This window comes from Narcine bancroftii, chromosome 3 (assembly GCF_036971445.1).
Source record: "Narcine bancroftii isolate sNarBan1 chromosome 3, sNarBan1.hap1, whole genome shotgun sequence".
Taxonomy (NCBI): Eukaryota; Metazoa; Chordata; class Chondrichthyes; order Torpediniformes; family Narcinidae; genus Narcine; species Narcine bancroftii.
In genome coordinates this window covers 286,956,005-287,224,904 of record NC_091471.1, presented here as the reverse complement: position 1 = coordinate 287,224,904, position 268,900 = coordinate 286,956,005, and the positions used below count along the sequence as shown (strand labels likewise).

At 46.3% G+C, this 268,900-nt stretch overlaps 1 protein-coding gene across 8 annotated transcripts; it reads left to right on the top strand.

The window, feature by feature from the left end:
- Positions 1-86,869: 86,869 nt before the first annotated feature.
- On the top strand, positions 86,870-265,741 carry LOC138758907 (paralemmin-1-like). 8 transcript variants are annotated; one of them, XM_069928494.1, is made up of 9 exons: positions 86,870-87,027; positions 114,672-114,808; positions 153,943-153,988; positions 202,342-202,422; positions 236,206-236,336; positions 250,003-250,093; positions 250,665-250,686; positions 253,121-253,192; positions 260,487-265,741. In XM_069928494.1, the coding sequence occupies exons 3-9, from the start codon at positions 153,944-153,946 to the stop codon at positions 261,167-261,169; spliced, it is 1,125 nt and encodes a 374-aa protein (XP_069784595.1). In that variant the 5' UTR covers positions 86,870-87,027; positions 114,672-114,808; position 153,943; the 3' UTR covers positions 261,170-265,741. The 8 variants fall into 8 exon arrangements, with proteins under 8 accessions (XP_069784595.1, XP_069784594.1, XP_069784593.1 ...); XM_069928493.1 differs by lacking the exon at positions 114,672-114,808 and having other exon boundaries at positions 253,124-253,192; XM_069928492.1 differs by lacking the exon at positions 114,672-114,808.
- The last annotated feature ends 3,159 nt before the right edge of the window (positions 265,742-268,900 follow it).

Here is a 268,900-nt window from a genome sequence, read left to right as displayed (position 1 = left end):
TTCAGAGAGTTTTGGGGGGGGGGGGGGGAGGGGAAGAGGTGTGGTAAATTCTGAACATGTAATTTCAAACTTTTTTCAATTTGACTCATAATTTCATGGTATTTAAGATAATGACCTAACCGCCCAACATTTCCTTCGTCCCAGCTTCAATCCTGATCTCAGGTACAGTGTGTGAGGAGTTGGCCTTCTATTGTTGTGATCGCATGGGTTCCCTGTCTGCACCAGCATCCTCCCACGTTGCGCAGGTATGCAGGTTGGTAGGTGATTTGGACCCTATCAATTGCTCCCACACCCCATCGTGCACAGGTGAGTGTCAGAGTCTGGGGGAATTGATGGGGATGTTGGGGATTATCAAACAGAATTGCTGTGGATTTGGTAGGAATGGTGGGCGGGCCACGTGGATTTGGTATGAATGGTGGGCGGGCCACGTGCATTTGGTAGGAATGGTGGGTGGGTCCCGTGGATTTGGTAGGAATGGTGGGCGGGCCATGTGGATTTGGTAGGAATGGTGGGCGGGTCATGTGGATTTGGTAGGAATGGTGGGCGGACCACGTGGATATGGTGGGAATGCCGCGTGGATTCGATGGGCTGAATCTGGGGTTTTTGTGATGGGTGGCTTCCATATTCTAAATAACCTCAAGACACTGGAAAGATTGTGAAACCGAGGCATGAATTAATTGGAGGGCTTTGATGTGGAAGTCAGCCCACGCTAAAATTAGACAGCAGAATATAACACACACATGGCAAAATATCACTTTGAAGCAAACAGATCCTTATTTCAGTAATAGTCGATTTGTTTTGGGGAATTGAGGAAGGCTAAAGGAGAGGTCCATTTCTGACTCCTGTTTGAAGCCTTTAGCTCTCACTCCAAAAATACAGATTTCATTCTATAATTTTACAATTCCAAATGGGTCAGGGGTGGAAGTGACCCCCACTTTTGCATGAAATAATTTTACCATAAAAAATCATGTTCTCAGCTCTCTTTTCTGGTGTTTATTTTACACAAAAGAATGGTACAATATGTGTTTTTCTGGTAAATAATCAACATTACCTTGAAGGATACAAGTTTAATGATGTTTATGCCAGCTTTATTTCAATTTTAATTATGTTTATGCAAGCCTTGTCTTGGCAAGGTCTACAACCTGTTTCCTGCAGAATTTGCAAAATGAGTTCAGCCATTTTGTGACACACTATATGACTTTATTTTATAATTAGAAGCTACCTTCTAATTCTAACAGCAAAAGCTTTAAGCATTCAGATATAAACTGTACTACTTCCACATTGGCAGCACCGGGACAGGCTGAGGGGACTTACAGGCAAGGACGTAACTCTGGATGACGGGCAGGCAGTCAGCCCAGGTTGAACCCTCGGCTGTCTGCTGCCTAGACCTAATATTGGCCAACTTGGCCAGATCCGGGAGCAAACTGACCACATGATCCTCCAAGCGACACGCACCACCCCCATTAAGTCACCGAAGATCAGGATCGTGGGACTGAAAGGCAGCAGAACTTGAGGAGCAACCCCTTCAGACACATGTGGCCTCTCACATTATGTGTACACCGTCTCCTCTCAGCTGCAGAAATGACGAGCTGTCGGCGAATCAGTGAACTGACTTAAAAATCTATTACTCGGAAGAGCTCAGTGCAACACTTTCCACCCCAGGTCTCCAAATTAATCGGGAGGACTTATTACGTTTCCTTTTACTCAGTGGTCATTATAATGAATAACTACCCTGATTAAACTTAAAATAAAAGGTGGATCAATGCAAAAGATTGAGGAGCAGATATGGCAGGTAATTTATTGAATTATTGTTACAAGATACCGTGAATAGCTTTGTTTGGCATGCTAACCATGGGTAGTTTGTTCTCGCTGCTGCCATCAGGAAAGAGGTGTAGATGCCAAAAGACTCACACCACCAGGTTTAGGACCAGCTGCCACCCCTCCACCATCAGACTCAACAACAAACTCAACAGAGAATCTCAGTTTTGCAGTTTATTCTTTGTGCTTTTTTTCCCTCTCTGTATTGCAGTCAGTCATTTACCATTCTTGATTTGTTTACATGTTTACACTGTGTGCAGTTTCTTTCTTGCACTACCAATTAGTGGTAATTCTGTCTCACCCACAGGAAAAAGAATCTCAGGGTTGTATGTATGTACTCCGACAATGAATCTGAATCTATCTAGGCAAGTTGACCTCTGCATTGTACAGTAAAAGTACAGTCATGTGCCACGTAACGTCCATTTAGGCAATGTCCGACTGCGTATACGCCCGTGATCCCATAAGGTTACAAAGTGATTGTGTTGCTAGGCGTATAATGGTACAGTGCATATATAACCTCTTCTCTTTGGCTTGGCTTCACGGATGAAGATTTATGGAGGGGTAATGTCCACGTCAGCTGCAGGCTCATTTGTGGCTGACAAGTCCGATGCAGGACAGGCAGACACGGTTGCAGCGGTTGCAAGGGAAAATTGGTTGGTTGGGGTTGGGTGTTGGGTTTTTCCTCCTTTGTCTTTTGTCAGTGAGGTGGGCTCTGCGGTCTTCTTCAAAGGAGGTTGCTGCCCGCCGAACTGTGAGGCGCCAAGATGCACGGTTTGAGGCGATATCAGCCCACTGGCGGTGGTCAATGTGGCAGGCACCAAGAGATTGCTTTAGGCAGTCCTTGTACCTCTTCTTTGGTGCACCTCTGTCTCGGTGGCCAGTGGAGAGCTCGCCATATAACACGATCTTGGGAAGGTGATGGTCCTCCATTCTGGAGACGTGACCTACCCAGCGCAGTTGGATCTTCAGCAGCGTGGATTCGATGCTGTCGGCCTCTGCCATCTCGAGTACTTTGATGTTGGAGATGAAGTCGCTCCAATGAATGTTGAGGATGGAGCGGAGACAACGCTGGTGGAAGCGTTCTAGGAGCCGTAGGTGATGCCGGTAGAGGACTCATGATTCGGAGCCGAACAGGAGTGTGGGTATGACAACGGCTCTGTATATGCTAATCTTTGTGAGGTTTTTCAGTTGGTTGTTTTTCCAGACTCTTTTGTGTAGTCTTCCAAAGGCGCTATTTGCCTTGGCGAGTCTGTTGTCTATCTCGTTGTCGATCCTTGCATCCGATGAAATGGTGCAGCCGAGATAGGTAAACTGGTCGACCGTTTTGAGTTCAGTGTGCCCGATGAAGATGTGGGGGTGGGGGGTGGGGCTGGTGGTCATGGTGGGGAGCTGGCTGATGGAGGACCTCAGTTTTCTTCAGGCTGACTTCCAGGCCAAACATTTTGGCAGTTTCCGCAAAACATGACGTCAAGCGCTGAAGAGCTGGCTCTGAATGGGCAACTAAAGTGGCATCGTCTGCAAAGAGTAGTTCACGGACAAGTTGCTCTTGTGTCTTGGTGTGAGCTTGCAGGCACCTCAGATTGAAGAGACTGCCATCCTTGCAGTACCGGATGTAAACAGCATCTTCATTGTTGAGGTCTTTCATGGCTTGCTTCAGCATCATGCTGAAGAAGATTGAAAAGAGGATTGAAAATATATAACCTATAATACATATATAATACATAGACGTAATAAACGTCTGTTACTGGCTTATGTATGTACTATATTTTAACGTGAACTTTCCCTACTTACATGGTTATACGGTAAACTTCTTATTTGTATGCTTCAACTCGTAGGCAGCAGGATCCAGACTCGTGTATCACATTCTCTTGAGTGTTGTAGTGTTATCTCTCTGTTTATCTTTCAAAAATATTACACGTCAATACAAGTACACTGCAGTATCGCATGTAGCTTTGCTAAGTTTATAATAGGGTGTTCGCACAATGTCCAAATCGCATAACATCCTATTTCACAGAACGTATTGTGGACGTTAAGCAATGCAGGACTGTGTAACATTAAAGCAACTGTGTAGGGAATTGCGTTAAAGATAAACATACCATTAAACTGTACAAGGCATGTGAGGTCCATTTGAAAGGCTGTTAACAGCCTTCAATCTGGAGGCTTGTGTTTTCAAACCCCTGCATCTTCTGCCTGAAGGGAAGGGGGAGAAGAGAGTGTGACTGGGGTGGATGTGTTCTTTAATATGCAGGCTTCTTTCCTGAGGCAGCACCAGTGAGGCTTGTTTGCAAGAAATTCATGAACCGCACTGCATTTCCCATCTTCAGGGCAGCCCTGAAGCATTTTACAGGGAACGTTTGGGGTTAGTAAATCGTGGGAAACACAGTAGTGTCTGGGCTTTTTTTTATTCAAATGGGATTCTGAATGTTCTATCCTCGGGTAACTCGCTTTCTCCATTGGGATTAAAACCAGCCATCATGCTGCGAGGGCCAAGCAGGCAATTAGGACCTGCTGAAGGAGCGTGCACCTGTTGTAAAGCTCATCTTCAGGTCGCTCATCGGTGAATGTGCTCCTCTCTCGTTTACTGCAGCATGAACTGTCCCATTGTCCTGCAATTATGAAGACAGACAGAGAAGCAACGTCACCCATGAATTCATCTCACCTGGTCCTACAGATATTCCCTGTGCTCGATGCATCTCTCCCTGACTGTTTCTGCACCTTAAACCCAACTTGTCTTTTCCATTTCCGATGAAGGGTCTCCAACCTGACACATTAACCCACAGAGTGCTTTCTGTTTTTATTTCAGATTTCCAGTATCTGCAGAAATATTTGTGATTTTTTTTTCCCCTTCTGTTTCACTGAAGCTAACCTGCACACAGCAATATGCTGTTAGAAGCAGTGAGATCAATGATAATCTGCTTGGCAGAGACATCAATTCAGGGATGAACATAGGATGAGACTTGCTACTCTTTGAAATGATTTTGTTGATTTTTAAAAAATCAAATTAAGGGGTTTTAAATGAACGTTCCTTCTGCAAAGAGGAACCTTTGAGAGAGAGACACTTTCACCATGACGCGTGGCAGTTTCTGAAAATAATTTGTTTGAGATCCATTGCAGGTGCAAGCAAGAAAGAAAATGGCAAACTGCACTGATGTTCAATGAATCGTTTAAAGTGGAAGCTTAAATTGAATCGTGTGACAATTAGTCACAGAGTTAGCAGCTAAACCAGTGTTGACTCTGGAGCAAGGCCCAGTGCTGGAGGAACTCAGCGGTCAGGCAGCATCTGTGGAAGGTGATCGATAGGAAATTCCTGATGAAAACCCTTCATCGGGAATAGCCAGAACCGGGCAGAAACCCGAATAAAAAGATTGCTGGGGGAGGGGGAAATTGAGGGGGGGAAAACACAGGTTAGCATGTGGGAGGGGGAAGGGAGCTGAGAGGTTATGGCGGGCAGGCGGGGGTGGGGGGGGTAAGGGCTGAGAAAGATGCACTGTGGTTGGAGGAAGGAAAGGAAGGGATTGGGGAACAGGGAGGGGAGGAGCAAGAGAAGAGCAGGGGAATCGAGCATAAAAATTAATGGGAGAAAAGATGAAAAAGGGGAGGGAAAAAGGGACTATCAGAAATTGGAGAGGTCAGTATTGATGCCATCTGGCTGTAGACTTCCAAGAGGGAATATAAGGCGTTGCTCCTCCAATTTGCGGATGGCCTCAACCTGGCAGAGCGCGAGGCCATGGACAGACATGTCAGTGCGGCATTGGAGTGTGGATTTGGTGGAATGGCCACTGGGAGGTCCTTGATGTTGCAGCAGACAGAGAGAAGGCGCTCAACAAAACCATCTTCCATTCTGCGTCCAGTCTCTCTGATGTAGAAGAGGCCATGCTGGGAGCACTAGATGCAGTAAATAACCCCTACAAATTCACATGTAAAATATTGCTTCAACTGGGAGGATTGTTTGGGGCCCTGAAATGTGGTAGGGAGGAGGGTGGGAGGTACAAGTGTAGCTTTTTTTTTGCAGTCACAGGGATCAGTTCCTGCGGGGCGCTGAATAGGGAAGGACAGGTGGATGATGGAATCGTGGAGGGAGTGAAGGGGAAGGGGAGGGGACAAAATGCATCTGGTGGTGGATCCCACTGTGGGTGATGGATCCCACTGTGGGTGATGGAAATTGTGGAAAATAATGGACGCAGAGGCTGGTTGGGTGGTGGGCGAGGACAAGGGTAATGCGTTGGGCGTGATGGGACGAGGGCGGATGTGCAGGAAGTGGAGGAGATGCAGGTGAGGGCAGCATTGATGGGAGTTGAGGGGAGGAAATCGTTGGTATCCTGGAATGGAAGACCTTGTTTTGGGAGAAGATGAAGTGGAGGCAGAAGAACCGAGGGTAAGGACTGGCGTCCTTACAGAAACAGGGTGGCAATAGGTACAGTCAAGGTCACTGTGAAGTGGTGGGCTTATAAACGATGGCAGTAATACACACTATCAATGACTCCAAAGACCGAGTGAGGAACGATAGGCTTTAATACACCTTAGATTTCAGCCGGCCCAACTTCATGTGCTCCAATGAAGGGGGCAGGGAGGTCAACCTTTATGGCCTGGTCACAAGGGGAGGGGTTACAGGGGATTGAGTCATCAGTGGGTGGGCCAGCCACTTATACACAGAGCAGCACAGAACAGAATATACATATCACCGCAGTCGGTAGATTGTCTGTCTCAGGACATTGAAGAGGGGAGAGGTCCTGGATATCGAGTGGGCGATCGGATGAGGGCTGCCCTGGTTCAGAGTTATGGAGGCCAGAGTCGGGTCATCATCATCGCTGTCAGAGGGGAGGCCCGCCAAGTCTTCCATGTTGACTACACTGTCGCATCGGAGGAAGGAAAAGGAAGTGATGTTGGCCATATGGTGGAAGGCGGAGGTGATGTCATCCAGGAGGGTGGAGGAGACGCTACATAAGATGGCAATTCCTGAGTCGCGCATGCGGTCGAGCCGTTTGGGCCGGATGTGACGTCAACACCACACTGCCCGGGGAGGGAGGGTTTGGACTTACAGAAATGCTGGTAATGTCCCTCCTTCCTGTGCCCCGAGCAGGTCGCCTCCGTAGCTGGACAGAGTCGTTGGGGTGTTTCTGCAGGCCACAGTCGTGGCACCCCAGGTGTCCGATCGTGGCGGCAGTGGCAGTGGGATCGGGTCCCAACATGGGAGCGCCCGCGGTCTGCACATGGAGGCCCTGTTCTTTCCAGCTATCTCTTTGGCATTGCATTGGGCCAAGTCTAGGGTCCTGGCGAGCTGGAAGGCTCTCTTCAGGGGCAGCTCGTCCTCCTCGATCAGTCACTGATGAACGTAGTCAGACCTCACTCCAGCCACGCAGGCATCTTGCACCAGCTCCTCCACATATTGGGCTATGGGCAAGGGGGCTTTAGCAGTGCCACAGCAGTCTCTCCCCAGGTCGTACAGTGCTCAGAGGAACTTGTGCAAGGACTCACCGGGTGGCTGTCTCCTCGAGGCCAGTCGATACTGTGAGTACACTACGTTCATCTGGGGTCAGTAGAGATTGCGGAGTTTAGCCAAGGCCTCCGGGTAGGTCATGCACTTCTGTATCTCCAGGTACACTTGGTGGCCAACTCTAGCTTGCAGGACTTTGAATTTCTTCTCGTCAGAGTCCACAAGGCCCACTGCAACTTCAAGGAAGTTTGTGAGCAGACAATCCACTGCTCGTACTGTTCAGCAGCTCTGGGCATCTGTGGATCGATTTTGAGGCAGTAGGGTCTCAGCAGCTTGTCCATCCCGTGTGGAAAATAAATGTGTATTAAATTGATCCGCACTATCGATGACTCCAAAGACTGAATGAGGACCAAAAGGCTTTAATACACATTAGATTTCAGCTGGCCCAACTCCATGTGCTCCAATAAATGGAAGGGGGCAGTGAGGTCAACCTTTATGGCCTGGTCACAGGGGGAGGGGTTACAGGGGATTGAGTCATCAGTGGGCGGGCCAGCCACTTATACACAGAGCAGCACAGAACACTATATACATATCACCGCAGTTGGTAGATTGTCTGTCTCGGGAGATTGAAGAGGGGAGAGGTCCTGGATATGGACCACGTGAATTTGAAGCAGGATAGAAGATGATAAAATTGGTGAGCTCATCATGGGTATTGGAGACAACACCAATGTAATTGTCAGTGTCATGGAAAAATTCGGGGAGCCTTGCCTGTGTAGACTTGCAATGCAGATTGTTCCATGGACCCAACCAAAAAGACAGCGATGGCTGGGGGAAATATTTTCTGAGATTTTTTGGATAAATTTCCACGCACCTGCATTAACGCAACCAAGCAGTGAAATTACACACTTGTCCTAAGGAATTAGAAGAGCTGCTGTCACGTTCTGTAGAACATTTTAAAATAACCAACAATTACCAATTTTCATTCCTGTGTGGGCAGTTAACAAGAACAAAAAAATTCCCCGCAGAATCTAATATCAATGATCACAAAGGGCTCTTCTCGGTTTGTATAACATATCATTACTCCCACATCTAAACTCAGGGCCAAATATCTGCGATGTTTTGGTAATGCATTTTTGGTCCAGTGTGTCTGTGTGATCTAACGCAGAGAGCGATTTAACATCCGTGTGCGCACAGTTAGCTCCGACAACCACAGTTTGAATCTACCGCGAGCCAAAAGAAGTTTGTGCATTCTTCTCCCTGTTACCGCGTGCATTTCCATCAGGTGGTCCAATTGCCTCCCACATTCCAAGGATGTATGGGTTTAGTAGGGCCTGTTACTGTGTTATATCTCTAAAATTTAAAAAAAAATCTAGCTATCTTTGTCTTATAAATCAATTTCCATTTCAAACAGTGAGAAAAGAAGCCTTGAAAGCCAACAAACATCGACAGTAAGAACAGAAGGCCGATAACTAGATAAAAACCTTGTAATTGAATGGCAAGTAATTGGAGGTACAGGTACTTGTCATCTGAGTTGCAATCAAAAACCTCCACATTGTATTGGAAGGAGAAAATGATAGATGTGGTGAAACCACAATTGTACATCTTTGTCACGGTACCTTTCCTGGTTGACCCTGCTGGCTTATGACTCCTCCCCCTTTCTTCCCCATATAGGCTGTCATGCCACAAGTCTGACCCCAGTCCGAGCCCGGTTCAGTGTGAGCGACCAACACTGGGATTGGCCATCTCTTGTAAATAAGAGCCTTCAGTCCCGGCAACTTTCGGTCTTTGGGTAATCGATGGTGCCTCAATATCCAAGTGCATGACAGGCCTGGCTTAGGTTTTCTATCTGTTCTCAGGATATGCCACACAGACCAGGTCAGCAGGTTCTGTCAATTCTTCCTTCTCTTTGAGAAGCTGGTGAACTACTGTCATGAACCCCTCACTCTCAGTGCGGGAAGGGCTGCTCTAATGTGGTGAGGCAGGAAATTCCAGGTTTGAGACCCAGCATTGAGATAGGATGGCCAGGTCGCTTCCAAGTTAGAATAGTGTGCAACTCGGAGACGGGTCTCCTATGGTGGTCCAGTGCATCGTGGTGTTTCTTGACTGTGATGCTTGCAGGGCTGGGACCTTGCTGTTTGACTGCACGTAACTGCAGCAACGGTGCATCACAAGTGGGCAAAAAGATGGTACAGGGCATCGGGAGCTGTTGTAACACCTCAACGTGGCAGTCTAAATGGTCTCTATTTTGCCAAGCAATCCCACCTTCTGCCCTGCCCGAGTTTTGGTCACGGTACTGAAAGGAGAGGGTGCAGAGGAGATTTACTAGGATGTTGCCAGAACTCAGGGGACTGAGCTCTGGGATGAGGTTGAGCAGGATGAGGCTCTATTCCTTTGAGGGATGATTTCATAAAGATGAATAGATTGGGTGAACGCAGAGAGTCTTTTGTCCAGAGTAAGGGAAATCAGTATCCAGAGGACACAGGTTTGAGGTGAGGGAGGAGATATTTAACAGAACCAGAGGGATAATTTTTTTTTTAGGCAGAGGGTTTATGGACCGGGCTGTGTTGGAGGAGATGGTTGAGGAAGGTGATTAATGAAAACACTGGGAAGATACATGAATAGGATAGGTTTCGAGGGATATGGACATGGCCAGATTGGGCTAGAGTGGGATTTGGGGAGTGAGTTGGAGGTTCTCTGTCTGGAGGGAATGGGGGATGGGGAGTGTTCTCTAGAGGGGTTGGAGAAGGTGTGAGAGGTCTGTGTCCAGAGGTATCGGGGAGGGGTTTGATGTCTGGGGGATGGGGAGGGATTTGGGGATCCATGCCTGGAGGGGTTGGGGTATGACTGGGGTTTTGTGTCTGGAGGAGTTTGGGGAAGTAATGGTATGTGAGTCTGGAGCAGTTGGGGAGGGTGTAAGCAGTTCTCTGTGTCTGAGAGGTTGGACAAGGAGTAACCCCGTACATCTTTGGAAACTGGAGCACCTGGAAGAAACCCACACAGACACGGGGACAATGAACAAGCACCTCATAGACAGTGCTGGATGTGAATCCGCATTGCCGCTGCTGTATTAACGCTGCCCTAACTGTGGCATCAACCCTTTTAGATACCGAGCAGCTTCTGTGCAAACTGATTGCAATAATTAGCCGGCAACTCCTCCGTGATCACCACCATCACACTGTGTGGACTGCGGGTTGTCAGCGCTCGCTCATTCGGAGGTCAGCCCTGTGAAATAAGGCTCCTTCTGTTGTGAAGGCCCTGCGGTGCGGACCCCACCAACACCATGACTGCTTATTTCTGAACAAAATGAGAGTGTGCAGGCCCACAGCTGTGGGGAGGCTAGCTTTCACTAAGTATTTAATCAGGGCAGATTGCTGCTCGTATTGAGCAGAACAGGTCAATTAGCTTTCACATTCCTTCATCAGACCTGCTTGTCAGCGACAACCCTTCAGAGCTACTTCAAATCAAATTCCCGCAAACTTCTGGTGCTCTCCCCACATATTGTGGTCTTGCACCTTCACTTAAAATACTGGCCCTTTATTTCTGCAGAGAAGATACAATTTTTAGCAAGGGGTTGAGGAGTTGTTTTTCTACAGACCTGTATTAATTCCCTTCGTGCATACAGACCAGCGAAAGGCAGCGGCGCTGACTAACAGCCCCTGGGGAACAGTAAAACACTGGGTTAAGAATGGATGCCTCTGATGTGGAGAACAAAAATATAAAAAAACATAAGGTGCTATTGATTATGGGGCTGCAATGGTTGCTGGTGTGTTTTGCTGAGAGACGGGGCACTGAGAGAGATCGTGGTGGAATCTGATGTGAGTGACTCCCTCAAAAATGGACAGGTGAATTCCAACCCTTGGAGAAAGTGGCAACTCTCTCTCTCTCAAAAGACTCTTAGGCACGGATAATAGAGGGTTATAGGTGTGAGGTAGGGAAGGTTTGGTTGGTTGTGAAGGTAATGTTGTGGGCCCAATGAGCCCGAACTATGCTGTAACGTTCTATGCTCATGTAGCTATGTGCAGCTTCAAGTTATAGCAAAGCCTTGCTCTGATATAGTCAAGAGTTATACAGCATGGAAACAGGCCATTAATGCTGAAAAAGGTTCCTGCTTCAGCTGTTCCCATGTTTTTGGCCCATATCCTTCTAAACATTTTCTATCCACATGCTACACCAAATGTCATTTAAAGGTTGTCATTATACCTGACTCCAGAGGCAGTTTGGAAGCTGTTTCTCTCTCAGGATGTCAGGATTTCTACACCCACCACTGACTCTTTGGCCGATCACTTCACTGAGCACCTCGGCTCGGTCCGCTGCCATCTCCCAGTGGCCTACCATTTCAATTTCCCACCTAATTCCCTTGCCAACATGCCTGTCAGTGTTCTCATGCACTGCCAGACTGAGATCACCTGCAAATTGGAGGAACGACACCTCAAATTTCACCTGGGTGCCTTCCAATCAAGTGGTATTAACGCCGATTTCCCCATTTTCTGTTAGCACCCACCCCCATCTTTCTCTGTCTCCTTTCCTCTAGCTCTGTCTGTCTGTCTCTCTCTCTCTCTCTCCTCTTCTCTTTTCCCTCTGTCTCTTTCACCCCAGCTCTGCATCACAGAACAAAACTCCCCCTACCCTCCCCAATCAATTCTCACTTTTCCCTCTCTCCTGGCCTCCTCTCCATTTACTTTTAATTCTGACGCCTGCCCGCTCTTCTCTCATACCTTTGGGCTCAGGCCCAAAACATTGGTCCTCTATCTTTACCTCCTCCAGACATTGCGAGGCCTGCTGCGTTCCTCCAGCATTTCTGTGTTTTTAACTACAATCACAGCGTCCGCTGACTCTTGTGTTTCACTCACAGTGTATACGTGGGCTCCAGTCTCCACCACCTGAGGGACCGCTGTCCCAAAGCTCAACAGGGACTCCAATCTGCCCCCGAGGGACAATGGTTCCAGAGTTCACAGTGTGTGTAACAAGCGTGGATTCCTGTTCCATCCTCTGTCCCAGAGCTCACAGAATGTGTGATCAGGGCCACTCCAACACCCAAGGGACCTCGATTTCAGAGCTCTCAGAGTATGTGATCAGGAGCGACTCCAGCTCCACCTCTGTCCCAGAGGTAACAGAGTGTGTCATCAACACCTCAACACCATCAATACCTCAACCAACCATCAGTTTTGTGTCAGCCACAGGGGAAGCACGAGATAGGGGTAGAAAGTGAATGGCAATGGAATACTCCCCATTCTCCCTCTCTTCCCCATCCCTCTGGCTCTCCACCCCCCCTTCCCTCTCCATTCACAAGCTACCCCCTCTCCCCTGTTTGCAGGTGTACCCTCCCTCCCTCCCTTATCCACCTGTTACCTCCTGCCTGTGCTGCTCCTCCCCACGTCGCCCCACCATTTTCTTCAGTCACCGGACTACATTTTACTCAGACCTTGATGAAGGCATCAAGCCTGAAATATTGGATATGCACCTTTACAGTTGCTGTATGAAGTGCACTGTTTGACCCTAGTCTCTCCAGCACTGTATTTTTTTTAACTAAAGGCACTTCAGCAACCAGGAAGCTTTAGGAGTTGGAACATAGATTTTAGTAGCTGCCTTTTTGTTAATTTTTTTTGCAAACAAAAGGGATTAATGCTGTTTTTAAGTTTAATTGAGTGAAAGGCTTTTGTTGAAGCTTTACATTTCACATGAAACAAGGTATTGTGCAGGACAATGAAGCAAACTCGTTCATTGTACTCCAGTCCCATAGCATTAGATCAGCCCTTGCAGTAGGAGAGATCACATTTCACAGGTGCTGAGCTATTTCCATTTATCATCATAAAAAGGGTTGCAGCTTTTTGAAGGCATCTCAATAGAACGTGCTGTTGAGGGTATCGGGGACATGGATTTCCATCATTGTCTGAGGGTACATTGAGAAACTCAATGGCGTGCAGGGTTTTATGGATTACGCCAAATTCTTCGCCTCTAATGAAGCAGCGAACAGTAATGGGACCAATAGGATTGCTGGATGATCACTGGACCAAGTGGCCTCCTTCTGCACTGGCATAAGGATGACTCCATCTTTAGTTTCAAACAGTTGCATGATTCTCCCAGAAGCAGGAGGAAAGCTGAGCCCCACCCTATTTTGGAGGATCTTCTCTCCCGCCCTCCTCCACTTGGTGCTGTGACATTAATCCCTATATTTAACAAAGACCCACCGGATTATGGACGAACATTTCAATTGTTTCCCCAAGCATTCACACTATTGAGAGGAGGGTTTCAGATTTCTGCCTCACTTTCAAGGGCAATTTTTTTCCTGCAGAAATAAATTACTAACCGAATGCGTGCTTGGATTGGAGCCAGGGGATTCTATTTCTCTTATTTAGCAAAATATCACGGTGACGTCTTTTTTTCTCTCTCATGCATGAGGGATTACTGCTTATAAATAAACCCAGGGCCAGAAAATCAATGTGGGCAAAGATTTGTGGGAAAAAGAAGAAGTGTATAAAAATCGTACAGGTTTAGTTCAACGTGAGAGGATGCGATGGAGGAAAATCAGAGAATCGGGTGCCAATTTGTTTTAATTTCAAAAAACGGTCTTGTTTGAAAACTCGAGTGCCCAGGAGTGTAGACGGCTTTAGGAAATGGCAAGCGCAGAGCATCACAGGCACCAACCTCCCCTCCATTGCAATCAGAGGGCAGTCAACATCATAAGGGGTCTCCATCAGCCTGGTCACAAGCTCTTATCGCTGCTCCCTTTGGGCAGAAAGTGCCAAAGCCTGAAATCCAGGACCTCTGGGTTCAGGAACAGTTTTTATTCAACAGCTATCAGACTCTTGAATACACCCCCCCCCCCCCAAACTTCCCTGACCCTAACCATACACTAGTGATCCACCAAAAGATCTCTTTGCATGATTAAAATGTCTCTTTTTTTTCTTGCACTAACTGTAATTTTATCTATGTATCCTTTTATATTAATAGTCTATTTTTTGTCTTGATATAACGTGATAATTTTTAAAGCATACTACTGTAGTGGATGTACCTTACACACCTGTGTGGCTGCAGCAGGTAAGAATTTCAGTGCATCTGTACATGATACTTATAGAGTCTTAGAGTCATCCAGTGTGGAAACAGGCCCTTTGGCCCATCCTGCCAACACTGTCCTACCCACACTAGTTTTGGCCCATATCCCTCTAATCCCATCCTAACCATGTGTCTGTCAAATGTTTCTTCAATGTTGCATGTCTCGACCTCTGGTAGCCTGGTCCACACCCTCTATGTAAGTAAACTGCTAGTGTGGATGAGTTTATTGCCATATACATTGTGCAATATATGTCAAAGCTGAAATTCTTACTTGATGCAACCAAACAGGAACTGCTAAAGAAAAGCTGTAATCATTAATTAATTGAATTAAATTGAATGGGACAATAAATATATAGGATAGATAATAAATTTTCACAGTGATCCTAATGCAAAAGATAGTAACACAGCAGCACAGCCCATGATTAATGTAAGAAGGGGAGGTTCAAGGGCCTGATATCTTCAGAAAGGAACTGTCCTTGAACCTAGATGTGCTACTCTTCAAGCTTCTGCACTTTAACAGAAATCCTTCACTACCTGATCCAGCCAATCAAAACCAGCTGCCCCCCCCCAACCTTCAGCATCCCCGGTGGGTCCCTGAGAAATCTTGCCCCTTGTCGAGGATTGCAGATGCTAAGAATGTAATTTATCCCCCACTCAGGGAAGCCTCCAGCCATCTGAGGATGTTACTGTTTCCAGGGGTTCAGTGCTGTGGGAGCTCATTGGGGGGTCACTCCAGGCACTTCACGGGTCGCCTCTGGCACCTCACATGGGTCGCTATTTTTTGGTGAGCTCCAGCACCCAAAAGATATTAGCAGTGCATCCCTGACTGTTTCTAGGTCACGGCTTCAAACCCAGTTGACAGCTTCCATTGGGAAGCACTGGCCCCTGCCCTAAGTGCTTCTAGGAATGGCCAGTGATGTCTCTGCAAAATCTTCTCGTCCACTGGAAGGGTGAGCGTCCTATCCCAGGCCAATGTCGTCGAGTCGAGAGACTGATCATGCTCTGGTGTGTAGATCTCCTCAAGCAGGCATGCTCAGCTCTCTCATGGCAAGAGACTGTTCAGGAATAGAGAGGAAGCATTTCACAAAAATTCTCATGGTCTCGAATAATTGTGAACATCCTCCCTGGCTTATTCCTGGCCCATGAGTCTTTAAAATAGAGCATCCAAGAAGCCACTGACCCTCGAGATAAGAGCATTGCAAGACCACGAGGATGCAACCCAATGTTATTACCAACTGAGGTAATATTGCAGCTCCATGCAACTCTGATGAGACCACACTTGGAGTATTGTGTTCAGTTCTGGTCACAGGAAGGATGTACTATAAAACCTCCAGTATCCTAAATTCAAGTAACCAGCAAAAAAAAATCAAAATAAATAAGAGTGAAATAATAGGTAAAACCGTAGCAGTTGTTTGAATAAAGTTGGGTGAAACAGCAATGGCATTGCCCAGGAAGAAGAGCTGGTTGATGCCGCTCACCGTTGGAGACACTCTTAAAGTCTCCTGGTCAGAGGCTTTAGGTGTAAACTGATGTGAGTTAATGATCCATAATGTTATTGTTCATCTCCGTGGAGGGGGAGGAACCTGCAGATGCAGCAATGGTTAAATGTTTTCAAAGAATGTGACTGAAAATAAAGTGCTTTCAGGTTTATGTATCCATGCCAGTGAAGTTTGTTCACTATAAGTACTATACAGTATATTTTGTCTGTGGTCTTTTAAACTGTTTATTCTTTGTGCAGGTGCATTAATTGGGCTTGTAAGAGTAAGTTCCAAGCAACTGGAAAATATACATATCCGGCATCTACCAATCACCACATGTGCTGGATACCAGGGGTTTCACTGTAGTTGTTTTGGAGAGGGTGAAGAGGAGATTTACCAGGATGTTGCCTGGATTGGAAACGGGCCATATGAAGCAGGGTTGATAGAACTTGGGCTTTATCTTTGAAGTGACGAAGGATGAAAGGAGACCTAACGGATGCAAGATTATGAGGGGTGTAGATAGGGTGGACAGCGAGCCCCTTTTCCCCTGGGCAGCAGTCGGAAATACCAGAGGACATCTGTTCATGTCAGAGGGACCACAGAGAGTGGTGGGTGCCTGGAATGTATTGCCATGGGTGGAGGCTGGTACATAGGGACACTCAAAATACTCTGAGATAAGCACATGGATGTAAGGAAGTAGAGGGGTGATGGGTGTGAGGTAGAGAAGGGTTCAACTGATATTCAATATGAATGCTTATACTATGACGCCAACGCCAAACATTGAATTTCATGACTTGTTCATGACCATAAATTCTGATTCTGAATTATTGAAGTCTTGTATAGTCAGCACAAGGACTGTGTTGTAATAATCTATGTTCAACCCAAATTCTTCAGCCACCTGTCCCATTAGGTACCTCCTACCCAACCTGTGTCAGAGTCTGCTCATCCACACTGGCTTCATCGGTCATCTCAGAGTCCAGACAATCAGAATGGAAGGAAACTGTCTTTAATCCTGAGACAAAGTTGAAAATATACACACACTTGATGATGAGCATGTATGTAACATTTGTGGGACGCCATTAGGAATATTTCATGTGTAATCGTGCATTTAAATGTGAATATTTAGTGTGTATGTGTATGTATATGATGTGTCTGTACATGGTTTGTGAACATGCATGTGTGCATGTATGTATGGTGTGTGTCAATGTATGCACATGTGTGTGGTGTGTGTATGGTGTGTGACAGTGTGTGTGTGCGTGTATGGTCTGTGCCGGTGTGTACATGTGTGTATGGTGTGTGGCTGAGTGTGTGTGTGTTTGTGTATGGTGTGTGTCAGTGTGTACTTGCGTATATGGTGTGTGTGTGCATGATGTGTGCGGTGTGTGTGTGTGTTCGTGCACATGTGTGTCCAGTGTGTGCCCATGTATGTGCATGTGTGTATGGTGTCTGTTGGTGTGTGTATGGTGTGTGTGTGTGTGTGAGTGTGTGTATGTGGTGATGTGCGTGTATGTATGATGTGTGTTGATATGTGTGTGCTTGTGTCAGTGTGTGTATGTGTGTGTGTGGTGTGTATCGGTGTGTGCGTGCAGGTGTTCATGCGTGCGTGTGTGTCTGTGCATATGGTGTGCACGCGCGTGATGTGTGTGTGTGTGTGTGTGTGTGTGTGATGAGAATCTATTGCCATACACCTAAGTACAACATACAGGTGCACCAAAGTTCTTACTTACCGCATCCACACCAACCATAGTAGTATGAAAAAAAATTACTGCAACATGCAAGGACAGAAAAAGAGATAATAAATATAAAAGGAGAGACAAATAAATATTCATAGTTGCAGTTAGTGCAAGAAAACAAGTGACTTTTCAGTGAAGATAGATGTTTTGGCGTCCCAGGGACGTTTATGGTTAGGGTTATGGTAGTAAGGGGCAATTCAAGCACCTGAGTGTGCATGAGTGGGAGAATGTGTGTTAGAGAGGGAGGGCCGAAACATCAAAATCCTTTTACTTCGTACAGATGCTGTGTGACTTCTTGTTTCTCCAGCACTTTTGTGTGCTGCACTCATCCCCAGTACCAGAAGTCTTTCTTGTTTACTAAAAGAAGAGGGAGATTGTGTGTAGATTGGGTGTGTGAGTGGCTGGTTTGGTGTGAGCAAGTGTGCATCTGCTAGTGAAGTGTGAGGCACAGATTGTATTGGGTGTTAAAAAATCCACCGAGACATGATGTGTTCATACAGGAAGTGCTGGCCCTTTGAGGAGAGGAACAGATGGGAACGATCAGGAACAGGAGGGGAATGAAGATATGAAAGAGCAACAATCAAGCTCTCTGCGTGAAGCGGGCTGATGCTGGTGTGGCATCAAAGCACAGGCATAATCGATGGTCTGAAAGTTTGCAGACGTCGCTTGAGGAAACAAAGACTGGGAGGAGGGGAGTTTGTGCAGGAAAGGTCAGAAAGGCAAAGAGCTGGGGGATGGGAGGTTCATTTTGTTTTAATTATCGTGGGAAACTCAACGATGGTCCTCTGCATAATGAGGGATCACATTTTGATTCTGGCTTGTTGTCTGTCAAGATCAAACCCCTCCTGAATACAGCACTGGTGGGAACGAGCCCTCCTGGTGAAAAATCTCCTCTCAGCCTCCAATGCTGCAGAGAAAGCAATCCAAGCTTAGAATCATAAAGTCACATAGTGTGGAAACAGGCCTTTCGACCCAACTTGCACGTGCTGACCAAAATGTCCCAGATGCCTGCATTTAGCTCATGTCCCTCTAAACCCATTCTATCCATTCAACTTTTCTTTATAGCAAACACAGGAAACTAGGCAGCATCTTGGTGAGTATCTTCTGGAATTTCTTGGTTCTCTCTTGCCTCTGTATTTCACACAGTCATTGACTTCATTTTCCAAACTTTCTCCTTTGTACAATCTTTCCTCTCTCTGTTTCTATCACTCTATCCTGATGGAATTTTCTGTACCACCTGTCTGCCTCTCACTCTATCCCTGACCTTTCAACCATCCAAAAACCTATTTGTTCTTTCTCAGAGTCGGTCTCCCTCACTCTTCCTCAGTCCCCATTAACCCCTGTTGCTCATGCTCTTTCTCTCCCCCACTCTTTCCCCCCACCCTCTCCCCCTCCCTTTTTCTCCTCTTCTCTCTCTCTTTCTCCACCCTTTCTCTCCATCTCTCCCACCTCTTTCTCCCTCTCCCCCTCCCTTCGTTCAACCTTCCAAAGTGCATCACTTCACGATTATCCAGATAGAAATTCCATCTGCCACTTGGCTGCCCTGCTCTCTATCCTGTTGTAACCTGCAGTAAAATACACTAGCCACGACACCTCCGAATTTTGTGTCATCTGCAAACTTACTGACTCACCTTCCGTATCTTTGCCCGAGTCATTTATGAAAATCACAAGTAGGGTGTGGCGGGAGGTGGGGGGGGGTTGGTCCTAGGACAGATTGCTGAGGAATCACTCACATCCAGACAGAATGCATTTCATCTCCTCCTACCCACTGCTTTCTGCAGACAATCCAATTCCAACTCCAGGCAGCTAAGGTTCCATGGATCCCATGCCTTGTGACTTTCTGTATGAGCCTAACGCTGGGGAATCTGGATGATGATGGGGTAAATTGGATCAGCGAATTTTCAAAGGACACTGATTGGAGGTGCAGTGGACAAGGAGGGAATCTCTCAAAGCTTGCAGAAGGATCTAGAACAGCTGCAAAATGGTAGAAGGAATGTAATCTGGACAAGTGTAAAGTGTTGCACTTTTGGAGGTCAAACCAGGACAGGATTTGCATGGTGAAGGGTGGGCACAGAGAGTGTGGTAGAAGGGACTGTCCTGTAAAGTTTATGGTCCATTCTGAAGAAGAGTACCTAGTACCTTTGGCTTGGAGGTGTAGGAATGCGAGCCTGGAGGTGAGCTGGAAGGAAGATTTATGCTTCATTCACACACCAGCTGCTGCATTACTGGTACCAGTCAGCCTGTCGGGAAATAAATGGGTCAGAAATGCAAATCTGCAGCAATTTGCCACCTTGCCTCCTATTAATAAACAGGCAATGAAACTTCAAAGAGAGTGTTCAATATTCATCAGTGGTGCTGTTAATCCTTTCTGTTCCAGAGGTAGGAAGTGGAAGTTTAATTTACAAAAGAAGTCACAGGTTTTTAATGCAAGGACACACACACACACACACACACACACACACACACACACACACACACACACACACACACACGTGCGTGCCCCCACAGTTAAATGTGTACGCATGCACTGGCACAAATTTACACGTATGTACACCCACACACATACCCACCCCACCCTCTGGTTGATCCTGCTGGGCCTTTCTTGGGCCCAGAGCAGCAGGTTTCAGCCCAGTGGAAGGAACCATGAGCAATGGAGAGAGCTGTCGCTGCCCTCCCCCACCACCACACTGCTGTATGATGCATCACCTGGCCACATCATTCGACTTCCTCAGTATGAGCTGCAGAATAAACCCCCCGTCCCCCCACTCAAAGTTCAATCATACATAAAAGCCTGCCCCAACAGCCAGGATGTTAGTGATGTGTGCATGTAGACTTGCATGCACACACCTTGATCAGTGAGCCATCAGGGGCAATCACCACCCTTTGTCCATTCGTGACTGGGAGCCATTAGTGGTAATTCTGCCGCGCCCGCAGGAGAAACGAATCTCAGGGTTGTATGTGATGTCACGTTATGTACTCTGACAATAAACTGGAATCAATAACAATAATGCGGTGTTGCTTTGTGAGATCACAAGCACTTGTGTGTGAGTCCAAGTATGATTCACCAATTACAATAAAGAGGCCAATCCATCCATTGAATCTCTGCTAGCTTCCAGCAGAGAATTGAATGGAATTGTTTATAGCAGCCATATGGCCCACCTAGGGGGGGGGGGGGCGGGGGGGGTGCACAGCATATTTAAGGGGCTACGGACTAAAATCACAAAATACTTTTCTGATTTTGTTTCTGTAATTGGTAGAAGTATGAAAGAAACAAACTGAATTTGACAGTTTCACAGGGAAGTGCGCACTGAAACATTGAGCAGAGTCCTGGGGGTGGGGGAGGAGGGAGAGGGGGATGCATAGCCAAAAGATGGTTAAGAATGGCTGATTTATGATCATATCAACCAAGATACAGTGAAAAGCTTTGTTTTGAGTTCTATCCAGGCAAGTCAGACCATACTTGTACCTTGGATAGTCCCATAATAAAACAAATTTGCAGTAGAGTGTTACAGTAAGTCAGAGTGCAGGGAATGGTACTATGAGGAGAAAGTGCGCAACTTAGAGAAAAGTATGGTTAAACGATGCAAGGTATCACCCTTTCCCAATCAGGAGCCCCTTCATAAGTTTGGTGATGACAGGAAAGAGACTGCCCTTGAATCTAGCAGTTGGTGTTTTCAAGCTTGTGCATTTTCTGTCCAACAGGAGGAGAGACTGTGACCGGGTGGGATGCGTTGGCAACTCTCAAGGACCGAGGAAGGTGTCGATGGGGGAGGGTGGTTTGTGTGATGGCTTGGGCTACGTACACAACTCTCAATAACCTCTTGTGGTCTTGGGCAGAACATTTCCCGCACCGAGCTGTGATGTGTCCAGACAGGATACTTTCTATGGGGCAAGTATAAATATTGGTAAGAAATGGTGTGGACATGGTTTGGTGGAAGTAGGTTGATGGGCTGCGGCATCAATATGATTGGACCAAGACAGGATGTGGGTGATTGACCTTCCTAAGAACCAGAATCTCTAGCTCAGCACCATTCAAAGTCAAGGTTACATTATTGTCATGTAATAATATAAATAATGTAATGTACATGATATACTTTTGCCTGTGGTAGGGAAAACAAAGAGTCACCATTAACATTGCCTGGTACCCCCTCCATAATAAGAGAAAGGGAAGCAAAAGGCAGTCCCTTCAGAGATACTGGGTGCCTGTGGATTCACCTTCTGCCCTCCCACAGACTCCTGTCCAATCCATTGGCAACCCGAGCTCCACATCCAAACCTTCCTCATAATCAGGACCTTTTCAGTGCCTGAGGCCCTTTAGGAGTCCTTCTTGCCCTCGGCTCTCACGATCCAGTTTCCAGCAGCCTGCAACCTGTGTGGGTCCTTCGACCACTGAGCCCCTCACTTGGCCCCTGCTGTGATAGATCCCATCAGTCCCCTCCCTCTTCTCCTTGCTCCCCGCTGTGGTTCTGCGAGCTTATTCTCCCTCAGAGAGCCATCGGCTCTCCTTTTGCCACTTAGCTGCAGGAGGGGCAACTGACAGCAGCCAGTTAAACTTCTAGTGTGGCGTGGGGATGTGGGAGGAAACCCGAGAACTTGCAGGAGATCCACACGGGGAGCACACAAAGTTCCTACAGTCACCATCTTGCATCAGAGTTCTGTGGAGCCTTGAGGTAGCAGCACTACCTGCTACATCACCATCCCAGTATGTCGACCGATAGGCTAACGTGGATGGATGTAGTGTTAGAGATTTGACCCCAATTGCAAATGAGTTGAAAGAAACCTGCCAAATATTTGCCATGCTCAAATCAAGGTGTGTCATATAAATATTCCAGTGAATTAGGGAGGCTGCCATTCTGATCTCAAGAGGAAGCCCTGGGGTTAAAACTGTTCTGACGGCAGTTTATCGGGCGTGCTGTGAACGCAGAGAATGACATGTGACTGATCCTTCAAAGTATTGCTTTAGACGCTTCAGAGTTTGTGAGCACCTATTCATCCATAAACTGATCATGCCTATCCGTTATTGGACCAACACCATCCGGGAGGTGTTATGTGCATTCTCTCCGTGACCATGTGGGTTTCCTCCAGGCGCTCCAGTATCCTTCAACATTCAAAAGACGCATGGGGGATCATAGGTTCATTGGTCGCATGACCTTGAGCTGTGCGGGTTGAGGGCTGGAAGGGCCTTTTACCATGATGCATCTCTAAATTAAATTAAAATCACACTGACTTTATTCATTGATTTAATTTGAACATGTGTGACACCAGGGAAACAGCATCAGTTCCCCCAAAACCAATGTAATGATGCGAGCAACTTTTGCCCACCCCAAGATATAGGAGCAAAATGGCATCACTCAATATTAATGTGATTTTCTATGCCATTTATTAATGATGTTAGCAGATCTTGTGATTGTCAGGAACGGCGATCTCTGGTGGAGCACAGGAGAATAAAACAGCCAGCACATGGACACAGCCAACGCAAGGGCCGTTTAAAGACCGCGAGTGATTCAAAAAGCCAATGCATGGGCCATTTAAAGACTATGGGTGATTTGAGAAGCCAGTGCACAGGCTATTTAAAGACCCTGGGAGATATGAACAGCCGACACATGGACCATTTAAAGCTGACCCGACCACATGGATGCAGAGGTGGAGGGAGGGTACTGGTCAAACTAGGACACTGGGCCCTGAGGCCTCCACTCCCTACCATCCTCCTGGTTAATGTACAATCTTTGGAAAATAAACTGGATGAACTCAGAGCCAGATTACAGCAGCTGTGTGATACGTTTCACCAAGACCAGGGCTGAACGAGGGCACAGCATTACAGCCTGTGGGCTTGTGGGCAACACCCTCCAATACACAGAGGAGGTGATGCTTGTGTCATCATCAATTCATACAGTGCACAAACGGGACAGTTATGTCCCAGTCCTGCTCCCCTGACCTGGAACATCTAGTGATCTTATTGCCAGGGGTGGGGTACCAGCTATTGTTCTGGTCGCTGTATACATTCCATCCCAAGTGAACTTCAGGCTGGCACTGGAGGGGTGGAGCCATGATCAGCAGCTAAGAGACAGCACACCCCTGATGACTTCCTGATCATTGTAGGGGACGTAAACTAGATGAACCTGAAGAAGTCTCCAATGAACTATCACCAGCACATTACCTGCGAAACCAGAGGAGCCAACGTGACCACTATTACACCTCTCTGAAGAACGCCTACCGAGCCATCCCATGACAGCACTTCGGCAAGTCTGATCATCTGGCTCTACTTCTGTTCCCGGCATGCAAGCAGAGACCAAGGACCACAGCACCAGGAAGATGGTGAAGGTATGGTCGAGGGAGGCAGAGGACCGCCTGCTGGATTGCTTTGAATTGGTGGACTGGACCATATTCAAGGACTCATCCACAGCTGTCAAGGCCTGCACGGATGCCTGTGTTCCCCAGCGTGCATACCGTGAGTCCCCCAACCAGAAGCCATGGATGAGTCAAAAGATTCACAACCTGCTGACAGTGAGAGCAATGGAGTTAGGATGGTGATCCAGATCTCTGCAGGAAATCTATGACCTTTGGAATGAGAATGTAAAGAGCTTGGCAACGTTTTTTAATTTAGAGCACGGTAACAGGCCCTTCCAGCCCCTGCCACCCAACACCCATCTAATCAATAAACTTAACCCTGGGTGTCACTAGCACAGAGGCAATTCTGAGGGATGCGAGAGACAGAGTCAGATACTTGCTAGCTATGGCAGGGATTGCAGGCAATTACTTCCCACGAGGAGAGGCCGAACACCATAAATGGCTGAGATGCTTCAAATACCTGATGAGCTGAATACCTATTATGCTTGCTTTGAAAAGGAGGGCTGAAGCTGACGACCCTGTGATATCTGTTTCTGAGGCCAACGTCAGAACTGCCTTCCAGGGGGCTGAATATTCGCAAGATGTCAGGCCCTGATGGCGTACCTGGCAGGGTACGAAAAAATCTGCGCCAATCAACTTGCCAGAGTCGGAGGTTCAAATGGGCTTCAATTATACCGGTGCCTAAGAAGATCAGGGAGATCTGCCTCAATGACTATTGCCCAATAGGACTCGCATCTGCAGAATTAACTCGTACCTAAGTAAATATCTGGACCCACTGCCACTTGCCTACCGTTGCAATCGCTCCACAGCAAATACAATATTGCTGGCTCTCCACTCAGCTTTGGATCACCTAGTCAATAGCAACATGTACATTAGGCTACTCTTCATCAACTACACCTCAGCTTTCAATGCCATCAAACCCTCAGTGCTGGTCAACAAGCTCCAAACCTTGGGCCTTTGCACATCCCTCTGCAACTGGATCCTTGACTTCCTCATTGGAAGACTATGGTCAGTGTGAATCTGAAACTGCATCTCCTCCTCCCTGATGATCATCAAAGGTGTTCCTCAAGGATGCAGGGTTAGCCCACTGCTCTACTCGCTCTATGCCCACAATTGCACACAATTCAAATGCTGTCTAAAAATTTGCCCATGATGCCATAGGACCGTACAGGAATCAAGATTAGCATAACTAAGGAGCTGATTATAGATTTTTCAGGAGAGGGAAATCGGAGAACATGAACCAGTCCTCATCGAGCAGTGGAAAGGATTAAGAGCTTCACATTCTTGGGTGTCAACATCTCTGAAGATCCATCCTGGTGCCTCTGTGTTGATGCAATCACAAAGAAGGCTCGCCAATGGCAATTCTTCATGAGGAGTTTGAAGAGATTTGGTCTGTGCCCAAGGATTCTTGCACATCTCTACAGTAAAATTTGTGGAGAGCCTTCTGACTGGTTACATCACTACCTGGTAGTGAGTTGCCAAGGCACAGGACAGGAAGTACAGACAGAGAGTTGTGAACTCAGCCAGCGCCAGCATGAATCTCCACTGTGAACAACTACAAGAGATGCTGTCTTAGAAAGGAGCCTCTATCGTCAAGGACCCTCACCACCCAGACCATGCTCTCTTTACACTGCCGGGAAGGAGGTACAGGAGCCTGAAGATGAGCGAGGACAGTTTCTTCCCGTCTGCCTGAATGGACAATGAATCGCGGACGCAACCTCGCTTTGTCTTCTTTTGCACCAATTGATACATTTTAATATGTTATTTATTTGCACTGTGGTGCTGCCGCTAAACAACTAATTTTGTGACGATGAATTCTGATTCCATTTGTTTTTGGTATTATCCAACAGAATTTTTTGGGCCAGAAGGTTGTATTGAAGCTTAGCTTGTTCAGTGGATGAGAAAGAAGCCATGATTTAAAGTAGGGTATCTTTCTGATATTCTCCCCTCAACTGAAAATAAATTGATTATCTTCCCCAATTACAATCTGTGCCACATACAGCTTGACCCTTTCATGATATTTAATTGGCCACGGGCTCTGTGGAACATTCGATAAACATGAAAGGCACAATATCCAAACAACTTGATTGCTTCTCTCAGCATTCCAATCTGGTGTTGATGTTTGTCATGGTCCAAAACTAAATGAAATGCTGCTTCAAAGACTCCACCTTCTGGCAATATCTTGAGGCCAGTTCATCGCTGGCCGTCTGCCAGCTCTCCCCACATCTTCAGCCTGAGGGTAAAACAAAGCATCACAGAACGAGCTCAGTACTGCATAAATCTGCACGTTAACTGGTGTTTAAACAAAACAATATTGAAGCCAGGACTTATTATCAGACGCTGGAAATATTTATTCCCAGGAGCTTGGGAAGAAGCTAATTCCTGCTTGTAAAATCACACAATAACTATCATAGAATGTTTGAGCAAACATTCTCTGTACAAAACACTGAATGCATAGGTGGAATGACATTGAGAATGTAAAGAGCTTTGTTCTGTGTTTTTAATTTAGGGATACAGCACAGTAACAGGTCCTTCCAGCCCACGCTACCAACAGCCATGTGATCAATAAACCTACTAACCCTGTGAGTCTTCAGGACATGGAAGAAGCTTAATCATCCCACGGTTACAAGGAGATCATACAAACACCTTACAGATAGTGGTGAATTCGAACCGTGGTCGCTGGCACTGTAAGAGTTGTGGTGCGCTGTCGGCGTAAACTTCCACAGAGCCAGCTGTGAGGAGAGCTTCTGTAAACTCTGAGAGTGACTTCGAAGGGCCGGTTCAGGCTTATATCCCGGAGGGGGATTGACACCCGACCGGGTGGGGATTGGTCCATTCAGGTCGGCTGATTGACAGCCGGCCAGATGTTGTCTTGTCCCTACGCTCTTCTGCAGATACAGAGGTTGCCCCCTGCAGTAGGCCAGTGGTGTACCACGACAAGAGTGTGACCAGCTGGGCCACCCTAAAAGATTATATGCAATTTGGAGGAGAACCTGGAGGAGTTCCCTTTGTGTATATATTTGCATAAATGAAGTTTAATTTTGAAATTAAAAAAGAAACATTTGTTCTCCAGTGTACAGTGCAGGCCAACCCTCTGATCCATCTTTAGTGTAGTTTGCTTGCACTCATGCAAACAGAGCAAAAGGAAGGGGAGTGGTGCAGAATAGAGCATGTGGGCCTCTCCTGACCATGGTCGAAGTTTGTACCTTCTCCGTGATTGCGTGGGCTTCCCCTGAGTGTCCCACCTACCTCACACGCTCCACAGTCCTGCTGATCTCTCAGTGAATGGGCTGCTGTAACAAGCCTGTGTTTTGTGTGTTTATGGTAAAAGAATCTGTAATGCACGTCGAAAGAACCAAAGACTTGTTGATCCAAACCAAGGCTTTTATTAATTAAAAGACTGGAGCATATCACAAGTAGGTCGACCAGTCCTGAATGACCTGGTCTGGCTAGGAGCAATCCTTTAAGACCTGCCAGTAGGTGTGGTGTGGCTACACTCTCAGCCAATTACAGTCATCCTACACTACCATCTGTACATATGTACATATACAGATTGGTGATAGAATCACAGAATCCAAAGAGCGTGCGTGCGAGACAGAACAGGTCTGCGGAGGTACAGGGACATAAGAAGAGATGGAAGAGGGCAGATTGGACCTCTCACCTGGGAAATGGCATGGACTTCAAATGTGTTTTATCATGTACAGAACTCCTAAAAAAATGTTTACCTCTGTTTGCCCGTAAAGACACACAGATTGGCACCACTAGTCCAGCGGCCCAACTAAGGAGCAGAAGGGAGCCCATTCAAACACACCGAGTGTCTGTGGATCCCACTGTTTCCTCCAATGCCACTGCCACATGTGCTCCCATAGCCTCTGTAACCGCACCATCTCCTGACTGTTCCAGGCTGGATGACTGATGGGCTGAAAGGCCTCATTCACTGTCATTTTAAGTTCAAGGTACTTCCAAGGTGTAATCTTCTTAGTTCCAAGCTCTTTAGTCCAAAAAGGGTTTGATGGGGCTGAATTTATGAGGTGTGTCCAAGAAGGGTTCCTGTCATGGTATGTGGGCAAGCTGACCAGAGGAGAAGCCATTTTGGATCTCGTAGTGAATAACGGATGTGTTCAGGTGGCAGACCTCTTGGTGGGTGAGTATTTCAGAGCCAATGAATTAAACATTCTGACTTCTAGCATAGCCGTGGACAAGGACAAGTGCAGACGAAATGGGAAAGTGATTATTTGGGGAATGGCTATTTACGGTGGGATTAGTTAGGAACCTGGAGAGTAAGTTGGGAAGAGATGTTCTTGGGAAAATTTGCAGGATGTTTAGGGATCACTTGCATGTGGTTCTGGGTTGGCATGTCCCACTGATGCAGGGAACGGATGAGGTGGGGGCGGGGGGGGCGGTTACAGGTGGTAAGGAACCATGAATGAGAGATGATGTGGAACAGTTAGTCAAAAGAAAGCAAGAAGGAAGCATATATCGGGAAGGGCTCATGAGAATTACTTGATAGCCAAGAAGGAAGATAAGAGCTAGGAAGGGGGATGAGAAGGCCTTGAAAAGTAAGATTAAGGAAATCCCTGGCATTTGATGAATACATGAAGAACAGAAAGATGACTAGGGTGAGAGCAAGATCAGCCAGAGAGGAAGGAGGGAATATGTGATTGGAGGTGGGGGAAGTAGGGGAGATCCTTAATGAAAACTTTGCTTCAGTGTTCTCCAAGGTGAGGGACCTTGGTGAATGTGAGCTCAGTGTACAACAGGCTAATTGGCTGGAGCATGTTGAAGTTGAGAAAGAGGAAGTTTAAGCATTCAGACGGATGGATGGACTGGGACCAGATGAGATTATCGCCAATTTACCATGGGAAGTGAGAGAAGGGATTGCATCCTCCCTGGCCGCAGGAGTGGTACCGGAGAACTGGAAGGCGGAAAATGTTTATCAAAGGTACAAGGAAGAATCCTGGGAATTTTAGACCAATTAGTCTTATGTCAATGGTGGGCAGACTATTGGAGAGGATTCTTAGGGTCCAGTTTTATGAGCATTTGGAGAAGCATAATCTTCTCAGGGATGGTCAGCATGGCTTGGTGAGAGGCAAGTTGTACCTCATGAGCCTAGTTGAAATTTTTGAGGAGGTGATAAAAGAAATTGATGAAGGTCACAAGGTCCCCCCATGGTAGATTCATTCAGAGAGTCATGAGGCATGGGATCCAAGAATATCTGGCTGCTTTGATTTCGAATTTGCTTGCCTGCAAAAGGCAGATGGTGGCAGTATTCTGCCTGGAGGTCAGTGATTAGTGGCACGGTGCAGGGATCAGTTCGTGACAGAGTATTGAATTCAATTCTGGTCATCTCATTACTGGAAGGCTGGAGATGCTTTTAAGATGGCACAAAGGAGATTTACTGGGGCGTTGCCTGGATTGGGGAACCTGAAGCAAGGTTGACAGAGCTAGAACTTTGTCTTTGCGTCACAGGTGAGTGGAGAAACGTTTCAGGAGATGTTCGAGGTTTTTTTTTTTTTTTTTACACAGAGTGTGGTGGGTGTCTGGAATGGGGGTGGCGGTGGAGGCTGGTACAATAGGGGCAATTAAAAGACATATAGGCTCATGGACGTAAGAAAAATGGAGAAAAATGGGTGAGAGATCAGGAAGAGTTAAATTGTTGTGGAGTTCTTTTTTTTTTTTTCTTTTTTCTTTGGCTTGGCTTCGCGGACGAAGATTTATGGAGGGGGTAAAAAGTCCACGTCAGCTGCAGGATCGTTTGTGGCTGACCAGTCCGATGCGGGACAGGCAGACACGATTGCAGCGGTTGCAAGGGAAAATTGGTTGGTTGGGGTTGGGTGTTGGGTTTTTCCTCCTTTGCCTTTTGTCAGTGAGGTGGGCTCTGCGGTCTTCTTCAAAGGAGGCTGCTGCCCGCCAAACTGTGAGGCGCCAAGATGCACGGTTTGAGGCGTTATCAGCCCACTGGCGGTGGTCAATGTGGCAGGCACCAAGAGATTTCTTTAGGCAGTCCTTGTACCTTTTCTTTGGTGCACCTCTGTCACGGTGGCCAGTGGAGAGCTCGCCATATAATACGATCTTGGGAAGGCGATGGTCCTCCATTCTGGAGACGTGACCCATCCAGCGCAGCTGGATCTTCAGCAGCGTGGACTCGATGCTGTCGACCTCTGCCATCTCGAGTACCTCGACGTTAGGGGTGTGAGCGCTCCAATGGATGTTGAGGATGGAGCGGAGACAACGCTGGTGGAAGCGTTCTAGGAGCCGTAGGTGGTGCCGGTAGAGGACCCATGATTCGGAGCCGAACAGGAGTGTGGGTATGACAACGGCTCTGTATACGCTTATCTTTGTGAGGTTTTTCAGTTGGTTGTTTTTCCAGACTCTTTTGTGTAGTCTTCCAAAGGCGCTATTTGCCTTGGCGAGTCTGTTGTCTATCTCATTGTCGATCCTTGCATCTGATGAAATGGTGCAGCCGAGATAGGTAAACTGGTTGACCGTTTTGAGTTTTGTGTGCCCGATGGAGATGTGGGGGGGCTGGTAGTCATGGTGGGGAGCTGGCTGATGGAGGACCTCAGTTTTCTTCAGGCTGACTTCCAGGCCAAACATTTTGGCAGTTTCCGCAAAGCAGGACGTCAAGCGCTGAAGAGCTGGCTCTGAATGGGCAACTAAAGCGGCATCATCTGCAAAGAGTAGTTCACGGACAAGTTTCTCTTGTGTCTTGGTGTGAGCTTGCAGGTGCCTCAGATTGAAGAGACTGCCATCCGTGCGGTACCGGATGTAAACAGCGTCTTCATTGTTGGGGTCTTTCATGGCTTGGTTCAGCATCATGCTGAAGAAGATTGAAAAGAGGGTTGGTGCGAGAACACAGCCTTGCTTCACGCCATTGTTAATGGAGAAGGGTTCAGAGAGCTCATTGCTGTATCTGACCCGACCTTGTTGGTTTTCGTGCAGTTGGATAATCATGTTGAGTAGTTTACATAGATCAGCACAACATCACGGGATGAAGGGCCTGTACTGTGCTGTACAGCATGTTCGATGTGACTAATGGCAGATAGAGAGAAATGGAATATATGGTTGTGTTTCAGTGAAAGGATGTGTGCAGAAACAAGGCGGTCTTGGCTAAGCCTTGTGTGTTGAAATGAGATGAATTAGTAATTGTTGTTTGAAGAGACAGAGAAGCATATATTTGCGCAGCTCTAGTGCTCCGTCCCTTATTGTTGCAACCTCACTGATCTTGGGGATTGTAGATTAATAACGGTGGAGGAGCTGGTTTTCAACGGTCAGGCATGCTTTGTTCCAAATGCAAATACATAAGCAGAAAACCGAGGCTTGAGAAAGTTGGAGCATGGGGAGGGGATTGGCAGCTTTCACCCCAACCCTGACAGCAGCTGAAGTCACAAATTGATGGATCACACTTGCTCACTTTGGTTCAAATTGATCCTACATTAAGCAACTGGGTAGCTGAACTCCATGGTAAAGCAGCAAAGTCTGCAAACATTGTGGTTGACGTAAAAACATGATGCCAGAGAAACTCAGCAGGTCAAGCAAATATAAAAGATATATAACCAATGTTTTGGGCTTGAGCCCTTTACCAAGGTATGTCAAAATAACAAAATGGTGGGGGGGGGGGGGGGAAAGGAGGAGCACTGGCCCACGGGCAGGATATAATGAGTGAATAAGGGAGGGAGGGCTCACCAGCAGACAGGGGGAGGAGGGATGGCTCTGTAAATGGAGAGGGAAGGGAATGGAGGGAAGAGACAAGGAAGGGAAGGAGAATGGAAATTGGGCTACCAGAAACCAGAGGAGTCGGTTAATGCCATCCAGTTAGAAAGTGCCCAGATGGAAAATTCAAGTGTTGTTCCTCCAATTTATGGATAGTTTTGGTTTGAAAATGCACAAGGCCATGGACAGACGTGTCAGCATGGAAATAGGGCATGGAATTGAAGTGGTTGGCCATTGAGAGGTCTTTGTCACTGATGCGGACAGAGCGAAAGTGCTCAGGAAGCAATCTCCCAGTCAGGGGCCAGTCTCCCCGATGTAGAGAAGACCACAACGGAAACACCAGATGCAATAGACGACCTCCGCAGATTCACTAGTGAAGTGTCGCTTCACTTTGGAAGGACTGTTTGGGGCCCTATATGGAAGTGAGGGAGGGACGTGGGCGTAAGTGTAACACTTCTTGCTGCTGCAGGGTGCCATGAATAGCAAAGCTCCAGTATATTCTAATTCATGTAAATAAGCATATTATGTAAAATGTTACTACTCAATGTGTAGCCATAAAATTCTGCTAAATCCTGTGACTGTCATTGCAAGCTGCAGATTTGGTTGGTCCCTGCCTTTCTGCCGTTTTGGAGTCCCACACACAATGTGGTTGCAACATAACATTGTCCAAGTCACAGACGGTATGCCCGCAGAAATAAAATCACGTCGGACAGCAGTCATTGTGGTTAGTCCGCCTCACTGTGGAGTGAAATAACATAGAATGACATAATGTTGTGCCAACCCAAATATTCCTTAAAAGAAACACTAAACCCTCCCGACCTCGTAATCCTCTATTTTTCTTTTATCCATATTCCTGTCTAAGAGTCTCTTAAATGCCCTAATGTACCAGGCTCCACCATCACCCCTGGCAAGGCATTCCAGGCATCCACAACTCTCTGTGTAAAAAGAAAACTTACCCCTGATGTCTCTTACTGCTCCTGGTGGTATCAATGGGATGTTGCACAACATGAACAGCAGGGCTAGCAGAGGGTCTCACTGCTTTCAATCAATGTAGCAGGAGCCTAGTCCCAACAATCATGGCAGTAGGAGCCAAGTTCCACCATTGTAGCAGGAGGAGCCCAGCTCCACCAATCATGGCAGGATGAGCCCAGTTCCACCAATCATGGCAGGAGGAGCCCAGGCCCACCAATCATGGCAGGAGGAGCCCAGGCCCACCAATCATGGCAGGAGGAGCTAAGCTCCATCAATTGTGGAAGGAGGAGTTAAGCTCCACTAATTATGGCAGGAGGAGCCCAGGCCCACCAATCATGGCAGGAGATGCTAAGCTCCACCAATCATGGCAGGAGGAGCCCAGGCCCACCAATCATGGCAGTAGGAGCCAAGTTCCATGAATCATAGCACGAGGAGCCCAAGTCCACCAATCATGGCAGAGGAGCTCAGGCCTATCAATTGTGGTAGGTGGAGCACAGGCCCACCAATCGTGACAGGAGGAGCCCAGACCCACCAATCATGGCAGGAGGAGCTCAGGCCCACCAATCATGGCAGGAGGAGCCCAAACTCCACCAATCATGGCAGAAGAACTCAACCAATTAAGGAAAGATGAGCCCATGCCAACCAGCTATTGCAAAAGGAACCCTAATCTAGACTCAGATTAATTGATTTCTCTTTCTTTTTTAGGGAATAATTATGTCACATGTGATCACTGCTATGCTAAATTAAGGAAGGTCTATTGTTTTTTCCCGCGACAGCATTTTGACAAGTAAGATCATCTGGCAGTACTCCTGCATACAGACACAGCCTAAAAGGACAGTCAGAGGGATTTTGAGGGAGGCTGAAGAAGATTCAAGATTCATTTATTGTTATGTAATAATACAGAACATGTAATATTAAACAAAATTGTATTCTGCTTACCATTCGACAGGCTCCCCTTATAGTAAGAGAAAAAGAGAAGCAAAAGAGAGTTCCTTCAGCGTCACTGAGAATTCACTTCCAACGCTCCCGCAGTGTTTCAGCCGTACAAAATCCTGTTTGATTCGTCAGCAAACGAAGCTCCAGATCCAAATCTCTGATATGATCAGGAAGCCTCCAATGTTTAAGACTGCTTGGGACCACTTTTTGGCCTCAGCACTCTCTCAACTCCAGCTTTCAAAACTTGGCTCCCATGAGCCAGTCCTCATAATCCGTAGCCTACACGTGTCCCCCCAGCCGCAAGTCACCAGCAGCCCACAGCCTGCGACTGAGTCCCCTCATTGGTCCTTTGCATGGTCACCATCCTGTAGGGTCATCTCCTCTGGTTCTCCTTCTCGGGCAGGGGGAGGGGTTGTGTGTTCTCCTTGTTTCTGGCACCCTGTGGTGTTCCACTGCTCCCTAGAGCCTACAACCCCTTGTAGCTTCTATTTTGGGTAGTCTTCTGTGGTTGCAGGATTTTGCTTACAAACACTACTTGCTCCTTTAACCGGCTGTTTAAAGCCTGTCCAGGGCTGTCAGCATCAAGACCAAGCTGTAGGACTCTGCAGACCAGCACTGTGTCTCTGCTCCCCACTCTCCCGGGTCTGCACCAGTGGCAGGATTGCTGGCAGCATTTTGTTCTGCCACAGCTACAGGACTGCCTCGAGTCAGTGGATTGGGCAGTATTCAAGAACTCAGCTGAGAATCTGAATGATTACACCAGGAACAGCTATGGGCAAGTGTGTCTCACCAAATTGTTTAGGGCTTCCCCTAGCCCTGGATGAGCGATGTAATCTGGAACTTGCTGAGTGCCAGATCACAGGCATTTTTGTCCAGAGGTCCAAAACATGACATAAAGAGCAGGTACAACCTATGGAAAGTCACAGGAGATCCCAGATGAGAATGGAAACAACGAAGGATACCTGACTGGTGTGGCAGGGCCTAAATGACAACACCTGTTCTTTGTCCCTTCTACTGTCAGTATCCGAAGATGATGTGCAGGCGGCCTTCGGGAGATTGAATCCAAGGAAAGGATCCAGTCTGGACAAAATACCCGGCTGGGCACCAAAAACCTGTGCAACTAACTGGCCAATGTCTGCACGAATATCTTCAACATCTCAATCCAGAAGGGCATGGTACCCGCCTGTTTCCAACAGACCTCAATCATACCTATGGCCAAGAAGAGTGTGGTAACCAGCCTAAATGACCAACTAGTGGCACCCACATCTACCCTGATGAAGTGTTGTGAGAGGCTGGAATTGAAGCATATCAGCTCCTGTCTGAGTGGTGCCATGGATCCATACTGGAGCAACAGGTCTGCAGCATTTGCTATCTCTCTGGCTCTGCATTAAACCCTGGAACACCTGGAAAATAAAGATGCATTTATAAGGATGCTTTTTATCGACTACAGTTCAGCATCTACCACCATAATTCCCTCAAAATTGATCAGCAAACTCACTGTGCAATTGGATCATGGATTTCCTCACCTCCAGACCCAGTCAGTGTGGATTGGCAAGAACATCTCCTCCACCCCTAGAGCACTATAGAACTGCATGCTTGGACCCCTGCTCTACTCGCTTCATGGCTGCGTGCTCAATACAACAACAAAACCATTTCCAAATTTGCTGACAATACCACAGTCGTGGGTTGTAGAAAAAGGGGCAATGATTCAGCACACAGGAAGGAGATGGAAAACTTGGCTGAATGGTGCACCAACAACAACCTCACACTCAATGTCACCAAAACCAGGGAGCTGATTGTGGACTTTAGGAAGGTGAACTAGATGTAAACAATCCAGTGATCCTTGGGGGAATCAAAGGTGGGGAGGGTGAGCAAATTCAAATTCCTGGGAGTCACTATTTCTGAGGTCCTTTCCTGGACCCAGCACACTAATGTCATCATGAAGAAAGCATGTCAGCGCCTCTACTTCCTCAGAACTTTGCAGAGGTTCTGGATGACGTCGGAAACCTTAGCAAACTTCTCCAGAACTGTTTTAGAAAGTCTGTTGACTGGTTGCATCACCACCTGGTATGGGGGCACGAATACCTCTGAGCCGAAAGCCCTGCAAAAAATAATGGACACAGCGCAGTATATCACGGATAAAACCCTCCCCACCAATGAGAACTTCTACAGAGAGCACTGTCATCGGAGAGGAGCAGCAATCATCAAGGATCCGCACCACCCTGGATGCACACTGTTCTTGCTGCTGCCATTAGGAAAGAGGTGCAGGTGCCACAAGACTTGCACCGCCAGGTTCGGGAACAGCTGCTACCCACTCCACCCACAAACTCCTCAACAACAGACACTCATTTTAGGACTGTACATTATTTATTACTCAATTTTTTTAATGTATTTTCACAGGCAGTTTGTTTACATTTCTCTCTTTTGGGTATGTATCTTTCTCGAGTACAGTTTATATTACCAATAAGTAGAAATTCTGCCTGGCCTGCAGGAAGAAGAATCTCAGGGTTGTATGTGATGTCATTGATGTACCCTGACAATAAATTTGAACCTGAGCTTGAGCAATTTTCCCCTCGGGCGCCCACATAAGATTATTTACAAAATCTTTTTCATTGTACTGTATCCACTTTAGGATAACATGCCCCCTCGTTGACTTTTCGAAGCAAAACATCAGTCCAGGAACTTGTCCTTCACTGTGGTATTGCATTGATTTGACTAATCTATGTGCATATTTAAATCACCCACGATTATCAATGTCCCATTGTTGAGCACAGCTCGAATTCCCCATCATTCCAGCTCTTCCAGCTCTTGACTGTTCATTGGGAATGCGTTTCTGATAGCTGGGGAAATGCATCATTCAGCTGTCTGCAGCAAAGGGGACTGCTGTCAGATGCCGTTTTATTTCTGCAGACATTTTGTCCATGATTTGGACAATGTTATTTTGTAGCCACCTTGTGTTGGGCTCCAAAAAGCAGCTGAAATGCAGGACCCAAGCAAATCTACAGCTCGCAATGGCAGCAATAGAATTTATCAGAGAAGGATTTTATGGGAACCCAATGAGTAGTAAAATTTCACATAACCTGCTCATTTACAGGAATTTAAAATGTGCTGGATCTTAGGAATTCTTTCAGATTTCAGATTTATTGTCAGAGTACATTCATGATATACATACAACCTTGAGATTCTTTATCTGCGGGCGTGGCAGAATTACTACTGATTGGTAGTGCAAAATTAAAAACTGTACACAGTGTATACATGTAAACAAAAAAAAAGAACTGACTATGTAATACAGAGAGAAAAAGAAAATCAATAAAGTACACGAGTCTTTAATGGATTTGGTGGTTGAGGGGTCTGTTGGTGGAGGGGGAGCAGCTGTTCCTGAAACTGGTGGGGCAAGTCTTGTGACACCTATACCTTTTTTCTGATGGCAGCAGCAGGAACAGAGCGTGTGCTGGGCAGTGTGGATCCTTGATGATTGCTGCTGCCCTTTGATGGCAGCGTTCCCTGCAGATGTTCTCGATAGTAGGGAGGGTTTTGCCTGTGATGTCCCCACTATTGAGAACATCTATTCATAGCTCTGCATTCAGTTGCACGTCGTCTTAACTTGGGACCAATTTGATGGAAGGTGAGGTCCATCTAGTTGCTGCAGGTTAATCCTTCCCCTTCCCAGTGTCTCAAACATCACAGAAACAACTATTCCAAACCCATTCCTTTGACCACTTGTGATGCATGGATATGTATGGGGATGGGATGAGAGGGGTTTAATTTCCACAGTGGCTATCTGGATCACTCACTGGTACTTCAGTGGAACATCTATGGCAGTCAGAGACAGGAGGTAAAGGGGTTTGATAAATGACCATGAAAGCAGAGAGAGAGGCCCTTGAGAGAAGCATCCAATTTCCTCAAGTTGTTGATGTAATGAACAATGGAAATAATTATCCGAGGTGACTTTATTTTTAAAAAAATGTTACTTACAAACCTTCTGCCTGGGTGCCTTGTAACCTGCTTTGCAGTAACCTTCCTGGTGATTGCTTTTACCTCCTGTGGATGCTACATGACCTGCTGAGTTCTCCAGCACTCCTGTGTGTCCTGCACTGGTCACTAGTGTCTGCAGTTTTTCTTATTTACCTGCCTGGTTTCTCTGTTCTGGGGTTGTTTCTGCATCTGTGTGGCTTTAGAACTTAGAGTCTCCTTTCACAGGACTGACTGATGATGAAAATTAGAAATTGGAGGAAGTGGCAGGAATCTAAGCAGTACGTTTTGAGCTGTTGGCAAGAAACTGCTCTTGACTCTGGAGGTGCTGGTCTTCAGGTTTCTGTACCTTCTTGCTGAAGGAGGCAGTGCGAAGAGGTTGTAACCAGGGTGATGGGATCCTTTATGGTGTTGGCTGCCTTCTTGAGGCCGTGCCTCATGTAGATGTCTTCAATGGATGGGAGGTTGGAGTCTGTGATGGATTCGGCTACGTTTGTCACCTTCTGCATTCCTGGGCAGTTGAACTCCCAAACTAGTCAATATATTTTCCGTAGTGCACCTGTGGCTGCGGAAAAACTAGAGGTGAATCTACAGACATTCAGTGACTCTCTCTTTTGCTTCTTTCTCTCTCTGACTGTAAGAGGTACTTAGGCAGTTCCTGCCGGTGGAGTCCACCTTGCAGCAGACAAAAAGAAATTTTATGTAATATGACACTGTTTTATTACTATGATAATAAATTGAATCTTGAAGAAGTTTGACATGCCAAGTCTTCTCAGAATTCTAAAAGGCATTGGTGTGTCTTCTTCACTGTTCTCTCCATGTGCTGGCTTCAGGAGAGGTCTTCTGATAGATGGACTCCAAGGAACTTGAAAGTACTACCTCTCTCCACCTCCATCAATCCAGACAGATGCAAGGTCCCTCAGCCAATCCTTCCCAAAATCACTAATAAGCTCCTTGGTTTTGGTGGCAATGAGATAAAGATGGTGCTGTCCAATCTAATTATTGTCCCATCAGTGAAAGGTTGAACCATGCTATCAGACAGCAGACCCACCAGATGGTCTAAAGCACACATGTCAAACTCATGCCCGCGGGCCAAATTTGGCCCGTGATATAATTATATTTGGCCCGCAAGATCATATCAAATATGTATTAGAGCTGGGCCGCTGCGCCAGTATGGTGCATGCACAGCTAACACTACAAATCCCAGAATGCTTTGTAAATGCATTGGCGCCGGCCCGTCAGCCCGCTAATCGCCCCCACCTCCTCTCTTTACTTTCATTAGAATCTGCGACCTGTCACCTAACTCACATGTAATAAACCCCTTACGGAAAATGGCCAAACGAAAGACAGAAAACAGGACCTTTCAAGACAGGTGGGAGGCAGACTATATGTTCATCATTTTAAAAGACAAACCTGTTTGTCATTGAAGCAAGTTGTTATTTTTTTGACTTGTTGGCTTGTAAAAAAAAATACATTTAAAAGGGGCTTAAAGGCTATAGAGAAATATTATTTATTGAATATTTTATTTCTCATTTGTTAATGCTTCTTCTGGAAAGAGTTCAACCAAAACTATTATTAAACATTTATTTTAATAAGAAAAAGTTTAACATTACATATGTTGAAAGAAGAGAAAACATGCAGATGTTGTTGAAAATTTTCAATAAACATTTAGTTTGGCCCACGACTTAGTCCAAGTTTTTAATTTTGGCCCTCTGTGAATTTGAGTTTGACACCCCTGGTCTAAAGTTTGCGCTGAGGTGCACTTGTGGAAATGTGTTGGAGTATTGAATAACTTGCCAACTCTGCCCAGACTCCTTGGAGAGTACAGGTGCTGGTGTGCCTTCTTCACGGTTGCTCCAATGAGGACAGAGGCTTCCCAGAAATTTGGAGAATTAAAGCTTGGGATGATGATTATGGATTGGGCAGGAGGTGAGGTGAGACAATCATTCAAGTTGAGTTTGGTTGTGGTGCAGGGGAAACCACATCATATCCAGTGGAAGCAGTGTACTCCTTTGAAGGATGTCTTTACCAATTTCTAGCTCATCCCGAATCTCAACCACAGCCCTTCCTTGCCTGAAAGTCCAGCAGCATCTTGAGACTTATTGCTGTTTAATGTTTGTTTGGTTTGTTTCAGCACCGCCACCATTTTCCGATATCGAGCTGGGTGATCTGTTCAATGAAACACTTGGAGGGATAAAACTGCAGGTAAATGTCAATGGTGTGTTTTGCTTTAACTTTGATCTGAGAGAGGATGGGGTATTCAACATTAGTGTGTAGAACAACTCAGCTCTAGAGAAGGCTGTTGTGCTCATTGTGGCCGTACTGGCCCAATACTAGCCCTGAAAATGTTCCCTTTGAAACTTTGCAATTGATTCCCTCTAGAAGCAACTTCTCAATCATGTTCCTCTCCTTCCGACAGGGCAGAAGTATTGGAAACTGATGATTTCAAAAAATTGGCTTGGGCTGCACAGAAAGACCCAGGAAGCGAGGGGTTAACGTAATGGCAGAAGAAAACAAAGAGTAGGCAGCAAAATAAACTTAATGAGGAACCCATAGCCTGTGCTATGCCTCTAGCTATAAAAGTGCATAAAAAGGCATAAAGCTTTCCATTCTTCCCACATTGAGCAATTTATTAATTGTGCCCTGACATTTAATGAGGCAAGAATATCTCAGATTAATAGCAGTCAAAATGGTTTCAGTAAATGTAATCAAAATTGCATTCCAATTAATGTGTAAGCACTCTTCTTTCTGGACTCATTAATTTAAACCGTGAAAAGGAAAATGCTGAGAAAATTGTTAATAAATTATCTGATGAGGACATTGCCATGGCTACCTTTGTGAGGGCCATTGAGATATTAATGGGTAATAAGTATCTCTCTGGAATTGAAGTGAAGATATATTATTTCTGGATGACCACAAGAGGTATAGTCGGTGTGTCAGAGCCATGGAGATAAGTTTCATGTAGATAAGTACAAAAAGTGTTGTTAACTTTGGTCTTCATTAAAGACACACGAAGAGGCGCCCCCCCCCCCTCCCCCAGCCCGTCACACCCACCAATCAGAAAAGAGCGCCCCATTCAGGGACACAGAGGATCTGCGGATTTGCCTCCTGTGCTCCCTGTAATCTCTGCAGCCACACAAGTGACCACTGCCATGCCTGCCCGGCCCAAGACATCAAATGCCTCTTGCTTTCCACGGATGCTGTGGGACCTGCTGAGTCCTGCAACACTTTTTTTTTGTGCGTACTGATCAGCTGCAACTATTTTTTATTTAACGATAAACTGTGTGGTGTGAAAAACAGCACTGGCACCCATGAGTTGCAAATTACAGACAGCAAAGGCCATAAAAACTATCCATCTGAACTCAGTAATGAAAGGTCAAGTTCATTCTTTTATATGCTGCCATTAACTATTAATGCGATTCCATTTTAATTAAAACATGATAATTTGCTGGGATCTTCACTGGAGTCAGGAGAAGTACCAGTGGATTGGGAGGTTGCAAATGTTGTGCCCCTGTTCTAGAAGGGGACAAGAGATAACCCAGGAAATTTTAGTCCAGTTAGTCAAAATGTTGAAGAAGATCCTGGGAGACAGGATTTTCAAGCATTTAGAGCAGGTGTGAGCAACCTGTTTTTAAAAACTCACATTCCACCTTAAGTATTCCCTATATCATAGGTACTCTGTGATTAGTAAGGGATGGCTTAAGGCAGGGGTGTCAAACTCAAATTCACAGAGGGCCAAAATTAAAAACTTGGACTAAGTCGTGGGCCAAACTAAATATTTATTGAAAATTTTCAACAACATCTGCATGCTTTCTCTTCTTTCAACATATGTAATGTTAAACTTTTTCTTACTAAAATAAATGTTTAATAATAGTTTCGGTTAAACTCTTTCCAGAAGAAGCATTAACAAATGAGAAATAAAATATTCAATAAATAATATTTCTCTATAGCCTTTAAGCTCCTTTAAAATGTATTTTTTTTCACAAGCCAACAAGTAAAAAAAAAACACTTGCTTTAATGAAAATCCAATCTTTCAACTATGAACAGTCCAAAGTTAACCAAAGATAATATGAATCCAAGCTTCGCTTGCTACACTGTGATTTACTCTGATGCACCTGGGTCTAAACCAGATACTTGACATCTCTTCTTAGATGCAAGTTCATCAAAGTCTGGGGTCAGAGTTTGCCTCCCACCTGTCTTGAAAGGTCCTGTTTTCTGTCTTTGGTTTGGCCATTTTTCGTAAGGGGTTTATTACATGTGAGTTGGGCGACAGGTCGCTGATTCTAATGAAAGTAAAGAGAGGAGGTGGGGGTGATTAGTGGGATGATGGGCCGCCGCCAACGCATTTGCAATGCATTCTGGTATTTGTAGTATTAGCTGTGCATGCGCTATACTGGCGCGGTGGCCAGCGGGCCAGCTCTAATACATATTTGATATGATCTTGCGGGCCAAATATAATTATGTCACAGGCCAAATTTGGCCCGCGGGCCTGAGTTTGACATGTGTGGCTTAAGGTAATACGTGAGTGGGAAGAAAAAGGTTTGCAAACCACTGTTTTAATCGTCCCTAATTGACTCGTTATGTGCATGGTTTCAGAACTCCAAAGGAAATGGGCCAATGACAATTTTTCTCAAACAAAATGTTTCAGTAACAATTGGGTCTAGAGCAGAGGTTCTCAACCTTCCCTTTCCACTCACATCCCACCTTAAGCAATGCCTTACTAATCACAGAGCACCGATGGCCTAGGGAATACTTAAGGTGGAATGTGAGTTTTTAAAAACAGGTTGCCCATCCCTGATTTAAAGAGACAAAATCTGATTAGGAATAGTCTTCATGGCTTCGCCAGGGGGAAGACCACCTGATTGAATTCTTTGAGGATGTAACAAAGCACTTTAATGAAGGTAAAGGGGTGGATGTATATAGATTTCACTAAAGCATTTGATAAAGTTCCCTATGCAAGTCTCATTCAGGAGGTAAGAAAGCCTTTGCTTTGTGGATATAGAATTGGCTTGCCTACAGAAAGCAGGGAGTGGTTGTAGATGGTTTGATTTCTGCATGGAGGACAATGACCAATGATGTTTCACAGGGACCCCCCACCCCTGCTCTGTGTGAAATTTATAAATGTCCTGGATGAGAAAGTGGAAGAGTGGGTTTAGTTGCCCATTCAGAGCCAGCTCTTCAGTGCTTGACGTCCTGTTTTGCGGAAACTGCCAAAATGTTTGGCCTGGAAGTCAGCCTGAAGAAAACTGAGGTCCTCCATCAGCCAGCTCTCCACCATGACTACCAGCACCCCCACATCTCCATCAGGCACACAAAACTCAAAACGGTCAACCAGTTTACTTATCTCGGCTGCACCATTTCATCAGATGCAAGGATCGACAACGAGATAGACAACAGACTCGTCAAGGCAAATAGCACCTTTGGAAGACTACACAAAAGAGTCTGGAAAAACAACAACTGAAAAACCTCACAAAGATAAGCATATACAGAGCTGTTGTCATACCCACACTCCTGTTCGGCTCCGAATCATGGGTCCTCTACCGGCATCACCTACAGCTCCTAGAACGCTTCCACCAGCGTTGTCTCCGCTCCATCCTCAACATTCATTGGAGCGACTTTATCCCTAACATCGAAGTACTCGAGATGGCAGAGGCCGACAGCATCGAGTCCACGCTGCTGAAGATCCAGCTGCGCTGGGTAGGTCACGTCTCCAGAATGGAGGACCATCGCCTTCCCAAGATCGTGTTATATGGCGAGCTCTCCACTGGCCACCGTGACAGAGATGCACCAAAGAAGAGGTACAAGGACTTCCTAAAGAAATCTCTTGGTGCCTGCCATATTGACCACCGCCAGTGGGCTGATATCGCCTCAAACCGTGCATCTTGGCGCCTCACAGTTTGGCGGGCAGCAACCTCCTTTGAAGAAGACCGCAGAGCCCACCTCACTGACAAAAGACAAAGGAGGAAAAACCCAACACCTAACCCCAACCAACCAATTTTCCCCTGCAACCGCTGCAACCGTGTCTGCCTGTCCCGCATCGGACTTGTCAGCCACAAACGAGCCTGCAACTGACGTGGACATTTACCCCCTCCATAAATCTTTGTCCGTGAAGCCAAGCCAAAGAGATAATACACAAGTTGGCAGTGTTGTGAATAAGCTGAGGGGTTTCCAGAGGTTACAGCAGGACATGCAGAACTGGGCTGAGAAGTAGAAGATGGAGTTTAACCCAGAAAGTCATGAAGTGGTTCATTTCGACAGATCAAATTGGAAGGCGGGATTCAGTGTTAATGGGAGGTCTCTGAGCAGTGTGGAAAAAGTAAGATTTTGGAGACTATGGCTTTGCACAGGCTGATAATGTGGTCAAGAAGGTGCATGGTGTGCTGACCTTCACTAACAATGGGACCGAGTTCAAGAACCATGAGGTAACTAAGGTCGGTCCAACCTGTGTTCAGTTCTGGTTACCTCACCACAGGAAGGATGTGGATGCTATAGAGAAGCTGCAGAGGAGATTTACAAGGTCTGCTTCCTGGATTGGAGAGTATGCCTTGTGAGGACACCCTGAATGAACTTGGTCTTTTCTCCTTGGAGTGATGGAGGACGAGAAGTGACTGATAGAGGTGACGAAGACGATGAGAGGCATTGATTGTATGGATGTTCAGAGGCTTTTTCCCCAGAAGTGAAATGGTTATCATGAGGGGGCATCATTTTAAGATGCTTGGGATTAAATAGAGGGGCATGTAAGAGGTAAATTTTTCATACAGAAAATGATGCGGGCATGGAATGCACTGATGGTAATAGTGGTAAGGCAGGCAGGTGCAATAGGATCTTATGTATGCACCTGGAACTGAGAAAAATGGAGGGTTACGCAGTAGGGAAATTCCAGGCAGCCGTATATAATTATTTTACCACAACACTGGGCAGAAGGGACAGCACTGAACTGTAGTTGTTCATGTTCCATGTTCTAACTCAACAGGTCAAGCAACATGTGTGGAGGCAAAAGATGTTAGTCAATGCTTCAGGTTGAGAGCTTAGAAAGGGAATGAAAGGGACAAGGAATGATATAAGGGAGTGCTGGTGGAGAAATTGGGGTAGAGCTGGTAGGTGAGAGTTGGAGGGACAATGATGGGCAGAGAGAAGCAAAGAGAGAAAATGGGGGAATACAGTGTGTGTATATATATATATATATATATATATATATCGAACATTATAGACCCTTCAGTGTACATTGTGCTGACCTATTTAAGCCTACACAACAATCTAATCCTTCTCTACCTCATTCACAAATCCCTTTATTTTTCTTACTTCCTTGTGCCTATCTAAAAGTCTTTTCAATGTCCCTATTGTACCAGCCATCACCACACACCTGGCAATGCATTCCAGGCAACCACCACTCTCTGAGTTACAAAATTATCTCTGACATCTCCTGTAAACATTCCTCCCCTTACCTTATACAGATGTCCTCTGTTATTTGCTATTATTACTCCAGGAAAAAAGGTGCTGGGCTGTCCACCCTATCTAGGCCTCTCATAATCTTGTTGACCTCTATTAAACCAACTCTTATCCTTCGTCACTTGAAAGGGAAACACCCTAGCTCTGTCAACTTTGCTCATTAAGACAAGTTCTTCGGTCCAGGCAACATCCTGGTAATTCTCCTCTGAACCTTCGCTAGACTATCTACATCCTTTCGGCAATGAGGTGACCAGAACTGAACACAATACTCTGTGTGGTCATCTAGCCAGAGTTTTATAGAGCTGCCACATTACCTCACAGCTCTTGAACTCAAACTCCCTACTAATGAAGGGCATATGCCTTATTAACTACCCTATCAAGTTGCTGCGAATGTGAGAACAGTTTACTGGGATTGCTAGGTAGGCAGGCATTATCCTAATGGGCCAAATGGTCTCCTACATTATAAGGAAAGATGATTTATATGAAAACCCCACCACACACAGATCCTGATCATTGTAAACCCTGGTAACCCTCTTGTTCTGGGTCTTCCGAAATGCCGTCTGGTAGCGATCACGAAAGCCAAGCCTCTTCAGTTTATCTAGGGAGTGGAAGGTCATAGATGTACTGAAAGAGCAGAGATCCTGCAGAAAGTAAAACAGAACTGGACAAAATCAAGGTTGCAGAGTGCTCTCAAACATAAAAGGGAGAAGATTAGGGAAGAATTTGAATGTGAGAATTAAAAGATTGAGGGACTGCTTAACAGGAAGCCACCAAGGGTGACCCGTGACCTGAGGACTGACAACCAAGTGCAATTTCGTGTGAACTGGTTAACTGGGTGTTGATTTGTGCCATATCCCTTGATAGCAGAATGTTCACTGGGACGAGGTATTTGAGGAGACTGCCACCATGATGTCCTCGCTGGCAGATTGAAAGGTAACCCCTCCATAGGTTCGGCCAACGAGCTGGCAGTAACTAACCCAGGCTTCTAAAGAATGCAGGTGCAATATGGAAGGTAGCAAGGGATTGGCAACAACAGATGAACAGAATGGGAATGGAGACAGAAGATGGAAATGAGAAACAGGCACATGTACTCAATGATGGAGTGAAACCTTTGATTGCTTTAAACAGAAATTCACTCAAGCTCTGGCAAGAAGCAAACACATGTTTCAGAATTTCAATGTCATGTCACATCTGCTGCATTCTCCTGCTTGGAAAAATCCTTGCCTTGCTCCAGATTGAAGATAACAATGTATGTGCCACTGACAATGACAAGCAGATTAAGAAGCATCAGATGTCAGCTGTGCATTGATTATTCATGACACTCAATGGGACAGGTGAGAGCTAATTGAGACCAGACCACTGACCGGAAGAAACCTTGCAGGATATCATCAGCGCACAATGCATTTGCCCTGGCTGGCGACACCTTTCAGCCCGCTGTGGGTCCAGTCTCACTAGTGGCCAGGCCAATGAGTCAGCTGTGAAGCAACCAGGGCTGGGAGCAGGTGTCGTTCCCTCTAAGCATGCTACAGACCAATATCGTGCATGAATTTGCAGTCTCGTTGGCAGAACCTACGGAGGGGTTGCCCTGCGATCTGCCATGGGGGTGTCCTGGAAAAAGTCTCTTCAAGTACCTCCTCCCAGTGAATGTTTTTCTGACAGGAGATGAGAGAGAGAGAGAGCGAGAGAGAGAGAGAGAGAGATGACACAGATCCAGGCAATACCAAGTGAGCAGCATGAAGCGTGAGGTGGACTTAGAACATTGAACATTACAGCACAGTACAGGCCCTTCAACCCACGATGTTGTGCCGACCCATGTAAACTTACTCCAGGACAATCCACTTTTTCCCTACCTCACACCCGCTGCCTTTCATTTTTCTTACATCCATGTGCCTATCTAAAAATCTTTTAAATGCCCTGTGGTGGTACACCACCGGCCTACTGCAGGGGGAAACCTCTGTACCTGCAGGAGTGTAAGGGGACAGGACAACACCTGGCTGGCTGTCAATCAGTCAGCCTGAATGGATCAAGCCCCACCCAGTCAGGTGTCAATAACCCTCCGGGATATAACCCTGCGCCTGCCTCCTGAGGCCTCACTCAGAGTTGCTGCAGCTACAGCTAACTTGGCTCTGTTGAAGTCTTTGTGGATTAAAGCCTGTTGTACAGTCTTTATCTTTGTGTGTGTCTGTTTCTTGCTAACAGTACACCACAATTTAATCCACAAAATTTTCCCATGGCAGCTATGGAAAAACTCCTGTGCGCAGGGAGCCTCGAGGTTGACCCATGCCACCCGGAAGCCCAGACATGCTTCAAGATCTGGCAGCACGTGGTTGAGGCACATGAGGGTGACATCCTGGACTCCGATTGGAAGAGGTTGGTCCTACTCCAGTCAAAGATGGGTCCCCACGCCTTCCAGGTAACCAAAGGCTGCTCCACGTACAAGAGCGCAATGGACACTCTCGAAAACATGTACAAGCCCCCCATGAATGCGGTCTGTGCAAGGTACCTCCTCAACACCTGAGCCCAGCAACCCAGGGAGACGGCTGAATCTTACCTGGGACACTTGTGAGAGTTGGCCCGACCGTGTCTGGGTGAACCCAGGGTAGGTGCAGAGGAGGTCGAGAGGCTGATCCAGGATGCCTTCGTCCGAGGGCTATGCTCGAGGGCCATCCGGCAGAAGCTGCTGGAAGATAACATCTATGCCCTAACCAGGACTGTGGAGGTGGTCCAAACCCTAGAAGCAGCAGCCATGCACATTGAAGCCTTCGATTCCAGGTTCCCCCAGGCTCCCTCATGGCCCTCTCACACTGCAGCTGCAGCCCCAGGCTGAACTGGGGAGGAGAACATCACTGCAGCAGGTGCCCGGAGCCCCTGTAAGAACTGTGGGTCCTGGTGCGGTTCAGATCAACGATCGCGCCAAAACTGCCCAGCTAGGAACCTGTATTTTTCCCGATGCAGCATGAAAGGCCACTTTGCAAAAGTGTGCCTCTCTAAACCTGCTGGCAGCTCAGTGGCCATCTATGACCTCCCCACCTCCCAGCGGACCCTCCCACGTGCGCGTGCCGGGCGGTGCCATTGTCCCCACGATGACTTCCGCCATCCCAACTTCAACCGTGCAACATCTGGCCGCGCCAGCATCCATCACAGCAAGTGCCCTGAGCATCTGCATCAGCCCCCGCCCTCGCTGGTACTGCTCGCTGAGAACTACAGTGACATCACTTCTGGCTTGCGGTGTGACGTCACTTCTGGCTGAACGACGTCACTGCCGCCGGCCGTGATGTCGTCACTTCCCCTGACGCAGCGGACACAGCTGGGGAAGGAGGCCAGCTATGCAGTGGCCCCCCACATGCCGCTGCCATCTTGGGCCAGGCAGCGCCCAACACGGAGGGCCTCCGACGACGTTGAGAACGATGTGGTCAATGCGGGCGATGACCAGGCCGTCCTACCGACACTTTCCATGCCTCTGGGTGCCATCAGCTGCCGCACACCGCACCCAGCGACCGACAGCAACGTGGTCAACATGGGCAATGACCAGGCCACCCTACTGACACTCCCCACGCCTCCGGATGCCATCGGCTACCATACACTGCACCTCACGGCTGATGTCGACATGGTCAACACATGCGATAACCAGGTCGTCTTATCGACACTCCCCATCCCACCAGATAGCAATGACTCTGACTCCGAGACAGTCCTGGCTGCCACCACGCTGACCAGGGACATTCCCCACGACCTCGGGCGCTCGATGATGGACGTGCGAGTCAACTGGCGGGTAACAAAGTGTCTGTTTGACAGTGGCAGCACCGAGAGCTTCATTCACCCAAGCGTGGCCCACTCCCTAAGGTTAAAAGTCCACTCCACCACCTGCTTGATCACCCTCGCCGCCAAGGATAAGACTGTTGGTACCCTTAGGCGCTGCTCGGACAATATAACAGTGGGAGGGGAGACTTACACAGGATTCAGGCTCCTGGTCATGCCCAAACTCTGTGCACCACTCCTCCTGGGACTGGATTTCCAGTGCCATCCTTGACTTTGGGGGGCCCCAACCTCCACTTACATTGCACAGCACGCCTACCTACCAGCCCTGGCCAACCTGCGGCCTCTCCACACTGCGCATTACCCCACCGGTGCTCTTCCCACATCTTGCGTTAGGCTGCAAGCTGATCACCGCCAGAAGTAAGCGCTATTGTGCTGCAGACAGGGACCATCAAGGTGGAGGTGCGGTTACTCCTGGCGGAAGGCATTATAGAGCCCAGTAACAGCCCTTGGAGACCAAGTCCTGGTGGTCAAAGAGGGAAGTAAGCCAAGGATGCTCATGGATTACAGCCAGACCATTAATCGGTACACCCAGCTGGATGCCTACCCCCTGCCAAGATCGACCTGAAGTCGGCATATCACCAAATCCCTATCCACCCGAAGGACAAGCCCTACACCATCTTTGAGGCAGATGGGCGCCTGTACCAATTCCGCCGGATTCCTTTTGGGGTCATGAATGTGGTCTCCGACTTCCAGCGGGAGATGGATCGCATGGTAGACCAGCACAAGCTGAAGGCGATGTTCCCATATCTGGATAATGTCACTATCTGCGACCATGACCAGCAGGACCATGACGCTAACCTGAAAAAATTCCTCCAGACGGCCGCAGAGCTGAACCTCACTTACAACAAGGAGAAGTGTGTGTTCAGCACCACCTGCCTCATCATCTTGGGGTACATCATGGCCCATGGAATCGTCAGGCCAAATCCGGAAAGGATGCACCCATTAATGAAGTTACCCCTCCCCTCCCACACTAAAGGACCTCCGCAGGTGCCTGGGCCTGTTCTCTTATTACTCGCAGTGGGTCCCTCTCTTCTCGGACAAGGTCCGCCCACTGGCCCATGCAACAACTTTTCCCCTCCCACCTGAGGTGCAGGCAGCCTTCACCTGCATCAGGCAAGACATCACGGATGCCATGATGCAGGCTGTGGATGAGGACTCCCTCTTCCAGGTGGAAAGCAATGGCTCCGAGATGGTCCTCGCTGCTACCCTCAACCAAAGGGGGTGCACCGTCGCCTTCTTCTCCAGGACCCTCCACGGCTCCGAGCTAGGGCACTCCACCATTGAAAAGGAGACCCAGGTAATTGTGAAAGCGGCCACTACCTGGCCGGCAGGAGATTCGCGCTTCTCACAGACCAGCAGGCCATGGCGTTCATGTTTAACACTACCCACAAGAGCAAGATCAAGAACAACACGATCCTGCCTGTAGAGTCGAGCTGGCAACCTACAGCTATGAAATCCAGTACCACCCCGGGAAGTTTAACAACTCCCCCGATGTCATCTCTCGCACCTGCGCGTCTATGCATGATGACAGGTTGCAGGCATTGCATGAGTCCCTCTGCCATCCGGGCATCACCCAGTTGTACCATTTCGTTAAGTCCCGAAATCTGTCATACACCATCAGGAACGTCAGGGACATGACCAAGGCCTGTCGGGTCTGTGCGGAGTGTAAACCCCGCTTCCTCCGCCCCCCCCCCCCCACCCCGGCCCATGTTGTAAAGGCTACTCAGCCTTTTGAGCATCTTGGGATGGACTTCAAAGGGCCCCTGCCTTCCACGAACTGAAACGTCTACTTCCTCACGTTAGTGGATGAGTACTCACGCTTCCCTTTCGCCATCCCTTGTCCGGACACCTCCACGGCCACCGTCTTCATCCACAGCGACTGGGGGTCTAGTTTCATGAGTGACGAGCTGCTCCACCTGACGGCGAGGGGCATCACGACCAGTCACATGACAAGCTATAACTGAGAGGCAACGGGCAAGTGGAACGAGAGAACAGGGTGGTCTGGAAGGCAAACCTGGCTCTCAAGTCAAAAAGGTGGGTCATTGAGTACTGGCAGGACGCCCTGCCCGATCACTCTGTGCCATTCGGTTGCTGCTGTGCACGGCTACCAATGAGACCCCTCACGAACGTCTGTTCTCATTCCCCAGGAGGTCAGCGACTGGAAATGTCCCTCCCAGCATGCCTCACGTCCCCAGGACTGGTGCTCCTGCCTAAGCATGCACAGACACACAAGGCCGAAGCCCTGGTCGAGCAGGTTTTCTTCCTACACACAAACCACAACTATGCTTACCTTAGGTTCGGCAGTGGCAAGGAGGACACCGTCTCAATCAGGGACCTGGCACCTGCAGGAGCACCCACCACATCGTGCCACCCTCCAGCCCAGGATGATGCTGACCGGGTATACATCCCCATCCCCAGGCAGCTATGGGACACCCAGGCCCTCCTTGACCACAAGGAGCCTGCTTCAGCCTTGGGAGATGAACTCGCCCCTCCAATATGACCCTCATACATCGACCCCGGCCCCTTTGACCACCCCTCTGCACGGCACCACACCAGCCACATAGACTCCTGCCGCCAGCCCCCCTACTTCCCCTCCGACCAGTGAGCAGTCCTATGACGGTCACAGAGACCCTGGCGGCCGCCGGATCGTCTCAACCTGTAAATATTGTATGTATATAGTGGGTGTAATTTTTTTGTTATTGCCCCACCCTCTGGGACAATTTTAAAGGGGGTGAATATGGTGGTACACCACTGGCCTACTGCAGGGGGAAACCTCTGTACCTGCAGGAATTTAAGGGGACAGGACAACACCTGGCCAGCTGTCAATCAGCCAGCCTGAATGGATCAAGCCCCACCCGGTCGGGTGTCAATCACCCTCTGGGATTATAAACCTGTGCCCCACTCAGAGTTTCTGCAGCCACACCCAGCCTGGCTCTGTGGAAGTCTTTGTGGATTAAAGCCTGTTGTACAGTCTTTATCTTTGTGTGTGTCTGATTCTGGCTAACAGTACACCACAAGCCCCTGTTGTACCAGCCTCCACCACCACCCCATCAATGCAGTCCAGGCTCTCTCTGAGTAAAAAAAAACACTTATCTCAGGCATCTTCCCTAAATTTGCCTCCACTCACCTTAAACAGATGTTGTTTGATATTTGCTATTGCGGACCCAGGAAAAAAGTGCTGACTGTCCACCCTACTGGAGTTTGATACACCTTAATTAAACCATCTGTTATCACTCGTCGCTCTAAAGAGAAAAGTCCCAACTTCATAAGACATTCTCTAATCCAGGCAACATCCTGGTAAATCTCCTCTGCACTTTCTCCAAAGCATCTACGTCTTCCTTGACCTTACAAAGGCAGTCATCTTAGTCGACCAAAAGTGATTGTTAAACTGTTCAGCATTCACAGACCCAGCTGCAGTGCAGCCTGGGGCCAGGAAAGTCGATTGCATCACTCAAAGTTCTTCTCAGTGTTTATGCCTTCATTGTTCTACCTCGCTACCTGTATTAACAAACCTCCTGCTGGATTCAAGCAAATTAAGAGGGCAGACGGGCAATCTTCATCAGCTCCACCCCACCATGCAGGACACTCCAACACTGGCCTGCGATTTGTTGCGCGCACGTTGGAAGACGGGGCTCTCCAAATCTTCAGGCGGTGTATGAGACGAAGGATATTACAGTGAGCACAGGTAAGCCAAAGATCACCTCTTAGCCTGGCCCTTTGAGTAACCACACCTCTCTCATTATAAAGACCCATTATATAGTTCTGGAAAACCTGGTCACATTCCATTCTTAAGAGCACTCAAAAGTTAAGGGACGTGGTTCACGTGTGTCAGCACAGCCTAAAGACAGAAGAAAAGAGCATTTGAAGATGATCTTCCATCGTTACAAAAACAGCTTATTTCCCCCCCTTCCCTCAACTCTCCTACCTACCCACTCACCCTTCACCCTCCCCCCTCACCCCCCCATCCCCACCCCTGCCATCAGATTTCTGAACAAACAATGAACCTATGGACACTTTCTCTTTTTATTTGCACTAATCTTTTTTAAATCTTGTATTTAAGAATTTCCCTCTGGCCCTTGGCAACACTTCCCCAGTGACTTCAACTCGTCACTGGCACAATGGAGCCGTCACCTCACAACACCAGAGTTTGATCCTGACCTCTGGATCTGTCTGTGGGAATCTCTCTTTGCTCTATGTTATGTGATAATGCTTCAATTTATTTGCATTTTTATAAATCAAATATGGAAAACTGGGTTCCTTTCCAGGGAAAAATCTGGTTCTTGCAGTCCTGTGGCAACCTCAGGGGAAGCAAATGGCCTAATTCAATATTGTCAGGAGGAAGATAATTGTACCCAGCTCTTTTATACATCTGTGCTGAGCTGATTGACATGTTGTAGCTGATTGTCTCTCCAAAGGCACAGGCAATTATTCACTCCATGTGCTGATGGTCAAGACAGACAAAGCAAAGCAGGTGCTATCTTTGATCAGGGGTATTGTTATCATCAGTATATGCACAGGGGGTGGGTTCCTACCCAGGACTGAATGCTTGGGATTTAATGCCTAGATTTTAACCTGATGTTTCACTTAGCGCTCTCCTTGATTGAGGGCCATGAGCCCTTAGGTGCTGGCAAAGGGGCTAAGTTTGAGATGGGGAGGTGCAGAAAGAATCAAGATGAGTGCGATCCCAGGATTGCTGCTCAGAGAATGTTATCTATTCCCCAAACAGGTCCCACGGGAAAATGCCTTTGTGATCCATTTGCTTTTGCGGACAGACACGGTGAAGATCTTTTGCATCAGCCCTTGAACTCTCTCGTAATCCCTGGAGCTTAATTTACATACAGGTGCCTGGCAATCATCAAGATCGCAGCCCTCCCGTCATACATCACAGTCAGCGTTGGAATTGTGGCAATGTCATGGGAAATCTCAGCCCAGGCCAGCTTTTCTCTTTGATGGGGTGTCCACTTGGCTCCTGTTCATGCTCAATGGGATCTGGATTTTGTTGAGCTGCTGGTCAGATCCTGCTTCTATCGCCTCAATTCCCCCCCCCCCAAAAAAATTCTACTTTTGTTTCTCCCCCCCACAGCCGCTGCCTGATTAATGAGGATGTTTATTGTCATACACAGAGTACAATGTGCACACACACTGAATCAAAAGAATTGGAAACAACGTCTCCTCCTCACTGATTATCAACTCAGGCACACCCCAAGGATGTGTGCTTAGCTCACTGCTCTACTTGTTACACACCCACGACTGTGTGGCCAGGCACAATTTGCCGATGACGCTACAGTTGTCGGCAGAATCACCAGCAACAATGAGGGAGAGAGATCAGCTCGTTGACTGTGCAACGGCAACAACCTTGCACTCAACGTCAGCAAAACCAAGGAGATGATTGTGGACTACAGGAGGAAATTAGGGGAACATGACCCAGTCCTCATAGGGGGCTCAATAGTGGAGAGGGTCAATAACTTCAAATTCCTGGGTGTCAACTTCTCTGAAGATCTGTCTTGGAGCCTCCACGTTGATGTGATCACAAAGAAGGGTCGCCAGCGGCTATACTTTGTGAGGAGTCTGAGGAGATTCGGTATGTCACCAAATACTCTCGTAAACGTCTGCAGGTGTACCGTGGAGAGCATTCCGGCTGGTGGCATTATTGCCTGGTACGGATGCACCAACTTTCAGGTCAAAAATAAACTCCAGAGGGTTGTAATCAGCCTGCAACATCACAGGCACCAGACTTCACTCCATCGAGTACCAGTACATGAGGTGGTGTCTTAAAAAAGCAGACTCTATCCTCAAAGACCCCCATTACCCAGGCTATGCCCTCTTCACTCTGCTACCCTCAGGAAAAAGGTACAGAACCTAAATATCGAGCACTCAATGCCACAAGGACAGCTTCTTCTCTGCTGCCATCAGATTCCTGACAATCAATGAACCAAAGACACTGCCTGACTTTTTGTGCACTAATATTTTTACTACTTTTTATTTACAGTAACACCATAAGATGGTTCATAATACGAATGTTTGCACTACGATGAATTTCATGGCTTGCTCACGATGATAAATTCTGATTCTGATAAGAAATAGGAGCAGGAGTCGGCCACCCGGCCCATTAAGCCAGGCCTGCCACTCAATGAGACCATGGCTGATCATTCCCACCTCCCTGCTTTTTCCCCATATCCCTTAATTCCCCTACTATGAACAAATCTTTCCAACCTTGTCTTAAATATATTGACTGAGGTAACATCCACTGTTTTAATAAGCAGCGAATTTGATAGACCCATCACCATCTGGGATAAACAGATCCTCTTCATCTCCACCCTAAATCTACTGCACTGAATCTTGAGGCTATGTCCCCTAGTTCTGCTCTCCACTACCAAAGTAAACAACTTACCTACCTCCATTTTATTTATGCCTTTCATAATGTTTCTATAAGATCCCCTCTCATTCTTCTAAATTCCAGTGAGTACAATTCTTACTTGCTACAGCCAGACAGGTATTAGCAAAGGTAAAGCTCTCTCCGTGCAGAAAGAGATCATAAATGTAAAAGATGGATAAATATTCAGTCATTGTAGAGCAAGTGAAAGGTGTTGTTTCAATAGTACAGGCACTGATGGAGGTTGCTTATCATCAGGATTGTAAGATTTCTTCAAGCAAAGGGTGGTGGGGGTGTGGAATGAACTTCCGGTAGTGGTGGTAGAAGCAAGATTGATGTTAATATTGAAGGATGGGTTGGATAGGTACATGGACGGGAGAGGTGTGGTTATGGGCCAAATGCAGGTCAGTGGGACTAGATGGGAGATGATGTTTGGCATGGACTAGTAGGGCCAAACAGGCCTGTTTCTGTGCTGTAAATGGTTATATTTTCTGAGCATTGATAATTTTCTGTTTTTATCACAGATCAAAGCCCACTCCAGCCTACATCTAGTTTACAACACCCCTACCTCCGCTCCACCATACCCTGCCCATCCTATTTGTTTCACTCTCCTCCTTAATGATCAAAGCTGCCTTTCCCTTTCCAGCTCACAACAACCCTCCATCTCCCAGGTTGTTACCCCTCCTCCTACCTTACATCACTCATCTCCCAAGCCCACCCCACACCTTGCCTTATCACGTCCCAGCTGAAACAACTCCCGCCCGCTTACCCCGCCCGCTTACCCCCCCCTCCCGGCTTTCCCCTGTCACACTCTCCCTCCGTCCCTTGTTAGACAGGAGGCATCTATTGGAGATTTGCACTGGAATGGGGGAGAAGGGCGGGGGGAAGGAGTTTCAAGTGACACCATTCAAGTGCAATGAAATGATGCTGGCATTGAGATTGATGGGGGGGGGGATAAATGAATGGTGGGAAGGTCAAGGGACCAAGTGGCTTCCCCCTACTCCTACTGAGCTGTCTGCAAACACCCAGCCTCTTTGCTGAGCCTGTCATATATAACAGTATTTAATGGGCCATTAAACACGATGGCAGATTCCAAATGATGAATGAATACAAAATTCTCATTGAGGACAAAGCCCAGGCATTATTTGGATTTAAATGAGCAGTGCAATTTCACAGCTTTGGGCAGGTGTAGTGAAGAGAGCTTGGCAACGTAGCTCTTAAACCTACCCTGTCCTTTAAGTTAATACAGCAAAGCAATAGGAAATGAATTGAAACAGCACCAAGACATTCATATCAGTAAGTTTTGCATGGACATGCTCCCTTAGTTTAGGCAGTACTGTCTGATAAACTTGCCCAGAAGTTACATCAATCCTGTAACCAATCATTTGGCGCATGCAGATGATGTCATTTCCTTCATCTTGCTGGTGGGTGGCATCGAACACTATGGGGGTGGCTCATGAGTTGGGGATGGTCTCATACCCACACCCCACCCAGGAAATGTCACTGGGGGTTTCCACATCAGTCACCTAGGCAGCCACCTCAGTTACTGAATAACATGGACAAAGCAACAGGCCTTTGGAATCAGTGTGCACTGGATGAAGAGGGTGGGGTGGGATTATGTACATTGAAGTAAATTTCACCTGAGAGGTGACAAGAGACTGAGGACTTCCAGACAAATTTACAAGGTAGAAACTGATCCCGGCCATTGAAACCCATGCCGCCCAATAACAACCAATTAACCTACTAACCTAGTACGTCTTGGAGGGTGGGAAGAAACTAGAGCAGGTTACAGGGAGAAAGTACAAACTCCTTACAACCAGCACCAGATTCGAACCCTGGTCGCTGGCACTGTAATAGCGTGGTGCTATCCGCTACATTGTCCGGTTTCACTGGGTGGGGGGAGGGGGTGGTGGAGTTGTCTGGGACAGTTATGTGGAGAGACTAGAGAGGTTGGGTCTGTGTCTCCTGGAGTGGAGGAGGTGAAAGGGAGGGGGGGGGGCATGATTGAGCTAGGCAAAAATCTGAGGGGTCTAGATAGGGTAGACTGCAGGAAGCATTACCCCAAATCAGAGGTGAATAAAACCAGAGGACATTAAGTCAGGGAAAAAGATTTAGAGGGGATCTGAGAGGGACTTTTTTTAAACCCAGGGACTGGGTGAATTCCTGGATGCACTGCTCAAAAAAAAAGTACTCAGATGAGCTCGATGGGCTGCCTCATAGTGCCTGACTCTGTGAAGAGGAAAAGCACTTAGTGAGTGAAAGGCATGTTTTAGATTAGACTGTCTGATGGGTCTGTTATCTGAGAGCACTGCTTGAGACCATCAACCTTGCACTGTGGTTGACAAGAGACTGATGGGAGAATAACTAGATAGGATGTGATAGTACAGATTCCATCACCAATGTGTATATGTGCATATGTAGATTGTAGTGTAGGATGACTCTGATTGGCTGAGAGTGTAGCCACACCACACCTACTGACAGGTCTTAAAGGATTGCTCCTAGCCAGACCAGGTCATTCTGGACTGGTCGACCTACTTGTGATATGCTCCAGTCTTTTAGTTAATAAAAGTCTTGGTTTGGATCAACAAGTCTTTGGTTCTTTCGATGCGCACTACATAGGACAACAACCTTGCTCTCAACGTCACCAAGACCAAAGCCCATCATTGATTTTGGGAAGGAGAGGCTGAGGCAGCTCACACCCACCTGTATCTACGTTAATGGGACAGAGGTGGAGAGGTTGAGAACCTTCAAGTTCCTGGGAGTCCATGTGTCCGAGACCCTTTCCAAGAAACAGCACAGAGAGATCCATGAAGAAGACACACCAATGCCTCTACTTGGATACTCTATCAAATTTCACAGTGTAATTTAAAGGGTCCTCAATTATGAAATTCCACGGTGCAGAGGTAACAAACATCACAGCCTCCAACATCCCATCCATTGCAGACATCGATGTGAGGCACAACCTCAAGAAAGCAGCTGACTTCATCATGGCCCAGAGAGCTTGTTTCTGTGCTGTACGACTCGGTGAGAGGATGATTTCTGTCCATTCATTATACATTGTTCCTTAATAAGAATTGGATCATTGCTTGCTCCAGACACAAGCAGGAAAGTGAGATGACAACTGGGATTTCCTTGCCCCAAGACTGGAACCAACTAACGACAGGCCAGGTGTGATGATTCATTGAGGATGCCACCATAATTGTGCCACACGACTATCAGAAGGCAAATCAGATGACCTTTTCTCATCTGTAGGCCCCAGGGTTCCAGCAAGGTGACGTTATTGCCTGTTGATGGCACCATGGGAAGGAGCTGATATTGGTCTCTCACACTTCGTTTCAGATCGGGTGATGTGTTCCAAACCACATCAACACTGAATACCAGAAACATTTAGCAGCCCAGGGTATGCTAACATTTTTTTTCCCATCCCCACCACAATTTAAGCTGTTGGACTCATCCCATAACTAACCTTCATTTTTCCGTATTAAGCAACCTAACGAAACAAAATTTCTGCGCACGCGCACACACACACACACACACACACACACACACACACACAAAGAACACATAATAATAATTTATCTACATATAGATATAATTTGAAATAAATTAATATAAATAATTATTATGTTTTTGGAATGATGTACTCAGTTATAGCCTGCAGGAAGAAGTTATTCTCCAGCCTAGCAGTCCTGATTTTGACGCTCCTGTCCCTGTTTCATGATGGAAGTGGATCAAAGATAACTGTGTGCCTGTGGAAAGGGTCCTCAATAATTCTTTGAGCCCTATTTAACAAATGGTCTCGGTGAATGTCATCAATAGAAGAGAGGTCCCAGTGACTTTCTTGGCTGTTTTGATGATCCTCTGTATTGATTTCCAGTCCACTACTATACCACAGCATGATGCAGTCAGACAACACACTCCCATTTGTGACTCTATAACCCTTTATCCACTCGTTATCCTTGTGGCCACCTTGACTAGTCCTGGCCTCGCCCTATCCCAGATACTCCCTTTGCCCAATTCATTCCATGCCCCAGCCTCTCTTAAAATGAACTTGTTTTTCTCTTTTTCTCAGTTCCGATAAAGGGTCTCTAACATGAAACGTTTCCACAGATGTTGCCTGACCTGCTGAGTAGTTCCAGAACTTGCTGGGTTTTATTTCTGACATCGAGCTCCTTGGCTGTTTATTTTTAAATTTCAGTCTCTCCAGGAACATTTAGTTGTCAGTGGCACCCTGGCAATCAGCAGCCAAACTTGCACCTCAGGGAGAATAGAGGGAGTGATCCTTGGTCCTTGACCCTCTCCAATCAGAGGTGGGGGGGGGGAGGTGGTGGGAAGGTTGAGATCTTCCATTTGGGGGACCAACTGGGAGATCAAGGGGTACAGGTGTATAGTTCCCTGTAAATGGCAACACAGATAGACATGGTGGTGACGAAGGTCTGGGGTTTCGATCGGATGAAGTAATGACCGTTCAAGCCGTTGTTGATGGACATTTAGGGCACCATGTGCAGTTCTGGATGCCTTGCTGTTAGAAGGATGCCATTAAACTGGAAAGGGTGCAAGAAAGATTGACAAAGATGTTCCCAGGTCTGGAGGGTTTGAATTAGGAGGAGAGGCTTGAAGAGTTGGGACTTCTTTCCCTCAAATGTAGGAGGCTGAGGAGTCACGTGATGGAGTAGTGGCCGGACGGTGAACTCCAGCCCTCTCCAGAAAAGTCGGGAAAAACAAGAGAAAATACAAAGGCACAGAAATACAAGTTAAAGAAAAGTGAGTATAAAGGTGGAAAGAAGATGGAGACAAAAGGAGAAAAAGCAAAATCAACGGAAAGAAGAGAGGAAGAGAAGACAACAGAGGAAAAAGGCCTCTTACCTGTCCGAAGAGGCCCGCTGTGGAGAGAAGACCCCACTACCTCAGGTCGGTAGGAAAAGAACTACAACAATGGCTCACAGAGCCGAGTAAAAGTGCGCAACCGCGCATGCGCGACTCCTCACGCATGCGCGATGCGCATGCAAAAAAACGCACCGACGGGAGGGGGGACCAGCTGGGGAGTCGATCTCCACAGCCGGCAATGACAGCTGCAGAACACCTGCAGCAAGAAGAGACCACAGAAGACAATGGAAACAAGAAAGAAGAGGAGGAAAGGGCAGCAAAGAAACAACAGATGGCCAACCTAGAGGAAGAAGAAGAGGAAGAATACAGTGAAATAGATAAAGGGAAAGGCAAGGTAAAGGATATACTTGCTCTTGTTAGAGGATACATGGAGTCATTTAAAGAATGGCAAACACAGGAATTCAATGATTTAAGAAGAAGAATAAACAACACAGAAAAGAAAATAAATAAAATGGATATGACCTTAACAGAAATGGGGAAAAAAATGGACAAGATGGAAGAACGGGCAATAGCAGCAGAAATGGAGGTAGAAGACTTAAAAAAGAAATTGGAGGAATCTAATAAAAAAACTAAAGAGACACAAGAATTACTAGCCCAAAAAATAGATATAATGGAAAATTATAACAGAAGAAATAACATAAAGATAGTGGGCCTTAAGGAAGATGAAGAAGGCAAGAATATGAGGGAGTTTATAAAAGAATGGATCCCTAAGGCCCTAGGATGTCCAGAACTACAGCAAGAAATGGAAATAGAAAGGGCACATAGAGCATTGGCCCCTAAACCACAACCACAACAAAAACCAAGATCTATTGTAGTAAAATTCCTAAGATATACTACAAGAGAAAAGGTACTGGAGAAGACAATGGAAAAAGAAAGAAAGAGGGCAACAAACCACTGGAGTATAAAGGGCAAAAAATCTTCATTTATCCAGATATAAGCTTTGAACTCCTAAAGAAGAGAAAAGAGTTCAATACAGCAAAAGCGATTTTATGGAAGAAAGGATATAAATTTACACTGAAGCATCCTGCGGTATTGAAAATATTTATTCCAGGACAACAAAACAGACTATTCTCGGATCCAGAAGAAGCACGAAAATTTGCAGAACAATTACAAAAATAGACTGAGGGATGAAGACGGGTAATGAGAGCAAAAATGATCACGATTGATATGTATGTGGGTAAAGACAAAAATAGACTGAGGGATGAAGACGGGTAAGGAGGGTAAAAATGACCACGATTGATATGTATGCGGGTAAAGAGGTATAAGAGTGAATAGAGACAATGGGCATATGTGAAAGTATCTGTAATTAGAGGAAAACATAGAGAGTATAGACAAGAATTAATAAGGGAAGGTAATGGAATAGAGAGAATAAGGAGGGAATTAAAAGAGTGACCTTTGTGACATATAAAAAGCGAAATCTTTTCTGGGGGGGGCTGGGTGGGGGAAAAGAGCGGTCACTGCAAAATCAGTTGACGCTTGCGAGTGGATTCGCAAATCCAAATGGAGAGGGGAGATGTGGTTGTCCGACAAGGGATAAAGGGCAACTCAGGAGGGGAAGGGGAGATTGGGGATAAAGAAGATAGAAATAGGAGAATAAGGAAAATGTTGGATGTTGTAGGAATGTTGTCTGGTAAAGAGTTGAAAATAAGAAAACAGAAATGGAAAAGGAGGAAAGGTAATGATGGAAAAACGGAAAGAGAAGATAAACAAAATATAAAATGGCTACGCTGAACTATATGACTCTAAATATTAATGGAATACATAACCAAATTAAAAGGAAGAAACTACTAAATTTACTGAAAAAGGAAAAAAATAGATATAGCATTTGTCCAAGAAACACACTTAACTGAATTGGAGCACAAGAAATTAAAGAGAGATTGGGTAGGACATGTAACAGCAGCATCATATAATTCAAAAGCAAGAGGAGTGGCTATATTAATTAGCAAAAATGTGCCATTTAAAATAGAAGAGGAAATAATAGATCCAGCAGGGAGATATGTTATGATAAAATGTCAGATATATTCAGAGCTTTGGAATCTACTTAATATATATTCACCTAACGAAGAAGATCAAAAGTTTATGCAAGATATCTTTTTGAAGGTAGCTAATACGCAAGGGAACATACTAATAGGAGGGGATTTCAATCTGAATTTGGATCCAAATATGGATAAAACGGGGAAAAAAATTAACAGGAAGAACAAAGTAACCAAATTTATAATTAAATCAATGCAAGAAATGAAACTTGTGGACATATGGAGGAAACAAGACCCAAAAGAAAAGGAATACTCATACTACTCGACTAGACATAAAACATACTCAAGGATAGACCTATTCCTGTTATCAGCCCACATTCAAGGGAGAGTTAGGAAAACGGAATATAAAGCTAGACTATTATCGGACCACTCACCCCTGTTATTGGCAATAGAGCTAGAGGACATCCCTCCAAGAATGTATAGATGGAGATTAAACCCCATGCTACTTAAAAGACAGGATTTTAGAGAATTTATTGAAAAACAATTAAAAATGTACTTTGAAGTAAATACGGAATCAGTGGAAGATAAGTTTATACTATGGGACGCAATGAAAGCATTCATTAGAGGGCAAATAATAAGTTATGCAACCAAGATGAAGAAGGACTATAATCAGGAAACAGAGCAGTTGGAAAGGGAAATAATAAACATAGAAAAAAAATTAGCAATAAAGGAAGATACAACCAAAAGAAGAGAATTGGCGGATAAAAAAATAAAATATGAAACATTACAAACATATAAGGTGGAAAAGAATATAATGAAGACAAAACAGAAATATTATGAACTAGGTGAAAAAACACACAAAATCTTAGCATGGCAGCTTAAGACAGAGCAAACTAAGAAAATGGTATTGGCAACAAGGAAAAAAGACAAACAAATTACATATAATCCAAAGGAAATTAAGGAAAACTTCAGAGAATTCTATGAACAATTATACCGAACCGAAAACGAAGGGAAAGAAGGGAAAATAGATGAATTTTTGACTAAAATTGAACTACCAAAACTACAAATAGAGGAACAAAATAAATTAACAGAACCATTTGGAACAGTAGAAATACAAGAGATAATAAAAAATTTACCAAATAATAAGACACCAGGAGAGGATGGACTCCCAATAGAATTCTACAAAACATTTAAAGACCTAATAATACCGCCCCTCCTGGATGTAATCAACCAGATTGATGAGACACAAAACTTACCAGATTCATGTAAAACAGCAATAATTACAGTGATACTAAAACAAGGGAAAGATCCACTCTCACCAGCGTCATATAGACCAATATCTCTGCTAAACACAGATTATAAGATAATAGCTAAACTATTAGCGAACAGATTAGCAGAACAGGTACCGAAAATGGTAAATTTAGACCAAACTGGATTTATCAAAAAAAGACGCACAACAGACAATATTTGTAAATTTATTAACTTAATTCATGCAGTAGAAGGAAATAAAGCACCGGCAGTAGCAGTTGCTTTAGACGCAGAGAAGGCCTTCGACAGAGTAGAATGGAATTACTTGTTCAAAGTATTGCAAAAATTCAGTTTACCGGAGAAGTATATTAATTGGATTAAAGCATTATATAAGGGACCGTTAGCGAAAGTGACAGTAAATGGACATGTATCAAAGCAATTTAACTTAAGCAGGTCAACGCGGCAGGGATGCCCACTATCACCATTATTGTTTGCGCTAGCTATAGAACCACTAGCAGAATCGATAAGAAGAGATAATAATATAAAAGGAATAAAAATAAAAGACAGGGAATATAAAATCAGTCTGTTTGCGGATGATGTGATAGTGTACTTAACAGAACCAGAACTATCAAAAAAAGAACTATATAAGAAATTGAAGGAATATGGAGAAGTGTCGGGATACAAGATAAACGTAAATAAAAGTGAAGCAATGCCTATGAATAACACGGATTTCTCAAAATTTAAGGAGGAATCCCCATTCAGATGGCAAACGCAGGCAATAAGATACCTAGGTGTGCAAATAAACAAAAATCTAGGCCAATTATATAAACTCAATTACAATCCACTAATGAAAAAATTACAGGACGATTTAGAGCATTGGAAAGAGCTACCACTAACACTGATAGGAAGGATAAACTGTATTAAAATGAACATTTTTCCAAGGATACTATACTTATTTCAGGCATTGCCAATACAACTGACAGAAAAATTCTTCAAAGAGTTAAAGAAAATAATAAGGAGATTTTTATAGAGAGGGGGGAAACCGAGGATAGCACTAGATAAATTAACAGAATGGTATAAACAAGGAGGCTTACAATTGCCAAACTTCAAAAATTATTATAGAGCCGCACAATTAAGGTACCTATCAGATTTTTATCAAACAAGGGAAAAACCAGACTGGACGAGACTAGAATTAGATAAAATAGGGGAAAAGATACCTGAACACATATTATATAAATGGGACGAAAAATTGGTACAACATAGAACTTCTCCAGTATTACACCATCTCCTCAATATATGGAAGAAGATTCATGTAGAAAGAAATAAAATAAATTACCAAATACCAAAACTAATATTGACGCAAAATAAGCTACTCCCTTTTACAATAGACAACCTTGCCTTTAGAAAATGGGAAAAAAAAGGGATTAAAAGAATAGAAAATTGTTTTTCAGGAAGTAGATTCTTATCCTTTGAACAAATGAGAGATAAGTACAATATAACTGGAGATACAGCGCTGGCATATTACCAACTGAGATCCTACTTGAAAGATAAATTAGGAAGCAACTTGAGTTTACCAGAGGGAAGTAACCTTGAATATGTGATTACAGATACAATGTTAATCAAAAGATTTATAAAAAATATGTATATTAAACTGCAAGAAAAGGAGAATGAGGAAACAAATGGTAAAACTAAACAAAAATGGGAACAAGATTTAAATATAAAGATAAAAAAGGAAACATGGGAGAAGTTATGCTCTGGAACGATGAGAAATACAATAAATACGAGGCTGCGTATGATACAATATAATTGGTTACACAGACTATACATTACACCGCAAAAGTTAAATAAATGGGACCCAACAGTATCTGATAGATGTTTTCGATGTAAAAAGGAAAGGGGAACAACAATTCATGCAATCTGGACATGTGAGAGAGTAGAAAAATTTTGGGATGATCTCAATCAGATATTAAATAAAATAACAGAAAACAATATACCAAAGAATCCAGAGATCTTTCTCCTAAGTAACATAAAAAATAAAGAATTTGGAATTGACTTGGAAGATGCACAAAAAAGATTTGTCAAGATAGCCCTAGCCGTAGCAAAAAAATGTATTATGTCAACCTGGAAATTGGAAGATAATTTGAAAATACAACAATGGTATATAGAAATGAATAAATGTATTCCATTAGAAAAAATAACATATAGTTTAAGAAATAATATTGAAATATTCGAACAAGTATGGGAGCCTTACATTAAATACAATAGCGAAAACCTACCGGGAACAAACATTACCTAAGTTGATGGAAGGAGAAGAAAAGAAAAGAATGGACTCAGTAGAATTTCTGGTGTATTTTTGTTGAATGACAACATTGTCTAACTGAATTAATGCAACCTAGATTGTATACCTAAAATGGATGAGAGGGGGGGGGGTGGGGGGGTGGCTTGGGAGGAGGGAGGGGGGGAGGGAGAAAAAGTCACTGTAAATGTGTGGAAAAGAAAAAGTGTATAGCATGGCTATTGTGATTTATGGTGTGAAAAATAAAAAATTTTAAAAAAAAATGTAGGAGGCTGACTGGTGGAGGTGTATAAAATCTCGAGGGGCAAAGAGTCAATCTTTTTTCCCCCATGATATAGGTATCTAAAACAATTGGGCACGGATTTGAGGTGAAAGGGGAAAGTTGAAAGAGAACTGAGGGGCAACCTTTTCGTACAGAGTGAGGAGAGTGTGTGGAATTAGTTGCCAGAAGAAGTGGTATAATTACAACATCTAAAAGGCATTTGGATAGCCACATGGATTGATGCACTATCAATAACTCAAAAGACTGGAGTTACGGAACTATAGGCTTTTATTTACAATAAACTTGAAGGTCGTCCCAGGCTTTCTGGGGAGGGGTTATGGTATTGGAGCCTTTAGTACGAGGTCAAGAGGGAGGAGCCACAGGTACAGTCACAGGTCAGGGCGGACTCAGATTAATTGAGTGAACAGCATTTCACCACATGGATATTTAAGGTTGAGAGAGTTATAGGTCAAGCACAAACCAATGTGATTCGCTGAGATGGACATCTTGCTTGGTGTTAAAGAACTGAGTTGATTTGAATTGAATTGTCACATGAGACAAGATACAACAAAAAGCTTGGTTTTGCTTGCTATCCAGGCAAGTGAATGATGTTGTTGTTGGACATCCTTGATAGTCGAAGGTGACCATGGTTTCAAAGTCAAATGAGAGATTGGTGGCTGTTGGTCCGGAGGTGATTGGTGAGGCCAATCCAGACCCCTTCATTGCACCTTGGTGATGCTCCTGACTTCAGCTCCACGGGCACCTGTGGTGATCTTGCTGTGCCAAGCAGGACGGTCGAGGGCAAGCACCTCCCACGTATTGATGTCGACTGCTTTGAGGGAGTCTTTGTAACGTTTCTTCTGTACCTCCCCAACTGAGCACTTACACTGACACAGTTTCTCCATAAGGCATCTGCTTAGGCCATCAACCCACCTGACTTGGGCTTTCAGCAGGAAAATGTAGATGCTGCAGATCCCAGCTCGTTCCAGGATTTCCGTGTCGGGGACTTTGTCCTGCCACCTGATGTGGAAGAGACTGCAGAGACAGCTCAGGTGAAAGTGGTTGAGCTGTTTGGCGTGTCTGCTGTAGACAGTCCAGGTCTCGCTAGCGTAAAGGAGGGTGGTAAGGACCACTACACAGTAGACCTTCAGCTTGGTGGTAAGGCTGAGTCCTCTCCACTCCCAATAAAAAAATAAATAATCAACAGCTGAGAATGTAGTGTCATCAATGTCAAGCAGAGCAAAAAATAATGCAGAAGAAAGTACAGTTAGATTTTACCAAATATTTTACCAGTCTGAGGTCCATTTCAGAGTCTGATAACAGCAGGGACTAAACTGTCCTTGAAACTGGGGGTCAATATTTTCAGGCTCATATATCTTCTTAATGGAAGGGGGAAGAAGAGTGTGGTTGGAGTGAGATGGGTCCTTTCATTTGTTGGCAGCTTTCCCGAGATAGTGGGAGGTATAGACAGAGTCGATGAAGGGGAGGTTTGTTTGAGGGATGGCCTGAGCTGTGTGCAGTTTCTTGGGGTCTCAGGCAGAGCATTTCCCATCCCAGGCTGTGACACATCCAGACAGGATACTCTCTATGGTGCATCTACAACAATTAGTAAAAGACCTTGGCCGAATTTCCTCAGGTTCTGAGAAAGTGGAGACATTGGTCTGCTTTCTTGGTCATTATGTATCAGTCATGCAGACATATCTTTCATGGTCTTGCTGGAGGAGCTTGTCTTTAGGCTTCTGCACCTTCTCCTGAAGGTAGCAGTGAGAAGAGGTAGTGACCAGGGTGATGAGGGTCCTTGGTGATATTGGCTGCCTTGCGGCAGCGCCTCACATAGCTGTCTTTGGTCCTGGTTATGTTTGTTACTTTCTACAGCCTTCTGCGATCCTGGGCACTTGAATTCCTAAACCAGCTGTGATGCAGCTAGTTGCTGTGCTTTCCACAGTGTTCCTGCAGAAGTTTGATAGACTATCCGATATCGGACCAAATCTCCTCAGACTCCCTAGAAATGAAGGGCATTATGTACCTTCTTCATGGTTTCCATCAATGTGCAGTGGTCCTCTGACAAAAGACTAAACCCTCTCCACCTCTCTCCTATCAATGCAGATAGGTATGTGGTCCTTCAGCCTTCCCTTGCTAAAGTCCACAGTAAGTTCCTTGGTCTTGGTAATATCTAGAGCAAGATCTTTGTGCTGGCACCACTCACACACACACAGGTTCTCGATCTCCATCCTGAATTCTGTCTCATCATTTCCCGTATTGGACGTCATCAGCGAGTTTGTAGATAGTGTTGGAGCCGAACTGAGGTCCCTAGTGGTAGATTTAGAGCAGACGACAAAGAACACAACCTTGGGGTGTTCCTGTGTTGATGGTCAGCGAGGAAGTGATGATGTTGTCAACCCCGACTGATTCTACGTTTGGGGTCTGCCACTGAGAAAGTTGAGAATCCAATTGCAGAGACATGGACTATCCCAGATCCCTAGAGTTGGTTATCAGTTTTGATGTTATGGTATAATCTGATCAGCAGTAATGTCATTAAAAGGCACAGAAAACTGAAGGGTAGAGAAGCTCTTAAATACTATGTGGACATGTATGTTGCATGTAATGCTGTGTGTGTGTGTGTGTGTAGAGACTTTGGGCAACAAGGTTAGTTGGGCAGAAGAGCCTGTCTCCATGCTGAGTGACTATTGGTGATTAACCCTTCAATCAAAGCCATCCCCTCACTTTTATTCAGTGATCGTCATTGTTATACCATCATTAAGGCACAGCAGGAGACCGTTCAGCCCATCATGACAATGCCAGCTGCGTATTGTGACAGTAGATGAGCTCTTGGTCTAACAGTGTCTTTTAGGTTTGTGAGGTTAATCGGGAGTTCAAATGGGTTAAATCCAAGACCCAGATGATGTGGTGGCTGTTCTATCTCACCTCTGAACTTGGCCAAAATAATGTAAGCTTACCAATGGGTGGTGTTCCCTGTTCAGTGGGAGGGGTTGCCTTTCTCGAGGCAGCTTGGAGCAATGCATAACTCTGGTTAACATCATCGTTTCCTTCAGCGCTGCCTCATTCCCTTACCTTATGATTAGGGTGGCTCTGTTCCAGCCACTCCTCTCCAGTTTACTGCCAGTTAAAGGGTACATCTAAAGTGTTCACCTTCTCAGTGACATTCCTTTCACTCCACTGTGTTTCCCCACCCCTTCCCACCACTCACTCTCCCACTACAACCCATCTTTTTTGTCAGTTCTCATAAAGGTTCTTTGATCTGAAACGTAAACTCTATTTCCCTTTCCACAGATACTGCCTGGCTTGCTTGTTCAGTTTAATTTTTACAAAATCCCAGGTACAGTGAGGAAGGGTTCTCCTGCAAGCAGACACACAGGTAACTTTTCACGTGTAAAGAGCACAATTTATAGAGTTACAATGAAAAGCAAGATTAGTTAATCCCAAATATGGTTGTGAGGTTCATTCAAGAACCTGATAAATGCGGGGAAGAGACTCTCTTTAAGTCTATTGGTATTTGCTTTTACACTCTTGAACCTTCTCCTCAGTGGGAGGCACGAGACGAGAGTGTATTTGGGGTGCACTAGATCCTATGTTGGCTGCCTTTCCAAGGTAACGGGGATGGACACAGATTCCACGGAGGGGGCGGGAGGACGTTTACATTCGCCGCCTTCTGCAACTTTTCATAATCTTGAGCAGAGCAGCTCCTGTCCCACACTGTGATGCATAAAGCATGTTGGCTATGACGTTATTTTCTGGAGCATAGAAGAACGAGGGGAAGATTTGATAAAGGTATACAAAATTATAATGGGCATAGATATAGAGTAAATGCAAGTAAGCTTTTACCTCTGAGAGTAGGTGAAATTTTTTTTAAAAACGAGACATGCTCAGGGTGAAAAGGGAAAACTAAAGGGAACACTAGGGATCTTCATGTAGAGAGTGGTGTGAGTGTGGAAAGAGCTGCCAGCTGAAGTGGTAAATGCAGACTCAATGTTGACACTTAAGAAAAATTTGGTCAGCTACATGGATGGGAGGGGTATGGAGGGATATGATCCGGGTGCGTCAATGAAACTAGGCAGAAAAATAATTTGGTACAGACTAGAAGGGCTGAAGGGCCTGTTTTTGTGCTGTAGTAATGTATGTTCAAAGGTGCACCCGTACAAATTGTTGGGGGTCATGACGAACTTTCCTTGTCTTATCAGAAAGTAGACGTGTCCGTGCATATTACACATTTGCTCAAAGTAGCTTTGAATGGGGAACAGGCCCAGGATTATTTTGGATCATTATCATTTTATATTTATGATCTAGAGACCTTTTCTTAAAAGGTTTTAATACAGTTATCTGTTGACACAGAGTCATGGGGTCTGCAGGATGCACTGCATCAACTCCTCCACAGCACCTTCCAAACTCACCACCTCTATCAGCCAGAGGGCAGGAGGATACTAGCTGCAGGAAGCTGCCCTCCAAGCCACACACACCATCCTGCCTTGGAATTACGTGACCATTCCTTCACCGGCACTGGGTCAAAGCCCTGCAACTCCCACACCTGAAGAACTGCAGTGGTTCAAAAGGGGAAGCTCATCCCCCCCACCTGCTCAAGGGGAATTGGTGACGGGCGATTAAATGCTGGTTCAGCTTGCAGAAACATCATCCCTTCAATGAATAATTCTTTCCATAAATGAATCGGCGCTGTACTTAGCATGGTGTGTGGAACACAATGTGGCAGTCCCATCTGCTGGTGAATGCTGGCACCCCATGTAGCATCAGCTGAATTTCTCTGTGTACATTTTTAGAAGTATTTTATGATGGCTTTTGATTTTCAGTTAATTGAAGCCCTTGCTACAATAGCAAAGATTTGCCCCCTTTGTACGTGCAATTTCACTGATTCCATCTCCCCCACTGACTCTCCTTGTCAAAAGTATATTGAGGGAAACACGAAAGTCTACAGATGCTGTGATTTTGTAAGAACACACCAAAACGCTGGAGGAACTCAGCCGGTCGTTTCAGGAGACAAAGACATATTGCTGATATTTCGGGCTTGAGGCCCTTTTCAAGGAACAAGTAGAATAAGGAAGAGGCAGGAAACCTCAGAGCATCTCAGAATTCAGACAATGGGGGAGGAATCCAGACCAACAAAAGGTGTTAATTGGATATGATAAGCGACCAGGTAAGAATTTACCATGTTCGTTTGAAAGGAGTCGGAATGGAGAGACAGAGATAGGGAAAGGTGATGGAGGAAGAAGGGGGGGGGATTAAATGAAGGCCAGAGAAGTCAATATTAGTGCCATATGGTTGGAGGGTGCCCAGTTGGAAGATGGGCTGTTGTTCCTCCAATATAAGGGTGTTCTTAGTCTGGCAGTGCACGAGACCATGGACAGACACGTCAGCAAGGGAATGGGATGGGGAATTGAAATGGGTGGCCACTGGGAGATCCATGCTATTGCGGCAGATGGAGCCGAGGTGCTCAACAAAGCGATCTCCCAGTCTGAGCCCAATCTCTTCAATGTAGAGTAGACCACAGCGGGAGCGCCGGATGCAGTAGATGACCCCTGCAGATTCACAAATGTTGCTTCACTTGGAAGGACTGTTTGGGGCCCCAAATTGTGCTGATGGAGGAGGTATGGTCACAGGGGTAGTCCCAAGCGGGCATTTGGTGGGGAGGGAGGAGTGGACAAGGGAGTCATGGAGGGAATGGTCCCTGTGCAAGGCAGAGAGGGGAAGAGAGGGGAATATGTGTCTAGTGTACTACCCACCACAGGAAACATCTGTAGTTATAGAGTGCTAGTATGACCACTAGGGGGACTTGGAGATGAGTTGATGGCAGCTCAGGTTGGATTCAAGATGGATGCAACCACACAGCCTTGAGTCTATAGCTAATGAAGTATAGATGTTTTAAAAGAACATGTTTCTTTATTAGTACAAAAAGAAACATCACATGGTTACCAGGAGTGAGATTCAGTCGATAACAGAAATGAAAAGTGTGAAGTCTCCTGATGCTGTAAATTAGACTGGAGGTGTTGACCATGAGTGGAGGCTGTTCAAAGAAAGATTCATGCTGTACCTACAAGCCAATGGACTCGATGGCAAACCTGATGCGCAGAAGATTGAACTCCTACTTTCCGGGTTGGGACCTCGACCACTAAAGGTTTTCAACACATTTGATTTTGCTGAGGCAGCAGACAAAGGCAAGATCGACAAGGTTATCAAGATGTTTGATGAACACTGTTCACCAAATTAAAATGAAACATTTGAGAGGAACGTGTTTTGCTCAACATGCATCAAACAATGTCCCACCTATGGAAAAATCTGTAATAAGTGCAAAGGGCAGAATCATTACACAAAGCAATGTTTTTCCAAAGGGAAACAAAACAGAAGTGAATGCTTGCACACTGCACACACTATAGAAGAAACCGCTCTCAGTGTGTTGTAACCGTGCCCAAAATGTTTGGGCTGTATGCATAGTTGAGGAATCTAATGACAGACACAGAGTTTCACCAAACCACACCCAAACTCTCTTTCCTCCTTTTCCAAAAAAATGGAGTGAGTTATTTATACAAAATTTACACAAACTTGACTTCAAGGCACAAGACAATCTTGTGAACCATTCAGTTGATGGATGGCTCCAGTGGTAACACCCACTCCTGGCGACTGTGATTAGGGCATCCTACCACCTCCCCTTTTTGAGTTGTTTTACTCGTACGAGTGGAGACTTGGGTCCACTTGGAAGGGCCTTACTTGTTGGCGAACTCTTTGTGAAGTTCGTACAGTTTCCCGTGGTGCAGTGGGTAAAATCTCGTTTTCCTGCGATGGTTGTGCTTGGTTAGTCAATGGTTTCTGCAGTTCAAAAATCTCCAACCGAGCATCCAAGCTGAGTTGCTCAGATGTCTCAGTGAGATTACATTCGGTTGGTCACAACTAGTTGGCATATCTAGTCCATCTGTCCGGTCCAACCTGCACATGATAGAGAAACTCCCCGATCTTCCTCAGGATTCTCCCCAGCTGCCACTCATCTGACTTCACCCAGTAGTCTCGCACCAGCATCTGTTGTCCATCCCAAAACATTCTTTGTTTTGATCCATGCTGGTGGTTGAACTATCTTTCCATATCCAAATCTCTGCATCCAGGTTCTGACTTTTGGGGGAAAATAACGTCAAATGGTGCTCTAATTTTCCTACCGAAGCTAAAGTGCCATCAGGAGTTTGTGGGTTTGGAGTGATCCTGTAATTTAACAGGAATGTCTGCAGGATCTCCTCCATTGGACCCTCCCCCTTGGCTTTGTGTAGAACCCATTTGAACATATCCACAAACCGTTCTGCCTGACCATTAGACTGTGGATGATATGGAGGCGAGCGAATATGAGTGATGTCATATTGTTTGCAGAATAAATCAAAGTCGCCGACCATGAATTGTGTCCCATTGTCCGATATTAATGTTGCAGGAGCACCAAAACGATTGCACATGGGCAATAATTGTAGCCAATGCAGTTGGTTGGGTTACTTTGATGCTCTCTGGCCATTTGGAATATGCATCCACTATGATTACATAGTACCCCCCATTAATTGGTCCTGCATAGCCTATATGAAGATGATTCCATGGCCCACTTGGTTATGGCCAGGAATGTAAATTCGTCTTGACAGGGAATTTTGCAGCCGAGGCGCATCGTGTCAGTTGTTCAATCTGGTCATCCATCAGAGGGCAATAAAGATAGCTTCGTGCAAATGTTCCAGGATGCCCCCTGTGAAACTGTTTTAGGATTGCTGATTGCAGAGTTTGTGGTATCACAACCTTTTCTACAAACAAAAGACAGCTATTAGAGATTGTTAATGATTCTTGTCTTTTATAAAATGGCTGAATTTCCATCTTGGTCATCCTGTATGATGGTAACAAATCATCTCTTGAAGAATGTCATCTTCGCTTGTTGCTTGTCTGACTTTGTCTGCTGTAACCGGCAGTGAGTTAATAACATCTTTGAAGATCTGCCTGTACCGAGAGTTCGACGACAAGAATATCTTCCTGCTTGCTAATGAGTTGTGACAAAGCATCAGCTTGTCCGATACTTGTAGTTGGCAGGTATTTAATTTTGAACTCATACCCAAGAAGTATGGTTGCCCATCTTTGCAGTCGGTTTGCCGTGTAAATTGGAATTCCTTTCTTTGAACCGAATACTGCTAATAGAGGCTTGTGATCTGTCAGAAAAGTGCACTGCTGTCCATAGAGCGTTTTATGGAATTTCTTCACCGCAAAAAGCCTATTTTTCAATTTGTCCATCGTTTCGCTCTGCAGCAGTTAGAGAGCTCCAAAACTCTGTACCGCCCTCTGCAACTGGACCCTTGACTTCCTCATTGGAAGACCATAGTCAGGAAAGTTTAGGAGAGACAACAGAGGTACGTTTTTTTTATTAACAGAGTGGTGAGCACCTGGAATGCATTACCAGGGGTGGTGGTGGAGGCTGGTACAATATGAAAGATCGTTTTATTAATCTTCCACATTTTGAATTTCATTTTGCTAGAAAACGGTTTTCAGGACATAAGCAAGAAAGTTTGCAGATGGAGAACAGTGCATAAACGTGCTGGAGAAACTCAGCAGGCCACGCAGCATCCAGAGAAAGAAAAGGGTAAGTGAGGTCTGGGCCCTTTGTCAGGAGTGTTGAAAATTAGCCTGAATAAAAAGGTGGTTGGGAGGGGAAAAGGGAGGAGCACAGGCGAACAGGCAAGAGGGTAGCAGATTAAAAAAGCTGAGAATCGATGGGGAGTGCGAAGGAGGGTAGCTCTCCGATAGAAAAAGTGGGGAGCTCGAGGAAGGGAGATGGAGGGATAGGAAAAAGGAGAGGCAAGGAAGGGGGTTAATGGAAATTGGAGGTCAATGTCAATGCCATCTAGTTGGAGAGTGCCAAGAGAGAATATAAGGTATAATTCCTCCAATTTGCAGGTGGCCGCAGTTTGCCAGTGCTTCGAGCCCATGGACAGACATGCCGATGTGGCAGTGGTGTGTGGAATTGAAGTGGATGGCCACTGTTTTGGGAATTGATGCAGTGCCTAGCTGGGAGTCCACAGAGTATCCATGGAGCAGCACCTACATCTAGTGGTAGAAAGGTGGGAGTGCACCCAGAGAAAGACCCTCTGCTATCTGTCACCCTTTCAATCAAAACCATGTTCGGTTCAGCTGACTGGTCTAACACTGCATTGATGGGCAGGCTGAAATGCAACTGTGTGTTTTACGTCATGGCACCTCTTGAAGGGCAGTAGTCTCGGGTGTGAGCTTTGGTGAGGAATGCTGACCGTAGGTTAGACGAGGCTGTTGTCTTTTCGTGTCTCCACAATTCGGTGAAGGAACAGAGATTGATTTGGAGCACGTTAGTTGGCTTACAGCACCTGCAAATTCTGATGCTCTCCCTATGATCTGCAGAACCACATCTGTGGGACGTGGAGCAACCCACAATCTGCTGGAGCAGCTTGGCGGGATGAGCAGGGTCCGTGGGAGAAAAATAGAATTGTCACTGTTTTGGATAACGCTGTTCCTCGTGGCTTTTCTCCCATTGCCACCGCAGGACCCTGTGATTTCCTCCAGCAGATTTGTCTGGATCCAGACTCCAGCGCCTGTCTGCTGCGGCAGGTGACTCTGGTTTAGCCAACTGCTGCTGGGTTCAATCATGAGTTTATTGTCATACACATGGTGTACAGGCACCAAGATTCTGACTTGCTGCAGCAAAACAGGGTACTTTATTTAAAAAAAAAGATGAGGTGCATTAAAAAAAGATAATACATGCAAAAGATATTTCATGAATACTCACAGTGGTGTTACAATCATGTTGTAACTCGACAGGTGGATACTCAACTATTGTGCAGCAGGTTCGTGCACTTGGTCACTCTGCTGGTTAAGGAAAGGCAGGAAGCAGTAGATAAAACTGGAGGACATAAAAGGCTTTGAGGGGATCTGAGAGGCGTAGACTGTTGAACACAGAAGAAAAACTAAGCCTGCTCATTTGGCAGAGGGGCCAGAAGTGTCAAGTCGGTGACACTTGATGAGGAGATTGCCAGGACTCGGAGGCCTGAGTGAGAGGGAGCGATTGAGCAGGCTGGGGCTTCATTCCTTGGAGCACAGGAAGATGAAGGGTGGTCACATAGAAGTGTGCACAGTCATGAGAGGAATGGATTGGGGTGAATGCAGAGAGTCTTTTGTCCAGAGTAACCAAAAAACACAGATTTAAGGTGTGGGGGGGAGATTTGACAGGATCACAGAGAGTAGGGGTACTGGGAATGCACTGCCAGGGGGTGATGGTGAAGGCTGGTGCAACAGGGACATTCAAATAACTTGTTAATAGGCATAGGGATGTAAGAAAAATAGAGGGTTATGTGTTGGAGGTAGGGAAGGAGGAGGTGAATGGGTGATTTACTTCAACCACAGTGTCTACAGATTTTCGTGATTTACTAAGGAGTAGGTTTACATAGGTTGCCACAGCGTCTTGGGCTGAAGGGCCTGCACTGGATTGTTCTGTGTTCTACAATTTGTGGGTGCAACACAGTGGGTTGAGCAGCATCAGAGGGAGGGGAGTAAAAGGACTTTCGATGTTTTGAGCCAAAACCTTACACTGGGAATGAGGAGTTGAGAAGCCAGTGTAAAGAGGGCAAGGTGGGAGGGGTTGGACAGGGGTCCCGGTTGGGACTAGTGAACCAGGGAGAAATGAAGCATGATGGACGGAGGCAGTAGATACCGGATAAAGGGAGAGAGAGAGGCAAACTAAGCCAAAGGGTCAGGTGGAGGAAGATTTTGCATCGGCGAATGGGTGATTAGAGACCCAAGCTGCTTGTGTTGGAATCTTATGAAGTGGGAATGGAAGCATAAAGAGAGACCAGGTGGAACTGAGGGTGGGGTGTGTAGAGAGGGGGGCAGAGAGAGAAAGAGGGAGAGAGAGAGAGCACAGAAGAATCAGTGGGGAGATGGGGATAAAGGAGGGGGGGATGAGAATGGATGGGAAGATCATCAAAAAAGGAAAGAGAAAATAAAAGAGGGGGGATGGGAGAGGAAAGGGGTACGGAAGAAGAGAGAGGGGACTCCTTCCCTGAAATTGAAAAGTTTCCTGTGTATCTCCAGTTGTGGAAGAAGTGATTGTGGTGACCCATTTCAAGGCCTGGCAGGATGGCTTTAATGATCTCAAGTAATGGCTGTTTTCTCTTGTTTTATTTAGTGCTGGAGTTGTAACAGATAAAGATGTACTGGAAACTGACACTTAAACATTGTTTTTTTAAAAATACTTCGTCCCTTTGCGTGAGCCTAAACTGAGGAAACAGAGAAGGACTTTTTTTATCTTTACCTGGAGCTGGAATGTCATGTGAGGCATTAATTGTATAAAGTTTAATCTGCTTAGCTCCGTAACTTAGAGCAGAGGGTCGGGGGAGACTAATTCTCTCCTCAGTACCACAAAATAAAGCTGATTGGACTGAGTATTGGAGTCAAGTGATTATGGTATAGAAAAATTATTTGACACCAGTTTACAACTCTAACCATCTTCACACCATCTTTGAAGAAGGTTTCTTCCCCCCCTTTAATGGGGATAGCTGTGAGTCCCTCTCTCGCTGCCCCCCCCCCCCCCACCGTGGTTTCTGCTGCTCTTCAGTTGCGTGACCATATCCAGAACAGACTTGCTACCTCAGCCACAGGCCCTTCCTCAACACTTGTCTGCACTGCTACCTTGTCCCATCTGGTTCCCACATCAGTCTCAGCCAGAATCTCCACGGGGTAGATAAGAGTTTATTTCTCTCAGAGGTTCCCCCCCCCCCCCCCGCCCCCCCCCCCCCCCCCGGTGTCTTGCACCTCATATTCTGCACCGTACGTCAAGAAGTTGCAGCTCTTTCTCATTCACCCCTCCCCTCCCATACCCATTACTCCACACTCTCGACACCAACCCCAGCCTTATCATCCATCCCATAAACAAAGGGAATGCTATGGTGGACTGATGAACTGACCTTTATCTTGCAGAAGTCATAGGCAAACTCTCAGATACATCCTTGTACCTAACCCTGGACCATAACTCCACCAATGAAAATCAGGCCACTCTTTCCCACAGTCACAGGTCTCATCACATCAGGAGAACTCTCCGACCTGATGGTGCCCCGACTTGGTTCTTCCCCAAGATCCACAAACAGGACAGTCCTGGCAGGCCCATTGTTCCCACCTGCTCTTACCCCACTGAACCTACCTCCTCACATCTTGACTCCATCCTCTCTCCTTTGGCCAGTCCCTTCATACTTGCATCTGGGATACCTCCCACACCCTTCACCGCTTTGACACCAGCCGATTCTCTGCCCCCCCCCACTGCCACATCTTCACCATGGACCCCCTGACCCCCTACATCAAGGTCTTCGCTTCATCCTGGGACAAGATCCTGGCAGAACTCATTGTCAGTCTGGATAACTTCTTCTTCAACGCCTCTCATCTGCTTCAAATCAAAAGTGTAGCCATGGGCACTTGTGTGGGTTGCAGCTGTGTTCGCCTTTTTGGTGGCTGTGTGGAGCAGTCTTGTTCTGAACCTACCCTGGCACCACCCCCCAACTCTTCCTCCATTGCACTGGTGACTTGTTTTGGGGCTGCCTCCTCCACCTGTGCCAATCCTATCAACTCAACATCTCTGCTACTGACCCTCACCCAGTCTGAAATTCACAGATTATTTCTGACATTTCCTTCACCTTTCTGGTTCTCTCTATCACCGCCTCATGAGACAAGCTGTATACTGACCGTTCAGCAAAGCCACTGAATCCCAGCAACTACAATTCCTGCCCCATGTCTCCTGTGAAGACATCATCCCTTCTCTCTAAACAAGGCTTTCCATTCCAGGACATTTTCAAGCAACAAAGTTTCTGTACTATTGTGGTCAATAGACCCATTGCCTACATTTCCTCTGTTTCTTGGTTCAGTTCCTACCCCACCTCCTCCTTCCTCCCTCTCTTCAAACAGATTTAGGATAGGGATCCTCGTCCTCACCTTCCATTCCACCAACCTTTGTGTTCAACACATCATCCTCTGTCATTTCTACCAGCTGCCACTAGACTCTGCCACCAGACCCATCTACCCCTTCTCACCCCCTTCCCCATGGATCACTCCCTTGTCTGCTCATCCCTCCACCCAACTCACCATGACCTCCGGTGCTCTCCACTGCAACTGCAGCAAGTGTAGCTTCTTACACCCCCTCCACTGCCGAGCTCCCAAATAGCCCTGCTACACAAGGCAGATCCACCTGCACCTCCTCTAACCTCGTGCTCCTGATGTGGCTTCCTCTACATCAGTGAGACCAAACAATAGGCTTAAGGATTGCCTTGTGGAGCATCTCTGTTCTGTCTCTATCTGGGCCCGTCGCTCTGCAGGTTCACTGCCTGAAAGGCCACCTTGACTTCAGCAGCTGTGAGCATGGATGTGAAATCGCTTGTAGTTGATGTGGACATCACCTCCCTGCTGGTTCCCCGTTTGAAGTGAGCTTGGAACGTGTTGAACTCAGGAGGAAGATCAAGGTGAAATATAGTAAGCTTGATTCTGCTTTTCCATGTTGGACATTCAGGTAGATAAAATGATTGCCAGATTCTTCAGGTTCACCAGCGCTGTTCCCGCAACACTGCCTCCACTCTGAGCTCACATATTGAACGTCACTCATTCTGGATGGGGAAGTACCAGGGAGAATCATTCAATATTCGCCAGTTGTGTTATGTTTTCAGTGGTTGTTGTTACAGCTGAGAGAAACTAGAAATGGTTGGGTAACTGTGAAGGTGCAGACATCAGTTAGTAGCCCATTCCTTCCATGTATGGCTTGTCCATTTGGAACCATCTGGAACACCAACTTCTTGCCTGGTTCCATCATGATCAGGTTTGGTAATCTGAGTCCTTAGGGATGCAGAAGGCTCTGGAAGGTAGAAAACATAGCCAGGTCCATCAATTAAGACATATACGTGAGGCATAAAAAGAACCCCCCCCCACCCCCACCCCATCACCCTGGTCACAACCTCTTCTCACTGCTACATTCGGGCCGAAGGTACAGAAGCCGGAACACAAAGTGTTGGAGAAGCTCAACAAGTCAAACAGTGTCCTCTCTCTGCAGCAAAGGTAAAGATACAGAACCGACGTTTTGGGCTTGAAGTCCAGCACCCCTAGGTTTAAAAAAGAGGTTTTTTTTCAAATAACTAACAGGCTCTTGAACATTCCCAAATGACCCTAACCATAAACTGCTCCAACACTACAAAGACCGGTCTGCATTATTGATACTAGGATTGGCAGGTCTGAGTTATAAGGACAGTTTGAATGGGCTGGGACTGTCTTCCTTGGAGTGTAGGAGGCTGAGGGATGACCGTACACCATGAGTTATTGTCATACCACTTTGTTTTCTTGCCTGACTTTAATTAAGAATTTCTATAATCTATCTTTTATATTTATTATCTATTTATTTATGGTGAACTGATGTATACTATTGGAGTTTTTTAATAAAAATATCTGGCCACAACAAGTAAGAATTTTAGTGCAGATGTATGACAATAACTCATGGAATACAGTCATCCCTCAGCCTCCAACACTACAGGGAAAACAGTCCCAGCCCATCCAAACTGTCCTTATAACTCAGGCCTGCCAATCCTGGTAACAAACTTTTCTGCATCTTTTTTTCATCTTAATTCCTTTAGCGGTGTGTCCAGAACTGTGCACAAAATTCCAAGTGCAGTCTCACCGACACCTTGAACAGTTGGAGCATGATATCCCTGCTCCTGTACTCATTGCCCTGACCAATGAGGCAAGCATGCCAAATGCCTTCTTCACCATCCTATCTACCTATGTTGTCACCTTAATGGAACTATGTACCTGTTCTCCCAAGTTTCTCTCTTTTACAGAATTGTCCAGTATTCTCTCATTCACCTTGTAAATCATTCCCTGGTTTAACCTACCAAAGGAGAATTCCATCTGCCATTCCTTGTCCACTTCTTGATCTTAGATAACCTCCACTCTTCTTTGTACTCCTTAGGTTTTAATATTCTTGTGGAATCTCTTTGAATTTTCCCTTATCTTATCTGCCAGAGCCATCTCATACCCTCTTCTTTTTCTCGAACTTGTACATCCAGGGCTGGCGGTACCATTAGGCCAAATAGACAGCCGTCTAGGGTGCAGACCTCAGAGGGACGCTGTTGAAGAGAGTAAATTACACCCCACAGTTCAAGTAGGCCAAGGGGAGGGTTCAAAGTCAGCTTCAGGAGCTCTGGTGTGCACTTGTAAGCTAGCTGCTGAGGGGAAGGTCACCAGAGCCGAGAGCTCCCGAAGCCCAACCGAACCCTCCCCTTGGCCTATACTGGAGCTCCTGATGCCAGAGTCCCGACTCCGAACCCTCCCCATCCACTTGTCGGAATCCTCTGTGTGTGTGTGTGTGTGTGTGTGTGTGTGTGTGTGTGTGTGTGTGTGTGTGTGTGTGTGTGTGTGTGTGTGTGTGTGTGTTGTGTGTGTGCGCGTGTGCGTGCGTGCAGTAGTAGGCCGAGGGGAGAGTTCAGAGTTGGTGTTGGGAGCTCCGGTGTGCGCCTGTTGTTAAAGGGAGACTTATGTAAGCCTAAATGTGTATTTGGCTGTTCAAGTAAGAGAGATATTTACATTTATTGTTCCAATAATTCTAACATTGGTTTGAGCAATTTATTAACACTTCAAGAAAAGTCAGTTGGTTCATGACTCGCCCCTTTCTAGAGGATCATAATTCATGAGAAGAGGAACCAAGGAGATTTGAGACCAAGATGGTCCAGGGTAACTAGTTGAGGAAAGCTCAGGGCAGGTACTTGCTGGTTTCTAATAGCAGAATAACTATCAATAGTCATAGATGAAAAATAAAAATATATAAATTCTTAAAAAAACTCAGCAATTACTCCATGCTATTTTTGTCATTATATTAAAGAATTTGTTTATCTTAGTTGTCAAAAACATGAGAAGTTCAAAAGGCAAACTAACAGAAAAGCATTCTTGAATTTCTGTGTGTAAAGCCTTGCTGAAATTACTTAGTTACATTTTGTTCAGAGTTCCCTGTCAATGTATTGCAAGTTCTCCCAGGTGGTGGTGTTGTGTAATGTGGAGAAACTCTCCTTCCAGGCAGTTCTTAAAGAGACATGTCCGTCAACTTGATTATTTGCTCAAGTTGATGCCGTCTCACAGCAGTGCAATGAATAGAGCTACTACCACATAACTTCGGCCCTGAACCCTGGCCCTGCCTGTCTGCAGTTTGCACCTTCTCCCTGTGACCACGTGAGCTTCCTCTGGATGCTTCAATGTCCTCTCGAATCTCCAAGATATGGCTGTTGCTGTAGTGTGTAAGTGAGCTGTAGAATCTGGAGGGAAATGATAGAAATGTGGGAAAATTAAAAAAGGGAACAGCATAGATTTATAAAAACGGTTCCGGGAAAGTCAGAGCAAACTTGATGGGCCAAAGGCTAACTGCATCATTCTTATAGAACAAAATTGGACACTGGAAGGTATAAAGACTTAAAGGTGTGTGAAGTAAAAGGTTTTACTGTGTATTACCCTTGGTGGAGGTATGCATTCTACCGTGGGCTCTTTAGTTCAAAATGATTTGTGTGCCAAAATTATTTTTCTCAAATACAAAAGAAATGATCAAAGATTGGTGTACAACTTATTCTTGTAATTTAAAATAAATTTAGCAGTTTCAGGTTTTGTGCTTTTCATTTTCTCTATAAAGCATCTGTTTTTGAAAATTGGCAATTTTATTTGGGAGGGTGCAAGTAGATGGCCTTGCCTAGGGACACAAAATAATCTGGCCCTGCCTACGTCGTCTATACTCCTTCCAAGATTTTGTTGATTTCACCTGTATGTAACTGACATATACCTCCTTTTTCTTGACCAGATCTTCCTTGCGCCTGGTCATCCAGACTTGTCCTTCATTCTAAAAGCAATATGTTTCACCCGAACCTTCTCCATCGCTCTTTTGAGATACTCCCACTTGCCAGACATTACAAGCAACCCTCTCCTGATAGCTCCTTGCAAGTTGGGTGTCTAATGCCACCCATCTGGATTACACCTTCTCCCCACAAGCATCAGTTGTCTTTCCTGGATAGCAGGCAAAGCTTTCCACTGAACACATGGCAAGATGTAATTGAATTCAAATTTAGATATTATTATCATCTTTGTGAGACTTGGGGGGAATAATTTGGAAGGAATGTAATTACACTGTCACTAATTAAAAGGGTTCTGTTATTGAGGTTACGATTGATGTTGAGAAATGCAGATGAAATACTGTATTCACAGTTTTACATTGTATAAGGAACTCTTCAGTGGATTATGTGCAAAGCTATTACAGCGCCAATGACCCAGGTTCTAATCTGGTGCTGCCTGGAAGGAGTTTGCACATTCTCCTCATGACCTGCATGGGCTTCTCCCGCGTTCATACAGGGTTGGGGAGTTAATTGGGTGTATTTGGACAGAGCGGTCTCGTGGACTGGAAGTGCCTGTTACCATGGTGTATTCTGAATTAAATTAAAATAAATTTGTCATGTGAAGTATATTGGGGAAGTTATTTATTGGGCTCCTTGGTGTCAGGCATCACATCATGCAGCGAGGTTACATGGCTATTTAGCTGAGAGGGTTACAAAATTAATTGATCCATGTTAGTTAACTTTACAAGTGCTTTGCAGATAATTATTTTGATAGCATTACACTGGACCTAAATAAAAAATTGATGGAATAATTTAATCTTCATAGATAATTAAGTTTAAGGTGGGTTTGTTATTCTTTTAGGGAAACTAGAACATTAATTGTAAGTGCATGACAATTATTTGTACCATTTCATTCCTACAGCCCTTTGGCCCATCCCGCTCTGCTGATGCACAAGTACACATCTGTATCAATCTCAGTTGTCCAGTGCTTGGCCTGTGCCTTGCCATGTGATCAGAATGTTGATGCATTTGTTATATCAACCACTGCTGTTAGTACCTTTCTGTCTGTCTGTCTCCCATTACACCCTGACTCAGGATGTTCCACTGGCCCTGGGATCCTTCATCCTCATTATTTATGTTGTGTTTTAAAGTATTCTAAGGTCAAATGATTTTTAAATATTTTTAATTTTCAGATTTAGAGATACAAGACCTTCTGTCCCACAAACCCATGCCGCTGAAATACTCCAATTAACCTACAACCCCCGTATGCTTTGAAAGGTGGGAGGACACCGGAGCACCCGGAAGAAATGCACGCAGACATAAGGAGAGCGTGCCAACTCCTATAGATAACTCCAGATTTGAACTCAGATCACTAGCGCCAACAATTCTAATCATTGCAGGTAACTAGTTCATTTGCTCCTTACTTATTACCACATGGAACTAGAGGTCATAGATTTACGGTGAGATTTAAAGGGGATCTGAGAGGTGACGTTCACATGAGGATATGTGGAGTTTGGACGGGTATGGTCTGGATGGATATGGGCCAAATGCAAACAAATGGGACTGGGTGAGATAACCATGGACGAGTTGGGACAAAGGGCCTGCTTACATGCTGTATTTATGGCTAAACTGTTGATGTGCCCAGTTATTGGCATGGTTGGTGTAGAGATGAGTGCAACACCGTAACAGCACTGGCCAAAATGGCCTGTTCCCGTGCTGTATGTCTAAATTTAAATTTATTATCAGCTACAAATTGTTTGCATCCTCAAGTGTCATTTCTTGTAAATAATTCTGTAAGCTGTCTTGCATTCTCGAGCCTTTCTGTAACAGTGTTGCTCTATCAGGAGGTCCCAGCTTTAGTGAGGAGTTAAACCAAATGCACACCTGCCCTCCTAATGATCTTCCCTGTGTCCTGAGCCAACATTTATTCCCCAGCAACCTTACCAAAAAAAAAACAATTACCTTACTGTTGCAGGGAGTATGGTCCATAAATTGGTACAGGGATGTCATATGGATGGGACAGAGGTGGAGAGAGTTGGTGCCTATTTCAGAAGACCTCTCCTGGAGCCATCGAAGCAACCTTGAAGAAGGCACACCAACACCTTCACATTCTAAGAGAGGGGATTTTGCATGTTGTCAGAAACTATATCGCACTTCAACGGGTGCACTGTGGAAAGTATACTTCTTGGTTGCATCACAGGCTGGTTGAATAATTCAAGTTCCCAGGAAGGCAGAAGGTGGCAAACCTAACCAGGTCCATCACAGGCTCCGACCTCCCATCCATTGCAGACATCTATCTGGGGCGCTGCTTCAAGAAGGTAGCCAGTGCCATAAAGGACACCCATCACCTTGGTTACAACCTGTTCTCACTGCCCCCTTCAGGCAGAAGATACAGAAGCCTTGTTCTCTAGGTTCAAGAACAGTCTCTTTGCAACAGCTATCAGGCTCTTGAACGTCCCCTGTTATGCTAATCATGGACTGCTCCGACACCACAAAATGACTGTCTGCACTAATGCAATGCCACTTCTTTTTTCTTGGACTATGGTGACTATTTACTAAGTATCCTTACTCCAGGTATTTATTAGTAAAAACACAAAATACTGGAGAAACTCAGCAGATGAAACAGTGTCCTCTATGCAGCAAAGACAGAGATGTAGAACTGATGTTTTGGGCTTGAATCCTTCGTCAAAGCCCTTGACAGGCTCAGTGCTAAGCATCAGTTCTGTATCTCTGCCTCTGCTACATAGAGGACACTATTTGACTTGCTGAGTTTCTCCGGCATTTTGTGCTTTTACTTCATCCATGGTGTCCACAGAATTTTGTGTTTTACTTCCAGGGTTTTATTACCTCTTTACAATTTAATTTAATGTACTTCATTGTAGTCATTCTTTTTTTATGAAGTACAGTGCCTGTTTGGCTGCAGCAAGTAAGAATTTCTGTACAAATGTACACCGTACAGTGTATACGACAATAAAATCTGGCTGGCAGTGTAAAGTGTGAGGAGGATGTCAGGAAACGCAGAGGGACTTGGACAGGTTGGGGGAGTGGCCGGAGGAATGGAAGATGAAGTTCAATGTAAGGTTATCCATCTTGGAGGCAGTAATAGGAGAGCAGAGTATTATTTAAATGGAGTCAAGCTAGGGAGTGGGGTAGTGCAAAGGGATCAGGGTGGACTCGTACACCAGTCACTAATGCAGGTTCAGCAGCTGTGAAGAAGGCAAACGTCATGTTGGCTTTCATAAAGAGGGGATTGGATCATAGGAGCAGAGATGTCCTCCTGCAGTTGTACAGGGCCCTGGTGAGACCTCACCTGGAATATTGCATCCAGTTCTGGTCCCCAAATTTGAGGAAGGCCAGATTTCCTATAGAGAGAGTGCAGCATAGATTTACAAGGTTAGTTCCCGGGATGGCAGGATTGACATAGGCTGAAAGGTTAGAAAGACTGGGCTTATATGCGATGGAGTTTAGAAGGATGAGGGGAGACATGATTGAGGTACATATGATTATCAAGGGGCTAGACAGGATGAATTTGGATGACGTTTCCAATGTTTGGAGAGACTAGGACTAGAGGGCGTCGTTTAAGAATACAGGGAAGGCCCTTTAGGACGGAGGTGAGGAGAATTTTTTTTTACTGAGAGAAGTGTGGATCTGTGGAATGCTTTGCCGCAGAGGGTGGTCGGGGCAGATTCGCTGGATATGTTCGAGAGGGAGTTAGAGAAGGCTCTTGTGGGCAGGGGAGTTAAGGGTTATGGGGATAAGGCAGGGAATGGGTACTGACAGATCCGCCATGATCTGAAAAATGGCGGTGAATGGCTAGATGGGCCAATTGGCCAGCTCCAGCACCTACAGCCTATTATCAACGGTGACCGACTTGAGAAGCGCTTCACGAGCTGCGAGACCCCACCCCGGGATTGGAAATGGTCACCTTCGCCGCCAAGTTCAGCATCTGGGATGAGCTCCTGCAAACCCCAAGCAGCACAAACTTGAGCATTCTTCTCTGCATGAGGTGCCCACCCCCCTGCCACTCCATCTTTGAAGGGAACGACTCGGGACTGGCGAGGGCGATCTGGCCTTGAGCAATGCGGGCAGCCGCCAGCAGGGGCGCAGTGTCACCATCTTTAGTGCCGCTTGAAGCTGAACAAACACAGGGACAGAGAGCCACATTGAGATGTGAAGCTGTTTGCTGATATCAGGCTGTCAAAGCAAAGGGTGGGGAGGAGGGGTGGGGTGGGGGGGGGAGGGTGGGGGCGCTTTCGGAGAGAAACCAGCACCCTCCGACTGTGCACTCACACACACAGACACAGACCGAGCCGGCTGCACCTCCTCGAATCCGGGATCGCTCTTCAGAAGCAGCGCACAGTGAATGGCACTGGCAATGGAGTAAGTGATTTAAATCCGGACCGATGGATCGGAGCATCCGGTGTGGGTGGGAGAGGATGTCTCACTCGCCTGTGGGGCATTGCCCTGGGGGGACCCAGTGTGTCTGTCCAGGGGAGCTGTCAGGCGGGGTGAGGGGGGGGGGGGGGGGTCACGCCGAGCCTTTGTTGCAATGAGCTGGGCTGGATGGTATTTTCATCTCAAATTGTGTCATGGCTGGGATTCGAGTCCTGAATCCCAACATGGCTGCATCACCCAGGACCTCTTTCCAGGGGATGTCTGCTCCGGGTGGGAGCCCGGGATCCAGCCCTTCATTTAAAATCGGTCTCCGCCCAGGAGAGTGAAGCGGGTTCCAGGGAGAAGGCAAATCACCCATTTGTTTGTTTCTTGGACGGCACCTGAGGCTGATGGAAGCTTTCCCTGAACCAAGGGTTTCGGGGCCACGGACAGTATTTGTGGGAACCAGCTCGGTTCTGAAAAATCCGCCCCTCTCCCTTGCAGCCGCGGGAAGGGTGGGCGGGAGCTGCATCTTCCTTCAGACGCTGACAGGGCCACCTCTCCCCGGCGGTCGCAGGCAGGACAGCGGAGTGGGGGGGGGGGGGGGGTGTGGATTGCAGGCAGGGCCGTGGGGAGGGGGTTTGGATGCAGGCAGGGCAGGGGGTGGGGAGGGGGTTTGGATGCAGGCAGGGCAGCGGAGGGGGGGGAGGTGGATGCAGGCAGGGCAGGGGGTGGGGGGGGGTGATGCAGGCAGGGCAGCGGAGGGGGGGGTGGATGCAGGCAGGGCTGTGGGGAGGGGGGGTTGGATGCAAGCAGGGCAGGGGGTGGGGGGGTGATGCAAGCAGGGCAGGGGGTGTGGAGGGGGTTTGGATGCAGGCAGGGCAGCGGAGGGGGGGTGGATGCAGGCAGGGCCGTGGGGATGGGGTGGATGCAGGCAGGGCAGGGGGTGGGGGGGGGAATCTGGATGCAGACAGGGTGGAGCACATGGACGGTGAACCCGGGGCCCTACACCCCACCGACCTGCACAGTTTCCCCCTCCCCCCCGGGTACACGAACCATTCGTCACGTCTTCAATCATCGCCAAGCTGTTCCACTGTGGGAGGCCCCTTCGCACCCACCGGAGAACCTCCTTGTTGCTATGGAATGACAGACAGATGATGCATAATTGTTCTTGCACCCACACATATGCAATCATACAGGTCCTTGCTGCCTAATTAACCTGCACCCCCCCCCCCACCCCTGTCACTGTGCTGAATGTCTCAAAGATTAAAAGGTTGGGTACAAACACATTCACACTTACAGGTATATTGTCATTCAGGGTTGGCGCCAGAATGAGTGTTGGGGGATTGGGGGCAATAGGGTAACCAGGTGGGTTATAAACAGTCATAAACTCGCTGGAGCAGGAGGGGGGTGGCTGGTGGTGGCCTCCCTGCCAAATGAATGTAAAGCTCTCCCCGTCTGACGTAACTGGTGAAAGCGCTGCTTTCATTACGTGGAGAGTCACTAGCATGCATCAAGCTGGACTCTAGTGACGCTTGACATACGCTGGTGGTGTGGGGGGGGGGGGGGGCGGGTCTGACGGCGAGCGATGGCTGCGAGTGTATGGCGGCACAGCACCTCGTAAGAAGGGGGTCCATGTAGTGCAAGCGTATGGGAGCACAGCACCTCGCAAGGAGGGGCCATCCTGCAAATCCCCCCTTGGTGCTGACCGTGTTCTCATATCTACAGAAACAAACGTATGTACTAAAACACACAAACTTATGTCCATGCACACTTGTCACACATCACACTGAAGCTCATATATATGCACGTACCTTCGTTCAGCTGGATGTGTATGTGAATAGATTTTTACATGTAAACACATACTGCATATACAGATGGATGTAGGGATCCTTATACTCAAGTATGTAGATGCAAACTGTAGCCAATTTTCCTATTAGTTATTAAGAGCCCACCTCACTGACAAAAGGCAAAGGAGGAAAAACCCAACACCCAACCCCAACCAACCATTTTTCCCCTGCAGCCGCTGCAACCGTGTCTGCCTGTCCCGCATCGGACTTGTCAGCCACAAACGAGCCTGCAGTTGACGTGGACTTTTACCCCCTCCATAAATCTTCGTCTGCGAAGCCAAGCCAAAGAAAGAATTAAGGAATCCCAGGGCCAGTATAGTACCTGAAATATTTTCTAGTTCTCGTTGGAATTGCATGCAGTGAATAGAGTGTATTTAGCATTAACTCGTGTTCTGTAACTGGTTAGATTGCAGCTGATGAGCATCCACTTGTACAAGTAAATGAGGTTCAACACACAGAATGTATTCAGAGTGTGGCTACTGAGAGTAATTTTGAGTAATTAATTTAAACATGCAGCATGGTTACAGGCCCTTCCAGCCCATGAGCCCGTACCATCCAATTACACCCAATTGACCTACAACCCCCGCACGTTTTGGAGGGCAGGAGGACACTGGAGCTCTCGTGGAGACGTGGGGAGAACGTACAAACCCCTTTCAGGCAGGGCCGCATTTGAACCCGTCGCTGACACTGTAATATTAGCGTTGTGCCAACTGTGGCAACCCTTTATGCTAACCTTGCTGCTGTGGGGCAGCGTCATTGGGAACTGTGCTCTCAGAACTCAGTAGAAATTGTTCTTCATGCATTGAAATAGTGGTGCACAGATATGCCAACAGTGGTACAGAATGGCTACAGTAAGTATTAGAGATCATAGACCATTACATAGGTCCCAGCAACATCCTTATAAATTTGTTCTGCACTCTTTCAATCTTATTGATATCTTTCCTGGAGTTAGTTGACCAAAACTGCACACAATTCTGCAAATATAGCCTCACCATCATCTTATCTAATTTCACCATGACATTGCAACTCCTATACTCAATGAAGGCCAACATGCCAGAAGCTCTCTTCATGCCCCTGTCCACCTCAGATGCCTGTTTTCCTAGATCCTTTTGGTCTACTGCACTCCTTAGTGCTATACTACAATACTGTCTTTGTCCTAACTTGGTTAGTTTCCCCCAAAGTGCAAAACTTCACACCATTTTGCAGCCTATTTTTTACAGCTCGCCCACTGCAAGTTTTGAAAGCCTTCCTTGCTGTCCACCACACCACCAACCTTTGCATCATTTACAAACTTGCTGATCCAATTTGCCACATTATTATCCAGATCGTTGATATAGTTGACAAACAACAATGGACCCTGCACCGATCGCTGAGGCGCACCACTAGTCAGAGAGGCAATCATTTACTACCGCTCTCTGGCTTCTCCTGCAAAGCCAATGTCTAATCCAGTTTACTATCTCATCCCGAGTACCAGGCAGTACCAGGCAACTGAACTCCTTTATCATCCTCCCATGCAGGACCTTGTTAAAAGTCTTACTAAAGTCCATGTCGATAACATCCTTAAAAAACTGTGTTTGGTTAAATATGGCCTGTCTCGCACAAAGCCACGTTGACCATCCCTTAATCAGTCCCTGTCTATCCAAATACTTCTATATCCAATCTCTTTGAAATACCTTTGAATAACATACCGCCTGCTGATGTCAGGCTCCCTGGCCTATAATTTCCCAGATTATTCTTAGATCCTTTCTTAAACAACCAAAACAAATTTAGCTATCCTCCAAATCTCCAGCACATTACCCGTGGCTAAGGATGTTTCAAATGTATCTGCCTGGGTCCCTTCTACACTAGCCTCCTTCAAGTTCCAAAGGAAGACATTGTCAAATCCTGAGGATTTATCAACCTCAAGACAGCAAGCGCCTCTTTCTCGTTAACCTGTATAGATTCCATTACTTCACTGCTTGTTTGCCTCACTTCTATAGACTCCTGACTAAATGCAGATGCAAAAAAAACTAATTTTGGATCTCTCCGATCTATTTTAGCTCTATGCATAGCTGACCACTCTGATCTTCGAGAGGACCAGTTTTGTCACTTGCCAGCCTTTTCCTTTTGATATGCCCATCGACCCATGATGTTGTCTGGAAACCTACTCCACAACAATCAAACCCATAGCCCTCTATTTTTCTTGCTTCCCATGGGCCTACCTAAGACAGGCAGGCCGACAGCATGCACTGGAGCTGTGTTCCACGGTAGCCCCTTTCACACCGCCAAATAAAGTGGGTAGAACCGGCTAATTTAGCGGGACCACAGGAGGTAACCTGGCGGTGTGAAAGGTCCCAACTGGGCAGGGTGAGTAAAAAATTAACTGAGCTCTGATTCTTTGTGGGGGGAGGGGGGGTGGGGTAGTATCAGACCCCAACCGAGTCAACTTGTTAATTGATCTGCGGCAGTGTGAATGCTCAACCAGTTTCACCAGGAACCATTGGTGATGTTAGTGCCTGCATGTGTACATCTGCCTGGTAGTATTATAAGTAATCTTGAGATGATTTTAAAGCTCAGGTACACGCTGACGGCTCCCCTGGCCGCCCTGTGAAATATAACTGCCCAGTAATATTTCACAGGGCAGCTCGTGGGGCTAATGGAGCGTGGCGGTGAAACTGTCACAGGGCAGCCAGCAGGGCAGTCAGCATGTGGCCAGTGGAACTGTCAGTGTGTACCTGTGCTTTTATAAAACCTAATACAATGTAATGCTATGTAAATAATTGTTATACTCTATTGTTTGGGGAATATTGACAAGCTGGTCTGAGGGTTTGCCCAAAGTTTGAACAGTTTGAAGCCCACTGCGGTAGATTTTCCCACGGTCTTTTATACATTGAGTGCGTATGTGCTTTACTCCCGCTACGATTTCACTGCCCTGCGAGTACATAATATGTCACTCGTGACACCGGTGTCTTCTCTGCCTTTTCCCCATATCCCTTAATTCCACTGCTGTGCCAAAATCTATTTAACCTTGTATTAAATATATTTACTGAGATCGCCTCCACTGCTTCAATTGGCAGCAAATTCTGCCCCTCCTCATCTCCATCCGAAATCTACTACCTGAATCTTGAGGCCATGCCCGCTAGTTCTGGTCTCCCCTACCAATGGAAACAATTTACCTACCTCAATCTTATCTATGCCTTTCATAATTTTATTTTTCTATCAGATCACCTTTCATTCTTCTAAATTCCAGCAAGTTCATTCCAAATCTCTCCTCATAGGCCAACCCCTTCATTCCTGCAATCACCTTCGTTCTGTCCGCACTTGTGTCAGGGATGTCCCAGTGACCAACCATTTTGGCTCTGCGTCCCACTCCCATGCTCACATGTCTGTCCATGGCCTCGTACTTTCCCACCAAGGCCCCCCGTAAGTTGAAGGAACAACACCTGATTTTCCATCAGGAAACTCTCCAGCCAGATGACATTAACAATTACTTTTCCAGTTTCTACTAACCTGTTCTCCCTCCTTCCTTCCCCAGTCTTATTTCCCTAAGCTCTGCACCCCCTTTCCTCTCTATTCACCAAACCATCTCTCCTCCCTCACTAACTGCTGTCCCCACCCTCCCTTTTCCACCTCTTACCTGCTGCCATGCTCCTCCCCCTTACCCTTTTTATTCGGATGCCTGCCAACATTTTGTCCCTACCTTGATGAAGGGCTCAAGCACGAAACGTCAGTTCTGTATCTTTATCTTTGCTATATAAAGGACACTATTTGACCTGCTGAGTTTCTCCAGCATTATATTTTTGCTTCAACCTGGCGAACCTCCTCTGCACCGCCTCCAAAGTGCCATCCTTCCACAAGTGAGGAGACCAGAACTGCACGCTGTCCTCCAGATGCGGTCTCACCAGCACCTTGTACAGTTCCACCATAACCTCTCTGCTCCTAAATTCAATCCCTCTAGCAAGGAGAGATAAGTAGAGGACATGGGTTAAGGGTGAAAAAGTTTAAAGGGAACATAAGTGGAGGGGAGGTGGGGGGACTTCTTTCCGGAGAGAGTGGTGGACATGTGAAATGAGCTGCCAGCAGAATTGGTAGCTGCAGGCTCATTTTTAACATATAATAACAATTTGGACAGGTCTTTTGAGAGGGGTACAGAGGAGTATGGTGCAGGAGCAGGTCAGTGGGACTAGGCGGAACAATAGTTTGGCCTAGACGAGAAAGGCCAAAGGACCAATTTCTATGCTGTAATGTTTTGTTCTAATAGTTCAGGTGATGGGGAATCAGAGAGGGAAAATTGGAGTGGGGAGTTCTGAATAGACTGGTAGTTTTTATTTTAACCTACATAAAGGACACTGTTTGACCTACTGAGCTTTTCCAGCATTTTACTTCAACCACCGGGGTCTAGAGTTTTGTGATTTACCACTAGTGTCGGCACAGTTCTGCTTTATTAACAACTTCTTATGCAGCAAGACCTGAGATTTGGCAAGTAATATTTAAACTAAAACCTATCAGATGAAGAGCGTTTCCAAGATGAATATCTAACTGCCCCTCCTTGACATACAATGGCGCCACCATTCTGAGTTTCCCACCATCAACATCTGGGAGTCACCATTAAGGTGGCCGATGCCTCTCAAAGGCTGGGTATCTCTGTGGTGAGAGTTTCACGTCCTGATGCTCAGCGTCCATCAATTGTCTACAAGGCATGATGAGATACACCGCACTTGGCTGGGGAATTTATGCCCCATCAACTCTCAAAAGCCCAATCCTAGGTAATACTGCCAGCTGATGGGAAGATTCTACCACTCTCACCCTTCACTCTCCATGCCACTTGCTACAGTCTGTTGTGTATGAATAACTAGTGATTTCTGTGTGGGTGAGAGCAAGCAGCAAGTCAGGTCAAGGCAGAGTGAGTCGATGTGAAGTGGCAGTGTGTTCCCTGTGTGAGGATTTCTCGCTTTAAGACTGTGGTACGCTGTCGGTCAGAAGCAAACACACAAAACCAAATGACTGTACAACAGGCTTTATTCGATGCAAGCTTCTACGGAGCCAGCTGTGAGGAGAGCTGCTGTAAACTCTGAGAGTGTCTTCGAAGGGCCGGCTCGGGCTTATATCCCGGAGGGTGATTGACACCCGACCGGGTGGGGCTTGGTCTATTCAGGTCGTCAGATTGACAGCCGGCCAGGTGTTGTCTTGTCCCCATGCTCTTCTGCAGGTACAGAGATTGCTGCCTGCAGTAGGCCAGTAGTGTACCACCACAAAGATGTGGGCCTATTGAGTAGTGCAATGTTTTCATGCTCTTCGTATAGTGGATGCTTATCTAAAACACTAAATTCACAGGAAAGCAGGTGGTGATGCTCTATGAGTGGCTCTATGACACATGATTAATGTCATATATGTGATGTCTGTAAATTGTGGGGCTCTGATGCAGAAGCAAAGGACTGGAATGTCGCCCTGTGATCATTAATTTAATCCTCTATTTAAATTAGGATGTAGTTAGTGAAACATGGAAGTCAGCAGACACTGTTATAGCAGTAAAAACACTCAGAAATGCTAGAGGAACTCAGCCGGTCTCGCAGCGTCCAGAGGAGGCCCGACGACCCGGGCCTAAGCCCTTCTTTAAGATATAAGCAAAAAAGCTTTGTTTTTACTACAATCACAGCATCTGCAGACTTCCATGGCTTTTTGCTTATACCACGAAGGAGGGCCAGGTGCGAAACATCGGTAATTTCTCTATGAGATTGGTCGAGTCCCTCCAGCATTTCTGTGCATTTTTATAAGTTAGGACTAGCCCGGTGAACATTTTCTGAAGGTGTGTCAAAGCTCCCTCATCGTGAACTGCAGAGACGTCAAAGGATCTCGGAAAGGATATATTTGTTTGGCGATCCAGCATGGTAACAGGCCCTTCCGGCCCACGGATCCTGGTTGCCCAAATGTGGCCACTTAACCTTCTAACCCTGTACGTCTTTGGCACGTGGAAGGATACCAGAGCACCCGGAGGAAACCCACGTGGTTGCGGGGAGAACGTACAAACTCCTTAGAGGTGGCGCTGTAACTTGAAGCTGGGTGGCAGGCGGAAGATAGATGAGATGGGGTACAGGAGATTGAGGATGGGATGAGATGGGGTACAGCGGATTGAGGATGGGATGAGGGGGTACAGGGGATTGAGGATGGGATGAAAGGGGATGCAGGAGATGGAGGATGAGGTGAGAAGGAGTACAGGAGATTGAGGAAGGGGGTGAGAGAGGGCACAGGGGACTGATGATGAGGTGAGAGGGGCATGGGGGGATTGAGGATAGGAGTACAGGAGATTAAGCATGGGGGAGAGAGGGAGTACAGATGGAGAATGGGGGTGAAGAGTAGGTACAAGGGATTGAGGATGAGATGAGAGAGGGGTATTGTGGATTGAGGATGGGGTGGGAGGGGGTGCAAGGAATGGAGGAGGGGGTGAGAGGGATTCAGGGGATTGAGGATAGGGTGAGAGCAGTACGGCAGATTGAGGATGGTTCAGGGGATTGAGGGTGGGGTAATCTTGGGCTACAGGTAGTCTGCCAGTATATCGACTCCGAACATTGTCCATCCTCTTGGCTCCATGGATTGACCCACAATGAGTTCTTCCATCCGTTTGTTTCCTGCCGTAGATTCCTGCATCACCTGCATTTCGTGTTCATTTCATTACCCCTTCTGTTCATTTGGGAACACATCCCCCGACACACACGTGCCCCGAAACACACGTGCCCCGACACCCCAACAGAGAGTGTCAGCAGCAGATGGCCAAGAGTTGTCTCTGTATTTTGAGGTAGCACTGACGTGCCAGGGGAAACAAGGGAAGCTTGGAACTACCAAGTAACCCAATGGTGTGGGATACAGAAGCCCAAAGCCTTCAGCTCTTGCTGGAGTCACACCATGATTAACAGCCATGTATTTTACTCCTGCTGGTTGTAAGATAAATCTTCATTTTCCAGGTAGATTGGCTGGCAGATGAAGATTAATGGGCTAACTCTGCAGCATTTTAATAAATTCACCATTAGATTAGATCAATAATGTTGTCTCCTTATCATACTTCACCTTTAGCTTGATGACTTGTCGAAGAATTTGCAATCAATTTTCTTTCAATGCAACATTGCAGGAATTTAATCACAATGTTTGAAGAAGGAAAGAACTTAAACCTGCCTGTCCCAATTTATTATCAAAGTATAGTTATGCAGTGCTCACAAGTGGGGTGAGATGGTTGGGAACCCAAGTCTCCCACCATCTGTTTGCCTTGCAGCTGCCAGAGATCCTTTGTGGATGAACGCGTTTGGATTTTCTGTGGCTGAACTTTTTCATTTTAACGGGGATGGAAGAAACTCTCACCACAGTCCGGCATTAACTCAGAAATCTAACTGTGTGCAAGAAATGCCTTGAACATAGAACATTACAGCAGAGTCCAGGCCCTTTCAACCCATGATGGGGCGCTGAGCTGTGTAAACCTGCTCCACAACAATCTTATCCTTCCCCACCTCGCACCCATAACCCTTTATTTTTCTCAGTCATTTGAATGTGCTCACTGTTCCAGCCTCCGCTCCCACCCATGGCAATGCATTCCAGCCACCCACCACTCTCAAAGTAAAAAAAAAACCTTACCGTTGACCTCTCCCTTAAACTTTCTTCCACTCAACTTAAACAGATATCTGGTATTTTCTTTTGTCATCCAAGGAAAAAAAGGACTGGTTGCCAACCCATCTCAGCTCCTCATAATCTTGCTTTCTTTTATTAAGTCACCTCTCTAAAGCTTCCTTTCTGTCATGAGGCAACCATAATTGAATCCATTATTCCACGAGTGGTTTAACTAGGATTTTCTACAACATTACCTCACGTCTCTGGAACTCGATCCCTCAACTAATAAAGTCTTAACACAACCTACGCCTTCTTAATCACTCTGTGAACTTGCACGATAGCCTTGTGGGTTCTATGGACCTGGACCCCAAGGCCTCTCTGTTTCTCCGCGATGATAAGAATTCTGCCAATAACCACCAGGGTCACAAGTGGGAGAATACATTCTGGGCATCAAGGCCTATTTGGGCACGAATTAACAATTCATGGATTGCTATGGGAAAGTAATGTTAATGATGGCGGGGTCTTGGCTATTGAACCTACATTTATTCCACTAACTTTTTAATTAGATATAATGTACATAATGAAGTCCGCAGCAGTATATTGGAGGTGAATTTTGAACACTATTAATCTGGAACCACTGTCATGGAAACAGAATCCCTGATCACTGGAGGGCAATCAAGCCAATTCCCTGTGCTCACTCCTTCTGTTACTGGAACCACAGGAAGGAAACTGCACTCAGCTAAATCAGTGAACTGTTTCCGTGGCTCTTCCCAGCTTTGTTCTGCTGTGAGACTTTCCGCACTAGTAACCAACAGCAGCTAAATGGAGACACGAGGGACACCGAGGATGCTGGAACCCAGGAGAAGTCCATGAGCTGCTGGTGGGACTCAGCGGGTCAGACAGCAGCCGCGGAGGGAGGTGGACGACCAGAAAGCAGGCCACGTGAGCGCCTTTGGCTGCACTTATCGACTTGTCGAAATCAAAAGGCAAGCCGCTCAGGTTAGGAACTAGTTCCACCAGGCAGAGTGGTAAAACGAATCAATGGGGCCTGACAGTGCAGATGAAGAGTGCTGACGTGAAACGTCGACCTTCTATTTCCCACCGCAGATACTGACGGACTCGCTGACCTTCTAGCAGCTCCTTCTTAACCACCGCCAGTTGTTAAATTCTCCGTGGGGGGGGTGATCTAAATACATTGGACATTTTTGCGATCAGAAAGCATTTGCAGGGTTGAGTGTGATGGGACGAAGGCCCCCAACTTTCAATTTTACCCCCTACAATTACCTGTCCCACTCCTGGCCTCCATGAAATGGGAGGAGATTAACATTTGATCAATGAGAATGAATTTATTATCATGTTTATAAGTGCAATGTACTGAAATTCTTACTTGCTGCAGCCAAACATGTCTAAGAGACACCAACCACAGTAATAGATATTCAATTATCCTAGCGCTGAAAGAGATATATAAAGGATAGATAGATATTCACAGTCACAGTTAGTGCAAGAAGAAAACAAAGTGGTGTTTTCAGTGGTGCGTACAGGTGGTGTGGGTGCTCTTGATGGAGTTTTAGGCTTTGTAAGTTTACGTTTGCTCTGCTCACGTTGTCCTGTAAGCCTGGTTAGAACATGATAGTTGATGTAAATCAGACCAACGGGTGAGGTTTTCGACAGTTGGTGTGTCACCTTCGATATCCACGCACCCAAACAGGTCAAACGTAGCTGGACTTTGGCATGTGCTGTCGTGTTGTCTGGTTCGATGGGAACGGAAACGCTCCAAAATGCCAAAATTAAAACAAAGGGCGGCTTTATGTCCGAAACATCTGAGAGTCCAGTGTCGCAGGTTGAGGGATTCATCTCAGTCACCACCTCATTTAGAAGCCTTTGGTGAATGCATGCCTTTGAGATTGATGATGGGGGGGTTCGAGAGGTGACGTTTCTTGGGCCAACCAAAGGTTTCAAAGACAACATGAAAGACTAAGAAGATGCGGGCATGTGCCTCCTGAACAAAGTTGTGTGGTATTTTGCATAATTGTTTCCAGGCATGAAGTTGGCAGTAACTCCGTGCATAATCTGCACATAAAGAATAAAGGATAATTGAACAGTGTCGAGTGTGAATCCAGGGTCAGAGGTCCACCTGAATAAACATTTTTACAGCTAGTGAATAAAGGCCATGTTTACACTTGGGAAATCATTGCTGGTCACAATAACTCCAACCTGTATGAGTAATGTGAGCCTTTATGTTGAAGAGGAATCCTAGTCAATGCATGTGACAGAGGCATGGAGACATTCCAGTGCAGATCAGTGTGTAAAAGTGTTCCTATTATACATGGCTCCATGGCTGAGGAACATTTTCCAAGTTCAGAGCAGTTGTTGGAGAGATTGGGATAAGAGTGGACAGATCTGTTTTGAAGGGAAGATGTCCCAGAAAAATAACTTTCATCTTTTAAGATTAGTAATTACACTGGGCAACGAAGATTTGCTTTTTGAACACTCTTTGGTGAATGTTACGGATTTTGGGCTGCTGATCACGAAATCCTCTCTTTAAAATTTTCCTATCTCTTACTGATCTTTAGATAATTTTTGTGATTTCCTGCCATATTTTAAGTCTGCTGGTCTATTGTCCACAAAGCCAGCTGTTTTGGTCAGGGGCTGTTCTGTGCAGGTGCTAGGCATATGTGGTCTTAGGCCTGGGCATGCTTAATCGGGATAGATGCAGATTTTCTGGGCAACTCAGAGCATCAAGCTGCACCCAGCTGGCTTCAACCATACAAAACATTGAAGTGCAACATGTCGTTGAAAATTGACTTTCCGGATTCGCACTCGCTGCTGATCTGAGAGCAGTCAGTGACATTGCAAACATGGAAAAGTGATATTAGGGCAACTGGAATCCATCAATGCGGGCCGACTCTTGTTGGACAATGACACGAGAGGCATCAGATGCTGAGTACAAACGAAACCCAGTGACCAAACATGTTTAGGTCAGTTGAACTAACACAATGTGTCAGCACCATTGTGCGATTAAACAGGTTAAATTCAATAAAAGTGAATTTAATGTTTCTCCAACTTCCTACGTGAAACAGCAAATTTGAAACGATCTTTGTGTTCAGCTTGAAGTTGTCCATCACAATCCCCAAACTTTTTTCAGGAAGAAAACCTTTTGGGGAAAAAAAATGTCCTGGGCTATGCAAGGTACAGATCTGATTCCAGACAAAAAATAATATTCTGCTGATTGCGGTTCCGAAGTTAGTATAATATCGGTTCACTGGATCAAGCAAATTCTTTGATGTAGTAATCCAAGAGCAGGCAGCGGAATGTGAAAGAACGTGGCTTATTTGGACTTCTCAAAAACTCCTGGTGATTTTTCTCTGAAAAAAACTTAATCAAAATTAAAATTTATAAAAACTGAAGACCAATTACTGATCTTGCTGGGGGGTTGTTTGGACAGTGGAAGGCGGACAATTTAATGCCGTGTGCACTGAGAGCCCAGTATCTTCTCTGTTCATTTTTCTCATTGCCTTTGCTGGTCAATGCAGCTCATTCTGACCGGCCTGCAGTGGTCCCAGGCTTGAAGTCTTGGTAATCTTAAGAGAGCAGAGAGCTCGTGCCCGATCATAATCAAGCAAGTTCCAAAGGGCAGTGAAAAGGAAAGAATTTTAATGGGTTCTTTGGTCTGTTATTTGGTTGTATTGGCTGCTGAAGATGCTCTGGAATATCGGAGAGTGAGGGGAGGCCATGAGAACATAGAACATGACGGCACAGTACAGGCCCTTCAGCCCACAATGTTGTGCTGACCCATATAAATCTTCCCTACCTCACACCCATAATCCTCTATATTTCTTACATCCACGTGCCTGTCTAAAAATCCTTTAACTGTCCCTATTGTACCATCCTCCACCGCCACCCCTGGCAATGCATTCCAGGCACCCACCAGTCTTTGTGTAAAAAGTGTATCCCTGACATATCCCCTAAACTTTCCTCCCTTCACCTTGGTGAGAAGTTTATGAAATTATGAGAGGCATGGATAGGGTTGACAGTCCGAATCTCTCTCCCATGGTTAAAATGTCGAACACCACAGGACGTGTGTAAGGATTTTTTTAAAAATTTGAAGATGCAGGCCCTTCTGGCCCATGACCCCGTGCTGCCTGTGTGACCAATTAACCCCCTTACACCAAACGTGTTTGGTACATGGGAGGAAACTGGAGCCCCCGGAGGAAACACACACACAGGTCACGGGGAGAACGTGCAAAATCCTGATGGACGGTGGCAGATTTGAACACTGGTCCCAATCTCTAGTGCTGTGATGGGGTCGCGCTAACCGAACATGATGGGGGGGGGGCGAGTTTAACGAAGATGAACAGGCAAATTCTTTACCCAGAGAGTGGTGGGTGCCTAGAACAGGCTGCCAAGGGTAGTGGTGGAAGAAGAAAGGATTGTAGGATTTAAGAGGCTACAGGATAAAGATATGAATATGACGGGATTGGGTGGATATCATGTACAGGCAAAGATTTAGATTAATTTGGCATCGTGTTTGGTGCAGACATTCTGGGCTGGAGGGCTGCACTGTTCTATAGTCTAAGGTACATCTATAAAGTGTTGGAGTTTATAAACAGAACTTGCAGACACTGGGACTGGGAGAATGAACAGGGCAGCAATAATGGCAGGGATCAGCTCCTTCAATGAGAGAATTTCAATTCTTTTTTTCTTGGAGTGAAGAGGGACCAGTTAGTGTTGTTTAACAGATCACATTGAGATTCATGCCGTCCTGAGAGGTCAATCAAATTTCAGTTTCTCAGTGCCCTCTGATTAGGCTCAGACCTGGAACATTGTCCAATGGTTGAGAACCAGCCAGGGCCCAGTGCAGCCCTCTTCTCATGTGCCTGGATTGATTAATTGTTTTTATGGTGGCGTAGTGGTTACCGCAAAGCTGTTACAGCGCCAGCGATGGGGACCAGGGTTCGAATCCCAAGCTGCCTGTAAGAGGTTTGAACTGTGTCTGTCTGGGTTTTCCCCAGGGGCTCCGGTTTCCTCCCACCGTTTAAAAACGTACCTGGGGGATGTAGGTCAATCAGTGTAATCTGGTGACACAAGCTCATGTATCAAAAGGGCTGTATGTCTACATTTAAATTTTTTTTAAATGTTTAAATATTTAATAATGGAGGGAAGTTTGTGGAGCATTTTAATATAGAAGCATAATTGATCAAAAATATCCTCATTGCAGCCTTCCTTCCCATCCATATTTATGCCATCAGTAAACCTGAACTCCTACCATCTACCCCCCTCCTCCAAGTCAGTAATACTGAAAGTAAATGAATGAGCATCCAGGGATACTCCCCTTCAGCCTGAAAATCACCCTTTTATTCTGACTCGCTGCCTTGTGTGACGTCTTCAATCCGTATTAACTCACATGCAGGGGGAGCAGTCAGGCAGCACGTGGAGGGGTTGTTGGGAAAGTAGAGGATTTGACAAATAAACTTGCAAGGAGGGACATTGGCAGGAAACAGTGAGCCGGATCTCAGACAATGACGAGGTAAGGTAGGGGAAGGAGATGGAGAGTTTGGTGGTGAGGTGTCAGGACACAGCCTCTCCCTGAGTGTCAGTGGTGCTGAGTTGGAGATACGAGGGAGCATTTAAGTTTCAGCCGTAAATCACCAGCCAGCCTCTCCTGGTTCAAATATGATCATTTTTAAACATTTTGTTTAGACATTTCCATATATCCATATAAAAATTACAGCACGGAAACAGGCCAATTTGGCCCTTCAAGTCCACATTGATCCAAGTACCCTCCTCTAATTCCACCTACCAGCACCCAGCCCATATCCCTCCATCCCCCTCCCATCCATATACTCATCCAACTCTTTCTTAAATGACAAAATTGACCCTGCCTCCACCATCTTTCCCGGAAGCCCATTCCGCACAGTAACCACTCTCTGAGTAAAGAAGTTCCCCCTCATGTTAGTCCTAAACCTTTGCCCGTCAACTCTCAACCCATGATCTCTTGTATCCACCTCTCCTACTCTCAATGGGAAAAGCCTTTCCACATCAACTCTATCTATCCCTCTCATTATCTTAACACCTCTATCAAATCCCCTCAGCTTTCAACGTTCCAAGGAATAAAGACCTAATTTGCTCAATCTTTCCTTGTATTCCAGATGCTGAAATCCAGACATTTTTGTAAATCTTCTCTGCACTCTCTCTATCTTGTTAGACATACAGCACAGTATATTCGGCCCACAAGGCAATCCTGCCCAATTTACACCCCGTTAACCTACACCCCTGGTACATTTTGAAGAGTGGAGGAAACCGGAGACCCCGGAGAAAACCCACGCAGACTCGGGGACAATGTATAAACTTCTTACAGACAGCGCGGGATTCGTACCCAGGTCCAGTCCCGATCCATGGCGCTGTAAAGACATTGCTCTAACCACTCCGTCAACGATGCTATGGCCAAGAAACGATTCCACCTCCTTAGAGGCCAAGGTAATTCGGCGTGCTCCCAAGCTCTCTCCGCAACATTTGTCGATCCTCCGTAGAAAGTATCCCAGCAGGGTGCATCAGAAGTTTGGATGGGGACCAAAGACCACTAGAAACTGCAGAGAGTTGTGAAAGCAGCTCAGGCCATCATCAGGCCAACCTCCCCTCCATTGATTCTGTCTGCACTCCCTGCTAACTTGGGAAGGCAAGCAGCATTTTAAAGGACCCATCCCACCCCAGTTGCACTCCCTTTTCCCTCCCTCCCCCCCCCCCCCCCCACTTCCCTTTGGGCAGAAGATGCATTGTTTAAAAATGCATGACATGATTTGGGGAGAGATTCTTTATTATCTTGGTGGTCAGGGAGGGGGTCCAAATGTAGATGACTCGGTGGCCCTCATGATGCTCTGGTTAAAGTTGGCGTCATACTACATAGAGTAAAGCATCTGTGTGTTGGGAAGGGTTTCACTTGAGCTGTGAATGTCAGATCCAATGGGGGTCACAAATCCATGCAAAGACACTACTGCACATGCACACCCTGAAAACCATAGACTTGTAGAAATCCACTAACTGGTCATGACTCAGTGGGTAGGGAGGAGCTTCCAGTGCCACTCATTAACATGCTTTGGACATGCTGCCTTCTGACTGAGATTTAAACTTTGGGCTTGCCCATTCCCTTCGGTGTCTGTGAAGGTTTGAAATAAACTGTTCTGGAACCTAGAAGAAGCTGTACCCTCTGCCCGAAGGTACCAGTGAGAAGAGGTTGTGACCAAGCTGATGTGGGTCCTTTATGGCTGCCTCCTTGAGGCAGTAACTCGCGCAAATGTTTTCTATGGAGCCTGTGATGGGCCTGGCTGCGTTTGTTACCTTCTGCATTCCTGGACAGTTGAATTCCCAAACCAGGCTGTAATGTAACCCGTCAGTATAATTTCCAACAGTGCACCACCAGAGGTTTGACAAAGTTGCCGACGACATGCCAAGTCTCTTCAGCCTTAAGGAAATATTAGCGGGAAACAGGAGGCTTTGATGGGTCATCAAGTACAGTAAAGGAAAGAATAGAAAGAAATGATGGAGACAGGCGAGCAGCAAGGCAGGAGATGAATCTGCAGCAGGAAGACTGTCTAGACTCACAATGAAACAAGCCATCTGTAACTAATACACTGATCTATTAATTCTGTCAAACACTGCTGGCCACTATCAAATTATTAAAGCTCTGAATTGAATTCTTCTATAAACGTTGTTACAAATTTGCTTTCATCATTGCTTGAAAAAGATCACAGCAACCCTTTCTATTCAAAACGGTCCATCGTTACTTTGTGGATTGGTAAATGTATGCATGCTATTTCAAAAAATAATTTTAGACATACAGCACTGTAACAGGCTGTTCTGGCTCATAAACCTGAGCCTCCCAGATACACCAATTAACCTACTAACCCCCTACACTTTTGGAGGGTGGGAGGAAGTCCATACAGGCCACAGGGAGTATGCACAAGCTCCTCACGGATAGCAGCGGATTCGAACCCAGATTGCCTTGTGCTAACCGTTATACCGAACATTCCTCCTGGAGTTTTTCTACAATTCAGTTTTTTCAATATTCTAAGCCATCCCAAGATCCACAAACCCATATTGTCCTGATAGACCTGTTGTTTCCTCATGCCCCTTCCCCACCAAACTGGTACAATTTTACGTCGACTCCATTTTGTTCTCCCCATTCCAGTCTCTTCCAGCCTACATACCTCATCATGCCTCGCATCACCTCCATGACTTCCAGTTCCTTGAACTTAATCGCCTCATTTTCACCATGGATGCCCATTCTCGGTGCACCTCTATCCCCCATACTGAAGGTTTCAAAACCCTTAATTTCTTTCTCAGCAACAAACCCAACCAGTCTCCCTTCACCACTGCCCTCCTCCAGCTGGCAGAACTTGTTCTCAACCTCAGTAACTTCTCCTTTGCCTCATTCCACTCTCTCCAAGTCAAAGGTATAGCCATGGGTACCTGTGTGGGTTCCAGCTATGCCTGCCTTTTTGTGGCTACGTTGAGTAATCCATGCCACAAGTCTTCACAGACAAGGCTCCTCAACTCTTCCTCCACTACATCGTCAACTACATTGGTCCTGCTTATTGCATCAATCGTCAATGTTATCCCCTTTGCTGCTAAGTTTCTCCCCAATCTAACTTGGTCCATCTTTGGCAACACTCTCCCTTTTCTCCATCTCTCTGTTTCCACCTTGGGAAACAAACTCGCTACAGATACTTTTGACCATCCACAGATACTTTGATTGTACCTCTTCACACTCTGACCCCTGTAAGGATTCTTCCTGCCCCATGAGCCTTTGGTACCCAACTACCCCAATTAACCTCCAACCCGGCAGGTTTTGAAGTGTGGGAGGAAACCAAAACACCCAAAAGAAACCCATGCAGACATGGGGAGAAATACAATTTTCTTGCAGGCAGTGCTGGATTTGCCTTCCCCACCTTTTTATTCAGCCACCTGCCTGCCTTTTGATCATACCTTGTTGAAGGACTGAAACACTGGTTATCTTTTGCTTCCTATAGATCAGTGGTCTCAATCTTTTTTCTTTCCATTCACGTATCACTTCAAATATTCCCTATGCTATTGGTGCTCTGTGATTGATAAGGGATTGCTTAAGATGGTACATGAGTAGGAGGGAAGGTTGAGAATCACTCCTCTAGATCCAATTGTTACTGAAACATTTTGCTTGAGAAAAATTGTCATTGGCCCATTTCCTTTGGAGTTACGAAACCATGCACATAATGAGTCAATGAGGGACGATTAAAACAGTGGTTTTCCATCTTTATCTTCCCACCACATACCACCTTAAGCAATCCCTTACTAATCACAGAGCACCAGTGGCCTAGGGAATACTTAAGGTGGTATGTGAGTGGAAAGAGAAAGGTTGAGAACCACTGCCATTGATGCTGTATGTCCTGCTGAGTTTGTCCAGCACTTTTGTGAATTGTTCTTCAATCACTGGGCCTGCAGACTTTGCTTGCTTCACAACTTCTTGGTGAATTTCCTCTGCACCATCTCCAGTCCGATCTCATCCTTCCTATAGTGTGGTAACCAGAAGGGTACACAGTACCCCAAGTATGGCCTAACCAGAGTTCTGCGAGATTGCAATTCACTCTGACACCTTGGTGCACCCCCTTCCTATTCCACAGTGCTTCCCAGGTTAGTCCCAGCTAGCCTCTGAACAATCGCACTGCATTTCAGAACTCGGGTTTTGATGTAATAGACGGCATTAGAATGGAGGCACTAGCACTGTGTCTTGTATTGAAAGCATACAGAACTGCCCAGTCAAGCAATCAAATGCCATTACAATCCTTCAGTCACCTTCTCTGAATCCGCATAGGTTGCTGTTGAAGTGACAGCCTTTCCTTGCGAAGTTCCTGTGGAATTCATGACACAGAACATATCTCGCAATCCATCTTCCCAATCCGCATCCATGTTGAACTGCCAAATACTGTCACTGGGTTAGCCTTGTGAGTAAAAGGGGAGTGAATAACGAGTGTCGTCACTCTCACTTCAGAGTCAGGATGTGATGGGTCAGATTTGTTTCGAGCTGTTTCCCAGCTTGCGTCGCTGAAGGTCTCTCCCCAGTTTCACCTGAGCATTCTGGAGGTGGCGTCATCTTAGAATGATCATCCAAGCTGACCTTCCTCTCCTTTCTGCTCGTCCATCACTGGGTTAGTTTCGACTGACAGTGGCGAAGCTGCCCCTCCAGATTGGGAGAACGTTTGGTGAAGTGATCAGTTCTCATGTACGGTTGTTCCATTAATAAGGGTTAGGGTTGACAGATACTTGGAGGGGAGGGAGAAGGGAGTGGAGAGAACATTTGTTAAATCTTTTCCCTGGAGATTAAAGCGTCAGCTTGTATCCGGAGTTTGTGGTTGAGTTTTCCAATCTTGTGTCGTTCCCTGTTCTGTGTTCTTAACTAGGGCCTTCGTTCCCTCCCATCTGTGAATCATCCTGAGCATCTCTCACTGGATGGCATGGAATCATGGACAGAAATGGCCTTTTTTGCCAACCTGGCCAGCAATCTAGACCCAGCTGTTCCCCTCGTCCCACCAGTTCCATATCCATCGTGTCTCTGCCACGTTGTGTATGAATCAAATCCAACAAGGCTGTTTCAACCACCCCACGCAGCAACCATTCCACATCCCCAGCACTCTCTGTGGAAACTTTATCATAGAATCATAGAAAATAGGAGCAAGAGGCCATTCAGCCCTTTGAATCTGCTCCACCATTGTATCCGATCATGGCTGATCATGTGACATCAGTATTCTGTTCCTGCTTTCTCTGTCTACTCCTTAATCCCTTTAGCTATAAGGACCACATCCAACTTCCGATTTGAATATATCAAATGAACCAGCCTTAACAATTGATAAGGACTTCCACTCGTCCACAACTATGAGTGAAAAAGTTTCTCTCATCTCAGTCCTAAATGATTTCCCCCTTATCCTTAGACTATGGTCACTTGTTCTCCAACATCAGGAACATTCTTCTTGCATTTAACATACAACAAATCAGCACAGTACAGGCCCTTCGCCCCTCAATCTTGTGCCAATTCAGATATGCCTTCCTAAAACAAAAAGTTCTAATCCTGCCCTGTCCCGTAGCTCTCTATTTTTTTTCATCCATGTGTCTGTCTAAGAGTCTCTGAAATGCCCCCAATGTCAGAATCAGAATCAGGATTTATTGTCATGAACAAGTCATGAAATTCGGTGTTCTGCAGCAGCGTCGTAGAGTAAACATTCATATTGTAACCATCTTACGACCTTACTATAAAAAATAATAACAATATTAGAGCACGAAGAGTTAGGCCATGTCTGTGGTTCACTGATCATTCAGGAATATGATGGCAGCGGGGAAGAAGCTGTCCTTGTGCCGCTGAGTGCTGGTCTTCAGGCCCCTGTACCTTTTCCCCGATGGTAGCAGAGTGAAGAGGGCGTTGCCCGGGTGGTGGTGGGGGTCTCTGAGGATAGAGGCTACTTTTTTAAGATGCTGCCTCATGTCGATGTCCTCGATGGAGTGAAGGCTGGTGCCTGTGATGTGGCAGGCCGAGTTAACAACCCTCTGGAGTTTATGTTTCAGCTTCCACCACCATCCCCGACAAGGCAACATGTTTAGTCCAGTCATAATTTTATATGTCATTGTGAAATTCTCTCTCATCCTACTAAATTCCAGCGAGTGTAACCCTGGTCTATCCAACCTTACTTCATCTGTCAGTCCTGCCATCCGAGAAATCAGTCTGGCGAACCTGCGTTGGACGCCCTCAACAGGAAGAATGTCCACCCTCAGATTAGGAGACAAAAATCATTGCCTCATCAAGGCAGTAAGAAACTTTGCTTCTACAAAACCTCTTGCAATAAACTCCAAATTACCATTTACCTTCTTCACCACCTGCTATGAAATTTATTGACTCGGGGAGTGTAGTGCGTCGAATGACTCAAAGACTTGTTGGCTCAAACCAAGGCTTTTATTAACAAAAGACTGGATCATAGTACTTCGAGGTCGACCAGTCCACACTGACCTGGGTCTGTTTAGGAGCAGTCCTTTATGACCTGCCAGTAGGCGTGGCTACGGCTCTCAGCCAATCATTATCGCTACATGTAAATATATAAGTGGTGATAGGATCCCATACTATTACAGGGTGGTATTCATAGATTTATTCCCCCTTCTTTAGACTTACTATCCTCTCTGTTTAGGCAAATGAGGATTGATATCCCTAATTCCTATGGGTTTTATAGTGTAGACACAAAATTGTGGAGGCACAAGAGATTGCTGGTGTTCGAATCTGGAGAACTGCAGAAATCCAGAAGCAGGGTTTCAACCTGAAATGTTGACTATCCTTTTCCCTCCATTGATGCTGCCTGATTCATTGAGTTTTTCCTGACCCAAAATTGTTGTTCTCTGGTTCTGGCATCTGGAACCAGGAGCCTGTCTCAAAATAATGAATGGGCCATTTAGGGCGGAGAAGATGCTTTTCAACCCAGAGCTGGTGAAACTTGGGGGCGGGGGGTCCTCCACCCGAAGGCTGCGAAGGCACAGTCGCTCAGTAGATTCAAAACACAGATTAAAAGGTTTGTTGGATATTAAGAGAATTCAGATTTTTCAGATTTCTGATTTATTGTCAGAGCACATATATCACATACTACGCGGAGATTCTTTTTTCTGTGGGCAAGACAGAATCGCCACTTATTGGTAGTGCAAAAAAAAACCCTGTACACAGCGTATACATGTAAACAGATAACAAATGTAAACAAACTGACTGCGCAGTACAGAGAGAACAAAAGAAATTCAATAATGTGCAAAGCCAGAGTCCTTAAATGAGCCCCTGATTGAGTTTATTGTTGAGGAGTCTGACAGTGGAGGTGGAACAGCTGTTCCTGACCCTAGTGGAAGCGACAGCTTAGAAAGAATTGAGCAAATTGAGCCTAATTGGTTAAATCAAGGTTTTCGTGAGAGAATGGCTTAACTTGAAATGAAGCATATGATTGCACGTAAATGCCTGGCCATGTTGGGTGAAATAGGAACAGGTTTCATTGTAAAGTACATGCATTTGAAAACACATTACACAAGTTACAGAGGGTGGGAATAGCGTGAAATACTGAGAGCAGAGTTGGCCAGTGCATAGATTGTGGCAGGGATAGAAGATAATGGTTTCAGTGTTTCTTTGATGAAAATATAGCATTGTGGCAGCAATGCAGGCGAACCGGCCCCGCATGTCACACACGCGGCGGGGCAGCAGGCCAAAATGGCGCCATCGGGGGTTTCTCCCCAACCTCGGCACCAGGCTCAGAAGCCCGCGCTCTGCAGCTCATGGTATGCCCCAGCGATGTCAGGGACTCCGGCGTGGTTCTCAACCAGGTCCGGGCTGGGAGCATAAGACCAGCCAGGCAGACCTCAATAAATGAGTTTTTGCTCACTGAACTCAACCGGTCTCGTTGTGTGATCCTTCAGTTAGCAGAGTAGCCGCCGCTACATTGGTGACCCCGACAAGTTCAAACGCCTTTTATCCCGATATGAACAACTCTTCCATCAATGCTATAGCCATCAAGCTTGCTGAATTCTGTGTTCAGGAGCCTGAGACCTGGTTCAGCCATGCAGAGGCTCAGTTTCACCTCCGCCAGATTTCATCAGATACGACCAAGATTTAGCATGTAGTCGCCGCCCTGGACCAGGCCACCGCCAAACGAGTACTGCATCTCGTTCAGCACCCACCTGCAGAAGATAAGTACGAGACCATCTAGCAGGTACTCACCAGATCCCTCGGCCTCTCCAGGCGCCAGTGTGCTGCTTGGATGCTGCACCTTGATGCCCTGGAAGACAGAATTCCAATCGCGTTAATGGATGAGATGCTTGCACACATGGGCGATCACACCAACAGCCCACTCTTCGAGCGCATCTTCCTCAACCATATGCCCGAAGTCATCCAGCCGTTACTGTCCCAGGAGAGCTTCGATGACCCTAGGAAGGTCACTCAAAAGGCTTAGAAGCTATGGCTTGAACGATTCCTGGAGGGCTCAGCAGCCCAGCAAGTTACGAATCCCGGCCATGACCACACCAAGCCTTCCTCTAGTGCCGCAGAGGAACACTCAGCCCCTGCAGGGGCCTCAAAGAGCATAGCCAGAAGCAAGCAATCCACTTCAGGCCTCTGCTTCTTCCATCAGCGTTGGGGAGCCAAGACTCAGAAGTGTCGTCAGCCCTGTTCATTCCAGGGAAATGAGCAGGCCGGCCGCTGTCAATAGCTGTGGCAGCTGGGCAAGAACACAGCCTTCTCTACCTGTGGGAAGCAATCAGCAGTCGACAGTTCCTCATCGACACCAGGGCCCAGATCAGCGTCATCCCGGCCACAGCCATCGAGTCCCGGAACCGGCTTCGAACACCTCCACTCCATGCAGCCAATTCGACGGAGATCTGAACGTATGGTAGCAAGACCGTCCACCCAGATCGGACAGTGGAAGTTCTCGTGGAGGTTCACCGTTTTGTCGGTCTCAACCTCCATTCTGGCTGTCGACTTCCTCCTCACCCATGGACTCCTGGTCGATCCCCGAGGTAGGCAACTTGTTGATGCCTGTACCTTCCAATCCATTCGCCTCAACACCTCCCGCACAGAGCAGCCGCAGATGGCCATGGTCAGCGCACCCAAGGACGAGTTTCAGCGCATCCTGGACGGGTTCCTGTCCCTGTTCAATCCGCAGTTCTCCGCCGCCTCCCCACGCCACGGGTGTTTCATTATATCCCCACCGAAGGCCCACTGGTCCATGCCAAGGCACGCTGGCTCCCGTCGGATAAGCTCCAGATAGCGAAAGAGGAGTTCTCGCATCTGCAGGAACTGGGGATCATTCGATGCTCCGACAGTCCTTGGGCCTCACCGCTCCCAAAAGCCTCCGGTGGCTGGCGCCCCTGTGGAGATTATTGATGGCTTAACGACATGACAGTACCTGACCATTACCCCATCCCTCACATTCAGGACTTTACGGCCAACCTGCATGGTGCGAGGGTGTTCTCCAAGGTCGACCTGGTGCGCGGGTATCATAAAATCCCGATGCACCCCGAGGACATCCCCAAAATGGCCATCATCACCCCCTTTGGCTTTTTCGAAATCCTAAGCATGAAGCTCAAGAACTCCGCCCAGACCTTCCAGCGCCTTATGGATACAGTGGGCAGGGATTTGAATTTCGTGTTCATTTATCTGGATGACATTCTTGTCACCAGCAGAGACCGGGGACAACAGAAGTCTCATCTGCGCATCCTCTTCTCCCGACTGGCCGACTTTGGCCTAATGATCAACCTGTCCGAATGCCAGTTCAGGAAAGATTCCATGCAGTTCCTGGGCTATACCATCATGGCCGAAGGAGCTACACCAGCTGCTACGAAAGTCGCTGCAATCAGAGAGTTTCCATGCCTGGACAACCTCAAGGGGCTACAAGAGTGTATGAGTATGGTCAAATTCTATAACTAATTCATTCCAGCTGCTCTTTGCCCTCATCGTGGCCAAAGACAAGACACTTGCCTGGACTCCAGAGGTCAACAGGGCATTCGAAGCCACAAAAGTTGCCCTTGCGAAGGCTACCCTGCTCATCCATCTGCGCACCAACCTTCATATGGTACTCTCCATTGATGCCTCTACCACCGCCGTCGGTGCCGTCCTGGAGCAACAGGTTAACGGACAGTGGAAACCACTGGCATTCTTTAGTCGACTTCTTCGTCTGCCAGAGCGCAAGTATAGTGCTTTCGACCGTGATTTGCTGGGCACGTACCTTGCTGTGCATCATTTTCTCTATTTCTTGAAGGGGGAGGCCTTTCACCATTTTTACCAACCACAAACCCCTCCCTCAGGTGCTCGCTATGGCTAGGGATCCCAGGTCAGCCCACCAACAGCATCACTTGTGCTTTGTGTCGGAGTTCACCATCGACATTCGGCACAAGGTGGGGAAAGACAATGTGGTCACCGACGCGCTCTCCCGACTGGCCATTTGCTCACTGACACCCGGCCTAGATTACGACCACCTTGCCCGGGATCAGAAGTCCAACGAGGAGACACAGGCCTTCAGGACTGCCATCATGGGCCTGCAGTTTCAGGACCTCTCGACTCTTCTCGGTGATGATACCATCCTGTGAGATGTCTCCATGAGCACCCCGCGACCAGTGGTTCCCCAGCAGTGGCACAGGCAAGTCTTCCACCATATCCACGACCTTTCCCACCCTTCCATCAGGTCCATGGTTCGTATAGTGGCAGAACGTTTCGTCTGGCACGGGCTTCGGAAGCAGATTGCGGACTGGGCCAGGACCTGCACTCATTGCCAGCTTTCCAAGGTACACAGGCACACCAGAGCGCCCATACAGAATTTTGAACATGTCCGAGAATGGTTCAGCCACATACATGTGGACATTGTTGGTCCCTTACCCATTTCCCGAGGTAACCGTTACCTTTTCTTGGTGGTAGACCGCACCACTCATTGGCCCAAGGCGATCCTAATGCCAGATGCCTCCATGGACTCCTGCTCCCGAGCACTTTTGACCGGTCGGGTTGCCCGACCCACCTCACCAGCAACCGTGGCACGCCGTTCACCTCCGTGCTCTGGGCACAGCTTGCTAACAGACTGGGAATCGAGCTGCATCACATAACAGCCTATCACCAACAGGCCAATGGCTGGTTGAGCGATTGTACCGTCACCTTAAGTCGGCACTTATGGCCTGCCTCACTGGCCCCGACTGGGTGGATGAGCTGCTTTGGGTACTCCTGGGCATCCGCTCGACACCCAAAGAAGACCTGCAGGTGTCATCGGCCGAGGTGGTCTACGGTGCTCTGCTAGCCCTGGTCGGAGAGTTTATCAATGCACCTCACAACTCACAACAGTCACCGCACAGTTTACTTCCCCACCTCCAGGCCCAGTTGGACTCCTTCACACCCCCACCACCGCCCAGACACGGCACACAGGCCTCTTACGTCCCCAGCGAGCTGTATTTCGCGGAGTATGTTTTTATCAGATGAGACCCTTCCACAGCACCCCTTCAAAGACCGTACTGAGTCATCCAGCAGTCAGGATCCACCTTCACACTGGATATTGGTGGTATGAGGGAACTGTTTACTGTGGACAGATTAAAGTCAGCCCACCTCGACTCCAATGAGCCAGTGGTTGCGTCTCAACCCAAGAAGTGAGGCTGCCCGGCAAAAAAGGAAATTGGCGCCGGTTCTGGGGGAGGCTGTGTAGTGGCACGCCATTAGGCAGGCGAACCGGCCCCGCAGGTCACGCACGCGGCTGGGCAGCCGGCCATAATGGCGCCATCGGGGGTTTCTCCCCCACCTCGGCACCAGGCTCAGAAGCCCGCGCTCTGAGGCCCACGTGACGCCCCGGTCACATCAGGGTCCCCGGTTTGGCAGTTCATTTTATACCCTGCACAGGTGATTGGTGGGTGGGGCGGGTTTCATTCTTAGTAAACAGGATGCAAAGCTGTGTCATCTGCCCATGGATCAATAAGTATGAGTTGAAAGAGAGCATAATTCCTTGTTATTCGGTATCTTAAACGTTTAGGTAGTTGAAGGATAGGTGGGAAATGCAGCAAAGTGGAACTGACAGAGTGGCCCACACGGGACTAAATGGTGTTCTGCTGCTTCTTGTGAAGCAGGGTCTGACCTTCACTTTATCGAAGCCATTCCATTTTCAAAGGTAGCCTCAGTCAACCGCAACAGATGTTCAATTATTACGTCCTTTTCCATTCTCTGTGTCAAAACAATTGCCTTTCAAGGACGCCAACCCTGGTTAACCTTTGCAATGAACATTTACCAGCGGTTAATGCCACTGACTCATCTATGAAGCAATTTTTTTCAATTCTGCTTGTTGCTGGAAGACATCTAGGGATATCGATCGTATTTCTTTGTACCACTTCAATATAAATAAGCAACCCTGGTCTGACAGATTCTTGGAGATTTTGTAAAGATAGCCAATCAGTCTCACAGCTCAAGATCGCATTCCTTCATTTACTTCGTTTTACAGTCTAACCTTCTCTAAGCCTAAAAATATACATCTGACCTGCTGTTTTGTGATGTGAGTGAATTGATAGACAAGTCAAAGAATTCCTGATATTTGAACTTTGGATTGCAATTGCAGATGCCAGGTACATATCACTGCTTGACTGCTACATCTAAATGAAGATTTTATATTTAACTGAAGTTCATCATAATTCTCCTTTCTTCCCCATATAACTCCCCACTGTTCTATTTCCCAGGATCTTGGCTGTTATTGAATTCCATCATTTCCTTTGAGTGCATGAAAAAAATACAATCATCTAGACACATGTCAGCACAACACATCCAGAAGATTGGGTCATGCTGTTCCAGAAAAATAAGTCACATGAGATCCACAGTGAGTTTGTAAACATCGGCTTAGTCATAAAAAGAAAAAAATATAGTAAGAGGGTAGTGTTTTTCAGACTGGAGTTCAGCGACCCCATGGCGTTCCGTGACGATCAGTGCTGGGACTTCTGTTGTTTGCAATATGTATTAGAGATTTGAGTGAAATTGTATTTGGGCTGCCTTGTAAGCTGCGGACCACATGAAAATTGATGGCATTTTTTGGATAGCCAGGAAGGTTGTCAAGTGAAATAGTTGGTTATAGATCAGTTATGAATTTAGACAGAGAAATGGTAGACAAAATTTAATCCACATGGGAGGGTGTTCAAAACAAGAGGAAAGTACAGCCATGCATCAACTTGAGTCTGGGTTGCGTTCTGGAAGTGGGGGCACAGATCAATTTGAGCGGAAGTCGATCATTATGAGTGAAATATACTGTACATAAGATACCACGACACACATAGATATTTACCTAAACCTCTATATTGTACATACACGTCTAAATACCATGATGCATTGTATATTTTCAGATAAAATTTAGCCAACGACATAATACGCAGAGACCGAACGGAACGTGATTTGATGCTGGATGTTGGTGCTATTGAGACTAGAAAAGTGTTATACAGTACAGAGCTTTTTTTGTAGTAAATAGAGAGAGTACACATTAACGTAATTACACAATAACAATGAAAAGTACATACGCACATTATAGATTTCAACTACATATATGTACTGTACTTTAAGTTAGGGGTATACTGTGTACCATTATACGACTGGCAGCGCTATTGCTTTGTTTTGGCTTTTGAGCCCACGTGATGCATGAATTTAAAACATTTTCATTAAGCCCTTATGGTGACCTCAGACGTATCTGCGATCAGATGTTACTCGATCAGGCGTGTGGCTGTATACAGTAAATGGCAGAACCTTTAGGAGGTCTGATGTTCAGAGGAATCATGGGGTGCAAGTCCTTAGCTCCCCAAATATGGCCACACAAGTGGACTGTAGCAAAGAAGGCACACAACATCTTTGCCTTCATTGGAGTATTGAGTGGAAAAGTTAGGAAGCCAAGTTGCAACCTGTATAAAATAGGGCTTGGCCGCATTTGGATTATTGCGTGCACTTCTGGTTGGCACATTATATAGGAAAGATGTGGAGGCTTTGGGAAGGGTGCAGAGTAGGATATTGCCTGGATTAGAGTGTATTAGCTATAAGGAAAGCCAGGGCAAACTTGGGTTGATTTCCCTGGAGCAACAGATGTTGAGGGATGACCTGATAAAAGTGTACAAAATTAGAAGAGATAGGGTAGACAGTTGGGCCTTTTTTGTTCCAGGATAGAAATGTCAAATGCTAGAGGACATTCGTTTGAAGTGAAAGAGGAGATTTGTGGAATAACAGAGAGTGGCAGGTCCCCCAGAACACACTGCAAAGGAAGGAAGTAGAGGCAAATCCAATAGCAGCAGTTAACAGTCATTTGAACGGACAGATGAACGGATAGGGAGCAGAGGGGCATGGACGATGTGCAGGCACGTGGGATTTGTTCAGGTTTCCATTGTGGCTGGCACAGAGCTGAAGGGTCTGATCTTGTACAGCCCTGTTCTATATTATATGACAAGAGCAGAAAAGTTGGTTTTGTGCAGTTAAAAGCCATATTAATTGGACAAGAACCAGTTGTACATTTCTGGAAGAGGGAACATCTGCTGTTAATCAGGACAAGCTTCTTGATGTGATATTCCCTTGTATCCCAAAACTGTTTGTCTTGTATCTTCATTCAAGTAACTATGCCCATAATGTGTCTCCAGAGGGGAGTTCAATCTCACTGGTCTAAATAACGACTGGTTGTGTTACAGCAAAGGAAGGGCGAGCCAGTAGCTCCAACATATCATTTAAAGGACCAGACACATCTCTTCTGAAGCCACAGGCAGAGAAGTGCGTAACTCTCGGTCCAACCTATCTCACACAGACTGACTCCAATCAGGTTCTCAGTCACCCTCCCTTCAGGCCCCCCTCTGGGATCAGAGATGCTAGAAGAAATAGTGCAAAAGTAGAAATGCTCATCAGCTCCGAAATGGGGAAGGAGAGCTGGCAAAAGGGGTGGCAATGACTGCTTAAAGGGCCCTGATCAGAGGGAGCCGCACACTAACCCATCAGATTAGAATGTGTAAGACAGCAACGTTGGAGCATGGGAGGCAAGGGGAGGGTAAGATGTGACTGGTGGCAGGATCCTTTTGGAGGAGGTGGAAATGGTGAAGAATGAATGATATGTTGGATGCGGAGGCTGATGGGCACTTAGTGGTTGTTCTATTAAGTAGTCCATGCCATAGTCTTCTGAAAACTCCATTGTAATTGGCAAGAAGAGTTAAGGAAACCCTAAGGCATTCTTCATGTACGTGAGGAACAAAAGAATGAGAAGATCAAGGGTAGGGCTGATTAGGGATGAAGGGGAGCACTTGAATAATTGTTTTGCTTCAGGGTTCACCAGAAAGTGACTGTGAGGTCAGTGAAGAGCAACGTTCTGGAGCATGATGAGGTTAAGAAGGAGGAAGTGCTGGATCATCTTAAAGACGTTAGGGCAGATAAGTCTCTGGGACCGAATGAGATATACCCCAGGTTACTGCAGAAGGCAAAGGAAGAGATTGCTGGGGGAGAGGAACCAGAGGATTGTAGAATTGGCAAATGTAGTCACCTTGTTGAAGAAAGTTAAGGGGGAGAATCCTGAGTAAGTCTTGTGTCAGTGGTGGATAAACTATTGCAGCGGATTCTTAGGGACAGGACTTAGGACCATTTCAAGAAGCATAGTCTTCTCAGGGATGTCAGCGTGGCTTTGTGAGGGCAGGGTTTTCCAAACTGTTTTTTTTTCAAGGAGGTGACAAAAGAAATTGAGGAATGTATAGTGATGGACATGGCGTATATAGATTTTATTCAGGCATTTGACAAGGTCCCCAGTGGACAGAAAGTCATGAGGCAAGGAACCTTGGCTGAATTGGTTTGCCTGAAGAAAGCAGAGAGGAATGTAAGTGACTCCTGGCACTCCACAAGGATTATTCTGGGATTGTCGTAGGTGACAATAGAATATAGACAGGATGCAGAGTTTGGAAGAGAAGTGGAAGATGGAATTTAATCTGGATTAAGTGTGAAGTGATGCACTTTGAAGGACGACCCTAAAGACGGAGTATGTGGCTAATAGCAGTGTGGAAGAACGGAGAGATCTTGGGATCCAGGTCCGTAGCAGAACCCTCAAGGTTGCTGCACAAGTTGATCGGGTGGTTAAGAAGGCTTGTGGAATGTTGGCCTTCATTACTCAGAGGATTGAATTCAAGAGCCGTGAGATAAGGTGGCAGCTCAATAAAATCTGGTTAGTTGGAGTATTGCCTGATCACCTCATTACAGTGGGGATGCTGAAGATTCAGAGAGGGTGCAGAGGAGATTTAGCAGGATGTTGCCTGGATTAGAGAACATGTAATATGAAGCAAGGTTGGCAGAGCTGGGACTTTTCTCTTTGGAGCGACAAAGGATGAGAGATGACTTAATGGAGGCATGCAAGATCTATGAGGGGCATAGATAGGGTGGACAGCCAGCACTCTTTTCCCAGGACAACAGCAGTAAATACCTAAGGACATCTGTTTAAGGTGAGTGGAGGAAGGTTTAGGGGAGATATCAGAGGTTAGAGAGTGGTGGGTGCCTGGAATACATAGATGGGGGGGGGAGATTTAAAAGATTTTTAGATAGGCACATGAATGGAAGAAAAATGGAGGTTATGGGTGTGAGGTTGGGAAAGATTAGATTGTTTCGGAGTAGGTTTACGTAGGTCAACACAACATTGTGGGCTGAAGGGCCTGGACACTGCTGTTTTCTATCTCTTCTATTCTAAAATACCTGCAAGCTGCCCTTGTCCATGATCATAGCATTGTAAAGTATCTGAGAATGTTCAGATTAAGGTAGTCACACTCTGAGCCAAACAAGAGCAGATAATATTGGTCGCAACTGCATTTTAAAACCAGTGAGTCTAGATGTAGTGCATACAGATGTGGTGGAGCCCACGTCTCTGGTGGGCCTTGAGAGAATTGGCAAGAGAACAGGAAAACAGGCAGAGCTGAGCAAGTTAATTGCTCTGTTAGATTGTCTGTAGACGGCGGGCCGAATGGACAATTCTATATCTCTCTGGCCACTTTTCCAACTGGAGGAAGCACTTGAGAGCTTATGGAGGTGCAGTAGTATGGGCTGGAACACAGCTCCAAAGCAATGTGCGGAAAACTCCCACGAATGTGGTGTCGCCAAAAATAACCTTTGAGTTTTGAGGTCAGCCAGAAGACGGGGGGGTGGGGGGGGGGGGTGGGGTGTGTGGGGGAGAGAACCTGTGCCCTTCCTGGCTGCAGAATCAAGGTTTATTTTTTAACTTTGCTTCCACCTGAACAGGCAGCTAGTTCTACAGTTGCTGGGGAGGAACGGTAACGGCGTAGTGCTCCCGTAGTCCTGCAGCACATGCATGACTGCCCACACCAACTCCTCTCCAGTTCATGAGGCAGAAGGTTAGGCCAGGGATAGACTTCAGAGAAAGGGGAGAGGAACTGTGCTTTCCTGAACGCTGAATTGTGGGCTGGAGAATGGGAGTTGAAAAAGAGCCGCAGACTGCAGACTTGAGAGGCTGGATGAAAAGTGGAGGCCTCGGAGGGCTGGGACTCAAGGATGGAGGGTGACTAGATCTAGGGCCAGCATAGTTCAGTGATCCTATGGGCCTCCCTCACCTTCCATGCATCCCTGCCCTCCTCTTCATCTTTCCTCCTATGTTCCTCTTTAACACTTGAAGGGTTGCGGGGTTCCCTGTGGCTCTCTGCTCGCTGGAGTTTCTTTGGGGTCCTAATCTCCGCCGATCTCACTGACCTGCCAAGGCGAGTTCACATTCAATGCCACATGGCTCCTTTAAATCAGACAGAGCGTCCATGAAATGTTCCTGAGGACTATGCACAGCTGTATCATTCAACGGCCTAAATTCATTTGTCACAAAATACCAATGCAGTGAGAAGCGTTTTTAATTTTAAAGAAAAATTTAGACCTAAAGCTCTGTAACAGGCCAATTGGCCCTACGACTCCCTGCTGCCCAATTTACACCCCATTAACCTACACCCCATACCTTTGTTTTGAAGGATGGGTGGAAACCAGAGAAAACCCACGCAAACAAGAGAACGTACAAACTCCTGACAAGACAGCTCTTTCAATAAGTGCCATTAATGTAGACAGGAGTTTGGATTGTCCTCAATCCTGCAGTCAGTGCATGATCTTGAGGGAAAAGTTGTTATCTTGGCTCCATGCACAAGGCTTCAATCTCCAGGAGTTTGGACTGTCCTCAATCCTGCAGTCAGTGCATGATCTTGAGGGAAAAGTTGTTATCTTGGCTCCATGCACTAGGCTTCAATCTCTTTTCCTGTCTCATCGTTATCTGATACCCAGCACATTACTGTGGTGTCTTCAGTGAATTTGAAAATGGAGTTGGGAGGATATTTAGCTATTTAGGTGCAGAGGGCGTGTGGTAGAGGGCTGAGTACGCTTCCAATTGCTGAGGGGAGCACTGAGGCCGAGATTCTGTAATCTGGGAATGAGCTTGCTGGGGATTTGGGGATTGAAGGCAGATCTGTAGTCCATGAACAGTGGTCTAACACAGGTGGCCTTGGCATCCAAGTGTTCCAGGGCTGAGTGGAGAGCCAGGGAGATGGTGTCCACTGAGGATCTGCTAGGCAAATTGAACTGGGTCAAGGCTGGCTGGGAGGCTGGAGATGATGTGAGCTGAGACCAGCCACTCAAAGCATTTTGTGATGGTGGGTGTTGGAACCATCAGTTAGTGGTCATTGTCATGATAATGAATATGTATGAGATGTACCGGAAGTCACGTGGTATGAGAGAGAGATAAGAGCACAAGCAGGAGAACAAAGGAAACGGGAAAATAAAGACACTGAAAAGTTTACCTGATAAAACTTGTGTTTAATGTTTTATTAACTTCACATTTCGGGCCACAAATGTGACATTGGCGACGAGGATGGGATAAGCTTGAAGAAAATTAAAGACTAAACAAGATTACAGAGGTTTACAGAGAACTTCAAGGTGATAAGAATTTTCTCTTTGTCTCAGTACTTTTGGGGCTGGAATTTTTCCTCATGGCTGGTGCAGACGGTGACTTTCTAACACATAGTGGAATTGCTCATTTTGACCCAACGGGTGATGCAAGCACTGTAAGTGTGAAGTGGAAGGCATGGCTGGAAGAATTTGAATCCTACGCCGACAGTCGTGGCCTATTTCTAGATACCGGTACAGTTGAACAAAAAGCGCAGAGAAGGGAGTTACTTCTTTTCACTGCTGGACCCGCAGTTCGGGAAACATTTAAGACACTTTTGAATACTGGAAGAAAGGATGAGTACCGGAAAGCGATAGATGCATTAAATGCACACTATGTAGTGACACCGAATGCTACATTTCAACGCCATTTGTTTTGGAGAACGAGACAAGAAAATGGCCAGAAAATTGCTCAGTACGTGACGAGACTACGCCAGCTAGCTGTTGGATGCAATTACATGCCAGCTGATTTGGACAACCAATTAATGGATCAAGTCATACAGCACTGTAGATCAGATAAACTCAAAAGACGTCTACTGGAAAGAGGGAGTGAGTTGGAACTCACCGATGCTTTAGCTATTGCTGCTGCATTAGAGGCTGTTGAAGGGCAATTTCATACCATGACCCTGAAAGACAACTCAAGCCAGCAAATTAAGAGGCTCTCACATCGCCATAACCAGCCAAGATATACGTCGACACAGGACGTGGAGTGTTATCGATGTGGAAACCGAGGTCACTTTGGAAAAGACCCATATTGCCCGGCCAAAGGCAAAGTTTGCAGAAAGTGTGGAGGTAAGGACCACTTTGCAAAGAAGTGCAAAAGCAAGTCCAATGCAGACCAGAAGAGGACGAGTACAACTTCCAAAGGCAAAGCCTGGGGGAAAGGAAAGTATCCTGGAAAGAAAGATACCATTCGCCATATAGTCAGTGACGATGATGATACCCAGGAGGGACAGAGTTGTTACCAATTTACGTTGAATGATGTACGTCATGAGAAGGTCCCAGTGATCATTGGTGGTGTGACAGTGCAGGTCATTGTAGACTCAGGCAGTGACAGTAATGTGATTGATCGACATTTATGGGAGAAGTTGAAAAAGAAAAAAATCATCTGTACCTCAAAGAAGTGTTCCAAGAAACTATATCCATACACAGCAACCAAGCCTCATGCAACCACTGGAAAAAGTCCTACAGAAGCATTTTTTGGGAGAAAAATCCTCACAAAAATGCCAGAAATAAAGGAAATCCGAGACGACCAGGAGATGAGGGACCACGATGTTGAAAAGAAAGGTGCAGCAAAGCTGTACACAGATTCGAAACGTGGAGCCAAGTACTCAGACATCATGCCAGGAGATAATGTTCTAGTGAGGCATGAAACTGGTGGTAAGCTAGACACACCTTATTACCATCAACCCTATACTGTCGTATCCAGAAGTGGCAGTATGGTGACAGTCAAGTCTCCGACTGGAGTCCTGTATAAGAGAAATGTATCAGGTGTAAAAAGGTACCAGTCCAGAGATACATCGAGCGAAGAGGTTGAAAGGCCAATACGAGATGCTGTAACTGAGAGACCTGATGATGTTCCAGAGGCAGTTACCAGCACTCCTGATGAAGTGACTAGAGCGCCAGAAACACCCGAAGCCGTGGCGAGCAGTATGTCCGATGCTGAGAGTGAACAACCGAGAAGCAACGACTTATCGCAGGCAGGCCGAAACGAAACCGGAAAGCGCCCAAACGATACAAAGACTTTGTGCCATAGTTTTAATAAGAACTTTGGGACAGTATTTTAATCTTATATCATAAAGTGCATGTATGAGTGCTGTAGGAAGTAAAACTTTATGTAGTTGAGTTATAGTATTACCATTAGTTACGATGTTTGTATGTTTCCGAGGGATATTGGTAAGTGAAGGTAAAGTTTATTTCTGATTAAAGGAGGGATGTCATGATAATGAATATGTATGAGATGTACCGGATGTCACGTGGTATGAGAGAGAGATAAGAGCACAAGCAGGAGAACAAAGGAAACGAGAAAATAAAGACACTGAAAAGTTTACCTGATAAAACTTGTGTTTAATGTTTTATTAACTTCACATTTCGGGCCACAAATGTGACAGTCATTTAGGGGTATTATTGTGCTTTCCTTCGGTACTGGGATTACGGCCCAACGCTGATATTTTCTTACATACATCTCAGCCTCACAGCAGCTCGTAAACAGGGACAGCCCCTCTCTCTCCATTCTCTGTCTCCGCCATCATTTAATTTTATTTCTATCGACACTGAGATTTCCCATTTAGACAACATTTAATAATTATCAGTGTATCAGTGATGTGGACTGGGGGAGATTGATGTGGGGCATAAACTCCCAGTCAAATATCTTTGTGCAAGTGACCTTAATGGTAATGTTACTCCCCCCCATAACACACACACACACACACACACACACACACACACACACACACACACACACACACACACACACACACACACACACACACACACCTCCTTGAAGGTTGGCATTTGCTGAGAGTGTCCACGGTACCAGCTCAACGTTGGGTAGAGATTTCTGAAGAGAAATATTCTTGGAGTGGGAGGGGGAATAGGTGATGGGAGGGGTCACTTTGGGGAAAGAGTTGGGTGTATGGGAAGAGGGGGAGGAGTCCGTGCGATGAGGTAGTTGGAGTTCTGTTGTTGTTAGTCAGAGGCACTGCTGGGGGCTGGAATCAGTCTTCAAAGGGTGGGGTCAGGGGCTATCAGGAAATTTAAGACTAAAATACTGCGAACACTGGAAATCTGAGATAAAACTGAAAATCCTCAGCATTGCTGAGAGTATCTGTGGAGAGAGAAAAACTGAGTCATTGTGTCAGCGTAAGACCCCTCCCCCATCAGAACTCTTTCCACAGATGCTACCTGATCTAATGAGTGTTTTTAAGACAAGGAATTGGTTGAGGGGGGTGGTGACAAGGCAGGTGAGGCATCAAAGGCCACTGAGAGCACATGGACCATGCCCATCATCAGCGTGGGTTGACTGTATCCTCAGTATCAGTGAGGCTGTAAACAGATTCTATTAAATTAATAACCACATATCATGAAGGTTAAATCTCTTTCCACGGAGTTTGATTTGTCGGAAAACAAGATAAGGTGAAATGTTTCGCTGCAGAGGATGGAGAATAATCTTTCTTGAAGGAGGTAGAGTCTTTGAACATTTTTAAAGGAGACATAAAGAGATACTCAAAAACAAGGGGTTGAAACATTGTAGTGTTGTAGAAACTCAGCAGGTCACGCAGCATCCAAAGGAAAGAAAAAGCCATCGGCGTTTCAGCCTTTGGTCAGGAAGGTAGAAAAATCGGGGTAAAAAAGGTGGGGGGGGAGAAGGGGAGTGTTTGGCCACTGGGACATCCTTGCTGATGTACGGGACTGAGTGAAGGTGCTCAATGAAAAAATCTCCCAGTCTGTATCCAGTTTCTCCAATGTAGAGGAGTCCACCTCAGGAGCGCCGGATGCAGTAGATTCACAGATAAAGTTTTGCTTCACTTGGAAGGACTGCTTGGGGCCCCAAATGGTGGTGGAGGAGGTGGGAGAGATGAAAGTGCAAGTGCAGCATTTCTTGCAGTCACAAAGATCGGTACCAAGGGGGTGATTGGCAGGAAGGGATGAGGGGGTCTTGGAGAGAGCAGTGTCTATGGAATGTGGAGAAGGGAGGGGAAGATGTGTTTGCTGATGTGATCACATTGTAGGTGGGAGAAATGTTCATTGCAGCGGTAGGATGGTCGGTGAGTGCGAAATGTATTGTTTGTCTGTATGTGTGTTATGTCTGATGGTGTGTCTGCATATTTGAGCTGAGGACTGCCAAACTTGTGTAATCAGATGACAATAAACTTGACTTGAATAGAGAGGTACCCTTTCCTTGTTATGTCTAGTATGAAACATTATTGGGATAAGGAGGATTATGGAGCTGAGTTTGTGCTGAGGTGAGGAGCATGTTTGAGGAGCCAAGTGGCCAAATCTGGCTTATTAGTCACGGAATCATCATCAATATAGCACGAACCAAGCTCCCTTGACTGCACTGACAATTTATACATCCCTTAGACAGACATACTTATAACACGGTGATAGCCCATTTCGGCCCATGAGTCTGTGGCGCTCAATTTACCCCCAATTATTCTAAACCCCTGGGGACACGTGGATAACGTACAAGCTCCTTATAGACAGCGCAGAATTCGAAGCCTAGTCCCGGTGGCTGGCACTGAAACAGCGTTGCACTAACTGCTTTCCTAATCGTGCCATCCGATCTTTACCTATGCCTGCATTCAATGCCGGGCAGTGCTCTGACATTGGTTCGCTAGTTGCTGTTAGCTGGATTGGACCAGCACACAGGATATTTTCACAAACAGTGCGAATAGCAACAACCTAAAACAGTGGGGCTCAAAGGTTTATCATCCACAGATCTACAAGCCTTCCTTCATTACCCCGTGACAGCTCCCCACAGACCACCAGTGCCAGGGAAAGGATGGCAGGAGCTAGCAAGGTCAAGGCCCTTCCCCAAGCTCCAAGGTGGGAAAATCTTTTGGGAACTCTTGCTTTATTTTTGTCATTGAATTTACAATGTTTGTCCACAGCAACACAGTGAAGACAAATATTGCTGATGTGATAAACAAGTCCAATTTGCCTTCATCGCTTGCTATGGACCAACTGTAATAAACCCAGGGACCAGCGGTGATCCACGGACCTTGGGTGGGCAAATACAGGCTGAAGGGATCTATTGTGCAGCACCATCACAATTTGGAAAGCTCTGTGGCCAGGCCATTACTGGTTCCATTTTAATGGGTGCAGAGAGGTCGAATTTCAATCATCCGAGAGAGATTCAATTTGTCATCATACACAAGATATATTGAAGATCTTTCCTTTGAGTGCTCTGCAAAGAGTTGCTAGTAGACCAACACCACGGCTGAGGCATGGATCACGCTGCTTCCTCTGATGTAGCCATTTTTAGTGCCCCCTTGACCTCCGTAGCCGCGCGACCTGTGTCTCAGCGGTGAACCTGAACTTGAGGCCCTCTGTTTGGATCACAACACTGGCTCCCAAATCTCCAAGGTGCTAGGATACCGTCAGCATCTGAGGGGCCCTTCGGGAGGCCAGCGGGCCTCTACGTGTGGCCCCGTCACAAATCCTCCTCCAAGCCTCCAAAGAACATGTTGTTAGTCTGATCCAAGTGTTATGCTGGGAGTGCAGGAGGGATCTTCCTATCAGGACATCTGCTGGTTAACCCTTCTTGACCCAGCTGTGTACTTCCTGTGAAGGTGTTTCCTTTCTCTGTCGCTGAGGGGGAGGTGAGATTCCATCTCCGGCAGTGGCTCTTCAATGAAGAGAGAGAGAGAGTCTCTCTCGAACACACGGTCTCACAAGAATCTCAGGTCTTGAAGTGCAATGCAATATTCAGGCACTATCTACACTGAAATTCCAGTCATCCCACACCCTCAGCTCTTGGGTGAATTCAGACAACTAGATGCTCACTTTTTTTTTCATTTTAAATTTCATTTCAAGGATGCAGCAATGACTCCGTTCTGTCGAAGTACATCAATTAACCTACAAATTCCCTGTTTCTTTTTGGAGAGTGGGAGGAAGCTCGAACATCTGGAGGAAGCCCATGCAGGTCACGGGGAGAACATACAAACTCCTTGCAGACAGCAGAGCATCTGAACCCGGCTTGCTGGCACTGAAAGAGCGTGGCACTAACCGCTAAACTAGCCACGTCGCCCTAATGTCATACAGGAGTGTAATAATTTTGCAGTGAGCACAGGAAACTGGATCCTGGTGCAATCTCAACCCGCAGTCCCCATCCCAACTGTACATGCCACTCACATTCCAAACCCTTCTCCCCTCTCCCAGACTGATGCGTGAGCCAAACTCAAGATGTGAAAGGCATAGCCAGCACTCTTTTTCCCAGGGAGACAGTGGCCAATAGCAGAAGACGTCTGTCTAAGGTGAGTGGAGGAAAGTTCAGGGAGACGTCGGAGGTCGTTGTTTTACACAGAGTAGTGGGTGCCTGGAATGCGTTGTCGGTGGTGGTGGTAGAGGCTGGTTCAATAGGGCCATTCAAAAGATGCTAAGACAGGCTGATGGATTAAAGCAAAATAGTGTTATGGGTGTGAGGTTGGGATTAGACTGACACTGGAATAGGTTTATACAGGTTAGCACAGCATCATGAGTCGAAGTCTGTACTTTGCTGTCCTCTGTTTCTATGCTTTGTTAGTATCTCCAAATACCAGATTATTGCAGTTTTACTGGAGTACGGTGATATGTGTCATTCACTCTCTTCCTGATTATCCACCAGGAACAGAGGGTATGCAGAGCATGTAGGTGGAGGCTACTTAAGTTCATACCGTGACATCATGCTGTGGACTTATCCTTATTCTGAGCACAGCCACACAACGTGCCCTGCGCATGATAACCGCTGAGGCAGGGTGCGGTGGTTGGTTTGCTATTACCAATGTGAACAAGCACATTGACTGCCCAGCTTGAAATGTGCATCTACTACAATCACAGCCATTTTTCCCACTTGCTCCAGGTATGTTTGATTGAGGTTTGTTCAGCTCGTACTCCTGGATTGAGAGGAGGGTGTGGTGAATTGACATCGCTATATTCCAACTTGATGTCCTCCAACTCCCTTTCTGTTCCAAGGCTCCAGACCAATGGTTCTCAACCTTTTTCTTTCCACTCATGTACCTGTACCACTTAAAGTAATCTCTATGCCTTCAGTGCTCTGTGATTAGTAAGGGATTGCTTAAGGTGGAAGGTGAGTGAGAAGGGAAGGTTGAGAACTACTGCTCTAGACCCAATTGTCACTGAAATATTTTGCTTGAGAAAAATTGTCATTGGCCCATTTCCTTTGAGTTATGAAATCATGCACATAACGTCAAGGAAGTATGATTAAAACAGTTGTTTTCAAACTTTTTCTTCCTACCCACATACCACCTTAAGTAGTCTCTGCCTAATCACAGAGCACCGAAGGCATAGGGATTACTTAAAGTGGGATGTGAGTGGGAAAAAATGGTTGAAAACCACTGTCCCCAACGGTCTCCTTCACCACACTGGGCCCTGCACCTCCCCCGATGACTAGAAGTGGCACATTGAAGGAGGCACGATTAGCGCCATAGATGGAGGCCTGATTCACTAGACCATCCGATTTCTGCCCCCCCCGCTGACGCCTCCCCCCCCCCCCGCCACCCCCACCAATATACAAAGAGCACGCACCTCTTTCTCCTCCACTTCATTCTCCCGTTCGCTCTCAACTTATTTAAAGGCCGAAGCCAAATACGACATGGCGGCCACCAAGACCAGCTCTCATGAGACCTCCTTGTCGACATTTATTTTGATGCATTGAAAGGGTTGGCCACCCATAGGTGCTTTTTTCGGTAGATTCTCCCCGTGTCAGTCGGCCATCTTACATTTTCCATCCCTTCTAATGCATCACAATCAAGAGGGTAGGGTTTTGCCTCCCTGCAGAAGAAGAGCTATTAGAGTGCATCTGGGAAGCGATGGACAGTCTCTCCAATTGTTGTGTCTCATCCTTGCTCAGAGTAAACTCCTGCTCATCCATCACACTTGTTGGCAGAATTTAACCAATTCACCACTCTCTGGGAGAAGCAGTTCCTCCTCATCTCTGTCTTCAGTCTGCTCCCCGAATCTGGAAGTGGTGTTCCCTCGTTCTGGTCTCACCCACCAGTGGAAACAACTTTCCTGTCTCTATCTTATTCATCCCTTTCATGATATTATATGTTTCTATAATATCCTCTCTTATTCTTCGAAATCCCAGCAAGATTAATTCCAGGCAATTTAATCTCTCCTTGTATGCTGACCTCCAGAAACAACCTGGCATGTTGTTGTATATCAAACCTCCACAAGTGGCCTCTGGAAAGAGCACTGACTGGTTGCGTCGTAGCCTGGTTCGGAAACATGAGAGCTCAGGAACGCAGATGGGAGCAGAAAGTGGCACACCTCCCCAAGTCCTTCCTCATAAAGGACCCCCATTGCACTGGTCATACCCTCAGCTCCCTGCTCTCTTGTGGTCAAGGGTACAGGACATCGGCGCTTCCACGTTCAAGGTCACCTGTATCCACAGCGACTGTATCAGGCTCTTGAGCTTCCCCGTGCTACCATAATACTGACCATAAACTAACCCAGCACCACCAAAGATCTGTCTGCACAACTGAAACATCACTTTGTTTTTATTTCTTGCATTAACAGCATCTGTGAATATTTATTTGTTGATATTTCTTATCTTCTCTGCCTTGCATTTGTGGCCATTTAAATGTTTACTATTGCAGTGTTATTACCTTATGTACCTGTTTTGATGCACCGTTAGAATTTTAGTGTACCTGTATGTTGTATTTATGTGCACGAGAATAAGCTCACATTGAACATTTAACATTGACCTCCAAAGCCAGGATATCCTTGCTTAAAAGAGGAGACCAGAAGTGCTCCCAGTGCAGTCTGGACAGTTGCAGCTCATTGTGCAATTTTCCCTTGCAACCGCTGCAACCGTGTCTGCCTGTCCCGCATCGGACTTGTCAGCCACAAACGAGCCTGCAGCTGACGTGGACTTTACCCCTCCATAAATCTTCGTCCGCGAAGCCAAGCCAAAAGAATTCGGAGGACAGCTGGTGTTCAGCCAGGCAGTGGGGAGAATGGCTGAGCTTGCACAGAATTTGTACCCATTCAACTAACCCTCCCCTGTCACTGGCATCCTTGGAAAGAGGCAAGAGCCTCGTGAAGTGGGAGCGTTGTTGTGGCAGCTCCTGATGTTGAATGGAAGCATGAGCCAGTCTGTGAAAGTGTGTATCATGTCCCTGGGAAGTTGCAGTTCAGATGTGATGAAAGTTCTGCTTGCTGCAGCTTCCCAGACATGAAAGCACACAAGAAGAAAAAAAGAACAGAGGAGGGATAAAGGCAATGTTGCGTTGTCTTTATGTGCATGAGAATAAACTCGCATTGAACATTTAACGTTGAATCTCCTGGCATCCAAAACCAGGATATCCTTTTTTTTAAAAAATGTAGATTCACTCATGAGTATATAAATCATAATTTAAAAAAATATGCTGAGTTGGTAGATCTTCGATGATCCAGGAGAAGGGTAAAAGTAAGGGTAATGTCAGGATGTTCTAGGGCAGCCATTCTTGATCGCTTTTCACCTATGATCCACTTAGAACTCGGCTCAAAGTTTCTGGGCCCCCTTCCCTGTGAAGCAGTCAAGTTCTGGTTTCTTCCGTACTTCTACCGACTACATAAGAAGCATTAAAAAAATTTATGTTACATGATGTGAAAAGAAAACAAGGCTTTTAATTAAATTTGTTGTGCCTCCCCCCAACCCCCTCCCCGGGGCCCCTGTTGAGACTGGTTCTAGAGCCTGACACCTATTGAATAAAAAGCTGTTCTTGAGGCCAGAAGTGCCAGACTTCAGGCATCTGCGCCTTCTGCCTAGAGGAAGCAGCAAGCAGAGAACATGGCCAGAGTGATGAGGGTCCATAATGATGTCTCCTTGGTGCACTGTCCAAAATATACTAATTTGGGAGATCAATTGACCAGGAGGTCGAGGGGGTGATGTCATAGAGGTGTATAAAATTATGCCAGGAATAGGTTGGGTGAACGCAGAGAGGCCTTTGCCCAGTAGTGGAATCAGTAACATGAGATTATAGGTGGGGGGGGGGTGGGGGGGAAGAGATTTAAGAACCTGAGTGATTTTTTTTTTACATAGTGGGTGGTGGGTGTATGGAACTGCCGAAGGAACTGATTAAGGCAGGTGCTATTGCAACGTTTCAGAAAAATTAGATGGATAGAATACATTTAAAGGGATATGGGCCAAATGCAGGCAGTTGAGACTAGTGTGTGTGTGGGACATTTTGGTCGGGGTGGGCAAGTTGGGCTGAAGGGCCTGCTTCCATATGGTATGACTCTGTTAATCTCAGTGTAAAGGTCTCTAGCAGTGACTTCACTTGCACCTTGCAGAGGCTGAAAGGCTTTGTGGTGGCCAGATGTTGCAGTCACTTGCTGTGGGGAAACCGGACTCAGTCGTGACCTAGTAGCCACCGTGTTGACTTACGGGCGTGAAGCGACAGGGTCCTGGCAATGGTAATGTCAGGGGTACGTGGCTTTACTCATTCTTGTGGAAGATTATCTTTGCTTGGCATTTGTCTGGCACCGTTGTGCTTGCCTCTCTGCTATCCGTGACCGCATGCTGCCTAGGACCGCCTCCACGCAGGTGTGGGTTGCTTCATTTGCTGAGGAGTTTGATGACGATTCCGCAATGTCCAATTGCGGAATCTTCATCAAACATCTTCACTTCTGAGCCCACGATGGAAGGAAGGGCATTGGTGAAATGGCATAAGTTGATTGGGTCGAAGACAACCTCATGCCCTGAGCCTGAGATGATTGACTTCCAATAAACCACCTTCCAATGTGTGAATTATTGCCACCCCTATGAACGACCTAGTTCCAGCTGACCATTTTACCAGGGCTCCTCGGTGACACTTTTGGTTAAGAGCTTCCCTGGTCAGAATTGGGTTTTTGCACACATCACACACAAGTTAAAGTCTGCAGGCGCTGGGGTCCAATGCAATGCACATAGGTGCTGGGGAAACTCAACCAGCCACATGGCATCCATAGGAAGTAAAGGTAGCCAACATGTCGGACCTGGGCCTTCGTCAAAGCAGGCAGATGCCTGAACAAAAGGATGGAGGGTGGAGAGGAGGGAGGAAAGGGCAGTGGGAGGAACACAGGCTGAGCAGGTAAGGGGTCATAGGTGAATACAGGTGGGGGTGTAGAAGAGAACAAAGCTGAGATGATGGGGAGAGGACAATGGGGAGCTCTCTTACAAGAGAAGGGAGGGGTTGGGGACCTAGAGAAAAGGAAACAGAGGGAAAGAGAGAGAACCGGGGGAAGGGGTAATCGGAAATTGGAGGTCAATTTGTCTGGTTGGAGAGTGTAAGATGGAATACATGGTGTTGTTCCTCCAATTATGCTGGAACTAACAATATAACAAAAGTTGATTCACTCTAGAGATGTCTAAAACATCATCCAAGTGTACTTTATTAAATCTGGCATTGAAATGAAGTCTTTCAAAGCGTTCACATGATGTTTTCATGTAATTGAGTTGATAATCATACTCAACAGTCACTTTCAGCTCAGTAGAGGCTCAGTTAAAGCCATAGGGTCAAGTGTGTACGGGGGTCACCAGGCAGCTAAATAAAGAGTGGTTGATTAATGGAGTACAATTGACAATGGTGATTCTTCAGAAAGAATCACTTGACAAAGCGTCCTTCACACGTTCTGGATGCCTCACATAGCTATTAATACTCTGCAAATCATTTGATCAGTTTGGGGAGAGAGGCTTCGCGTCCTGGGAAATCTGTGGAACCGAGCTCTGGGACATGTACATTGGTTCCAAGCTGCCCTTGTGTTAACAGAGCAACGGCTTTGACTGTGGGGCTGGTTGACCCAGCATTCCAATCCCACAACAAAAAGTCGAGCATTTACCCATGTTTTCCAACGTGATTCGGGGTTGGAGAGGGGGGTGGTGCTTCTCTCTCTGCAAGGACAGTCCACTTCGCCCATGTGCTACTGACCGTTGCTGTTACAATATAGAAGATAGCAATCTACAAAGCAGGCCCTTTGGCCCACAGTGTTGTGTCGACCAAGTTAGCAGCTGCCTGGAATGTCCCTACTGCATAGCCCTGTGTACCCATCCAGTAATCTCTTGAAAGATTCTAATGTACCTGCCATCACCACCGTTTGTGTGAAAAACCTGCCTCTTGAATTCCCCCTCTGTACTTACTCCCAGGCACCTTAAACTATGCTCCCTTGTGTTAGTCATTTCAGCCCTGGGATAAAGCCACTGGCCATCCAAATGATCAATGCGTCTCATCCTCTTGTCAGGGGCGTACCTAGGGTGTGGCAGGCATGGCATGTGCCTGGGGCGCACACTTGAAGGATGGCGCGCCACTTGAAGGGGGGGGGGAACCACTAGAAGGGTGGGGGTACCACAAAGGTTCCCCCCGCCCCCACACCCAGCTGAGCATCACCGCCAGTCACAAATAAAAGGAACACCCACCTGTTTCTTCCACGCTCGGCACGTTCGTCCTCCTAGTGTTCACTCGCAATTATTCAACTCCAAACACAACACAGCGGCCACCAAGGCCAGCTCTCGCGAGATCCCCTTATCGCCGTTTATTTTGACGCACTGGCCACCCCTGCCATAGGTGCCATTTTGCGTGGATACGCTCCTGCCTCTTGTATGCCTCCATCAGGTCACCTCTCATCCTCCTCCCCTCCAAAGAGAAATGACCAAGTTCACTCAACCTATCCTCAGAAGGCCGACTCTCCAATCCAGGCAACATCCTTCTAAATCTCCTTGATACCATCCATTTCTTTCTTGTTGTGAGGTGAGTTCCTCCTGAACAGTTTAAACCCTTCCATGAAACCCCCACAGGTTGAGTTCAGTTTATTCCAGATCGGCAGACTTCAAGCTGGTGAACTTTATCAGCTGCAAAGAGGAGTGTTGCTAGGACACTCACCAGTTCCGAGTGGTGCAGATAGCTTGATGTGCTCGTCTGCTGTGAGGGCACCGAGGTAAGAAGATTTTCAGTTGCTCTGTTTGACCCTGACCACCGCGGGCATTCAGAGGCAGAAGATAAAAGCCCACTCAAACTGGCCAGGGAAGTTTGGTCAGAGAAATAAATGGATCAAGTGCAATTTTAATGCATTCCATTTCATTTATTTAGACTGGGAAACAGTGATTAAGTTATGCACCGCCATTGCATAAGTTAATGCAGAAACTGGAGTTGAACCTGTGGAATCATTTATCTGCAAACAGGGTGGTGACCCAGCCAGAAAACTGAAACCAAAAATGACATGACATAAAAATCACTGTGGACGGAGCATTTTGTGTGTGCATGTGGGTGTGCGGCCTTCCAGATGAAGGACACATGGAACACTTTGTACGTTATTTATTGCCTGGGATGGAGTGTTTTATTGGAGAGGAGAGAGCGGCGAGGCTGGGTTTGCTTAGGAGAGGATGGTGAGGGGGGGCAACGATAACGATGTAGGATATTAAGAGGGGTTTAGGAAGTCTCTATTAGAGGGCAATGACAAGGTAGGCGAAAGGAGATTGAATGAGGCCTTGAGGGAGAATGGCTGAAGAAGGATAGTTGAGCCCTGGAACACTCTGCAGGTGGTATGTCACGGAATTAAATAAATGTTTGGATGAGCACTTGGACTGCACAGCATCAAAGGCAATGAGGTGAGTGTTGTAGTTGGAGATTTGATAATCAGCACCACGATCATTTCTTGGAGCATCTTGGCGCCGCCCACTGCTCGAGGGAGCAGGCATTGTCAAAGTGGGCATTCAGAGGCTTTGGCTCCACTGGCTTTGGCGAGAACAGGTAAGGGGTAGTTGGAGTTGAAGTAAGAAAGGGCCTCCCTACTTGAGGAACAAAAAGGATCCAGCAGGTAGGCACAGGTCAGGGCAGGTTTTAGATATCATGTGTTTTCTTCCCTCTTGTCATAAACGGTGAAATGGCAGCCGAGGCAGACCTCTGAATCCTGAAGAAGGGCTCAGGCCTGAAATATCGACTTCCTTTGACTTTCTGTGGATGCTCCATGGCCTGCTGAGTTTTTCTCTGGTGCTTTAATGGACATCACCAGATCCCTGTATCTGCAGATTTTCCTGTTTACCTCATTCAAAACTCCGTCCTTCGATTTATCAGCTTTCACGCTCACTGACTTCTCGAACACTGGATCATTGCTCACGCTAAGTTCTTCGTTCTTGTTATTCCAACCTCTGTCCTTGAGCCGTCTTCCATGAAGATAAACATTAATGCCTTTGTTACATTTTTCTGCCAATTTCCTTATCCCCTGTTTAAAATGTTCTCATCTCATCTTATATCACCAAACACAATTCCGCAGCAAAGTTTTAATACTGAAATGGTGCGAGTGTTTGAAAGCTGGAAGGGGGCGTTCAGTGAGAAGCCACAGCCTTCTTTCTCCCTGGTTCTGCAATCATTAGCTTTTTTTTCCCCCCCCAGTACTCTTTCCAAGACAATTTCAAAGAGTTCTGTTTTAATTGAACAGGGCAAGCAAGCTTAGGGCAGCACAGGTTGGCGTAGCGGTTAGTGCAACACTGTTACAGAACCAGCGACCGGGGTTCGAATCCCGCGCTGTCTAAGGAGTTTGTACATTCTCCCCGTGTCTGCATGGGTTTTCCCTGGGGGTTCCGGTTCCCTCCCACCACTCAAAATGTACCGGGGTGGGGGGATGGGGGGGGGGTGTAGGTTAATTGGGTATTAATTTGGCAGCGTGGGCTCATGGGCCGAGAAGGCCTGTTACTGTGCTGTATGTCTAAATTTAACTATTTAAACTTTAACACTCAGATAGGAATTTCATTAATTTATTAAAGAGTTTCACGGCCTCAGAACCTGCCAACATCAGAACAAAAAATGCTAAAAACAAAGATAAACAGAAGTTACAAGTAATCGGTAGAGTGCATCAGTCCTGAACCGTCTCTCTTCACACCTGTTATCTGGACCTGTTGAATGTCCCTTACATTTTCTCTGTTTGTATTTAGGATTTCCAGCAACTGCTGTTCTTTGATTTTTCACAATGGCCCAAGGAACTTTTCAGCATGGAAATACCATAAAACCATAAGATGCAGGAGCAGAATTAAGCCATTTGGCCCATCAAGCCTGCTCCACCAGAGCCTTTGGCATGCTTACTAATCAAGAACTTACCAGCCTCCACTTTAAACATCCCCAATGAAATAACTTTGAGGTGAAGTTGCCGATTTAATGCAAGGCGAGGCTGTCGATTTACAAAGCAAGGTTTCTAAATAGCTTATGGACATGATCATATAAGCTATTTAATGAATCTTGACTGAGTGTTCCACGTGACCTTTCACATCTGCCAGGGCACCAGATGGGCCCATGCTTCAAGAGACCAGTAGAGGAGAGCATGTTGCTCTGACCTTTTCTGATTGACCCCCCCCCCCCCTGTCTTTATGTCTTTATTCCCATTTCCTACCTCTTCTTGTTGTGCCTTTTCGCAGGGTTCCACCAAAGTTTAGAACACAGAACCTAGAATAGTATAGCACAGTATGGGCCTTGCTCCCCTTTATGAACCTACTCTGCCATCAATCTAACCCTACAGAACATGGACAGCAAACAAAAATCAATGTCTAATGTGCCAGATAAATTCAAGTGAGACGTTGGTCCACTTTTGGTCACATCTGCACATTCCAATACAGAGTTAATCCTGCAATTGGATGCTCATTCCAGATTCCATCCCAGATGTGAACAACATTGTAAGGATAAAGTTATTTTTTACGCAGTGGCAAATACCTGGAATACGTTGCCGGGTGTGGTGGAACATACAAAGGACTCTTAGATCTAAGAAAAATAGAGGGTTATAGGGAAGGATTAGACTGCTGTGGTGTAGGTTTACATAGTGGGCCGAAGGGCCTGTGCTGTGCTGGAATGGTCTATTTTCTATGACGTAGGTTGAGGTCTTAGGCATGTAAAGATGATGTTGAGGATTTAAACTGATGGCAGAGTTGGGGGTAGCGTGTGCAGGCCATCGGAAAAAAATAACCAAGTTAGTCTTTTTTTCCACTGTTGTCCTTCCGTTGCTAGGATTTTAGAAAAATAAAGTACAACCACAGTGCTCAGAATTGTCAATGTGGAGGAGCTTCCTGACATCTGGCCGACACAGAAAGCCAGGAACCCTTAGTTAGACTTCGTCAGGGACAAAGTGTGTGGGTTAGCTCAATGATCTGCTTAAACTGGGTCAACTTTATGTCAAAGCAGGCATCCATCACACTGAGCAGATCATAGCCAGACTGGAGATTTCATTAACAGATTTCTCTGACTTGTTAAACACAGCGAGTGGTTTGGATTTGGAAAGTACTTGCAGCATCAGTGGTGGAGGCAGATTCAGTGGTAGCATTCAAAAAGGAGCTGGATAAACATCTGAAGGGAAAGAACTTCAAGGGAGAGGGCGGGAGAGTGAGTTCAAATCCTACCAAGGCTGAGCTGAACTGAAGAGAAGAGTGGATAATTCATAATAAAAAGTTTATTGATATAGACATTGTACAATGTAAATTTTCACTTACGTTCTTGCAGCAACAGGTGCCTCGTAAACACAATGGAAAAACAACTCAAAAACAATAATATACTAATGGAATTAAAACGAGACAATTGATACAAAAAGATAAATATTCTCAGATATTCCAGTGCAAAAATATGACTTTGCAAAAATGTTGATAGTCCTTCTGTGGTGTCAGAGCATCCCCTAATTTGTGTTCAAGATCAATGGCTGTTGGAAAGGAACCAATCTTGAACCCAGAGGTACTGTTCTTCAGGCTTCTCTACCTTCTGCCCAACGAGCAGAGGTTGTGGCCAGGTGATGGAGGTCCTTTATGATGTTTGGCTGCCTTCAGTGGATGGGAGCAATGCATAGCTGGATTTGAACACGGGTCCTGGCACTGTCGTGGCGTTGCACTAACTTTGCATCCTCTGGAAGGTTTTGCTTAACAAAAGTACTATAGATTATTTAATAGACTTGATTTTTACCATGCAACTAAGCAGGCATCCAAAAGCATTGATCTATTCAAGGTCATCGGCCATTCTTAAAAAGTACAATCAGGCCTTGTGAGATTCCTCCTTGGGCACTTCCCGCTGTAATTGCAGGAAGTGTAGAACCCATCTGTATATCTCCTCCCTCGCCTCCATCCAGGCCCACAGCAGACCTTCCAGGTGAGGTCAAGCTTTACGTGCGTATCATCCGAACTGATCTACTGCATCTGTTGAACCCAGTGTGACCAAATGTAGATTGGGTGACTGCTTCGGCAAACTATTTTAGGAGAGAGGGCATTGGAACGTGCAGAAACCCGGTCTCATCTGTTGTGTGAGTGGTGGAGGAGAAAACAATATTGAAAGAAGGGCCCAGAGATAAGAGGGACAATAAAAACATCTTCCAGATATCCGGAAGCACAAATGCTGCTGCTCAATTCTCTAAGGACGGAAAATCAAAAGGAAAGACGACCGCTGTGTGTAGGTCCAGACCAGTGTGAGCTGAGAACTCTCTCAGCCCGAGTGGAGCAAGGAGATGGGCAGAGAGATGAGTAGCTCATGTTGTGGCACAGAAGAGTTGGGAAAAGGGGAGGTCCAACAAGACCTGGGTGTCCTGGGGCATCAGCTATTGAAGATTGGAAAGCAGGTGGTAAAGAAAGAAAATGGCACGTTGGGCTTTAGAGGTTTACAATAATTTAAAAGTGAGGGGAGGAGATTTAAAGGAAACCTAAGGGGTAACTTTTTTTACGCGGAGGGTGGTGGTGGTGGTTGAGGCAGGTTACAACGTCTGAGAAATATTTAGACAGATATGTCCATAGGGTGAGTTTAGAGGGATATGAGCCAAACACAGGCAGGTAGGATTAGCAAGGGTGGACAGATTGGTCAGCGTGGGCAAGTTGTTTGCCGAAGCAGTCAGCCAATCTACATTTGGTCTCACTGATGTAGAGGAGGCCGCACTGGGTTCACCGGATACAGTAGATCAGGTTGGATGATGCAACCTCACCTGGAAGGTCTGCCATGGCCCCTGGATGGAGGCGAGGGGGGAGATATAGGGACAGGTTTTACACTTCCTGCAATTACAGTGGGAAGTGCCCAAGGGGGTGGAAGTAGGGTGAGGGGTTGGAGGAGGGAGAAGAGCAGAAAGACTGATCATTGCAAAAGGTAGATAGGGTTGCGGAGGGGAAGATGTGAATGGTAGCGGGATTGTGCTGAAGTTGGCGTAAGGTTCAGAGGATAGAGCGTTGGATGCAGAGGAATGTGGGGTGGAAAGTGAGGAAAATGCAGATCGAGTCTTAACTTGAGCTTCCTGTAGCTGACCATTTCGACTCTCCCAACCATTCCAACAGTGTTCTCAACCTCATCTATTGTCAGGGTGAGGCCAAATGTAAACTCGTGGAACACATTCTATTCCTCCTGGTCACAGCCTTAAACCTATTACCATGGACATCGTTTTTTTTTCCAATCCTCATCTGATTCCTCTATTTTCATCTTTACCTACTCCTGTTCTTTCTTTTTTCCCCTCTTTCTTTTTCATTCCATCCATTCCTAGTGGTCTCCATCTATCTATCTCTCCACCACTCACACTTCTGGAACTGTCCACCTCTGGAGCCCCTCCCTTCGATTCTTTCCTCCTTTATATCGTCTTTTAAACATTGTCTGGACCATTTAAGACCTCACTTAGACTATTGCATTCCATTCTGGTCACCTCATTATAGGAAGGACGTGGGAGAGGGTGCAGAGGTGATTCACCAGGATGTCGCCTGCTTTGGGAAACAAGTCTTGTGAGGCAAGGTTAGCAGAGCTGGGACTTTTCTCTTCGGAGCGTAGAAGGATGAGAAGAGATTTGATAGAGTTGTACAGGATGATGAGAGGCTTGGATAGGGTGGACAGCCAGCACCTGTTTCCCAATACCAGAGGACATGTGTACAAAGAGAAGGGAGGGAAGTTTAGGGGAGACAGCAAGGGTAGTTTATTTTACACAGAGAGTCATGGGTGCCTGGAATGGCGGTGGGGGCTGAAACATTGAGGGCATTTAAGAGACTTTGAGACAGACGCATGGATGAATGAAAACTAGAGCTTATGAGATAGGGAGGGATTAGAACTTTTTTTAAGGAAGGAATATATGGGTTGACACAACAGTGAGGGCCGAAGGGCCTGTACTGTGCTGTATTGTTCTGTGTTCTAATTTCTTCCCTGGATGTTGTCTGATCTGTTGAGTTCCTCCAGCTATTCTTAGTTTTCTTGAAATGGCAGCAGTGACGAATTTGAGGAAGATCAGAGGACACCACACCGAATCTGATGTAGCACATTATTACTGACAGCACTGGTCACTGCCTCAAGATCTTGCTTTTTATCATGGTGACCCTCCTGTCTCTATCGATGCCAGCCATAAATAGCAGAGCAAGTTCCAGCCCTTTGTCCAACCGTGCAGCTCTTGATAAAGACCCCATGCTAATTGTTAAACAGCAGTAAACATCTTCACGCTCCTCCCCCAAATCACATCCCCAAAGCAAACAGATTAATTGGTCATTTGTCACGCAGATGTTGGTGATTCCTTGCTGTTCATAAAATGGCCGCAATGTACAAGGACAAAATATCGCCAGGGTACTGCAGGACATTCAAAGTGATGCTGTCAGCTGCTTTATTACATGCAAGTTGACTGAGAAATGAAGGGACGGTTTTTTTCAGAAGAGCGTTCTCTTTAAAATGAATGTCAGATCAATGTCGATGGTGTTACAATATGCTGCTCATTTGAAGGGCCTTCTGGACAGGACAGGTTCTGTTGTACACAGCTAAATAACTTTGACCTGAGAATAACCTCAAGGTCATCTGTAGGAATGTGTCCTGGATCGCGATGAGAGCACGGGGGAGAGGGCTAAACAGGGCTCCACTCCTTCCTTTCACTAGACTGACCTTGCATTTGTCTTATTTACCCATAAGCACTGATATAAAAGTTTTGTTGAAATGTTAACCAGAGAACCCTGGAACAGCAGAACAATACAGCAGAGAAATAGGCCTTTTGGCCCATCTCACCTGTTATTCTGCATAGTCCTGTTGACCTGCACCTAGATCAATGCCCATCACATCATTCCCATCCATGTACCTATACACTGTTTTCTTCAATGTCAAAATCGAGCCTGCATTCACCACTTCAGCTGGCAGTTCGTCCCACTTTGTTATCACTCTCTGCATAAAGTAGTTCCCGGTAAATATTTCACCTTTCACCTTATGTTCTCTAGTTCTTGTCTAACCTAATGTCAGAGGTAAAAGCCTGCTTGCATTTACTCTATATTTCCTCATAATGCTGTATGTACACTCCCTTTAGACAATTCAGGTTAAAACTTGTAGACACAGTGATTGTACTGTAATGCACAAAGGTGCAGAAGGAACTCAGTAGGTCCCGCAGCGTGCAGAGGAGACAAAGATATAAATCTGTAGCGGCTCCCCGGAGGTTTAATTGCACCAGCTTGGGAGGTTCCGAGTGACATCATAACATCACAATGCGATGATGTCATTTGGAACACGCGAGATTTTCAAAAGCTGCGCGTGACTGAGTTTATACTAAACTTCGACGACTACGTCTGATCATTTTCTCACTCTTCACCTCGCCCCGCAACACAGTTGCTGCAAAACCTATGTTTCGGCTTGAGCCCTTTGTCAAGGTATGAGCAAAAAAGGAGGCAGGTGCCTGGATAAAGATGTGGGTGGTGGTAGGGGGTTGGGGGGGGGGGGCGGTGTGGGGGAAAGAAGGAGCAAGGGGAGGACAGGCAAACAGGCAAGAGATCATAGGCAGATGTGGGTGGGAGGGTAAACTGCTGAGAAGTGATAGGGGAGGGGACGTAGCTAAAATCCCCTTCAATTAAAGTCAGTTGCATGATTCCATTTTTTACTCAGTCAACACTGACAAAGAATTTCAACGTCAGGGAGCTGTGGGGAAAGGCAGTCTTTCAGAGGACATTAAGTGATATTCCAGGGTGGAATCAGGCTGGTGATTGGCGGGGCTAAGTGGCAAGACATCGGCTGAAGGATTTTACCTCCCAGCGAAACAGACAAGCTTCAGAGGTCCATCAAGTTGTACAACGCGGAAAAAGAGCCTTTGGCCCAAATTGTCCACGACAGCCACGTTTTCTGTCTGAGTCTGGCCCATTTGCCTGCGTTCAGCCCCTATCCCTTGAATAGACCTATCCATAGACCTGTCCAAATGCCTTTACGTGTTGTAATTCTCCCCGTCTCTGGCCGCTCGTCCCACATGAAGAAGATACCCCTTAGGTCCCTTTTAGATATTTCACCTCTCACCTCAAACCTTTGGCCTCAAGTTTTAGATTCCCTTACCCTCCATAAGGTCATCCCTCAATCTCCCGTGCTCCAGGGAAACCAGGGCCAGTCTCAGACTCAAACCCGCCAAGTGCCAGGAACATATTTGTGAATCTCTGCAAACTTTCTATCTTAATGATATCCTCCCCCAAAGTGTGGTCTCATCAATGTCTTCTACAGTTGTAATATAACATCTCAATTCCTACATTTGAAGAACAATGTACCAGGTAGGCAGGTGGCTTGATCAGTGCTTATCCCCTCCACCCCCATACTGATCCAGCTGTCTCTGGAAACAATGGCATCTACTGGCATTATTCTGTCCCCACAAGCAAGTATGTTGACACAATGCCAGCGCACCAGCACCCCTGCATTCTGGGAAGTCGAAGGAAGTTCAGCACGTTTCCTTCTTCCCTCAGCAGCCCCTACAGGTGCACCACCGAAAGCAGACATTCCGGGAGTATGTGGGTCTGCTCATGGTCTGAAAAAACTAAATGCAGTGGTGAATGAAGCTCAGAGGCCAACTTCCCTCCCCTCCACGGATCCCGTCCATATCTCCCACTGCCTGGGTAAGGCAGTGAAAGTACTGAAGGGCCCCTCGCTCCCCGGGCACACCCTCCACCCAATGGAGAGTGGGCTTAAGAGTGTGAAAGCGGGCACCATCAGGCTTAAACAGGCAGTGGCTAGTACAACTATATCACAGCACCAGCCACCCGGGTTTGAATCAAGTTCTGTCCGTAAGGAGTTTGCATGTTCTCCCCATGACCTGCATGAATTTCTACTGGGTGCTGCAGGTTCCTCTCAGCATCCAAGAACATATGGACTTGGTAGGTGTAATTAGGCGGCACAGGTTTCATGGGTGGGAAGGGCATAGTTAAAAAATAAAGATGATTCCTTCCCCACAGCCATCAGGCTCCTGAATGACCCCCTCAACAGTGGTCACATGCTGCCATTGCTTGGTGCTAAGTGACTTTCCTTTTCATTGTAATCCCATACTCTGTAAACTGTGCTCTTAACATGGCTAGATGAATGTTAGAAATAGCATATTATCATATTTGATGATGATGAGACCCACTTTTATCCACAAAAACTGGCTCAAAAATATCCCCTGGGTCTTGTATGTGAAGTTGAACTGAGGGTGATAATGGTGAGTAATGCCGACAGTGATCATTGACGCTGCATGGCTCTATCGTTGGGAGCTGGTGGCAGGCTATCGGGAGACTGTCCCGGCAGCCCGCTGTCGGTCCCCGCACTGGTCCTGCTGACCCTCTCGCCTTGAGGCCCCGACACCTCACCAGCGGCCCCCCCCACACTGATCCCACCGTCCAGCTCCCCCCCGACAGCCCGCCACTGGTCCCCACATTGATCCCACCAACCCGCTCCTCCTCCTCCCCCCCCTCTCCCGGAGAGAGCAGGGCAGTGGGACCAATGTGGGGACCGACAGCGGGCTGCTGGGAGAGAGCGGGACAGCAGGACCAGTGCAGGGACCGACAGTGGCAGTCTGTTTTAATAAAATATCTTCTGCTGTAGCTAAACTGTTTTTGCTTTCTCTTGTAAATTGCAGCAGTATTATTATTATAAAGATTTTTCCTGTGGTCCGAGTTGAATGTTTTGACCAACTTTTTTTTCTGCTGTTCTGTAACTACATATTTCAATAACATTAAATGCAGCAAGAATTAAGTGGGAAAAAGATTTGCCTATTTCAATTTCTCATATGTGAAGATAGTATGAATAAATTAGTGAATGTAAGATATAGATTAGTTCATTATAATTTCATACATCAGCTCTATTTAACTCTTGAGAAGTTAAAGAATTTCTTCTGATTTGTGTTTTCGATGGATGCGGTTAACAAGTTGGTTCCTTTGTACATTCAGTTTGGTTGTGTGAAGTAGTGAAGCTCTTTTGGAGTAGAATGAAGGAATTTTTAGAAGGTTTATTCAAATTTAAACTCCCATTTGATCTTGTGGTATGTTTTTAAAAAACAGAGTTTAGATAAGTTTCAAATGGCGTTTTTAAGATTAGCATTAGCTGTGGCGAGAAAATGTTTAGCTATTACTTGGAAAAATGAAATTGATTTAAGCACTCAAGAGGTGGCACATGGAAATGAGGTCTTGTATTTCACTAGAAAAGATAACATAATTTATGTAATAATTATTCTTTTTTTTGGTTAAGGTGAGGAGCCCTTATATGGGTTTAAATATGCAGTTGTTTTTTCTTCTCCCTTGGGTGGGGCTGAACCAAACATGGCGACAGGTTGATTGTTATACATGTTGAACTCCTTTCTTCCTTTTGGGGTAGTTAGTGGGGGGTGGGGAGGGGGGGAATTATTGGGGATAAAATATTATGTATATTTGTACTTTGTTTTTTTTATTGCCTGCCTTATTTTGAATTATAAATAAAATATACTAAAAAAAAACAACATCATTAAATGCTTACCCCTAAATACAATAAAAAATTGAAATTGAAATGGAGGGAGTAAATTCCTTTTACTTTCCTTAGTATAAGACCATTAAGACTGCAAGACATAGGAGCAGAATTAGGCTATTCGGTTCATCACATCTGCTGTGCTATCTTATCTGATGTGTTTTTCTTTTCAACCCCGTTCTCCTGCCTTCTCCCTGTAACCTTTAACACACTAATCAAGAACTTTAATAAACTGATGTGCCATCAATAGCCTCAAAGACTAAAAGCTGTCGAGAAACTGTATGGTTTATATTCACTACAGAATGGAGGTCCGTCCATGCCGGTCGACTGCCCTGGACTGAAGAGGGGACTGTGGCACAGTTGCCTTTATTCAGAGGTCAGTGGGAGGAGCCTCAGGCACAGTCAGCAAGGGGCGTGTCCTAGTCCGTCCAAACATAAATACAGTGGTTTACCACATAAACTTAAAACTATGGATGAGAGGAAGATGTAGGGTTATGGGCATTGTGCAGGGAGGTGGGATTAGAAAGGGGTGTTTGGTTCGGTGCGGACTAGAAGGGCCTAATGGCCTGTTTCTGTGCTGTAATTGTTATTATTATTATTTATTATTATTAAATTGTGCCAACGACATTCAAGGATCAGTGGCGTCATGTCCAATGCCTCGCCAATCCCAACTCTTGCAGTCAGCGCCCAAAGCAAACTGGTCTCTTCATTTGTGCTGTGGGATCCTGCTGTTCACTTATGGGCAGAGGTGTTTCCTGTATTGCACCATCGTGTGATGAGCTCACAAGCGAATTCCAAAAACACTTTCTCTCTTATTAAAAAAAAATCCTCTTCTTAAACAGTTACATTAATTCAGAGATACAGCACGGTGATAGGCCCTTCCAGTTCACGAGCCCACACCACCCATGTGGTCAATTAACCAACTAACCCCGTATGTCTTTGGATGGTGGGGGGAAACTAGATCACCCGGAGGAAACCCACGCCAGTTACGGGGAGAACATACAGACAGCCACGGATTTGAACTGGGTCCCTGGTACTTCAATATCGCTGTGCTAACCACTACACTAACCGGGCCGCCCCAGCTGCATTCTGAAAAACTAAAGGGCTCTGGTCCTCTACAAGGCCAGCTGGAGATGGATTTCGACAACCTGGCTCCCTATCCCAAATGCAAAGAGAAGGATAACGTTTTATGGTTCTTTCACCCAGAACTGAGCGTTCAGCGATGGACCTTTTTCTCGCCTTCTGACGGCTCAGGTTGAAGCTCACCAATCACCTGGGCGGCATTCACGGGAATTCTTTTTGGTCTATTTCTCCTGTTGGATCCCTGGTTTGACCATGCTTCCTGAAAGTGCAGGCATAGGAAACATCTGTTTTCCCCGAAGAGTGCACTGAACCAAGATGTGTTCAATTATAGAAACTATGTATGGAAGTTCTCCAGGGGCAAAATCTTTACAGTGCAGAATTTGTTCTGATGGTGATATCTGATAGCCTCAACAAAGATGCATAATGCATGACATTAGGATTCTACAATGGCTTATAGTGAACTGGTGCATTAGAGAAATGTCTGAAACAGATTATATCAGGACTCCAACAGGGCTTCTGTAAAATAATGTTCCTCATATTGAAATTAGTCTGTCAGCTGAAATATCTCACAGCAAAGTTCCACTTACTCAGATCCTCTGCTATACAACAAAGTTGTTCATGAAATTAATATCTTAACTAGGTCATTTGCCTTCAGTGGCACAGCCCAGTAAACTATTACCTGTCTCCATCACTAATTCTCAATCTCAACCCTTAAATCATTAAACCTTTGATTTGCTATCGAACCCATCTCATCAACTCTCAAATGCATCAAACCTTCAGCTGACCGGATAAGACCAAGTCCCAAGAGCAGTTTCTCAGAGAATAGAACAGTCCATCTCTAGAGGCAGCAGGGCAGTGGTAGAGTTTGGGACTGGACTGTATATCATTCGTATCACACCAATGTTCTGAATTATTGTACCCCCCTTTGTTAAACCTCCTTTCGCAGACTGATGGCAACAAAAGTAGGATAGAGCGCCTGGTGGAAAGAAAAGGTTGCAGAGTTTAATAAGCAATATACATGTTATCAAAATTGCGACCCAGTCTTGACTGATAAATTTAAAAAGGGCGTGGGAGTAGGAGCTTCAACAATCTTTTTCTGCAGAGATGTAGGAAAAGATTCTTAAACGAGTTAATACCTCATCAATGTGTGCTCGACGCTTCCTTATCCAATTTTAGGTAGTACATAGAGTGCATATATGACTAAGGATAAACTTGCCTGTATTTTTCCTAACTTTAATCCCATCTGTGACAGGAGTGATTCACACGTGGCTTCATTGACCCCTGTGTTTTGGTCCTGTTCGGTTTTGGAAAGATACCTTTAGTCCTCTTTCAGGAATTCTTGCAGTTGATTTGCAGCCAAATCCCTGCTCTTTCTGGAGTTTTAGGGAGCAGGATGAAGCCCGTGATCCGGATTCTGCTCAACAGATGATCGTTTTTACCACCCTGATGGCTAGGAGCATAATTCCTTTCAGATAGAAGGACTCCTCCTACCATGGCTTGTTTGAATTTAGAAAAAATTTGGAAGTGCCCCATTTGATTCTTCTATTAAACTTGAAGAAACTTGGCTCCCATTCATCCAATATTTTCGTAGAAGTTCTTTTGAAGTTGCTTCCCCTTCCTGATACTATCACATTTCTCTTGTGGGTAAGGACCGGGCTTCTTATGTCTGATGTTCCAAGGCTTTCCAGAGTTTTTCTTTTGTGTTGTTTTGGTTTTTATGCTTATTTTTATCGATTAGTATAGGGGGTTTTACTATATAATATGAATTCCTTTCTCTCTTTGACTGTGTCTGGGGAGATGAAGACTATTATTTTTCATTGGTTGTTGTATATTATAATCTTATCAATCATGTGTCATTATTCTCTCCAGGCATTGTCTATTGTATGTCTCATATTGTATTAAGATTTAACAAAAAGATTGATTGAAGAAAAGGTTGTGAGACTTGTAATGTCTCCATGACTGTATGCACAAAAACAGATCTGCTCCAGTCCCGAGAAATTCCAGGCAATGGTTCTCTCCTACATGATGCAGCTGAACTGTCTTGACACAGCATCCAATTGGCTGATACCATCGATCATGAGAGGCGAATACTCTATGTCTTTTACCTAGAGTCGATAAGGAGGGGGGGGAGGGTTAACAGGAACCTGAGGGGTAACCATTTTACACAAAGGGTGGAGGGTGTAAGGAACGGGCTGCTGGACGAGGTGGTTGAAGCAGGAACTTTTGCAATATTTATGAGAAAATTAGATGGGTTTAGAGGAACTTGGGCCACACACAGGCAAGGTGGGACTAGTGTGGGTGGGGCACTTTGGTCAACATGGAAAAGTTGGGCCAAAGAGCCTGTTTCACTGTATCACTCTATGAGCACACCACCAAGAGAGAAAGACATACTCACACCTGGAATACTGTGCACAACTGTGATCCCTTTATTTTAGAAAGAATATCCTGGTATTGCAGCCAGTCCCTCAGCCAAATCTTGGGATAAGAGGGTCTTCCTGTCATAATCAGTTAAAGAAATTGTATCCATGCTCATGGAATGTAGAAGAATGAGTGGTGATCTGATTGAGGAGTTGGGGTGAGCATAGTTCAGCCAGGATCATAATGAATGGCTGGACAAACGTGAGGAGTGGAATGGCCCATCTCTGTTCCAATCTCTTGGTGCTTATGTGCAATATCTTGGGGTGTGTGTCAGGGTAGATGGCGAGAAGATCCTGCTATGAGGAGAAACCCAAACGAGAGGAGAGATTGCGAGATTTTGGGATCAGTCATTTAAAAGGGGGGAGGGGGAGGGTGGTAGGGCGAGGATGATGAATCTGTGGAATTGTCTTCTCCAGATATTGTGGAGGCTGGATCACTGTAGTTGTGGGGTGGGGGGGGGGGGGGGGGGGATGGGATTTATAGACGAGTTAGGTACATTTTTGAAAGAATAGTGAACTGAGGGCTTAGTGGAATTGGTGCGAGAGGTTTCAAGGCCAACATAGATCAGCCATGAGGGCCCAAATGGCCTCCTCTTGCATCTATTTTCATACATTCTTAAGTTCTACACTAGGTGGATACTTTTTATGATCGATGGAAGCAGAAGTAAGGAGCTGCCTGGATGAGTACTGTTACGAGCCCGAAGGACTCAAAAACCAGCACCAACAGAAGTTCAGCAAGACAATGGCAACTTAAGCAAAACCGGTTTTATTTTCTTAATACATAATAATAAGATAAATATTTAACTTATTACTATTAACTTAACCCCCTTCTAATTCTAACTGCACATGTATGTAATGTGTATGCTTTCAGGAAAGTTCTTTTTCACTGTCCAATCATTCACTTTTCACTTCTCCAAGTTTGCAATCTTCCATTCTGTGCACCGAATTAAACAAGATCTGGAGCTTTAAATTGTTACTGCTCAGGAAGTCCTTTGTTGGTTTCAGAGAGATATTTGCTGTTCGTTGGACACACAAACTGATCTCCGTCAAACAGCAACTGAAGTGTTTGACCAAAGAAACTTGCCCCCTCTTGGGTTTTTCCAAAAGATGACCTGTTCTTCCAGGTTACCACAAGGAGTTCTGCTTTCTCCCCTATTTCAGGAGAAACACAGTAACCAGCCACAACCTCTGAAATTGACTATAGAGATTTAGAATAGGCTGAACTCAGAACTCAAAACCTGTCTTGAAATGGGGTTGTGCAGCAGGTCTGCTAACATGCAGCCTTCACTTCAAATTGCTGAAAAATACTCCTCTCTCTCTCTCTCTTTCTCTCTCTCTCCCCCCCCCCCCCCCACTCCCCCCACCCCCAAACAATGGATTTTTTTTTTCTGTTTGCATGCTCTTGCATCCCCTCTTAGGACAACAAATACCAACCAGAAATTTAAAACTCTTGCACCAGTCTAGATGTAAAAGATTTCTCAGTTCTTGAGCCTGGACACTGTTCAAACATGCTGGTCCATTAACACCTACTTGTGAAACTCTCACAAACGCTTCCCATTGTCTCTGCAAAGCCAACCGCAGACATCGTTTACTCTTGCATAGCTCTTAATAGCAAATGAGATGTTTGTTTGTGAAATGTGACCTAATAACTCAAACTCACAATCTTACCCTTTTAAGATTTATTTTATTATGTTTATTAACTTATTCCATAGCAGTACATGTCCAATAGTGCTGAAAATACAAAGTACCCTCCTCAACTAACAGCACATCCTCCTCAGCCCATATGCTCCCTCCACAATCTTGGCATCTTGTGTTTAGGATGTACATAATACTCTGGCCAATGGTTTTCTGGTAGTTCCTCTCAGTCTAGTTGAAGGCCAAGAATGACAGACACAAAAAAACAAAGACCCCCACCCCCTCCAACGTAGACAACCTGGTTGGAAATGTATCATTGTTCCTGCACCACTGCTGCATCTGTACCCTGGAACTCCCTCCTTGACACCCTGCCCCCTCCACCCCCCCCACCACCACCTTCCCAGATGGCAAGGTGGGAGCAACTTCAAAACAAAGCTGCACGTTCAAAAGTAGACAGTTTGCTAGCATTTCTTGAGGGCAATAATCGATGGGTAATAAATGTTTTAGCTTGTCAACATCCATATCTTGGAAATCATTAAAGTTGTAAAACATTATTGAAGGATTATTAGAAGCATTCAGTGATCTGTTACATGCTGAAACAGCAGATAGAACCACACAGACCATAAGACTCCAAAGGTTTAGTCTCAGTCTTGTTGACAGGACTAACTCACCAATAACCTGTCAACTAAGGTGTGGGTTTCATCAGGACTCCGCTGAACAGAAATGAAATTAACTATATACTCACTGGAATTCAGAGGGGGGGGGGGGGGAGGGAATCTTATAGTAAGGTTATGAAAGGGATAGATGAAATAGAGCTAGGAAAGTTGTTTCCACCGGTAGGTGAGACTTGATCTAGAGTACTTAGGGGAGTAGATTTAGGATGGAGATGAGGAGGAACTGCTTCTCCCAGAGATTAATTAATCTGTGTAATTCTCTGCCCAAGGAAGTCATAGAACCTGCCTCATTCAGTATATTTAACACAGTTAGATAGATTTTTGCATAGCAGGGCGCCAGGAAAAAGATGGGTGGGTGGAGCAGAGTGCACGACTGGATCAGTCGCAGCCTCACAGGCCGACTCCTACTCCCAGTTCTTAAGTTAATTAAATTGTTTATTGTCAAGTGCACTGAGACACAACGGAAACTTTGTTTTGCATGCTATCCAGGGGTATCAACCTCTACATCATGCAGCAGGTAGCGCAAGAATGAAAAACAGAAGTGCTAAAGAGAGAGAGTGCAGTGCATCCCTCCACTAACCTCATCACTGCTGTGGTCCAAACATGAACCAATGAGCTGGGTCAAAGCCACTGGCTTCTACATTTTTCCTCATCTCAGTCCTAAAAAACTTCCCCCTTATCCTTAAACTGTGACCCCTGGTTCTGGTTTTTCCCAGCACTGGAAACGACCTTCCTGCATCTAGTCTGTCTAATCCCTTAAGAATTTTATATGTTTCTGCAAGATCACCCCTCAATCTTCTAAATTCCAGAGAATAGAAGCCTAGTCTATCCAACCTTTCTTCATATGCAAGTCCTTCCATCCCTGGTATCTGTCTAGTGAACCTTCTCTGCACCCCCTCCACAGCGAGGATGTCCTTCCTCAGATAAGGAGACCAAAACTGTACACAGTACTCCAGATGTGGTCTCACCAAGGCCCTGTACAGCTGCCGCAGGATCTCTGTATTCCTGTACTCAAATCCTCTCGCTATGAATGCCAACATACCATTCGCCCTCCTCACCACCTGCTGCACCTGCATGTCCACTTTCAACGACTGATGCACAGTAACACCCAAGTCTCACTGCATCTCCCCTTTTCCTAAACAGTTACCATTTAAATAATAAACCTCTTTCCAGTTCTTACCTCCAAAGTGGATAACCTCGCATTTATCCACATTATATTGCATCTGCCACGTCTTGGCCCACTCGCCTAACTTGTCCAAATCACTCTGCACCCTCCTGGCATCCTCAACACAGCCAACCCCGCTACCCAACTTTTTCAGAAAAGATAGGTTGACCTTGGAGGTGATGCAGAGGAGCTTCATTCATCCGGCTGTTTCTGGAGATGAGTTAGTCGATGAGGAGAGACTGAGTCGTCTGAGACCATACTCAATGGAATTCGGAAGAATGAAAAGGGATCTATTTGAACATTAAAACATTATAAAAGTGATAGATAAGAGAGAGGCAAGAAAGTTGTTCCCACTGGTAAATGAGATTTGATCTAGGGGACAGGACATAGCCTAGTTTGGGGGTGTAGGTTTAGGACAGAGGTGAGGAGAGTGATGAACCTGTGGAATTCTCTGCAGGAGAGGTGCCACATTAAATATATTTAAGATAGATGTTTGCATAGTATGAAAATTAATGGGTTTGGAGGGTGGGTGGAGCTGAGTCCACGGCCAGATCAGCCACGATCTGACCAAATGGTGGAGCAGGCTCAACGAGCCACTAGGCTGACTCCTGCTCCTGCTTCTTACATGCCTATATTCAGAGGAAGTCATTAGTTATTGGTCTGGCTGACATGTGATTTCAGACCCACTGTTTCAGAGTTTTGTGCATTTATCATTAATCACTGGCAAGGGTTTTAGTTTAATTTGGCATAAGGGCAGAGACATTGGGCCTGTTCCAGTGCTGTACTGTTCTCTGCTCTCTGTTGAGGAACGTTGCAGCTCATTTGGCCAGTAACAGGCCATTTCTGCCCCACGATTCCGTGTCGCCCAATTAACACCCAATTAACCGACACCCTGGTGCGCATCGAATGGAGGGAGGAAACTGGAGCCCCCGGGAAAAACCCACGCAGTCACGGGGAGAGGATTCAAACTCTTTATAGACAGCACGGGATTCAAACCCCAGTCCCGATCGCTGGCGCTGTAAAGGTGTTGTAGTCATCGCCACGCCAACCCGTGCCCATGCCTAATTCGGGATGCATGACTTGTAAAGAGGAGTTCACGTCACAACTGACCCTGTGCTCATGAGCATCAGAAATAAAAATGGTGGAAACACTCAGCAGGTCAGGCAGCATCTGCGGAGGGAGAAACAGTTACCGTTTCAGGTCAATGAAATTATAAATACCCTGCATCAGGTAAAACAAAATTCAGAGTTGGCGGGAGGTGCTCAAACCCCTTTCAACTTAGCTTGTTCCCGCAGGGACAAACAACAAATCAGGAGTTTGCAAGCTCATTTTTAATTGAGATTGAGACGCAAGAGACTGCAGATGGTGGAGAAAAAGGCAAACCACAGGAGGAATTTGTCATGTCAAGCAACGTCTGAGGTTTGCTTCAAATTAAAATCATTCAGGTGTTGCTTCACTTGAAATTATACTTGCACTAACTGGTCAAAATCAACAAGAGTTCTGAAGCTACATTCTAGCACAAAGATCAGTAGCCTAAAGAACCAGGAAGGAGCCTTAGAGAATATTTGAACAGGGATTCTCAAGAGAAATTAGCTATATATGTGTGAATGGTCAGGTCACTTGCCTGAGTGCTACTGGTACCGTGTAACTGAGGTGCTATCAATAACTCAAAAGACTGAAGTCACAAAGCAACAGTCTTTTATTATGATAAACTTGAAGGGCAGCCCATGCTGTGACCCAGGCTTTCTGGAGAGAGGACATGATGTTGGAGCCTTTATTCAGGGTCAAATGGGAGGAGCCACGGATCCAGTCAGAGCCAGGGGCGGAGCCGGATAAATGAGTGTACAGCAGTTCACACAGTAACCCAGTGCGACCTGTCGCATGGTCGGCGACTAAACTGGCTTGCCTGGTGCGGAGGGTAGGCTAGACACCCTGCAGGATGAAAAATAAGACCTGTCAAAGGGCGGACGAACCCTCTCGTAGGATCAACAGCCCTCTGGCAAGCGTGTGCCATGAAGCGCGGAAAGGACGTCCCCTGCATCGAAGCTTGGTCTGGCCATTCCCTGCAACAGGACATCCCCCCACCATCTTGGACCTCGCCATGATCCGGGAGGGGATGTCGAGAGGGTGGGTCTGGACCTGTGCAACCGCTCCCCCCCCCCCCCCACCACTCACCTAAATCCATTCATGCACAAGCTGCTCCTTTCTGAGGAGTGGGGTAGCCTCATGTCAAACCCCACAAACTGACTGAAAGGAACCATCGTCATCCCATGGGATGGATCGCCAGAGAGAGAGATGCATGAAGGTAATACAAACTGGAGAATACTTTCAATAGCGTGCTGAAGTGGTGTTCTGCATGGATCTGCCCAAGCCCTGTTGCAGTGCAAATCGTCCTGTTGTCATTTATCCGGAGTTTGAGGATCGGGGCCATGGATCCCTGATCAGAATATGCTGCTTATACTTAAGACGCTTATTCTCCTTGGGGCATTACGTTACTGTGAAACATTACTGAACAGCATCTTGAAACATCGGTGCTGGGTTAGACTGCACTCACTTTGCTGCTGAACACTTTCCACAAGCAGTCATCATGAGGCTGGAGCAAAGCAGGTTCTCGTAGCCTTCTTCCCTGTTCAATCAGTTGTGATAGATTGCGTTAACACTTCCTGCAACAGAAAACCTCCTGCTGCTTTCATCTTCTCTTACCCAGTATGTTTTTCTTTCTCTAGGATGTCGGATACATTGTTTCAACAGGAGAGGCTCCAGGCGATAGCGGTGAGTAAATTTAACATCCTAGTCTTTCCGTTTAAGTGCCTTTTGGGAATCTTCCTTACACAACCAAAGAGGCATTGTCCATAGATCCAGGTTTCCCATTCTCCTTCATTTTAGAAGTAGGTTGGGTATAGTCCAGGTCCAGGAGGTCTCACATGCAAAAGCTAGGAGCAAAGAGGGAAAATGGTGAAAATACCCACCCCTCAGGGGATGGTCTTATAGCCATGGTCCTGGAAAGTGGGAAAATGGTGAAAATACACAGCCCTCAGGTGGATGGTCTTGCAGCCATGGTCCTGCTTCAAGGCATTTGGCTGTTGTCTGAGAGAGAGCGGAGAGGTGGCGGAACCCTCTGGCCTGGGACCCGCGTGAGGCCGTGTCCACGGGAGGTGAAAGCTTCTGACCCCACACTCTCTGCTCCCCTTTGGACGTGGAGTGCGTTCCTGCCTCCCACCACAGTCTGGACCATAAGAGAGGGGGGAGCAGAATCAGGCCATTCAGCCCATGCTGATTTACTGTCCTTTTCCACCCCATTCTCCTGCCTTCTCCCCATATCCCTTCCTAATCGAGAATCTATTCCAGTAAAACACAAAAGTCTGCACACAACCATGGTTGAAATAAAAACACAGTGCTGGAGAAACTCAGCAGGTCAAACAGTGTCCTCTATATCACAAAGGTAAAGATACAGAACCGAATGTTTCGGACTTGAGCCCTTCATCAAGGTATGGGCAAAATGTGTCACACCTTGATGAAGGGTACAAGCCCAAAATGTTGGTTATCTTTAACTTTGCTCCATAAAGTAGACTGTGTGACCTGCTGAGTTTCTCCAGCGTTGTCCTTTTATCTATCTCTCTCCACCTTACACAGCTGTCCGCGGCAACAAATTCCACAGATTCGTCAGCCTCTGGGAATAGAAATTCCTCCTCATTCTAAAGCGACATTTTTGTTCTCTGAGACTGTGCCCTCTGGTCGCAGACTCCCCCACCCTGGGAAGCATCCTCCCCACATCCACTTAACCCAGACCTTTCAGTATTCGAGATCCCCCTCATTGGCCTTCCCTGGTTCTCTGCAACCTCCATTAACAAACACATCTATTACAGGGATAGAGCATTATTTTAATTATTCCAGGCACTTTTAAGAATTAAATGAATGCCTTTGTAAAGATTTTTTTTAACTTTCAGTTGATAGCGAATTAATTTCCTGTCGTGTTCCCCAGCAAACGTATTCTTGGAGAAATAAAACCAGCTGAGCAGCTTCATTTGTAATAGTTTTGTGCGATGGAGCAGTTCTATCGCTGCCCTGCTTGATTGATGCCCCCTGGCGCACCTGAGAATTGGAGAAGATATTGAAACTAGGAGCATCCATAACATAAAGGCCTGAATCATACTGCTCTACACTGGTGCTTCTCGAATATAGGACTTTGAACAAGTCCTTCAACCCACAATGTTGTACCATCTTATAATCTAATTCTTCTCTACCTCACACCCATTACCCTCTACATTTCTTACATACAGCTATTCCCTGACATATGTTCGACTTCCATTCTGACTGACCGGTCAGATCTTGAAATGAACATGTCGGGCGTATGTTAGCATGGCATGCAGTCCCCAAACTCTCATTCCCCACACTGATTCCACTGCCCTGCGCTCTCCTGACAGCCACTGTCAAGCTCTACACCGATCCCACTGCCCCACACTCTCCCGACAGCCCACTCTCAGTGAGAGAGGTGCTGTGATGTACACAATTCTGGGAATCGTCTGATGGTCGCTATCGTACGCACACAGCTCCTAGCACTGGTGGGCATAAGACTAAGTTTGAATTTTATATTTACATATATTATTTCTTTATTTATTTAAAACATACAGTTTTTTTTGGGTCGTATGTACTGATGGTCGTAAGTCACATAGGTCGTAAGTCAGGGGAGAGGCTGTAAAAGATGACAGTGAACATTTAAATTCCATTCTATGTCTGGCAAAATGGTTGATAAAAGGGGTCAGAGTATTGAAATACAATTCAATTCAATCCAATTTCAATTTATTGTCATGTAATAAAGGCAGGGTAATATTACACAGAATGTATTTGCGTCTGGTCTAAGGTAGACAGATTTGCCATCGGCAGAAACTGCCTGAAGCGCCTCTTACAGTCAGTGAAAGTGAATCCCCTCAGAGTCACCATATGTCCATGGATTCGCCTCCAGCGTTTCAGGAGCCCCTGCAGTTACGCAGAGTCCGGTCAAAAACATCGGCAGCCCGAGCTCTAGATTTGAACCTTGGACACAATCAGAAACCCTTCAGCACCCTCGACCCCCTCTCACATCCCAGTTCCAATAAAGGTAACCCTTCAGCCGGTCTTGACCCAGTCTCCAGCAGTCTGCAGTCCAGTGTGAATCCCTCGACCGCTGTCGCCAGCAGCCCGTGCGAGTTCCTCGCCTCGAGTCACCAGCAGCCCGTCCGCCGTCTGTGTGCTTCTTCAACCACAAGAACCCGTCATTGGTCACCATCCTGTCGGCCGTTCCCTCTACTTTTCCTTCTCAAATGGGGGGTGATCTCCATGTTTTCTGGTGCCCTGCGCCAATCCTCCGCTTTCCGGGTGTCCGCAGCCCCTTGTGGCTGCCGCCGATCAAAGGCGCCGCCACTGTGGGCGCAGACCCTGCGGTTGCAGGACTTTTAAATAAAGCCACAGCCGGCTCCACTGGCAGGCTGTTTAGAAGCCTGTGCAGAGTTGACGGCCATCCGAATGGGCGGTCGGGCCCCACGGGGCAAGCCGCCGTAACAGCAGCTCCAGCAGAGCCCTCATTTTGGATCAACTCTCCAGCATTTCTGGGGGTAGATTATGTGATCAGCATAGGTCAGGGCTCTTTGTATCTGTCCCTTTCTCAGCCAGGGTCCATCCATAACCTTCCTCATCAGTGAGCCTCCTCTGAACAATGAAAGGAACATCGCCACACATCTATCACAGTCTTTTATCATGGATTTACACTCAGTGATTGTGGGGCCTTGGAGCATAAATGTTAAAGGGGCCCTAAATTATGCCGGCTGGCCCACGCACAGTGAAGGGGAAGCACTTCCACTTACACTGAGGTCATGCTTCCCCTCCCCTGTTAAAACATACACGTTTTGTTAAAGCAGTGGCCGTCTTCGTCGCCTACCATCCCCCACACAGCCGGCACTGCTCTGCGTCTCCCTGGCGCTGACACTGGCAGGGCGGTGCCAGCTGCATGGGGGATTACGGGTAATAAAGACGGCCATTGCTCCCGCATTGGCCCGCCTTGGCGAGCTGCCGGGGTGGCCCCGATCAGACGCCAGAGCGGTGCTCCGGTGAACCCTGCTGCCGTGTTGGGAGTTAGATGGGGGGGTGGTTGCGACGGTCGGCTAGGTACGAGGCAGTCGGGCAAGGTGAGCTCGGTGGCGCCCCATTCAAGTGGGACGTTGTATCCTTGATGAAAGGTTATAATCATTTTTGCTACCACCCCTTTAAGCTTTCATATTTTATTTCCTAAAAACCACACCCCCCCCAAACTCAGCCATTGTAGAACACTGATAGTATTGTGTAAATTTAGATATCAATTTCAAATGTCATAAACACAGGGGCCCTTTAAAATGCTGGGCTCTTAGCACATGCTACTTCTGCTACTATGTTAATCTGGCCCTGTTTATGGTGGGCAGTGTTTCCCCTTCCTCCCACCCCATCCCCTTGTTACAGGCACATCTTCAAAGGCTCAGAAGGGCTGTTGCAAGTCACTGTTTTTGCACTAGGGTCAACTGTGAATATTTATCATCAGTATTTATTTTAATCAGTTTACTATTATAGTTTTTCTTTACAAGTACTTGTTTGGCTGCAGCGAGCAAGAATTCCGGTGCATTTGTATATTGTACAATGTGTATGACAATAAACTCAACATCGTGAACATGATTGCCCCCTCCGCATGGTTCTCTCAGTTCTTCCAAGTCAATTTCTCCCCCCCTACTACGAACCATGATCTCTGTCACCAAAGCCTAACTTAAAAGAATTCCTTTACATTTATAATGACATATGAGAAAATTGTGTTGTCACACTTTGGTAATAAACGAAGTTATTCTGGAGATAGAGACATTGGAAGATTAGTTACTTACTTCTGGAGGATCTGGGGATTAAGCTTGTGAATTTCGGATCACTGTCGGGTGCTTTACACCAATAAACTGTGCAGCTGGGGAGGAAGGCAACAGCTTTGGAGGACGTGTTGCAGTGATTGACACACACCTTCAAAGGACATGCACCTGACGTTTTGATACAGAGAGACAGACGGCTTCACTCTCAAAAGCTTTTGTGCGTATTCTTGGCAGATATATCTGTATTTTGGTTTCTAGCCACAGAAATTAGTTCGCAGACCCATAATTAATATTCCTAAATCTTTCACAAAGCCTCTTAATGCAGGGAATTATACAATGGAAACTTAATTTCTTAGATGTAACGGGCCATTTTGGCCCACAAGTCCGTGCTGCCCAATTACACCTGATTAACCTACAACCCCCCACCCCCGGTGTACTTTGAATGGTGGGAGTAAACTGAAGCCCCCGGAGGAAACCCAAGCAGGCACGAGACCCGCTGAGAGCGAGGAGAGGAGGCACAGCGCTCTTCCGCAGGGTTGCATTGCACAGTCCAACTACTGACGGCTCAGTACAGGCCTGTTGAAGGTGGTTTATTTTAAAATCTTGCGACTGAGTGGGGCGGGGGGATAGTCCTGGGCCCAAGATGGTAGTGCCCATGATCGGACACAGCCTCAAGAGGGTGTAGGCTCTGGGGAAGCGGAGGACTGGTGCAGGGCACCATAAAATGGGGAGAACACCCCCCTCCCCTATTTGAGGAGGAAGAGCAGGGAGGTGACTGCAGCGGGAACTAGCTTGAGTTCCTTCTTGTACCATCACCAGCTATTCCTTCCTAGTGCCTTGTGTGCATGAGCTGTACATGTGATGTCAAGGTGCTGCCACTTTAAATGTAGACCTAGAGTACTGTAACAGGCCGCTTGGGCCCACGAGTCTGTGCCGCCAAACTTACCGTTAACCTGCACCCCCAGTACGGTTTGAACGGTGAGAGGAAACGGAGCCCCCGGAGAAAACCCACGCAGTCAGCGTGGGGTTGGAACCCTGGTCCAGTCCCAATTGCTGGTGCTGAAAAGGCATTGGGCTAACCAGTACGCCAAACCGTGCCGCCCTACGCCAACCATGTCACCTTACGCCAATGGTGCCACCTTACACCAAACTGTGCCACCCTACACCAAACCGTGCTGCCCTAAGCCAACTGTGTCACCCTACGCCAACCGTGCCATCCAATTTGCCATTTGGATTTCCAACCTGAGACCAGAAAAACCTGTTGGGTGTTCACAATGCTCTTTTGCATTCACTAAGGACTCAGAGGACAAGGCGCAGGGACCCTCAGGCAGCGCTGGGTGGAAACGGCTGCACACACAGACCACACGCCGACGTAGTATAACCTGCACACCTTTGAACGGCCCAGAAATTCTATTGGTCTGTACTGAGTAATAAAAACTAATGAAAAGTATCATAACGAAAGTTGAGGAACATATGAAGTAGGACCGGGGGTCCTGTCGAACCTGCGCTGACTGCGGACTCAGTCCCATCTACCCACCTTTTCCCCATATACCTTCATTGCCCTACAAATCCAAAATTATTTCAACTGTGATTTAAATATATTTATCAGTAGGAGGCCTCTGTTGCTTCCCCAGGCAGAGAATTCCATAGTTTGCTTATTGTCAAGGTGGCCTCTCCCCCTATTATTTCCCAGGTACTTTCTCATCTGCCCTCCCACCTGTTAGCCTGTGTTCCTTCCTTACTCCTCTCCTTCTCCCCTCACCACCACCACCCCATCCCCAACCTTTTCTTCAGACACCTGCCTCTTTATTGCTTATATCTGAGAAAGGGGCCAGACCCAAAACTTCAGTTACCCTTTACTTCCTGTGGACTTGCTGTGTTTCTCCAGCGCCCTTGTGTTCTGTACACTGAATAAGTTGGTTTTGCATGCAACCATCTCATCAATCCCTACCATGCAAAGTAACAAAAGCGCGGGCAGGCCGCAGAGTTAGAGCGCAGTTAGAGCAAAACCAACATTAGTTTTACTGGCAGTAAAACAGAAAAGACTCCAGACACAGTGGCTGAGGTAGACGCACAATATGCTGGAGAAACTGGACACAGGCTGGGAGATCGCTTCGCTGGGCACTTCCACTCTGTCCACTTCAAGAGGCCAACCATTTCAGTTCTGCACCCCACTCCCGCATGGCCTTGTGTACTGTCAAACCCAGACCACACGTAATTTGGAAGACCAATGCTTAATTTTCTGTCTGGGCACTCTCCAACCTGATGGCATTACCGTTGAGTTTTCCAGCTTCTTCTCCAATCTCCCCCATCCCTACGTCTTTTTTCTAGCTCTTCAACCCCTTCCCTCTCCATTCACAAAGCCAAACCCCCTCACCTTGTTTGCTGGCATGCCCTCCCTCCCTTATCCACCTATTACCTCCTGCCTGTGGGCTTGTGCTTCTCTCCTTGCTCCTCCTCCCCACCCCCAACATTTTGTTCGGGTGCCTGTCCACATTTCGCTCATACCTGGATGAAGGGCTTAAGCTCGAAACGTTGGTTATTATCTTTGCAACATAAAGTCCACTGTTCTACCTGCTGACTTTCTCCAGCGTCGAGTTTTTAATGATTTTTTTACTGACATGAGATTCATCCAGGAGTCTGGTAACAGCGGGAGAGGAAGTGCGCTTCAATCGGAGTGCATGACCTCCCACTCATGAATCTGCTTCCCAATGGGAGGTGGGAGAAGAGAGTGTGGCTGGGGTGGGATGAGACTCTGAAAATGTTGGCAGTTTCTCTGAGGTACAGCTGTAGTTGATGGAGGGGATGGGGAGGAGGTTGTCTGAGTGATGGCCTGAGCTACGTTCCCCACTCTCTGCAGTCATGGGCAGAGCAGTTCCAATACCATGCCTGAGGCACTCTGACAGGGTTCTCTCCAGTCTTCTAAAGTCGTGGAGCGATGCAGGGAACATGCCAAGTTTCCTCAGGTCTCTGTTCAAGTCCTTACTCCACACAGAGGGAAGGAACTGGGCACATTAATGATGCCAGCAGGCATCCTTCATCCAGAGGGACTGAACCATACAGTGTAGAGGAGCAGTGTGAATGGTCAAGGTTGTCCACATTAAAGCAGGTTTGAGGACAGCTTTGGTATTGCATAGCGATGATCTAACCATACCCACGTTGTGTGTCCCTGCTGTTGGTCATTTCAACTAATTCGTCTTTAATTGTTCTTGGTTAATGATCAATCCCATACCCTCTTCTCCATCATCGCTGCCAGAATGTGCTCTCCACATTCCCTTCTCCTCCAAATCTTCAGTAGTTCTCTGACGGTTACTGCCATTGGAGAGTAGCTGCAATCATCAAAGATCCACACCACCCATCAGGAAAGAGGTATAGGTGCCACAAGACTCGCACCCCCAGGTTGAGGAACAGCTGCTCCCCCTCCACCATCAGACTACTCAACAACAAACTCAATCAGGGACTCGTTTAAGGCCTCTCACTTTTGCACATTTTTGATTTTTTTTCTTTCTGTGATGCAGTTTGTTTACATTTCTTCATTTGTTTACATGTATGTGGTGTACATTTTGCTCTACCTCCACTTTGTCTGCAGGAAAATGAATCTCAGGGTGGTCTGTGATGTCATGTATGTTCTCTGACAATAAATCTGAAATCTGAAACCATCACCTCCCATGATCCTCCATGGTCCAGTCATCTCCTCTCACCCCCTCACCTTCCCACCTTCTCACACTGAATTGCCTCCCCACCTCCAGCCATCCAATCCCCTCCCTAGCTCTTCCCCACCCAAGTCCTCTCAAGACACTGGCCTATCTTTGGCCACCTCGTCTACCAATTGGCTGTCTTTCAAAGTTTCAATGGCTTGAGTACAATTAATTACAATAATATTGCAATCTCTTAGGAGACATTTTAGCTGCTTTCAGCAGTTTAAAGTGGAGATAATGTATTTTAGGGCTCAATTTAGTGTGCAAGAACTCTATTTGAATAAATAAACACACTGTAGATAGGCAGGTGCAAAGCTAGGAAACACGGACAAACAAATCCTTGACCAAGATCATTTGTGTGCCAAGATGACAGTGTTTGTATTCCCACACCATATGTGAGAGCGCGCACACACCCACACACACAAACACACCCATATACACTCACACACCCCTACACACTCTCACACACACCCACACATAGAGATACACACACAGAGATATACACCCACACACACACTCTCTCTCACACACACTCACACACACCCACACACACATAGAGATACACACACAGACACACACACAGATATACACCCATACACACACTCTCTCACACACACTCACACACACCCACACACACATAGAGATACACACACAGACACACACACAGATATACACCCACACACACACTCTCTCTCACACACACTCACACACACACACGCACACATAGAGATACACACACAGACACACACACAGATATACACCCACACACACACTCTCTCTCACACACACCCACACACACAAACACACCCATATACACTCACACACCCCTATACACTCTCACACACACCCACACATAGAGATACACACACAGAGATATACACCCACACACACACTCTCTCTCACACACACTCACACACACCCACACACACATAGAGATACACACACAGACACACACACAGATATACACCCATACACACACTCTCTCACACACACTCACACACACCCACACACACATAGAGATACACACACAGACACACACACAGATATACACCCACACACACACTCTCTCTCACACACACTCACACACACACACGCACACATAGAGATACACACACAGACACACACACAGATATACACCCACACACACACACTGATATACACCCACACACACACAGATATACACATACATATACGCATGTGCAAGCACACACACAGCAATACAAACACACATACCATAAACAACACACATCACAAAGATTCACAAACCCACACACACACCCACACCCACACACACACACATTCAGCAGTTCCCTTATTTTGACAGCTTAATCGCAGTTCTCAACTGAGTCACACAGGACATTGTGTAACCACTCAACAGGTGTGCAGTATCTTACAGAATCTTAGTCATCCAACATGGCCCAACTCGTATGTATGTATGTGTGTGTGGGAGTGTGTGTGTGTGTGTGTGTGTGTGTGTGTGAGTGTGGGTGTGTGTGTGAGTGTGTGTGTGGGGGTGCGTGTGAGTGTGTGTGTGTGGTGTGTGTGGGGGTGCGTGTGAGTGTGTGTGTGTGGTGTGTGTGGGTGTGTGTGTGAGTGTGTGTGTGGGGGTGTGAGTGTGTGGGTGTGTGTGTGTGTGTGTGTGTGTGTGGGGGGGGGGGATGAGAGTGTGAAGGTGTGAGTGTGTGTGTGTATGGGTGTGTCCATGTTTCCAGAGACTTGCTAATGAAGTCAGCGATGGCCGTGTTGTGATCATTAGGGTTGGTTGTTGAGTCCTTGTAAACACACCAATCTACAGACAGGAAGCAGACCCGTGGCATGGCATCTGTTTCCGCTGTCCAATGATGCCTGACATTCACAACCCAATCCTCACATCTCAGCTTCAGCTTGTGGGGAGGCACTGACTAGGATCTGATTGACCAAAGTGCAGGCCTGAGTACCAGTCGTTGAGGATGTTGGGGTCCCTGGTGGGACAGCTGATGTGCTCCTGTTGAAATGTTCGTACCACATTTCAAGGCTGTTGATGGAGGTGAATAGTTCATCCAGCGCCAGCTTTGTATCCAGTGCTGGGGGAGGGGAATGTAGACTGCAGTCACTCGAGCTGATGTCAAATCCCACCCTCTGTGACTCTATGTCAGGGTGTGTATAGTATAAGTGCAGACTGTATGTGTATGGTCTGTGTATTTGTGAGTGTGGCCTATATGTGACTGATCTGTGTGTAAATGTGTGCATGTATGAATGTTTATACATTTATAAGAGTGCGTATCTTCATGTATATGAAGCTGTGCTTTTGTGAGACAGTATGCATGCAGGTGTATGTGTGTGTGAGTGTGTGAGTGAGTGTGTGTGTGAGAGAGAGAGAGAGAGAGAGAGTGTGTATGGAAGAGTGGTAAAGAGGTAATATGTTCCTGTTACTGTTATAATCACTTTGATCTGGAAACATAGAATTACAAATATCTTCCATTACTTCAAACAATGGACCGATTCAAAGTTGGAGATGATTTTGTGCTTTGATCTCAGTGGATCTTCCAACATACAGACTTGAGCATGCGTGACATGTCAACACTGCTCTGAATGCTTCTGCTTCAGTGAGCGACTTTGAAGTGCAACGTTTAATATGCTGCCAAACCTGTCAGTCAGATGCTTAAGACCTGCCCAGTGACATCACAACCTCGGGAACGGCAGGTGTCCAGCAGCTTTCAGGGAAGTCCTGGGTGGGTATGGGATTATCTGGGTGATGGATGCCAGTGGACTAGAATGTTGTTGCATTGCTGGGGACCACATAGATTCCAACAGCAGAGCATTTGCAGGATTGATCAGCATTATCCGGGAATACATTTCTCTCATCCTTCAGCAGTTAGGCCTGTTTTTTATGGAAAGAATTTTCATGCAGTCCACTCCCACCTTATTTGGTTTTTTTTTGCATAAATTCCGCAAGAGCGAATTTTTCCAAGTTCAAGATATCATAATTTGACTCAAGCAGATGAAGCAGTATTTCTCTGGACCACGCTGCACACACACTGCACATACTAATCACTAATATACAGGAAGATAAAATTTAAAATAAATATATGTAAATATTTTGGAATTATTTAATTGGCTACAAGATCAATCTCACAGGCTGCGGGAAGAAGTGATTTCCCAGCCTGAGGGTCCTGATTTTGATGCTCCTGCATCTCCTTCCTGATGGTAGAGGGTCAAACAATCTGTGGGCTGGATGGAAATGGTCCTCAATAATTCTTTGACACCCATTTAAGCAACGCCCCCAATGAATGTCGTCAACAGGAGGAAAAAGGGACCTTTGTGATCTTCTCGGCCATTTTGACGATCCTTTGCATTGACTTCCGGTCCAATGGTTTGCAGCTACTGTCCCACACAATGATGCAGCCTGACAGAAAATTCTCAACTCTACTCCTGTAGAACATTGTTAAGATGGTAAAACAATGCTGGAAAAACACAGCGGGTCAAATAGTGGACTTTATACAACAAAGATAAAGGTACTTAACCAACGTATTGGGTTGGAGCCCTTCATCAAGGTATGAAAAAAATGTAGGCAGGCAGCCGAATAAAATAGTGGAGGGAGGGGCAGAGGGAGGAGCACAGTCTCACAGGGTCCCTTATCCACTGTTACCTCCTGTCCCTCCCTCATCCACCTATTACTTCCTTCCGCCCCGCCATCCACCTATGACTTCCTTCCGCCCCGCCATCCACCTATTACCTCTTCCCGGCCTCCCTTATCTGTTATCTCTTTCCCTCCCTTATCCACCTGTTACCTCCTCCCTCCCTCCCTTATCCATCTGTTACCTCCTCCTGCCCCCCATTCACCTGATACCTCCTCCCCCCCATCCACCTGCTACCTCCTCCCGCCCTCCCCTATTCACCTGTTACCTCCTCCCACACTCCCTTATCCACCTGTTACCTCCTGCCTGTGGGATGGTGCTCCTCCCCCTGTCCCTCCACGTGCCAACTAAGGCCATGGTATTGTCACTGTGATATGAAATTCTTACCCTGGACAGAGTCTCCTGTCCCATCTTTGACTTTGGATGAACCCTGCCTTGATCTCCTGCACCAGGACCATGATATCAAAACATCTGAGAGCAACTGAAAATCAAAAATTGGCTTATGTTAAAATCTGAAATAAAAACAATGGAAATATTTGACAAACCAGGCAGCATTTCTAGAGAGGGAGCCCAAGTATAAATCACTGAGATGTTATTTATTTATAACTTAATAACTAAATAAGTTATTAAATTACAAATAAACTTAACTTAAAAGTGAAAAAACAAGGCTCTTGCTCCCTTTTGCAGTTCTGATTTGACCTGAAACGTTAATTGTTTCTCTATCCACAGATGCCACCTGACCTGTGGAATAGTTCATAGAGTCTTCACAGCATGGAAACAGGCACTTCAGCCGAGCTTGCCCATGCTAACCAAAATATCCCACCCATGCTGTCCCACCTACCTACATTTAGTCCATATCCCTCCAAACCAGTGGTTTGTCAAACTGTCCCCCTAAACGTACGTACCACTTTAAGTAATCCTTATGCCATCGGTGCTCTGTGATTGGTAAGGGATTGCTTTAGGTGGTACATGGGTGGGAAGGAAAGGCTGAGAATCCCAATTGTTTCTGAAATGTTTTGCTTGAGAAAAATTGTCATTGGCCCATTTCCTTTGGAGTTATGAAACCGCGCACATAACGAGTCAATTAGATTAAAACAGTGGTTTTCAGACTTTTTTTTTCACCCAAATACTACTGTAAACAATCCCTTACTAATCACAGAGCACTTATGGCATAGGAATTGCTTAAGGTGGAATGTGAATTTCGTGGGGGGTGTTAGGTCTGCTTTGTTCATGAATGAGTGAGACAAACACCAGGCTGAGTCGAAATCAGGGTTCTTTGTTCTTTATTACCGGATTGTAACACTTGCGACTAAACATGTTAGTCGGAGAATGCATTCTGCCGTTATCAGCAAAATGGTGATTTTTTATACCCTTGGATATGTGCTTAGAACATCATCATATCATTACTTGTCCAATGACTAAAACTGTTGCTATCCTTTCCCTGCTAGCTTCCTGCCTCTCAATCCATCAATGTCTCTCTTATCTTGTAAGTACAAGGATGCATTTACATCTTGTTACAGCCCTGTACATTCCCATCTCATGATGTTTTACCTTACGGGGGGGGGTAGTTTGAAAACCACTGGTTTAGAGGGATATGGGCCGAAGGCAGGCAAATGGGACCTGCTCATGTAGACATGGATGAGTTGGGCTAAAGGGGCTGTTTCTTTGTTATACAACCCCATGTCTCCAGAAGCCTCCATCTAGTGGAATGACCATGTCACTCCTTTGGTGCCCAAGCAGGCAATGGGCACTGCCGGGGCAGCATTGTCCAGGTAACCTGGTTTGATCTTGGCCAGCAATGAAACACAAAAAGTCTGCATGCACTGTGATTGTAGTGGAAAAAAAACCACAGAAAAGCTGGAGGAACTCAGCTGGTCTCGCAGCGTCGATCAGAGGTAAAGAGATAGATTTTTCAGGCCTGAGCCCTTCTTCAAAGAATAAGCAAAGAACAGGAATAAAGAGACTAGCCATGGGAGGTGACCAGACCAATGAAAGGTGATGGTTACCTTTATATGATAAGAGGAGAGGTGAGAGTTGATTTTGGCTCCGTGAAAGGAGACAGAGCTGGGGGAAGGAAAGGCAACAGGGGTACAAAGAAGAAACCACAACAGGAGCACCGGATGCCAGGGCACCACAAAGGTGTCCCTGGGAGGCCAGCACTCCAGCCCACCATCCCATGAACCACGCTGGTGATTGGGGCCTGTAGAGCCGGCGAGGGGGATCCTTGCCAACCCACATTTCATGCCCTGTTGCCCAACAGAATCAGGGAACCAACATCTCTAGTACTTGGCTCCACCCTGGGATTTGGTAAAAGCACTCCACAGCCAAGTAAATTATTTATGAAGTGCCCTCTTCAATCCTGAGGTTGCCATCACAATAACTCAGCTGAGAAAGTTTACAATGCACGAACAATTTAAATTGCAAATGTAATTAAAATACTTGTTGAGGCAGAAAATAAAAAGTTGTTCTCAAGCCATTATTCTGCGACAGGGTTCTCAGAGCAGGCTGTAAAGGAAATCCTGCTGGCTGTTCGTTGTTAGTGCCTCTTGTGGGATTCTTTGAGTGAAATCCGGTCACATAAATCTTATCATAACACTCAGAACATCAATTGGTTCTAGTTGGTTTCCAGTGGTTGGGAGTAGAAAGGAAGAGGCATTTTGCATCGTTGATTCATACCTAATCTGTTCAGAGAAAGCAGTTTTGTGTTTCATCCAAAGAGTGATGAATCACCCTCATGTCTAGTTCAGCTCTCCTGTCTGGTCCTGATCCAATGAGAATCTGGCATTCTGCCTGGGTGGGTGACAGATGGGACGGGGTGGGGTGGCTCAAATTATTCGACTGGCCTTTTTCATGGAAAAATATACTTAATTCATGAATTCTACCAAAGAGAGGCACAGCAATAATGTCGATGACTTGCGGCTCCAGCGACCCAAGTTCGATCCCGACCTCGGGTGCCGTCTGCGTTGAGTTCGCTTCCCCTCCCTGTGACTGTGTGGGTTTGTGCCCGGGCACTCCAATTTCCGTCCACATCCTAAAGACATACGGGTCGGTGGAGTAATTAGCCTTGATTAATTGCTCCTTGAACCGGGATGTTGATTGGCTGGTGAGGGAAATAGTGAGCAAGTAGAGTTGATGGGACTTTTCTGAGAGCCAGTATTTGACAATGGGCAGAATGGCCTGTTTAATCATATAAAAATACTATTGAGGGATATTCTATTGTGTTGCAAATCTATCTATCAATGTAGAAGCTTTGTACGTGTGTACGTTATGTTCACACTACTTCGAGTTCTATTTTCCAAACATTCTAGCATCTATAAGCAGTGGAGGCTGTTACACAGGTTCCATTGTTCCATTGTTGAGAAAGCCTTCCCCTGGGAGTCTTTGCACCAAGCTATGTACTGAAACAGGGGTCTTGGCCAGTTACTAACATTCACTGCAGGCGTCAACTTGTACTGGAGGACTAACAACTTTCAGGCAGACCTAATGATGATCTACCAGGAGCAATTCACATTTGCTTCAGTGGCCCTCCTTCTGAGAACAGTCTGGAGAGAAGAGAGGTGTCTGCCGTGCAGCTGCTCGGGAAAAAACATCCGTTTGATTTCTTCTTAGCCGTTGCACCATCCACGAGGAGTTGGGTGAACCTTCCATAACCGTCTCCAGGGCCACGTGCCTTGGAAATGAGGAAGGACTTGATGGGAAGGACCAGCCATCTTGGAAGCTCTGATGAAAACCCATTCAGCCCCAATGACTTAGCCAGTTTACTGAAGGAACGATCCCACCAGGGTCTCGAGGGCATCCTGCAAAAACCCATCACCGGATTATTTAGTTTGGATTTTGGCCTTAAACAGGAACGTTTGCAGACGTTGTGATTGCAGTGAGATGCACAAACACGGTGGGGAGACTCAGCAGTTCGCACAGCATCCAAAAGATGCCCTTCATCAAGGTGTGAGCAAAAAGCAGCAAGGCGTCTGAATAAATAGATGGGGGGAGGAGAAGAGGGAGTAAAAAGAGTTGGGAGAGAAGCACAGGCAAACGGGTAAAAGGTGGATACAGTTGGTAGGGTAGAGGCCGAGCAGTGATGGGGAAGAGGGAAGCTCTCTGAATGGAGAGGGAAGTGGGAGGAGGAGGTGGGGAGCTGGAGGAAAGGAGACGGAGACAGAGAGTGACCCAAGGGAGGGATTTAATGGAAATGAGAGAAGTTGATATTAACGTGGTCTGGTTTGGAAGTTCCCAGATTGAATATTAGGTGCTGTTCCTTCAATATGCGCGTAACATCGGTTTGGCGTAGAAGGTGCTTATTTGTGCAGCATCCTCCACGCAGGGAAGATCCAACTGAATGGAGCGTGGCCCACCAAACACTGGAGCGCCCTAAAAATGAAAAAGGCAATTAAGTTGGCAAGAAATAATCCACAATGTTATTCATCACAACTTCAACAGCTATTTCATAGATTCTGTTCCTGCACCAGTTTGAATTGTCAAGTCAAAGTAAAAAGGAAAGACCTTGAAGAGATTTATTCTACAAATGAGGATAAGAATAAAGTGATGAAGAGGCCGGGAGGAACCTATAATATATGTTCCCAGAAACTGGAATGCTCCCAGCGAGCAGTACTCTGTCTTTATGCAGTTATCTACATCTCCTGACACCGGAGGTCTGTCCTTCACACCTGTGGGACAGGTAGAAGCTCTTGTCCTGCTGGAAGCAAGCAGGAGCCCTTATGAGGTGTTCAGGGTGGTGGCCCTGGGCTGGATGTTTACAACAAGACACAAGGGAGGTTTATAGCCCATGGGTGCGCAGATGTGCCGTTTACGTGGTCCTCGTGGCCAAATGGCCAGCTCTTGTTCCTTACTCTTCTACGCTTTAGGTAAGAGGAACTTAAATGCCACTGCCAAACCCTGCGTCAGATGCAGCAGTAACTGTGAAATAGAAAGGTCGCCTCAATAAATATGGTCACAGATGGTCAAAGAGACCCAGTCAGTTCAGGAGATGATGAATGAACGTGTTTTCATTACACATTCCACACCCCCCAAGGAAGGCCCAAACGTTTTTAAGCAAGTGGATGTTGTCTTTTGGAGTAGATTCTACAGTAGTCCAGGAGATATTGGAACTAGCTAGTGAATATGATCAGTTCTTGATTGGTGTATTGTCATGTGCACCAAGATACAATGAAAAGCATTGTTTTGCAGGCTGCCCGAGTAAGTCAACCCATAGTTAAACAGGAAGTTAAACTAAGTGCAGGGTATGAAGAAAAGAAGAGTTTTAATATTGTAGGAGCAACATCTTTTACTGAGTCTGAAGAAATTATCCTGGAATAAGGAGGGTTGTGTTTTCGAGCTTGGCAAAAGAGGGGAGAAGAGGGTGTGACTGAGATAGAATGAATCCTTTAATATAATGGCAGCTTTTCTGAGTCAGCAGGTGGTACAAATGGAATCAATAGAGGGGAGGTTAGAACCCTAGAACACTACAACACAGAAACAGGCCTCTTCGGCCCTTCTAGTCTGTGCCAAACCATTTTATTTTGCCTAGTCCCACTGCCCTGCGTCCAGTCCATAGCCCTCCATACCTCTCCCATCCATGTACCTGCCCAAATTCCTCTCAAATGTTAAAATTGAGACCGCATTCATCACCTTAGCTGGCAGCTCATTCCGCACTCCCACCACTCTCTGTGTGAAGAAGTTCCCCCTCACGTTCCTCCAAATTTCCCTCTTTCACTCTTAACCTATGTCCTCTTGTTTGTATCTCATCTAACCTCTGAGAAAAGCCTATCTACACTTACTCTGTCTATCCCCCTCATAATTTTAAATACCTCTATCAAATCTCCCCTCATTCTTCTATGCTCCAGAAAATAAAGTCCTAACCTATTTAACCTTTCCTTGTACCTTCGTTTCTGAAGTCTGGGCAACATCCCAGTAAATCTTCTCTGCTCTTTTCCATTTTATTGATATATTTCCTGTAGTTAGGTGACCAAAACTGCACCTAATGCTCCGAATTTGGTCTCACCAATGTCTTATACAACTTTACCATACCATCCCAACACCTATACTTAGTACTTTAATTTATGAAGGCCAATATGCTAAAAGCTCTCTTTACAACCTTATCCACCTGTGATGCCACTTTCAGGGAATTATGTATCTGTATTTCCCAGAGCCCTCTGTTCTACTGCGCTCCTCAGGGTCTTACCATTTACCGTGTATGTCGTTTCTTGGTTTGTCCTTCCAAAATGCAACACCTCACACTTGTCTGCATTAAATTCCACCTGTCATATTTCAGCCCATTTTTCCAGTTGGTCCAGATCCCTCTGCAAGCTTTGAAAACCTTCTTCGCTGTCCACAACACATCCAATCTGTGTCATTTGCAAACATGCTGATCCAATTTATCACATTATCGTCCAGATCATTGCTATAGATGACAAACAACAATGGTCCCTGCACCAAATCCTTGAGCCACATCACAGGCCACAGGCCTTCAGTCTGAGAAGCAATCATCCACCACTACTCTCTGGCTTCTCCCATCCAGTCATTGTCGAATCCAGTTCACTACTTCACCATGAATAACTAGTGATTGAACCTTCCTGACTAACCTCCCAGTGGGACCTTGTCAAAAGCCTTACTAAAGTCCTTGTAGACAAGATCCACAGTCTTTCCTTCATCGACTTTCCTGATAACCTCCTCAAAAAACCTCTTTAATGTGTTTAAATTCCATGACCTCACTGCTTGTTTTCCTTACTTCCCACAGTTCTGTGCCCATTTTCTGAATGAATACTGATGAAGTAAAAAGCATTTAAGATCTCCCCCATCTCTTTTGGCTCCATTCAAGGCCGAACATTCTGATCTTCAAGGGCACCAATTTTGTCCCTTACTATCATTTTGCTCTAAATATACCTGTAGAAACCCTTAAGATTGGTTTATCATGACCTACCATGCACAAATCCATGTTGACTATCCCTAATCAGTTTTTAGCTATCCAAATAATTGTATATCCAATCTCTTAGAACACCTTCCAGTAATTTACCCACTACTGACGACAGGCTCACTGCCTATCATTTCCAGGGTTACTTTTGGAGTATTTTTAAATAACAGAACAACGTGAGCTACCTTCCAGTCCTCCAGCACCACACCCGTGGCTAAGGACATTTTAATTATTTCTGTCAGAGCCCCTCAAATTTCTACACTAGCCTCCCTCAAGGTCCAAAGGAATATCTTGTCAGGCCCTGAGGATTTAACCACCCTTATTTGCCTTAAGACAGCAAGCACCTCCTCCTCTTTAATGTGTATAAATTCCATGACCTCACTGCTTGTTTTCCTTACTTCCCACAATTCTGTGCCCGTTTTCTGAGTGAATACTGATGAAGTAAAAAGCATTTAAGATTTCCCTCATCTCTTTTGGCTCCATTCAAGGCCGACCACTCTGATCTTCAAGGGCACCAATTTTGTCCCTTACTATCATTTTGCTCCAAATATACCTGTAGAAACCCTTAGGATTTTCCTTCACATTTTCTGCCAAAGCATCCTCATGTCTTCTTTTAGCCTCCTGATTTCCTTCTTGAGGTGTTTCTTGCATTTTTTAATCTCCTCAAGTACAATGAAACCTCGTTAGAACGTGATTCGTTAATCCGTGGAATCGCTTATAGCGCGGGTGTCTGTGGACCCCAAACATTGATCTTAGGATGCCAGGCTAACAGTCACTAACAGCCACAAACTCAGAAAATGAGATGTGCAGAGCAACAAAGGGATTTAGGAGTGATGGTAAATAGTACCCTCAAGGCTGATACTCAGGTAGATGGTGTGGTGAAGAAGGCATTTGGAATGTTGGCCTTCATAAATCGGAGTATTGAATTCAAGAGTAGGGAGGTTGTGATGAAATTGTACAAGGCATTGGTGAGGCCCAATTTGGAGTACTGTGTACAGTTTTGGTCACCAAATTATAGGAAAGATATAAACAAAATAGAGAGAGTACAGAGAAGGTTCACAAGAATGTTGACAGGATTTCAAGGTTTGAGTTACAGGGAAAGGTTGTGCAGACTAGGGCTTTTTTCTCTGGAGCGTAGAAGATTGAGGGGGGATTTGATAGAGGTGTTTAAGATTTTAAAAGGGACAGACAGAGTAAATGTGGATAGGCTTTTTCAATTAAGAGTGGGGGAGATTCAAACTAGAGGGCATGGTTTAAGATTGAAGGGGGAAAATTATAAGGGGAACATGAGGGGAAATTTCTTTACGCAAAGGGTGGTAGGGATGTGGAATGAGCTTCCGACAGTCGTGGTCGAGGCAGGATCATTGGTTACATTTAAGGAAAGACTGGATCGTTACATGGAGAGGAGAGGACTGGAGGGGTATGGACCAGGTGCTGGTCAGTGGGACTAGGAGGGTGGGGATTTGTTACGGCATGGACTAGTAGGGCTGAACTGGCCTGTTCTGTGCTGTAAGTGGTTATATGGTTATATGGTTATATGGTTAAATGGTCTCTTATGACTTATTTACAAGATGTGTATGTTAATATGTGGAGTTCAAAGGTGTTATTATAGGGTTTGAGTCACAGTATTCTGTTTTCCTGCTTCCTGAATCATAACATATATGCATCTGTTCCACAACTCGGCTGTAACACGGTATGAAATCTTGGACCCCAACTACCGCGTTCCAACGAGGTTTTACTGTACCTCATTTGCTCCATGTTGCCTATGCCTGCTATACACCTCTCTCTTCTTCCGAACCAGATCCCAGATATCCCTCAAAAAACAAAGGTTCCCTATTCCTGTTAAACCTGACAAGAACATTCAAACTTTGTACTCTCAAAATTTCACCTTTGCAGGTTCTCCACTAACCTCGCACATCCTAGCTGAAAACAACTTATCCCAATCCAAGCATTTTAGATCCTTTCTCATTTCCTCAAAATTCACCTTTCCCCAATTTAGAATCACAACCCGAGGCCCAGACATATCCTTCTCCATAATTAACTTGAAACTAATGGGCATTTTTGATTACTGGACCCAAAATATTCCCCTTCACATTAGGAAAATACCAATTTCTGAAGAGCAAGCTCCCACAGATATTGTCTGGGTAATCCTTTTTTTGTGATGTTTTGTCACCTGTCCTATATCACTCCTGAGAAGGAGATCCAGTGTTTCATTCTCTCTAGTTGGTACCTCTATATATTAGTTTAGGAAACTTTCCCAAACGCATTTGACAAACTCCAAGCCGTCCAGCCCTTTTACAGTATAGGAGTCCCAGTCAATATGTGAAAAATTAAAATTCCCTACTATCACAACCTAATGTTTCCTGCAGCTGTCTGATATCTCGCTACAGATTTTCTCCTCTAATTCTCATTGACTATTGGGTGGTCTTTAATACAACCCATCGAGTGTGGTCATACCTTTCCCGTTCCTCAGTAGATGAGCCCTCTGGTCTGTCCTGCCTGAGCACAGCTGTGATATTTTCCCTGACGAGCAGTGTCACTCCTCCCCCTTTCATCCCCCCCCCCGCCACCTCCATCGCATCTAACGCATCAGAAGCCCAGAACATTGAGCTGCTAGTCCTGTCCCTCCTGCAACCAAGTTTCACTAATGGCCACAATGTCATAGTTCCATGTGCTAATCCATGCTCTAAGCTCATCTGCCTTTCCTACAATATTCCTTGCATTGAAATAGATGCACCTGAGAATATTTCCACCATGTTCAACCTGTTGACCTCTAATGGTGCATGTAATTTTCACGTTATCGTACTCCTCCTCAACTCCTCTATCTGCTCTGACTCCCTGGTTGCCATCTCCTTGCAAATCAAATCCAGAGAAGCACTAGCCAACCTTTCCTAAAGGATATATTAGACCTCCTCCAGATCAGATGCAAACTATCCTGTCGGAACAGGTCCCACCTTCCTTGGAAGAGAGCCCAATGAGAAAGAAACCTGAAGCCCTCCCTCTTCCTGCACCATCTCTCTAGCCACATGTTAAGCTGCATTATCCTCCTATTTCTAACCTCTCTAGCATGTGCTGCTGGTAGCAGTCCTGAGATCACAACCCTGGAGCTCCCTGAACTCTCCTTGTAGGACCTCCTCACCTTTCCAACCCATGGTCCCTACATGGACCACGACATCTGGCTGCTCACCCCTCCCCTTCCTGACTGTGAACTCAATCTGAGATATCTCAGACCCTGGCACCAGGGAGGCAACATACTATCCGGGATACTTGATCTCTTCCACAGAACCTCTTATCTCTCCCTCTAATCCCCTATCACTACAGCTCACTTCCTCCTCCCTTCCCTTAGCTTCAGGACCAGACTCCGTGCCAGAGACCTGATTACCATTGGTTGTGTCTGGTAGGTCTCCCCACCACCACCAAAATGGTAGAGTGTACTCTTTATTGCCTGATCCCTTTCCCTCTTCTTACTGTCACGCATTTACCCTCCTCCTGCCTCCTAGGTGTGATAGTATCCCTGTAACTCCTGTCTGTTACCCCCCTCTGCCTCCCAAATGATTAAGAGTTCATCCAACTCTTTAACTCGGCTTGTCAGGAGCTGCAGCTGGATGCACATCTGGAAGATGAAGTTATCAGGGAATCTTCTGGCTTCCCTGACGATTCACATTCTGCAAGAGGAGCATTCCCCTGTCTTAGCCTCCATTCCCTCTGTTTATGGCTAGAGAACAAAATATAGGATATCTGAAACCTGCCCTTACCTGTGCCTACCCGCTGAATCATTTTGCTCCTTGAACAGGGTGGCCCTTTCTGACTTCAACTCTCACTATCCCTCGTCTCTTACCTGTTCTCCATGAAGCCTGTTGAGCCAAAGCCTTACCCACTCTGACTCGATCCTCGCCGACAATGGCCACTCCCTCAACGAGGTTGGTTTAATTAATGGTCTGAGCTGCACAGCTCTCTGCAATTTCTTGTGGACTTTGCTAGAGCAGTTTCCATCCCAAGCTGGGTGTATTCGGAAAGGATATTTCCTCAGATGCATGTAAAAATCTATCAAAAATTGGAAATGTACTGAATCTCCAGAGGATTCTTAGGAAGTAGAGATGTTGGTGTGATTTCTTGGCTGTGGCATCTACCTGTGACTCTGTGGATTTTCCCCAAGAGCTCTGGATTTGCCCCACACTCCAAAGGCTTTTGGACGAGTCAATTGTCACTGTGAATTGCTTACAGTACGTAGTTGAGTGGCAGGTTTTGAGAGAAAGTGGTGAAAAGGTGGAGAGAATAAGAATGGTATGAATGAGGATTTGGTTACTGGTTAATGATTGGTGCCAATTGGTGGGTGGAAGGGTTAAACCATGTCCAGTTTATCCATGAAGACTGTGAAAATTAAAGGGAAATGGGATTGCTTTGGGAGCACACGTAGATTCAATGAATCCAAATGAATTCCTTCTACCATGTAAGGAAATACAAAACTGGCTAACCCTTTAAAGTCCAAGCACAGGAGAGCTCACCTGAAAGGAAGTTGAGAGCCATATTTTTCCACTATTCAGCAGCAGTCTGGTCTTCCTTGGGACTGAACTAGGATCTTGGTTTCGATGAGGGTTCAGGATTCAGGCCTGACTCTAAAGAGCAATGTCACATGCTCACGTGCTTTATGGACCAAGGGAAGATCCCCATTGAGTGTTATTCACCCTTGCTACGTACACGACTCCAGTCCCACATCAAGGTATGTTGGGAAGTTATCATAGTTCCAAGAACACGAAAAGAATAATTGGGCTGAGCAATAAAGTAGAAGGAAAATAGGAAAATCAACACGATGAAATTTTTAAAAATGCAGTAAACACTCATCAGGTCAGGCAGGAATAGGCCTGATGTTTCAAACTAAAAATCGTTCATGAGAACTAGAAAACTGAGAAGACAAGTTAGATTTAAGTTGCAGGGAAAGATGCTTAGGAGTAAGGAAATGTCCTTGAGTGGATGATGTCAGGGTTTCCGTGGTGATGCGCCCCCATCCAATTAGTGATGTCCCTTCTCTCTGCTTCTCTGCAACTGCAACTTATTTTCTCTCATCCCCCGGTTCTGATAAAAGGTCTTCAACTTGAAGTATGAACTCTGTTACTCTTTCCACAGATTATGACTGCTCCTTTAAGTTCACTTTCACTTTCCGCCCAATCCCACTTAGAATTCAAAGGCCTATTGTTCTCAGGCTTGGATGCCCTCCAGAGCTGGACACCCCCTGCTCCCTCCATTAAGAATCTGCCAAGATTCACAACATGTCTGTGTGAATACATTCCACATTCAAAGACTATGGCCAAAGTTTCCAGCTAAAGAAATTGGAAACAGGATTGACTTTTAACATGTTACGTGTTTCAAAGAGATCGACTTTCAATCTACTCTCCAGCCAGATAGTTTGTTGTCATCTTGCACGATCTCTCCACTTGGAGCAGGAATTGCATGGATTGCACTGCCTCTGAGGGTAGTGTACACTCCACAGGATCCACAAGGCTGGGACTGGAGGGCTTGAGTTAAGAGGGTACTCGTGAAACCTTTTCCCGCAGAAAGTGTTGAGTAGATGGAATGAGCTGCCACGTACAATACAATATTTATAAAACACTTGGACAGGTACATGGTTGGAGGGACGTAGGTCAAGCACAGGCAAATGGGATTGGCTCTGATTGGCAACTTTATAGGCATGGGTGATGTACAGGCAGTCCCCGGGTTACAAATGTCCAACGTACAGACACTTCATACTTACGAACAGTCTACACACGGCTTCTGGTGCGTCGACTCGAGTAAGGAGAACGCCATCCACCATTTGAAGTTGGATCACATTGATTTAACACTGTGTTGAGTATAACTACTTCAAGAAATTGACTCCAGTAGTTTTTAATACAAAGAAAGGTAAAATATTTACTATGTACTAAGACAAGCTTTTGTCTAACTGATGCTAAATAACGTTATGTACCTGTTCCGATTTATCTATAAATTCGACTTAAAGACAGACTTAGGAATAGGTCTTGTTCGTAATCTATACAGCTCTGTGACTTCATGAATCTATAACTCTATTCTGACTGTCTACTCTATCAATGCTTTTCATCATTTTATAAATTTGTATCAGGTTTTCTACAAAGTTTTATATAGCTGCAACATACTCTTCTACTCAGTTCCGCAATCTTTCCAGGCAACCATACCACATGCCTTCTTTTCTACCCTATCTGCAGGTGTGGACACTTTCAGGGAGCTGTGGACCTGGACCCCCAGATCCCTCTGCATATCATTGTTTTTGTCCTCCCATTAACTGTATACATTCCCCACATATTTACCCTCCCAAAGTGCAGCACCTCACATTTGTCTGGATTAAACTCCATCTGCCATTTTGCACTTAATCTGATCCATATTCCTTGATAGCCCTCTGCACTGTCCACAACTCTGCAAATTTATTAACCCAGCCACATATTTTTCATCCAAGTCATTTTAATACATTAGGAAGAAACAGGGGTCCCAATACCGCTCCCTGCAGAACACCACCAGGCACGGACCTTTAGCCAGAATAACACTCTTCCACCACTACCCTTTGTGTTCTATAGCCAGCAAGTTCAGATTCAACTCACCATGGATCCTTTGCATCCGAACCTTCTGAATCAGCCTACCACAGGGGGGGCCTTGTCAAATGCCCTACTAATGTCCTTGTAGACAACATCCACTGCCCTTCCCTCATTAACCTCTTTGATCCCCTCAATAAACTCTAACTGGTAAGACGTGAAGTGAACAGGAAAGTCAGCCGATGCAGTGATTGTAGTAAATACACAAAATTGCTGGAGAAGCTTAGCAGGTCCCACCTCTTTCCTCATCTCAAAATGCCCCAGAACATTAGCATTCTCCACCCTGCTCTCACTCTCCTGATGTCTAACTTACCCCCCCCCCCCCACATCCACCTCTTACCTGTGTTCCTCCCCTTTTCTCGTCCCAACATCCTGCCCCCCCCCCCCCAATTTTATATTCGGGCGTCTGCCTGATTTTCAGCCCTCCTGATGAAGGGATCAGGCCTGAAACGTCAACTGCCTTTTGGTTTCTCTGGTTGCCACGTGATCTGCTGAGTTTCTCCAGCACTTCAGTGTATTTCATGAGACCCCAGCCTCTGTAGATTTTCTTGCTTACTTCCTCCATTTCAGGTAAGGGGGTAGGGAATCTGAGGAAGAATGTCCACCCAGATCAGAATTTGGATAGCACTCCCTGAAGGAGTTGGAACTATCTGGATGAGCACTTGATTCACCAGGCTGTGGAAGACTGTGGGCTAAGTAGTGGTAAATGAGATAAATATGGATGAAGAATTGGTGGCTCATGTGGCTATGGTGATCAGAAAGACATCTTCTATACTTTGATGACTCATTGGACCCTCTATAAGGCCTTAAAGACAAAGTAATAAGAGTAGGGCTAGCATATTAAATACCACTGCTCAGTCAGGTCACAGTAGTCCACATTGGAATGCACTGCCAGAGGAAACTACAAAAGCGGGCACAATTTTGACATTGAAATGAGAGCTGGACAGATAAGAAGGGCTTAGAAGCATATGAACCAAATGCAGGCAAATGGGACTAGCCCAAAAGAGTCAGGCTGTAGGGCCTGTCTTGTGCTTTACGACTCTATGGCTGATCAATAACCACAAGCAGATGCGAAGTGAGTGATTAAAGGCTTTAATAACCAGAAATGTCCGGCACATCTTTACATGCTGCTGGCCCGGTCCAAAGCTGGTAAGGAGGGAGGAGATTAGGGCTATCAGCCTTTATTGGGAATCTTAGAGGGAGGAGTTAGGGAGGAGCTACAGGGCCAGAGGCAGGCCAGCCGGGTCCAGTGTAGTGAGGTTATCACCTGCACTACCGTGTTCCACCATGCCCTGCTCTCCCTATAACCCTCGATTCCCTTACTGTTTGTCTCATCTTTGGAAATTGAGCATTTGCAGCTTTCTAGGGACTCCCAGAGACTCCCAACCTTCAGGGAGAAGAAGAACATTTTCCTTTTCTCAGTCTTCAACTTTCTGAAACCGTATTTCCGAGCACTGCCGGAGGTGGGAAACATCCTTCCCGTATTTACCCTGTTAACCTCTCTGAGAACTGTTGGACTCTGGCTTTAATTTATTTACTCTTAATTTAGTCTATGTGTGAACTGAGTCCAGCGCGTTCGTTGAATGAAGTGATAGGAGAAGGTATTCGGTTCAACAGTCAGTTTATTACACCACACAGCACAGCACAGCACAAGAATAAAACTTAACAGAGCTCTGGGTCAGTCTGTTAGTTCATAGGTCACCTGCCAGTGAGCTACTCCCCGAGACTGACCCCTATTGTCCAGTTGGCACAGTTTATATAGGTCAATCTTATCACACAGAACAAAAGTTGTTTTCCCTGCTAGATCTTTTTGCATAAGGGTTATCACAAGTCATCTCCTGTTTTGCAGATTTCTGGGGTGTAGCATTCCCATGTTAATCCTCCAGGCCAGACTATCCTGTTGTTTAGATCTGAAATTAATTCATCCCCAGATATTTCTAATCACCATTCGGTCGCTGTCTGGCCAATTTCTGCTGTTCTCTTTAACACCTCCTCGTGCCTTAATCTTCCTCCTAGACTGGTTTTCCATTCCCTTTGATTCTTGCGGGCCATTCTTTGTTCTGATCTGGCCTGTGTCTCCTGTGCTACTTCCCACCTCCTTCAGTTGAGCATTCCTCCTAAATCGTTTTATGCATATCCTCTCCCTGTATCTTGGGAGCAGCCAATTTTGTTCAGCCAACTTTGCTCCATGCTGTGACAGCCACTTAGCCACATTCCTCTTTCCCTGACTCATGCAGTACAAATAAACTTATTGATTAATCCTTTATTTCATAATGTTTTAACCCCTAGATTCCAACAGTCCCCCTTTTGGTCTCATGAAAATGAGACCAACCACCAGTTACCTTATCAGACCGAGACCTCAGGAGTTATTGCAAGGGCCGGCATCTCTGACCACTTGTAGTCACTATACTCTTGGGAGGGCCGTAGTGACAAATACATGCCTTGGGGTCTCGGGATGTCTCTCTGTGACAACGCTCGTTGGATCAGGCACTGGAGGCAGGGAAGGATGCACGGGATCAGGACCAACGCCAATACCACAACTCCAGCAACTAGCACTGCAGTCTGTATCCATCCCCAGGCTCCAGAGAACAAGTTTCCCAGCCATGAGCTGCCCCAGGGTCGCCAGTTCTGAACCGGGACGTGAGCTAATTTGCGAATGCCAGATGAAATCTCTTTTACTGCTTGCCCATTGTCATCGATTTTCAAACAACAATTAGTGAGATTCAATTTCCCACACACACCCCCTTCAGTGGCTAACAAGTAGTCTAAAGCTAAGCGGTTCTGAAACACCGTGGCCCTAATCTGTTGCTGCTCTTCTGCCAACAGATCAAGGGCTGCGGCGGTGTCATTGGTGATAATTTCCAAAATAGCTTGTAAACGAATCAGACGGTTTAACATGTAAATTGGGGTTCGATATCCCCAGGACCCATCCTGTGCCCAAGTAGCAGGTCCATAATAAGAAATAATGCGCTCTGGAGGCCAGTCCTCTCCCCACTCACCGATCTTTAAATCCCTCTTCTGGCGGAGCCCCTGATATACACGCGCTGCTAACTGATGGGAGTCGTTCTGTGGTAACAGCACAAATTGTGGTTGAATGATACCTATACAGCACGTTCCCCTCCAGTCTGGCTCCAAAAAAGTGTAAGCCGTATTCCCACAAATCCAATATAAACCCTCTGGGGCAAATCCGTGTGGATAGGGATGAGCCCAAAATTGTCTGTTATCTGTTATCTGTTATCTGTTATGGGTCTACAATGTGTTACCTTCTGTGGGGACAGGAACCACCGGGGTCGCTGAGGATGCCATCGAGGGAACTTCCCCAAGATCTTAACCCTTGTACATCTCGAGTCTCCTTTATAATGCCTGCCTTGCTCCTTCCTGATACATTCCTCTCCCAATGGGTGATTAGCTAGCTGCCATGTCTGGCGGGGGCGCGTTTCATCTGCCGATCCGTGAAAACTCATCATCTCCCATACTTCCAGGGGCTCCCCGCTCCATGGCCATGATCCATCTCTTGTGGGTCCCCCACATACCCAACAGTTTTTAACCCCCAAGAGTTCTGCCGTAGTTTGGCAAAGGTCTACCCATCTGTTGTCCCCTACTCTGTGAGTGGCAGCCTGGCGTTTAGCGTTGTCATAGATATCCCCCTTTTCTCTGTCCCATACGTATGGTTGTTTTCTCTTTTGCCACATGGGGTCCCACTGTATCCTCTGAATGGGAATTGAGCCCCCTTTCTCCTTATCTTGGTCTCCCTCCGGGGCACAAAACCATGTTACTCCTTGGGGACAGCGGTCTCGATTTGATGTGAACTGTAAAGAGCCCTTATTGAATTTAACATCATACACTTGTCCATTATGCACACACTTACGTCCTGTGTGAGTCCCCACACAGTGTTCAGGAAAGTTAGTCCAATCAGTAAAGTACTGTTCTTTTTCGTTGTGCGACCCCCAGGCCGAGTGCACACACTTTGTACAGTGGTTTTCTACTCCAGCCCCTTCAAGGGCTCGGAATACCAGTACCCATAGTCCCCACATAGTATTCATCCCAGCTTCTTTCATTGTTTTGATGCCAATAACTTGATTATGCCGTCAACCACTGATACACAGTCACTGTAATCCAATAGTCTCTTTAAAAAAAGGACTTTAAGTGTTCTTAGTCCGTGGTTGCTTCACAGGTTCTCAGTCACCTCCGTTCGAATCTGTTCCAGTGTCCATGTCGGTGGGTCCGTTGCTGCACACTGACTCCAATGATACCACGTCTCGCCTTTTCCTTGTAGTCGAACCGCGTGGGACGTCCTCTCCACCACTCGGTAGGGTCCTGTCCACCTGGGCTCCGACCACTTTCCCTTGATGACCTTTAGCAGAATCCACTCCGCGACTGAAGGTATCGGTGTTTCCCCTTCTCTGTTGGGACTTGTGACCTGTTGTGAAAAATCTGACACCAGAGCCGTTAGTTTATCATAATACAGCCTGCATCCCATTGAACTTACCTCATTCTTCGTAGTCTGACTTCCGGCTCCTGGTCCCGGGAACTGGTGCCCCGTTCGTAGTTCATATGGAGTGAATCCTGTCACAGAACTTACCGAACTCCTTATTGACATTAATGCCAGAGGCAACGCATCCACCCAATTTAGTTTGGTCCGTGCCTGTACTTTCCCGATCTTACCTTTTATTGTTTGGTTCATCCTCTCCACTATTTTCTGCCATGTTAATGCCTTCATGGGTAAACGTAACATTTGGAGCATTCAGGATCTTTTCTAGTCTCGTCTGCCTTAACGAAGTCATTGTAAATGCTGTGGAGCTCACAAATGCTACAATACTATGTGTTGTTAATACTGTCAGGCCCTGTCCCATTACTATGTGTGCCACCTTTTGTAGAATCTTTGCTACTCCTGCTGCATGTCTTGTACATGGTGGGTGTCTGTCTTCCGTTGGGTCTAGTGTGATACTCCCATACATGAGCACACATCTTCCACCCCCTTTTTTCTGAAAACGAACACCATCAATTGTGTGTGCTTTTTCAGAAACATCCAAAAAGAAAGGTAGTTATAATTTGGAATCGCCAAATCTATAGCTGTTGTAAGAGCTTGCTTCAATAGAATAAAACTCATCTCAGCCTGTGCAGTCCAATCAAGTGTAGCTCCCAGATTCCTCATCCCCTGCTCATTCACCAAAGTTCGCAGTGGATGTGTCAACTCACCATACGATGGGATAACCTGCCTACTATAACCTGACAAACCCAAAAACAAAAGCATCTCCTTTACTGTCTTTGGTTTTGGATGATGTAGTATTGCATCTGCCAAATAGGGGTGTAATCTGACAGTTCGAAGGTCATGGGATCAACCTGCTGACAAAAACCCACATCTGCTGATCCCACTGACCACAGGTTCTCAGGGAGAGAGTCTAGCATAGGGGCTGAGTCGGGGTGATCCATCTTCTCCCTACCATGAAATCGTTCAATCTGTCTATGCTCAAGGAGGACTTGATCATATGTAATGGACCAAATTCTGTATGCCTGAGCAGATGAGGAGAACTGCACTGTCGGTATTTGGGTGTCAGACCAGTCCCTCAGGGACTTCAAGTTCCGACACATCGGTCCCAAATCTTTTGCCTGATGAGTAGTGCCAATTGCAAGGGTGACATGAGGGATGGCCTCACCTGCCATCTCCTACCATTCCAGCTGTTCAGATGTCAGTGCCACCGCAGCGGCCACTCCCTCCTTTCCTATCACTATGTAGTCCGAATTAATTTCCCATTGCCTGCCCTCTACCTCTTCATAAAAGGCATGCTGATACATTTCATCCCCATCCCTATCGTAAAAGAGGGTCATATGGGGAGGGTCCGAGGGAGGGGTATACGGGTGTAACGTCTGGATCCACGGCTTCCATTGATTATAAAGCTTTAGCAGCCCTCCCTTCTGTGGGTCCTCAGGTTGCAGCAGCCCCCAGTAAATGTCAGCCCATTGTCCCTCAGACGCGGATCCTCCAGCTGCCGCCAACAACATCTGAGAACTGGAATGCAGTGTAGTTACTGAACAGTTCATAGAATATCCATTTGGAAAGGTGACCTCTATTCCGCTGGGTCCACAAAGGATCGATGCTCCACACTTGACCAACAGGTCTCTGCCCAAGAGATTGGTAGGGCACCTGGCTGACAAAATGTATTGATGTGTAAAAGTCTGTCCTGCCACAGAAGTGACTAGTGGTGTAGAAAACGGCAGATTTTCTGGTGTACCCGAGAACCCTATCAGCTGGACGCTAGAGGATGATGTTTTATCTTGAAATTCAGTGCCAGTGAGTGTTGAAAATCTGGCTCCCGTATCCACTAAAAAGGATACTTCCATGTCCATAACTTTAATCTGCAGGAAAGGGTCTGCCAACCTAGCCTGCTCGTGGGTGCTCGGGCTCCGTCACTGTGGGCAATATTGCTCCTCCTCTGTCAGCAAAGGGAATTGTCTCTTTGGAGCTAAAGCCGCATGGGGTGCCTGATGTACCGGGGGTGGCACTGACGATCTCTGGGACTGGACCCAATGCTCATTTTGTGGTGGTCCATATCCCCTTCCCCCAGTGTCCCGAGGATCCCAAGCCAGGGGGCAGTCTCTCTTCCAGTGTCCTGGCTGACCGCATACAAAACATACGGCTGGCTGCATTCATGGAGCACCCCGACCTCTCCCTCTTACTCGGAATCCCCCCATTGGACCTCCCATTCTGGCCACATAGGTGGGACCCGGTGCCCAATATGGGGCCGGGTGCCAACTCATATTATTCCCTTGTGGTGGCTGCGTTGGCTGCTGAATCATCTGGTTTGCACCCTTTGAGGAAATCTTTTTTTCCTCATTCGCCTTTTGCCTAGCCTCTGCTAATTGAAGCTTAAGGAGTTGCACTTGTGCCGACTCCGTAGTTTGTTTGTCCTCCTTTTGCTTAGCCCTGTAACGTTTCAGGTGATGGGTCAAATATTTTCCCCATTGCTCACTCGAGCAGCCAGGAATATCAGGGTTATTCTCTAACGTCTCCCTCACAACAGCTGGCAGTCCGCTTGTTACTGCAGCCCTAAAGAGTGTAGTCTGCAAGGGATCTGTGGCTGGGTGTACTCCTGCTTTATCAGTCCAACTCTCCCTACACTGACTCAAAAAAGTCGAGATCTCCTCATCCTCCTTTATGGAAAAGGTCAGGGACTGCATGACACCGGGGGGAACGGGGAACTTATCTCTCATTGCCCCTCCTACTGCCGTAGCATGGTTGGCAAATGGCTCAGCATCGAGGCACCTAGTGATTCCTGCGATCATTTCTACCTGCTGAATCTCCCACAGCCCAAGCTGTTTCCCCAATAATGCTCTCCAATCCCCTATGGCTATCTTATGTCCCATCGTAAATTGGCAGAACTTTCCCATCCACGCTCCACCTCCCTCAGTCGGAGGTGGCATTTTGTCCAAAATACAATTCATGTCAGTGAATGAGAAGGGTTGATACCTTTCCCCAATTTGCGGACCCTCATAAATTAGCAGCATCTGTCTATATCTTTCTGGAAGCCGTACTTCCCCCCTTTCCCGCAACGCATATCCCAAAGGGAAGCGAGGGTTCTCCTGACCCTGTCTTCTGTGTGTGATCATGCTTCCCTCTCTGCTTCTCCTAAGTACAGTAACAGCCGGGTTTTTCCAAACCCTCGTGGTACCTTCCCCTGACTCTGCAGCTCTTTCCAAATCTGTTCGTACCGTTCCCTAGCCTGTCCTTCCTCTCCCTTCAGTCATCCTCCCAGTAATTGATCCCTTGTTATCTCCCACTGTCGGTTTACAGATAGGGGAACCCCTCTGTCTCCCCCGAGCTCTTGCCCTACATCCCTATTTACTCCTTCCATCTCCGTTCTGATCTTTAACCCTTTAGAGTTCGTGATTTTGACACCCTGCAATCTACTTCGTCCCTTCCCACGTTGTATAACCACTAGATGACCAGCAGCTCCCTGAAAACAGGTGTTCCCCTTCAGGGATGATCAGAGAGAGAGCCAGCTGGGGGATTATGTGTCTCGTGGTTGTGTGAAGTGTCTATTGTTTGTTTTGCGGTTAGTCTGTGTACACAGGTGCCTCACTGTGTGACTGCCTATCCCCACTGTGTTTCCCTGATCCGTATTCTAAATACCTTGCCTCTATGCCCTCTCTACCCTGTAAAACAGTACAATCTGTAACCTCTGCTACCCCTTTTTCAGAAGTACTTAAAACATCGAGAGTAATACAGTGATATACACAGCAACAATACCAGCGTGCATGAAAAAACAGTTAAATGCCGAACACCTTATATAGATACTTATTACTATTATGGTACACGATTCTTAAACAAATACTTATTACACACTATAGAAACAAATAACTATCACACAATACACCTTATACAGATACTTATTATACACTACTATGGTACACGATTCTTAAACAAATACTTATTACACACTATAGAAACAAATAACTATAACACAATACACCTTATACAGATACTTATTATACACTACTATGGTACACGATTCTTAAACAAATACTTATTACACACTATAGAAACAAATAACTATCACACAATACACCTTATACAGATACTTATTATACACTACTATGGTACACGATTCTTAAACAAATACTTATTACACACTATAGAAACAAATAACTATCACCCCATACACCTTATACTACTTGGCCAAGTGTCTAAATCTACCTCTCGAGATTGCTACAAGGGGCTCCAACCCCGTACTACTAGAGGGACCTCAACCTCCTTAGAGGGATTCCAACCGGACCTCAACCTCCTTAGAGGGATTCCAACCTTTTCCTAGAGGGACCTCAACCTCCGTAGAGGGATTCCAACCTCCTTTTCCTCGAGGGACCTCAACCTCCGTAGAGGGATTCCAACCGGACCTCAACCTCCTTAGAGGGATTCCAACCTTTTCCTAGAGGGACCTCAACCTCCGTAGAGGGATTCCAACCTCCTTTTCTTCGAGGGACCTCAACCTCCGTAGAGGGATTCCAACCTCCTTTTCTTCGAGGGACCTCAACCTCCGTAGAGGGATTCCAACCTCCTTTTCTTCGAGGGACCTCAACCTCCGTAGAGGGATTCCAACCTCCTTTTCTTAGAGGGACCTCAACCTCCGTAGAGGGATTCCAACCTCCTTTTCTTAGAGGGACCTCAACCTCCGTAGAGGGATTCCAACCTCCTTTTCCTCGAGGGACCTCAACCTCCGTAGAGGGATTCCAACCTCCTTTTCCTAGAGGGACCTCAACCTCCGTAGAGGGATTCCAACCTCCTTTTGTTTTATTCTTGTCTTTAACTAGGTCTTTTGCAGAGTAGTGACAACACACAATTTTATCTTTGCCAATAGCAGAACTTCGTTTGAACAGGCGTCTGCTTACCTCCCTCTGTTGAATGGTCACTTGTTGTTATCATCACACCACAATCGACCGGTGTTTCATATCTTTTCTTCCGTCACTTCTCCATCTTCATCACGTCGGGGTCACCAAATTGTTGGACTCTGGCTTTAATTTATTTACTCTTAATTTAGTCTATGTGTGAACTGAGTCCAGCGCGTTCGTTGAATGAAGTGATAGGAGAAGGTATTCGGTTCAACAGTCAGTTTATTACACCACACAGCACAGCACAGCACAAGAATAAAACTTAACAGAGCTCTGGGTCAGTCTGTTAGTTCATAGGTCACCTGCCAGTGAGCTACTCCCCGAGACTGACCCCTATTGTCCAGTTGGCACAGTTTATATAGGTCAATCTTATCACACAGAACAAAAGTTGTTTTCCCTGCTAGATCTTTTTGCATAAGGGTTATCACAAGTCATCTCCTGTTTTGCAGATTTCTGGGGTGTAGCATTCCCATGTTAATCCTCCAGGCCAGACTATCCTGTTGTTTAGATCTGAAATTAATTCATCCCCAGATATTTCTAATCACCATTCGGTCCCTGTCTGGCCAATTTCTGCTGTTCTCTTTAACACCTCCTCGTGCCTTAATCTTCCTCCTAGACTGGTTTTCCATTCCCTTTGATTCTTGCGGGCCATTCTTTGTTCTGATCTGGCCTGTGTCTCCTGTGCTACTTCCCACCTCCTTCAGTTGAGCATTCCTCCTAAATCGTTTTATGCATATCCTCTCCCTGTATCTTGGGAGCAGCCAATTTTGTTCAGCCAACTTTGCTCCATGCTGTGACAGCCACTTAGCCACATTCCTCTTTCCCTGACTCATGCAGTACAAATAAACTTATTGATTAATCCTTTATTTCATAATGTTTTAACCCCTAGATTCCAACAGAACCTTATCAATAAGTTGTATTCTCAGGTTTCTAAACTTCAAATGAGTACAGACCCACAGCCCCATGTGGCACAGATGGATTCCCTTCTCTTGAACTACAAACATCTTGCACAAAAGGCTTTCTTTTTCTTAGCCAGGATTAAAGACTCCCGCTCCGTGGGTTCTGAGGTGATTGGTAAAACCAAGTTAGGAATGGCAGGTTCTTCCTCAGATGGGGCAAGCAGGTGTGTGGGTGGATTGTGAGATGGAGAACCCCTTCCTTCCAATTACATGGGGTGCATCTGAGTGCTCTCAACACCTTGAGAGTCCCAATACAATTCTGACAGGCAAAAATTCCCTGAAATCCATGGGGATATTGCAATCCCTTCAATCAGATTAGGAGCACATCCTTCCACATCTTCTTCTGCCTGTTTGGAAATCATTCTCTGCAACAAATAAAATTGTTTGAAATTTAAATTTAGACAAACAGCGTTTTAACAGGCCATTTCAGCCCACAAGTCAGCGCTGCCCAATTTACACCCAATAAACCTACACCCCCCCCCAGTACATTTTGAACAGTGGGAGCCACTGTGGAAAACCCACACAGACTTGGGGAGAACATACAAACTCCTTATAGACAGCGCTGGATTCGAACCCTGGTTCTGATCGCTGGTGCTGTAAAGGCCGGTTGAAGAACTTGATGCCTCTGCAAGCTACCAATATTTTATGTACCTGAATGTACTTCACCTAACCTACCTCTTCACCCCAATGTGCCCTGATTTACCCCTATCCTGCTGACAGCTGCCCTCTCCTCCACACCAGACCTACACCATACCCTCAAAGATAGCTGGCCAACGTAGACAGGGAAACAAAGTCAGTGACTCAGCACACAGATCTGTGTTAATCAAGGTTACGATCATGCAATCCATCCACTGACAAACATTAGCATGACTGATAACACCACTCAACTGAATTACTTTGTGTCTGGCACCAGGCCTCACATCCATTTCTAGACCTGCGCTGAACAGAGTAATCTGTAAGAATGAAGGTCACCCCATACTTTATTTGTGTACATTATAGACAATAAAAGAAGAACTGTGAGAATGGTGGGGGGATGGGTTTTGGGTTGCTGGTGTGATCTCTCACTGCTCTGCTCACCACTGGGTATACGTATTATCAGCCACATTTATCGCAACTTAATCCAGGGAACAGCTGCCCGCTGGTGATACAAGGGAGACAGCAATAGGCTAACGAGTTTCCCAACCCCAACCCGCTCAATCTTTACCATCACCTCTCCTCCTCATCACTTCCCCTTCCAACCTGGCAGTGGTGGTTGGGCGGGGTGGGGGGGTGGGGGAGCCTGAGATCCGAGGATGGTTTCTACCTTAAATTGGTGGAGTGGTGGATGGTAAAGAAGGTGATCAAATGATAGAGAAGGAGATGGATCAGAGAACGCTGTGCACAGTACAGGCCCCTCTGACCCTCTATGTTGTGCCGGCCTATATATTCCTACCAATAAAAACAGAAACCCTCCCTTCCTCATTACCTTCTGTTTTTCTTTCAATCATCTGCCTAAGATTCTCTTAAATCCCCATATAGTTTCAGCCTCCACCCCCTTTTCAGGCGCCCACCCACACCTCTACATAAAACACCTACCCCAGAACTCTAGGCTCCCTTCACTTTGTTATAGATGTCCTCTGGTGTTTGCCACTCCTGCCCTGGGAAATAAAAAAGGTGCTGGGGTAGGGTGGGGGGGGCGCAGTGCTAAATATTTAGGTGTCAGAGCTCACTTAAAAATGGCAACAAGGAGGTCTTGCGAGACGCGGCCTTGGTGGCCGCCATGTTGTGTTTGGCGTTGTAGAATGGAGAGCAAACAGTGGGATGAGGAAGGTGAGTGACCGGTCATGGAAGCAGCATGTTCGTTGTATGTCCAGAATAGCGCTCAGCAGGAGGGAGGGGTGGGGGGCGACCAGTTCTGACAGCAGTACACCCACCACTGGCTGTACTGTACCTTTCAGAACCTTGTAGACTTCTTTTAAGTCACCTCTCATTCTTCTTCACTCCAAAGAGAAAAGCCCGAGCTCCTCAAGCCTTGACTCGATAGACTTATTTTCCACATCAATTGGAGATATGGGCGAGAAATGGCAGACAGTGTTAAATCCAGACAAGAGTAAGTTGTTGAGCCTTGGGAGGTTAAATGCAACAGGAAAGTATATAGTAAATGGCAGGATCCTTTGGAACATTGATGTACGGGGGGAATTATGGGGTGCAGGTCCATAGCTCCCTGAAAATGGCAACACAAGTAATATAGAGTGGTAAAGAAAGTGTACGTTTACCGTCGTTGACTGGACCATTGAGTATGAAAGGTGGGGAGTCCTGATGCAGCTACAAACTTTGGTCGGGCTACATTTGCGGTGGAGTGTGCATTTATGGTCCCCACAATTGGAGCTGGAGACTTTGGAAAAAGCACAAATGAGGGTCACCAGAATGTTCCCTGGATTGGAGAGGTGGGGGATTGTTTTCTCCGAGATGTCGAACACGAAAGAGTGACCTGCAAGAGATACGTAAAATTGGCGTAGCGGTTACCACAGCACCTTTACCGCGCCAGCGATCGGAACCAGACCTGGATTTGAATCCCGTGCTGTCTGTCAGGAGTTTGTACGGTCTCCCCGTCTTTGCGTGGGATTTTTTTCTAGGGGTTCCGGTTTCCTCCCACCATTCAAAACATACTGGGGTGTAGGTGCAGAGCTCGTCGAAAGAACCAAAGAGACGTGTTGATCCAAACGAAGGCTTTTATTAGCAAAAGACAGGAGCTCTTCACAGGTGGCCGACCAGTCCGGAATGATCCGACCTGGCTAGGGACACAACCCTTTAAGGGCCAGACAGTAGGCGTGGCTTAGCTCTCAGCCAATCGCTGTAAGCACAGTCTAGATACAGTAATTATATACATTGGTGATAGGTCTGTACTATCACAGTAGGTTAATGGGGTGTCAAATGGGCGACACCATGGTGTAGATCTCTATGAATCTACCATTCCATGACTATTCAAATGGGCGACACGGACTCAGAGGGCCGAATTGGCCTGTTACAGTGCTATAGATTTAATTAAAAAATTTAACTTAATTTAAAAAATTATGAGAGGCATAGATAAGGTAGATCATCAGAGGAGCAGAGGTGTAGGTTTAAGGAAGGAGGGAGGAGGGAAGTTCAAAGGAGACTTAAGAGAGTGATAGTGCCTGGGGACCTAATCCAGGACCTGCTCAGTCTACACTGCTAGAAGTTTGTGGTTTGGGACCTTTTCTGTCCTCAAGGTGTGGATGGAATGGGCATGGAGAGTATGTTTCCCATGGTGGGGGAGTCTGGGACCAGAGGATTGAGCTTCAAAATACAAAAATATCCCTCTAGACAGAGATGTGGAAGAATTTCTTCATCACCGCAGACGGCTATGGAAGCCATGTCATTATTTAAGATGGAGGTAAATAGGTTCTTGATTAAGAAGGGAATCAAGGGTCAAGGGGAGAAGGCAGGAAAATGGGGCTGAGAAAGATAGTAAATCAGCCGTGATGAAATGGGAAGAAGACACGATGGGCCAAATGGTCTAGTTTCAGTCCTATGATAATAGATTAAGCCCAATCATGCCAGTGGGAAACAATTTCAACGCCAATGACTACTGGGTTAAGTTCTTCACGGAAAAAGTGTGTTGTTGGTTTTCACATGAATCACTCAGTTGCAGTGATGTTAACACCATCATGTTTGTAACTACAGTCGTCGTTGTTTGGGCTCCTGGGTGAACAGTGATCACAGCAACAATTGAGAAGGCCTAAGATCTTACAGTACAGCTGATGACCTGAGAGGCTTTGTTCACAGGGACTTGGAGGATGATGAGCTGAGTGTCCACTCTGGAGTTTCAAGTGGCTCGCAATGTGGCTAATGCATTGGGCTAGCTCAGTAATGTGAGGAGCAGTAAGGCCGGGAACTGAGTCAGGGGCAGGAGGAGCGGAGAACCCACTCACAACCAACCAACAAGCCCCACAGGTGCAGGACGATCTTCCCATTGACCTGGTTCACTGGCAGAGGCTCCCTCAACACATCAGACCCCAGTGTCTCGGAAGCCTCAGAATCTTCACAAATAGGTAGCAAATTTACACCCCCTGCCGCTCCAGTGAGCCGGGTTCAACCCTGACCTCTGCAGTTGTCTGCGTGGAGTTTACACGATCTCCCGGTGAACCCCCACCCGGGTGCTCCATTTTTCTCTGATATCCCAAAAATGAGCAGTTGTAGGGTTAATTGGCCATTGTCCCTAGTGAGTGGCAGGGTCTGAGAGGAGTTGGGAGAATGGAATGGGTTAGGGTAAGATGAGAATCAATGGATGTAGTAGCGTACAGGCCAGGGGTGCTGTGTTGGGACCATGGTGTAGATCTCTATGAATCTACCATTCCATGACTATTCATATACTGCAATCTAGCAGGACAAACACATCTTCATGATATTCCAGCCAGTCATCATGATCCTCTCTTCTTGTGATAGCCTAACTTTCCTCATCTCATTGCACTTCATAGATAGCTGCTTGAGGTCAATGGATTCTCTCGTCAAATGTGGTTAGCACTGCTACCTGAGGAGCCCATTCCAGTGACGACAGGAAGCACGGTTGAGGAGTCCCCTGGCGTGCTGAATTGTGCATCTGGTACCTGGATAGCATTGGAGGTGTTGTTGGTTCCCCAAGGCACCCAGAATGGCTGTGGCATCCAGCTGTCCATGCAGAAATGGTCTTTAGAGCTGCGCAATTAAAAAATCCACGGGTAGAAAAAGGCACCCCCACCTCTCTGTAGAGCCAGGTGTACACAGGGTCTGAATTTCAAAGAGTTTCACTGGGTTACGTGACATTGTGTGGGGCAGCGCTCAGTCCTGCTCTGCCTTCCGCAAAATCTTCTCTGCTCCCTCTCCAGCTTGACAAAGTCCTGCCTGGAGTGTATTGGCATATGCTTTAGTGTATATTCCACCCGTGGTACCAACAGAAGATCCATGTCATCTTCAATGCAGATTAAGCCAGTGGCAACGCTAGAGGGAAGGGTATCCAGGCGCTCTCTTCTGCTTGTTCGATGAGAGCCCAAACCTCGCCATTTAAAATACAAGTGGGAAGCGTGAAGAGACGAAGGACGTATTAGCAGGGTGAGCATCTGCTGGTGGGGGGGGGGGGGGGGGGGGAGGCGTGGCTCTGGCTGGACTGGGGTCAGAGTTCACTGGAGGGTGTAAAATGGAAGTCGTGTTGCCCATGTAGGAAATCTATGAAGTCAAGCAAATAGATGCCAAATTACTTGGTTTCTGTCTTACTGTCAATCTCCCTTCCCAAGAAAGCAGGAGAAACTGCCTCATTAAATATATTTAAGGCAAAGTTAGATAGATTTATGGGGTATAGGTGGGCAGGTGGAGCTGAGTCCATGGCCAGGTCAGCCATGACCTTATTGAATGACAAGCAGTCTCAATGGTCCAGAAGGTCGACTCCTGTTCCTACTTCTTATGTTCTTACTAACCCTGACAAAATAGGAAACGTCGTTTTCCACCAGCTGAAGGGAACAGCCTCAGTCAAGTAGTGATGACACAGTCACGGGTTCAAATCCCCTGTCTCGTTCCTATTAAAGCCTCAGTGCGGCTGATGTTTGGGCCAACATTCCAATCTCTTTTAAGATCCCACTCAGCTTTACAATTTCTGCATTTGTTTTTTAATCACGACCTTGATATTAAAAGCACAAATAATTCATGCATCAACCTCAGGAATGGAAAGTAGTGAGACAGTATCTCCACTGTCCTCAAGAACCTCTCCTGAACATTCTCCAATGATCAATTTTGTTCTATATGCAGCTAAAAAAGTTCAACCCATAAACCTCTTTCCTGTTCACCTTTTAGTTGATCTAAGAAAGACCTTGGCTTCTTGGTTTCCTTTGATTGTGTTCATAATTTGCTGGGGTTTTTCCGAAGAATTCTCCGTTGATAATCTGTGGAAAACTTTTTTGTTGAACCGCTGCTTGGCCTTGTCTATCAGCAACAAGCCACTCTCATCGTTAACATTTCCTCTTCCTAAAGGGAAGGATGAAGTCTCTGCAGTATACGTGCCATTATCGCTCTTACCGACATTTGAATCACATCACTAATATGTTGGGTCAACTTACTGGCGTCTGTCATTTGCTTTATTTACTATCTGGATTTCACTGCAGATTCTTAGCTGGCCAATTGGGATGGTCACATCTTCCAGAATGTAATTTGGCGGATGACAAAATAATCGCAGAAAATCAAACTCTTCATAGAAGCATGCAAATGGACAAAACGCTTGCACCCTTTTAAAAGCCCACGTTCCAAAGTGAAGATGAGGTTCAGGGGATTTCTCGGTTCTCTGCCTTCATCCTTAGGAATCTTTCCCGCAGCATTCCTGCCGTCTCTGTAATCCAGGAGGTTGCACAGGGTCCAGAACTGGCCACAAGGTTTAGGCCCTGCCCACTCCTCTCAGTCACTCCCCATCTTTGGACACACTTATGTGGAGAAGCTTCAATCCCAAATAAGGTATTCATGACTATGGTCACTTGTGGCTCTGCGATCTCCCTTCAGGCTTTCAGTTGATGGAATTGTACTGGACTCAGTTCCGCAGGATTTCCCCACTTTTACAGAGGGTTGTAAATTTAACTCTGCATCTGTTTATGAGGCCAGGTGTGGGAGATCCAAGGGAAGCTAGCCTAAGGCATTGGCACTATACTCCAGCCTCCCAGTCCCCAGGATAGGTCTTGATTCCCGTCCTCAAGGGCCAACATGTAGGTCAGGCCAACATGCAGAATCAAACACAATGAACTAATCTCTGAATGAAGGCATGGGCCCCCCCAATTTATATATTGCATAAGTATCTCTTCCGAGCCTGAAATAGAAACCTTTTCCTGAGCCACTGCTAAGCTCCTTCTCTGATTCCTCCTTGTAGCCCAGGGCCCTGTCACTGAAAGGATCTGCCCTACTATGCCCAGATTCCACTGTGCCCCAGAAATGGGTATCATGTTCAGTTATAAAAGGCACTTCAAGATCATGCACTTATTAACCATCCTTTCAGCCACTGTGGTATAAAAGGATAAAGGATGATTCACGTTGAATTAAACAGAGAGGAGAGGAAAAGAGATCCATTGGAACTGCTGCCTCCTTGTTGAAATATTACATCTTCCTGTAACATGCTAATTTTCCTTTCAAAATTATTGGCAAGCTGGGAACTTCAAAAGTAATGGACATCAATTTTATAAACCAGTCTTCATCCGAGCTTTGAAAGATTGGGAACCCCCCAGTTAAATGGGTTCTTTCAACTTTTGTGAATCAGATTCTTGGCGTTCAGAGCACGGAAACATTTTTTAAAAGAATGTTGTCGTCGCCCCAGCTGAACTGGCCGCACATCACAGAGCAGCATTTAATAAGGCTTTGACTTTGTAGTGCCATCATTGTTAGCCCAGAATTTAGGCGGGCCTCAATGTTCCCTGCCTGGAAGTAGTTCTTTACTTCTGCTCAACGTCCCAGCAGTGTCCTGTGTCTCCTACATCCCTTAATAGCCCACCAGGGGTTTCCATCCCCAGGCTCAGTTACCTCAGAGGTTCTCCTTTCTTGCCTCCGCGACATAGAAATGGGAAGAGGCCATTGAGCACCATTCCGTCAGGATACTTAGCTGACATGGCCCTGCATTCGTCTCTTCACTGAACCAATAAATCCCATTCGTTTCAGTTTCAGTCCACCCCTGGTCCCTTTTGATGGGAGTTCATTTCAGATTTTTGCCGTTCCTTCTATGGAACCTTGTCTGATCCATATGATAATATTATCCATTCTTCTGAACTTTGAACTTTTTAAATTTTGCCCATCAGTGGAATTTATTTCCTGCATTTCCTCTTAACATTTGAACAATCTCGCCTAGATTATTCCAACTAACATAAGCTCGTTTTATTTCTCCTGCACTAGCGTAATCCTGTATGTCCCAGGGACATGTGCAACAGGCATGGGCATGGCTCTCTGAGACTCATACACTCTCCCTGATGTGACAGACCATGAACTGAGCTCAGGAAGCGTCCCCAGTGTTGGGCCTGGAACTCAGGGAGTGTCCCCAACGTTGGGCCTGGAACTCGGGGAGTGTCCCCTTCTTTGGGTCTGGAGCTCAGGGAGTGTCCCCAATGTTGGACACAGTGTTGAAGGAGTGTCCCCAATGATGGGCACAGTGTTCAGGGAGTGTCTCCAAAGTTGGGCCTGGAGTTCAGGGAGTGTTCCCATCTTTGGGCTTGGAGCTCAGGGAGAATTCTCACCTTTGGGCCCTGACCTCAAGGAGTGTCCCCACCTTTGGGCTTGGAGCTCAGGGAGAATTCTCACCTTTGGGCCCTGACCTCAGGGAGTGCCCCCACCTTTGGGCTTGGAGCTCAGGGAGAATTCTCACCTTTGGGCCCTGACCTCAGGGGATGTCCCCAACTTTGGGCCCATTTGGTTCAGCCTGGCTCAGTCAAAAAGGTTACAAACGTGATTCACTGGGATGTTCTTGGGACTGGAAGACTTGAGTTGTAGGGAGAGGTTGGAGAGGCTGGGTTATTCTATTCTGGAGTACAGAGATTATAAAACCATGAGTGACGTGGATAAAGTATACGTTAATGGCCTTTTACCAAGGGTAGATGATTCTAGCACTAGAGGGCAATAGGTTTAAAGAGAGAGAGGAAGGATTTAAAGGGAGTTTCAGAGGGGACAGGAGAATTTATTGAGGGTGAGTACAAGAGATTTAAGAGGAAACTGAGCGGTAACTGCAGGCTGTGGAAGCAGGTGCAATTACAATGCTCAAAAGACATGGACAGATATAGAGTTGGTAAAGGTTCAGAAGGATATGAAACAAATGCAAGCAAATGAAACTAGCCCTAAATGTCAATGGTCAGTATGGATAAGTTGGGCTGAAGGGTCTGTTTCATTAAAAAACATAAGAAATAGGAGCAGGAGGATGCCATTCAGCCCATTGAGTCAGCTCCGCTATTCAATGAGATCATGGCTGAGATCTGTGCTCTCAATGGCCTTACGACTTCCTCCCCTCAGATCCTGGTCCCATTGACAGAGGTCACTGTTTTATTGAGCTTTCGGGCTGTTTCTGTGGCCAACTCCTGCCAGTTTTAAATGGCCTTTTCACTTCTAACCCTCTGCTCCTCCACAGTTCCAAGTTCTCCTTGATTGGAAAAGTACTTTGGGGTTATTTTTATCTAAATCTTGATCACTCGCTGGTTTTGATGCAAGAAAAAAGGGAGGTGTTGGGGGGTGGGAGCACGGTGAGGAGGTGTTCATCCTTCCAAAAGGAAAGGGGCAGGAGTGTAGGCTAAAACTGATCACCCCCTGATCACTGGGTGGGTGCGGACCGCACCGGGTGATTCCGTCAGAGGGTCTATAAATTTTTTGTGCAGTATTTCAGCAGAAATTTATTATTTTTTATAAAAGTATCTCTGTAGTTTGTTATAACAATAAAAACCTTTCTCGTAAGCTTACATGTATCAATACACCTAACAAGGCTAAAACTCGATGCTAATTAACTTTTTGAACCTTCTAATGCGCTCTGGCCACAGTTCCTCCCCCCCCCCCACTCACCGCCGCCATCCCCCCCACCCATCACTGCTGCTACACACCCCCTACTCAGTGCTGCCACCACCACACAGCCCAACCCACCCCCGCTCAGCGCCACTGCCGCCACCCCGAATATGAAAGGAACACACATGCCTGCTTCTTCTGCGCGCGGTAAACTCGTACACTTAGCCCATGGGGGACACAATGAGTTACAACCTCAATGGGGGTGACACCATCTCTAGTGATGCCTCTGGTTTCGGCCTAAATCCCTTCATCAGGAAGCAAATTTCAAGCGACATTTATTTTATGTTTAATCCTGATGAAGGGTTTTAGGCCAAAATATCGACCGTCTCACACGTTCTATGGATGCTGCCTGACCTGCTGAGTTCCTCTGGCACTTTGGGAGTTCCTCCAGCTTTCCAGTATCTGCCGTCTCTCTCCCTTAACTGTGCATTTGTGATCACCCCAGCATAGGCAGGCTTTGGAATGGGGGGGTGGGGGGGGGGTGGTCTGAAGAGATTTACCAGGATGCTGCCTGGATGCAAGGAGTTAACAGGAGAGGTTAGTGAAATATGAATTGTTCTCACCATGGCTGAGTGCAGACCAGATTGGAAGTTTATAAAATTGCGAGGGGCTTTGATAAGGGCAGACAGTCAGAATCTTTCTCCCCAGGGTAAAAATTTCCAATATTAACAGGCATGCATGTAAGGCGATAAAGGGAAAATTTTTTTTTTTTTTTTTTTTAATATAAATTTTTTTATTTTTCACACCATAAATCACATTAGCCATGATATACACTATTTCTTTTCACACATATACAGTGACTTTTTCTCCCCCCCCCCTTTCCTCCCAAACCACCCCCCCACCCCCCCCTCTCATCCATTTTAGGTATACAATCTAGGTTGCATTAATCCAGTCAGGCAATGTTGTCATTCAACAAAATTACACCAGAAATTCTACTGAGTCCATTCTTTTCTTTCCTTCTCCTTCCATCAACTTAGGTAATGTTTGTCCCCGGTAGGTTTTCGCTATTGTATTTAATGTAAGGCTCCTATACTTGTTCGAATATTTCAATATTATTTCTTAACCAATATGTTATTTTTTTCTAATGGAATACATTTATTCATTTAAATTTGGTAGTTTCTTCCTTTTAATTTGGTTATGTATTCCATTAATATTTAAAGACATATAGTTCAGCGTAGCCCTTTTATATTTTGTTTATCTTCTCTTTCCGTTTTTCCATCATTACCTTTCCTCCTTTTCCATTTCTGTTTTCTTATTTTCAACTCTTTATAAGACAACATTCCTACAACATCTAACATTTTCCTTATTCTCCTATTTCTATCTTATTTATCCCCAATCTCCCCTTCACCTCCTGAGTTGTCCTTTATCCCTTGTCGGACAACCACATCTCCCCTCTCCATTTGGATTTGCGAATCCACTCGCAAGCGTCAGCTGATTGTGCAGTGACCGCTATTTCCCCCCACCCCGCCTCCCCCAGAAAAGATTTCACTTTTCATATGTCACAAAGGTCCCTCTTTTAATTCCCTCCTTATTCTCTCTATTCCATTACCTTCCCTTATTAATTCTTGTCTATACTATCTATATTTTCCTCTAAGTACAGATACATTCATGTATGCTCATTGTCTCTATTCACTCTTATACCTCTTTACCTGCATACATATCAATCGTGATCATTTTTACTCTCATTACCCGTCTTCATCCCTCAGTCTATTTTTGTCTTTACCCACATACATATCAGTCGTGATCATTTTAACTCTCATTACCCGTCTTCCTCCCTCAGTCTATTTTTGTAATTGTTCTGCAAATTTTCGTGCTTCTTCTGGATCCGAGAATAGTCTGTTTTGCTGTCCTGGAATAAATATTTTCAATACCGCTGGATGCTTTAGTATAAATTTATACCCTTTCTTCCATAAAATCGCCTTTGCTGTATTGAACTCTTTTCTCTTCTTTAGGAGTTCAAAACTTATATCTGGATAAATGAAGATTTTTTGCCCTTTATACTCCAGTGGTTTGTTGCCCTCTCTTACTTTTTCCATTGTCTTCTCCAGTACCTTTTCTCTTGTAGTATATCTTAGGAATTTTACTACAATAGATCTTGGTTTTTGTTGTGGTTGTGGTTTAGAGGCCAATACTCTATGTGCCCTTTCTATTTCCATTTCATGCTGTAGTTCTGGACATCCTAGGGTCTTAGGGATCCACTCTTTTATAAACTCCCTCATATTCTTGCCTTCTTCATCTTCCTTAAGGCCCACTATCTTTATGTTATTTCTTCTGTTATGGTTTTCCATTGTATCTATTTTTTGAGCTAGTAGTTCTTGTGTCTCTTTAGTTTTTTTATTAGATTTCTCCAATTTCTTTTTTAAGTCTTCTACCTCCATTTCTGCTGCTACTGCCCGCTCTTCCATCTTGTCCATTTTTTTTCCCATTTCTGTTAAGGTCATCTCCATTTTAATTATTTTCTCCTCTGTGTTGTTTATTCTTTTTCTTAAATCCTTAAATTCCTGTGTTTGCCATTCTTTAAATGATTCCATGTATCCTCTAATAAGAGCAAGTATATCCTTTACCTTGCCTCTCTTTTCTTCTTCTATTTCACCATACTCTTCCTCTTCTTCTTCCTCTGGGTTGACCATCTGTTGTTTCTTTGTTGCCCTTTCCTCCTCTTCTATCTTGTTTCTATTGTCTTCTGTGGTCTCTTCTTGCTGCAGGTGTTCTGCAGCTGTCGTTGCCGGCTGTGGAGATCGACTCCCCAGCTGGTCCCCCCTCCCGTCGGTGTGTTTTCTTTCATTCGCATCACGCATGCGCGAAACTTCGCGCATGCGCGGTTGCGCACTTTTACTCGGCTCTGCGAGCCATTTTTGTAGTCCATTATTTACCGACCTGAGGGAGCGGGTTTCTCTCTCCGCAGCGGGCCTCTTCGGACAGGTAAGGCCTTCACCTTTTTCCTCCTTTGTCTTCTCTTCCTCTCTTCTTACCGTTGCTTTCGACTTTTCTTTTTTTGTCGCCATCTTCTTTCCACCTTTATACTCACTTTTCTGTAACTTTTATTTCTGTGCCTTTGTGTTTTCTCTTGTTTTTCCCGACTTTTCTGGAGAGGGCTGGAGTTCACCGTCCGGCCACTACTCCATCACGTGACTCCTCGTCCGATAAAGGGAAAATTGATGGGAGTTGTTACTTTTACTTAGTGCCTGGAAGGGGCTCCCAGGAATGGTGGTGGAAGCAAATACAATGGAGCATTTAAGAGGCTTCCAGATAGACACATGAATATGCAGGGAACTGAGGGATGTGGCTTATATGTGGGCAGTAGAGACTTTGTTTGGTTTAGCATTGTGTTTGGAGCAGACATCGTGGGTTGAAGGGCGTGTTCTTGTGTTCTACTTCAATTCAGCAACATCTTAACATAGTACAACCTGGAGCAATTCATCACCTTCTCGGTGCCTGTGATTAATGATCCCATTCCTACCCAGGGTGCTGTCCTGCCTCTATTTAGGATGTTGTTGCAGTAGGGGAGAGGAGGGGCGAGGAGAAGAGGAGACAACTGGGAACCGTTCCAAACTAACCACTCCCTCTTATTCCCAGGAGAAAAGGAAACGGCAGGTGGAGATAGAGAACAAGAAGAGGCAGCTGGAGGACGAGCGACGGCAGCTGCAGCACCTGAAGGTAGGTCTCCTCGCACTGAGCTGGAGTCTCACAGATACCGCCACAGCCAGACCGGACATGGCCCATGGTCAACATGCTGACTCTGGGACAGCTCAGTTCTAATACATTGGCACAAACTTATGGGTTATTGCAGGGTTCAAACCGATTGGACCAGTGTCCACCCAGATTCCTGACATGCACAACCAGTCTGTGGTCATGTAGGCATTTATGAAATAGTTATGGTGCCTCAGTTGACAATGAAGCATCATTATTGAATCAAGTCTAACATGGTTAGGTCCTTCACGGGGAAATCTAATATGGATAGAATCTCCAGAGGGAAGTCTAATATACATTGGACCTTGACAGGGAAGTCTAACATGGATAGAGCTTTCACAGTGTTGCAGAGCAGAGGGATCTAGGAATACAAAGTGGAGTCACAGGTAAATAGGTTGGTCAAAAAGGCTTTTGGCACACTGTCCTTCAACAGTCAATGTATTGAGTTTGGAGGTTTAAGAGATAATAAATAAAAGAATGATAATACACTTTCAAAGTGACAGTAGTGCAAGAAAAAGAAAATGGTGTTTTAACTGCAAAGAAGTCTTTGTGTGGTGTTGGAGTAGTTTGTGAATAGGGTATTAAAGAGAGGTTCAAGAGCCTGTTGGCCTTTGAGAAATAACTTCTTGAATCTAGAGATATTGGACTTCAGGCTTCTGTTCCTTTTAGAGTGATGGAGGTCTTTTAAGACTTTATTCAAGAAAAATATATAAAGTGCAATAGAATGCGTACATCTTTCTTTGGATTCATTATAATTAACACCAGTTCAATATATTCTGTTTACAAATGCATCAATGCCTCCCATGTTTCCTCTTTAACCAAAGTAGCCATGAGGTATGTGAGAGAGACATGCTCTCCAGAAGCCTACAATGTACCAGTTGGCAGCATTCACTCACAGATATTGCCTTACACTGGAAGACCAATAGGTTTCAGCCAGACCAGAGGGTAGCTTTCACTGAGTTGATGATCTTCCAATTATTGTCTCGGTGTGAGTGCCTGGGAACAGTGTGTGGGCCAGAGTTACACAGCTGCTCAGGGCTAACCAATTTTTTCCCCCAAAAAAAACTATTTACAATAAATTATTCACAAAAAAGAAAACCATTCAAAGACACCTCATGCCCTTAGTGTTGTACCCATACATTTCTAACACTGTGTACTACTACGTTCATTTCTGTGGCATCTTGTTGTGACTTTTCTCTCAGTTGTTTGAGGGACTTCCCCTTGATGCCCAGTGATGAAAGGACTCTCAACCAGTCCTTCTGAATGGGGGGTCCTTAAGACCCCACTGGCAGCTACAGCACATTTAAGTAAAAGCCTTGTTTTCACCTCACGAAACAGAAATATTTTAAAAGTTATTTATGTAGTTGGTAGGAGAGAAATACAGAAGACACCAGAACTTGACTGCTTCACAAGGAAGGGGGCCAAAAACTTTCGGCGGAATCCTAAGGCAGCCATAGCCACAATATTATTGAAAATGGCTGACCTAGATTGTTGTCTTCCCCACAACGCCGTCGTGTTGGATCAGCACGTACTCCTGCAGCCCTGGAATGTGCCAGATGCCACTCACATCTCCATGTGCTGAACAAGTTTTGAGCAGGTCAAAGGGCATCTTTTGGTGAATTGATGGTCTTCCAGCAGTTCTAGTTGTCTGTCTCAGCATGCGTCCACGGGAACAGCCCGTAAATCAGAGAGTCCTCTGTCACATTGCTGCTGGGGATGAACCGTGACAAGGACATTGCATGCTTCCCAAGTCAAGTCAAGTCACCTTTATTTATCGTTCATACCATGCTTGTATAATAAAGACGAAATGGTGTTTCTCCAGGACCACGGAGCATAATTACTGAAATACAAGTTGGGATAGAAGTTAAACACAGTAAAATATTAAGACGTAAACAGTAAAAGTCCATGGTAACCTATCCATGTATGTTTTAGGAATTCAGGAACCTGATTGGAAAAAAAGTGTTGGCCAATCTGGACGTAAGGGCCCTGTGTGCTGCAGTACCTCCTACCAGATGGCAGAAGGGAAAACAGTTTACATGAGTGGTGTGTGGAGTTCTTCACAATGTTTGTTGCCTTTAGCCTGCATCAAGCGTGGTAGGTGTCTGTCACAGTAGGAAGAGACCCCCCCCCCCACCAGTGATCGTTTCTGCTGAATTCACTATCCTCTGCAGAGTCTCAGTCTGAGGTGGAACAGCTTCCAAACCAGGTGGTGATACAGTTGCACAGGATGTTCTTGATACCTCCTCTATAGAATGTAGTAAGGATGGAGGGTGGGAGATTAACTTTCCTCAGCTTTTGCAGTAAGTAGAGGGGCTGCTGGGCTCTCTTGTCTATGGAGCTGGTGTTAAGGGACCAGGTAAGATTCTCTGCCAAGTGCACTCCAAGGAACTTGATACTCTTGACGACCTCAACATTCGAGCCTCCTGAAGTCAACAACCATCTCTTTTGTTTTACTAACGTTCAGATACAGGTTGTTGGCTGTGCACTAGTATGTTAGCAACTGCACCCCATCTCTGTACACTGACTCCTCATCCTTACTGATAAGACCCACCACGGTCATGTCATCAGTGAACTTGCTGATGTGGTTCGAGCTGTGTTTAGCTGCACAGTCGTGGCTGCAAATCTGCATCCTGCAGTCTCCGTTCCTCCGCAGCCATCTCAGAGACAACATGCAATTGTGGGCGCTATTTCTGTTGTACAGCAAGGATCTGATTGGGAGGGCTTCTCTCACTGCCGCCCAGGCTGTCTTCCACTGGCAATGAGGCATTCCTCCAGTCTGCTCGGGGAACCACCCCACAGTATCGATCGAGTCCTTGTCCATCAGAGCCTGCAGTCCTGACCAGTTCAAAGTCTAGCTGACTGGGACATTGAGCAGCCACAAGACTAGGCCCATCCTTTGCAACATCTGGACAGACAGCACCTAGTGGCGCTTGGTGCTATTGTACTTTGATTCAACGCACGGCCTGATGCAGCCACACACCAAGGTGGTCATCAGGATGAGCTTCACATTGGGTATGCCTCTGTCCCTGTTGTCTGGTCACTTATGCATAGTGACCTTTCGGACCCTTTCCATTTTGGATCCCCATATGAACCTAAAGACTGTAGTGGTAACCACCATGGCAGAGGTACGTGGAATGGGCCACACTTGCGCCATGTACAGCATTGCTCCTGACGACCAAGTTCTTCCCTGTTATTGAAAAAGAGTTCTGCACCCACAGACACAATTTCTGGTGGACCTTTGTGATCTGCTTCAACCATCCTTTACTGCTCTCCTCAGCCCTGGCAAACCAGATCCCCAGCACCTTCAGGTAGTCAGATTTGACTGTGAAGATGATGGTGGGTCACTGGCCGCAGATGTTGATCAGTTTGTGTGTGTGTGTCCGAACAGAAGATGGCAACCTTATCCATGCAGAGGGAGTCTTTGACCTGAGGGCCTCCACTTGCTGGCAACATCACTCCTCTTATGTACTCATCCTTCCTGATGGATTCAGCAAAGGGCTCTATGCTACACACAAATAAGGCTGAACTGTGTGGGCAACCCTGCCTGGCTCCAGGCAGGACAGGGAAGCTGTCGGTTTCCCACCTAATGATTTGAACTGCACTACGTAGACCAGATATCCACGTAGACCAGTTTAATTTAATGTCAGATTCCCTCCCCAAAGCCCATCATATGTGTGGCATCCAGTAGAACAGTGCAACACAGGAATGGGCTCTTTAGTGTGGCATCCAGTAGAACAGTGCAACACAGGAATGGGCTCTTCAGCCATGTCTGTGCTGAACATAACAACAATTAAAGGAAATCTTTGCTACTGCACATGACACTCATTCCTCTGACCCTGTGCATCCACCTGCAGACTTTCCACTACTGCCCCGGCACCAACTCCTCTCCATGTGAAATTGATTGTGAGTAAGCTAAATGTCCATGCAAGGAAAACAAGATTTTAGCTGAACGAGTTAAAAAGTTCAAACGCGCTGCCTAAATTCAGCAGAGGGATGTTAACAATTGAAGAATTTGTTGTCTTGAGATGTAGAATTTTCTAATTCATATTTCCAGAAGGGGTCATTGAATATTGTTCCTCAAACACGTGCACGTGTGCATGCGTGCGAGTGTGTGTGTGTGCGGGTGTTTGTGTATGTATGTGTGTATGTATGTGTGTGTGCATGTTTGTGTGTGTGTGTGTGTGTGTGTGTATGTGTGTCCATGTTTTTATGTGTGTGTGTGTGTGTGTGTGTATGTGTGTGTGCATGTTTTTATGTGTGTGTGTGTGTGTGTGTGTGTGTGTGTGTGTGTGTGTGTGTGTGTGTGTGTCTGACAGCTGTGCTGATATCAGAGATGACATCCTTTTCAATGATTTACTGACTGGCCAACCCACATTGCCAACTAACAACCACCTTCTCCTGTCCCTCTGTCCATCTCACAGGGGCCCTCAACATTCTGACCCAATCATCCACCCTCCACTTTGAAGCTCATCGCAGCCAGCCAAATACAATCCAAAACTCCCAAAATAAAAAGCTGCCATTTCACACCCAGTCAGAAACTATTACCAAATGCTTTAAGCAACGAGGCACCCAAAACATTTAAAACCCATGAAACATTTTGCCACTCACTGAATTTTGAAATTTCTCTCCCCCTCATTCATTGCTGCCTCAGTGAAAACTCAGCTGCCTCCTCAGCCCTCGCTCAGACGGAGAGCTCACCTCACAGCCCCGAGTGGTGATCACAGAGGCTGCCCAGTGATGCACACGGGCTGGGTGGTCCCAGAGTGAACCCGGAACCCACCCAATGACAAGAATCAAAGGGTGCTTTCGTCACTCACAGGATGACAGCGGACCCTGATGCAGGGTGTGGAGAAACCAGAACAACCCAGTCAGTCCTGCAAATGCAAGGAGGGAGGGGGAGAGAGAAAGAGAGAGAGAGAGAGAGACCCCCTCCATTCCCCCTCTGCACCACTGCTCAACAACATTGATAGGAGAATTCTTCCAAACTTTACTTCCAAAAGTACTCGGTCGAAACAGAATTAGTCTAGAGCTGTCTTGGACCTTCAAGGCAAGGCCTGGAAGTCATAGTTCAAATTCAAATTTGTTATCATCTGACTGTACATCTATAACCTGACGAAGCAGCATCTCTCCGAGCCACAGCACGCACACATAATACATAGCCCGTAATGATCATAAACATAGAATTTAAATTTCTTTCGTTTTTCGCAAGGGTCATTTTTTGTATTTGGTATAATTTATATAACTTTATTCTCGGATGTATTGGGGCCTAGGGTAGGGGTAGGGAGGGGGAAAACAGACTCTGTATGCTATACATAAGTGCTGAAAGAAAGTGTATTGTCTGAATTTATGTCTTTGACAATCAAAAATAAAATATTCAAAAAGTATATATATCTAATTTAAACTATATATAAATTTTTTTGAATTACTTATTCAGTTATAGGATCCTGACTGTTCATCAATCTCATTATTATTATTGGTCATCCTTCGGTTCGAAGAAGACACGTTGTTGTGCGGTTCATCTATGGACAAAGGTGACTGCAGTCCCAGTCTGGAAGCGGAGAGTCTAGCGCAATGGGGGAATTGATCGTCTGTTGTTTTAATAACCATGGCTGCTGATTTGTGATCCCGTTCGTGGTTTTCCATCCGTTTTTGGCAGCGCCCGTCTTCCCAACTGGTGTAGGCTTCATCGCACAAGGCTCACCAACAGGATCTGTCAGCAGCCGCAGCTTCTAGTTCTCTTTGCTGGATGTCACACTAGCGTAGAGATCCCTTCACAGTGTCTTTATACCTCTTGCGTAGACGACCTTGAGGATTCTTTCCGGTCTCCAGTCACCATCGAGCCACTGGCGAGGCGTACGGTTGCTGTCCATTCTGACGGTGTGTCCCATCCACCGCATCTGGGTTCCGATGATCAGGTGAACTTCGGCACGACCCGAGATCTTCAGTTTGGAGACACGGTCTCATAGCCTACGGGGGTAAAAAGCTATTTTTCAGTCTGGCAGACCTGATTTTAATTTTTAATTTAACTTGGTTACAGGCATTTCCTATGCCACCCAAATGCATCCATGCATAACTGACCTACCAACCCCATAAGTTTTATGAAAGGTGGGAGGTGATGTTCCTCACCCTGTCAATTCATGAGGTCAAGGACAAACATATCAATGTAGGAGTGGTTGGGAGAGTTGAAATGGTTGGCTACAGGAAGCTGAAGCTTGGACTAACACACAGAGGGTAGACGTTTGGTGAAACAGTCACTAATCTGCATTTGGTCTCATTGATGTTGAGGGGACCACACTGAGTGCACCAGTGCATCTATGGAGGCCAGTAAGCTTGTGGGTGTTAATTGTACAGTGAAGAATGTAATCTGAGATTATAACAGGATCTAGATAAATTGGGAAAGTGGGCCAAGGACTGGTAGATGGGATTTAAGTTTAAGTTTAGACGCCCAGGCCCTTTCGGCAAACAAACCCGTGCTGCCCTAATTACACCCAATTGACTAACAACCCCCAGTACTATTTGAAAGGTGGGAGGACACCGAAACGGCTGGAGGAAACCCATGCAGACATGAGGAGAACGTGCAAATTCCTTGCAGACAGCACCAGATCAATGTGCGGTTTGATAGGTTAAACCAGGGGCAGGACTGACACAGTAAGCAGGAGGGCTCTGGAGGAGAGACTGAGGGGGACACTTCCCTGAAAGTGGCAACACAGGTGGACAGGGTGGCAAAGGAGGCTTGTCCTCATCATTCAGGGTGTTGAGTAAAGGATTTGGGATGTCGCCTTGCAAATGGAGTAGATGCTAGTGAGAAAACACGTGGAGCAATCACTCAGGGTGTTGAATAAAGGATTTGGGATGTCGCCTTGCAACTGTACAGATGCTGGTGAGATAACACGTGGAGCAATGTGTGTAGGTTTGGTCGTTAATCTGGTGGAAAGGGTGAGGGAAAGTTTCACGAGAATTATTGGGACTGGTGGGCTTGAGTTATCTTGAGTTAAAAGGGGCAGCGGAGCAACCTGCTAAAGTTTGTAGTAGAGATGAGGGTAAATTGCCACATTTAAATGATATTGGATCAGGTACAGGGATGGGCAAAGTTTAGAAGGATATGGGAAAAACCCAAGTAAATGGGATGAACTCAGGTGGAGAACTTTGACTGCATAAACAAAATGGGCCCTTAAACTCAATGACTCACTGATCAATGGCGCGCACAGACCTGACAGATGTAAACTGAGTGAGACAAGACCCAGCCACACACTGTTCCCATCGGGACTAAAGAAATAGAGTTCCTGCCTTGTTGTCACTCATTGACTGGCTTTTAACACTCATCACTGAAGCATCTGTTTCTTGACTACATCCACTCCTCAGGTTCTTTGCACATTTAGAATTTCTTAGAACCATGGATTCCTAGAAACAGACCCTTTGGCCCATCTAGTCAGTTCAGAACTATTATATTCTGCCTAATTCCCTAGCCCTTCAATCCATGCCCTGTCCAAGTTTTTCTTAAATGCCAAAATCAAGCCTGCATTCACCACCTCAGTTGGCAGCTTGTTCCACCCCCCCCCCCCACTCTCTACATGTCAGTTTCCTCAAATGTTCTCTTTAAACATTTCCCCTTTCACCTTTAACCTGTGGCCTCTAGTGCTTGTTTCAGCTAACCTTCGTGAAAAAGCCTGTTTTCATTTACTCTATATTCCTCATAATTTTGTACACCTCTGTTAAATATCCCCTCATTCAACAAAGCTCCAGGGAATAAAGTTGCAATCTATTTAACCTTTCCCTGTAATTCTGTTCCTCGAGTGTTGGTAAGGTCCTTCACAATCTTCTCTGCACTCTTTCAGTCTTATTGATATCTTTCCTGTAGTTAGGTGACCAAAACTGCACACAATACCCTTGCTGTAAAATGTCCCTTATAATTAGGCTGAATATTCTCCATTCCCCTCAAAAAAGCGGGCACAATTTGAAGGGGACAATGGAAATTGAGGAGTGGTCAGTCTGGTGGTGCAGCCCTCAAACAGGGCACACAGATTCCAGAGGCCAGTGTGGATAAACAAATGCAAGTGGGTTTAGAAAAATGCTCTTGGAACCTATCCCCGTGACCACAGGAGATGCTGCATTTGTGCCCACGTGTACTCCCTCACCACCATTCGGGGTCCCAAACAGTCCTTCCAAGGGAAGCCACGTTTTACTTGGGAATCTGCAGGGGTCGTCTCCTGCATCCGGTGCTCCCGTGGTGGTCTCCTCATCATCGGAGAGACTGGGCGCAGACCACCTTGCCTGCCCACTGGAATACCGCGGATCTCCTAGTGGCCGCCCATTTCAATTCCCTTGCTGACATGTCATGCACTGCCAGACTGAGACCACCCACAGATTGGAGGAATGGCACCTCATCTTCTGTCTGGGTGCCTTCCAACCAAATGGCATTAACATTGACTTCTCTGGCTTCCTCCCTTCTTCTTCTCTTGTCGCCTTTCTCTCAGCGCTCTCTCTCTCTCTCTCCCCTTTTCCCTCTGTCTCCTTTCACAGAGCCAAAACTAATTCTCACCTCTCCTCTCATCATATCCAATTTACACCTTTTGGTGGCCTGGACTCCTCCCCAGTCTAGACTTGTCTTTATTCTGGCACCTTCCTGTCCTGGAACATCAGTAATTTATCTTTAGCTCCTATGGATGCTGCGAAACCAGCTGAGGCTGTCCAGCATTTCTGTGTGTTATTTATAGAAATGCAAGGCTTTGTACCCTTCTTAACCTGAAAAGATTAAATTCCTTTATATTTTGTACCTGTGGACCTGAGTTGGACTCCTGTCACTAATGTAAATAAACCACACTCCCACCACAAATAGCCCAGGGGCGGACTTATCAGCTCAAGCCTAAATAAACAGACAAGAAGACAACAAAATCCTTCTGCTCCCAGCAAATAGAAGGCTGGAATGTGGAAGAGATAGTTTGGGAGCAGTGGGAGGGTGATACGAAGCAGATGTTGTTTGGCTTTTCCTCATTGTGCGAGCTGCAGATGATTTCAGCCGGACGTTCCTCTTGGTGCTGAGCTGGGACCCAGTTCCTTGCTCGTAAAAAATGTCCCGATGGCACCGTTTCTATTTCAACACCTTCAGTCCACACCAATCGGCCCCAACACTTGGAACGAAGTGACGGCAGGGTCCGCAGAGATCAGGGCCCACGCCAGACGATGCAGAATGACAATGATGCTGAGTTCATTGTCACACGCAAAGTGCAACGTACGTGGGCACAGAGATTCTTACTTGCTGCAGCCAAAAAGGGACTTTGTAAAAAAAAAATTAGCTCTCGTATTAAAGTACCCCATTGGGGAAAGAGATGATGAATATAAAAGATAGATTGATTAATAAATAAATAGTCACAGTTTTGCAGTCTGTGCAAGAAAAAAAGAGGCATTTCAATAATGCAGTCAGATCTTTTTGTAGTCATACAACATGGGAACAGGCCCTTCAGCCCAACTTGCTAATGCTGACCAAAATGTCCCACCTTTGCTAGTCACACCTGCCTACATTCGGACCATATCACTCTAAACCCATCCTACCCATTTGATCGTCCACTTTTTTCCTTAAGCATAGTTGCTGCCTCAACCACCTGCTCCGACACCTTGCTCTGTACACTCACCACCCTACGTGCAAAAAAAAATTACCCCTCAGATTTTGTTAAATATCTTCCCTCCAACCTTAAGCCTCTGTCCTCTGGTTCTCAGATCCTGAACTCTGGCGCAAAGCACTTTTTACATTCACCTGACTAACCCTCTCATGATTGTGTACACCTCTATGAGATCACCCCTCATCCACCTGCACTCCTAACCTGCTCAACCTCTCTCTATATCTCAGCCCCCCCCCACCCCAAGTCTTGCCAACATCTTTGTAAATCTTCACTGCTCCCCTCTCCAGCTTGACAACATCTTTCCTGTCGTACAGTCACTAAAACTCCAAATGGGGCCTCACAGTCATCTGATTCAAATTCAACATGACCTCCCAACTTCTGACTGATGAAAACTAATGTGTTGAAAGCCTTTTTGACTGCCCTATCTACCTGTGACACCACTTACAAGATAAAATGTACCTGTATTCCTGGATCCCTCTGCTCTACAACACTCCCCAGGCCCCTACCATTCACTGGGTAGGCCCTACCCAAGTTAGACCTCCCAAACTGTAACTCCTCATATTTCGCTGTCTTAAATTCCATCAGGAATTGTGGTGCTGGAGTAGTTTATGGCTAGGGACTAGGGTGGTAAAGGGAGATTCTGGAGCCTGTTGGCTATTGGAGAAAAACCTGTTCTGGAACCTAGAGGTACTGGACTTTAGAGTCCTTTATCAAAGTGTTCAGTAATCATTGGATGGTCCCTGCACTCACTTAACCCCCACGTTACTACAATGGCTGTTCATTTAACCTACAACAGTAGAAATATTCCTCACAGTCCTACAATAGAAGGGCTCCCTCAACCATCCCCCACAGTGCAACCGCCTTCCCACTCCACCACAATGGAGTATCTACTCACCCCCACTGTAGATTACCCTCTTTCTCACACACGTATGCCATGGTAAACTGGCTCTTCATGGCCCCACACAGAAATAACCTGGGCTGATGGGTACAGTTTTCATCAGGCACAGGATGGTTGGGATGTGCGGGGCGGTGGTGGGGGGGGGGGGGTGGGGGGGGGTCGACGGACACTTCTATTTGTGGTTAGGGTGAGGGTTAGTGTTTGGTGCTGCACAGTACATTGGGGATATGTTGAGTGGACTGGTGCTTGGTCCAGAGGCAGCCCATGAGAAGGTTCAACAGAGTCTACTGGAAATTAATTAATATAAATGGGCAAGCAATGGGGGGGGTGGGGGGTGGGAGGGCTAAAGGACATTGACGTCTTTCAATTTCTGACCACGATATGACCCCATTTGAGGTCAAGTTCAATTTTATTGTCACATGCACCAAGACACCGTAAAAAAGTTCATTTTTTGAGCAGTCCTGCTCATCAACTCATACATAGTACGACAATTAAAAACACATCGCACAGTAGAGAGAGATCAGTTTGAATAGAACAAGATCAACATTGTTTTATGTGTGTGAGGTCTCTCTCAGCCCTTGCTTTGCCCTGTGTACCTGGTGTTCCCAAACATCGTTCTCTGGAATGATGCCAATTGACCAACTCACTATGTTATAGCCAGTTAATTTTCTAAATGTTCTTGCATGAAGCTTAATTTCAAGGGCATCCCTCGAACCCATTGTCTCTCCCCTGGCCGGCCAGTAGCTGCTGGCAATATGGAATAGATTGCTCCTGTCCACCACAAGACACAAGGATGGGATCTCCCTTGCCCTTACCTACCACCCCACCAGCCTTCACATCCAACACAGCATCCTTCGAAATTTCCGCCGCCTACAACACGATCCCACCGCCAGGTGCATTTTCCCCTCTACTCCCCTCTCCATGATTCCCTCATCCAGTCATTCCTTTCCACTAATCACCTCCTTGGTACCTACCCCTGTGATCACCGGAAGAGCCACACTTGCGGCCGCACCTCCTCCCTCACCCCCAGGGCATGTAATATTGCAGGAAGTTGGCTTCTGCCTGCTGTAAGGAATACAAAGAGTCCCTGGTGGTATTTTCCTGGTGCCTCTTGGAATACGAGAGAAAAAGTTCCTTCAGAAATCCCGGTGTCCGTGGATTCTCCTCCCACTCTCCCCCGGCTTCTGCAGCTGCACAGACCCCTATTAGATTCAGCAGCAATCCGAGATCTAGTTCCATAATCAAGAGTCCTACAGCGCCCAGGGCCCTTCGGGATCCCTTCTTACCCTCACCACCCTTTTGAATTCTGGCTCTGGCACCTGGTTCCTATGAGTCGGTGTCCAGCAGGCTGCAGCCCGTGTGGGTCCCCCAACCACAAGCCACCTGCAGCCAGCCTGTGTGGGCCCCTCACCTGCTGAGCCCCTCTTTGGTCCGCTGCCGTGGTCACCATCTTGTAGGGTCCTCTCCTCTGCTTCACTACCTCAATGGTGGGTGTTTTCCTCGCTTCCGGTATCCTGCGCTGGTCCACTGCTCCCCAAGGTCTGCGATCCCTGGTGGCCACAGCCAAGTGTAGGCGCTGCCATCTCGGGCACAGACCTCGATGGATGGACTATGCTTAAAAACGCTGTTGACTCCTTGAACGGGCTGCTTAAACGCTGTACAGAGCCATCAGCATTAGGACCGGGCAGTTGAGGCCTGTGGACGAGCGCTGGGTCTCCGCTCTCCTAGATCTACACTAGCGCTTGCCATTTTTTTTGCCGAGTGACCTGCTGAGTTTGTGTATTGCAAGATGCTCATTTCGCCTTCTTGCATCCCCCAAAATTCACACAATCTGCCATCTACAGTTTTCTGCTACATCTAATCACTAATATTAAGACTGTTTACTTGTAACTTGCTGATAAAATGTGACCCGTAAATTAGAGGAACACCACCTCATCTTCCGGCTGGACACCCTCCAACCTTTAACGTCGACTTCTCTGGCTTTCCTTAAACCCCTCTCCACTCCATGCTTTCCCCCCCCCTCCCTGTTGTCTCTCCATTCCCTGACTCCTTTCCCACAAACATGATAAATTCTACCCAGCCCCTTATCACATCTAATCAACACCTTTTGTTGGTCTGGATTCCTCCAACTTGAGGTACTTTTACACAGCCACTGAAGAACAGAAACTTCTGAAATGACGGCAGCCGCTCCATAAGAAACAGGCCTAAGGGGTACGACGTTCCCCCTCCGATAAACTGCGCGACTCAGGAAGGCTGTGTAAAAGTGCCCCTGTGTAAACGACCGCATCGGGACACACCGGAGGGGAGTACACTCATTTTTGTTCTGAAGTAATTCTGAAAGTTTCTATGTAAAAATGTGAGACTTTCTGAGATAGCCTGCCTTTTCTGATTTTTATCCTTGAAGAAGGGCTCAGCCCCAAAACGTCAGCATCTCCCACAGACGCTGAATAGACCAACTGAGTTCCTCCAGCATTTCAGTGTTTAGCATGCACTGAATCACCTGATTATACACTCGAGGGAGAAACTGCCTGAGCTATTCTGGGACAGAAAACAGGCTCCTAAACGCACAATGGCCCCATGTGGCTGGATAACCTTCACCAGACTAAGCGGATCCATGGGAATGTTAAAGCCCATTATGTTCCAGAATTTAGAATACGTTAACGATCCCCAAGAATGCAAGCTCATTCGTGGAAATGAGAAATTCTCTGACACAATTTGCCTTAATGGTCAATTAAAATCCCACCAAGAAAGGTAAACAAGATAGAGAACTGGTCCATTTGTAAAGTTCACCGATGTGGAGAATCAATTCTTTGCTGGAATGATAAGGTGACACTTGGGGTGGCGTGTGCAGTGATAACGAAAATGTATGGTCATAGACATAACTGCAATGAAGAGATGATTGCTGAAAAGCACACAACAAAGAATAAGTAGATGTAAATAATAATAATTAAATATTATAATAGTATTTAAGGTATATATTAAATGACCACAATGTGGAATGAGAGAAAAACAAAGATAATACGTATGAAAAGATAGATCAGTGTTTACAGATGTAAATACAGTGCAAGAAAAGGTGATGTTTCAGGAGTACAGCCGGATCTTTGGTGTTCCCGGACGAGTTAGTAGATATGGGAGGTAAAACGCATTGAGAGTTAAGTCTGCAGACACTGTGATCGTAGTTTAATACACCAAAGTGCTGGAGAAACTCAGCAGGTCCTGCAGGAAGTGAAGAGCTACCAAAGTTTCGGGCCTGAGCCCTACGTCAAGAAGAAGGGGCAGGGGAGGAGGACGGGCCAACGGCCAAGAGGTCAGAGGTGGGCACGGCTGGCTGGGCAGAAGAGCAAAAAGCTGAGAGGTGATAGGGAGGGTGGGGACCTGGAGGAAAGGGATAGGGAATGAGCCACAGACATGGGGAGATGCCTAATGGTGTAGTTGAGGTTAACGCCGCCTGGTTGGAGAACACCCAGAAGGAATATAAGGAGTTGTTCCTCCAATTTGCGGATGGCCTCAATTTGGTGTCCAGGAGGACATGGCGCGGGAGTATGGCGCAGAATTGAAATGGTTGGCCACTGGGAGGTTCCCCGCTATTGCAGAGAGAGAGCAAACGTGCTCAATGAAACAATCTCCCATTTTGCATCCAGTCTCTCCGATGTAGAGGAGGCCACATCAGGAGCATCGGAGGCAGTAAATAACCCCTGCAGATTCACAAGTGCAGTGTTGCCTCACTTGGAAGGATAGTAGTGGCCCCAGATGGTGGTGAGGGAGGAGGTGCAACCGCGAGTGTCGCATTTCCTGTGATCACAGGAGGGGCTGATCAGTGGGAAGGAATGACTGGACAAGGAAATCACGGAGGGAGTGATCCCTGTTGAAAGCAGAGAGGGGAATAGAGGGGAAGATGTGTCTGGTGGTGGGATCTTGTTGTAGGTGGCAGAAATTACGAAGGATAATTGGATGTGGAGGCTGGTGGAGGAGATGGTGCGGTGGTAGGTGAGGATGAGGGGAATCCTGTCCTTTTTGTGCTTAATGGTGGACAGGGCCAGGGCAGATGTGCATAAAATAGAGCAGATGCAAGTTAGGACGGAGTTGATGGTAGCAGAGGGAAGCCATGTTTTCCGAAGGAGGAGGAGGACATCTTGGATGTTCTGGAATGGTGGAAGACCTTATCCTGGGAGCAGATGCAACAGAGACAGAGGGATTGAGAGAAAGGAATAGAATTCCTACAGGGGACAGGGGGTCAATAGATGTAGTCAGCGAAACTGAGGGAGTTGGTGGGTTAGTAGAAAGTGTCTATCGAGAGTTTGTCTCCCAAGATGGAGACAGAGAGATCGAGAAAGGGGAGGGTGTTTCCAGAGATGAACCAAGTAAATTTGAGGTCAGGGTGAAAGCTAGCAGGAAAGTGGATAAATTTGATGAGCTCACCATGGGTGCAGGAGGCAGCACCAATGTAGTTGTCAACAGACAGAGGAAGAGTTGAGGTGTTTTCCTATGCAACATGGATTGTTCCACATAGGTCTATGTTCAATACCTGTTGAGTTTCTCCAGCACTTTTGTTATTGCACATTCAAAACCAGATAACTTTTGGGAATTTGCCGACGATATCACGGGAGTGGGTTGTATGAAGGAAGGGCGATGAGGCAGCATACAGGAGGGAGATTGAAACCTTGGCTGAGTGGTGCACCAACAGCAACCTTGCACTCAATGTCACCAAAACTAAGGAGCTGATTGTTGACTTCAGGAAGGAAAAAGCCAGAGGTTCACAATCCAGTGATCATTGGGGGATCAGAGGTGGAGAGAGTGAGCAAATTTAGGTTCTTGGGAGTCGCCCTCTTGGAGGATCTTTCCTGGATCCAACACACCAATGGCACCATGAAGAAAGTGCCTCTACTTCCTCAGGAGTTTATGGGGGTTTGGTATGACACCAGAAACCCTGGCAAATTTTTACAGAGGTGTGGTGGAAAGTGTGCTGACCAGGTGCGTCATGGTCTGATATGGAATTACCAATATCACTGAGCATAAAGTCCTCCAAAAGGTAATGGACACAGCCCAGTGCATCACAGGAAAAACCCTCCCCACTATTGAGTATATTCTTCAGGGAACACTGCCGTTGGAGAGCAGCAGCAATCATCAAAGACCCATGCCACCCAGCATGCGCTCTGTTCTCTCGCTGCTGCCATCGGGAAAGAGGTAGTGCCACAAGATTCGCACCAGCAGGTTCAGGAACAGCTGCTACCCCTCCACCATCAGACTCCTCAATGACAAACTCGGACTCCTACTTATGCACTTTATTGATTTTCTTTTTGTTCTCTCTGAATTGCACAGTTGGTTTGTTTGCTTTCATTATCTGTTAACAGTTCTTTTATTGGTTTACATATGTACACTGTGTACAGTTTAATATCTTCACTGTCAATTAGTGGCAATTCTGCCACATCCACAGGAGAAAGAAATCTCAGGGCTGAATGTGATATGATACATGTTCTCTGACAATAAATCTGAAATCTCTCTTTGATTGAAGAAATGTCTCGTCATCATTGATCAAAAAGGACTTTCTTTTATTCTGATGCAACGCCCTTTGATCCCAGTGGTCCTCGACTCTCCCACCACTGGGAAAAATCTTCACCACATCCACTCTGTCCAGCCCTTTAAATGTTTGGAATGTTCATCCTTCTGAACTCCGGCGAGTGCATCATACGTTAACCCTCTCGTCCCCTGGATCATCTGATAGCGCCAATAACCACACCTGTACATCCTTCTTTTGTTTGCTCTTCATATACGATACTCCAATGTTCACTGACACTCTTCAGTCTCTCCCTCAGCAGCGCAGGGCAATGGGCTTGGCTGTCTTCTGAAGTGGCCTGGCGAGGCGCAACAAATGCTGTTCGAACCAGTGAGATACACATCCTACAATCAAACGCGGAAGAACGTAGATGCAGCAATATCTGTTTTGACATGGAAATGAATCCGACAGCTTTATACAGAGAAACTATTTGGATAGTTATTTGCCAATGAAAATTGAGGCTAAACTTCGTGCCAAACCTTGATTTGTCTCACACCATGACTCCATGATGTGTTCTTTTGAAACTAGTCTAAGACTAACCCCAACCACAAACTGTAAATGGAAAACACAACAGAGAGAGTGACAAATGGTTAGTGGGTTGATATCACGGCTCCAGCAAACCTTGTTCGAATCCACCGCTCTCTGTGCGAAGTTTTTATGTTCTCCATGTGACCAGAATGGGTGTCTTCCAAGTGGCTTGGGTTTCCTCCCACATTCCAAAGACGCACGAGTCTTTGGAATCGGTCACATGGGTGATGTGGACTTGTGGGTCAGAAGGGCCTGTTACCGTGCTGTACCTCCAAATTAAACATTTGGTTCAACCACATGCATTTGTATAGCAGCATTGATGGAATAATACATCTCCGATGGCCTCATGTGAGGGCAATAAAACAAACACTGGCACGGAGACAAAGCAGGGAAGGTTAGAATGGGAAACTACAAACTTGATCAAAGAGACGAGGGGTGTAAACGGAGGCAGAAGGTGGTTGAGAAGTTCTCAGGAGTTCTGACATGTGAGATCTGGGCAGTGGAAGGCATGTCCACCGATAGAAGATGGCTGAAGTTAAGCATTGTGAGGACAATGTTGAGGTGCCCGATCTATTGTAGTTTCAGAGTTGGTGAGGTCATCGATTGAAGATTGTGAGTCATAGAGTTGAACCTTTGGGGTGCCTGCAATGCTGGTGAGTGCAGGGGTGAGGTCATTGGGATTGGGCTTAAGTAGATTGACAGGCAATGGAGTTGGAGCCAGTTGCGCTACCTCTCTGGAGGGCGTTGCCATGTCCTCTGGTGTTGGCCATTGCCGCCCTGGGAAAAACTTGCTGGCTCTATGCCTCTCATAGTCTTGTACCCAGTGACTAAACTCTCTGCTCTTACTCCCCACACCATGGTGGTAATCTGTTTTAAAATTTTCATCAGTCGAGTAGGAATTAAGGACGTCTTCTGTAGGCCATGGATCTCACGTGGTGGAACTTTATGTAGACTAGTGATTCCCAAAGTGGGCACTGCCGCCCTCCTGTGGGCGGTGGGAAGATCTAACAGGGTGGTGAAGGAAAAGGGGGCGGTGAAGAAAAAGGGGGTGTTCCGAACCTTCAGCCTTGTCATTATGCTGTCTGTTGCAAAGTTAAATGAAGAAGCCAGGTCAGTAATTTTCTGGCCAGACTCAGGGTGGCAGTAGTGAACAAAATAAACGGCGACAAGGCGTTCTTGCGAGAGTTGGTCTCACTGGCATCACTACCCCCTCTCAGTGCTGCCACTACCCTCCTCCCAACGCTGCCACCAACGTGCTCCCCCACCTCTCTGCGCCGCCACCACCCCACTCTCAGCACCTCCACTACCCCCTCTCAATGCCGCCACTAACCCCCACCCCCCCCTCCAGTGCCGTTGCATTGGTGGGGGAGGGTGCACTCAGGATGTGGCCTGGAGGCCAAGGGGGCCAAATTTGGGAACCTCTGGGGTAGATGGTTTACTGGACAGCTGAGATGTCATGAATCGAGACAGCGCTACATTGATATGTTCTGTACAAGGAAAGTGGAGCCTTGCCTGGGAGAATCGACCTTCCTTTCTCATTGTCTCAGCAGAAGGACAAGGAAATGGAAGAGACGTTGAGGATTCTGCTTTGGATTAATTCTTACCCACAGCTGTTTGGCCGACTGCACAAGGATTTCCACAGGAGTTAAACGTTACATACTGATGAGCCTGTAGCTCAAGAGACTTGACACCGGGGTCACACTGCAGCCTTGAACCTCCAGCAGAATTCGGCTGCTGAGGTCGGCAAGGAGGAGATGAGAGGAAGCCTGCAGAACGTGAATCAATGTTTGTGGCCAAACCAGGCAGGTCTCCGTTTGGAGAATTGGCCCCAGACCTAGGAACCATTGTGAGTGGCATGGTTCACGTGGCAGTTTGCTTAACGCTATTACAGCGCCAGAGACCTGGGTTCCAATCCACTGCTGTTCGTAGGAGTTTGTACAGTCTGCGTGGGTTTTCTCCCATGCTCTAGAAACGATTGGGGTTAGTATTTGGGCGGTTTGGGGTCGTGGGTCAGTAGGTCCTGTTACCATGCTGCATCCCTAAGTTAAAAAATGAAATACAAATGTGGTTGTGATTTGTTTGTGAGGAGGATGCGTGCTTTGTATGGCTCCAGTGGACGTCAGAAGCCCAAGACCACTGAATCAGATGCCGCTCGATGGTCTCAGGGCCATCAGTCTTCCCTTCACCTTGGGTGACATGAGCAACTAACAGATTAGGTGGGCAAACGAAGAATGGCTGGAGGAAGTCAGCATGCAAATGTTCAGTCAACATTTTGGGTTTGAACCCTTTATCAAGACAGGTTAAAAGATGAAATTACATGTATAAAGGAGGAAAGAAGTTGGGGGAAAGAGGTCTGGAGGTGAGGGGCTGTAGGTGCATTCTTTAACAATATATTCTAGCAGGCCTGCAGCTTCATGACCCCAACTACCTCACGGTTCTAGAACTCACCAGATATTTTCATTATTATCAGTAATGAACAGTCTACACCCAAAACACAACTCCTTCTCTGGGATGTTTTCATTATAGCATTTCCTTATTTGTTTTCTCGACACCAGTGTTGTTGGCTCTGAGGACTTACTTTCAGCTCTATCCTGAGAGTTTCTGACTCCTAAAGTCTTACTGTGACATGGAGTCACACAATGAAAGCATTCTGATTATCGAGCAGTGCGAGTTCTCAGGAGCGGGGGTGGTGAGGGGAGTGGGGTGGGGGGGAGGATGTCGCAGGAGATTTCGCGATCCCTGGCCCATCAGCTGCAGTTGACACGTGACTCGTGGCAAACAAAACAAAGGCACATTCCAAAAGTTTCCCTGACTACTCATGTCACAGTCACGATTTGTGTGGAACATGAGTTCAAAAGCTCAGGGTCGGCACGAGAACGAATGTTAGAGGCGGGCATCAGCGTGTTAGAGGGGGGCTCGTTCAGCAAGGGGGGATTGCAACCCGGGACCTACCTGTTGATGGGGTGGGGGGGGGGGGGGCAGTGCTAGCCGGGACCTACGTTTCGTTAACACCCTCCAATGTAGGAGACAGGGGCGCTGCTTTTATTGTGTCAAGCATTACTAGATGCTACTGACGCTTGGTGCATGCTAGTGACGCAGCGGGGGGTGGGTGAAGAGTCAGTAGCATACACCAAGCTAGATGTTATTGATGCGGGAAGGAGTGGGGTTGGGTCTGAAAGCCACGAATGTATGTGGGTGGGGGGTGCACAACACCTCGTCTTGGGGAAGGGGCCATGGCCCGCGGATGCCCCACCTTGGCGCCGACCCTGCAAAAGCCTCCTTCGGCAGTTTGAAGCTTTGTGTTCCCTTCCAAAATTCTGGGAACATTTATCATCAACAGATTCGGATGCAGCCACAGGGACGTGGTGAATGCACCTCAGACCTCCACACAACTCTCTCCCTTCCATCGGCACTGTCTCGGAGAAGCAGCCAACACCCCACCCAGGCACACTGTCCTTTCCCTCCTCCCACTGGAAAGAAGATTCACGAGCGTGGGATCAGCCACTACCAAATTCCAGGCCAGTTTCTTTCCCGCCGTCGTCAGACTCCTGAATAAACCACACGGAAGTAAAACTACGTTACATTGCTCTGTTCGAACCAATCCCTCTCTGTAACTCTGCCCTCCATTTTCACTGTTGTCCCATGCATGGGTCGACCAGATGAACTTGCACGCAAAGTAAATTTCTTGCTGCACAATGAACTGGAACTTCATTTGAGATTATCGTGAAAATGTAGCAGACATGGGGAGAACTCCATGTCTACAAACTCCTTATAGACAGCGTCTGATTTGAACACCGCCATTGGCACTATGATAACCGTGCCATCTTGAATCTTGAATATAATCGGTGACTGCCTCAATAGCCTCCATAAGGAGGGGGATCCCAAATGATTATCCTCTGATTGAGGTCGTTATCTTTCACTCAGACCTGAACAGGTGACCTCTTATCCTGAGGTAACCTTTTATCTACCCCATGGTTCTAGACATCCCAGGTCAAAGGTACATCAGCTTCACAAACCCCTTGTCAATCCCATCAAAATTAATTTAAGTATGGAAAACAAAACAAAGGCACATTCCAAAAGTTTCCCTGACTACTCTGGAGCAGTGACGCTTGAACCCCCCCCCCCCCCCCCACCCCACCAGGTGTCACAGTCATGGATTGTGTGGAACATGAGTTCACCTCTCATCTGACCCAAACTCTTCCCGTACAAGGCCGCTCTCCCAGGGGTCGATCTAAAGAATTTTTAAAGTGCCAGATTAGTGTAAATGAGTCTTGGATGGGTAGCGTAGAGAGTGGAGCAAAGGGCCAATTTCTGCGCCATTTCTATTATCTCAATGGTCATCTCATTAATTTAAATTTTACATTTTATTTACAGCATGGCTGAAGCCGATTCCGGCCATTGAGACCCATGCTGCCCAATACACCCAAATAGCTGACAGCCCATACACAGATGCAGATCACTAACACAGATCAATCTGGGTGCTGCAGGCGTGTGAATCAGAAAACCTTCGGGTACAGTAATCATTCAGAAAGCTAACAGATCATTTTAAATCATTGGTTAAGCCTTATTTATTATGAGTATCGGTTTACACCTGCAGACCAACTTCTTTTAGTATTCTTTTACTAACTGAAGAACACCGATAACACACGCATGGGCTATCAGTGGGAGGAGGAAGCAAGCGAACTTGAGGCCATTCCCAGGTTATCAGCAGGATGTTTGTTTTGGCGGGAGGTTTTTCTGAGAATTTTCTCTCTTTTTTTTTGCATTGAATTTACAAGTTTGTTTTACGCAATGCCTTTTTTCCCCCCACGTTGGTATTAGCTGTCTTCATTGCGAACCACCTCTAATAAACCTGTGGACCATAGGTTGAGAAGTACCGATTTAGGACATCGGTGATAGACCACATCTGGGCTGCTGGGTACTGAAAGTGGCCTTCTAATTTAAGGATGGTGTTATTGGGCCGATACCTGAAATGCATCGTCATCTGAGGCTTGAGTCTGCTGGATGGTTAAAATATGCAAGATTCTGGTCGGTCTTGGCAGGGGACGTGGTGGATATTGTGTTCCTTCCTGAGCAAGGGATTGCTGTTTAAAAATACTTCATACTTCAGCCCCACTTGTCCATGATGACCAAGTCGGCATTCTGAGCTTGCCTCATTTATCTGTGTTTGGTCCCTATCCTTTTAAACCCTTCCAGTTTATTGATGTGTCCAGGTGTCTTCTGAATGTCAAAAATGCAGTGTGTTCCAGAAACGGACCACTCTCTGAGTGTTTCAAATAAGTGAAGTGAATTTTACTTTCTATGAGGGAGCTCACGGGTCTTTGGAACTCTCTTCCTCATGGGGTTGCGGATAGGTGATGGTTTTTTATGGCAGGGGTAGACTGATACTCGTTAAGCAAAGGGTTAAAAGGTTACAATCAGATCAGAAATTACACTATTACAGCAATCCAGGTTCAAACTAGTTTGTACGTCCTCCCCGTGACCTGCATGGGTTTCCTCCAGATACTTCCACCTTCCAAGATCTTCGGGGTTAGAAGGTTCATCAGTAACATGGGTGTAATTGGGTGGCGTGGGCCTAAAGGGCCTGTTACCATGCCATATCTCTAACGTTAAAAGAAAAAATCCAATCTACATCAATGTAGCTGGTTCCAATCCTCTCCCTGAATTAGCTCAGCATTGAGGGCAGCGAGGAATGGACTATAAATGTTGGCTCCGTCAATAAAGGCCACATTCTCCGAGCAAAGTTATGAAGTTAGACAGGAGACTGCAGATGCTGGAATCTGGAGTAAAAAGACAACAAATTGCTGGGGGAAGTCAGGCAGCGTCTGCGGAGGGATGTGGGCACTTGATGGCTTGAGTCGATCCTTCAACTGGACTGAAAGAGGAGAGGGACTGAAGTGTCAGTTTCAAGAAGTTTGACGGCATCCAGTTTTTTGATCCAGAGATCTACAGAATTGTTGTTGGTCCAGATAAAAATACATGCAGGCCTTTTCCACTGAGGTTAGATGGAGGACACCAGTTAAGGATGAAAGGGGATAAGTTAAAAGGGAATATTAGCGGGAATTGCGTCATGCAGGGAATGGTGGAAGTGAGGAAGCCAGCTGAATTGGTAATTGTAAAAAGATTTGGACAAGTACATAGATGGGAGGGGTATGGATGGATATGGATTGAATAAAGATCAGTGGGACTAGGCAGAAGAATAACTCAGCACAGACTAAAAGGGCCGAAGAACTTGTTCTGTGCTGTAGTGTTCTATGGTTCTATGAAGCTTTGTTATGTTGAAGGGTCTCCAGTGGCTCCTAATTATGTGAAAGTAAATAAATGCTCAAGTGCCATGAACAGGAAACAGGAAGAGCTGACTCTAGGACAGGGAATATCCGCTGCAGTGCTTCGCATAAGTCCATTTGTGAAGTCTTTGCCCTAACAGTCTCTGACCATGTTATCCTTGGTGACTGCAAGAACAAGGCTGGTCGCTTCAGATTTCAAGGAGTGGGTTTTGATCAGATTAGTTCATCTGGCCCTTCCCCCAGAGCCGAACTGATGTCCGTAACCACAAGATCGATCCCCCAGTCCTGGCCTTCTCTGAGTTGCATGTCACAATGAGGCCAGATCCTCTCCAGAGGCCTGGTGATAAAGCCCAGCCTGGCCCTACGGGGCCTTCTGTGAGAAGGCTACACCATTGTTGGTCGACAAAATCTGAAGCCCACTTCCTTCCTCTCATCTACATATGAAAGATCACATGACAGTGAATGGTGAGCCAAATATCTTGCCTTCCAACAATCCTAAAAAATTCCATTTAGAATCACAGAGTCATTCTTCAGTCCAACTTGCCAACACCAATCAAAATATCCCACCTGCCTGCTTTAGGCCCATATCTCTCCAAACCCATCCTATCCAGGTATCCATTCAAATATTTCTTAAACATTGCAATAGTTCCTGCCTCAACCACCTCCTCTGGCAGCCCGGTCCATCCACCCACAATCCTCTGTGTAAAAACCCCTCAGATTCCGGTTAAATCTCTCTTCTTCCCCTCACCTTAAACCTAGATCCCCTGGTTACCAGTTCCCTTACTCTGACTCTCTGCATTCAACTGATCTAGTCCTCTCATGATTTTATACACCTCTATGGACTCACCCCTCATCTTCCTGCGTTCCAAGGAATAAACCCCCAGCCTTGCTCGACCTCTCCCTGCAGCTCGGGTCCCCTGTCTCACTTCTGTTTGGAAGCTTTCTGGACACCAATCAACTTCCTAAAATCACAAGCCACCTTTCTTAACAAATACATGATTAGTTGAAGGGCCTTTGGGAAAGAATTGATGGAAGAAACAATCTTATTGGATGTTCCTCCTTCTTTCACAACCATAATTAGGTTGGCTAGAATTCACCTTAAACATCCCATCACTATTCTCCCCGATCGCACTCATTCCCACAGCTCAGTAACTCTCCTTCAGATTTCCTCTCCCCTCCAAATTCTGGCCTCCGGCATCTCTCACCTCTGATGACTGCAGCTGCCCTGTTCTCCAGCTCTCCTCACCCCGTTGAAACCCTCCTTCAAACCTAATTCCTCACCCAAGCTTTTAGTCATCTGACCTATTGTTGGATCTTGACCGAAACGCTCCTTTGATATATCTTCATTCTTGAGTCACTATGTGGATGTTTCTTGTTGTTTAGCTTAACTTGAAACCAGTTCCAAGCAGCACTGTTGCTCATGGCTCTGGGAGAAGGACTTGCCAAAGAGAGCTTTTAAATTCCAACACATTGCTCAACAGTGGGTGTAACCATCACAAGGCAGGATTTATTTTTCATCTGCTTCTTAATCCATCTTCCAATCATTGGATTTTGTAGAACAGCCTGATAAAAGGCTGGAATGTGTTTAATTAGGAAAAAATGAAAAAAGATGTTGAAGATTGAGGTAGTGTCCAAAATTAACTCCCCGTTGGCATTATTTCACTGCATCCAAGGAAAAAGATCTATTTTCTATTTCTAAGAAGTCAATGTTGTGATCAGGGTTTAGCTTGCTGGTTTGAAGGTTGGGGGTCAGGGCTGCTTGAGTGGTGATTGTGGTTTTGGGCTGGGGCATTCAGGAAGACTGCCAGAGCTATTCCCACGTGCTATCAATCCACGGACAGATAGCAAAAGTAAAGGCCGTGAGCGGGCCAAAATCTTAATTCAAGTTCAAGCGTATTAATATCTGACAGTGTGTACACATCCAGATGAGGCAGCATTTCTCCAGACCACACATGCACACCGCATAATAATCACACAAAGATTTAATTTTAAATATATTTAAAGACTTTGGGATGATTTACTCAGTTACAGGATGCTGTTCATCAATCTCACAGTCTGCAAGAAGAAACTATTTCCCAGCCTGATAGACTTGATTTTGATGTTCCTGTACCTCCCTCCTCATGGTAGTGGGATAAAGATACTATCTATTGGATGGAAAGAATCCTCAATAATTCTTTGAGCCCCTATTGAAGCTGCATTCCCAGTAAATGTCAACAATAGAGGAAAGATAGACCCTGGTGATCTTCTTGGCCAGTTTGAGGATCCTCTGTATTGAGCTCTGCTCCGGTCCTTTGCAGCTGCTGTCCCCACACCAGGCAGGAAGCTCTCAATTGTTCTCCTGTAAACCGTTGTCAAGTTGGGAGGCCTGTAGCCTCGCCCTTCTCAACTTCCTTAGGAAGTGTAGGCGTTACTGCACCTTCCTGAGCAAAGAGGAGGTGTTAAGCATCCAGGACAGGTTGTCCCTTATAGGTGCACAAAAGAACTTTGTGCTCTCCACTCTCTCCATGGCTGAGCCTATCACTGTGTAATGGAAAGTGATCGATCTTCATTCCTCCTCAAGTCCCAAATCATCTCATTTGTCTGGTCCACTCTGGGACTCGGGTTGAAGTTCTCACAACATTTGACAAGTGTCCCAACCTCCTCTCTGTAAGCCAATCTCTCATTGCATCGATCTAGTGAAATGGTTTTCAAACTTTCAGATTCAGATTTATTGTCAGACATCACATACAACCCTGAGATTCCTTTTCCCTGTGGGCGTGGCAGAATTACCCCTAAATGGTAGTACAAAAATAAACCGAACACACCGTAAACCTGTAAACAAATAAAAGAACTGTAAACAGTTAACAAATGTAAACAAGCTGACTGCAATACCAAGACAACAAGAAAAATCAATTAATAAAGTGCACAAGTAAGAGTCCTTAAATGAGTCTCTGATTGACTTTGTGGTTGAGGAGTCTGATGGTGGGGCGAGTCTTGGGGCACCTCTGCCTCTTTCCTGATGGCAGCAGCGAGAATGGAGCGTGTGTTTGCTATTGCTCTCCGACAGCAACATTCCCTGTAGGTTTTGCCTGTGATGCCCTGGGCTATGTCCACTACCTTTTGGAGGATTTTATGCTCAGGGGGATTGGTGTTTCCATAACAGACCGTGATGCACACGGTCATCACACTTCCCACCACACCTCTGTAGAAATTTGCCAGGGTTTCCGATGTCATACCAAACCTCTGCCAACTCTGAGAAAGTAGAGGCACTGACATGCTTTCTTCTCAATGCCATTGGTGTGATGGGTCCAGGAAAAATCTTCCGAAATAGTGACTCCACCTCCGATCCCCTGATGATCACTTCCCTTCCTGAAGTCAACAATCAGCTTCTTTGTTTTGTTGACATTGAGTGCAAGGTTGTTGTAGGTGCGCCATTCAGCCAGGTTGTCAATCTCCATCCTGTATGCAAACTCATCACCTTCCTTTAAGCAACCACATACCATATAATTAATCCCTTACTAATCACAGAGCACCTATGGCATAGGGATTATTTAAGGTAGAATGTGAGTGGAAAGAAAAAGTATGAAAACCACTGATCTAGTGCAAAGTGGACATGGCTGGGTGCAACGGGAGATCTAAGATGTTGCAGATGTAGTTTGCCAGATATTGTCCCGTCTTCTGATTGTTCCCTGCAGCAGAGAACCACCGCCAATGTACCAAAACCTGAGTAACTGAACATGTTCCAACCGGTTTGGCAGTGGACATCTTTGGGCCACCAATGGTCAGAGTGGACTTGCTGGGCCAAGTGGCCCATTTCTATGCTATGTAACTCAATACCACCTGTACTGTAGAGCTCAGATTAAACTGGGCACTTGCAGAAAACACAGGGATTAACAGGACTCAAGGCATCCTTGGCCTGAGTCCAGTCTTGACCGGGCAATTTGGTCAAACATTCAGTTCAGTGCTGAGGGAGTGCTTGGCTGCCACAGGTACCATCCCTCCAACAAAGTGTTAGATGGAGCCTCTGTCTGCTATCTCCCTGGGATGTGAAGATCCCATGACATCTATCCTACTTTACAACAAAAAATCTTAGCTGAAATAACTCAATGGGCATGGACTGCACAGGCTGAGCCAACATTTAATTACCCCTCCATAATTGCCCATGAGAAGGTGATGGGGAGTTGCCTTTTTGGACCCCTGTAGTCCTTGGAGTGAGGCTGTACGAGGGAGTTTACTCCAGGCTTTGGACCCAGGGATGGTGAAAGAACAGCAGTAGGTTTCTAAGCCAGGAAGTTGTGCGGCTCAGAGGGTAACTTCCAGGTCATGGGGCTCCTCTGATCTGCTGAATCATTACACAAACATATTTTGATATCAGAATGATTAACCTCGGTCAAAGGGATAAACTTATCAAGGAGGTTTCGGAGTTTAGGGCCTCAAGTGGTGGAATCCTGGCTTGTAAGCAGTAGATATTCTGAAGTACTGTGGGGACAGAGATGGCCAAAGAGATGAAAGTGGCAGTGAACGTGTTAAAATGGAGTCCTTGCCATTGCCTGTCAGATTTGGAGGAGATGTCAGATTGTGGGGCTTGGGGTGAGTTGGACCTTGGGGAGTGTGCTGAGACAACCTGGCCAGGAGCCATGTGTGGGTGTCAACAGGAGCCACAGGGCAGGTGCAGGGTCACTACACTCTGGGGTGGAAAACTGCAGCTTACGTGCTGGAGCAGAAACGGACTGCTCTCGTGGTTCAGATCCTGTCAGCTGCCAGGGCAAGGCCTTGGACATGGGCATTCAACCGGGCCCGATGGTTTTGCCTTTGCAGAGATTTAGCTGGAAGAAATTTCTGTCTCAGCGAAGGAAGCGGCAGAGTTAGCACAATGTTATTACAGCTCCTGCATCCCTGGTTCGAATCTGCCGCAGTCTGTAAAGAGTTCATACGTTCTCCCAGTTTCTGCGTGGAGTTCTTCTGGGTACTCTGGTTTCACCCTCCACAGTGTACAGGGCTCTTAGGTTCATTGGTGTATTTAGGTGGGACGAGCTCGAGGGCCAGAAGGACCTGTTAAATTTAAATTAATTTATGTGGTACTGGGTGGGAAGGTGAGGTAATGAGATCTCAGAAGCAATTGAATAAATTATTGAATGGATGGTCTATTGTCATGTACATAAGTATAATAGAACCATAGGACAGCACAGAAACAGGCCCTTTGGCCCATTGAGTCTGTGCCAAACTATTATTCTGCCTATTCACAATGATCTGCATGTGGATCATAGTCCTCCATCCCCCTCCCATCCATGTACCTGTCTGAATCTTTCTTAAATATTGAAATCGAGCCTGAGTCCACATCAAGTTTGAATCCCTGCTTATAGACGCGCTTTGGCCTGCTCGAAACCTGCTGTATGTAGTGCAGGCGTGGCCTATCTCCCTCACCTCCGTCTAAATGGGTCATATAGGGATTCAAGATGGAAAGTGTCCGAAGGGTCGCAATGTACAAGTCGCCAGACAATGGGGGCAAGGGCGTACTCACTGTCGCTCTCATCTTGATGACCACCTTCATTTGTGGCTGCATCAGACTGTGTGTGGAACCAAAGTACAAGGGCACCAAGTGTTACCATGTGCTGAGGTTCTACCTGTCCCTGGTGCTATGAAGTAAAGTAGGGGCTGGCCCCATTGCCACGCAACGTCCCAATCATCTAGATCTTACCACATCACCTATCCTTCGTGGAAAACCTTTTCCAGACCAATAGCTCTGACCACAAGAATTCAGGCAGTATCAGCGCAGAACATCCTGCAGACACTGAGGAGAGGACTTGATGGACACAGTGGGGTGATTCCTTGAGCAGACTGTCAAGGTGGCCTCGTGACGTGCCTCATCACCAGTGCTCTCGAACAAACACCAGGACGTGGTGGGCTGGTGGCAAGAGGAGCCCTCCCCAGTCAGATCATTCCTGGACGACGGGAACATCACTCACAACAAGCATTGTCTGAGAGATGACTGCGATGGAAAGGATACAGTCAGCCACCTCTTTGCTGAATGTAGATTCATGGAGTGTGTGGAGAAGGATGCAAGGGTTTTTATCACATTTCATCCCCAGCAACAGCGTGACAAAGTACTCTCTGATCTACGGTTGTTTCCAGTGATGCCCACAGAGTCAGACACCATAAACTGCTGGAAGCACTACTTATAGATGCACTTTGGCCTGCCCGAAACCTGTTGGTCTTTCAGCACCCAGAGATGTTGATGTGGGAATGTTTCCAGGCACATTCCAGGTTACAGGAGTTCATTCTGCGGGATGCTCTTTAGGCTTGAGGCAGCCAAATGCGAGGGCACTGTACTGCACAGCTGGCATTAACAATGACTTTTCAAGTTTCCATTAACACCCCTTCCCCCCGTTTTCCTCCTACCCTATCCCTTTCCTTTTCTCCAGCTCCCCACCTCCTTCCCTTCCTTCTCTTATCAAAGAGCCACCCATGGCCCTCGGCCCACTTTTTCAGTTTTTTTCTCTTCTACCCTCCCACCTCATACCTATTAGCCTATGCTCCTCCACCTGCTCCTTTCCTCCTCTCCTCTCCACTCCTCCAGCCCCCCACCCCACCCCCACAACCCCACCAGGCTTATACCTGAAGGGCCCAGGTCTAAAATGTTGGTTCCCCTTTGCTTTCTGTGGATGTTGCGTGACCTGCTCAGTTCTCCAGCATCTCTGTACATTGCAAAGGGTGCAGTGTTCGAGCATTCTCTATAGGTTGGAGGTTTTAGAGGAGGCAGTATTTACAAAATCTCAGCAGGCCCTGAGAACTGGAGGTCAGGCAACATCTACAGAGAGAAGTGGTCAGTCAACACTTTGGATCAAGGCCAGTTATTGTACCTTTAATAGGGTCCAGTACGTTACATTGGAAAGGGTCATTCTCTCCACGGATGCCGCCTGTCCTGCAGAATCTCGGGATCCCGACAGCCGCAGTTCTTGTGTTTGCTTTTGGTGAGACCTGGTTGAGCAAAGTGGGAACTGCTGGATGTCAGGGGAGATTTAAAACGTACCTATTGACCTGCTGTTGGGGACAACAGTAGAAACATACAATGAGGTGAGGTCACAGAGCAATTAAAGATCCCACCACTGAAATGAGGAGACAGCTGATGCATGGCCCTTCCAGATGTTACATGGCTATTCCAGATGTGTGGCCATTCCAGATGTTGCTGTGTTCTGAAATACTTCAACACTCAACAGCCTTTTGTAGAATAGAACATAGAACATTACAATACAGTCCAGGCCTTTCTGCTCACAATGTTGTGCCGACATATATAAACCTACTCAACAATCTAAGCATCACATCCATAACCCTCTATTTTCTTGCATCCATGTGCCTGTCATAAGAGTCTTTTATATGCCCCTGTTGTACCAGCTTCCACCATCATACCTGACAATGCATTGCAGGCACCCATTACTCACTGTGTGTAAAAAAAATGTTACCTCTGGCGTCTCCCCTAAACTTTCCTCCCCGCACCTTATGCAGATATCTTTGGTTCCACAAATGTTATTTAAGTTCAAGATCTGTAGTGTGCCTTTAAAGTCATTTTAAATTAAAACAGGCAAGTGATATTTTCAGCCAAAAACAATTAAAGGGACTCTTGGAATGGTGACAGAGGAGAGGAAAGCTGAGAGTCTAGGTTGTGAACTTTTCCTTGTGACCTGCCAACCACCAGCTATTTGCTGGCTGGCAGTTGTTTCTCTTCAGCTGAACTAAGGAGCACTCCCTTGGGTCTGCTCAGGAAAGCTGCAGATCAGAGCCTGACAGAGTGCTTACACTGCAATCGGGAAGTGTCTGTAGGTTTGTCAATGGTCAGCACCCCTTCACTGCCAAATCCGATTCATCGAGAGCGGGTAAATGCCAAGAGGCTTCAGCACCTCTGGGTTGGAAACTCCCAGCCGGCCTCCCGAGGCTTCAAATAGAGTTGCTGCAGCCACAAACAGAGTTGCTGCAGCCATAGCCAGCCTGGCTCTGTGGAAGTCTTTGTGGATTAAAGCCTGTTATATAGTCTTTACCTTGTGTGTGTCTGATTCTGTCTAACAGCGCACCACAATGTGTAATCTTTTTAAATATTAGGATGGAGTCCTGCACCATCAGAGATGTCGCTTTTGAAAGTGTTGTTAGGCAAAGGGCTTGCTGCTCAGGAGGGTGATATAGATCGCATATAATGAGAAGAGAAGAAATTAGAAATGAGAATTAATGAATTGGTCGATGACCCCATTGCTACTTGTGGTAGGTGCTGTAGGCAATCTTCATTGAGTAACAACACTTGCCAGTAGCTGTAAGGGTGTTGCTTGTAACATGATATGTTGTTCAGGAGATGATCACACCTGCTGGTTCCCTCAGTGGGAACTCATGGGGTTCATGGTGGGTGATGGTTAGCATGGTCTCAATGGGTTCCCATTCAGCGACTGCCCAGGCCTCCTGCTCTGAGATGATCTGATGTTGTTCAAGAGGCCCCAGGTTTCTACAACACACACACTTGGCAACGAGCTTCCTTTCAGAACATACAACATGGAACAGTACAGAACAAGGACAGGCCGTGTGTGAGTTCTGAGCCTGATCCCAATCTAACTAATCCCACCTGCTTCCACGTGCACTCAACCCATCTGTTCGCTGCTTGTTCCTGTGTTTGTCCAAATGCCTCAGAACTCCTGGCCATAGGTTCTTTCTGCTTCTCTGGTACCTATTCTAAATCGGCCCTCGCTCCAGAGCAACCTCCTGGGACCCCTCATTAACTAATGGATGGAGCTTTCAGTCACACTGATGGTGTGAAGCAGTTGGTAAAGGGTTAGCCTGATTTGTCTCTTTAATGCATTTCTGGGGGTATGGTTGTTTTTCCATTTCTCTTGTAAAGTCAAGGCTTCAGTTCGCAGGTTCAGTTGAATCTCCCAACTGGCCACTGATTGGAAGATGTCCCCTGACTTTGGTAAGGAACAGAGTGCAGTGATCTTTCCTCAGTTGGGCGAGAGAGAGAGAGAGAGAGATTCATGTCCTCTCCTCTCCCAGGGAACATCTCCATGGGTGTTGAAGTGGTACTGATTATGAGGTACCTCGGGACATCGTATGGCAAGAGTCAACGACCCATTATTGCTTCCTCTCCAGACTAAGCACATGAAAGTGGTTCTCAGTATTGGAAGGCACTGATGGAGCTCATTAGTGAGGCTCTTTCATTGTCATTGTCATTGGCCCACTTCCTTTAGCGTCTGAAACCGTGCACATGACGAGTCAATGAGGGATGATTAAAGCAGTGGTCTTCAAACTTTTTCTTTCCATCCACAGACCACCTTAAGCAATCCCTTACTAATCACAGAGCACCAATGGCACAGGGACGCGAGTGGAAAGAAAAAGGTTGAGAACTGTTGTATTGTGGTAACTCCACATCTGATTAGGTTAATTGTTAGGCAAGTGGTCAGAGAAGGACCCCCCCCCCACCCCAAGAAAGGCTTAAATCACAGGAACAAAATAAGCTTCCGTCTCACTGCTCCCAATCTTACACACAGTCCTGATGTGGAATGTGGGGTCGCAGCTCCACGTTCACCCGAGTTCAGGTGCTGTCTGTGTGGAGTTTGTACGCTCTCTCCTTGTCTTGGACCAACAGGTCAGTCGCCTGACGAAGGCACCCAAACCCCCCGTTGAAACGCCGGCGTCCGGGGCGGTGGAGGAATTGACTGAGAAGAGCGCGTTGCTCCCACCCCCCTCCCATGGTTGGAGAGGGATTAAACTGCGATCTCACGGCGCCGGGCTCGTCTCCAACAAAAGGAGCGGGAGGCAGGGTCCGCCGTGCATGGAGCGAGGGGGAAGGCATCGCCAGCGAGACGTTCGGTCCGGCGTCGCCGCTGAACCGCAGACCCAGCGAGGATGGTCCCCAATTCCAGCCGCGTCTGTGTGTCCGGGAGCCGGGCGGGCTGAGTGCGGCGCCCCGATCCCTGGGATTCGGGACTCTGAGATCCCTCCACACCTCCGGCGTCTTCATTTTCACCTTCAGTGTGCATGCGCTATACTGGCGCAGCGGCCAACGGGCCAACTCTAATATATATTTAATATGATCTTGCGGGCCAAATATAATTATATCGCGGGCCAAATTTGGCCCGCGGGCCAGAGTTTGACATGTGTGCTCTAAACCATCGTATTCATGTACCTGTCCAAATCTTTCTTAAACACTGCAACTGTACCAGCCTCAACCACCACCTCCAACATGTGGAGGTGGCTTATAATTATCTGGCTTATAATTACCCAGATCATTCTTAGAGCCTTTCTTAAAAAAGGTGCATATCCGGGATGTATGACCCGAGGATCATTCACGAACGTTCACTTGACTTTACCTGCAAAAACCAGAACTTGGCCTAATGTTAACTAACCTGTTCCATGCACCCATCTGCCACTGTGTAAAAAAGGTTACCCCTCAGGTTCCTGCTAAATCTCTCCCCACTCACCTTAACCCATGTCCTCTGATTACTGATTCCCCTACTCTGGGCAAAACCTGATTTATTCCTCGCACACCTTGATGAGAAAGCTCCTCATCTTCCTGCACTCCAAGAGATAAAGCCCCAGATTGTTCATTCTATCCCTATATGCAGCTCGGGTCCCTGAGTCCTGCCAACATCCTCGCCGATCTTCTCTTCACCCTCTCCAGCTTGACCACATTTTTTCTGCAGTACAGTGACCAAAATTAAACCAGATATTGGTTGGTCAAACAAATTCCTCCCCTATTGACAAGGTAAATTGGGCCCACCCTCTCTACTGTCTCTGTGATTGAAAGCTCCGCCTGGTTATTTCATGGGAGCTCTCAAAACTTGCAGAGAACTGAATTCTGCCATTGGCCGCTCTGCCACTCGAGCTGATCCCAATTTCTTTTCCCCTGTGCAGTCTAAGGCTTTGCGAGAACGATGGCTCCTGGAGGGCACTCTTTCTTCAGCGGCAGAGGAGGACCAGGGGATGAATAAACAGTTCCAGGAGGACAACCTCAAAACAAAGCAGTTGGAGGAGACCATCCTGAGGTAACTTGCAGGCTGCTCGTGGTGTTTGTGTCCCTTGTGAGAAGCAGACAGGCATCTGCCAGGTTGCCACCATTTATCCATTACTACCAGCTGGAGGTCACTGGCCAAAGGATGGTCAGCGGTGCTCACATTCACAGTGAGAAGCAAAGTCATTGATCCGGATGCATTCAGCTGGGTGGGGGGAGGGGGGGAGGGGGAAGCACACCCATTCTGTCTGTGGGTGTTATTCGTGAAGACCGTTCCAATCTCTGTTTGATTCATGGAGTGTTGGAAAACAGAAACATGGCAAAACCCGGAGTCTGGTATTTTTTAAAATGATTCCAGCTCCAGACTGAAGATGTAGACAGAACCAATGTTTTTAATGGCTTTGAGGAAGGGCTGAACCTGTTCCTGCTCAGAGAAAGGTCACCTCATAAAAGACTCAGCTGCCTCGCAGCAGTCAGCTTGTCCTGTCGAAAGGCAGGAGAGGGGCTTTTTAAATTAATTAATTAAATTTAAGTCTAATTCATTTTTTTGTTTATTTAATTTTAATTTAATTTAAAGGCAAAGCACCGTAACAGGCCCTTCTGGCCCACAAGCCCACAATGTCCAGACACAGCCATGTGACCTATCACCTTGCAAATCCCAATTAGCCTTGACTTTGATTGTATTTTGTCCCCTCGTACAGGAGGGCATCTGGTTCAGGAACTGGGCTTGGGTGCACAAAATCAGTGAACCAGTGTGGACTCGAAAGGCCAACATGGCCTGTTTCCGCTCCGTACATGGTTATATGGTTATATGGGTGATGCAGTGGCCAATAGGTCTTTGTGACCTGTGCCACATGGTCCAGGCGACCTTACTCAACCCCTCTGGTTATTTCAGCTCAGGAAGGAAGGTTCCCTGCAATGCGAAGAAGCCTTAGGCTATGGAGTAATCTTTTAAATCAGGGCTAAGGATTATGTGCATCAGAGAGGAGGTTAAGGCCAGTGGTTAGTGAGGCCAATAGGTCCTGAAGCACAATTTCAGGTGCAGTTGGAGACTGAAGTGGGAATTTGCGGTGTGTGTAGATGGGGGACAGATGAGATGATACTCTCTCAGGCAGATATTTATCAGACCCAACAGCACTAATTTTAGGACAAGAACCAGTTTCCTCTGTGGTGTCCTGGACAGTGGAGCCTCTGGAGTTGGTGTCACCCGGCCCGGTAACTCATGGTCTCGTGTGTGTGTGTGTGTGTGTGTGTGTGTGTGTGTGTGTGTGTGTGTGTGTGTGTGTGTGTGTGTGTGTGTGTGTGTGTGTGTGTGTGTGTGTGTGTGTGTGTGTCCCCAACCATGGGCTGATTGTACCGAGTGTAGAAGAAACAGGTGTGTGTTCCTTGTATGTCCAGCGGGGCGGTGGCGTTGAGGAGGGGCGGGGTGGGGGGGGGGGGAGCTCTGACCGGAGCTCATCGGAAAGTTCAAAAAGTAAATGAGCATCGAGTTTTAGCCTTGTAGGTATATTGATATGTGTAAGCTGGGCTCACGAAAAATGTTTTTGTTGCTGTAACTAACTGCAGGGATATTTTTATAAAAATGAATACATTTCTGCTGAATCACTGCACAAAAATTTTATAGAGTCATTTAGGTGTCACTGTTTCTGAAAATGTCACCCAGCGCAGTCCAGACCACCCCCCACCCCCCCCCCCCCCCCCCGCAGAGGTGCAAGTGATCCTCAACCATATCGTGCCTGAGCTAACAGCACCAACACAGGTTAATTTAGCATTTAACTCATTTCTGTTTACTCAAAAGGTGCTGACCAGAGGCACCATAATCTGTCACAGGAGCATTTACACTATACAGACCCTTCCCCGACTATATAGGGCTTTCTGGATCTTCAATGAGCTGATTGGCTACTGTAAATTGGGTTTCCTCCCCACTGTGGGTGATTGGAGAATTGGAGAGGGGAGGGGGGTTGTGGAGGAAGGGTTGATGGACGTGGGGGCACACTAGGGAACCAAGTGGGAGAATGGGTTGAGAGCTGGCAGCGACTCCACTGTGGTCCCCTACATCACAAGTAGGACAAATAAAAATTAGGACTGCAAGGGGGTCAGCTCCCAATCTCCTCCGCCCAACCTGCTCCCAATACTCTGCTATAATAAAGGTGCACACGCAGGCTTGTGCACTACTTCCATTTCATCCTTTTCTCTGTGAGGGGAAGGCCAGGTCACACAAGATCCAGCTGGACGGTGAAATTGATTCACGGTCTCCACGTTTCTGCCCTCGTTCTAACGCCTCTTCGCCTTGGAGTCCAGTCCAGTTCATTCCCTCCGACTCCCCAATCAGCATGAATATCAGAAAACATCGCGGCTGCAGGAAATCTGAAACGGAAATGGGAAACACTCAGCCGGCCGGTCAGGCGGTGTCTGTGGAGCCCAAAGCAGAGCTCACGTTTCAGACCCATCAGAAATGTAGAAGGGAAATATATAAAGGTGATTTGAAGTTCCAGAGAGAGTGGCAGGAGGACTGGACATCCTAGCAACACAACATAGTCATAGACCTTTCCTTTGTCCTATCCATCCCTCCTGCCACCACCTCTACAGTTTAAAACTATCTTTTCTCTCTCTCTCTCTCTCTCTCTCTCTCTCTCTCTCTCTCTCTCTCTCTCTCTCTCAATCTCTCTCCTGGTTCTGATGAATGGTCTTTAACCTGAAACTTCAACTCTCTCTTCCCACAGGTGGTTCTTGACCTGCTGAGTATTTCCAGTATTTTCTGTGTGTTTTTCACATACCAGAGAATGTATTTATCTCTCTGAGAAATTCCTGCTACCCTAACTCACACAAGCCTCTGTAACCCGTCAAGGGACAACAGAACTCAATCTTTCAACAGTCTGTGCCTCTCCTGTCGAGGGAGCACTCCCTGAATATTGCACCAGAGTCTCTGCTTTGATTTCTCCCCCCCACCCCACCCCGTTCCTGGGACAGAACTGCGAACAAAAACCAGCGCGTCCCTTGAGGTGAGTACCCAAGGAATTGCTGACGCAACAGTTTGAAGATGTCTGCAGCCAAATCCCTGGTCAGAAGGAGCCAGTTACCACAGCTGCTGTCAGCACGACGCCTGAGAACAAGCTGCACACCTGACTGTTCGAGAGGGAGGAGAAAATATATATTTTTTTTGGAGATGCAGCACGGCCCTTCCCGCCCACGAGCCCATCCCACCCAAATACACCAATTAACCTACAAACCCCCATTCGTGGTTTTGTTGGAGGGTGGGAGGAAACCGGCAGACCTGGAGAAAACCCACGCAGACACAGGGAGAGCGTACAAACTCCTTTCAGACAGCGCCAGAATCAAACCTGGGCCACTGGGCATTTGCGCCAGCCACGTCGCTCATTCTCGAGGATGCTACCAGGACTGGGCGGCCTGAGATATAAAGAGAGACGGGATAAGCCGGGTCCATTTTTCCTGGAGCATTAGGGCTGAGGGGTGGCCTTACAGTGAGGTATGAGGAGTTGAATAGTCACCAGGGTCAAGGAGCCTAAAACTACAAGGCATCGGTTTAACGTGAGAGGGGAACGATTTAAAAGGGGGCATGAGAGAGGAAACTTTCATGCAGACCCTCTGTGGAACGAGCAGCCAGAGGAAGAGGTGGAGGTTGGGTCAATAGTAATGTTTGCAGGTACATGGGGTAGGAAAGATATGGGTCAATCGCAGGCGATTGGGACGAGCTCAGATAAGGTCTGCTCAAAATAGCTGAGTTGGGCTGCGTAAGTCGGTGACTCCATAGATCTACGCTTGTTGAAGCTATGAGCAAGGTCGCCCCTCTGGCATTCACTCACTCAATTACTCAAGAGTAATTACTCTTTGCAATCAAAGTGCACTTATAGAAATCATTTGGAATGGAGTGATTGGCTGTAAACCAATGATTTGAATCTTCTGTTGTTTGAGGGGTTTTTTTTTTCATCCTTTTTACATGTCCTTGCCCAGATTTTTATTTTATTAAAAGTTTGACCTTGAACCTTGATGTCAGATTGCAGTCACTGCCAGCAGATTTGATACAAATACTAGAACTGTGCTCCCACACCTCCAAACAGGCTGAAATTTTACTTACTCCAAAATGGACGATTTTGGGCATGATTCCGACTGCCACGAGGAGATTCGTCTCTACGTTTTCCAGTGGGATTTTAATTCTCCCCATCACCTACTCTGATGTAAAATGCCCCAAGAGACATCAACGGTGATGCAAGGTGCAAGATTAATCTTTAACGAGGCTTCCAACCTCACTATCCTGAAGCACGACACTTCTTATTTCTCAGGCTCTACTCAGTTAAAAAGGCAAGTCCGCAGATGCTGGGGTCGAGTGCAAACTCAGCAGGTCACACAGCCTCCAGAGGAAGGTTTTACTCATTTTGTTTCCTCTGAAATCAATGCTCAAACCAAGAGGGTCAACACTCAAACAGAATTCTTTGTGCTCACTGAGATCCTACATGCTCAGATCTATCTGTGTGCCAGAGTCCAGGATCATGATCACTCTGACCTTCTGGCCTCCAGACAGTTTTGGGCTGCATGAGGTAGGTCCTCCAAACTCAGTGCTCATCAAACTTTCCTTCGGCCTGCAGGATCAGGCAGAGTGGGCATGGAGACCTGCTGACGCTGGAATCTTCCCTACGGTGCGGGCTTTGAGTCACTACACTGGCCATCTCCGCTGTCTCCTCCCTTCGAGCAAAGGCCTCCCTGCATCGACCTATCTCCGCCACATCAGTTTTCCACCCCCTTCCCATGGATGCAGCATCCATCCATTCTGTTGCAAAACTCCCCCGGGAGCTGGAAGCTTCATGGTGGCCAGGAAAATGAACACTGATGCTCAAATACACCTCTGTAAACCTTGACAGAAGTCACTTGAAGCCATGATGCCAGTGCAACCAACAATTTGGGAGACCACTGGAATGTTGGCCTTCACTATAAGGTCTGAGTCAAGGAGTAAAGACCTCGAAGATCTTGGTGATGACTGTGTGCAGTTTTGGTCTCTTTACCTACAAAAAAAATGTGCTTGTCATAGAACATAGAACATTATAGTACAGTAGAGTTCCTTCAGCCCTTCATGTGGTGCTGGCCTATATTATTCCTACCAACCCTCGTAACCCTCTATTTTTCTTTCATCCATGATTCTTTTAAATGCCCCTTTAAGGCTTTCATAAACATCCTATCAACCTGTCATCAGGAAATGCAGTAAAGATAGATGAGACTGGCCCCAGAGATGGCAGCTTTGTTCCATAAGGAGAGATTTGAGCGGGGCTGGAACAATATTCTCCAGATGAGTGGTTCACAACCTTTTCTCACCCACTGACCACCTTAAATATTCTTTTATTTACTGTGGACTACCTGTAACAAACTCACAGACCACAGGTTCAGAAATACTGTACAAGGGCTTGGAAGACTGAGAGGGGCTTTCTTTGAGACATACGATCCTTACAGGGATGTGCTGGATGGATGCAGGAGGGATGTTCCCTTAAGCTCAGAAATAAATTTTTTGTTGTCATAGACATAAATACAAATCCTCCAAAGTTCTTACTTGCTGCAACAACAGCGGCAAGGCAGGAACAAGGATCATTAATATTCATAATTGCAGTTAGAGCAAAAAGTAATGTTTCAATAGTGCATACAGATCTTTTGGTGGACCAGAAGTAGTTTATGGTCAGGGTTAGGGTAGTATGGAAGGTTCAAGAGCCTGATAGCTGCTGGTTTAAAAAAAAGAGTTCTTGAACTTAAAAGTGTTGGTCTTCATATCTTCTGCTGGAAGGTAGCAGTGAGAAGAGGTGACCAGGGTGATAGAGGTCTTTTATGATGTTGCCTGCCATCTTGAGACAGCACTTCACTGGGTGTGTGAATGGGTGAGTGATGAGGTGGGTGACTGGGTAGGTCAATGAGTAGGTGAATGGATGGGTGACTAGATGGGTGACTGGGTAGGTCATTGAGTGGGTGACTAGGTCAATGACTGGGTGGGTGAATGGGTGGGTGACTAGGTCGGTGACTGGGTGGATGAATAGGTGGGTGATGAGGTGGGTGACTGGGTAGGTTAATGAGTGGGTGACTGGGTAGGTCAATGGGTGGGTGACTGGGTATGTCAATGAGTAGGTGAATGGATGGGTGACTAGATGGGTGACTGGGTAGGTCATTGAGTGGGTGACTAGGTCAGTGACTGTGTGGGTGAATGGGTGGGTGAATGGGTGGGTGACCAGGTTGATGACTGGGTGGATTAATGGGTGGGTGAATGGGTGGGTGACTAGGTCGGTGACTGGGTGGATGAATGGGTGGGGGATGAGGTGGGTGACTGTGTAGGTTAATGGGTGGGTGACTGGGTATGTCAATGAGTAGGTGAATGGATGGGTGACTGGGTAGGTCATTGAGTGGGTGACTAGGTCAGTGACTGTGTGGGTGAATGGGTGGGTGACTAGGTCGGTGACTGGGTGGATGAATGGGTGGGGGATGAGGTGGGTTACTGGGTAGGTTAATGGGTGGGTGACTGGGTAGGTCAATGGGCGGGTGACTAGGTCGGTGACTGGGTGGATGAATGGATGGGTGAATGGGTAGGTGATGAGATGAGTGACTTGGTAGGTGAATGGGTGGGTGACTGGGTGGGTGACTAGGTCGGTGACTGGGTGGATGAATGGGTGGGTGATGACTGGGTAGGTCAATGGGTGGGTGAATGGGTGGGTTACGCGGTGTGTGAGCCTCTGGCAGAAACAGTAGGTGCACTCTGTGGACATAATGGATGAGTCTAGCCTCTGCCAAGCCTCCATTTTGTTACCACGCCGTAGAGGTAACAAAATGACACTGAGTCCCCAGAGATAGAGAGCAGAGGCAGTGAAGTGTTTTAAATCAGCAGTAATCTGACTGTCCTCCTGGATTCAGGAGGTCCTTCCATTTACTGCACAATTGCATTCCTAGCCAGACTGATTTGATGGGTTGGGGGGGGGGGTGATGATAGGGGTACGTAGGGGGGATCGTATCAATTCCATACACTCTAACGTAGTAGTATAGTGGATAGCTCAACGCCATTACAAAGCAGCGACCTGGATTCAAATCTATTTCTATCTGTAAGGCATTTGTAGATTCTCACCGTAACCTGAGTGGGTTTCCTCTGGGGGCTCCAGTTTCCTCCCACATTCCAAAGACATACAGGGTTATTAGGTTAATTCATCACATGGGTGTATTTGGACAACGTGGGACGGAAGGGCCTGTTACCGCACTGCATCCCAAACAATAAAGAATAAAAAATGATTGGACCTCAACCAAGGATAAATCATGCCTGTGTTGATGCAGTCGGATTCCACTGCTTCAAGGAAAGACAAAAGATATTGATTCTCTTTTTATTTTTGAGGCGAATTGGCCAGTTTTTCAGCAGGAACCTTTCAGCTCAGCCAGTCCTGATGTCTGCCCAGCTCGTTCAGATGCTCAGCTCATCGAAGTCAGCAAGCAGTTAATGTACAAAGGCCTGGAATGTGGACGTACAAGGAGAAAGTCTACCGTTTCTATGGCAATTCTGAAGACTGCTTTGTACCATGCCCTATCATTGTGCGTGTGTTACATAACAGCACTTGGAATGATTTATAAATGTTCGACCAGCTACGTGGAGGCAGTTCAAGCTGATGGATCCTGGGTACAGTCAATGTCGTAGGGGAGAGGTCACATTCACAGAGGGTGGCTGTGGCTCTGACCACCCACACGAGGGTGCATATTTGTTGCACCCATTTCGTGATGGAAAACATTCTGAAAGCTTCCATCTCTTGCCGTTCCTGAAAATTTTAATAGCAGAGAGACTGAAGGCTCCCGCAAATTGTTTTTTAAAGTCACATGTTATGCAAATTATGATAGAGTAAATGCAATGGGTTTTATTAGGTGAGATACAAACCAAAGGACATGGGTTAAGGGGGAAATCAGAGAGGTTTAGGGGGAACTTATTCTTCCACACAGAGAGCAGTGGGAGTGTGGAATGAGCTGCCAACCGAAGTGGTGAACACCGACTCAATTTTAACATTTAAGAAAGGTTTGGACAAGTACATACATGATGGGGGGGTGGGGGGGTGGTGTGAAGGGATATGGAATGGGGGCAGGTCAATGGGATGAGGCGGAATAATAGTCCAGCACAAACTGGACTTGCTCCTGTGCTGTAAGATTCTATGGTTCTATGTCTTATGAATTTATCCCCGTTCCACAGAGTTTTTCACTCAGAATTGTTGAAGATTGACTCTTTCTGCGCTGGATTTGCAACTCTTTTTGTTCCACTGGAAACTCAACCAGGCATTTCCAGCTTAAACTCACTGACCGTCCTTGTCAATCACAGACTCATCCCCAGGGCAGCACTCCTATTGGAGCATGCCAGATGAATGGGAAGCATAAATTCGGAGAATGGGAGGAGGAAGTCCCTTTGAGGCAACTTGTCCTCCAACTCATTTCCTGTTCTCCCACTGTATGCTTCAGGAAAAGCAAGAGATGGAAGCTTTTGGAATGTTTTCCATCACAAAATGGGTGCAACAAATGTGTATGAGCTGCCCCTCGTGCGGGTGGTCAGAGCCTACCCTCTATGAATTTGACCTCCACTGTGACACTGCCTCTTCCACTGTACCCAGGGTCCTTCCTCTAAAAATCTATCCACCTCCATAAAAGATATATTGGGCAGCATGGTCAGCATGACGCTATTACAGTGCCAGTGACCTGGGTTCGAATCTGCCGCTGTCTGCAAGGAGTTTCTATGTTGTCCTTGTGTCTGCATGGGTTTCCTCCAGATGCTCCGCTTTCCAAAGTCGTAGGGGGTTAGTTGGAGACCACGTGTCGTTGGCCGGTTACCATGCTGCATCTCGATATTACATTTTTAAAAACTATTTAGCAGCTTGGTGTCTGTATTCCCCTGTAATGTATTCCATAGCATCACCAGCCTCTGAGTGGAAGAATTTTATCCTCATCTTATCATGTGAATTGAGGTTGTACTCCTCGTTCTGGATTCCCAGCCAGAGAAGCAATTTAGCCACATCCTGGGTTGGGTAATTAGAGACAGAGCAGGGATCTGATTGGAAGGGAAGGTGACCCATGGTGGCATAAAGGGTGACCTGATCCTTTCCTCCAATATCGAACAACCCCATGTCTGTTCTCACCTTCCGCTCTCCAATCTTAGGCTCTGACACTCCAATCTCAGCCACAACTCCTACACCTTCCCCATCACCTCAGCTAGACAACTTCCTGATCTCCATCACTTCCAGCATCCCTCCCTGCCATGTCCCTCCCAGCCTCGATCCCTGCCAAAGCCTCAGCCCTGCCTCTGACCATCCTCTCTCAGCCGATGAACCCGACTGGTCTCTTGCGATTCTGTCTACCTGATCCCAGCACTGACCTTCTCTCCCTACTCACCCACTGACCTCCCCCCCCACTTCCGGACTGTGAGACAATGCACAATAGCACCCCTCAGCCTTTGTGGTGACACCCTGTTTCTGCATCAGATACTTGTTGTGGACCTCCCCTCCCATCCCCCATCAACACTGTACAAAGGCTTGGTTCAGCTGCGATGATTTGTGTGGCATCAATAATGGAGTCTAGCAGCACAGACTCCATATCCACCATCAAGCACCGATTTACAGCGATCCTACATCATGCCCCAATGGAGCCTAGGAGGTTACAACAATCCCCGCTGCACCACCTACCAAAGGAATCCATCTCGGCCACCACTGGGGAGAGTTCAGAGATTCACCAAGATGTTGCCAGGACTCGGGGTGGGCTGAGATCGAGCATATTAGGGCATTATTCCTTGGAGTGCAGGAGGATAAGGGGCAATCTCATATCGATGTACAAAATCCGCGAGAGGTTGCACACAGAGTCCTTTGCCCAGAGCAGGGGAATCGGTAACTGGAGGACATGGGTATAAGGTGAGCGGGGAGAGATTTAACAGGAACCTGATGTATTGGGAAAGGTTGTGCTGTCATGTGACAGCACTGCCCTCTGTCAAGTCGAAGGACACACCAGCTGCCAATTAAGGTTTGGTTCCGCCTCATTCAGAACACCTGAGGGGCAACATTTTCTACACAGAGGGTGGCGGGTGTATGGAATGGAGGAGGTGGTTGAGGCAGGTAATACTGCAATGTTTTTAAAGATTTGGACAGATATATGGATAGGATTGATTCAGAGGGATACAGGCCAAGTACAGCAGGTGGGACTAGTGTGGGTGGGATATTTTGGTCTGCATTGACAGGTTGGGCCAAAGGGCCTGTTTCCACACTGTATGACTCTATGACTTACACTGAGCCTACAATGGTGTGAGTCATCACTCCCTGATCGTGGCAGCTTTCTGCTGCACTCTCCACCTCCCCATTGCCACCAAGATTGCGCTCCCAGATATTTCGCTGACTGCAATAATTTGAAACGTTACAGCGGGCGCTACACAAATCTAAATCCTCACTTTCAATTTGGAGCTTGTACAGTAGATCATTAGTAGCAGCAATAATGGCCAACACCCTCAGAAAGGTGTGGTTACCTCTTTCAACTCCCCCTAGAGCTGGCAAAGATTTCTGGGAAGGCCATTCTGGTTGGTACGGCTCCGGCAAAGAGTCCTCATGGAAACACCTGACTTGTTGAGGCAAGAGGCAGGCAGTTGTTTGGGGCGGCCAGATTTCGCTTCCACTTATGAAATGGCATTTGGAAAATGTAAATTAATTGAGGGGGCTGGCGCGGGCTGCCGCCATAGCACTCTTCCTCGGAAGTTACCGGAAATAAAACAAAAATAGGAGCAAGGGCTCCCAGCACGAGGCTTGTGTTCTGGAGACAAGATTTGGGCGAGGACTTATTTTATAAGCCCGCTCCCTGCGCAAAGTGGGATTTAGAGATGCTCGAGGGAAGTGTGAGAGCGGAAACTTGAGAAGGATTGAGCACGGGTCTCTGGAACCGTAAGGCAGTGGCTCCACCTTCTGCGCCACAGTCCAGCTGGGGAATAAATAGGGACAGCAGGAATCCAGTCCTTGGATAATGATCATTTTAGATTAGAGATACAGCATGGTAACAGGTCCTTCTGGCCCATGAGCCCACACTTTCCAAGTGCACCCAATTAACCTTTGGAACATGGGAGGAAACTGGAGCACCCGGAGGTAACCCACTTGGTCATGGGGAGAACGTCTACAGATAGCATTGGATTCGAACCCAGGTCATTGGTGCTGTAAAAGTGTTGTCCTCACCGCTATGTCAACCGTTCCGCCCTTGATAATGAATTGATTGTTATTCATATTATACAGTTTACGTATGCACTGAAAGTCTTACTTGCTGCAGCTAAACAGGTACTTACACATCCAAGAAAACGGGCCCTTCAGCCTAATTTGTCCATGCTAGGTTGTCTCCCCAAGTCAACCACATTTGCCTGAATTTGGCCCGTATCACTCTCAACAGTACAGTACCACCCGATGAAACAGGCTTTCTCCAGACCACGGGACACACACATAAACACAGCACATAATAATCACATAAAGATATAATATAAAGAGATATACATATTTTGGAAACATTTACTTGGTTACAGGAGACCGTTCATCAACCTCACAGTCTGCGGATGAAACTATTTCCCAGCCTAACGGTCCTGATTTTGATGCTCCTATACCTCTTTCATGATGGTAGTGGGTTAAAGATACTGTAACAAAGTAAATCATCCCAAAATATTTTAAAATAATTATTTTAAATCATATATCTTTATGTATGTATGTATGTGAATATGTGTACTGTGTGTATATGTGTGCACCGCGGTCTGGAGGGACGCTATTTCATCTGGTTGTATATGTACAGTCAGATGCTAATAAACATGAACTTGGATTGCCACAGGTGAAATGGTACACTTTCAGGATGATGTAAAAATACCGGTGGCATTACTTGAAGAGGGAGCTTGCCTTGGCCAGTATCATTCCCTCAACAATAAAGAAATAAGCGGGTTGTTAGGTTATGTGGAGGTAACATTTCTTACATTGTTGACCACAGGCATTGCAAATTGATGGATGTGCAAATTGCTATTTGAATGTTCTCATATAACCAGTGTGGGGCACGTAAACCTTGAGTTCCTCTAGCAGATGTTTTTTTATTAGCTCAGATCTCAGCATCTGGAGTGTCTTGTATCTCCTTCCATCCCAAGTAACTTGGGATGAATCTACTGATTTTGGGTTACCAATCCAACATTCTGGCTCAAATTTCTCATGATGCTTGAACTCCAACCAATTCTTTAATCCCCGCTCGACCAAGTTTCATAACTTTAGACGTACAGCACGGTAACCTGGTCCTTTCAGCCCATGACCCCGTGCCGCCCAGTTATGCCCAATTGACCTACAACCTCTGGTACATTTTTTTTGGAAAGGTGGGAGGAAACCAGAGCACCCGAAGGAATCCCATGCTGGCACGTGGAGAAGGTACAAACTCCTTACAGACAGCGCGGGATTCAAATCCCAGTCCCAGTCGCTACGCTAATGGTGCCGCCACCCCCCCCTCCAAGTTCCAGGTTGACTGAGGCAGGGAGGAACTAATTACACAGGAGGAGAAAACCTTAGCAGTCCTGCATTGCTGAAACAATTTTCCCACTCCCCCCAACCTCCGGTCTCCAATATCACAATCTCCAGTATCCCTAATGATGTCTATGTCGAGATATTTGTCCCTTAAGGGAGGAAGGAAGCTCTGGATGAATCGCATCATGTTTCATCTGTCTGTAATTAACGCTTTGGGAAAACAGATGATTTTGTAACATCAGATGGGAGAATTACCCCTTTTTTTCCTTTGGCAGAGAGGGGGGGGGTCTTCCTTTATTTCTCTCCCTTTCCGATTTTTCTTTTAAGGGTCAGCAGGTGTATAATTTTTGTCTTCATATTGTGATAACGTGTTGGTTCTTCCTTCTTTGTACGTCAGCACGTAGTTAGCTCGATTCTGAAAATTTATTGTCTATATCTGTGATGTTTCGTTGATTTTCTTTTGTTGATTGAAATTTTTTTAAAAAGCAGAAGAAAACATTGGACGGAAGCGCTGGAGGAAACTCAGCAAGGCCCGCAGCATCTGTGGAAGGCAATGGGCCGTCTTCGTTTCAGGCCTGAGCCCTTCCCATTCCCCGATGAAGGGCTCAGGGCCAAAAACGTCAACGGCCTATTGCCTTCCACGAAGGCTACGTGACCCGCTGAGTTTCCTCCGGCGCTTCCGTCCATTGTTCCCATTCTCCAACCTCTGGAGACTCCCTGTTTGACCTGAACCGCTTAAGCTGCCTCAAAATGTTCCACAGTGTCTGAAGTGCATTGGAAGTCTCAACACTCTACGTGCGAGACACAGCAACCAATACACATCGTGAGCTCCAGCTGGTGAATGAAATATTTCATCGTGGAGGGGTGAGCGTTGCCTTGCCATAGATGATGGCAGCACTTACGCTGCAAACTCGCTCTTTTGTTCAGAAGCGAGTTGTTCGTTTTATTGTGCATTGCTTTGAAAGTGTGGAGGTAAAGAAACGTGAACTGAGCCAGATGTCGGGGGCATGAAGATGTTACAAGATAACCTTATTAGTGAGGACAGATGTCTTTGTGTCCGTAATTCATCAAACCAGCCAAGAAGGTAACTCACCATGACAAGGCCCCTGTTATGTGCCAGGATCTTAATTGTTTTGCTTCTGGGATATTGATGTACATTATTCTGTCTGTTACTAAATGCAGTCTCGACTTTTCCAGGCTTGAAAAGGAGCTCGAATCACTTGAAAATGGGGACGTTGCTATCTCGAAAGAAAACAGCGTTGAGGAGAAGCTGAAGGACAAGGAGAAGGTGAGTGCAGCGACGAAGGCGGAGCAGCGAGAGGGTGCCTCTGTCACTGTGCATTGCTCTTCAGTCATCAGTGACATCGTTCAGTGCTTTGAAGGAGTATGGCCCTTTTAGATTAAGGATCTCATTGAAGTAGAGGGTTATGGGTAGTGGGCAGGGAGAAATTAGATGGTTGTGAGTACGTCGGAACAGCATCATGGGCAGAAGGATGCGTGCTGTCCAACCAGTCAACTCTTAACATACAGACAACCAGAGCAAGAGCTCAAAGTTACAATGAGAGAGCTTAGTTCATACATAGCGAGGACAGCACGTGGGGCTCATTCAAGAGCTTAACGGCTGCGGGAAAGAAAATGTCTTCAAGCCTGTTGCTACGTGATTTCACTCTCCTCAGCCTTCCCCCTGATGGGAAGAGGGAGAAGATTCCAGGGTGGGATGGGTCTACTGTATGTTGGGTGCCTTTCCTAGTCAGTGGGAGATGCAGGCGAAATCTCTCACTGCATGCTGCATGACTCGATGACTCTGTCATTTAATCTTGAATGAACAGTGATGCCCTTCTGTTTTATTTCCATAACAGGTGTCTCCAAGTAAAGGAACTGGTGAGTATTTCAATCAGAATGAACTGCAGTAATCTCTGGGGAAGGTGCAAATCACCTCCTCTGGATCACTCTGTGCAACAGAACTGGAGTGTGTCCCGATGTGGGTCAATTATAACTATTACTGCTGGGTGAGACGATGGGAATAGATTGAAGGGGAGAGGGGAAGATTTTAAAGGGGATCTGATGGGCACCTTTCTCAACCAGTGGTGTACTGCAGGGATTGATGCTGGGACATCGGCTGCTTGTATTATATACAACTGACTTGGATGGGGATGTAGATGGGCTGATCAGTTATGCTGCAGTTGGCATGAAAAATTGGCAGAGTCGTAGATATCCAAGTAGGCTGTCTGAGGATGCAGGGGGAGATGGATCAGCTGGAAAGTTGGGCAGAGCAATGGCAACTGGAATTACATCCATGATAAACTCCAGAACCAGCCATTAACTTATCACAACACTGCATTGCAGGCTGCCAGCCTGGTCTAGACCAACAGGTGCCTCGATGGGTTACATCTGCAGCACCTTGGGAGCTTCAATTGTTACTTGTGCGCACACCTGCTGCCATTCTGCTCTCCCCAGGTACAGTCACAACATCATTCACACCAATCCAGTCCCATATCTCTCCCAGACCATCCCTAGGGTGAATCCCAGCCAGCCATTGGTGCAAACCCGGCGACGGAGCGTGACGTCTCGATCTCACCTTCCAGACACTGTCCAATGAAGGCTCTGCCTTCTCTTTCCTTCTGTCCTGACTGTCTATCAACATCTCTCCGCTGTCATCTTTTCCACCATCTCTAATTTTCCCTCTCCCCATGATCTCTTGGTCCCTCCTTTTTCTATCTCCATCCCTCCATTCTATTGCTATTTCTTCTCCATCCCTCTGACCTCCTCTCCATGTCTTGTTTTTTTAATTCTCTTTTCCCCATCTTCTCTCTCTTTCCCCTCCTCTCTCTCTCCCTCTCTCCTCTCCGTCTCTCTCCCCTTTTCCTCCGCTCTTTCCACCCCTCTCCTTCCTTTCTCTCTCTCCTCCCTCCCTCTCTCCCTCTCTCTCTTTCTCCTCTCTGCCCATCTCTCTCTCTATCCTCCTCTCCCCTTTCTCCCTCTTTTTTCCCCACACCCCTCCCCTCTCCCTCTCCCTGTCCTCTCTCTTTCTCACTCTCTCTCTCTCTCTCTCTCTCTCTCTCTCTCTCTCTCCCTCGTCCGCCCCCCCCCCCCCCCCATTCCCCGGGAGAATATGATCTATATAATCTGCAGGAAGAGTCTGCAAGCCTTCTCATCGCCAGCAGACTCTCTCCAATCTGAGAGTGCAACATTCACCTGCAGTATGTAAAATCATCTGAGGGCTTCACCTTTTCACCAGCCTTGGCCAATGTGCCAACCTACTGCCATGATGGATTTGCCAACCTGTTTCAATGAAAGATGTGCCAACCTACTGCCATATCAGATGAATCAACCTTATGCCATGGCATATGTGCCAAACTGTCACCAAGATAGATGTGCCAACCTGCTGGAAACAAACCTGACTCTTTACTGTAAACTCCAAAGCAGGTAGTTGCTTCGAGGTCCTTTATCATGGGGATTGTCCTTGTTGATTCCAGGATTCCTGTGTCTCACAACCTAATGTTAAAATTCACAAAACATTGCTTTCAAAGCCCTGACATTCAATTCGTTTGATCCCTCGCCTGCAGTGAATCTCACAGAAGATCAGCGCACACCATCAGCCCATTCTCCACATATTGACCGCCTGTGATCTGATCAAACTCTGCAGCCGTTGTGAAGAGCCTCTTGGCCTCTTCTGCCAAGGTTCCTTCAGCCTGTGACCTTTGCACCTCATGGGGCAGCCTGGTTAGTGTAGCAGTTAACGTGTCACTATTACTGTACCAGCGACCCAGGTTTGAATCCGGTGCTGTCTGCGTGAAGTTTGGATGTTCTCTCCGTGACCTGTGTTTTCTGGTTTTCTCCCACCCTCCAAATTAATTGGGTGTAATTGGGCAGCAGGGATTTCAATGGCTCGAATCAGCTTGTATTATTAACATTTTTCAAAGTTTAGCTGGGGTGGAATGCAGTGCAGATTTATTTTTTTAAATTTGAGATACAGCACAGTTGCAGGCCCTTCCACCCCATGAGCCTGTGTATTCCAAATACACCCTGTCACCAATTAACATATTAACCCCGTACATCTTTGGAGTGCGAGAGGGAACTGGAGCACCCAGAGGAAACCCACATGGACACGGGGAGAGCGCACAAACTCCTTACAGACAGCGCTGGATTCAAACCTGGGTCACTGGTGCTGCAATAGTGTCGCACGAACTGCTGGGCTAACTGCGCTGTGTGGGTAGAAGAGGGAGCGATTATCGTGCCCCCTGGGGTAATAGAACAGAGGGTGTATACGGACTCAAACTCGCCCTGCCCTACTAACCCCTGTTCCTTCCATTAGCAGGAATGGAGAAGCATCACAGCAGCCCAGTGCCCCAGAAGCCTGAAGGAAGCACGGAAAGGATGAAGGCAGGTAAGAGTAACGAGAAGCAAGATTTTAGTCTCTGTCCTCCTTCACATGTTCTCACTTACAGTCCCCGAAGCTGCCAGCTCTTTCAGAGGACACTGCCCAATGTAGATGTGTGAAGGGTTCTGGCCCGAAATGTCCACAACTCTTCTTCACACGGTTAACTTAGCGGTTAGCGCCAGCGACACAGGTTCAAATCCAGCACTGTCTGTAAGCAGTTTGCACGTTTTCCCCGTGTCTGTGTGGGCTTCCTCCAGATATTCTGATTTCCTCCCACTCAGAGACCAGGGGGTTAATTTGGTGTAATTCGGCGGGAAGGGCTCGTGGGCTGGAAGGCCCTGTGTGCCTAAATTTAAAATGTAATTAGCCCACTGAGTTCGACCAGCAGCTTGTGTTTGAACACTTCACATTCATCTAAGAGGGAGCAAGCTGAAATGTGGGGTTCTTCAGGAGCAAAGCTGGGCAGAAACACTGAGGGGAAAGTGGGGGGGGGGGACCTCAAGCTCAAGTTCATTATATAGTGTAGAACTGACTAAAACAGTGTTTCTCCGGACCACTGTGCACCACATACATACCAATCATCATCTGAATACTGAAAAATATAATTTAAAAAATATACATATATATCAGTGACTCACTTGTTTACAGGACACTGTTCATGAATCTCACAGCTGTCAGCCCTGATTTTGATGCCCCTGTACCGTCTTCCTGATGATCGTAGGTCAAAGATACTATGTGCTAGATAGAATTCTTTGAGCCCTATTTAAGCAACACTCCCAGTTAATGCTGTCAGTAGAGGAAAGGGAGACCACAGTGATCTTCTCAGCCATTTTGATGATCCTCTGAATTAATTTCCAGTCCAATGCTTTGCAGCTACCATGCCACACAATGAAGTAGTCATACAGGACACTCTCAATTGTACTCCTGTAAAAGAATGTCCAGATGGGCGCTGGTAGCCTGGCCCTCTTCAACCTCCTGAAGAAGGGTAGGTATTATGGGTCCAGGACAGAACATCCGTTACATGCACACCAAGGAACTTGGTGCTTTCCATGACAGATCCATCGATGTGTAGTGGAGACTAGTCAACCTTCATCCTCTTGAAATCTACACTCATTTTCTTTGTCTTGTCCACATTGGGACTCAGGTTATTGTCTCGCACCATTTGACGAGCCTCCCAAACCTCCTCGATGTAAGCAAGCAGCCATGTTCTCATGGGAGGGATGCACTGTGGCTGAAGCTCACAGACTAAAGGTATTTGTGACTGGACCTAATATTGTGGGCTTTGCACTGGTCCCACATGCATTTAAAGTTCATGGTAGAGTTTCTAGCCCAGTATATCCTATGAGTTTGCAAATCCAAACTCATACCCAACCTTGGAAAGGAAAGAAAAGAGGATCCAATTCTTTGGACGTGCCAAACGAACATGTTAGTTCTATGAGAATACTTCTGCACATTGGTCACTTCTGTACAATTTAAATGGCCTAGAAAATGCAGCCAGATGTGGTTAGTGAATTAGTGATGTCTTTGTCTAAGTCTCACCTGTGGAGGATGGAAAGACAATAGGGACATGCAGTGATGTCTCATAGTGCGGTGGGGGGGGGGGGGGGGGGAGGGGGGGTCACATGTTTTGGTGTCATTTGATAGTGGTAATAAGTTTATTGTCATACACATAAGTACAAGTGCTGAAATTATTCACCGAGCAGATGTTTGGTATAAATAAAAAAAACTACTGTACATTAAATTACCATATATTTCAGTGTATGTCAGGTCATGAAACCCCAAAAAAATCTCTCAAAAAATGGGGGTTGACTTATACACCGGATATACTTTTTGAGGCCTTAAATTCAGCTCAAAATCCAATCCTCGCTAATTTGGCGTATACGTCCACCCTTGAAAACAAAACAAAACCCAACTCCAAAAACAACACATATTGAACCTTTTAAAATCACTCTCGCCTTTGTAAATGACTTTTCTGCACGCAACATCCATGTATTCCATTCCTTGTGCACATGGTCTTTGAATGGCTTCTTTAAGCAGGCATGGAGAGGTTGCAATATAGACGTCAAAACACCCAGGATAACCGCCATATAAGTATTATGTAGTGCTAATCTACTTTTAGTCTCCTCAGTTAAGTGACTACAAAACGTATCCCAGACCAGTAAACCCTGTTCCTTGCGTAAACTGCCTGGCAGCCTGTTCCACACATTGTCTATCGATAGTTTTACACCATTTTCATCCACCCATCCTTTTTCATGAAAATGTACAAAACTACGTGCAGGGAATTTCATTTTCAGTTTAATTTTGCGTTTGAAGATTGCCGTGGGTCTTAACTTTGTCCCATCGGCCAGGCACGATAACACCACAGTAAACCTGGACCTTTCATGGTCTGTACTTCTGGTTTTAACACCTTTCCATTCCACTGCTCTATTTCCTATTCATGGGGGTTTCGTCCATGTTTCCAATATTTGCCATGCAAACTGGTGTTTCTGACGGTTAGGTTTAATAAACTGGTGAAAACTTACAACTTTATGATCAAGGTATTTTTGTTTTTTGGTGTAATACCAGATTTTTCCTGTTCATGAAACGATTGCACCAGCCGACTGTAGCCTCAAAAATCATCACTGAGGTCTGGGTGCGACTTCGCCCCCTGCAGTGCAAATGTTCCTATTTTATTTCGAGTAACTATGTAGAAATCTTGCCTCTGTTCACGTACCCATTCTGCAACATGATTTTCCAACTCTGGCCAATGAGTGTTTCCTTTCCTCAAAGTCTCTTCTTTCTTCCTCCAATTTCTTACCAACTTCTCATATACATAAAATTTTCTTGCAGCAGGTCACTTGTTGGTTTTCTTGGCCATTTCTATCACTTTCAACTCACCGTATTTTTGTCGTGCACTGTGTTGTGTCGATGGACCCTCCTTGATAGCAACCCCCTCCAGCCAATGTCCAGCTGATCAATCTGCATGATCTATGAAGGTCGACATATACGCTAGTCAACAGCAATCTCAAGCATTGTGAACTTTGGAGGTTGACTTATACACTGGTCAATGGGACACCTCAGGCAGCCAGAAAATAGGGGTCGACTTACATGCTGGATATAGCATAAAACCCTTAAAATTAGGCTGAAAAAGGGGATCGACTTATACGCCAAAATATACGGTAAATTAAAAAGGGATCATACAAAACATGGGTACAGTATATAACAAATATTCTGTGAAAGAAAATAAAAGTGCAGGCACTTGGATATGGAACAGTCTAAGATGAATGGAACCAAACCTTCTCCTCTTTCCAGGGGTCTCAACCAGAGGCCTGTTCCCTGTTTCACAGTCCGTGTTCAGTGACTCCCAGGTCCCTACCCAGGAGGCTCCAAACTTCCCACCCTGATCCTGGCCTCATTCCTTCCCGGACCAACTTGGCCTTGTTCTCCTTCCAGTCTGATCCACCCACAATACTCTCCCTAACCTCCCCCACAACACCACCACCTTGAATGACTTACCAAGTTACTAGGAGGTGATGCTTGGTTTAAAAGGTCGCAGCTGTCATTAGAAGTTGGACAAACTTGGGTTTTAGTTTTCTTTAATTCAATATAGAGAACAGCATGGCAACAGTCCCTTCTGGCCCATATCCCCACACCCACCCATGTGACCAATGAATCGAATAACTCCATATGTTTTAGAGGGTGGGAGCACCCGGAGGAAACCTGCTCAGGTCTCTTGGAGAACGTACAAACTTCTTACAGGCAGCCGCAGATTTGAAGCCAGGTCACTGGTGCTGTAATGGTGTAATGCTATCTCTGTAATGCTGAGGGGAGGCCCGACTGAAATTTATAATATTACGAGAGGTATCAATCAGGTGGACCATCCGAAACTTTTTTCCTGGGGTTAAAATGTAAAATAAAAGGGAACTCGGGTTTAAGGTGAGGTGGGTGTTTAAAGAAAAGAAAACATTTTTCTTTGCACAGAGTGATGGGTTCTGGCAACAGGGTAATGGTTGAAGTAGATACAATGGCAGCATTTAATAGGTTACTGGATAGATGCATGAATTTGTAGGAAACGGAGGGAAATGTAGCATGCACAGTTTGGGTTTAATTTAGTGCCATATTTGATGCAAACAATTTGGACAGAAAGGCCTGTTCCTGATTTCTATTGCTCACCCGTGATCTTGACCCTTCTCCCCCGATCCTCTCCCCCCAAAATCTGCAGACCTCTCCTTCTGCCTGCTCCCTGGTGTCTGGAACTCACAGACTAAAGGCCTTCATGGTCATCAATGTGTGTGCCTGCACGTAATGTCTTGGACCTTGCCCTGGTCCCAGTGCACCTGAGGTGCACAGGACTGCTTCCAGCTCAGTGTCTGGTGAAGTAGCCTGCTCTTCCAGTCAATGAATCATACCCGATCTTTCCCCTACTCTCCAATTCTTCAAAAATCGGTTTCCCAAATGCATTAAAAGAGGCAGCATCTACTGCCTCCTTGGGCGGAGAACTCCGCAGATTCATCGCTCCCTTGAAGAAGCAGCCCCTTTTCATGTCCACCCTAAATCTACTCTCCAGAAAAACCTGAGGCTACGATATCTCGTTCCGGTCTCACCTACCAGAGGAAATAACTTTCCTACCCCCGACTCATAAATTTATATAAGATCCATTCTCATCCTTCTAAATTCCAGTACATAGAGACCTAGGCGACTCGATCTCTCCTAACAGACTAACCCCCTCATATCTGAATCAACCTGGTGAACCTCCTCTGCCCCGCCTCCAAAGCCAATAAGGAGACCAGAACTGCACGCAGCACTTCAGGTGCAGCCTCACCAATACCACCTACAGTTGCAGCAGGACCCCTGAAGGCGAACATCCCCATATCTAAATGGTATCTGTTTAGGAAAAGGGGAGATGCAGAGAGACTTGGGTGTCATTGAAAGTGGACATGCAGGTACAGCAGGTGGTGAGGAAGGCGAATGCTATGTTGGCATTCATAGCAAGAGGATTTGAGTACAGGAGTACAGAGATCCTGCTGCAGCTGTACAGGACCTTGGTGAGACCACATCTGGTGTACTGCGGGCAGTTTTGGTCTCTTTATCTGAAGGACATCCTCGCCATGCAGGGGGTACAGAGAAGATTCACTAGACTAGGGATGGAAGGACTTGCACATGAAGAAACATTGATAGTCCAGGCTTGTATTCTCTGGAATTTAGAAGATTGAGAGGGGATCTTATAGAAACATATAAAATTCTTAAGGGATTAGACAGACTAGACACAGGAAGGTTGTTTCCAATGCTGGGAAAAACCAGAACCAGGGGCCACAGTTTAAGGACAAGGGGGAAGTTTTTTAGGACTGCGATGAGGAAAACTTTCTTCTCTCAGAGGGTGGTGGATCTGTGGAATTCTTTGCCATAGGAAGTAGTTGAGGCCGGTTCCTTGTCAGTATTTAAGAGTAGGTTAGATTTGGAACTTGAGGCTAAGGGGATCAATGAGTATGGGGAGAAGGCAGGAACGGGTACTGATCAGCAATGATCATATTGAATGGCGGTGTAGGCTTGAAGGGCCAAATGGTCTCCTCCTGCACCTATTTTTCTACATTTCTATCTTGAACACCCATTGCACCTACAAAGCCAGCATTTGCAATTCATGCACCAGTCTCTCTGACTGCAATTTTGCAAGATGAAGCATACACTTGGGGCAAGTTCAGAGGTGGAGAACAGAACAGGGAACAGGCTAGGTTCTCAAACTCCTTGCCCAGACACACCCGGTCTGCTCTGGCACACTAGGGGTACACTACATTTTTAAGCAGGTAAGATGCCTCTCAAGCAGACCCTGGCTCCCACGAGTCTCCCTGCCACCAGCTGCTGGTGCAAAGCCTCCCCCCCACCACCCCCACCACAGTTCACAGGCTGGTCGCATCCCTCTTTGTAGGGCACTACCAGTAACCACAAAGACCAGGCAGAGGGAACGATAGGCTTTAATGTACAAAAGAACCTTGCTGGCCCAGATCCAGGTACAGGAATGGAGGGAAGGGAGAGGTGGCTCAACCTTTATGGCCCAGGACCACAGGGGAGGAGTCATAGGGTATGAGTCATCAGTGGGCGGGCCACCTCCAGTAGTCAATCGTAACTATATACAATGGAGGAAACATATCACCACTCTCTTGCTTTGGACAGCAACGCTGCTACTGTGTAATGGTAGCTGCTGCCATCAGCTGGTGGCTGTACAAAACAGCAAGTCGCAAACTCCAACACAACACAGCGAGTCCTCATGATTCACCAGGTTTCGGGCACAAGCAAAAGCATCAGGACCTTACTAAAGCTAGCGGAAATGACGCTGTCGCCGTGATAATGCACCGCTGTCAGATCATCCACTCCATCGCTAAATCCCAGTCTGCGTCTAGTCTCCCAATATAGGGGAGGCCACAACAGAGTCACCGGATGCAATAGGGTTGCCTGGATGCAGCCTGGGAGAGCATTTCATTGAGCACCTCTGCTCTGTCCTCTGCAATAGCGGGGGATCTTCCAGTGGCCACCCATTTCAACACCCCATCTCCATTCCCATGTCAACATATCTGTCTGAGGTCTCATGCACTGCCAGACTGCATTTAAAATTTAAATTTTACTTAATTTTTAAAAAATTTTAAATGTAAACCTTTAAATTTAGGTAACAGGCCCTTTCGGCCCAAAAGCCCGTGCCGCCCAATTACACCCAAATGGCCTGTAACCCCTGGTACGTTTTGATGGGTGGGAGGAAACCGGAGCCCCCGGTGGAAACCCACGCAGATTCGTGGAGAAGGTACAAACTCCTTAGAGACAGCGCAAGATTCGAACCCTGGTCACTGGTTCTGTAACAACATTGCACTAACCACTGCACTAACCATGCCTGCCCTTAAAGGCCATTTTAAATCAAAACAGACAGGTGACATCTTCAGCCATGGAAAGTTATTAAGACAATTTTGTTAGATATTTTCAGAAGGGAGCTGGACGTGGCCCCTTATGGCCAAAGGAGTCAAGGGTATTGGAGAGCTAGCAGGGTTAAGGAACCGAAGACACATGATCAGTCACGATCGCATTGAAAGGTAGAGCTGGCTTGAAGGGCTGAATGGCCTTCTCCTGCTCCTTTTTTCTACATCCTTTCTCAAGTAACGAGATGAGAATGATTATGATGGATCCTGTCTCAGGCTGGTCCTCCCTCCAGCTCTACCCCTGAAAACAAGCCCAGGTCTCAGTTCTGAGATTAGTGGTGCAATGTATGCCTCGTCACCGAAGAGAGTTTGACACTTTACTTTCCCCTTTGCTAATATGCTTCTCATTTATTATTGCCCAGCAATGTTTGCAGTGGAAATTACGGTGGAAAAGGACAATGTGACTGGGGAGACTAAGGTCTTGTCCACCTCGAGTGTATCTCCCAAAAGCCTCCAGCAGCAAGGTGTGAAGGTTTACGAGGATGATCTCAAAGTGATCCATGAAGTGTGTAAAGGTGATGGAGCAGTGGAAAATGGGGTGCACCTTCTGAGCAGCACAGAGGTGGAGGAGCTCATTCAGAAGGCAGACAAGGTGACAGACTACAGTAAAGCTGTGGCCCCTGAGGGGAAAGGACCTTCTGTTCAGCTCGAGGCCAGTAACCGGTCCCCAGGAAAGTGGCAGGCGGACGGGATAGCCAGAGAAAACCTCAGAATCATTCGGAAAACACCGGGAGATGGCGCGGAGCCCACCAAAGACCAGCCGGTGACCATGATCTTCATGGGATACCAGGATGTGGAGGACGAAGACGAGACCAAGAAGGTTCTGGGCTACGATGGAACAGGCAAGGCGGAGCTGGTGGTGATCGAGGATGGGGACTGCAAGAGCGAGCGGGGAGTGGTGGGACAACCCCCGCCCAACGGCACTGCCGCAGAACCGGGAGCACCTGCGACCGAGGAAAAGCCGAGAGAGACGGAGAAAGAACCTGTCGACGAGGCAAAGGATCTCAAGGATAAACAGCGTTGTCAGTGTTGCATTGTGATGTGATTGTGTGCTGTCTTGCTCTAATTGTACAATTGAAATGTTATATGTTCATAGTCTTCATGTCTTCTAACATAACACGTGCTTTTAATTGGGGATGCAAGGATGACAGCCAATTCATGGCGATGTTGCAGTTTTACAGGAATTCCGTCAATCTGATTTAAAAGCTGGCTGAGGAATGGCCAGGACATCCCGTTATTGCAACTCAACCCTACCGCTTCCCCAAAAATCCTGCTGAATTCATCCATGGTTCAAAATGCAGTGAAGAGAAAAATAAAATCACAATTAACCCTTTTAAGCTGGGCTTGATTGGGCTGCAGGTCAGACCACTGTTCCAAAGGAACCATAGTCCATGTTCCCTCTAAGCGCCCTGAGGGCGTTAATGAGCGTGCATTTGTGCAAGTGCGCGTGCGCACGCGCCGTCTATTTGGTGCTCATGGATGCGCACGCAAAACACCGACCATAGTATTCCGAGTTCATGCTCCTATACCTCCTGGCCCAACCAGATGGGTGGCTTCCAACTCCCTGAAGCGACCCACTCCCGGAGCAAAGCTGTGGCTCTTGCCAAAGGGTAGAGAATGAACGGCAGGCATTAGAGGAATGGTAACTTCATTGAGAAAGAAGTGAGCAAACAAGGGATGCGAGGTGACAAAATAGGGATGTAAACCATTATGAGGGCCTGAGGTAGGGTGGACATCCATCACCTTTCTCCTGGGTCGACAATAGCAGATGCCAGTGGATATCAGTTTAAGATGAGTGGAGGAACATTTAAGAGAGATTGGTGCCTAGAAAGCATTGCTAGGATGGTAATGGAGGCTGGTACAATAGGGACATTTAAAAGACTCTTAGATGCAACATAAGAAAAATTGAGGGTAATGTGTGTGAGGTAGGAAAGGATTAGATTGTCGTGAAGTAGATTTATGTAGGTCAGCACAACATCATGGGCTGAAGGACCTGAACTGTACTGTAGTGTTCTATGATGTGTCTAAATGAGGGGACAATTTTAGTTCAAAAAGCATGTAAATCACGGAAGGAGGTTGAATGGGAGGAAAAAGAGATGTGCAAATCAGGAATTAATTTACAGTTCATCGTTATCATAAATGGAATTTTGGTTCAGGTTGACAGTACTTAAAGTAAAGCCAGACAATTTAGGCCTCTGCATTTAAGAATAAAACGTTCAAAATTCATGATATCATTCATCTTTCTGGGAGTCGAATGGGAGGGGCACTGAGGGCTATGGTCTGGGTGCAGGTCATTTGGCACTAGACAGAGTAATAGTTTGGTACAGGCTAGATGGGCTGAAGGGCCTATTTCTGTGCTGCAGTGAGCAAGCACCCTACACTAAGTCCATAGTGACTGCTCCCGTCAGTCCCTCCAGGTTAGTTCCATCCTTCATCGAAGAGATGTAACGTCTTACAGAAAACCTACTTCTGGGCAAACTTGGAAGAGCTGAGAAAAAGTAAGCGTCTGTGGGTCCTGTAAAATGGCCTTTCCATAAGTTTAAAACCAGTCAGTAAAACCTCTGAAGCTCAATTGCCACTGCCTTTCCCTACCCTTCTGATTCCTTTCTTCAGCTCCCCACCCCCCTTTCCCTTCCCTCTCCATTCAGAGAGAGCGACTCCCTCCCCCCATCACCTCAGCTTTTTTTCCCCCTTCCTCCCTCCCACCTATGATCTCTTATCTGTTAGCCTGTGCTCCTCCCTCCCTCCTCACCCCTCCCCTCCCGACACCCTGTTGCCTGTCTCATACCTTGACGAAGGCCTGCGGTCTGAAACGTTGGTTTCCCCTCTACTTCCTATGGAGGCTGCGGGGCCTGCTGAGTTTCTCCAGCACTGTCTGTGTGTTGCACTCGACCCCAGCATACATGGACTTTACTGTTTAACTCAGATATTTTGGTTTATCCCCTCCCTGGCCACTTTAATCCTTGTCATTCAAGTTTCAGTGGTCACTTAAATCACTGCAGGAATTCCTCAATTTACAGGAAGCTTTAATCCTAATTCTTTCAGAATAAAATGAGTCAATTTAAATGTGGGTTGAACTGGTCAATCTAGAATCAAGCATTTAAACCTCAGTTTTGTCAACAAACCCCAGAATTAAAATAAACCTTGCTTACGCAGAGGTTACAAATACATAAATGCTACAAATCCTGAAGAAATGTATTTGCAATTCCCATGTAGCATCTCTGCAAAAGCTGCTTGGATTTTCTGAATCATTGCATCCCTAATTTGAATACCTTTTTCTATGTCACACCTAGTCAGATCAACATATACACTGCCAGTCACCATGCACAACTATCAATATATCTGTCTGATCTATAACAATGGGACCATTTTATTTTTTCTGTGTGTGTTCCAGTGGATTGTAGAACTTTGTGGAAGTCGTTAACTGCTCATTTGTTACTCTCCTGCAACTTATCTGGAATTTTTATCGTCACTAATTAACCGCCAGTGTTATGAAACCACAGGCCATTTGCAACAGAATCAATCGGGTGCGTAAAAGCGCAGGAGCAACTCAGCAGGTCGCGCAGCATCCAGAGGAAATAAAAGACCGTCGACGTTTTTAGGCCCTAAGCCCATTGTTAGGGTCATTACCTTGCTGACGAAGGGTTCAGGCCTGAAACGGTGGTTCACCGGCTGCTGCGCGACCTGCTGAGTTTCTCCAGCGTGCTTGTGTGCTGCACTGGACCCCGGCCCCTGTTGATTTTCTTGTTTACCACCAGAATCAGTTCGGCGAGGGTTGTTCAGTTGAAGCACATGGCATTAATCGTTGCAAGTCCTCCGAGTCAACCTGTCATTCAAGTTGAAGAATCAGGTGCAGCTAACCTTTTAGTGATTTCTGATTGGCTCTGAACCAACTCTGGGTATGATTCTGACTGACCCAAGATCACATTACAGAAGGACATAGACCATTGTCTCTCTGCTCCAGTGCTAAGTCCACAGAGTGTGTGTGGGAGAGAGGGACAATCTAGGCAGAACAGGGACTCATTTGATTTCTCCAATTTCAATAGTCACGTTTATTTGATTGCTTTGCGATTCCAGGGATACCAAAGACCCCATTGAATGATACCACAATGAGAGTTGCTTCACTGGTCTGATTAAAGGCAGAATCTGTGCAAGTGAGTGATCAAGACAATCACAATTCCCTTAAAATAATTTCACAACTTTATTGCTCTGCATGAACGATAATTGAAAAATCCTTACCCTAGGAGAACTTGATATATATATTATATATATATAAATATCTATATACATACATATATCTATTTTTGAACACAATGCCTCGGAAATGGCATTAGCTGTGTCTTAGATTTGACTGAGAAATGGACCCAGCCCTAAGGACAGGAAAGGATCCAGTGGTCTTCACGTCACCAAGCATGTTCATTAGACGAATAAAGTAGTCCCATTTTGTTCAAACACATTCCAGGAGCCTGTGGCGCTGGCATTCTCACACAAATCCCTAGATGTAGCACGTGTCACACCCACACACACACCCTTCCTTGAAGTGGCACGCACCATGTCTATAGTGGACTTCTGAGACTTGAGGCCACAGCTTTCTGCACCAGAGAGACGAGGGTCATCCTGAGGGCAGATTCCCATCACACGTCTGAAGTTAGGCTTTGTATCCAGTCCGTTGTGTCAAGTGCTGGTATGAGCTATGTTGTAACGGTGGAATCCCTTGCCAATTTCCTCTGCTATCACACCCCATTCCAAACTCCAATGGCATATCAATGAATTCTCCGGGAACTTTACAATATTTTCCATTGGACTATCTTACAGCATTAACCAGATTAAAGATTCCTATCATTAAACCTTAAGGAAGGTGCACAAATTATAAATTGCAAGAGTTTATCAAACTTTGTGTTTAAAAATGAAGGTTCGGTTTTTTTAAAAAATGCATCAGTTCCCATTGAAAATTTTAGTGAGAGAAAATGTAATGCATATATTTTTGTTATGACATCTTATACTTACTCTTGAGTTGTGGCGTGCTCATTACTCCCACACTCACGCACCTCCATATGGCAAATTGAGGTGTCAAATGCTGATTTGGTGAAGCATAGTCTCCGGACTCGCACAGGAGGAGTTATACATGCTGTGTGATGTTTGCTCTATTACAGAATCTAAACAGGTCCTACAGGATGAATTCAATGCCTACAGAATGTTTTTTTTTGTTTTGTGAGGGAAGGTTGTATGAAGAATGAAATACAATTCACTCCCCTTAGGAGCACACGTCAGCGGAATTAATGCTGAGTCTGGGTAAAATATTAGCTGTGCACACAACTGCTTCCTGAGATCTCTACTTTCACAGATATTAACCTGCGGCGACCAACAAGACACTAGTTGGTAACCGAATCCGTTTGCTTCCATCATTGATTGACTCAGAAAGCACCAGTCCAGTATCTGCCTGGTTGGAAGGAAAGTCTTCAAGACGTGGCATCTCATTTAGTGCTCTGAAAGGATCGAAATCAGTCATGGAGATCACATGCCTCTAGGCGGAGTCAACTGTATTGCATTGAACCAATGTGAACTTCAATATGCAAAAATGTATAGCAATCAAAAATAAAATCTAGATGTGGTTAAATGGAACGTCATTGATGTGAGTTGAATCTGGAATGAGCCGTCAAACCAGGCTAAGGATCAGGAAGGGGTCTGCACTTCCCCCAGTACCATCTGACAATAATGATCTTATTTAGGCCTGAGCCCTTCGTCAGGATTATTACTCTTCCGAAGAAGAGCTCAGGCCCGGAACTTCAACTGACTTCCACGTCCCCTGGATGCTGCATGACTTGTTGAGTTTCTCCTGCACTGGACCCCAGCATCTGCAGATGGTCTTCTTTACCTGACAATAATTATCATTGCTCTTGTGGTTCCAGGTAAATTGCTGTTCCATTTTTGCAAATTCTTTCATATTTAAATATTGGGTTTTTTTCCGGCATAACCCACCTGGCAGATGGGCTCATCCCCACAGGTTTTTGGACATTTACAATTTGATTTAAAATGACTTGGTGGCCTTAAAACCTAGCGATGCCTGTGCTTAACTTCTGATCCCAGAGATTTCCCCAAATCAAGTGACCCCTGATCTCAATGGATCTGGCGGTCCTTGATCCCAGTGATTTCCTGAGTTCTGGTGACTCCTGATTGCATTGATTTCAAGGATGCAGACTCATGGTCCCAATGATTTCTCTGGATCTGGTGATTCCTAATCCCAGTGATTTCTCTGGATCTGGTGACTGCTGGTCTCAGTGATTTCTAGGAATCTGGTGTCCCCCTGGCCCCAGTGATTTCTTTAGATCGGGGCACCCCTGATCTCAGTGATTTCTCTGAATCTGGTGATTCCTGATCCCAGTGATTTCTCCAGATCTGACTTCTCTGGATCATGTGTCTCTGATCCTGCCAATTCTTCTGGATCATGTAAGGAGACCTCTGATCCACAGACCTGATCTTCTAACATTTGGCCGGTACCTATGGGCTTTCCCCAATGATTAGCCATCAGTTTCTCTTCAGTTTTTCTGGGTTCACTTTAATCTCCACCCTGTTTCTAATAGACTGACCTTAAATGCAGAACAGTAATTCTAGAGCTGGTGGGCATGAATTATCTGATGGAATTTTTCAGAGGTTTCATCTCCTTCCACAGGTTGCTTTTGGTTTATCCTTCCCTACACCCTACCAAACCAAGTACCTCCTCCTCCCTCTCCTCCTTTGGTCACTGCAGGTTTAGTGAGGCAGGAAGAGTCACGCTAACATTCATTGAGACAGGGTTGACCTTGGTCTGGGTAAGGCTTCTCCCTGGTCAGGGGGAAATGGAAATTGAAACCAAGGCCCCGCACATTAGTAGCCAGAGTCTCCGCCAGAACCTCAGTGTGCGTGGAGACTGGCGGAGCTCAGCGATCATTCTCACAGAGAGTGAGAGTTGGTGAAACCAGAGCAGCTCTCACCATGGTGGCCATACTGTGAATCCTCCTACTGTTAGTACTGAAGGAAGGTGCCACACACATATACACACACACACACACAAACATAGACACACATGCGCACAAACTCCCCACAAACAAACATACAGATACAATCTATAAACACACACACACACATGAAAGAGATGACCACATTAATGGGTTTGTATTATAGATCACCCAATAGCAAGAATGGGAAAAGCAAATCTGCAGAGAGATAGCTGAGAGCTTCTGAGCACCTTCTCCCTTGAAATAATAACTGCACTTGCTTCCCTTCCCTGATACCCTTCGACATCTGGCACACTGCTCAGGTCTTTCACTGTGAAGACTGAAGTAAAACACTCATTTAGATCGTCTACCATCTCCTTGTCTCCCATTACTATTTCTCCAGTGTCATTTTCAAGTGGTCGTAAACCTACTCTCTTCTCTCTTACTCTTTATATCCTTGAAGAAGCTTGTTGTATCCTCTTTGATATTATTTGCTGACCCATTTACTTAGTTCATTTTTTCCTCGATGTTTTTAGTTACCTTCAAGTTTTTTAATACTTCCCAGTCCTCCATCTTCCCACTGGTTTTTGCTTCCTATCTTTTACCTTTACGTTGACTTTGACTCCCCTTGTCAGCCACAGATGTTACATTTTTCTTTTGATTATGTCCTTTTTTTGGTATGTATTTATCCTGCAGCTTACTCTTGTAGAAACTCCATCCATTGCAGGTCTGCTGTCTTCCCTTTCAATCTCCTCTTTCATGCTACTGTAAGTCCCTTCATGCCACTGAAATATCAACACATCTGACCATGCACACACACACGCATAAACACACACTCTCTCACTCACAAACACCCCCACATACATACAATCCATAAACATGCATACACACAAGCGCGTGTGCGCGCACAGACACATGCACAAACTTCCTACAAACACATAATCCATAAATGTGCACACACACTGCAAACACACACGCACGTACACATGCACAAACTCCCCACAAACACACTCACATACGACACACACACACTGCAAACATATACACATACCATAAACACACACACACCCATGCATAAATTCCCCTCATACACACAGACACACATACAATCTATAAACATGCAGATGCTATAAACACACACATACACACACACACACATATGAAAGAGATGACCACATTAATGGGTTTGTATTACAGACCACCCAATAGCAAGAATGGGAGAAGCAAATCTGCAGAGAGATAGCTGAGAGCTGCATGAAACGTAAAGTTGGTGATTTTGACTTTCCACATGTTGACTGGGTTCTACAAATGGGTTGGATGCATTAGAGTTTGTCAAATGTGTTCAGGAAAATTTTTTTAAATCAATATATAGAGATATCAACGAGAGAGAATAGTTTAGTGGATCTTCAATAAGGGAGTATAGGAGCTGGGAAGTGATGCTGCGACTGTTTAAGGCGTTGGTGAGGCCAGGTTTGGAGTGTTGTGTTCAATTCTGGTCTCCAAATTATAGGAAGGATATAGATAAGGTGGAGAGGGTGCAGAGAAGATTTACAAGGATGTTGCCTGTCTTAAAATACCTAGAGTACAGAGAAAGATTGAAGAGGTTAGGACTTTATTCATTGGAATGTAGATGGTTGAGAGGGGATTAGATAGAGGTTTTAAAAATTATAAAGGGAATAGATAGACTAGATGTAAGTAGACTCTTCACCCTGAGAGCAGGGGAGGTTAAAACAAGAGGACACAAGTTGAGGGTAAGGGGGCAAAATTTTAGGAGAAACATTAGAGGATACTTCTTCACTCAG

Coding starts and splice junctions, on each gene's coding strand:
- LOC138758907 (XM_069928492.1), top strand. Junction 250,094..250,664: donor AGCTGAAGGACAAGGAGAAG/GTGAGTGCAGCG, acceptor TTTCCATAACAG/GTGTCTCCAAGTAAAGGAAC. Junction 250,687..253,120: donor GTCTCCAAGTAAAGGAACTG/GTGAGTATTTCA, acceptor TCCTTCCATTAG/CAGGAATGGAGAAGCATCAC.